The following is a 288,358-nucleotide window of genomic DNA, read 5'->3' on the forward strand; positions in this document are numbered from 1 at the left end:
GTACAACAAATGCTTTACACTGTCCTCCGAACTACTGGCCCACACTGCCACAAAAAGACAGTTATTGTGATCTACTCTAACCTCAGCCTGCCCTTTGAGGATTTCTTGCACTCTCAACATAGTATACGTCTTTCATTACAAATCACAGAGGCGGGTTGCGACACTTCCCCTTGTGTTTAGACTCCCCGGAAGGGAGCCCTGGTCACGTGGGTGGTGTTCACTTGTGACATGTTCACTGTGAGGGAGCATTGAAAAGGCACTGCACTGGAGAGTGAACACCACCTGAGGAAGGAGTGCCCGGTCTGAAGGCTTCATGACTGCCTCATCTGAAGGATGCTGAGGACCCCGCCTCACCTGGTGATTGACAGGTACTCAGCCAATAGAGGGGGCAGGGGGAAGGTGCAGAACCCAGGTTTGCACTGATAATGATGAAATCTGCACCTCCAGGCACTGACGCCGGCTCGATGTCAGAGTCCAGCGATCAACTCTGCATCCTCACTGGACCAGGCACACGCTGACCCTGCATACACACAGAGTCCTGCATTACCAGACCCTGCATACACACAGAGTCCTGCATTACCAGACCCTGCATACACACAGTCCTGCATTAGCAGACCCTGGATCCACACTGAGCCCTGCGTCACCAGACCCGGCGTCCACACTGAGTCCTGCATTACCAGACCCTGCATCCACACAGAGTCCTGCATTACCAGACCCTGCATCCACACTGAGTCCTGCATCATCAGACCCTGCATCCACACTGACATCTGCATCACCAGACCCTGCATCCACACTGAGTCCTGCATCACCAGACCCTGGATCCACACTGGGCCCTGCGTCACCAGACCCTGCATCCACACTGAGTCCTGCATCACCAGACCCTGGATCCACACTGGGCCCTGCGTCACCAGACCCTGTGTCCACACTGAGTCCTGCATCACCAGACCCTGCATACACGCAGAGTCCTGCGTCACCAGACCCTGCATACACACTGAGTCCTGCGTCAACACTGAGTCCTGCATCACCAGACCCGGCGTCCACACTGAGTCCTGCATCACCAGACCCGGCATCCACACTGAGTCCTGCATCACCAGACCCTGCATCCACACTGCGTCCTGCGTCACCAGACCCTGTGTCCACACTGAGTCCTGCATCACCAGACCCTGCATACACGCAGAGTCCTGCATCCACACTGAGTCTTACATCACCAGAACCGGCATACACACTGAGTCCTGCATCACCAGACCTTGCGTCCACACTGAGTCCTGCATCCCCAGACTCGGCGTCCACACTGAGTCCGGCATCACCAGACCCGCCGTCCACACTGAGTTCTGCATCACCAGACCCTGCATACACGCTGAGTCCTGCATCACCGGACCTTGCATCCACACTGAGTCTTACATTACCAGACCAGGCGTCCACACTGAGCCCTGCATCGCAAGAGCTGTGTCATGATTGGGTACATGTTTCTAAGTCAAGTGGCTTCTCACTTTATGGTGTTTTAGGAGCGCGCATACCCCTCCGCCCATGGATGCTTTATTGCGGCCAATCTTCCGTGGACCATTGTCATGTCGCTGCGCCGGTCACTGGGATTGATCTGGGATTTACTGTTCATGTGTTTGTCTGCCGGCAACCTACTACCCCACCTGTGACCTGACAATCAATTACCTCGAGCCTAAGGCTCAGTGCTTGCCTGACTAGGTATATTTGCAAGTTGGGGTTGATGTGGAGTTCACAACGGGCGAATTTGTTAATCAGCGTGCAATTTAATTCACATAAATAAATGGTTTGGGCATGATTCACAGAGGTAAACTGAGACAAAAAGTTAGAGTTAGACTTTAATCTCAGTTTAACTTAAGTTTAAGTCTCAGTTAGACTTAAGACCAAAACTTAACTAAAGCTTTGTGAATCCCAAAAGTCATAAAGTTAGACTTTCATCTCAGTTTACCTTTGTGAATCGCGCCCATCGTTTCTTATATCAGCATCGACTTTTTTCATATTAAAAAAAGAACCATTGTGAGGAGTGCAAGGCCAACATGATGAAAATGAGCGAGGTATGCAGGTGCGAAAGGAATTGGATTATTGATAATATAATATAATCATGTATTATGTGCCACCATAGACGTAAAAAAATTGTAATCCAAATCTTATCCCACAGTGAAAAAAAAGTTACCATTGATAAAGACACTAGCACGAGAGTTAGAATACAGCAATTTCACAAATAAAATAAGTTTTTGGGCAAAACAAAACCCGTGAGGAGTTTAGAACATATAATGCCAATGTATACAGTCAAATGTCTTCTCAGCATCTAAAGAGAGTGCAGCTAAAGGAAATTTTAATTCTGTGCCATGGCAAAAACATCTGAGAAGATATGTGCATTGTCAGCAACAAGACTGCTTTTAATAAAACCTGACTGTTCACATTAACAAGAAAGGGAATAACAGTTTCCATACAAGAAGCTAATACTTTGGCAAACATTTTGCAATCATAATGAATGAGAGAAATAGGTCTATAGCTTTTACAAAAATGTTAATCCTTGTCATGTTTAGGGATTATAGGTATTAATGCAACCAAAATGCTGACAGTCGGTTTGAAGTTGCAAATAAATGAATTAAAAATAATTTAGGGGCAAAAAAAGAAGAAGGGGGAGTTTGATGGAACACCACTGAGGCCAGGAGCCTTGGCTCTATTTAAAGAGTTAAAGAACATTTAATATTTCATGTAGTGTGAAATCAGATTCCAAAACCATAAATTTACACCGGACTGAGTTTACTTTAGGGATGGCATCAAACAATGTTTGCAAATCCGTATCACAAGGTTGGATAGCTTCATTATATAAAGATTTCTAGACAATGCAAAAAGAATTATAATAAATATCAGCATTAGATATTGAGACAGTATTATCAAAGTCATTAATAATGGTACGAGTGGCTTTGCGTTTGTTTTGATCTGTAAATAATTGGCAAGCATTTTCCCTGCTTTATTCTAATCACCTTGAAATCTAGATTTAATTTTGAGCAAGATATTACATGCACAAAAGTAACACGTTTTTATAATTCAAATTTGGTTTTATTTAAATCATGCAGCATAGCGGAAGACTTGGTGGTATAAGAGCTATGTTAAAGCATTTAGACTTTTGCAAAAAGAGGTCAAATTGATTGTTAAGTGTTTTTTCTTCTTGGCTGAGAAGGCAATGCAAAAAGGTCTAAAAGATGCGAATCAAATCAAATCAGCTTTATTCAGAGTGTGCAAATATATCCATAAAAGCATTCTACATAAAAACAATTCATCATGAAAAAATTAATTAAAAAATTACATATATAAGATTTGAAATCGTAAATCCCTCACACAAAACATTTATCGCAAGAAAAGAAGAAAACTGTCAACGAAAGGGTAATTGGAAGATGCCTTGCAGTTTCGTCAAGATAAGTTGCTATTCGGTTCCATATCTCTACAACTCCAGGTATGACCGGTCCTTTCTTCTCTTCATACCCAGTTGAACAAGGAGAATAGCCGTATTGCATGTTGTGACTTTTTCCAAATTACGTATGTGGTAAAAGGCAGATTTATACGAAAACAATCTGTTATTAATAAATAAAGGTCATAAAATTACATTTCTTATGTCCCTATAAAATTTACAAAAAAGTAAAAAGCGCAAAGTGGACTGAGAAGTTTTCCCGTCACACAGGCATTTGGGTGAATTAGCCCTCCACTTGCCCATCTTGGGGAAGGCGGTTTGAAAGTGCCAGGTGCTCAGCCTTAATCTAGTCAAGTAGAGTCTTTCTTGTAAATTTCTTATGGCAATAAGGTATGGCTGAATGCTACTGAAATCGGGCCTTCATAATAAGATGTAACAAGTGATTTTTTCCTCGATTCGACCTCTCTAGCAGATTCTCTGGTTTCCAATAATATCTTCTGTAGCTCCACTTTAGAGTAATTCAAAATAGTTTTAGGGTCACATAAATCGATTACCACCTCGCACTCAGATAAAAGACTATTAACATATTTTAACCATGGCATCTTCTTTCCTTCATCAAGTGTATGGCAGTCCATTATTATATTGTTGGCAAAATGCATCTCATCTTTGGACCATATTCTAAACCACAGTATAAGCGCAGCCATACTAATCATGTCGCTAATCTAAAAGAAGCATTAAAAGCACCCCAATTATTTGCAGTAGAGGTGTCAGAAGGATTATTAAACTGGAAGAAACTGAAAGAAATTCTCTATTAAAAGTTGTGGCTTTGGAAATAAAGTGATTACCACACAAAAGATCATTATTAAATCTCCATCCACCAGTTTTCAGGTCCACTGAGGAGATACCTTAAAAAGCCAATATTGGACCATGGTCATACATTAAATAGAGCCAATTTCTTCAGAATCTACACTAGGTGGTAATGGTTTGGTAACCAGAATATAATCAATTCTAGGCAATCTTCTGCACATTAGAGAAAAAAGTCAAATTCAGATTTGTCAGGAATGCATGTTCTACAAATGACTTCACTGATTTGTGAGATTTGCCAGGTTTTAATTGAAACTTACATTTCCGATCGGCAAAGGGATCCAATGGCTGATTAAAATCGCATACAGTAATAGCATGAGAGTTAGAGATGTTTGCAAGATTGGTCTCAATAATGTGCCAAAAAACGGGTTCATATTTAAGAGGACCAAAACATGAAATAGAGAGAGGTGCTTCTTATCATGAACACCAATAACCAACACTGATCTGCTCAGATCATGACATCCTGTAGATAAAATGGCATGGCTAAAGATGTGTGGCAAAGCATAGCAACCCCACTTTTACGTGAATTTGCCATTGTCTTCTCAGTTTGAGGGACACAGAAGCATTCCAGTGTGTTTCAGGCAGAGAAACTATTTTAGTTCCAAGGCGAGACCAATGGGAGAATAACTTTTGTCATTTCATTTGATGAGAAAGACCACAAACATTAAACAAGATAAAACTGAACATAATTGGCAAAGGGAAAAATGAATACTGGATCGAAGATGACAAACTGTAAAAAATGGGAAAAAGGCAAAATGACAATGACGTATAATATAAGGGAAAAACAATAGGAAAACACACATAATGCATAAAGATAGCACTGAAAGAAAAGAACAAGAAAAAGGGAATGAAGAGAGACAGATACACAAAAGTAGATGAGAGAAAGCAGCTTAAAGGATATAGGGGGTTTATCTCCACTTTTTTGGCTTTAAAAGCCAAGAAAGCGGAGATAAAATTATCTCCCTATTACCTAGCTGTCGTTAACACCAGTTAGCGACAGCTGGTAGGAAATAGCGACCATCTTGGGCCCCACTTTGCATGTCAGTGATATTTATCACTAATGACATGCAAAGTGGGCGTGCCAAGATGTTAGCGACTGGAAACAGTCGCTAACATCGCTATCTCCTATTACCAACTTTTGGAGATATTCGCGCTAAGAGGGAATATCTCCAAAAGCTAACACCTGCCCTGAGCAGTTCTTAGCCATGTTATCCAATGGTAGGTGGATAACATGACTAAGAGCATTAGCTCGGTAATGCATGAATATCGCTGACTTTTCAGCGATATTCATGCATTGTGGCCGATTTTTATCGCATTTGCGATAAACCTTGGTAATACCAAGGTTTATTTGCAATAAAAATCGCCGCAGCTCAGCGGTACATTTTTGTCTCGAACCAAGCAATAGCGATAATTATCGCTATTGCTTGGTAATATGCTCCTTAGACCAGATCTGAAGAGAAGCAAAATGAAAGAATTAAAATGGTGTGTCAACAACATGAGAAGACAGGCAGCAGAAGAGACGAAACTGATAGTATGTTCACCAAACTAGTCATGTATCAATGAACCATAGCAAAATCAGTGCCGGTTTATAGTGAAACAGTCTCCATGTTAGATGTTGAAACAGCCCAAAGAAAGGCTTTACATTTACCAGCATCTTCAAGAGATTAAGGCGTGGATGTATCAACATTCCCCTCTGTGATTTCTAAATAGCAATTTTTAAGGAATCGCTATTTAGAATTCACAAAATGGGATGTATGTAAAAAATCGCTATTTTTTAGCAATTTCTTAATCTTCCTTATTTGCGAATTCGCAAATAAGGAATAATTTTCCATTCATTCCTATGACTGTGAAATACATCTCAATTTGGGATTCGCAATTTGCTAATCGCAAAATGAGAATATTTTCAAGGGTGCATGGGTGTCTCAAGGACAGCCTGCTGCACCCCTGAAATTAACAAGTGTGTGCATATGGCGCACATACTTGTCCTATGGGCATGTATGAGCGTCACATGCCACTGCCAAAAATGCAAAATTGTGCATATTTAAAAGATTTCGCAACTTACCATCAACTACAAGTTGGTGGTAATTTGCGATTTCTTAACCAAAATTCGCAATTAGAAAATGCTACATACATAGCATTTAAGGAATCGCAAAATTGCGATTCCTTAAATGCTATAGCAAAATAAGGAATAGCAAATGTTTGCGATTCCTTATTTTGTGATTATTTGATGCATGCCAAAACATGCAAAAAGACCGTTTGCGATTCGCAAACGTTGGAATTCTGCTAATTCCGGCCTTTGCGAATCACAAATGGCTTGATACATCTAGGCCTAAGTATTGCCTTCGTGTGTAAATTTGCTGATATTCAAGTGTTCCATCTGAGAAAGAAATTTCTTGCATCAGGCATTAGTTGCATTGGAGACATCTTGAGATATAAACAAATGAAGACAGACCACATAAAACTCCCTTTACTTTTTGCCGCTTTCAAAATAAGGAGAAAACCTCTGAACTCCAAAAAGAGAATGATGAGTTTGGTTGTAGACATCCTAGACGGGGCGCACGGTGTATATTGATGGGAGGAGAGCTGGGAAGGTTGAGAATTAAGGGAGGAATGTATTTTATTTCGATTCATGAAGATTAGGGGCCCTCCAGCAGCTTCAGGCAGTCCGTATAGATGTAGGTTGTTTCTGAGACTAATATTTTGTTACATTTCAACCATCCTACATCCATACCGATCCATTTATCTTTAATGTGATGCATCTTCTCATGAGTGGCGCTTATGAAAGGATGGACAGCACTCGCGGCGTCCAGAATGGTATCCGAGACTGGGTTGCTGGAAAAAGCAATAGGTGATGTAGAATCATTTTTGGCTCCAGCAGATTTGATCCCCATGGTCAGAGCCGCTTGTCATCTTGATATGGAGGTTGTTGGTCCAGAGGCAGACTGAGAATGTCTCTGCTCTGAACATATAAAATGGAAAGAAATACATGAGGAAGATTCGCCGGCGAAGGATGAGAGGTAGGACTGTAAATGGTCTGATCCGCACAGCGTGTAGAGGTAGGACTGTAAATGGTCTGATCCGCACCGCGTGTAGAGGTAGGACTGTAAATGGTCTGATCCGCACCGCGTGTAGAGGTAGGACTGTAAATGGTCTGATCCGCACCGCGTGTAGAGGTAGGACTGTAAATGGTCTGATCCGCACCGCGTGTAGAGGTAGGACTGTAAATGGTTTGATCCGCACAGCGTGTAGAGGTAGGACTGTAAATGGTCTGATCCGCACAGCGTGTAGAGGTAGGACTGTAAATGGTTTGATCGGCACAGACGTCTTGAGGTAGGACTGTAAATGTTCTGATTAGCCCTGGGCATAGTGGGCGTAGTGGGGCTTCGCGGAGCTACGTGAAGTGGGCGAGAAACTACGCCCACCTCCGCACTCCGCGTAGCCCCACTAAGCACAGCAGGCCTCCCTCCCTCCCGCCCTCCCTAAATACTTTAATTTAAATGTTAGTAAGAATTAAAAGGCACTTACCTTGCCCGCCGCTGCCCGCCGCGTCTCCGGGGCTCCCTTTCTTCATCGCCGCCGTCTTGGGTACTAATGCGCATGCGCGGGCGGCCGCGCATGCGCATTTCTCGTGAGAAATGCGCATGCGCGGCCGCCCGCGCATGCGCATTAGTACTGAAGACGGCAGCGATGAAGAAAGGGAGCCCCGGGGACGCGGCGGGCAGCGGCGGGCAAGGTAAGTGCCTTTTAATTCTTACTAACATTTAAATTAAAGTATTTAGGGAGGGCGGGAGGGAGGTGGGTGGCGGCCAGCTACGCACCGTCTGCGGAGCGTGCGTAGTGCCGAATTATACGCCTGCTACGCAAAATGCGTAGAAGCCGGCACTACGCACACTCCGTGCACGGAGAGAAGCTGCCCGCCCACCAATAGTTCTGATCCGCACAGACGTCTAGAGGTATAACTGTAACTGGTCAGATCCGCACAGACGTTGAGAGGTAGGACTGTAAATGGTCTGATCGGCACAGACGTCTAGAGGAAAGACTGTAAATGTTGTGAAACGCACAGACGTCTAGAGGTCGGACTGTAAATGGTGTGATACACACAGACGTCTAGATGGCTAACAGGGATGTATGTCATGACAACGCAGGGATTACCACGCGCTGCCACTACGACGCATCCTTTACAACGTAAGTCGTTACAACGACTTGTGCTGTAGGCGCTGGATTGTGGAATAGTTGAATTTTCTATTCCATCTCCAGCCCACGTTACAGTAGGGAAGGTGTTGGATAGAAAAATAATCTATTCCTTTAGCAACAGCGCCCTCCAGCGCTAGTCGTTCTAACGACTTGCGTTGTAATAGCAGCGTCGTAATGGCAGCGCAGTGTTTTGACCGCGTTGTCATGGCTGCTCACCGCTAACTGACAATGTAAAGTCTGAAGCAGATGGCAAGCCTACTACAGAATATCAAAATGAGAGAGGGATTGGACCAGATCTCCTTCCAGAAGATGAGTAGGGCCAGCAGTTGTCACAAGAAGCCTCCATGAAGAACAGTTTGCTTCATAAAGGATTATTTTACCGCAGAACATTCCGCGAGTGTTCGTAAGCGAGGGAATCTTTGAATCCAGAGGAGGGAGCATCAATGTAAGAAGAAAGATGGCCGGGTCATGACCAGATGGCGAGAGAGAAGCGGGCCACACAGGGCACAGAATGGAGCCGCCCATCAGCCGATGGAGAAGGTCCAATCAGAGGAGATCAAGAGGATCGAAGATCAATTTAATTGACCCAGGGAGATGGGCGCCCTCTGTACAGGCCCGGTTCTAGAGGGTGGGCCGGGTGGGCCGGGCCCACCCAAACTTTGGCCTGGCCCACCCAAACATAACCCTTGGCCCTGGCAGTGACGTCAGCAAGGCCAGCAGAATATGGCCACTGCAAGTTAAAACGTTCTTCGAACGTTATCTTTCTTTAGGAGTTGCGTGATTGGGCATGGGCTCGCACCCCCAATCACGCATCTCCTATTAGGCAGGTGGGCTGGGTCCCCGCCGACTCGTGCAGGTACATTAGGGGCACTGCGAAGGGGACAAAGCCTTTCGTTGGAACTGGATTTGTGGAAAATGAATTCTTTTCTGCTGGTAAAGAGGAGTTTGTTTTGCCGTTTCGTTTTCCTGACCTTCCTGACCCCTGGAGCTGTTTGTTTAACCGATCCGTCTGTGACAGAGTTCATAAGGAGCAGGTAAGAGAATGTGTGGCTATTGTGTTTTTTAAATCTGTGAGAAAGACATACTTAGAACGCCGTGTTTATTTCATTTTCATTTACATCGTGTGTTTAAATCGTTGGTATCATTCATGAGTGTTTCTGCAAGGATGCATGACAACTAAATGTCCAAATAACCTTGGGATTGTTGATCTTGCTGGAGAGCGTTCTTTTTTTTGGTTTATAGTATTTAAATGCAATAGAACTGTAGTTAACGTGGATAGCTCAGTGGGTTACTGCCTTTGTCACAGAGATCCTTTGATACATAGGACAGTGTGATCAAAGACGTGTATACAAACCAGAATGGTATAATTAGATTTTTTTTTGTATTGCTAGTTAGTTCGAATTTTCCCAGTATTTCATTATTCTAATGTTGCAATACAGAGTTTGGGCAGATATAATTTCTAATCAGTACAGCCAACCACTGGGGTATGCTTTAAATCCTGTGTTTGTGGTTCTCCAGACCCAACCCTCTTAATACATATTGCCCAGCAGCATGGATGAGATGTGATTCCTACACCTGGTAATCTTCATTAGCTTATGTGACATTCCCTATAGGCTGATTTGGATACTTTTATGAATCATTGTGTCTGCATAATGTGTGTGTGATGTACAGTACTGTGATACCCTACACTACGAGTAGCGCTATACAAGAAATAAAATGCATATGAGAGAGGGGCTATGGAGTGATGATGGGCTCTGTTGGAGGGTGGCAATGAGGGAATCCGAGGGGGCATCATGAGGGGTGGAGATACGGAGAGATGGAAGGCACTGGTGGAGGTTGTTTTTGAGGGAGTCTGAAGAGGAGGTCATGGGGGAGGGGCTTTGGAGTGATGAGAGGCACTGGTGAAGGGTGGTAGGGAGGGAGTCTGAGGAATCGGTCATGAGGGGGGTTGCTTTGGAGTGATGGGCACTGGTGGAGGGTGGTAGGGAGGGAGTCTGAGGAGGAGGTAATGGGGAGGGGCTATGGAGCGCTGAGGGGCACTGGTGGAGGGTGGTAGGGAGGGAGTCTGAGGAGGAGGTCATGAGGGGAAGAGGCTACGGAGAGATGAAGGCCAGTGTTGGAGGATGGCAATGAGGGAATCCGAGGAGGGGGAGGTCATGGGGAGGAGCTACGGAGTGATGAGGGGCACTGGTGGAGGGTGGTAGTGGGGGAGTCAGGGAGGAGGGTGGCAATGAAGGAATCCGATGAGGTCATGGGGGAGGTGCTTTGGAGCGATGAGGGACACTGGTGGAGGGTGGCAGTGAGGGACTCAGGAGGAGGTCAATGGGGGGAGGGGTTATGGAGCGATGAGGGGCACTGGTGGAGGGTATTTGTGTGGGAGTCTGAGGAGGTGGTCATGGGGAGGGGCTTTGGAGTGATGAGGGACACTGGTGGGGGGCAGGTAGGGAGGGAGTCTGATGAGGAGGTCATGACTGAAAGGGGCGAAGGAGAGATGAAGTGCACTGTTGGAGGGTGGAAGTAAAGTTGTCTATCGAGTAAGAGGTCAGTGGTGGGACACCAATAAACACTTTTGCACCGGCGCTATAATAGACCCTGTAATGTTTTTGCTTATTTAATTAGCAGTTGGGTCATTAGGGCCCCTGTGTAACATAGTTTAAAGTGTGTGCTAATTATATTTACTCTTATATTCAGGGTTTTCAGTTTGAAGGTGATTTTACAAATCTTTTTAGTGGGATTATGGAGAATGAAACCAGGTGGTGCCTGATATGGGGCTGGGGACCAAGGTTAGCTGTGAGTTAAGGTGCACGGTAGAGAGATTGTAGAAAATTGATGATCAGGCCTGGAAGGGAGTGTACTGCAGAGTCTGGGGTCAGATGGAGGTAATAATGAAGAGAGATTCTCTCTGACGGCTGGCAATGAGGCAGGCTGAGTAGTGTTACTTGCCTGATACTCCCACCTCAGAAACCTCCTCTGCCCATCAAAAGGACCTTACATGGGATCAAAACACTTTTTGAGAGTGTTAACGATTAGAAAGAGATTTGGAAAATAATGGAGGGCCCTGAATCTCCTGTTATCCCCTTCTATCACACGCAGGAGTACAGTTTTTTTTATTTGTAGGCTACCTCCCGAAGCGACACATTGAGCCCGCAGTGGCCCACCCAAATACGCCCTTGGCCCACCCAAACAAAAATTCCTGGAGCCGGGCCTGCCTCTGTAGGCTGAAGGGCGCTGAAAGAAGGAGACACCGATCGAGCTGCAGACTCAAAAGTCAACAAGAGGCTCTCGTGCTCAGGAGATCCCTGTCGCGCCGCCATCTTGTCTGGAGCACAGACCATGCACCTCGGGTCACATGAGGGGACCGCTCCAGGGCCACCAGAAGCAGCTGGCGGGGCTGGGGCGGCGGATGCTGAGTGTGGGCTGCAGGTCTCTCACTATGAGGGATCTGGGGATGATGCAAACCTGCGGCTCTGCTCAGGGCTGGAAAGAGCTGAGGAAATGCAACTGTCTGCCTGCATTATTATCATGAAGACCCATTTCCCTACTGTTGCCATAGTGACTGAGCCAGCCCCCTCATCCTTCCTTGTACTCATGGATTGGTGCAGGTCAGGCCCAACCGCAGGGCGAGCCCCTGGGACCCGACCACAGAGGTTAACAAGGTACCTGGGAAGCCATACTGCGAGATACAGCTGTGCCACTCTGGGGGTTGGGGCAGAGTGGAGCAGGTGGAGGGCTCTGCACTGCCTTAGAGCTCTCTCATCTCTGACCCTGGCACAGGCCTCAGCTCACACCAAGCGTCATTCCGAGCAGAGCTGCAGTGCCAGTGGGCAGAAGTGTGGATGGGATTCAAAAGGGCATGCAGGATGTCACCTCCTCGGTAGCACCACCCATGCCAGACAGCTGGTGCAAGCACTTAGAGGCCCAAGGCTCCTCCAACCACTTACAGACCCGAGGCTCTTCCAAGCACTTACAGGCCCAAGGCTCCTGCAAGCAATTACAGACCCGAGGCTCCTCCAAGCACTTACAGGCCCAAGGCTCCTCCAAGCACTTACAGACCCGAGGCTCCTCCAAGCACTTACAGGCCCGTGCTCCTCCAAGCACTTACAGGCCAAAGGCTCCTGCAAGCATTTTGTAGGAAGGTGGCTACCTGACTATGGTTACCCCAGATTTTTTGCCTTGTGTTTAGCTGGTTTTCGACTTAGTTGGCCTGGTTCCCTGCTAATCAGGGCCCCAGGCTATCTGCTCTCTCTGTAAAATGGATTCCATGTACCCTAGGTGCATAACTAGATTGGCTTGGGTCACCTTATCAGCCCCTGTACAGAGCACTATAGGTGCCCAGGGCATAGGTGCATCCAAGGCCTACCAGGGGCTGCAGCATATCTTTTGCCACCCCTGGCTGGCTATCTAAAATTGACACAACTGGCTGATCACTCAGCTGGGGCAAGGTGGTGTAATCACCCCTTGCTTAGATATAGTATGCCTATATCTAAACCTATCTGGACACATATAAACCTGTGAGCCACTCCTATGGCAGGCCTTAACAATCCTGAAGGCAGAGTGCGTGGTTTAATGTGAGATGGTGCTCTAGCATGAGCTGAGCCTGTCTGCAGCTGTCGGGACCAATTCCCTTAGCTGTTCCGGGATAATGCCAAACCATATACTCTTAAGCGCCTTATAATCCTCGCGGTTATATAGCAACTTTGGTCTGGCTTTATCAAAACATGTCGTGTAAGGTGTCATACGAATTGGAATACTACCCCCTCGCCAGTTCTGGCGACGGGGGTAGCATTCCACCCTTCTAGAGGGAGAAGACATGTTACTTTACTGAAACGCGGTTGATTTAAAATGAGCCTCAGATCCACAAAATGGATGCCCCTGCCACAGACACGGGTCTGGCCTCCTGCTGCTGACCGAAACCCGGCAGAGGAGGCCTGGACAAAGAGTTTCCTGTCACAGGGCGGTGTCAAACCACCCCAGACAGGAGATAGTGGATTGGAGTAGGGAGGTTTCAAATCAACCAGACACTGCCTGGGGAGCACAAGGCTGCCCCTTGCAGGATCCGGCCAAACCGGTTCTGGGGCCTCCCAGCCCCTGTCCCAGCGCGGCCAGGATCAAAGGAGAGGGGTGTAACCACCCCCTTCCTGGGTCCCACCCATAGGAGGGGACCTAGCAGGATGTCCAACCCCCTAGATTCGAATAAGAGGGGGAGCAGTCCCAACGGACTTCAGATCATCCTGAAGAAACATAAGAAACGAAATCTGGACCCTTCGACTTTCTACACGACGTGAGAAGACTGAAGAATCTCCCTTGTGGTCAAGGAGTGACCACCCTGTGCAAACAGGCACCATCCAGCCCTCGACCCTTGCTTTGTTGCAGTTCCCGCCGGAACTCGAGCAACAGAGATCGACGAGATTAAACTTGCCTGCCTTCTACCTGCCCGATCCACAGTCCCTGCAGAGCTGAGACCCGTGGAGGCGACCGGAAGCGTGGGGCACGCCATCTTGAAAAGGCCACGAGACGCTGACCGTGCAGCCCACGAGTGATCCTCGAAGCTGTGCACCGGGGTCTGAGAAGCCCCAGCCCCGAGCTCCACTTGCACCAAATCTCACCCCTCCACACTCGACGAGTGCTGCGTGGGGCCCTTCTGCTTGTGTGCGCTCGACGCGTTGGCCCGGTCACTTTCCAGCTGGCTTGTGGCCCCTGTGCCGACGAAACTTGAAATCCGACTTGCTTTTCTGGTTGCTCCAGATCTGCACCAGCTCCTGTGAAAAGGAGCACCCACTCTGACCCTCCTGGTTCGAGTGATAAGCAATCTCCCGGTTCCGCGTGGATTGCTTTTGCCAAGTGCTGTTTGCTGCAATCTTGAAGCCGACGGTGCTGACGGCGAGAACCTACGTGGGACAGATCGTGACCTGCTCCTGGACGTCGCAGATGCCCCAGAGCCCACGTGACAGCGGAGAGAAGCCTATCAACAACCGCCTGATTGCGTCCGACATTGCCTGGTTCCGTCCTGGTTCCACCCTGGTCACTGCTGAGTGACCCAAACTCTGTCCCCTCTGCTTTCAGGTACTTTTCTACTTCGATCCACCCTTGGATCGCACCGGACACTTCTGCTTCACAGCGCCTGCAGCTGCAACAGCTCCAAGCACCAAGAACCTGCGTGACAGAACCCGACGCCACTTCGACCCTGTGCACCCACGGCCTGTGGGTGAGGTAACTTTGCAACGCCGGTGTCCTTACACTGGTACACACCTCTAGGGTCTGTGTCTAAAGTTTTGTGTTCCTAGGTTCAGCGGAAGTATCTTTAAATTCACTTTAACTAACTTTTACGCACCATTGACATTACATTGGTGCGCGCCGCACTTTCCGTGCTGCACCCGTCTCCTGTGGGCTACTCCCGACTTCTTCATTGCTTGTCCTGACTGCTCCCAGCGAATCTCTAGGCCCTAGGCCTAACCATTGTTCGATAAGTGTTACTTATACCATTTTTTTAGTATATGGTCTGAGTGGCCCCCCGCCCTCAGCCATAATTGTGCCAACTTTATATGTTTAACAGTGCTTTTGATTTAACGCTTGTGCCCCTTTCCTCATAAAGAGTACTGGGGAGTAATTTAGAAATAAATACATATATTTTTACAATATATACTTGTGTGGTGTCCTTTCATTTGATTACAGGATTGTATGTGGTAAAACAAGCTCGCTTAACACGACCTCTTAAGTTAAGCCTTTAAGGCTGCTTAGTCCATGCTACCACTAGGATAGCTTGTCTACAAGGTTGACTTACAACCTGACATCTTTGGGGTTTGTTTGGACTGATACCCAGTGGTTCCAGAATTGGAAACACTACATATCAGGCCAACTTCTCACATTGGTGTGCAGCGGTGCGGATTTGAGCTTGCTGTTTGTTTTACCATTGCAATCTTTACATCAAATTGAAAGATCACATCAAGTACCTCTAGGTACATATAAATCAAAAGCTTAGCATATTAAGTTCTACTGAACTTAGTAGTTGTAGATTAAAGGGATTAGCACACCCTGACTACAACTCACTAGCAAGGTACAGTAGGAAAACACTTAGTGTAGGTAAGTGCATCACTTACACCTCACTAGCAGTCATGTCTGATACAGGTAGAGCCTCAGGCTCTGCTCCTGTAATAGTTGATCCTATAGGGACAACATCCAGATATGACAACCTTAGCCACAAAGACCTGAGTGCCTTGTGCACAGCCAGGGGGCTAAAAAAGGGCAGAGGCCCTACCATTCCTTCCCTAGTAGCTCTCCTAGAAAAGGATGACCTAGATAAGGTGAGTCAGGCTCCCTTAGAATCAGGTGAAGGGATACACTCCCCTGAGAATGAGAATCTTCCAGAAGAAGAAGAGGAGGAGGAAGAGGAAGAGGAAGGCTCTGATGTAGAAGAGCCTGAAGATCAGGATCAGAGGGGAAACCAGGTACAGGTTGCCAGGCTTAACCAGGCCAACCTGGACCTACATGAGAATGGAGAGGGCCAGCACCACTCCAGATCTCATAACCAAATTCTCCCAGGCAACAGGAGGGTGAGATCTCCATCAGGGGACTCTCATCTTTCTAGTGCCTCAAGAGAATCTCAAAGAGGGATGACTTCCTCCCAGAGAAAAGAGCATAGGGCCAGGATGAGGGCTGTCCAACTCCAAATAGAAAGGGAAGAGGTAGCCTTGGCTCAAGCTAAACTTGCTTTAGCAAGAGAAAGAAAATTGTGTGGCTTAGATGCCACTGGTGGCAGCAAAGTTCCTAAAGAGAAACCCAGGTCCTATGATAGTAGAAACCTGACAAAGATTGTGCCCCCCTATCAGGAAGGGGATGACATCCACAAATGGATGACTGCTCTGGAGAGAGCCTGCATGGTACAGCAGGTTCCTGAGGAACAGTGGGCAGCAATCTTATGGTACTCCTTTTCAGAGAAAGGGAGAGATAGGCTCCTCACTGTCAGACATGAGGATGCCAGCAATTACAAAGTCCTGAAGAGTGTCCTAATAGATGGGTTTGGCTTAACCACTGAACAGTACAGGTTAAAGTTCAGAGATACCCAGAAGACACAGACTCAGGACTGGACTGATTTTGTTGATTGTGCAACTAAGGCTCTGGAGGGTTGGCTAAATGGCAGCAAAGTACATGACTTCACAGGATTGTATAATTTGATTATGAGGGAGCAGATCCTAAGTAATTGTCAGAACCAGCTCTTACACCAGCACCTGGTGGACTCAGATTTGACCTCTCCCCAAGAATTGGGAAAGAGGGCAGATAAATGGGTCAGAACCAGGATTAGGCCTAAGAATCAGGACAATAACCAGAAGAAGGAGTCTATCAAGCCTCAAGATAAGGGTGGGGATAAAAGTAAAGAAAACACTTCCCCAGGGCCCCAAAACTCCAAGAATGGGGGTGGGTCCCAAGACACTTCATCAACTGAGAAAAAGCCTTATTGTCATGCCTGTAAACAGGTTGGGCATTACAAAACAGACAGCTGTTGTCCCAAGAATGGCAATAAAGAAAACATACCTCCAAAGCCAGCTCCAACACCTCCTGTTACTGTCAGCAGTAATCCCCCAGGAAGTGGGAGCACACCCAGGAATCTGGGTGGGTTTACTTTTGGAGCCCAAGGGGACCCTGGCCTATCCAGGTCCCCATCCCCAAATGATCTTGTTTATGAGACTGGCATGGGGTTTGCCAACTTCTCTGTTTGCCCAAATACCTTGAGCAAATATAGACAAGAACCCATCATCAATGGTTTGAAAGTTGAAGCCTTTAGAGACACAGGGGCTAGCATCACCATGGTGGCTGACCGTATAGTCCCCTCTAAGCAACTTTTACCAGGTGCCACATACCAGGTAACAAACATTGATGGTATCCAAACAAATCATCCCATGGCAGTAGTAAGTCTCAGCTGGGGAGGTGTCACTGGCCCAAAGAGAGTGGCAGTGTCACCAAACTTGCCTGTAGACTGCCTACTGGGTAATGATTTAGAAATCTCAGCCTGGGCTGAGGTTGAACAAGACATCCATTCCAGAATGGTAAACTCCAATGGAAAGGTTAGTGGGGCTGTAATAGCTACAGCCCCAATCCAAGATGTCCTTCCTGAAAAGGTTGGTAGGGCTGAGCAACTCTCTGCCCCATCTTTAACAGAAGCTCTTCCAAAACAGAATAGCAAAGCTGTTATGATAACAGCAGAAACCCAAACTGAGTCTCCTCCTGAAAAGGTTGGTGGGGCTGTGATGGCCACAGCCCAAACTCAAACAGATATGTGTGTTGTGAAGCCTGAAATGATGGATCACTCCACCCAAACTGAGAGCATGGAGGAGGAAGAGAAATCTCCCCCTCACCAGACAGTAGGACAGGATCAGCCTCCTCAGGGAACTGATCTTACCCCTGATGAAGGAACTGCCCCAGAGGTTGTTAGGCCTGGCCTGACAGAGCCTCTGATGGCAGTGGACCCTTCTCAGGTGGGATCCAGTCTGGAGCAGGTAACCTGCCCCTCTCTACCTTGCCTTAGTCAGCCCAGGGCTGCAGAGGACAAGAAGGACAGTGAGACCCAGAGGGCCCCCTGTCAAATAAAGCACCCCCATCAACAGATTAGGGGCACCAAAACTAGTAGCCCTAGTGAGGTGAAAACTTTAAAAACTCCTGAGGGAGCCCCCTTAAAAGTAGTTAGGGACCTCCCACAGATGGATTCTGTTGGGCACAGCCAAACCTGGGACCCAAAGGGCCCAAACCTGAACTGTCCCTCCAGCAAGCCAAACAGAGGGACCCAGCCTCCAGCTTTAGGTAGCAAGAGGTTGACCCTGAGAGCACAGTGCAACTCAGTTGAAGAGAGAAGGGCACACATGGTGGAAGATAATTGGAGGAAGCTGAGTCCTAAATTAGTGGAGCCTCACTTCAAAACTCCATATCCAAACCAGCCTTCTAACTTGCAAAGACACACCCAAGGTAGTGATTCCCTATGGTGGAGACCCTCTGATACCCCTAGGGTGAGGGACTGCTTAGTGGACCATGAGACAGGGGGTACCCATGCTAGTGCAGGTACTTCCTTATATGGCCACTCAGGCAATATAGGCTTACCTGGCCAAGGATAGCCTTATCTCCTTTCGTTTGGGGGGGGGTTATGTAGGAAGGTGGCTACCTGACTATGGTTACCCCAGATTTTTTGCCTTGTGTTTAGCTGGTTTTCGACTTAGTTGGCCTGGTTCCCTGCTAATCAGGGCCCCAGGCTATCTGCTCTCTCTGTAAAATGGATTCCATGTACCCTAGGTGCATAACTAGATTGGCTTGGGTCACCTTATCAGCCCCTGTACAGAGCACTATAGGTGCCCAGGGCATAGGTGCATCCAAGGCCTACCAGGGGCTGCAGCATATCTTTTGCCACCCCTGGCTGGCTATCTAAAATTGACACAACTGGCTGATCACTCAGCTGGGGCAAGGTGGTGTAATCACCCCTTGCTTAGATATAGTATGCCTATATCTAAACCTATCTGGACACATATAAACCTGTGAGCCACTCCTATGGCAGGCCTTAACAATCCTGAAGGCAGAGTGCGTGGTTTAATGTGAGATGGTGCTCTAGCATGAGCTGAGCCTGTCTGCAGCTGTCGGGACCAATTCCCTTAGCTGTTCCGGGATAATGCCAAACCATATACTCTTAAGCGCCTTATAATCCTCGCGGTTATATAGCAACTTTGGTCTGGCTTTATCAAAACATGTCGTGTAAGGTGTCATACGAATTGGAATACTACCCCCTCGCCAGTTCTGGCAACGGGGGTAGCATTCCACCCTTCTAGAGGGAGAAGACATGTTACTTTACTGAAACGCGGTTGATTTAAAATGAGCCTCAGATCCACAAAATGGATGCCCCTGCCACAGACACGGGTCTGGCCTCCTGCTGCTGACCGAAACCCGGCAGAGGAGGCCTGGACAAAGAGTTTCCTGTCACAGGGCGGTGTCAAACCACCCCAGACAGGAGATAGTGGATTGGAGTAGGGAGGTTTCAAAGAAACCAGACACTGCCTGGGGAGCACAAGGCTGCCCCTTGCAGGATCCGGCCAAACCGGTTCTGGGGCCTCCCAGCCCCTGTCCCAGCGCGGCCAGGATCAAAGGAGAGGGGTGTAACCACCCCCTTCCTGGGTCCCACCCATAGGAGGGGACCTAGCAGGATGTCCAACCCCCTAGATTCGAATAAGAGGGGGAGCAGTCCCAACGGACTTCAGATCATCCTGAAGAAACATAAGAAACGAAATCTGGACCCTTCGACTTTCTACACGACGTGAGAAGACTGAAGAATCTCCCTTGTGGTCAAGGAGTGACCACCCTGTGCAAACAGGCACCATCCAGCCCTCGACCCTTGCTTTGTTGCAGTTCCCGCCGGAACTCGAGCGACAGAGATCGACGAGATCAAGCTTGCCTGCCTTCTACCTGCCCGATCCACAGTCCCTGCAGAGCTGAGACCCGTGGAGGCGACCGGAAGCGTGGGGCACGCCATCTTGAAAAGGCCACGAGACGCTGACCGTGCAGCCCACGAGTGATCCTCGAAGCTGTGCACCGGGGTCTGAGAAGCCCCAGCCCCGAGCTCCACTTGCACCAAAGCTCACCCCTCCACACTCGACGAGTGCTGCGTGGGGCCCTTCTGCTTGTGTGCGCTCGACGCGTTGGCCCGGTCACTTGCCAGCTGGCTTGTGGCCCCTGTGCCGACGAAACTTGAAATCCGACTTGCTTTTCTGGTTGCTCCAGATCTGCACCAGCTCCTGTGAAAAGGAGCACCCACTCTGACCCTCCTGGTTCGAGTGATAAGCAATCTCCCGGTTCCGCGTGGATTGCTTTTGCCAAGTGCTGTTTGCTGCAATCTTGAAGCCGACGGTGCTGACGGCGAGAGCCTACGTGGGACAGATCGTGACCTGCTCCTGGACGTCGCAGATGCCCCAGAGCCCACGTGACAGCGGAGAGAAGCCTATCGACAACCGCCTGATTGCGTCCGACATTGCCTGGTTCCGTCCTGGTTCCACCCTGGTCACTGCTGAGTGACCCAGACTCTGTCCCCTCTGCTTTCAGGTACTTTTCTACTTCGATCCACCCTTGGATCGCACCGGACACTTCTGCTTCACAGCGCCTGCAGCTGCAACAGCTCCAAGCACCAAGAACCTGCGTGACAGAACCCAACGCCACTTCGACCCTGTGCACCCACGGCCTGTGGGTGAGGTAACTTTGCAACGCCGGTGTCCTTACACTGGTACACACCTCTAGGGTCTGTGTCTAAAGTTTTGTGTTCCTAGGTTCAGCGGAAGTATCTTTAAATTCACTTTAACTAACTTTTACGCACCATTGACATTACATTGGTGCGCGCCGCACTTTCCGTGCTGCACCCGTCTCCTGTGGGCTACTCCCGACTTCAGCATTGCTAGTCCTGACTGCTCCCAGCGAATCTCTAGGCCCTAGGCCTAACCACTGTTCGATAAGTGTTCCTTATACCACTTTTTTTAGTATATGGTCTGAGTGGCCCCCCGCCCTCAGCCATAATTGTGCCAACTTTATATGTTTAACAGTGCTTTTGATTTAACGCTTGTGCCCCTTTCCTCATAAAGAGTACTGGGGAGTAATTTAGAAATAAATACATATATTTTTACAATATATACTTGTGTGGTGTCCTTTCATTTGATTACAGGATTGTATGTGGTAAAACAAGCTCGCTTAACACGACCTCTTAAGTTAAGCCTTTAAGGCTGCTTAGTCCATGCTACCACTAGGATAGCTTGTCTACAAGGTTGACTTACAACCTGACATCTTTGGGGTTTGTTTGGACTGATACCCAGTGGTTCCAGAATTGGAAACACTACATATCAGGCCAACTTCTCACACATTTACAGGCCAAAGGCTCCTGCAAGCATTTACAGACCCGAGGTTCATCCAAGCACTTACAGGCCTAAGGCTCCTCCACCACTTACAGACCCGAGGCTCATCCAAGCACTTACAGGCCTGAGGCTCCTCCAACCACTTACAGACCCGAGGCTCCTCCAAGCACTTACAGGCCTGAGACTCCTCCAAGCACTTACAGGCCAGAGGCTCATCCAAGCACTTACAGACCCGAGGCTCCTCAAAGCACTTACAGGCCTGGGGCTCCTCCAACCACTTACAGGCCTGAGGCGCCTCCAAGCACTTACAGGCCCGAGGCTCCTCCAAGCACTTACAGGCCTGAGGCTCCTCCAACCACTTACAGGCCCGAGGCTCCTTCCAACACCTGCAAGCCTGAGTCTCCTCCAAGCACTTACAGGCCTGAGGCTCCTCCAAGCACTTACATGCCCGAGGCTCCACCAAGCACTTACAGGCCTGTGCTCCTCCAAGCACTTACAGACCCGAGGCTCCTCCAAGCACCTACGGGCCCAAGGCTCCTCGAAGCACTCACAGGCCTGGGGCTCCTCCAAGCACTTACAGGCCTGAGGCTCAACGAAGCACTTACAGGCCCGAGGCTCATCCAAGCACTTACAGACCTGAGGCTCCTCCAACCACTTACAGGCCCGAGGCCCCTTCCAGCACTTACAAGCCTGAGTCTCCTCCAAGCACTTACAGGCCTGAGGCTCTTCCAAGCACTTACATGCCCGAGGATCCACCAAGCACTTACAGGCCCGTGCTCCTCCAAGCACTTACAGACCCGAGGCTCCTCCAAGCACTTACGGGCCCGAGACTCCTCGAAGCACTTACAGTCCAGAGGCTCCTCGAAGCACTTACAGGCCTGAGGCTCCTCCAAGCAGTTACAGGCACGAGGCTCCTTCAAGCACTTACGGGCCCGAGGCTCCTCCAACCACTTACAGTCCCGAGGCTCCTCGAAGCACTTACAGGCCTGAGGCTCCTCCAAGCACTTACAGGCCAGAGGCTCCTCCAAGCACTTACAGACCCGAGGCTCATCCAAGCACTTACAGGCCTGAGGCTCCTCCAACCACTTACAGGCCCGAGGCTCCTCCAAGCACTTACATGCCCGAGGCTCCTCCAAGCACTTACATGCCCGTGCTCCTCCAAGCACTTACAGGCCTGAGGCTCCTCCAAGCACTTACAGGCCAGAGGCTCCTCCAAGCACTTACAGGCCCGAGGCTCCTTCCAGCACTTACAAGCCTGGGACTCCTCCAAGCACTTACAGGCCCGAGGCTCCTCCAAGCACTTACATGCCCGTGCTCCTCCAAGCACTTACAGGCCCGAGGCTCCTCCAAGCAGTTACAGGCACGAGGCTTCTCCAAGCACTTACGGGCCCGAGGCTCCTCCAAGGACTTACAGGCCCGAGGCTCCTCCAAGCGCATACAGGCCTGAGGCTCCTCCAAGCACTTACAGGCCAAAGGCTCCTCCAAGCACTTACAGACCCGAGGCTCATCCAAGCACTTACAGGCCTGAGGCTCCTCCAACCACTTACAGGCCCGAGGCTCCTTCCAGCACTTACAAGCCTGGGACTCCTCCAAGCACTTACAGGCCGAGGCTCCTCCAAGCACTTACATGCCCGAGGCTCCTCCAAGCACTTACAGGCCCGTGCTCCTCCAAGCACTTACAGGCCCGAGGCTCCTCCAAGCACTTATAGACCTGGGGCTCGTCCAAGCACTTACAGCCCTGAGGCTCCTCCAAGCACTTACAGGCCAGAGGCTCCTCCAAGCACTTACAGGCCTGAGGCTCCTCCAACCACTTACAGGCCCGAGGCTCCTTCCAGCACTTACAAGCATGAGTCTCCTCCAAGCATTTACAGGCACGAGGCCCCTCCAATCACTTACAGGCCTGAGGCTCCTGCAAGCCCTTACAGGCATGAGGCTCCTCCAAGCACTTACAGACCCGAGGCTCCTCCAAGCACTTACAGGACTGCGGCTCCTCCAAGCACTTACAGGCCCGAGGCTCCTCCAAGCACTTACAGGCCTGAGGCGCCTGCAAGCACTTACATGCCAGAGGCTCCTCCAAGCACTTACAGGCCCGTGCTCCTCCAAGCACTTACAGGCCCGTGCTCCTCCAAGCACTTACAGGCCCGAGGCTCCTCCAAGCACTTATAGACCTGGGGCTCGTCCAAGCACTTACAGCCCTGAGGCTCCTCCAAGCACTTACAGGCCAGAGGCTCCTCCAAGCACTTACAGGCCTGAGGCTCCTCCAACCACTTACAGGCCCGAGGCTCCTTCCAGCACTTACAAGCATGAGTCTCCTCCAAGCATTTACAGGCACGAGGCCCCTCCAATCACTTACAGGCCTGAGGCTCCTGCAAGCCCTTACAGGCATGAGGCTCCTCCAAGCACTTACAGACCCGAGGCTCCTCCAAGCACTTACAGGACTGCGGCTCCTCCAAGCACTTACAGGCCCGAGGCTCCTCCAAGCACTTACAGGCCTGAGGCGCCTGCAAGCACTTACATGCCAGAGGCTCCTCCAAGCACTTACAGGCCCGTGCTCCTCCAAGCACTTACAGGCCCGAGGCTCCTTCCAGCACTTACAGGCCCGTGCTCCTCCAAGCACTTACAGGCCCGAGGCTCCTTCCAGCATTTACAAGCCTGGGACTCCTCCAAGCACTTACAGGCCCGAGGCTCCTCCAAGCACTTACATGCCCGAGGCTCCTCCAAGCACTTACATGCCCGAGGCTCCTCCAAGCACTTACAGGCCCGTGCTCCTCCAAGCTCTTACAGGCCCGAGGCTCCTCCAAGCACTTATAGGCCTGGGGCTCGTCCAAGCACTTACAGGCCTGAGGCTCCTCCAAGCACTTACAGGCCCAAGGCTCCTCCAAGCACTTACAGGCCTGAGGCTCCTCCAACCACTTACAGGCCCGAGGCTCCTTCCAGCACTTACAAGCATGAGTCTCCTCCAAGCACTTACAGGCACAAGGCCCCTCCAAGCACTTACAGGCCTGAGGCTATTGCAAGCCCTTACAGGCATGAGGCTCCTCCAAGCACTTACAGACCCGAGGCTCCTCCAAGCATTTACAGGCCTGCGGCTCCTCGAAGCACTTACAGGCCCGAGGCTCCTCCAAGCACTTACAGGCCTGAGGCTCCTGCAAGCACTTACATGCCCGAGGCTCCTCCAAGCACTTACAGGCCCGTGCTCCTTCCAGCACTTACAAGCCTGGGACTCCTCCAAGCACTTACAGGCCGAGGCTCCTCCAAGCACTTACATGCCCGAGGCTCCTCCAAGCACTTACAGGCCCGTGCTCCTCCAAGCACTTACAGGCCCGAGGCTCCTCCAAGCACTTATAGACCTGGGGCTCGTCCAAGCACTTACAGCCCTGAGGCTCCTCCAAGCACTTACAGGCCAGAGGCTCCTCCAAGCACTTACAGGCCTGAGGCTCCTCCAACCACTTACAGGCCCGAGGCTCCTTCCAGCACTTACAAGCATGAGTCTCCTCCAAGCATTTACAGGCACGAGGCCCCTCCAATCACTTACAGGCCTGAGGCTCCTGCAAGCCCTTACAGGCATGAGGCTCCTCCAAGCACTTACAGACCCGAGGCTCCTCCAAGCACTTACAGGACTGCGGCTCCTCCAAGCACTTACAGGCCCGAGGCTCCTCCAAGCACTTACAGGCCTGAGGCGCCTGCAAGCACTTACATGCCAGAGGCTCCTCCAAGCACTTACAGGCCCGTGCTCCTCCAAGCACTTACAGGCCCGTGCTCCTCCAAGCACTTACAGGCCCGAGGCTCCTCCAAGCACTTATAGACCTGGGGCTCGTCCAAGCACTTACAGCCCTGAGGCTCCTCCAAGCACTTACAGGCCAGAGGCTCCTCCAAGCACTTACAGGCCTGAGGCTCCTCCAACCACTTACAGGCCCGAGGCTCCTTCCAGCACTTACAAGCATGAGTCTCCTCCAAGCGTTTACAGGCACGAGGCCCCTCCAATCACTTACAGGCCTGAGGCTCCTGCAAGCCCTTACAGGCATGAGGCTCCTCCAAGCACTTACAGACCCGAGGCTCCTCCAAGCACTTACAGGACTGCGGCTCCTCCAAGCACTTACAGGCCCGAGGCTCCTCCAAGCACTTACAGGCCTGAGGCGCCTGCAAGCACTTACATGCCAGAGGCTCCTCCAAGCACTTACAGGCCCGTGCTCCTCCAAGCACTTACAGGCCCGAGGCTCCTTCCAGCACTTACAGGCCCGTGCTCCTCCAAGCACTTACAGGCCCGAGGCTCCTTCCAGCATTTACAAGCCTGGGACTCCTCCAAGCACTTACAGGCCCGAGGCTCCTCCAAGCACTTACATGCCCGAGGCTCCTCCAAGCACTTACATGCCCGAGGCTCCTCCAAGCACTTACAGGCCCGTGCTCCTCCAAGCTCTTACAGGCCCGAGGCTCCTCCAAGCACTTATAGGCCTGGGGCTCGTCCAAGCACTTACAGGCCTGAGGCTCCTCCAAGCACTTACAGGCCCAAGGCTCCTCCAAGCACTTACAGGCCTGAGGCTCCTCCAACCACTTACAGGCCCGAGGCTCCTTCCAGCACTTACAAGCATGAGTCTCCTCCAAGCACTTACAGGCACAAGGCCCCTCCAAGCACTTACAGGCCTGAGGCTATTGCAAGCCCTTACAGGCATGAGGCTCCTCCAAGCACTTACAGACCCGAGGCTCCTCCAAGCATTTACAGGCCTGCGGCTCAGCCCGAGGCTCCTCCAAGCACTTACAGGCCTGAGGCTCCTGCAAGCACTTACATGCCCGAGGCTCCTCCAAGCACTTACAGGCCCGTGCTCCTCCAAGCACTTACAGGCCCGAGGCTCCTCCAAGCACTTACAGGCCTGGGGCTCGTCCAAGCACTTACAGGCCTGAGGCTCCTCCAAGCACTTACAGGCCCGAGGCTCCTCCAAGCACTTACAGGCCTGAGGCTCCTCCAACCACTTACAGGCCCGAGGCTCCTTCCAGCACGTACAAGCATGAGTCTCCTCCAAGCACTTACAGGCACGAGGCCCCTCCAAGCACTTACAGGCCTGAGGCTCCTGCAAGCCCTTACAGGCATGAGGCTCCTCCAAGCACTTACAGACCCGAGGCTCCTCCAAGCACTTACAGGCCTGCGGCTCCTCGAAGCACTTACAGGCCCGAGGCTCCTCCAAGCACTTACAGGCCTGAGGCTCCTGCCAGCAATCACAGGCACAAGGCTCCTCCAAGCACTTACAGGCCTGAGGCTCCTGCAAGCACTTACAGGCCCGTGCTCCTCCAAGCACTTACAGGCCCGAGGCGCCTCCAAGCACTTACAGGCCTGAGGCTCCTCCAAGCACTTACAGGCCCGAGGCTCCTCCAAGCACTTACAGGCCCGAGGCTCCTCCAAGCACTTACAGGCCCGAGGCCCCTCCAAGCACTTACAGGCCTGAGGCTTATCCAACCACTTACAGGCCGGAGGCTCCTTGTCATGAGGGCATGAGTGAAGATATGTCTGGAGTTCTTGGGAATCCATTTGAATATTTACCGAAGCCGGCAGAGTTTATGGAAGCAGGAGGAGCTGGCTATGTGTATCTGTGCTGCCATGCTGAGTTTGTCATCTCTATCTTTCTTGCTTGGTGGATTGGGGTCGGGCCGAGCTGCGGTGCTCCGCAACAGACCATCTTTTTATACGCAGAGACTTCGTACTCGTTAAGATACTACTCGTACATCTCTTTGTGAATAGCAAACAATTGTAAACTTACACAAACGTGCAAGTATTTCTCTGTGAAGGGACCTTAAGTGTCCTTCCTGTGAGGAAGGAGCGTGTCCAGTTGGGGGCCGGACATCGGATGCCGTGGTCGTGCTGTCTTCTGGGGAGGCTGGAGTGTGGCCGAGAGGTCAAGCACTATAAGGCCGGCAGCTTCTCCGTGGTCCAGTGTAGCGCCCATCTCATCTGTGGCAGCAGTGAGCGCTGTCTGCATGCTCTGGTTCCAGTGTAGCGCCCATCTCATCTGTGGCAGCAGTGAGCGCTGTCTGCATGCTGTGGCTGCTTTGAAACCAGACTGGGTGTGGCTGAGTAGGGTGTGGAGTTCAAGGCGGTTGGTGAGGTTGGTGAGTCAGTGGCGCAGGGAACCCCCTGCTCAGCAGCTGACGCGGGGGCGGCCTCTTGGGTCAACAGGCTGAGGCGCTGCATGCCCCAGAACATTCATTTGTCATTTGTGGAAACGAGAAATTCCCATAAATGTCACTGTTAGGGAAAACCGCGGGAGAGGGGCGTGGCCTTTGAGCTGCTGCTCAGTGAAGGAAGCTAAAAAAGAAGAAAGATGGGAACAGAAAAAAACAGAGCCGGGACAGGTTGAGAAAGTGAGCATGAGAGAAAAAGATAAAAAGGGGAAAAGTACAGATGAAAAAGAATGGGAGGAGTAATGAAGGGTGGAAGGAAAAAAATGTGAAAGGAAAAAAGAAATGAAAGGAGAAAGTTATAATTGAAGGGTGAAAGGATGGAAGGTTTAAATGGAGACTGGAAGGGAAGCTGGAAGGCTGGATGGAAGAGCGACAGGATCGATGGGTGAAAGGGTGGACGAATGGAAAGATCGGAAGAGGAGTGAAATGATGGTTAAACGGATAGTATAAGGATGGATGGGTGAACGGATGGATGGATGGATTCATGAATATATTGGATAGTGGAATGTTGAAATGCGCAATGGATATATGAAAAGGTGACAGGATGCATGGGTGGAAGAAAGTGTCTCTGGGTGGGTGGATGAAAAGGTAAAGGGAAGGACAGGAGGGTGAATGAGTTGATTGAACTGTGAAAGGATGCATGGATGGAAGTATGAAGAGAACTCATCTAAGGAGGGTCAACTTTGCCCGCTTCGCATTCCCTATGATTAGAGGTATGGTTCGTCGGTCAAGTATTTTAATTTTCTGGCTGCTACCTTGTGGTGAGCTGTTGTTGATAGCCTTCTCTGTCACTTTGGCCGGATGCGGGAGCAGGGAGATAGGACGGAAGTTGCTCATCTGTCTGGGTTTAGCCTAAGGTTTTGTAGAAACCCTTCTTGTTGGCCTTAGGACTCTGTGCGCTTTACTCCTGCTAACCAGCGCTGACGTGCTTGTGCTCACTCCTTAAGCATGATAGAATTGGCTTACACCGGATTAGCATATTTAAAGTACTTACAAGTCCCTAGTAAAGTGGCGTGCCATCCTCCCAGGGCCAGTAAATTAAATGCTAATCGTGGGCTTGCAGCAATTATTGTGCCGCCCACTCAACTGACCACGTAAAACCTGTCCGAGACCTGGTGGCAGTCGACGAGCAGCTTTAAACTGCAAATTCGATTCTGAAAAGTAAACTCCCTGCCTGTCCCGCATCTCCATTTTTGACACATATAAGCAGCCCCTAAGGCAGGCCCTAAAGAGCCCATAGGGCAGGGTGCATTGTACTTAACATGTTTGTCATGTACTTTAAGTTTTTCATGCCCTAGTAGTGAAAAACTCATCAACTAGTTTCTCACTGCTGTGAGGCCTACCTCTCCCATAGCATAACATTGGGTTGCCTTTTTACCTTTATTAAGGGAGCATGAAGAAATACCATGTCTGGTGTCTAAATAATTGTAGTTTAAAATCCTCTTTAATGGTAATGTCAGAATTCTGAAAAATGCCACTTTGGAAAGTTGAAAGAATTCTGGGTAACCCAATCAACCCTTGTAGGCTTGGGCAAGGAACTCTTGAAGGTAAAGGGTGGCTACAAGGGACTTTGTTTGTCTACTTATTTAAATTGATTTGCTAGCATAAGTCTTTTGAAAACTAACTCTTAAGACTTATGCTAGCAAATCAATTTAAATAAGTAGACAAACAAAGTCCCTTGTAGCCACCCTTTACCTTCAACTTTTGAAAGTGAGCATTTCCTTGTCCTAACCATTTGGCGCCTGCCGCCTATGTCCTGGGTCCCATGACTATGTGTAGTTGGCTGTTGGTCATTGTGTATTCCTCCCAGACAGCCACACAATAGAGGAACTGGGTGTTGGCAGGATGGGCCATCCTAGCAGGATGAAGGGTCGGAGCTGTGCAAAGCCCAACTTGCACTTCAAGGAAGCTTCACACTGACATGAACTTCACACCAGCCTATTGTGACTACAGACATCCTTGGACCAGGGCAGGGAGGCAGGAAATGCCAGATGCTTCTGTGGAGGGGGAGCTCCAGATGTTTATTCCATTTCATGGCTGGCAGCAAGTAAACAAGTAGAACCCCCTGACCGACTCTTCAGTTCACCTCTGGACCTGCAGACGGACTCTAGGAGGACTGCCCTGCTCTCTATGGCCTGTGTGCGGTGTACTTCTGATGACTGCCTTGCTGCATCCCATGGACTTCCCTGGTGCCTGACGCCTGCCCGGTGCCCTCAGAGGACTGCCCTGCTCTCTATGGCCTGTGTGCGCTGTACTTCTGAGGACTGCCTTGCTGCATCCCATGGACTTCCCTGGTGCCTGACGCCTGCCCTGTGCCCCCAGGGGCCTGCCCTGCTCTCTATGGCCTGTGTGCGGTGTACTTCTGAGGACTGACTTGCTGCATCCCATGGACTTCCCTGGTGCCTGACGCCTGCCCTGTGCCCTCGGAGGACTGCCCTGCTCTCTATGGCCTGTGTGCGCTGTACTTCTGAGGACTGACTTGCTGCATCCCATGGACTTCCCTCGTGCCTGACGCCTGCCCTGTGCCCTAGGAGGACTGCCCTGCTCTCTATGGCCTGTGTGCGGTATACTTCTGATAACTGCCTTGCGCACCCAGCAGACTGCCACCTGCCTGAAGCATGCCCTGTGCCCCCAGGGGCCTGCTCTGATGCTTGAGACCAACTTTCCGGCTTGAACCTAGGACTTCAACTGTGACTTCAGGGCCTAGTTAACTGGCCTCCTGATCAGAGCCTCAGGGACAGAAAAGGCTCCGTCCATGTAGACCCAGCCTCATTGAGTCCTGACCCTCCAACTGGTGCCCCCTCCAGTCGTAGGCCCTTGGAAGTGGTGCTAGAGGTGCCCATATAGCCCAAATTCAAACCTTAGGGTTTAGAAAACTTTCTGGCACATTGTGCCCCGAGAATCAAGAGGCGACTGTGCACCTACCTGATCTCCGTTCCACCCAGGGTGCATCACCAATGGGCCTTACTTTGTAGCAGCTCCCACTATGTTCTTCTACGTAGCAACCAATTCAGTTTAGGGGCTCCATGCAAAAGGGGTCCCCCGAAATCCTGGAGCCCTCGTTGGCTACATCCTGAAGCTTCATCCCACTAGAGATTTTCAAGTTCCATAAAAGAAACTCTGTCTGAACATAGAAATCTTACTGCAACTTTGTCCAGCGGCTCTCTGATGGCAATGCCTCCTGCACGGGCACCGCTGGCGGTGTTGCCCCACTGAATTTTATATTCCTCGATATCTTTCTGCAAAATGTCTTCTAATTTTGAAGCTAAGTGGAGACCGGGCCCAATCTACTTCACGTATCAGAAGCGCGCTCCGTCTCAGTCGGCCATAACGTCCAACTTTACCCAGGTCTCCTACAGCTAGATGTCAGTGGTGGGGCTTTGAACTTTTAAGCGCTATTAATCATTTTATTTATTTATTTTATTTAAGCAGTTTTCTACATCTCGAACATGACCCATCCAGGTATCAGAGTGCTGTACAAATAGCAAAACAAGTTAAAAATAGAAAACATAGGGAATAAACCGATACAAATTGAATTAGTGGTATGTTGTGAAGATAGCAAATAAGTTGTATCAGTAAAAGCAAGAAAGTACAGGCAAGAAACAAAATATGTATAATGAGAACTGGCAATTTAGAGTGCTCAGGTACTTGGGATGCAGAAATGTATTTAGGCAATCTAGTCCGAAGTTTGCGAATTCAGGAGCTACTGCTGGCGGAATCTATTAAGCAACAGAATTTTAAACTCTTTTTTGCTGGAGGTGGTCTAAGGATCAGATCTCATTTCAGGGGGAATTCCATATTCTAGGAGCAAGCCCAGAAAAGGAGCGTTTTTTGTTGAACGTCTGTGGCTCCAACAATAGAGAGTTACAACTTCTAAGAGAACAACTTCCACCTGATAGTTCAAGGTTTTTTGACAGGCGGGATGAAGAGCCTTACTGGTCATGCAGGCTTATCTAAACTGAATTTCTAGTTTGAAAGGGGAGCCATTTGAGATATTTCAGATCTGGCGTAATGCGGTTGCATTTTCCGGATCCCGGGATCAGCCGAGCAGCTGAGTTTAGAGTGTCCCGTAACGGAGCCAGCCTGGTTTTGGGTAGAACTGCAAGAGTGGCCCTCCCATAGACCGGGTGCGAGAGCACTAGGATTTGGACGGCTAACTGAAAGTCATCTGGAGGTAAGAAGTGTTCAATTTTCCTTCAAGTGCTCAAATGGTGACTAGCTCCTCTGATAACTGCACTGATGTTATCTTGCATATTGAGGTATTTGTATGTGTAACACCTAACAATCTAGTAGAATTGACACCCTGAGCGGCGTAGGGGAGCACTGTGCGCTGTTTGACCCATTCTTCTATGGGAGAGGAGAGATCGTGGAGGTCGGTCCGTAGGAATTCCATCCTGAACGTATTTGGCATAAGGTGAATATAGCTTAATCATTTTGGGGTTTTCAGTAAGGCAAGTTTAACATCTTCAGATAAGGACATTTTGAAGTATAATTGTGTGTCATCTGCGTACATGTGGTATTGTATATTTGAGTGTGTAATAACTTTGGTAAGCAGTTCCATGAACAAGTTGAATATCACAGATGTGAGCGTGGATCGTTGAGGTACCCCAATCGGGATTGGAGTAATGACCGATAGGGCTTGATTGACTTTGATTTATTGAGCCTCATTATGAAGAAAAGAGGAACACCAGCTTAGGACGAGACCTGATAAACCATCCGTGTCTCCAAAAGGTTTAACATGTTGTCATGGTTGACCATGTCAAGCGGAGGGGAGAGATCAAGGACTGTAAGCAGGCAGGGCTCGTTCTGATCGAGTAGTCTCAAGGCGTCGTCCACGATGTGTGTCAGAGCCGTTTTAACGCTATGCTACGCTCCGAAGCCAGATTGGCGATGGTCTGGGAGCTGAAACTGTTTGATGTGGTTGCAGAGTTGCAAGTGTACACATTTCTCTAGAAGTTTTACAAGTGTCGAAGTGCTAGTTATAGGACGGAATTGTTCAGGGCAGACAAGTCAGCATTTGTTTTTTTTTGTGATTGGATAGGCAGCCCGGTCTTCAGGCAATCAGAAACCCTGTCCTGGGAGAGAGAAGCGTTGACAATCTTAGACCGAAGTGGGAGTATGGAAAACTAACCACTTTGTTGAGTTTGGCGGGTAGAGGGAATTTGAAGTCATTACAGGGTTTTAATTGGAAAAAACTATTGTTTTGAGTATGGCTGTTGCATCAGTAAGTTTGAAGTTAGAACACGCAGCATTGTTTTTTGTAGTGAAATCAGGGCGAGGGGATCACATTTTAGAAGGCACAGAGATGAGACGAGATTGGGCCTGTCTTAGTGGAGGTTAGGTGCCGGATTGTGGATCTAATTCAATTCTCCTAGTTTTTTCAATTAAATGAGCAGAGAAATATTGAAACACTTGGGAGCATCCATTATCTTTTAGATGAAGGTTGGATCTACCACTATTTTGCTGTTTGATGATTTTGAAGAGGATTTTGGGTCTGTGTTTAGCATTGTCCAATTGCGTCCTGAAGTAGATTTGATTGGGAGCTAGGGATGAGCTCGTTAGGATGACGTCTTATAGACCTCAGGTGTGAAGGTGTGTTGTGGAAGGAGAGATTCTGAATTGTTCTCTTAGCAAGCCTTAATTTCTGCCTTACTTTGTTAAGGTCATTTCTGAACCATGGTCTAGAATGTGTTCTGTGTATTCTTTTGAGCTGCTTTGGAGCAATTGTATCAAAAATGACAGACATGGAATATTCATAACTCAGGTTCTACTGATTGGATTTTTGTTTTGTGGTGTCAATTTTGATTTGTAAATATACTTTATATTTTTCTAAATTGATGGGGAATTTTTCTTGTGTTGCTTTTTCACTTTATTGTGATTTGTGTGCCGCATAAATACTTAACGCAATGCCTCTGAGTTAAGTCTGACTCTTTTTGTGCTAGGCTGTCAGAGGCTTAAGCACAGGATAATTTGTTGATTTTTTGTGGTTCACCCTGACAAAAGTGGGATAACAAAACTTGAGAGGGTGCCCTCTGCAAGGTACATGAAGGCCCCCCTCTAGACTCAATTAGGAGATCTCTGGCCAGGGTGCTGTGCTGAGGGGGGCCCCTGGAGATATGCCCGCTCTGCGGGGGCTGCTGGGGCTCCGTTACTCCACTGCCTGGCAAGCATTGTGGCTGTTGCTAGGGAGGGATCACACCCCCTCAACCAACGACGCAGTTCCTCACACCTTGTTATGTTATATGCGTTTGTAAGGCACACACTCACCTGCACAGGTGTCCATCTGGGAACCCTCAGGGGTCATGCTGCCCGGGGTCCACAGTGACGTTGGCTTTGCACACTGGCAGCAGGACGGCTGCACGAGGAGCATGCACCCACAATGCCTCGCAGGAGGCAGGATCACGACTGATGCATATACACTAAGCAGCAGACACCACAACCTTGAGGAAACGTGACTTGAGCTAAAAAGACATCTATACTACTATAATAGAAGAGAAACTTGCAGGCTTTGAGGCAAGTAAACGCGGGAACCACTGCGCCAATCTACACACTCGATACACCGTAGAAATCGGCAGGGTGTGTAGATGGTTATAGGCTATATAAACTATAAAAAAAACGTATTTAAAAAAATTTAATAAAAAAAAATAGTCCCTTCAAAGTAGCGCCGGCCCAAACGTGCGTGCTCACGTCAAGGAGCGGCGTCAGAGCGGCGTCAGAGGCTGGGCGGACAAGGCGCGGGGGAGGAGTGGTCACATGAGCAGCAGCGGACAGGCCAGCCGCGGTGAGAGACCAGCGGAGAGGCGGACATGGCGCTGGGGAGGAGCGGCGGCGGACAGGCGGTGAGGAGCAGTGCGGCAAGGACCCGTCAACTCAGGAGCAGAGAATGAGGTAAGCAGGCGCGTGTCGGGCCAGTCGGGGGACAGGTAGTTACTAAAGGCAATGTCGGGGCAGGCGGGGGTCGGGCAGGAGGGGGACGGGGCCTAACACTTCCAGGCGAGGGTCGGGCCAGGCGGCAGGCGGGGGACGGGGCGGGCGGGGGCACGGGCTGCTGGGCAATGTCGGGGCAGGCGGGGGTAGGGGGAAGCCTGAAAGCACCCGGACAAGGTCGGGAAGGGCTGCTAGTTATATTATAAAGAAGCAATGATAATTCTGAAGCCGGAGTGGCAGGCCTGGGATGACACAGAGGCAGCAGGGGGTGTAGGGCCACTGAATACACACGGGCTGACATCATGTACACGTGTTACAGAAGTTCAGAGAAGACCGAGGCCTTTCAGGGTCGCTGAGCATCTCTGGCCCACGTGACTGTCTTTACTTCCCTTTACAAGTGAAGCAAGAACGGTGATTCAAAGCATCCTGTTGATTTCCAAATAGACAGGACTCTCAGGTTACTTAGCAGCAACTTAAGCAACTCTGCAAACGTTGATCAGATGCTTTCAACCCTAAGACTGAAATGATTAACCCCTGAGTGGTCTCGAAGCTGGGCGCCTGGGTCTGTGATTTCTATCAGTCTGGGGATCGCCAGCCCTGGACGCGCTAGACTCGTCGCCAGTTGCTATATACTGCTCTACCAATTAGCAGTCACAACTACTGGGCCAAACAAGGCACTAGGAATGCAGCTGACGCAGTCATGTTAGGGTGTGTGAGCTGAGCATTCCCATCAAGCACTGGGTTCAGGCTGCTACAGAGGTGCAGGGGTGGAATGGACTGGCTGGGGGAAGGGCACTGAGCAAACAAGGCAGATTCTTGCTCCCATTTCATTGCACATAGATGCATAAGCTGGTGAATGCAAACCTTCTTACAACCTTTGCCAAGCACATGCCGTACGGCCAAGTTTAAAATAAATATGTACTGGAAGTCAAGCCTGTGTCTCAATGCCATGTTTACAAAGTGTCACAAGTGAATGCCAAACCCATATGATATACAATAGTAAATACAATGCCAAGGTATGGCACTGTTCCACCTTGGCACTAAGCTGCATGCTGGGCTGGGGTCACTGAACTCTGCGTAGTTAAAGAGGGCAGGTTCAACCGGAAATGCTACTTAGTTGGAAAGGACACTTTAAGAATCATTCACAATGTATACACAGTGGAGGTCAGTCGAAACAGTAGATATCACACACTTCAAAAACACAAAGCCACAGCAATCGACTGGGTCCCCAAGTGACAAACCAACTACAATGCTTGTGATCACTGCAGCGCGCCTCAGGTCAGGATACTGTCCCAATTACGACTGTCCACTGGCCGCATCCTCAGAGCGCCCCCCTGAAGGTGAAAACCTCTCGGTAAGGCACTCGCAGCTTCTTAGCGCTAGATCTGGTTCCAAGTCAGAATAGGAAATACTTTTGCTGTAATATTGATAGGTAGGTGTAGATGTACTGACCTGAGCTCTACATCGACTTACCTTGAAGATAACGGGGCAGATTTACAAGACCCTTGCGCTGCCAGGACGTCACATTTTGTGATGCACTGGCTGTGCCTTTCTCTGCCCCATACTTACAAGGGCAGGAAAAGCCACCCTGCGTGCTTTTCTTGTCCTTGTTAAGATGGCCCTTTTAACACGCAGCACTTTGCATGAAAGGGGCGTTCCATGGGTGTTGCTGCGAGTGTTCCAGGCAACACCCATGGAAGAGACACATTTCCAGATTTACGAAAAATCGTAAACCTGGAAATGCGTTAGGTTGCTACGCCACCCTAGGGCTGGCGTGGGGAGGCACAACGAGGAGAAATGTGTTCATTTCTCCTCGTTTTTTCCTCTTTCAGTGCATGCTGCACTCTACAGCATGAATTGAAAGAGGAAAAAGCCTTTTGTGATTGTTTTTGTGCAGGAAGTTGCCGCTTCCTGCACAAAAACAATCTCCCGATGACGCAGGCACCCTTGCACCATTGTGCAAGGATGCTTGCGCCAGCGCATGGCAGCTGTTTGTGCGACAGCGCAGGGGAGAGCACAGGAATGTGACATATCATTGTAGATATGTTGTATTCCTGTGCTCTGAAAGTTCCGCAGCGAGGCGCACTCAAAGGGCTTGCGGTGGCGCGCTGCGGCACTTTCTCATAGATCTGGCCCATATTGTTTATCACAGTCTGGATGAGGTGTAAGGAAGAGTGACTGCATGCTTTCCTATATATCTCTTCCTTCTTGATATTCTGGTGAGTACCCTACACCAGGAGCGGCTTGTAATGGGGAAAAGAGGTGGGGGAGGGGGAGGGGAGGGGAGGGGACACATCGCAGATGAAAACTTTTTTTACAAAATAGGCTGGGAGGGAGGGACGGGGGATAACGAACACAAAATTAAACTTACCTGCTGCTCTCCAGCATCCTGTCCCGCTCTTCCGCTCCTCGCCGCCGCCGCTGCAGGCAGGCACAGGCTCCCAGCCCACTCTGCGGCCAATCCTGAAGCTGCTTTCGCACGAGAGCAGCTTCAGAATTGGCCTGAGCGCTGATGATGTACGCTCCAGGACAGACTGGGGGACCCTGCATGCTCTCTCCAGCCCCTGCGATGCACCTGGAGTTAGAGCGGGGTCACTGCGCATGTGGTTTTCGGCCGGCCTGAAACCACCGGCCAAAAATCACACGCGCAGTGTAGGTGGAGCCCCCCACTCCCCCTCTAGCCTATCATAACCCTGGCCTGCCCCAGCTAAATAAAACGATCATTTAGCAGGTTTTAAACCCGTTTTATTATCGTTTTATTTTTTTAATGTTCTTAAAGTGCTAGCGGGGGCGACGTTCCTCTGCCATAGCAAAGGAGACGCCACTGACCCACATCTGTGTTTTTTCACGCGCCAAGATGGCGTCAGCTATGACCCTCCCAATCCTGATGGTCAAAGGCAGGTAGTGACCTCCTTGGTTTGGGCTTGCTTCAGTCTCTGGGTCCCTGCGGAGTCCGCCAGCTCTCGGTTTGTCCAAGTGTGGTGAGGGGTGTGGTGAGGAGTGCGGTGTGGAGTGAGGTGAGGAATGTGGTGAGGAGTGTGGTGAGGAGTGTGGTGAGGAGTGCGGTGAGGAGTGCGGTGAGGAGTGCGGTGAGGAGTGTGGTGAGGAGTGTGGTGAGGAGTGTGGTGAGGAGTGCGGTGAGGAGTGCGGTGAGGAGTGCGGTGAGGAGTGCGGTGAGGAGTGCGGTGAGGAGTGCGGTGAGGAGTGCGGTGAGGAGTGCGGTGAGGAGTGCGGTGAGGAGTGCGGTGAGGAGTGCGGTGAGGAGTGCGGTGAGGAGTGCGGTGAGGAGTGCGGTGAGGAGTGTGGTGAGGAGTGTGGTGAGAAGTGTGGTGAGGAGTGTGGTGAGGAGCATGGTGGTAGAGGTTGATGCGTCTCTCTTTCCTCTATTCATACAGAGGCATTTGAGCTGATTCTGAACTCGCTTGTATTCTAGCTGCATCTGTAAGGGTCGGGACCCAAAAGCATTGACCAGGAAATGGGAAACAGCTCAGGAAACGCTCGCACCAGGCCTCGCGATGTGACCACAGCAACAAGTACGAGGATACCAACCACAACCACCATCACAACCACCGAGCAACTAAGAGTCTTTGGTAAGAACAGTGTCAAACATTTTCAAACTGTGTGAATCTGATTATACCTGAGGCACTTCTCAAACTCCTCGTAGCCTTCATGAATACCAGTATATTCGTCTTTCAATAAAAATATATTTCAGCTCTGTTGGATTTGGGGGTCTCTAGTTGGCACAGGTAGGTACTTGTGACAAATAGGGACCCTCTCCTCTAGTCAGGACAAGGGGATCACACACCTAAAATAACCCCTGCTCCCCTTCTAGGTTCCGTGGCGCGAGCATTCAAGGCTTATTTCAGAGGCGTTGTAAGTTAAGCAGTTGTGACCACATACAGTAACCCAGTGACAATACTACAAATGGACACCACACAGGTTTTATATAAAAAATTAGTAGACTTTATATAGAGTTACCACAAGACCATAAATGACAAAAATACACACGATGATTACTTTAATATGGTAGATTTAAGTTTAGTTCAGTTCAGTTCTTAGATGCGACACTCTGTGTCAATATACCTTAAGTTGCATTGTGCTTCCACGGCAAGCAATGTCGCAGCAATTGGAAATGCGGCAAAGTTCAGGTGAAAAGAAATAAAGACATGAAGATCTTCCAGATGCTGCATGCTTCTCGGGGATACGAGAAGTTCTCAGTCTGATGCGTGGACTACAGCGACGACATCCAGGAAGCGATGGCAGCAGCTCCAGCGGCGATGCTCTTCTCCCACGATGTGTGAAGCTTCCTCTCGATGCGACAACTACAGCGGCGACATCCAAGATGCGACGGCAGCAGCCCCAATGGCTGAGAGTTTCTCGGGGATGCGAGGTGCTCTTGGTCGATGCGGTGCAATGCAACAGTTCCAGCGGCGACACCCTCCTGTGGAGTTGCGACGGCAGGTACAGCGACGGCGACATGCTCCGACTTTGTTGCGAGATTCTTCTCCTGATGCTGTGCAGTGCGACAGTTCCAGCGGCGACACCCTCCTTTCTCCGGAGTTGCGGCAGCAGGCACAGCGATCGCGACACGCTTCTTCTCGTTGAGTCACGCTTCCAGCTCCTTACGAAACGCAGTTCCTCAGAAGGCCCAAAACAGCAGCAGGCACTTCCACAAGAACTCTGGGGAGCTGGGGGTGAAGTCTGTTGTCCCTGAGACTTCTTGAAAAATGGTCAGGGGCTCTGCCCACATAACCCTCTCGTACCTTAGCAAGGGACATCCAAGGATGAAAAAGTAGAAGAAAAATGTCACTAAGGGATTAATCAAACATTTAATCACAAACAAGAAATAATTAATGATCTTGTTGATTACCAGTAGTAAAGGACATTCATATTCAAAGTTTCACATAAATATATATACGAGTAAATAGAGAGAGTGGAGCAAAGGAACAAACACATATGGAAATAATATATATATAACAATACGGCATACAAAATATATACAGATCACATATACAAACTGAACATTACAATTACTACAATCCATCTATACATTAGTGTACCCTAAGAAAAATGTACAAAACTTATCACAGTATCCACTCCTATTTTAGAGTGAAATACATCTCGAAGGGGGAAGTCCCAAAATGTGCGCCAGAGCTATCATTTCTCTACACAACATATATTTATCAAGGGCCAAAAGACGAAACTTAGACTAGGTTATGAGTTTCAGGGGACTCCTTAAAGACAAGGTGTCGTCGCAGTCGCGGTCGCGTTTCAGCCAGATGTCTTTAATGCTTCATCAGAACATGGGTACTATCACGCACTGTAAGCTTCGTCCACTAAAGACTATATGTGTTTCTACAAGGACTGAGGGTGCCCAAAAATGACGTCCAGTCGTAAGATCTTAAACAATGTACCACAGGTATTATTCACTTGTGTCTCCTGCCTCAAAAACAGGGTCAGGACACGCCGGACTCAAACACGGGGCATTCAAAGCGGCCAACGGCAAAGGTTCGTATAGTCGAACGTCCCAAGACTTCAGCAGGAGGCAAGCTCTTTTCCAAGCCCTTGGAGATCCTTCACAAGTTGAAAGCAAAGTACACAAAGTTCCTTTATCCTTCCTTTGGCAGTAAGGCAACCACTGCAGGTCAATCCCCCAAGTAGCACTTCAGCTTGAGAATAGTCTCTCCTCAGTTTCTTCAGGTTCCTCTCCTCAGTAAAGGTTTCTTCTTGTAGTCCAAAGTGATCTAATTTCTTGGGATCAGGGTCCCAATATTTATACCCCAAAATCCTTTGTTCTCTGAGGGGAGAGGGGCCTGTGCTTAGTCCAAACCAGTTCCTGAGCACTTTGTTTACCATACCTCTCCTTTCAATTCACAGTGCAGGGCAGAGACATCAGCCTCTCCCAGGGGGTGGAGCCAGCATTGTGGAAGGCAGGCACAGCCCTATTCAGGTTTCAGGTGCACTCCTCCCTCCCATCTAGATGCAGATCTCGCTATTCACCACTGGGTGACTCAGCCTGTCCCCTGAAATTCCCCAGGCCTGTCACTCACAGAAACCAGACATAGGAATATACATCCTAGCAGAGGCAGGTTTGAATGGTTAGACAAGCAAATACCTACTTTCTAAAAGTGGTATTTGCAAACACAGAATATTAAAATAAAAGATGTATTTTATTATTCTGAGTTCAGGCATACTAAACTCAAATTTCTTCCATGTTCTCTGAGCAGCGACAGCTCGTGGAGGGAGTTACGGTGGGGCAGGAGGGTGGGGAGGGGGAGGGGCAGGGTGGAGGTTGCTAAAAACCGACATATGGATAATTGCAGGTAAGTAAACAATTTAATTAATAAAACGAATTTCGTAGTGCGCCTTGCATCGCAAAATGCAATGCAGTGTGAGCTACGAAATTCGGTTTATTAATTAAATTGTTTACTTACCTGCAATTATCCATATGCCGGTTTTTAGCAACCTCCGCCCTGCCCCTCCCCCTCCCCGCCCTCCTGCCCCACCGTAACTCCCTCCACGAGCCGTCGCTGTCTCTGAGCCTATTAGGATTATAATATGTAACAATTCTTTCAGCCCATTCTGGCATATGGAGAACAGGTAGTCTTGCAATAGTGAAAACGAAAATGGCTGTAATTCACTATTAGGACATGCCACTCACACCAGGGCTTGTCCTACCTTATACTTACAATGCACCCTGCCTTGGGCCTACCATAGGGGTGGCTGATATGAGGAAAAGGGAAGGTTTAGGGACTGGGAAGTGGGTGCACTTGCCCAGTCAGCATGGCAGTACCAGACTTCACGCAGGCTCTTCAATGGCAGACCTTAGACACATTTTACAAAGCTGCTTCTGTGGGTGGCACAACCAGTGCTGCAGGCCCACCAGCAGCATTTGGATTACACGCCCTGGCACACTCAGTGCACTAGACTAGGGTCTGACAAGTAAACCAAAATAGCGAAACATGGAATCACTAATCCATACATCAATTTACAACAGGGAGCACTTGCACTGTGGCACTGAATAGCAGTGGCACAGTGCCCAAAGCATCTAACACCAGGAAAAATACATGAGGCAACAGCAAAAATGGAAGGGAGACCCACGCCAATGGTGCCAGGTCTAACATGTGTCCCCTCCAGCTGAAAAGTGGGGAGAACGTCTTGGAGTTCTCTTCACTAAGGCGGAAAAGTCTGGACAGACCATCAGCACTCGCGTGTTCTGTACCAGGGCGGTGTTCCACTGTAAAGTTCATACTCTGTAGGGAAATGGACCACCTCAACAGCTTTGGATTCTCACCCTTCATCTGCATCAACCTTCTGAGGGGCCTGTGGTCTGTCTGAACCCGGAAGTGAGTCCAAAACAGTTATGGTCTCAGCTTCTTCAGAGCCCAGACCACAGCAAATGCCTCACACTCAATAGCACTCCACCTCTGTTCCCCTGGCAGTAACCTTCTACTGATGAAGGCTACAGGTTTATCTTGGCCCTCCTGATTCATCTGTGACAGAACAGCCCCCACACCATGCTCTGAAGCGTCTGTTTGGACGATGAACTCTCTTGAGAAGTTGGGTGCCAGGAGCACAGGTGCCGTACACATGGCAGCTTTCAGGGCCTCGAAGGGTTTCAGACAGGTGTCAGTCCAAATCACTTTCTTGGGCTGCTTACTGGAAGTCAGCTCTGTCAAGGGTGCACCAATGCTGCTATAGCCCTTGACAAACCTCCTGCAATACTCTGTCTGGGTTTTGGGTGGCTCTCAAGCCAGGATGGTTTCAATCTTGGGTTGGTGGGGCGCCACCTGGCCGCTCCCAACTTGGGGTCCCAAGTACACCACAGAACCCTGCCCGATCTGCCACTTACTCGCCTTGATTGTGAGACCTGCTTTCCACAGCGCTATCAACACTTCCCAGAGGTGGCGCAGATGTTCCTCCCAACTGACACTGAACACTGCGATGTCATCCAGGTAGGCGGCACTGAATTCCTCCAGTCCAACCAACACCTGGTGGACCAACCTCTGAAAGGTGGCAGGGGCATTCTTCATCCCAAAAGGCATAACCCAGAACTGGAAATGCCCATCTGGTGTTGAGATTGCTGACCTCTCCTTTGCCCCATCAGTCAAGACAATCTGCCAGTACCCAGACGTTAAATCAAACGTGCTGAGGTACCGTGCAGCCCCTAGCCGATCAATGAGCTCATCAGCTCTGGGAATGGGGTGCGCGTCAGTCTTCGTGATTGAATTGAGCCCTCTGTAGTCCACACACAACCAGAGTTTGGGTGTGGCACCTGGCGCTGCAGCCTTCGGGACCAAGACCATTGGGCTGGTCCAAGGACTGCTAAATGGCTCAATCACCCCAAGTGCAAGCATCATTGAGACCTCCTCTTTAATGCAAGCCCTTACCCAATCAGTTACCCTTTAAGACTTGTGCTTCACCGGTAAGTTGTCTCCTGTGTCCACATCATGGACGCACCAATCTGTGACACTAGGAACTAGGGAGAACAGATCAGAAAACTGTCCCAGCAACTGGCGGCAGTCATTCTGTTGCTCAGGGGTCAGGGTGGAAGAGAGGTTAACACCATCCAATGACCCATCCTGCTCTGAGGCTGACAGGAAGTCAGGAAGAGGCTCAGTCTCCTCCTCCATCCCAGCATCTGTTGCAAAGAGCATGCCCACTTCAGACCTCTCTAAGTGGGGCTTAAGGCGGTTGACATGTAGGCCCCTCAAGGGGTTCCTAGGAGATCGCAAGTCCACAAAGTAGATAACTGAACTCTTGCGGTCCATAAACCTCGAATGGTCCAGTCCACTTATCTTGGAGCGCGCAGGGCTCCACTGGGGCCATTACCCACATTTTCTGGCCAGGTTGAAGCTCTACCAGAGTGGCATTCTGGTCATACCAGCGCTTCATCTCCTCCTGGCTGGCTTCCAGATTCGCCTCAGCGAGTTGCCTGAAATGCCTAGTTTGGTTTCTGAAGGCCAGCATGTAGCTATATATATCCTGATGAGGTTTCCTGGGAGATTGCTCCCAGCCTTCTTTAACCAGACTCAGAGGTACTCTGATTAATCATGGGCGGAATTTGCGAATTTGCGTGACATTGACCAGGTGACACCTGACAGCTGTCACACTGGCTCCTGTGTCTCTAAGAGCCTCCATCTTTTGACCATTGACGGTAACTCGCTGCCCATATTTCTTAGTGTTCCTTCGTAGCTGAGCTTCAGAAACTGTCTCACAGTTTCCTAAAGAGACAAGGGTCATCTTTGCCATCCCCACCCACCTTGGACATCCATCTCCTCCCCCAAGGCTACACTAGCCATCTGCCAGGGCGGAGCACCAGTGGGTGCTTGTTTACCAAACAGGCGTCACCTGGTATCATTCGCCTAATGACCCAGGTCACCACACTGAGAGCCACACCACAGGAGCCACACCACAGGAGGAGTGTGGCTCACTGGTTAGAAGCGGCAGACTCTGAAGCAGAGATCAGGCTCGGGACCAGGGTTCAATTCCCGACGCGGCATGGTCTTGGGCTCAATGTCAGCGGACTCGATAATTCTCGCCTCAGCGCCTACTCTAATCATGGGTCCCACGCTGCAACTCTGGGCAATAGCTTGCTTAATCTCCACAATGGCCCCAACAACACTGGGATGCCTGGCTTCACCTTGGAGGTGCCCAGGAGGGGCATCTCACAGGGAGAGCCAGGAAGGGTTCCACCGCGTTACACAGCGCCGGAACGCCCCGTTACTAGGGCAGCTGTGCGCTTTACAAGTATACTACATTTACATTTACATTTACTTGGAACATTTCAGGGGCCCCTGGGGAACAGGACTACCTGTCGGGCCCCTTGCTTTCTCTCAGGGGGAGGCTGGGAACCTTTCACTGGGTTTCCTTGGGGACTACCTTGGGGCCCTCTACAGAACTCCTTAGGTTGCCCTTGTCCCCCCCCCACTATTCTGCTGGGGATCCTGCCCACCTTTGGCTGAGTCTCCCATGTGAATCTTGTGGACTCTGGTACTGACTCAGCAATCCGCCTCCTCAGCAAGCTTCCTAGGGTTAGTCAGCTTGCTATCAATAAGGTGCTGTTGTAGCTGTGGAGAACAATTATCAGACAAGTGCTCCCATGCAATCAAATCAAAGATACCTTGAAAATCATTAACCTTGCTGCCCTTTACCCAACCATCCAATGCTCTGCAAAAGAAAGTGACATACTCCACCAAGGTACTGTTCTCTATCTTCTTACAAGACCTGAACCTCTGCCTATAGAGCTCAGGGGTCACACCATATCTAGACATTAATGCATCTTTCATGTGGCTGTATGACTTGTGGACATCAGAAGGCTAGTCTAACAATGTATCTCGCCCCTCACTAAGGAACCTTCCCCACAACCCTGTGAGAAGTTGGCCTGGTATATAATGCTCACTAATTCTAGTGATCACTTTGTACCATGCCAAGCAACCCTTATGATGATGGTTGTAATTCAACCTTGTAGACCAGTTATCCTAGTGGTAACGTGGACAAAGCAGTCTTAGGCTAAACTCTGAAAGGCATGTGAAGCCAGCTGTTATACCATACACAACCCCCTTGTATACCAAATGAAAGGGACACCACACAGATATATATTGAAAATATATATTGATTTATTAACTATAAAATCCCCTGGACTCTTTATGAGCACAGAAGCACAAGCGTTAAATCACAAGACAGTTTAAAATACACAAAAGTTGCACAATATGGATGAGCCCTAGGGGCCACCTAAACCATATACTAAGAAAGTGGTATAAGAGATACCAATGGGAAAGTGGAGAGGCCTAGGGCCTTGGGAATCGCTGGAGCTATTCGAGACTAGCAGTGACTAAGTCGGGAGAGGCCCACGGGACTCGGGTGCAGTGTTCAAAGTGCACGCACTTTCCAATGTAAAGTCTATGGTGCGTAAAAAGTACAAAGTTAGAAAGTTAGGAACCTTCCGAGTGACCTACGGAGCTGAAACTTAAAACACAGGCCCTTGGGATGTGTACCAGTGCAGGAGCACCGGCGGAGCTGAGTTACCTCACCCACAGGAAGCGGGTGCACAGGGTCGAAGTAGTGTCGGGTTTCGTCACGCTGGTCGATGGTACTTGGAGCTGAAGATGCTGCAGGCGGCTCGATGAGAAGAGTTCCGGTGGATCCAAGGGTGGATCTGAAGATGTGAAGACCTGAAAGCAGAGGGGACAGTGTTCAAAGTCACTAGCCAGTGACTACCGTGGAACCAGATTGGAACCAGGCGATGTCGGGTGCAAACAGGCGTTGTCGGGTAGCTTCTTTCTGCAGCCACGTGGATACCTGGGGTCGAGGACATCCAGGAGTCGGTCACGAGCTGTCCCACGCAAGCTTCTCGCTGTTGGCGGTGTCGGCACCTTGATCGGAGCAAACAGGCCTTGGCAAAGGCAAGCCAGGCAGAAGTTGAAAGATGCTTAACACTCGGACCAGCAAGGTCAGAGCGGGTGCTCCTTTTCACAGGAGCTTGGGTAGGTCTGGAGCAACCAGACCTGCTGTGTAAATCTTCGGGTTCGTCGCCAAGATGGCCGCTGACCACGTGGCTAGTGGCCGGGATGGCGCATCGAGTGGCACAATGCAAAAGGGCCCCACGCAGATCGTGGAGATGCTGGAGGGCTGATCTTCGGTGCAAGGGCTGCTCGGTGGTGGGGGTTCTCAGTCCTCAAAGCACAACGTCGAGGATGCCTCAGAAGCTGCGCAGTCAGCTTTTCGAGTGTCTTCCAAGAGGTCCGGTCCCACGTCACTCGGTGCCTCCACGGGTCCCTTCTTTGCAGGGACTGTGGATCGGGCTCGGAGAGGTCTGGGAGTCTGGTTCTTGTCGGGCTCTGGGCTCGGGCTCCGGCGGGAGGCGGCGGCTAAGCAGACGTCGAGTTGCTGGTTGGTACCTGTGTTCACAGGGTGGCCACTCCTAGGCCACAAGGGAGATTCTCTTCAGTCTTCTGTGCAGCAGAATGTCGAAGTCCAGTCTTCTTCTTCGTGTAAAGTTGATTCAGGATGATCTGCTGTGCAATGGCACTGCTCCCACTCTTATTCCCAATCTGAGGGGTGGATCACCTACTAGGTCCCTCCTCTGGGAGGAACCAGGAAGGGGGGCGGTTACACCCCCTTTCCTTTGTCCAGTTCCGCGCCAGGCCTGGGTCTGGAAAGTCCCAGGACCGGTTTCGACTGGCCTATGCACGGGGACACCTTGTGTGCCCTGGGCATGTCTGATTCTATTCAGCCCTGTCCTACCCAATACACAAAATCCTGTCTGGGGTGGTGCTCGCACCTCCCAAGGCAGGAAACCCTTTGTCCAGGCCACCATCTGCCGAGTTTCGGTCAGCAGCAGGAGGCCAGACTCGTGTCTGTGGTGGCAGCATCCATTTTGTGATGCTGAGGCTCTGTTTAACTTTAACCGGGGTTAAGGCTACACACATGTCGTGTCCCTCTAGAAGGGTGGAATGCTATCCCCGTCGCCAGAACTGGCGAGGGGATAGTATTCCAATTCGTATGACACCTTACTCGACATGTTTTGATAAAGCCAAACCAAAGATAGCATTTAACCGCGAGGATTATAATGCACTTAAGAGTATATGGTATGGCAATATCCCGGAACAGCTTAGGGAGTGGTTCCCGACAGCTGCAGACAGGCTCAGCTCATGCTAGAGCACCATCTCACATATTTCCAAGCACTCTGCCTCCAGGATTGATGAGGCCTTCCATAGGAGTGGCTGATAGGAACATATGTGTCCAGTTTAGGGTTAGGCACAGACATACTGTACCTAAGTAAGAGGTGGTTACACCGACTTACCCCCAGCTGAGTGATCAGCCAGTTGTGTCAAATATGGAGGCCAGGCCAGGGGTGGCACAATACATGCTGCAGCCCCTGGTAGTCCTTGGACACCTATGCCCTGGGCACCTAGGGTGCACTAATACAGGGGCTCATAAGGTGAACCAGTTCCAATTCGTAATGCACCTAAAGTGCATTGGCAGTAATTTAGAGAGAGAACAGCAGGCTGTGGGTCTGATTAGCAGGCCCACAGCCACATTAAGTCAGAAACCAGTGAAGCAAAAAGCAAAAATTTGGGGTGACCATAGGATAGCAGACCCTACTCTCCTACATAACCCCCCCCCCCCCAAACGCAGGGACATTAGACTAACCTTGACCAGTTGTGTCTTCATGTTCTAAGTGGAAGTACCTGGAGAGACCATCTGCGTTGCCATGGTCAGTCCCTGGGCGGTGCTCCACTGTAAAGTCCATCCCCTGTAGGGAAATGGACCACCTGAGTAGTTTGGGGTTTTCACCCTTCATCTGATTAAGCCATAAGAGGGGCTTATGGTCGGTCTGAATCTTGAAGTGGGTACCAAACAAGTATGGCCTCAACTTCTTCAGGGCCCACACCACAGCAAAGGCCTCCCTCTCTATAGCTGACCAACGTTTCTCTCTGGGGGTCAGCCTTCTGCTAATGAAAGCAATGGGCTGGTCCTGGCCATCTACATTAAGCTGTGAAAGCACTGCTCCCACTCCCAACTCAGAAGCATCTGTTTGGACAATGAACTCTCTTGAGTAGTCAGGACTCTTCAGGATAGGTGCAGAGCACATGGCCTTCTTCAGGTCATCAAATGCCTTTTGACAGATTTCTGTCCACTGAACCTTTTTGGGCATCTTCTTGGATGTCAGATCATTAAGAGGAGTCACAATGGACCCATAGTTCTTAACAAACTTCCTGTAGTACCCAGTCAGGCCCAAGAAAGCTCTGACCTGAGTCTGGGTGGTTGGAGGGGACCAGTCCTTGATGGTCTGGATCTTACTCTCCAGTGGTTGAACTTGGCCTCCACCTACAAGGTGGCCCAGGTATACAACCTTGCTCTGCCCTATCTGGCACTTTGTTGCCTTGATAGTGAGGCCTGCCTTCTGCAGAGCCTCAAGCACTTCCTTCAGGTGGACCAGGTGATCCTCCCAGGTGGAGCTAAAGACAGCAATATCGTCCAGATAAGCTGCACAAAAGTCATCCAACCCAGTGAGGACTTGATTCACCAACCTTTGTAAGGTGGCAGGTGCATTTTTCAAACCAAAGGGCATCACCACAAACTGATAATGTCCACTAGGGGTAGAAAATGCTGTTTTGGCTTTAGACTCCTCGGCTAACCCGATTTGCCAGTAGCCAGCTGTCAAGTCAAATGTGCTCAAATATTTGGCAGAAGCCAACTTGTCAATGAGCTCATCTGCCCTTGGAATAGGGTGTGCATCTGTCCTGGTGACAGCATTGAGTCCTCTGTAATCCACACAGAACCTCATCTCTCTCTTGCCATCTTTGGTGTGAGGTTTGGGGACCAGAACCACTGGGCTAGCCCAGGGGCTCTCTGAAGGCTCAATGACACCTAATTCCAGCATCTTTTGCACCTCAGTCTTTATACAGTCCCTGACGTGGTCAGGTTGCCTGTAAATCTTGCTCTTTACAGGAAGACTGTCACCAGTGTCCACCACATGTGTACACCAGTTAGTCTGACTGGGTGTCAAGGAGAACATACGCCTGTATGCCTGTAGAACTTGTCTGCAGTCATGTTGCTGATGTTCAGTGAGGCTGCCACCTAAGGCCACACCATCAACTGAGCCATCCTCAGGGTTCTGAGTGAGCAGGTCTGGGAGAGGGTCACTCTCTTCCTCCTGCCCCTCATCTGTAGCCATGAGCAAGCCCATGTCTGCCCTGCTGACATATGCCTTCAATCTGTTCACATGGAGCACCCTGTGGGGGCTCCTGGGAGTTCCTAGGTCCACCAAGTAGGTAACCTCTCCCTTCTTCTCCAGAATTGTATGGGGTCCAGACCACTTGTCTTGGAGTGCTGCTGGGGCCACTGGCTCCAACACCCATACCTTCTGTCCAGGCTGAAATTCAACAAGGACAGCCTTTTGGTCATGCCAAGCTTTCTGTAATTCTTGGCTAGCCTCAAGGTTTTTGGATGCCTTTTCCATGTACTCTGCCATCCTGGAGCGGAGACCAAGTACATAGTCCACTATGTCTTGCTTAGGCTTTTTGAGAGGTAACTCCCATCCTTCCTTCACTAGACACAGGGGTCCTCTTACAGGGTGCCCAAACAACAATTCAAAGGGGCTGAAGCCAACCCCCTTTTGAGGGACCTCTCTGTAAGCGAACAAAAGGCAGGGCAGTAGGATGTCCCATCTTCGCCTGAGCTTTTCAGGTAATCCTTTAATCATGCCCTTTAGGGTCTTGTTGAACCTCTCAACAAGCCCATTGCATTGTGGGTGATAAGGAGTGGTGAACTTGTAGTTGACACCACATTCCTTCCACATAGCTGTCAAATATCCAGACATGAAGTTGGCACCTCTATCTGATATTACCTCCTTAGGAAACCCCTCTCTGGAGAAAACTCCAAGTAAGGCCCTGGCCACAACAGGAGCTGTTGTGGTCCTAAGTGGAATTGCCTCTGGGTACCTGGTGGCATGATCCACTACCACCAGTATGAATCTGTGCCCAGATGCTGTAGGGGGATCCATTGGACCAACAATATCAATCCCCACTCTTTCAAAGGGAACCCCCACCACAGGTAGTGGTATCAGGGGGGCCTTTGTTGTTCCACCTGCTTTACCACTGGCTTGGCAGGTTTCACAGGAGCGACAAAACTCCTTGGTGTCTTCAGACATGTGAGGCCAGTGAAAGTGAGGGACAAGCCTGTCCCAGGTCTTATTCTGGCCTAGGTGTCCTGCTAAAGGAATATCATGGGCCAAGGTGAGTAGGAAGCCCCTAAATTGCAGAGGTATAACCAACCTCCCGGTAGCACCAGGCTTGGGGTCTCTAGCCTCTGAATAAAGGAGTCCATCGTCCCAATATACTTTATGGGCACCTTGAGCATTCCCAGCAGCCTCAGCAGCAGCCTGCTGTCTGAGGGGTTCAAGAGAAGGACAGGTTAACTGAGCCTGCCCCAAGTCTGCCCTAGAAGGTCCCCCTGTCCCCAGAAACTCAACCTGATCAGGCTCAAGTTCTTCAGAGACAGTTCCTTCAGGGATCTCAAGATCAGTTTCCTGTGAAGCCTGATCCTCACTTGTAGGCAGTTGGGAAGGCGCAGCCTTAACCCTCCTGTTCTTCTTCTTGGAAGGTACTTGGTCCATTGTTCCAGGATCCAAGACCTGAGGTTCAGAGAGGCACTTTTTGGCCTGTGACCTGGTCACAGCAAGGACATGTGATGATATCCCTAACATCTCTGCATGAGTCCTGTACTCAACTTCTGACCATAGAGAGTTCTCCAGGTCATTGCCCAACAAACATTCTACTGGGAGATCAGCACTAACCACAACTTTCTTTAGGCCAGTTACCCCTCCCCAGGAAAAGTTAACAAGTGCCACACTATGTGTAGTAGTGACATTGCTGGCATTGGTCACCAGGTAATCATCGCCTGGCATGTATTGGCCAGGGTCCACAAAGTTAGGTGTCACCATAGTGACACTGGCACATGTGTCCCTGTAAGCTTGAGCCACTTTGTTGTTGATCAAAGGCGTCTGTCTGTATTTGCCCAGGTTACTGGGACTTATGTCAGGGGTCAAATCTATGTCCCCTTCACAAACCAGAACAGCCTGTGTAAGGGTTCTGACTAGGTCAGAATCTCCTTCAGTTCCCAAAGTGATACCCACTAATCCCTTGGCTTGAGGACCAGCACTGCTAACTGTACTAGTGGGTGCAGGTGCCTTAGGGGCTGCAGTGCTGGGGGCACCACCCTTTTTACACTCACTTGTCCAGTGAGAGGTGTTTTTACAAGTTTTACACCAGGGTTTCTTCTGACCTTCTTTCTTCTTCTTCTTGGAAGTTTGGGACCCACCCTCTGTCTCAGTTTGGGGCCCTGTTGAAGACTTCTGGTCTTTAGCTTTCTGCTCCCCACCCTTCTGGTCTGTTTTCTTCTGGTCACCACCCTGGTTCTGGTTCTGGTTCTTTTGCTTAACTCTGGTTCTTACCCATTTATCTGCCCTCTTTCCCAATTCTTGGGGAGAGGTCAAATCTGAGTCAACCAAATGTTGATGCAACTGCTGGTTCTGACAATTATTTAAAATTTGTTCTCTCATCAGCAAATTATACAATCCTTCATAGTCTGTAACCTTGCTTCCCAGCAACCATCCCTCCAGAGCCTTAGTGGCACACTCAACAAATTCAGACCAGTCCTGAGTCTGTGTCTTCTGGGTATCTCTGAACATTAACCTGTACTGTTCAGTGGTTAAGCCTAACCCATCAATCAGAGCACTCTTCAGGACCAGGTAGTTTCTAGAATCCCCATCACGAACTGTGAGGAGTCTGTCTCGGCCTCTACCTTCAAAGGAGAGCCACAAGATTGCTGCCCACTGCTCCTGAGGGATCTGCTGTACTCTGCAGGCTCTCTCCATTGCAGTAATCCATTTATGGATATCCTCCCCAGCTTTGTAGGGGGGCACAATCTTACTCAGGTTTCTGTTATCAAAAGACCTGTCTTTATCCTTGTGGATATTGCTGCCACCAGTGGGTTCTATTACCCCACTCTCTCTAGGCTGTCTTGCTCTAGCAAGTTTCTCCTTGGCCAGGGCAACCTCTAACTCTTGCCTCTGGATCCTAAGCTCAGCCTCTCTCATCTTGGCCTCATGTTCCCTTCTCTGAGGGCTAGTCATCTCCTTCCTGGAGTTACCATGAGAGCCTCTAGAGACATGGGAGGTATTGGATTCACCTGAGTGACTCCTCCTCCTCCTATGTCCCTGGTTAAGTCCACCTGGGGGTCTGAATGGGTTGTTACCTGATTCATTCCCAAGTAAGCTTAAGTTAGCCTGGTTCAGTCTACTGACCAGCACCTGACTATCTCTGTCATCATCTGACTCACTGCTTTCCACCTCCTCCTCCTCTTCTTCTTCCTCTACATCTACCTGAGGAGCTCCAGTGGTGGAGGCTTCCTCATCTACCAGGATGATAGGGGTAGGGGTGTCTACAGTGTCATCCTCTGAAGGATGGCCTCCTTCAGCATTCCCTGTGGGGTTTGCCTTAGAGGGCTTTAGAGTCTCAGACTGGTCTAAGAGCTCTCTTAGGTGGTCTGTAGTAGGGGAAGGCCCTGTCTTCAGACCCCTTAAGACACAAAGCTGTCTTAATTCCTTAAAGGAAAAAATAGCAAATTTGGATGGTGCCCTTGGAGGGTCACTCTCAACAGAGACATTCCCAGTGGAACCCTCTTCTCCAGACATTGCTCTAGTGTGGGTGGATGTGTTGCAATCTACCTACACTGGTGTTTACCTACTAAACCTATCTAGTAGTTGTAGCTAGGGTGTGCTACTCCCTTTGCTCTACAACAACTAAGTTCAGTAGAACTTAAGTATACTAGTCTTGTTTTATATGTACCTAGCAGGTACCTGTATGATCTTTCAAATGATAATCTCAAAGATTGTAATGGTAAAACAACAGCAAGCTCAGATCCCAATCCGCTGCTCACCAATGTGAGAAGTTGGCCTGGTATATAATGCTCACTAATTCTAGTGATCACTTTGTACCATGCCAAGCAACCCTTATGATGATGGTTGTAATTCAACCTTGTAGACCAGTTATCCTAGTGGTAACGTGGACAAAGCAGTCTTAGGCTAAACTCTGAAAGGCATGTGAAGCCAGCTGTTATACCATACACAACCCCCTTGTATACCAAATGAAAGGGACACCACACAGATATATATTGAAAATATATATTGATTTATTAACTATAAAATCCCCTGGACTCTTTATGAGCACAGAAGCACAAGCGTTAAATCACAAGACAGTTTAAAATACACAAAAGTTGCACAATATGGATGAGCCCTAGGGGCCACCTAAACCATATACTAAGAAAGTGGTATAAGAGATACCAATGGGAAAGTGGAGAGGCCTAGGGCCTTGGGAATCGCTGGAGCTATTCGAGACTAGCAGTGACTAAGTCGGGAGAGGCCCACGGGACTCGGGTGCAGTGTTCAAAGTGCACGCACTTTCCAATGTAAAGTCTATGGTGCGTAAAAAGTACAAAGTTAGAAAGTTAGGAACCTTCCGAGTGACCTACGGAGCTGAAACTTAAAACACAGGCCCTTGGGATGTGTACCAGTGCAGGAGCACCGGCGGAGCTGAGTTACCTCACCCACAGGAAGCGGGTGCACAGGGTCGAAGTAGTGTCGGGTTTCGTCACGCTGGTCGATGGTACTTGGAGCTGAAGATGCTGCAGGCGGCTCGATGAGAAGAGTTCCGGTGGATCCAAGGGTGGATCTGAAGACCTGAAAGCAGAGGGGACAGTGTTCAAAGTCACTAGCCAGTGACTACCGTGGAACCAGATTGGAACCAGGCGATGTCGGGTGCAAACAGGCGTTGTCGGGTAGCTTCTTTCTGCAGCCACGTGGATACCCGGGGTCGAGGACGTCCAGGAGTCGGTCACGAACTGTCCCACGCAGGCTTCTCGCTGTTGGCGGTGTCGGCACCTTGATCGGAGCAAACAGGCCTTGGCAAAGGCAAGCCAGGCAGAAGTTGAAAGATGCTTAACACTCGGACCAGCAAGGTCAGAGTGGGTGCTCCTTTTCACAGGAGCTTGGGTAGGTCTGGAGCAACCAGACCTGCTGTGTAAATCTTCGGGTTCGTCGCCAAGATGGCCGCTGACCACGTGGCTAGTGGCCGGGATGGCGCGTCGAGTGGCACAATGCAAAAGGGCCCCACGCAGATCGTGGAGATGCTGGAGGGCTGATCTTCGGTGCAAGGACTGCTCGGTGGTGGGGGTTCTCAGTCCCCAAAGCACAACGTCGAGGATGCCTCAGAAGCTGCACAGTCAGCTTTTCGAGTGTCTTCCAAGAGGTCCGGTCCCACGTCACTCGGTGCCTCCACGGGTCCCTTCTTTGCAGGGAATGTGGATCGGGCTCGGAGAGGTCTGGGAGTCTGGTTCTTGTTGGGCTCTGGGTTCGGGCTCCGGCGGGAGGCGGCGGCAAAGCAGATGTCGAGTTGCTGGTTGGTACCTGTGTTCACAGGGTGGCCACTCCTAGGCCACAAGGGAGATTCTCTTCAGTCTTCTGTGCAGCAGAATGTCGAAGTCCAGTCTTCTTCTTCGTGTAAAGTTGATTCAGGATGATCTGCTGTGCAATGGCACTGCTCCCACTCTTATTCCCAATCTGAGGGGTGGATCACCTACTAGGTCCCTCCTCTGGGAGGAACCAGGAAGGGGGGCGGTTACACCCCCTTTCCTTTGTCCAGTTCCGTGCCAGGCCTGGGTCTGGAAAGTCCCAGGACCGGTTTGGACTGGCCTATGCACGGGGACACCTTGTGTGCCCCGGGCATGTCTGATTCTATTCAGCCCTGTCCTACCCAATACACAAAATCCTGTCTGGGGTGGTGCTCGCACCTCCCAAGGCAGGAAACCCTTTGTCCAGGCCACCATCTGCCGAGTTTCGGTCAGCAGCAGGAGGCCAGATTCGTGTCTGTGGTGGCAGCATCCATTTTGTGATGCTGAGGCTCTGTTTAACTTTAACCGGGGTTAAGGCTACACACATGTCGTGTCCCTCTAGAAGGGTGGAATGCTATCCCCGTCGCCAGAACTGGCGAGGGGATAGTATTCCAATTCGTATGACACCTTACTCGACATGTTTTGATAAAGCTAAACCAAAGATAGCATTTAACCGCAAGGATTATAATGCACTTAAGAGTATATGGTATGGCAATATCCCGGAACAGCTTAGGGAGTGGTTCCCGACAGCTGCAGACAGGCTCAGCTCATGCTAGAGCACCATCTCACATATTTCCAAGCACTCTGCCTCCAGGATTGATGAGGCCTTCCATAGGAGTGGCTTATAGGAACATATGTGTCCAGTTTAGGGTTAGGCACAGACATACTGTACCTAAGTAAGAGGTGGTTACACCGACTTACCCCCAGCTGAGTGATCAGCCAGTTGTGTCAAATATGGAGGCCAGGCCAGGGGTGGCACAATACATGCTGCAGCCCCTGGTAGGCCTTGGATACACCTATGCCCTGGGCACCTAGGGTGCACTAATACAGGGGCTCATAAGGTGAACCAGTTCCAATTCGTAATGCACCTAAAGTGCATTGGCAGTAATTTAGAGAGAGAACAGCAGGCTGTGGGTCTGATTAGCAGGCCCACAGCCACATTAAGTCAGAAACCAGTGAAGCAAAAAGCAAAAATTTGGGGTGACCATAGGATAGCAGACCCTACTCTCCTACAAACCCCACTCCCCAATCTCTCTCAGGGACCCAGTGGGAAGACATGGCTACCTCATAGGCTCGGAACCACTGACCAATATCATTTTTGTAAAACTCTTTCACCACATCCTTGGGAATATACACTCCACTTTCTGTATGTACTGACGGTACTCTGCCACCAGAGGGAGTACCTTCTAAACTTTTAGCTTTTAACTCCAACTCCTTCAAAACCTTTTCATGTTCCAATTGTATTTTCTTTTCCTCAAGATCTAACCTTCTATTTTCTATTTCTTATTGCCGATTCACCTTGAACCTGGTCATCTCCATTCCATGCCTTCTTGTTCTCTCTCTGTCCTCCAAGTCCTCTGGAGACAGACTTTTGTTAGAGCCAATGCTACCTGCAGGGGAAGGTGCCTTCCTTCCTCTTGAGCCCAATGGCTCTTCCTGTTGTACTTCTGCATCATCATCCTCCTCAATCATAGGAGTTTTCCTTGCTTCTACACAGGCCCTCAGCGCCTTGTAGAATTCTTCCTTCACTTTAAATCCAGAAGTGGAAACATTGAATTTCTTGCAAAAGTACTTCATCTGCCTTACTGTGTAGCATCCCAGCCTCTCTTCATCCTATTCTCAAATAAGGGAGGCTACAGATTCTACTCTCTCTACTGAATTAGGCATCTTTCAAAAATAGACAATCCAAAAATCAAAAAGGAATCTACCAAAAAGTATGCGGTATTGTAGTATTCACCAGTCACTGTACATGAGTCACAAATACAAACCCACCAGAATACCTTCCGCTGCCTGCTAATGTTAGATTTGGGGGTCTCTGGTTGGCACAGGTAGGTACTTGTGACAAATAGGGGCCCTCTCCTCTAGTCAGGACATGGGGATTACACACCTAAAATAACCCCTGCTCACCCTCTAGGTTGCATGGCGCGAGCAGTCAAGGCTTATTTCAGAGGCGCTGTGAGTTAAATAAATAAAAATATAAATCGTAAATCATACGTTCTTATGATTATGATGATTATGATGTCGATTTGTAGAGCGCAAATTGCTGCCCTGAGGCGTCTAAGCGCTAGCAATAGCCACTAACCTACCCAAGAGCACCCAGGGGAAGGGAGGAAGGTCTACAACAGTGAATTAAAAAGAAAAGTTTTAAGCTGTTTGCGAAATGCAGTGAGATTGGGATTGGACCTAAGGTGCAGTGGGAGGGTGTTCCAAGTTCTGGAGGCGTTATGGGCAAAGGACCTGCCACCGGATCTGGGGGCATATTATCAAGCCTGTGCGCTAAAATTATCGCCGCTTTATCGGCCGAAAACGGCCGATAAAGCGGCGATTATGGGCTTGATAATATGCTCTGTGGAATTCCAATCGAAGCCCATGTTAGATGTCTTCACATCTAACATGTGCTTCGATTGGAATTCCATAGAGCATATTATCAAGCCCATTATCGCCGCTTTATCGGCCGTTTTCGGCCGATAAAGCGGCGATAATTTTAGCGCACAGGCTTGATAATATGCCCCCTAGATTTTTTTATTCTGGGAGTCACTGCCAAAAAAGTCTGGCTAGAACGAAGACTCCTGTTGGGGATGTAGTGGGTGACTAGGTCATGAGTAATACTCGGCCCAGTGTCCCAGAACGCTTGATGGGCAATACACATCGCTTTGAATAGAATTCTTTGGCGGACTGGTAGCCAATGAAGGCTGACCAGAGCGGCCCTCACTGATTGTCTACGAGGGATTTCCAGCAGAAGACGGGCTGCACAATTCTGCACTATTTGCAGTCTGCGCAGAGTGTACTTTTGGGCGCCAAGGTAGTGCACATTATTAAAATCAAGGCAAGACTGTATAAGCCCTTGCATAGCCACCTGTTTGGCTTCCATGGGAAGGAGAGGAAAGATTTTCTTTAACATCCTCATGATGCCGAAACATGTGGCAGACAATTTTGTAGCCTGCACATTGAAGGAAAGGGAGCTATCCAACCACACTCCCAGACTTTTGATGTTATCTTTAGGAGTTGGTGGAGGGCCCAGACACGGGGGCCATAGGGTGTCAGGGAGGCGAAGGTCTGGGGGGTCTAGGAGCATCAGCTCCGTTTTGTCCCCGTTCAGCTTGAGGGATGAAGATGACATCCAGGTCTTCACCTCTTCTAGGCATTCTCTGAGCCCACCTGATGTTGTCCGGTCGTCCTCCTGCCCCAGAGAGACCACAAGCCGTGTTTCGTCCGCGTACGAGATGATCTTAATCCCGAAAGGGCGGACGACTTCAGCCAGTGGCCTCATGTACAGGTTGAAGAGTGCGGGGCTCAGAGAGGAGCCCTGGGGAACTCCACACTTCAAGGGTCTGCTGGAGGATACAGACTCGCCTTCAAAGACTCTGAAGGATTTGTTTTCTAAAAAGGATTTGAGCCAGAGCCAGGCTTTGTCCTTGATCCCGGGACAGGACATACGGTGTAGCAAGGTGTTGTGGCTAACCGTATCGAACGCTGCGCTTAGGTCAAGGAGGATCACTGCCACTGACCCTCCTTGATCCAGGATTTTCCTAGCCTCCTCGGTGACCATGAGGAGGGCGGTCTCGGTCCTGTGTTTCGGTCTGAAACCCGTCTGCGTGGGATCTAGTAAGTTGAAACTTTACAGAAAGTTAACTAGATGATGATTTACATGTCTTTCTAGGATCTTGCTCAACCAGGGGAGCAGAGAGATGGGTCGATAATTGCCCAGGTCCGTAGGATCTAGACTGGGCTTTTTTAGGAGCGCTCTGACCATGGCCTGCTTCCAGACGACTGGAACGGTACCGGAGGTGATTGAGGTGTTTAATACCTCCTTAATTATAGGCAGGGTGACCTGAGAGGCGGCCATTATTATGTCTGGGGGAGCGGGGTCGTCAGGGGATCCAGATTTGACTCTCCTTGCGAAGGATTCAAGGGTTGTGAGGTCGAATAAGGGAAATTGAGTCAGAGTAGATTGGGGTAGTAGGAGGGGGTCTGGTGCTCGGGATTTATTCAATTGGGTAGGTGAGGTGAAATGTTTTGGGGGTGGGGGAAAGGCTGAGTGGATGGTGTTTACTTTTTGAAAGAAGAATTCCGCAACATTATTGCACTGGGTAGTGGTTTTTTCGACCTGCAATGCGGGGGGAGGCCTTGTTAATTGTTTCACAATGTGAAAAATCTCCTTCGGTTTGGACTTGGCCATCACTATTCTGTCCGAGAAATATGTGGCCTGAGCTGATTTAACTAGCGTTTTGTATTCGCTGATAGATTCTCGGTAACAGATTTTATTGTCAGCCGAGTAATCTGAGCGCCAGCGTCTTTCCAGCCTCCTGCATAGACGTTTCTTGTCCCTAAGGGAGTCCGTGTACCAGGGGGCAGTTTTGTGGGGGCGTTTCAGCGTGGTCTTACTTGTTGGGAGAGTGGAGTCTAATGTTTGTGTGATCCAGTTGACATAGGCTTGGAAGGCCATGCCAGAGTCCTCGTAATCACGGGGTTGAGTGCTGGCAAGTTTAGTGGACCAATTATCCACCGCAAGACGGGACCAGGCTCGCCTGAGCTTGGGAGTGGGTATAGTGGATGAGGGTTTGAACAAGGTCCAGTTAATGGGGACTATGAAATGGTCTGTCCATGGCAGGGGAATAGATGGACCGACTAGGAGCTCAGGGCAATTGCTGAAAACAGGGTCCAGCAGGTGACCCTTGACATGGGTAGGGGTTGTGACACGTTGGGTGAGCTGGAGGGCGGCTAGGTTGTCCGCTAGGGAGGTGGCTGTGTGGTCTAGTGAGGAGTCAAAATGCAGGTTGAGGTCACCCAGCAGGGTAAAATTGGCTGTGGTGCTGACTCGTTCAGCCACACTTGAAGGAAGGTATCCATGGAACTGCTTTGGGGGGCTGGAGGGTGGTAGACAAGAGTGCCCGAGAAGCAGCTATTAGGTGAGAGTTCGATGTTAAAGGCAAGACTCTCGCAGTCCGGGATGGTTTCAGGGACAACTCTACAATGATACTGTTCCTTATAGATAACTGCCAAACCTCCTCCTCTCCCTTTGGGTCGGTCTAGCCGACTGATTTGGAAGCCTGGTAAAAGAGCTTCTACAACCGCAGGGTCGGACTTGTTGCGTGTTTATCTAGGTTCCTGATCGATACTGTGACCTTATGCCCCTATTCGGCTATAAATCCATTTATTCCCTATATTGGCATAACCGTTCAAGTGCGATTTTCTGAAAAGTCATCTCTGGCCTCACACGAACAGAGCCACATTCCAGCATAGTTCCCTCTGCCACTTCCTTTGCGACCAATTAGTGCAATGACAGAGCAGCAGTCACTATCTGATATTCCTAGATAACACTCCGAGTTCTTCAACAAGATAAAAACTTAGCAAACCTGGAAATCCCCGCTTGCTATGTTTTGATTAGTAATGGAATTCTAATGAGCAACTGATAACTATCACTTCCTAGTGACATCTTTAATTGACGTCTTATGTCCAGCAAACTTGCGTCAAACCCGGCACCTGTCAGGTATAAATATTACCAACGTTGCCTTAAGCAATGCCTGTTGTACGTGCTACTGAAGCCAGCTGCCTGCACGACCCCGTGTTGGTAAATCTAGCACTCTGTCGCTGCAGCCTGCTATCCTGTGGTGGTGAAGCTGCTGATACCATTATTGCCGCTAAAGCGCGACCTATGGTGCAGTACGCTTAAGGAGCTGAACAGCCATCCCTCTGCGAAGACATCCAGCAGATTCCAGCTGCCCGCGGACGCTGTCCCCCCTCCTTCTTCGACGTGCTGAAGAGAAGCCGCTGCCTTTCTCGTGCAGAGAAATCCAGTCCCGGCGCTTCCGGTTTACCCTCGCGGGTGACTGGGATATCGAGAGAGACCCCTGAAGGAGATACCAATCCTCCATCATTCTATTCAGAGGTATGGTGTTGACTAAACCCTTAGACGAGAATTCTTGAAACAAACCTTGGCAAAACCAACTTAACTTAAGCTACTTACTTACTCCCCTTTTCACGTGTTAGGCTTAGGTCAGGCACACTGGGGTAGGCTTAGTTAGAAGCACCAGTTGAGTATGTTAGCCTAATGTATATATGACTGTATATATATGTTTTATTACTTTTAAACCATTGTATGGCTAAGAAACCATATCAATGCTTTTACAGTTCTATTTCGCAATACTTATCTTACTGTACGTACTTTTTATAATAACAATTATTGCAATTGTGGCAATTCATTTCTCTTGTACGAGAAGAAAGACTGTTCAATAAATGTTAACCCTTTATTGACAAACGCCCGTCTCTCTATTCTCTACATCTTGTGAAAGTAAACTGCACTAGACTGACTGAGTGAAATACATGTCTATTGTTTCACACGACCCTAGAGATCGACTCTTGATCTGAGGAGCAAAGTTGTCATGTTGCACGGTTGTTGGAAAACTGAATCCCTTCTTGTCTGTGCCAAGGAAGCTGATCACTTCCTATGCAGAGAAGAAAGTTTCCAGTGACCTCTGAGCTAGTTGGTAACACAACCCAATTAAGTTTAGCATAGTCAGTGGAGGCCTGGAATATCTGCAGTTCCACGTCGATACTACTGTTTATGTTATTCCAATGCGCAGGGCCTAGTGGGAAACTAGGAACTACACTACATGGCGCCCAACGTTTGGTAAGGCGATAAACTAACGTAAGACTTATAGAGTAACTCAGTCGTGCATATTTCACAGACCCCTTTCTCCCGTAAATACTCCAATAGACGTCTGGAGTGGGTGAAAGGTTAAAATCCGCCCGACCTTAGTAGGAAGAGATTCCTATGTAAAGCTCTGGTTTATTCAACGTTGAAGGATACAGTGTTCCAAAATATTGTGCACCTAATCTTTGTCTCCTTGGAGACCTACTCTGCAAACCTTGCATTTTTTACAATGCCAGAAAATAACGGAACCTCTGGGGCCGCAGTAGATGCGACTCAGCAAGGTCCCGAACAAGCAGACCCGGATGCTATTATCATCCCGGTTCACTTAAGAAGATCTATAACGTTAAAACTTATAGAAAACGGACTGACACCTCAAGGTGGTACAGTAATTTTCGTGATAGAGGCTCACGAGTATCGGCAGACAGAGGTATTCTATTCATGGATAAACTTTCCAGCGGCAAACGCTACAACACGAGAGTTTCACTATTACAAAATAGAGGAACCTCCGGGAGAGTACGCTCCTTTCGAGGAGATTGAAATCCCACTTAAATTTCAAGAGCACCTGCTCTGGTTTAATGGCGCCCTAAAACACAATAATCACATAACTAGGCTCGGTCCACTAGGTAGACCAGGAGCAACGTGGCCGGTTCTAGCCAGCTACACACCACATCCTGACATTGCAAGAATGTCAAGAGAAGAGCTGTTAGCACAGCTCAAAACACTAATAAAAATACATAGGCAATTAGTCCAATATGTAATGCGGACTGCAACAGTCCAGCCAGCTGTTAATTCACACCAGCTGACCCCTCACCAGGGGAACACAAATAAAATTACACCACAGAACATACAGTCATGTCTTGGTAAAACACCCGTAAAACGGGAACAAATTCCTTTCTGGTTAGCACAGAAAATCACTCAAATAGAGGCAGTATTTCCTGATACTACCCCTATTGAGAAACACAGAATCTTGACCATCTGCCTTCCTATGGGAATCGCACCACACGTGGAGGACTGTGACACTTGGGGTACAGTGTTTGCTTCCATTTATACAAAAACACACGGTGTTCCGTCTATGGCGGTAATACCAGAAGTGCTAAAACAGATTCAAAATGAATTCGGTCCAGAGCCCGCTTTAAATCTAGGTATGAAATTACTGAAAGACTTCAAGCAGGTCACGGCTATATTATTAGCCAACATTAAAGGAGAAGCAGCATCTGTGGCGATTCTCCAGAAGTTGAGGGAAACAGATATAAAAGATCCTGTTGAGCTTGCAAAAATCATAGAAAAATGCTATGAAGAATTAGGTAGAGACAGCTTGGGTGGAAAACCAGTAAAGCCCCAACTGCTCGAAAATCCTGAAAAATTATTTATTAAAAATAATTTAAACACTCCTAAAAAGAGCTGGGATGGAAATAAACAATCCACTCCCAAGGAAAAAGTTTTCCAGTCCAGAGGAAGGTCTCCTCGACGGAGGGAAAGAACTCCGACTCGAGAACGCAAGTCTCCCCAGAGGGAGCCCTCTGAGAAAAGATATAACCTTAGAAATAGGGATAATCTGAAAAAACCTGATAGATATCAAAGTATTGATACACGTCCCTCTCGATCTCTTCCACAGAATTCGGAAAGAAGAGGACGGTCAGACCCAGGAGAGCACACCAAGTCCAAAGACAAGGAACCTGCTCAGAGTAAAAAATCTCAATTTCCTAAAAAGAAGGTAGCCAGTATTAGAGTAATCAACCATGCCGAGAATACTGAGGACACAGTTGAAAAACGGGGAGTGGGCATTGACAATGTTGGACAGTGCAGCAGAAATCAGTATAGCGCGCAAGAACTTGATGAGTCATCTGGAGACAGTGGACACGAATGAATACATTCAGGTTGAAACTGCCGACGCCAGACTTAGCGAGCCCCATAAAATATACGAAATAACATTGCGTATGGAGGGTGATAAGACTAGGAAAATTAAGGGTCTATTTTGGGATAAGCTCTCAAAAGGCTATGATATTCTGTTAGCTGAAAAAGATTGGCCCCCAGAGTTTGTCAGGGAGTGCCCTCGTGGCGAAGAAGTGATTATGCCTGCCTTCTCGAATCACATTCCGATTCACAAAAAATATACATATGCAAGGAAATGGGCAGTAGCCCAGGCACCGGCATTATATAAAAATCATGTAGGATGGGATGAGGACTCTCCTCCTCACAAAATCCAATTAAAAAGTGAACCAACTGCTCAGCGGCAGTATCCCATTAAGCAAGAAGCTAAAAAACAGGTCAGGGAGATCTTAGATCAACTTGAATACCAGGGGGTGATTGAAACATGCACCTCTCAAATGAACAATCCTTTGTTTCCTGTCTCCAAGCCAGACAATTCATATCGTCTAGTTTTGGACTACAGACATCTTAATACATGTTGCAAAACTTTTGCAGTACAAAACTCGCATAGTGCAGCCCTAATGAATAATATAGTTAGGAAAAAATATAAAACAACATTAGACATATCTAATGGTTTCTTTTGTCAAAACATTGCACCAGAAAGCAGATATTTGACCGCTTTCTCCGCATTTGGGTCGCAGAAAAAATTCTGTCGACTCCCACAGGGGTTCAAGAACAGCCCAGGACTATTCTCAGCTAGGGTAACAGAGTTACTACAAATCTATGATGATGAAGCATTATCTTACGTAGATGATATTTATCTCACAGATGACGACTTGGATACTCACTTGAAGAGAGTGAACACCATTATACTTGGGTTCGCAGCAGAGGGTTACAAATTCAACTTTAAAAAGTCCCGAATTGCCCATCTGACAGTACTATTTTTAGGGTACGAATTATCAAGTGAAGGGAAAAGCCTAGCGGACAACTTCTTAGAGAAGTGCGCTGTACTCCAAGCTCCAAAAACGCTGAAGAATTTACAATCCATTCTAGGTTTTCTGAATTTCGGAAGAACTTACATTCTAAATTACGCAGAGAGGGTTAAACCTCTCTACGAACTAATTAAACCTGATTTTAAACAAATCAATTGGACTCAAAAACACACAGAAATTTTGAGATCACTGCAAACAGACATGTTAGCAAAAACAAAATTAGATACACGTGACAACACACGTGATCTTGTAATCCGAGTCATCCCAGGAAGATGCGGATTCACATACCTAACCTCTAATGAGGGAGAAAAGGTACCAATAGCTTACAAATCACATTTGTACACAAAGGCTGAAATAAAATTCAGTTCAACGGAGAAAATTCTAACTGCGGTTCAGACTGCTGTAGCGAAAGAAAGGCCCCTAGCACAAGGTAAACGAATAATAATCGTAACACCCATACCGGCTTTAGAAGCGGTAACTAAAGCAAGCATTCCTAATGCTAAAGCTTTGCATCCGAGGTGGATTCAGTAGGTTAATTCTCTTGCTGCAACAGACGTAGTTTACGAATTTGATCCTAACTTAAAAACACAGGAATTTTTACAATATGAATATGAATGTCCTCTGCCAATTGAAATCCTGCCTCTCGAAGAATACGGAAGTATTATATATACTGACGGATCAGCACAACCCGCAGTTGGGGGTAAGCAAGCGTACAGTGCTGCGTACGCGATTGTAAAAGGTCACTGGCACAAAGGAAAATTTAGACCACTGGTCACCAAAACACAATCTCTAGGAGATTGCTCGGCTCAACGAGCTGAATTAGTAGCATTTAAGATGGCGCTAGAAAATTCCGATCGCGAATTCCCCACACTAATAGTGTGCGATTCTTTTTATTGCGTACAATCTTATAATGAATACTTGCAGAATTGGGTGGAAAATGGTTTCAAAGATGCAAAAGGTGGCACAATAAAGCATAAAATGCTTTGGGAACAGGTAGTTCTTTTACAAAAAGAACTACAAAAGACTCACGTGATACATACACTGAGTCATCAACGTGATGGCGTTCACGTTGCAGGGAATTCATTGGCTGATGAAGCCGCGAAGGCAGCTGTGCAAACGGCTTCCGTAGCTGCGATAACTCGGTCACAAACAAAAATAGACAGCGATATTCTACAAGCTGTCAGTACGTCAGTAAAAAATGATAAGAAAACACTCCCAAAAGGGTTTCCTGAAAAGTACTTGTACTTAACGGATACAAATAATGTTCCTTTTGCTCGAATCCCTGGAGTGGGGGATAGAGTAATTCCAAACATTGAACACAGACTAGGACTAATCAAAGCGGCACACGAAGGACTTGCTTCTGCACACGCTGGCGTTTCAGCAACAATATCACTATTAAAACAGAGATATTGGTGGCCTCGCTTGAGAATACAAACTAAAAAGTATGTATTAGAATGCGACATATGCCAAAGGATAAAAGTATCAACAGTAAAACGACCAGCGCAGACACCCCTTCTCATCTCGGATAAACCATTTGCATGCGTTTACCTGGACCACTGTGGTCCCCTACAAAGGGACGGCAACTATAGACATATCATGGTAGTAGTGGATTCCTGTACGAGGTTCATATGGATGTGGCCCCAGCGCTCGGCTGACGCTAGAACGGTTATAAAAGATTTGCGAGTCTTTATTGGCACATACGCAATTACCACGTTCCATTCTGACCAGGGTCCTGCTTTCAGCTCTCGAGCCTATAAGGAGGCCATGGCTAGCATGGGAATTGGGTTGCGGTATTCTTGTCCGTCGCACCCCGAAGGGAATAGTGTGGTAGAAAGAAAAAACCGGGACATAAAGCAATCTATAACAGCGAAGGTATTAGGTTCAGGCGCTGGGTGGGTCAAACATTTAATAAGTGTCCAGACTAGTCTTAACAACATTCCAAGAAATTCTCTAAAAGGTTTCAGCCCATACGAACTATTGTTCGGAATTAGAATGCGAGTTCAGGACCTCGATAGTCAGATGTCAGTGGTACAAAAAGAAACAAAGCACTTTGACATCAAAGATCGTTTGGCTGTTTTACAGGAACTGAATGAAACAAGAAAATCATTAAGCAACATAAAGTTAAAGCAACAGCCAAGTACCACTGACGAGGCACCACCCGCAACAGCCCCAGCAAGGCCTGTCTGGATTCCAAAGATTGGGGATCTAGTCAGAGAAAAGATCGCGGTTAAGAAGGAATTTGGGCCTTCTTACAGAAAAGCAGTACCTGTCTTGGCAGTCACCGGAACAAGATCAGTTATGCTACCGCCCCTTGCTGGTAAAAAGGAGAACAGAGTCGTGTCTATCGATCTGGTAAAACCACAAGCATGTGGCCTATAATCAACAGTAGGCCCAGTGGACTCCCAAGAAACAACAGAATACCCAAACTTGCAACAATCCAAGAGGTTCAAACTGAAAGACTAATCACATTCGATCAGCCTGCAGTGCACAATGAAGGACTATGCAATAATGCCATGGAACTCGTGCCTCTTGAAACACAGATTGAAACAGTTCGTCAAGAAACAACACCAGTCTACAATGATGTGGCATCAGAAAGTGCTACCGAGAGACAGATTGAAAGAACAATCCCATCAATTGACAGAACTGCCTCTGGTTATTTCATCAACTTCGACAACTTCTCTGAAGATTTAAACGACCCCGAAGTGATGCCAGAAACAAAAAAGTCTTTTAAAGAAAAAGCAACAGAACTCTTTCATCAACTGAAGAAAATCTACCTTGTTTCCCCTTGGCTAGAGTTCTGGTTCGGTCTAGGGGTATTTGTCCTCCTGCTTTGGCTTATCATGGTACTGTGTTTGGGAAAATTCATTGAAGGAAAATATATTACAATGGACACAGCAAGTCAGAACATCAACCTAGTCCTGAAACCACACAGATCATCCCACGTGAAGAAAAGAGAACTGTCAACAGTAAATGTCACAGCAATTCCAATACCTGGTGGGGTAGTATGGGAGAAAACAGACTATGAGATCTATGGTCCGGTCGAAATCCCGAAGTATCCTCATCAACTAAAGGTTTCCTTAAGTGACTTTGTGACACCAAGTACATTCTCTGATGATTGGGACTTTAACAGTATTAATGACATGATGTCTGATTTAGTAATGTCAGCTAGATTCACAGATCATGATTATTTACAAGGTTCATCTAGTTATGAGCAGTTATTCTGTTACACCCACTATGGGGATCACTACTTGCATAAATCTGCACAGCCTAGAAATGTTTTTATGTATAATCAATGGGAACATTGTTCTACACCACCTAAAAGCAGTTCTAAAGCATTTTTTTGAGAAATTCAAATACTTCTCAGGGTTTAACACCAGTAATGCAGAAACGTTTTATTACAAACTGTTAGATAAAACAGGAATGAAAACAATGCTGACAAATTATAAATTGATATATTCAGAAGCATTTTATGACAAAATGATGACATTTGGTTTTGATTATTGGAAAAATAATATTGAAACGAAAACAATCTGGGGTACAAAAGATTGGCAGGTGCAAGGCATTGAAGCACTATTTAGAACCTGCATGATACCAGAACAAATGTTGTTTTTAAATGACACAATACACCAAACATCTTGTCTTGGCCTAGCTAAGAACAAAGACCTTAGAACACCGTCTATTCCAAAGCCAATAGCTGAGAATACAACCACAGATATTGAGTTAGACGTGTCACAAATTTTACATTTCAACAGAACACATCCTGATTGGAAAAAATGGTTAATCTGGCCTACTGATACAAATAGCTGTCAAGATAGATTTCTGAATAAAACACAGGGTTTAAAAATGACCAGATTAGACTCGAGATATTCCCAGAGACAACATCCAGGGATTATAACAACATACAGTGTAGGGAAACTCTGCCTCGAATGGCTAACAACATCCACACTGGCTGAAATTAAGCAACACTTGTCTTTGTTAAAAGATGGTGCTGATTTGCGCGACTTCATTCTTGGACCACGCAAACAGCGTCAAAAGCGTTTCATAGCGACCAGTATCTATGCTGCTTACAACGAGGCTTGGAAAGTAAAGCAAATTGAAACTGCTGAAAAAATACGAGAAATTGATCGTATTAATTTGGAGAAATCACTTTCTGTGGTAGACAATGGGTTAACGACTCTGTCTTCCAGAATATATTCGTTGGACAATATTGTATCCTCTGCCTTTGATGTGATAGACAGAGATTTGCTAATGTTACAACATGGCCAGTCTCAATTACGCTCTATTATAGAATTAGGCTGGACGCTGCAAAATCTTCGTTCAGGCTATGTGCCTTGGCGTTTAATCAACACAACGTCATTATTTTTTAGTTTTAACCTTACTGATAAACAGATCAGTTTGGCACAGAAAGGAGCAGACTATACAATCCTGAGCATCGAAAAACTCGAGAGATTACCATTGACAATGTCAGAGAGTCCTGTCATTGAATGGATAATACACGGAATTATCACAATTCCGATAACAACTTTCCGATTTAAAAAGTGCCTTGAGTACATACCTGCTGGCCAGTATGAACAATTGGGTAAAGGATATGTAAAATCCGAATGGAAATTACCATACACTCATTCTTGCTATAGTGACAGTGACAAAAATGTATTTCTTAGTGGTAATAACTGTAAACATTCACTAAGCGGTATACTTTTGTGTCAGGGTATTAATTTACACGGAGCATGTGATGGAAATTCAAACAACCTTTCATGCCACCAGCTAGTCACACCTGCAACTCAGATAGAGTCCTTCTTTATGCAACTCGCAAACGGGAGTTACATTCTTAGAACGGATCACAGATGTTGTGGCCTCACGCCAGGGAAAAGTTATCTAATAGAAGTAACGTCCATGGTCAAATGTTGTATGCAAGCATTGTTCCCGAGTGGGCCTCCAGACATAGTGACTCCCATCTGGCCTCGTCTGAATCTCTATTCTATACGAATTGATACATTAAGCAAAATGAAATCTGTACTTTTACAGACAACAGTGCCTATAACGTCATCTAAAGAGACGTATGATCTTCTAGTTGCAAGGACAGCTACTGAAATTCATGACCTTTTATCAACAAATTGCCCCGTGCATTTCGTAGAAATGTTCAGCCAACTCCTTAACATGTCTAGTGCAACAAGCATCCCAGGCATATTTAAGACAGTCTTTACGGGACTGCTAACACCCTTCCAGGCAGTTTTGGGAATCTTTCCTAATTTTGTGCACTCCATTTTTGGCGGCATACCATTATTTTTGGGACTCGTCGCAGGGATTCTATTTTTGACCCTCCTGCTACGTTATGGCAAGCCTCGGCTCAGACATAGCTCCCATGGGAATGGAAGAGACAATCCTAGCAATGCGCTACCGGGACAGGATAACTAACGTCCTTGGATTGGCCAGGCTGAGAGATCTAAACATGACCTGGTTCCTTTCATTCAGACCGATATGGCAAAATTGCATTTTACCTGTGCTACGGTGTATGCTTTGCGGCGATGAATGCGTGTTGGACATCTGTCTTTCACTTCCATCAGCAGTACCAATAACGGCTCACGCATTGTGTTGTCCCCAGCGGCTACCAATCCTGATGACGGCATTTGTGGAGACTCCTGTACTACAGCCAAGTGGTAACAGTGGAGCAAGCGACAAAAGCAGCATCACCCAGGTACAGCCATTTGTGAGCATTGCTGGTCCTGAATACGATGACAGCAATCATTCTCACACCTGCCAAGTTACAGCACTATCTAATTTGGTTGAACTATCACCTGAATTTGTAGGCCAATTCTTTGAGAGCCTGTCTGATACGATGTTCTCACCCGTACAGAAACAATAACTTTTAGAAGCTTTTCCGACACACAGCGTTCCCATGAACTCTGAATTCGGCCTTCAGTTTTGATCAACAAAAACTGCCAAGAGCTTTGGAAATCGATTTTCTTTGAATTGGACAATTTTTCTAATATTGACCTTTTTTGGCACGAACAATTCTTTGCTTAACGTAAAAACTATTCTTAGAGAACAGAAGCTTCACACTTCTATTTCTAACCACATCTAGAGACATAACAATATTACACCAGCCTCTAGCACACATGTTATTACAATGCATTTTTATGTGATGATTTATCTCGCATTTCTTCTGTCAGAGATACTTCATGTGTAATTCTTTATGCATAATCGTTCAATGATTTCATATGCAATAATTATTTGAATGATTTCTATGCTTTTAAAAAAAAACGTACAGTACCTATATTCCATGTATTACAAGTACGCCTATTTCGAATGCATTTATGTATTTTGGGGTGGGCAATGTTACACATGCATCTAATTGCTTTAGTTTTAGTAATTTTGATGGACATTAACCCGTGGAGTGGGTGTTGCGTGTTTATCTAGGTTCCTGATCGATACTGTGACCTTATGCCCCTATTCGGCTATAAATCCATTTATTCCCTATATTGGCATAACCGTTCAAGTGCGATTTTCTGAAAAGTCATCTCTGGCCTCACACGAACAGAGCCACATTCCAGCATTGTTCCCTCTGCCACTTCCTTTGCGACCAATTAGTGCAATGACAGAGCAGCAGTCACTATCTGATATTCCTAGATAACACCCCGAGTTCTTCAACAAGATAAAAACTTAGCAAACCTGGAAATCCCCGCTTGCTATGTTTTGATTAGTAATGGAACTCTAATGAGCAACTGATAACTATCACTTCCTAGTGACATCTTTAATTGACGTCTTATGTCCAGCAAACTTGCGTCAAACCCGGCACCTGTCAGGTATAAATATTACCAACGTTGCCTTAAGCAATGCCTGTTGTACGTGCTACTGAAGCCAGCTGCCTGCACGACCCGTGTTGGTAAATCTAGCACTCTGTCGCTGCAGCCTGCTATCCTGTGGTGGTGAAGCTGCTGATACCATTATCGCCCCTAAAGCGCGACCTATGGTGCAGTACGCTTAAGGAGCTGAACAGCCGTCCCTCTGCGAAGACATCCAGCAGATTCCAGCTGCCCGCGGACGCTGTCCCCCCTCCTTCCTCGACGCGCTGAAGAGAAGCCGCTGCCTTTCTCGTGCAGAGAAATCCAGTCCCGGCGCTTCCGGTTTACCCTCGCGGGTGACTGGGATATCGAGAGAGACCCCTGAAGGAGATACCAATCCTCCATCATTCTATTCAGAGGTATGGTGTTGACTAAACCCTTAGACGAGAATTCTTGAAACAAACCTTGGCAAAACCAACTTAACTTAAGCTACTTACTTACTCCCCTTTTCACGTGTTAGGCTTAGGTCAGGCACACTGGGGTAGGCTTAGTTAGAAGCACCAGTTGAGTATGTTAGCCTAATGTATATATGACTGTATATATATGTTTTATTACTTTTAAACCATTGTATGGCTAAGAAACCATATCAATGCTTTTACAGTTCTATTTCGCAATACTTATCTTACTGTACGTACTTTTTATAATAACAATTATTGCAATTGTGGCAATTCATTTCTCTTGTACGAGAAGAAAGACTGTTCAATAAATGTTAACCCTTTATTGACAAACGCCCGTCTCTCTATTCTCTACATCTCGTGAAAGTAAACTGCACTAGACTGACTGAGTGAAATACATGTCTATTGTTTCACACGACCCTAGAGATCGACTCTTGATCTGAGGAGCAAAGTTGTCATGTTGCACGGTTGTTGGAAAACTGAATCCCTTCTTGTCTGTGCCAAGGAAGCTGATCACTTCCTATGCAGAGAAGAAAGTTTCCAGTGACCTCTGAGCTAGTTGGTAACACAACCCAATTAAGTTTAGCATAGTCAGTGGAGGCCTGGAATATCTGCAGTTCCAGGTCGATACTACTGTTTATGTTATTCCAATGCGCAGGGCCTAGTGGGAAACTAGGAACTACACTACAGACTCAGATGTTAGCCATGTCTCTGTGAGAAACAATATATCAGGAGTATGTTCCTCTATTAGCAATGCCATTTCGGCGCTATGTTTTGACAGTGAACGACAATTCAAAAGGAATAATCGATAATCATATGTAAGTTGAGGGTCTTATATAGCGCCTTTCACCGTAAGGTCTCAAGGCGCTTGCTTTGGGAACCCATCCTGGCTTTTCCCTGCGAGATAACCCCTACTGGGCAACTCCAAGGTGAAAGCCAGGCATCCCATCGCGGTGGGGCCGTGGTGGAGATTAAGCAAGCTATTGTCCAGAGTTGCAGTGTGTGAAACCATGATTCGAGTAAGCAACGAGGCGAGAATTATCGAGTCTGTGGACACTTTGAGCTCAAGACGCTACCGCGTCGGGGATTGAACCCTGGTCCCGGGTCTGACCTCTGCGTCCGGGTGTGCCTCCGCTAACGGGTGAGGCACACTTCTCCACAAAGCAGTTGTGACCACATACAGTAACCCAGTGACAACACTACAAATGGCTACCACACAGGCTTTATATAAAAAATAAGTAGACTCTATATAGAGTTACCACAAAACCATAAACGACAAAAATACACACTATGATTACTTTAAGATGGTAGATTTAAGCTTAGTTCAGTTTAGTTCTTAGATGCAACACTCTGCGAGAATGTACCTTAAGTTGCGTTCCTCTTCCACGACAAGCAATGTCACAGCAATTGGAAATGCGGCAAAGTTCAGGTGCAAAGAAATAAAGACATGAAGATCTTCCAGATGCGGCACGCTTCTCGGGGATGCGAGAAGTTCTCGGTCTTATGCGTGGACTACAGCGGCGACATCTACGATGCGACGGCAGCAGCTCCAGCGGCGACGCTTTTCTCCCACGATGCGTGAAGCTTCCGCTCAATGCGACAACTACAGCGGCGACATCCAAGATGCTACGGCAGCAGCTCTGATGGCGGCACCCTTCTCGGGGATTCGAGGTGCTCTTGGTCGGTGTGGTGCAATGTGACAGCTCCAGCGGCAACACCCTCCTTCTTCGGTGTTGCGACAGCAGCTGCAGCGACGGCGAAATGCTTCCTCTTCGTTGCGGCACGCTTCTCTCCGATGCGGTGCAGTGCGACAGTATCAGCGGCGATACCCTCCTTTGGAGTTGCGACGTCAGGCACAGCGACACGCTTCTTCTTGTTGAGTCCTGCATCCAGCTCCTTGCGACACGCAATTCCTCAGAAGGCCCAAAACAGCAGCAGTCACTTCCACAAGAACTCTGGGGAGCTGGAGGGTGAAGTCTGTTGTCTCTGAGACTTCAGCAGGAGGCAAGCTCTTTTCCAAGCCCTTGGAGATCCTTCACAAGTTCAAAGCAAAGTACACAAAGTTCCTTTCTCCTTCCTTTGGCAGTAAGGCAACCACTGCAGGCCAATCCCCTAAGCAGCACTTCAGATTGGGTATAGTCTCTCCTCAGTTTCTTCAGGTTCCTCTCCACAGCAAAGGTTTCTTCTTGTAGTCCAAAGTGATCTAATTTCTTAGGAGCAGGGTCCCAATATTTATACCCCAAAATCCTTTGTTTTCTGAGGGGAGAGGGGCCTGTGCCTAGTCCAAACCAGTTCCTGAGCACTTTGTTTACCAGATCTCTACTTTCCTTTCACAGTGGAGGGCAGAGACATCAGCCGCTCCCCAGGGCGTGGAGCCAGCATTGTGGAAGGCAGGCACAGCCCTATTCAGGTTTCAGGTGCACTCCTCCCTCCCATCTAGATGCAGATCTCTCTATTTACCACTGGGTGACTCAGCCTGTCTCCTGGAATTCCCCAGCCCTGTCACTCACAGAAACCAGACATGGGAATACACAAACTAGCAGAGGCAGGTTTGAATGGTTAGAAAAGCAAATACCTACTTTCTAAAAGCGATATTTGCAAACACAGAATATTAAAATAAACTTTACTAAAAGATGTATTTTATTATTCTGAGTTCAGGCATAGTAAACTCGAATTTCTACCATGTTCTCGGAGCCTGTTAGGATTATAAAATGTAACAATTCTAACAGCCCATTCTGGCCTATGGAGAACAGGTATCCTTGCAATAGTGAAAACGAAAATGGCTGTAATTCACTATTAAGACATGCCATACACATCAGGGTTTTTCCTACCTTATACTTACAATGCACCCTGTCCCTGGGCCTACCATAGGGGTGACTGATATGAAGAAAATGGAAGGTTTAGGGACTGGGAAGTTGGTGCACTTGCCCAGTCAGCATGACAGTACCACTGCACGCAGGCTCTGCAATGGCAGACCTTAGACACATTTTACGAGGCTGCTTCTGTGGGTGGCACAACCAGTGCTGCAGGCCCACCAGCAGTATTTGGATTACCTGCCCTGGGACACTCAGTGCACTAGACTAGGGTCTGACAAGTAAACCAAAATAGCGAAACATGGAATCGCCAATACATACATCATTTTACAATAGGGAGCACTTGCACTGTGGCACTGGATAGCAGTGGCAGAGTGCCCAAAGCATCTAACACCAGCAAAAATACATGAGGCAACAGAAAAAATGGAAGGGAGACCCAGGCCATCTAACATGCTCAATATCTCCAAAAGTCCTAATTGAATTTTGGAAGCACTCTTAATGGTAGACTGGATTATTCCAAGGCGGCCAGAAGAAGTATCAAACCCAGACCTTGCAGTGCAGATTAGATTAGAGGGGCCTCTTTTACAATCATCGCTTGTTGAAGTTGAAAGAGGATCCTTCTTCCCTGAAAATCATTTTACTCTGCATGATGCACAATTGATGCTTAGATTTTGGAGGTTTAAAGAAATATAAGCTTATCAGAACAGGCATTCAGTTTGTGAATGAATACAAACAGTTAGGGATTGCTTGTCTTCTGTACAATTTAGTACAATCTATAGATCACAGTAGGTGAGGAGATGGGATACCTAAAATCTTAAACAGGCTTTGCACATCCATTCTTGCTCTGCACTGAGAGCCTTCTGTTCTCCTTGGAAATATTACCTGCAAGGTCTCCAGTACATTTGAATGTGATTGAACCATATGATATCCCTTTAGTGCTAAATGGCATTTTTGATGTTGCCAAAAAGAAACAAGTTTCTCTGCACCTGAATGGTTCGGTGTCTGCTGGAAGTTATACAAGTATAAGCACCAGCACAGTGGTCTTTCCAAGACAGTTTCCAAAGCATCAAGGTTTCTAATACGCAGGCCTGCTGTCCTCTCTCTCTGCTAAAGAAAATGAAGCTGCTCCTCTGAGAAATCGGCATCTGAGCTGCGTTTCAAGCTCTCATACTCTTCTATTAGGATGGTCCCAATGCCCTGTGCGACAGCCTTCCAACCTACACCCTGGCCGCCCCTTTAAGGGCATTCACTATTAGGATGGTCGCAACGCCCTGCGTGACAGCCTCCCAACCTCCACCCTGCCCGCCCCTTTAACCCCTTGGCCATGGCGGTAATTCCACCGAGGTGCTGGGGGGGAGGGGGGTCGCGCGGCGTCGCCATGCTTGAGACCGAACCACTCTGTCACGAACCACGGGCGCCCTGTGCTCATGGCGGAGTGGTTCCGTCACAGCCCCGCCTGCTCATCAATTCAGCCGCGCAGGCGCAGAATTGATGCAGTGTGGACGGAGTGGCCGCGGCGTGACGGAACCACTCCGTCATGAGCACAGCGCGCCGTGGCTCGTGACAGAGTAGTTCCGTCACAAGCATGGAACAGGTTAAGGACATTCACTATTAGGATGGACGCAACGCCCTTCATGACAGCCTCGCTACCTCCACCCTGTCCGCCCCTTTGAGGCCATTCACTATGTCTCATCAAGGGCCTGAGGACATATGACCATATTTGCCTTACTCCATTGAAACTTCATGGGCTCCCCTTGCCAGTTGATACCATCTTAAAACCAGCTGCATCACTTACAAAGGCATCGCGACGGGCACCTACCTGTCTCGCTTGACAGGCTCACCACTTCTGGCGGCTCTTGGCAGCCCCTCAGCCAGGTTATCATCAGAGTTAAGACTAAGAGGTGTGAACAAGTGTTGACAATGCCACTAGGTCTGGCTTATAATTGAAAGTACCTCGACTGCTAATGGCGAGTTCAGGCACTCAGTAGCACATCACACATACACTCTGTCACTCATCCTGCACTCATGCGACCATTGCACCCCACCTTCTGTTTAATTCTTACTTTCACCATTCAACAGTGAAGTAAACATATGCACAAGCTGAACAAGAGTACACAGGACTGACTACAAGACAAAAGAGAGAAAACAGAAAAAATCCAGGTTGCCTAGAAGTGGATATATTTATTTTTTATTGAGTAGGTAAGCAAAAATGTCAGCATAGCTGTGAATGGAATCCTGAATCGATAAAAATAAATACTGAGGCACCGAGTCAAGATCAATATGTATATTGAAAATATTATTCTAAAAGCAAACTCAAATGAATTTGCAATCACAGAATAGATATGAAAACATCCCAATGCATCAACCGTATACAAAGCAGATGCCTCTTCTAACGCTAGTCGACGGTCTGCTCGTCTCTGACCTTGTTTTCAAGTGTTCCTCTGAGGAAGGCTTCACAGCAATCCCAGAGTACCAGGACCTGGCATCACCTCGACTCATTTCAATCATATGTATCACTCTTGTGAATGTAAAGGAATGTTCTGGGGGGTCTTCTTCTCCACACCTCTTCTAGTTCAGAGCCCTCTCTTAAAACTCCTGCAAGTGACCCGTCACCGCCTTCTTAAGATTGTTTCCATTCTCTGGAACTGAAAGGGGCAAGGCTCTTGGAATGGCATTGTGCCTGATGTACACCCAGTGTAATAACAGCCCACCCTTAGAGGACGAGACCTGTGGGTTACTATTACACACAGTGTAATAACAGCCCACCCTTAGAGGACTTGTGAGTTATTATTACACATAGTGTAATAACAGCCCACCCTTAAAGGACTTGTGAGTTATTATTACACACAGTGTAATACCAGCCCACCCTTAAGGGACCTGTGGGTTGGTATTACACACAGTGTAATATCAGCCCAACCTTAAAGGACTTGTGGGTTGGTAGTACACAGTGTAATAACAGCCCAACCTTAACCCCTTCACTGCGGCGGCTATTCCGCCGCAGTGCTAAGGGGGCGGGGCGGCCGCGCGGCGGCCGCATGCTGGTGACGGAACCGCTCCGTCACCAGCGTCGGTTGACCTGTGCTTGTGACGGAGCGGTTCCGTCTTGGCCCGCCCCGCTCAATAGAACGGCAGCGCAGGCACGAAATTCGCGCCGCTCAGGCGCGCCGAGCGGGCCATGACGGAACCGCTCCGTCATCAGCACAGCTCACCCGTAGCTGATGACGGAGCGGTTCCGTCATCAGCAGGCAACGGGTTAAAGGACTTGTGGGTTGTTATTACACACAGTGTAATAACAGCCGAACCTTAAAGGACTTGTGGGTTTTTATTACACACAGTGTAATAACAGTCCACCCTTAAATGACTTGCGTGTTGTAAATACACACAATGTAATAACATCCCACCCTTAAAAGACTTGTTGAATATTGTAGAAGAGCAAGTGGAATCATTGTTGAATTGTTCCGCTATTGCCGAATCTAGGTTGATAGATACCTCCAATGAAATTTGCTTGGTAAAATCATCGGCAACTTGTCCCGTGATTTTTGATCCATGACCATTAGATCAAAATTTTAATATGATTAGCTGGAACATCGCAGGCTTAAAAGCTAAATTGAATATAATGGAGTGGATTAATTTGGTTAGTCAATTTGACATCCTAATGTTCCAAGAAACTTGGTGCACTAGAGACCTGTTGCTTGACGGGTTTGCCTGCTATAATAATATTGTACCTAGTCCCGAATTTGGTCGACCAAGCGGGGGATTATCTATATGGATAAAGATTATTGCGGACAGCAATATAAAACCCATAGAGACGAATAATGGGAATTTCGAGGCTCTGATCAATACGCAGAGAATGACGCTGTGTTTAATAACTGTTTATAATAACGATTTCACATCACTGCCCAATAAGAATTTTAACAATTTATTTGAATTTATTGATAATCTGGTAGATGAGGAAAGGTACGGCAAACTTGATGGAATTTATCTGGGGGGGTTTTAATGCCCATTTGAATAAAAAATGTACTGCTACATCCGCCCGGATAATCCCGTGTAAAAGATGGAAGGAACTGTCTAGTTACTTATCCTCTCGCGATCTGGTTAATGTAATGGATAAAGCTGGATGCAAATTAGAAAATTAGATAAATGTGTATTGCCTACCTATAGAGGTCGTGGTTATTCAACTACCATAGATTATGTTTTTATTTCTTCCTCCTTGAGAATTTCTTAGTCAAGGCTGAAGTATTAGGCACAAGTTACAGCGACCATAATCCAATTTTAATAACTATTAGTTTTTTTAATACATTTAAAAAATGAGAGGAAATAGGGGCGAAAAACCTTGAGGCATCTACAGACAAACTAAAAGTGATTTGAAAGGGCATAGATAATAAAGCCTTACTTGCCCGCACTATAAAATCCTATCCGTCGTTAGTGGAAACGTGTTTGTCTAATACATGCTCAGGAACAGAGATTGTCCAGGCTTTTTCTGAGGTATGCGCTGGAATCAAACTGGAGATCTCTAAACCTGCCATGAGTCAGGGCAAGAACCCTAGATGGTTTGATGGCTCTTGTTCTCGGGCCAATAGGGCTCTTCGCGACGCATTAGAGTGCGAACCAAGGGACATGACATTAGTCAGATTATTGAGAGAACGCTATAAGAAAGCAACCAAATTACATACAGAGGAGGTATTGAAGGAACGGTGGGACTCCCTTGCCTGCGCCGCAGCTCTCAAGGATGTAACTGGGTTCTGGAAAGAGGTTAAATCAATGCGGGCTATGGGACTGAATATTACTCCCTTAAACTTTAATATACCTTGTAAGGCATGGGAGGAACACTTTTGAAGAATATATACAGCCCATATAATAAGCACTGACAGCTACCCCCCAGTTACCAATGTGAAAATATCATTAGTTGAGGTAAAGGACGCTATACATCAAAGTGCAGGGAATAAAGCCCCAGGCATAGATGGCTTGTCAATTGATCTCATCAAATCTGAACTGGATTTCTGGTCCCCTCTTTATGTAACGTTTTGAATAATTTGACCAACACCCCAACTCCAAAAACCTGGTCAACAAGTATAATTGTGCCCATTTTCAAGAAAGGGGACAGATCCAACCCTAGTTGTTATCGTCCAATATCCTTGATTGATAATACTCTAAAGATTTTGGGCAGGGTTGTTTTTAATAAGATCAGGAATTGGGCAGAGGATAAGCAAATTTTAAATCGTTGCCAGTTAGGTTTTAGGAGTAGCATTGGAACTGTTGAACAATGCCTAAATTTGAGTCTTATATTGAGAAAATATACTGTTGCTAAAAAAGTACCTTTAAATTTGGGTTTTATGGTCTTAACTTCAGAGTTTGATTTTGTTAATCGCTCACGTTTATGGGAGATTCTTTTAAATTATGGTTTGGACACTGCACTTGTGCACTTTTTGGCGTATTTGCACAGAGATCTGAAAGCACGGGTGAGGATTAATAATGAAGGAGAGGTTTCTAGGAACATCCTAATAGGCAGAGGGGTGAGAGAAGGGTGCGTTTTAGCACCCTTGCTTTTTATTCTCTATATTAATGAACTAAATAACTCCCTGTCTGAATTAACATGGGATGCACCAAAAATTAATGGCCAATTCGACCCCATACTTTTATATGCGGATGATGCGGTCCTAATGGGCCGCACACCAAATGCACTACGTACTTTAATTTTAGGTTTTCGTGTCCTTCACGGCGGATTTGGGACTTTTCACTAATTTAAAAAAATCTTATATAATGTCTTGCGGGCCAAAAAAGCATCATATTAAGCACATAATGTCGGGAAGTGATCTCTTAAAAAGCACCAGCACTTTCCCTTATTTGGGTTTAGTTTTTTCTGAATCAGGATCATGGCGCTCGCATATAGCTCAAGGTAGAAGTAAACTTGGCAAGGCAATCAATTCCATTATTAGCCTACGACAGCCTAAGAAGGCCGAAGTGGTGATGCCAATATTACAGATCTATAAAACCCAATGCTTGCCTACGGTGACTTATGGCGCCGAAGTATGGGGGCATGTAAATTGTAATGGAATACAAATGGAGGAAAATAGATTTTGTAGAAAGATTTTAGGGGCTCTAATCTCATCACCTACCTACATATGCCATAAAGAACTAAACTTACATTATGTGGAGGATTTTATCAAATCGCGATCTGGTCTATTCTGGCTAAAGATATGGCAAAACTCAGCTGCGATCTTAACTCAAGAAATTATCACTGAGGGAGGAGCCACGCGTGTGACCAAGATGGCCGCGTGAAGGCTTAGCTCCGGAGACTCCATCCCTCCGTCGAGCCTATCCTGAATTAATCCTGATGCCCGAACCCTGCAAACGGTAGGGGAAAGGAAGCTGGTCCCCTTGGTGAAATTTGGGAGTGAATCGAGCATCCCTACCCATCAGAACATCGTCTGGAGTTTGGAGGCCTACACCCCATTTTATCCGGGGACCATGGTGCATCATACACCCGGACTCTAGTTGAACAACAGCGGGTCTTTTAACCGGAAGTTGCGGCCCACATCCGAAACCGAAACTCATCCGCTGAAGATGCGATGAACTTGGGTGAACATTTGGTGAAGATAGTTGGGAGCCGCCTTCCGATTTGGGCTTGAGTGTCGGTGGTGTAAGCATGGGCGAATTTTGCGAATCTCGCGTTCGCGAATTTTGCGGATTTGCGAACTCGCAATTCGCAAAATCCGTGAATTCTCGCGAATTTGCGGATTTTTTTTTTGCGTGTTCGCGCGGGTTTCTGCCAGTTCGCGAGGGTTTTGTACAATTTCGCAAACGCAAACTTACCTGTCGGGTCGCAAGTTTTGCGAACTTGTTGTTTCTACGTGTCCAGCCTGTTTGGGACACTCTTCTTCATCACTGCCACTCTCTGTCACCACTGCCACTCTCTGACTACTCATGCCACCCTCTGGCCCACCCATGCCACCCTCTGTTTCATCACAGCACCCTCTGGTTGTCCAGTCAGTGTACATTATTGTGGCAAAGCAAAGCACACCTTCCCTGCCTCAAGTGACCTGAATTAATTTGGGGCTGATTAATGTGCCACAGAATATTTTTTTAGCTGGCACCTGCTTCCTTAGTGCTTCCTGATTAGTGATCCTTTGCACTTGCTAAGTGCTTTCATTGTTGCAAAATTAGTTACAACACCTGCCCTGCCCCAACTGACAATAATGAATTAGGGGCTGATTAATGGATTTGAACTTCCAGCCTGGCTCCTGCTTGTCTCCCTTAGCTGTAATTCAGGACCTTTGTGGCATATGTGTAACTATTCTGAGGTTCAGAGCAGGGTCACATAATAGTTGCAAGTAGGCAACTGAACTCTGGAGGGGCCCCTCAGGAAGCACTACAGGAAATGGCTACTAATGATGAGCCTGAACTTTTGAACCTGGTAAGTAGTTTCAGTTTTGCTAAGATCGTATTTCTGCAATTTAGCGCTTATTCGCGGGGCGCGAAGTTGTACTGGGAAGCCGCGAACTCACGCGAACAGTGCGAGCAAGCCATAAAATCCGCTGCTCGCGGATTTGCCGATTTTGCGGGAGATTCGCGAATCTCGTGGATTGCGAATTTACCGAAAATCCGCAAAATCCGCGAGCGAAACGGATTTTCCGCCCATACTTACGGTGGTGGAGCCGCAGTGGTGTCCTAGGGTGCTGAAGGGGCTGCTTCGGCTAGGTGTGAAAACTAGGATAGCGTCAAAGCCAGAAACCGAGAAGCCTCCACTGAGATCGGGGCGTGGGCCGAAAAATGTGCAGACTCACAAGATAGATCAATACGTTCAGCCCAAGGGGTCGCCCTCGGAACAGAGAAAGACTCTGACGCACGGTGGAGACTCACCAAGTGACTCGGTTGAGCCGACAATATACGGATCTCATGGTGGCGATAAACAACGTCCAGTCCACCATGGTCGGGAAAATGGACGCACTGGATGCTAAATTGGACACTGTAAAGTTGGAAGTCAACCTATTGCGGGCCGATCACGCCAAAACAAGCGAAAAGGTTAAGTCCCTTGACCTAAAGACTTCCAGCCTGGTGGATGATATGGCGGAGTTGTAACGGGAAGTACGGGACCTGCAAGCGGCACAGGAGGATACCCGCCGAAAGTTAGACGACTACGAAGGGCGCAATCGGCAAAACAACGTACGCATCCTTGGTGTACCAGAGAAAGCAGAAGGCCAAACACCCGATCTATTTGTGCAAGACATTGTACTTAACCACCTGAAGCCAAGGGGCCTCACCAACTTTTTCACAATCGAACAAGCACATAGGGTGCCAGGAGGTCAGCCAAAACCAGGAGCACCACCCCGCCCGATGATAGCCAGGGTGCTGAACATCCGTGACAGAGATGTGATTCTACAATCGTCATGCTCCTCGGGCCCGCTGCATTATGAAAATACTACGCTTTCCTTCTTTCCAGACTTTACGCAGGCCGTGCAGAAAATGAGACAGAGTTTTCTTCCGGTAAAGAGGAAACTAAGGGACAAGGGACTGAGATACTCGATGCTCTATCCGGCAAAACCTAGGGTGGAAGCGGATGGTAAGGCCTGGTTCTTCGATAACCCGGAAGTAGCGTCAGACTGGGTGGACAGCAGGGCGTCGGAACATCCCGAAGAGCACCTTTGCGTTTCTGAGGAAGGTGGACAGGGATGAGGAAGGTGTCGACGGCAATGGTGTTTTACTCTGTGGACTTGGGTAGTGGACTAATGTTGCACTCAGGGGTACTTTGCAGATACGTATAATTCAGGAATAATACTGTGGAGGGGGAGGGAGGGGCTGGGCATTGGGTTCCTCCCCGTTACTACTTTTAGTTACCTTAGATTAGTGGGGGGGCAACAGGCACACTGTGAGTTGGGGTGGGGCTCAGGCCTGATGCAGGGGTGCAGGGTGGCGGGGTTGGGTGGGGGGTCGGGGGAGATTGTTTTTGGTTTTTGTTTAACTTTTTTGAAATTATTGAATAACTGTGTATGTTCACGTCGGGTGCATGCGATCATGGAAATTGGGTAAATGCAGCGAGAAGGGAAAGGATTGGGGATGAAGATACTGAGCTGGAATGTTAATGGGTTAGGCAACAGGATCAAATGGGGGATCGTGAATCAGTTCATACGGAGACACTCCTCAGACGTGGTATTGTTACAAGAAACACACCTGATTGGCAATAAATGTATGGCACTGCATAAAGGAGGATATAAGTTAATAGCACACGCAGGGTTCACCACAGGTTCGAGGGGGGTAGGAATATTGTTAAAAAACTCCTTTCCCTTTGAGATTCGATCAACGTGGGCGGACCAGAGAGGCAGGTATGTGGGTGTTTCCGGTCAGTGGTCGACTAAGACAGTAACATTCTTGTCAGCGTATGTTCCGCCTGGCCTACAACCCGACACCTTCCGAGACCTAGGCGCTGTCTTTCTGACGGTGCCATGGGGCCCTCTCGTTGTGGGGGGTTACTTCAACGCAGTGTTGGATGGAGAGCTTGATAGACACCCAGGGAGGGTTCTTCGTCAGTCCCAGCGGTGGCTCCCAGAAATTTTAGAAACATTGGGTCTGGTAGATAGCTGGAGGACACTGAACCCCACACAGAAGCAGTACACTCAAGTCTCTCCTGCGCATAGTAGCATGTCAAGTTTAGATTATATTCTTATATGAGCCGCAGAAGCAGTGACCATCAGGGATACAGGGTTTATGAGCAGAGATATATCTTATCATTCCCCCGTGTGGTTGCTATTAGACAATGGTAGTCTGTCGGCGGGTAGAATTGCCCCCATTAATGCGTGGTATCTTAGAGACCCGTGCGTAAAGAAAGAGACTGTACGCCTCTCAGACCAGTATTTTGATGAAAATGTTGGCAGTGTAAGTTCGGCAGGGATACTCTGGGAAGCCTACAAAACGGTTATCCGAGGTGAGTTCTGTCCCTGGTAGCGAGGAATAAAAGGAAGCATCAGAAAGATATTGTTAGAGTGGAGACGGAGGTGATGACCTTAGAGAAAGAAATATCGGAGTCGCTAAGTGTAGGAAATGAGACCCCCGGCCGGCCAGGACTTGCACCCCAGCCAGTCAGAGACCACCACTCCTATGTAAAATCGACCCCTGCTCGCCCTCTAGGTAACGCGGCGCGGGCAGCCAGGCCTAACTCGGAGGACATGTGAAGCATTTGCGCACGCACCCACCAACAACAACATCCCCGACCTCCCACAAAAGGAACTCCACACCATATATATATAAAAATAGTTTCTGTATTAAGCAGGACACATAGGAACATACATTGTACCAGGTGCCAGGGGCACGGGCAGGGGCTACAGGGAAGAAGGTACAGCGCAGGGCCAAGGGACCACTGCTAGGAATCACATACAGGGGACATCTGGTATTCAGAGGGGGGGCGAAGGAGGTCAAGGTACACAACATACAGGAGCACCGGTAGAGGTGCAACATAGAATACTTGTAGGGATCACTCTAGTCTTAGTCCATAGCCATCCACAGGCCAGCGGGCCTTTCTAGGGCAAGGGGCCCAGAGTCTCAATGTTCATGGCAGGGAGCCCAGGGCAAACCTAAACGTAGCAGTTGCCCACTAAGTGCTGGGCAACTGAGGGACGTCGTGTGGGCCTCGCCGACCCTGGGGACAAGGAGTGCCAACTGGAGGAGCCACTCGGGCTCGAGAACGAGGGGGGCATTGGCACAGTGGAGCCATGCAGGGCTTAAGAGATGAAGGGGGCCCAAGGCGGAGCCTCGCCGGCCTCGGAAGTAAATGGGGCCAAAGGGGGAGCCTCGCAGGCTCGAGAGGTTAGGGGGCCCAAGGTAGAGCCTCGCCGGGCTCGGGAAAAGGAAGGGCCAAAGGTGGAGCCTCGCAGGCTCGAGAGGTTAGGGGGCCCAAGGTAGAGCCTCGCCGGGCTCTGGGGAATGAATGGTATGGGCAGGCGGGGCCCCCCTCCCTCGGGGGACCCGGCATCACCTGGGGCTCCCACGGGACCATGGAGCACACAGAGGACTCACTGGAGGGGAGGGGCGGGCACCGGCAACATGCCCCGACGCCCCTCCTCCCTGCTGCACTCACCGGTCAGTGGACGTGCCGGTCTCTTCTCGCTCTCCGGGGCTCCCGCTCGCTCATGGGGGCCCCGGGGGGGAAGCGGTAGTTCTCCTGGGCACAAGGAGGAGCGCGGAGTCGGCTCCCGCTGCTCCTCCGTCGTCGCGCACACCCGGCCGGCCTCTCCTCTCTCCTTGGGCCGGCAGCCAATCCGGCGCGGCCTGGGGGGATGACGTCACGGATCAGTCCCGGGCCGGCGACCAATACCAGCGCGGCCCGGGGGCGGAGTTACGAGGGTCCCGGGCGGCGGTGGTGAACTCGGGGGAAATGGCGAGGAGTGGGCTCCCTCGAAGAATACGGCAATGCGGGGGGGATAAGCGAGGTAGGCACTCGCTGGGGGTGTAGGACCTCCGTGAAACAGGGCATATGCCGGGTGGGCACCGGTTTGTAGAATATAGCGCTTCCAGCGCTAGGACATGGATGAAGTGCCCCAAAGCGCTAGGGGGGCAGGGATCAGCGCTTCCAGGCGCTGGGCAGAAGGAACAGCGCTCCCCAAGCGCTGGAGGGTCAAAGAAAAGCGTCCACAAGCACTAGATGAAAAATGACAAAGTCCATAGGCAGTCCAGGACCTCAGGTGGAGCATAGCAGCTCCTGGAAGAGGGAAGGCCCTCCGAAGTCCAGGAGCAGGGCAGGGCCCAGGGAGGCAAGCCAACCCTGAGCCCAAGCAGCAGCCGCCCCTGGTAGATTCAAGTGGAGAACAAGAACAAGTCCAGAGTGTCACAGCACCCTTTTTATACACACATTCTTGGTCTGAAGGGGCAGGCAGGGGGAGAACCAGCTGGAACTGGTTATGGGGGGATTCTTTACACTGGCCAGGCTAGGAACATCAGCCGCACCCCAGGGGGTGGAGCCAGCATTGTCTGGGGAAAACCCAGCCTCATTCATGACACTCAAACCAGACAGTCAATCCACAAGCAGACCCAGGCTCACTCCTCCCCTCACATCAGCATGCTAAACACTCCATTCACCACCGGGGCAGACCCTCCCAGATCCTGGGAGCCAGGCTCACCAGCCAGCCCCGGCCAATCATACTCCAGGCACATATTCCACAAATATGCCAACTTCCAAAAGGGGGACTTCTACACTAGACACACTCATACCTCATATACCGTTGCGCAGCATTCAATCTCACGAGTTCATACATACCAGACTTGACCCTGCACACCCTACGCACCGGGAACTACTGAGGACTCATCCATTCCCCATGCATTCCTACGGAAGGGTAGGTCGCTCTCTCCTCACACTCACTCAGAGGGGAAATCACCCTCCCCAGGTTACATATACCATAAAAACTTCAGGGGCGGACCTGCCAGATGGGCCACGTCCAACACATGCTCCTCCCAGCCCAAACGCCGGGTAGACCAATCACTACCGTGATGGACTTCCCTGCTGCAGGGCGGTAGAACATGGACGTGGCTCGCGCTACCGAGACACCCTCCAGTTCGACGCCTACCTGGGCCGATAGACACACACGGGCTAAAAATCAAGAAAAATAAAAAAATAAAAAAAATAAGAAAGACATAGGTCCAACCAGGCCACCCCCCCTGGCACGCCTTAGTTGTCCGTGACTAGGACCAGGCCCTAGGCCACCCAGATACCACTGGTCCCTGCAAATCCGAAGTGGGGGGTGGTAACCCCGGGCCCACAATAGCCCTTCTCCACTCCCTTTCTCAGGGTAGCCACGACTACCACTGTTCCTTCCACCTAGGGTCCACACCCTCAGGCTTGCCAGAGGTCACGGGCAAGAATGCCCCACCCTACCTCTACTTCTGAGGTTCCGCGTTCTCCCAGGAGAAACACCCTCAGAACACACTTTCCTAACAGTCTTGGAACTTCCTTCCTCCACTGGTCTTCCACCTGGGAACTAAGCGTTCAGCTCTCCCCAAGGCAAGCCGCGGCCGAGCCAGCAGGTCTTCCTTGTCCGGGATACAACTCAACATAAATTCGACAAAACGAGCCGCGGCAGTACTAGCCGGTCTCAAGGTTCAGCTCTCCCCAAGGCAAGCCGCGGCCGAGCCAGCAGGTCTTCCTTGTCTGGGATACAACTAACATGAATTCAACAAAACGAGCCGCGGCCGTGCCAGCAGGTCTCGAGGTTCAGCTCTCCCCAAGGCAAGCCGCGGCCGAGCCAGCAGGTCTTCCTTGTCCGGGATACAACTTAACATAAATTCAGCCAGGGCGACACCTGACGCCTAAACCACATTCAGTGGGGTACGGAACGCATGATGCATCAAACACAATTAGCAGGGCAAAAAGGGGGGGGGACACCTGACGCATCAACCACATTCCGCGGTGCACGGAACACATGCTGCCTCCAACACATTCATCAGGATAAGGAAGGACAAGATTAACGTTGATTCAGCAAGCTCCCCATCCCAGAGAACTTATACTCCATTACTCAGCATACCTCAACATTCATGCACATACCGTTCCCTAGACTGGTAGGACAGTTTTCCACCGCCCCTGATTCCTCAGCCTGACCCTCGGGGCACAGGTACCATTACTCTAGGGCAGGGACAAGGACCATACATATTTGAACTCAATTTTGCAACCACCACTGGATCCCACCCTTCTGGTGAATCCAGAAAACCATATTACACTAGGGAGATGATTTACCCTCCCAAGCTAGGGACACCTAACTCTCAGCATACATGTACATTTTTTTTTTACAGAACAGATATTTAAGTAACCCTTAAGACTTTCCACAGGACGGGTATTTCTAACAATCTTTAACATTTTTCACAGACATTTTTTAGCAACCTGACCTGACCCTATGTGGCACAGGTATCATTATTCTAAGGAATGGACAGGGACCATATACATTGAACATAATTATGCTGCCACCACTGGATCCCACCCTTCTGGTGAATCCAGAAAACCATATTACACTAGGGAGATGATTTACCCTCCCAAGCTAGGGACACCTAACTCTCAGCATACATGTACATTTTTTTCTACAGAACAGATATTTAAGTAACCCTTAAAACTTTCCACAGGACGGGTATTTCTAACAATCTTTAACATTTTTCATAGACATTTTTTAGCAACCTGACCTGACCCTATGTGGCACAGGTATCATTATTCTAAGGAATGGACAGGGACCATATACATTGAACATAATTATGCTGCCACCACTGGATCCCACCCTTCCGGTGAGTCCAGAAAACACATTGTACTAGGGAGTTGATCTACCCTCCCTAGCTAGGGCCATCTAACCAGAACACATCTTTCATAGGACGGACATTTACATAAACTCTTAAAACAATAATCTCTTTTCTTTGCGACCATTTACAATACAGAGTTTTGTAGGGAGGCCAGTTATCATTGTGGTACTGCGCAAACACAAGTCCGGATCCCACCGCTAGCCACCAGTGTAGGAAATGAGACCCCCGGCCGGCCAGGACTTGCACCCCAGCCAGTCAGAGACCACCACTCCTATGTAAAATCGACCCCTGCTCGCCCTCTAGGTAACGCGGCGCGGGCAGCCAGGCCTAACTCGGAGGACATGTGAAGCATTTGCGCACGCACCCACCAACAACAACATCCCCGACCTCCCACAAAAGGAACTCCACACCATATATATATAAAAATAGTTTCTGTATTAAGCAGGACACATAGGAACATACATTGTACCAGGTGCCAGGGGCACGGGCAGGGGCTACAGGGAAGAAGGTACAGCGCAGGGCCAAGGGACCACTGCTAGGAATCACATACAGGGGACATCTGGTATTCAGAGGGGGGGCGAAGGAGGTCAAGGTACACAACATACAGGAGCACCGGTAGAGGTGCAACATAGAATACTTGTAGGGATCACTCTAGTCTTAGTCCATAGCCATCCACAGGCCAGCGGGCCTTTCTAGGGCAAAGGGCCCAGAGTCTCAATGTTCATGGCAGGGAGCCCAGGGCAAACCTAAACGTAGCAGTTGCCCACTAAGTGCTGGGCAACTGAGGGACGTCGTGTGGGCCTCGCCGACCCTGGGGACAAGGAGTGCCAACTGGAGGAGCCACTCGGGCTCGAGAACGAGGGGGGCATTGGCACAGTGGAGCCACGCAGGGCTTAAGAGATGAAGGGGGCCCAAGGCGGAGCCTCGCCGGCCTCGGAAGTAAATGGGGCCAAAGGGGGAGCCTCGCAGGCTCGAGAGGTTAGGGGGCCCAAGGTAGAGCCTCGCCGGGCTCGGGAAAAGGAAGGGCCAAAGGTGGAGCCTCGCAGGCTCGAGAGGTTAGGGGGCCCAAGGTAGAGCCTCGCCGGGCTCTGGGGAATGAATGGTATGGGCAGGCGGGGCCCCCCTCCCTCGGGGGACCCGGCATCACCTGGGGCTCCCACGGGACCATGGAGCACACAGAGGACTCACTGGAGGGGAGGGGCGGGCACCGGCAACATGCCCCGACGCCCCTCCTCCCTGCTGCACTCACCGGTCAGTGGACGTGCCGGTCTCTTCTCGCTCTCCGGGGCTCCCGCTCGCTCATGGGGGCCCCGGGGGGGAAGCGGTAGTTCTCCTGGGCACAAGGAGGAGCGCGGAGTCGGCTCCCGCTGCTCCTCCGTCGTCGCGCACACCCGGCCGGCCTCTCCTCTCTCCTTGGGCCGGCAGCCAATCCGGCGCGGCCTGGGGGGATGACGTCACGGATCAGTCCCGGGCCGGCGACCAATACCAGCGCGGCCCGGGGGCGGAGTTACGAGGGTCCCGGGCGGCGGTGGTGAACTCGGGGGAAATGGCGAGGAGTGGGCTCCCTCGAAGAATACGGCAATGCGGGGGGGATAAGCGAGGTAGGCACTCGCTGGGGGTGTAGGACCTCCGTGAAACAGGGCATATGCCGGGTGGGCACCGGTTTGTAGAATATAGCGCTTCCAGCGCTAGAACATGGATGAAGTGCCCCAAAGCGCTAGGGGGGCAGGGATCAGCGCTTCCAGGCGCTGGGCAGAAGGAACAGCGCTCCCCAAGCGCTGGAGGGTCAAAGAAAAGCGTCCACAAGCACTAGATGAAAAATGACAACGTCCATAGGCAGTCCAGGACCTCAGGTGGAGCATAGCAGCTCCTGGAAGAGGGAAGGCCCTCCGAAGTCCAGGAGCAGGGCAGGGCCCAGGGAGGCAAGCCAACCCTGAGCCCAAGCAGCAGCCGCCCCTGGTAGATTCAAGTGGAGAACAAGAACAAGTCCAGAGTGTCACAGCACCCTTTTTATACACACATTCTTGGTCTGAAGGGGCAGGCAGGGGGAGAACCAGCTGGAACTGGTTATGGGGGGATTCTTTACACTGGCCAGGCTAGGAACATCAGCCGCACCCCAGGGGGTGGAGCCAGCATTGTCTGGGGAAAACCCAGCCTCATTCATGACACTCAAACCAGACAGTCAATCCACAAGCAGACCCAGGCTCACTCCTCCCCTCACATCAGCATGCTAAACACTCCATTCACCACCGGGGCAGACCCTCCCAGATCCTGGGAGCCAGGCTCACCAGCCAGCCCCGGCCAATCATACTCCAGGCACATATTCCACAAATATGCCAACTTCCAAAAGGGGGACTTCTACACTAGACACACTCATACCTCATATACCGTTGCGCAGCATTCAATCTCACGAGTTCATACATACCAGACTTGACCCTGCACACCCTACGCACCGGGAACTACTGAGGACTCATCCATTCCCCATGCATTCCTACGGAAGGGTAGGTCGCTCTCTCCTCACACTCACTCAGAGGGGAAATCACCCTCCCCAGGTTACATATACCATAAAAACTTCAGGGGCGGACCTGCCAGATGGGCCACGTCCAACACTCAGCCAGAACGGTCTCCATCGTTTGAAACTCCGTCAGGACGAGTATAGGGGCATGCCCTGAGAGAAGGCTGTTGCTCAATACAATGATATACAGAGTAGAATCTACGAGCATGGTGATAAGGCGGGGAAATTAATTGCATGGCTTGAGCGGGGGGGGAGAGCCTCCAGACTGGTGCCTGAGTTAATTGTTAGGGAAGCGTGCAGTGTTACTGATCCGCAGGAGGTGGCGGAAGAGTTTGCCGCATATTACAGGGAGGTGTACACCTCAGCAGCTTCTTACACCGAGGAAGAAAATAGTGCCATGACTAAAGATATAGTGATGCCGACTCTGTCTGACGAAGAGAGGAAATATTTAGACTCCCCCTTCACTGATGACGAAATTGCGCAGGCAATAAGAGGCACAAAGTCCGCGAAAGCCACTGGCCCTAACGGGATACCGATTGAATTGTACAAACTACCTGCCCAGAGGCTCGCGCCCTACATGCGTGCGATGTTTCTGGAGAGTCGGAAAGAGGGTGAACTCCCTACGACCAACGAGTTGCCAATATAGTAGTCATCCATAAGCCAGGGAAATCCAAGACGCAATGCTCCTCATACAGGCCTATTTCCCTGCTTAATGCGGAGCCTAAAGTACTCGCTAAATTGCTGGCCGTGAGGTTGGTTAAGTTGGTCTCCACTCTAATACATCTTGACCAGTCAGGATTTATGCCGCACCGTAACACTGCGCTAAACCTGCGTCAACTGCATGGGATCCTCGGTCGTTCGTCGACCTTGCAGTAGCCTGTGGTTTTAGTGTCACTTGATGCCACCATGGCTTTTGACAGAGTGGAGTGGCCTTATCTGTTCGAGGTGCTGGCAAAGATGGGTTTTGGGGAGGAATTCATAGGGTGGGTGAGACTTCTCTATGCTAGGCCCTTGGCGAGAGTGACGGTCAACAACTGTAAGTCGGCTGACTTTTTATTGCAGAGGGGCACAAGGCAGGGGTGCCCCTTGTCCCCGTTGCTCTTTGCGCTGGCGTTGGAGCGTTTGGCGGCGTGGGTCCGATGGGACCTAACAAGACGCGATCTGAGATGGACACTGGAGTGGGAAGACAAGATGTCACTTTACGCAGATGATATTATGTTGTACCTCACCAGGCCCAGAGCTTCTCTGATATGTTTTTTGGACGTCCTGTCAATCTTTGGTAGATACTCTGGATTTGCGATTAACTGGTCGAAATCTGTCCTATTTGTCTTGTCCGGGTAACCACCAGTGATCCCGCAGTTGTGTCCTCTCCAGATAGAAAAGGTGGGATTCACTTACTTAGGCATTTATATAACGTTTGATGCAAAGCTTAGGTTTAAGCGCAATTTGGGTTCCCCTCTGAGCCGGTTGAAAAGCGATGTGACGCGCTGGAGGGCTCTTCCACTCTCATTGCTTGGGAGGGCGACGTTGTTCAAAATGATGTCCCTTCCTAGATTTCTATATGCACTGCAGAGTGCGACGGACCCGGTCCCCGTGTCCTACTTTAAAGAAATAGAAGGGCTGCAGAGGGAGCTTTTATGGGAGGGTAGTCCTAGGATATCCTTTCTGAAGTTGACCCTTCCCTGGTATGACGGGGGCATCGGACTCCCTGATCTGAGGAAATACTACTGGGCTTCTCAACTGGCGGCCATTAATGAAATTGTATACGGACTTCCAAGAGACCCGGGGTATGCCATGGATAGAGAACTGGCACCAGGTGGGGATATCTGTAGGGCGTTGTACGCCGGGATCAGAAGATTTCAATTAACGGGACCCACTGCCCACGCGGTAAAAATTTGGCACATTGCGAATAAGTCTTTGGGTTGGGAGGGTAAACTAAATTTAGCAACGCCATTGATTAACTCCGAGCAATTGGGGAGCTTGTGGAAATCAAAGGGATTTGATAAATGGGAGTTGATTGGTATCTCCCAGGTGAAGGATGTTTGGAACGGGGTGGAGATGCACACGTTTGAGTCACTGAAAGCAAAATATGAACTGAATGATAGTGAGCACTTCCGCTACCGCCAGGTCCGACATGCTCTGATGGCCCGAGTCCTGAGGGGTGAGGTGCCCCCTGAGGCATCGCCTCTTGAAGACCGGGTGCTCGATGGCCACCTCCCAAAAAACCTGTTTCCCTAATATAAAGGAAGCTCGTAAATCACATGGATGATCCTTTAAGGAAGCTACGTAAAAAGTGGGGCGAGGATGGTCTGATATTGGATGATGAAGATTGGGTTGAAGCTGTTTCCTCCCCAAAGGTGGTAGCCATCCAGATGAGACTCCGGCTGGTTCAATTAAAAATCTAACACCGGATCTACGTCACCGGGCCTCGACTGGTTAAGATGGGGCTGGGAGAGAGTGGTGATTGTAAGAGAGGTTCCGGTGAGCTGGGAACCTTCCTCCATGTACTGTGGCACTGTGCGTATGTAAGTGTGTATTGGCGCAAGATCCATGAGGTAATGACGGAGGTGATGGGAATAGATATCCCTCTGGAGGCCCGTAGATGCTTGTTGAATGTGTGGGAGCCAACTGACCTGAATTCCTCACAGAAGCAGTGGGTGACCCTGGCATGTATGGTAGCAAAGCGGAATATAGTACAACTGTGGGGGGCTACTCGGGCTCCGGACCTCACCAAGTGGTCTGAGGACCTGGATTGGTGCATGATGCGTGAAAAGAATGTGTATGTAGCCAGGGGGTGCCCTGGCAAGTGGGGGAAGGTCTGGGGGCTCTGGAATACGTACAGGGGTGGCCTCTGCGAACCCCCGACAGCCGTACCCACATTGGAAATGTCTGACTCCCCATTATCCTAAATGAGATTATTACTGTAATGTATCCTGTGACGTGATGAAAACCCTCATGCTATGTGACTCACCCGGCGTGCACAGAATGTTAAAAATATGTTTTCTTTTGTTTAATAAAAACATAATTAAAAAAAAAAGAAATTATCACTGATTGTCTTAAATGTGATGGAGGCAAAGGTATTACCTGGCTTAGAACAGTGCAAAATAGCTTAGCCAGCGTTCAGTTAGAACATACCTTTCATCTTCCCTTAACTGCAGATGGTATAAACTTTAAAGTAGTGAGAGCAATCAATCAATCAAAGACATGCATAGAGCGCACTACTTACCCGTAGGGTCTCAAGGCGCTTGGGGGGGGGGGGGGGGTGTGCCGTTACTGCTCGAACAGCCAGGTCTTGAGCTTCTTCCTGAAGGAGAGGTGGTCTTGGGTCAGGCGCAGGTCGGTCGGGAAGGAGTTCCAGGTCTTGGCGGCCAGGTAGGAGAAGGACCTTCCTCCTGTTGTCGTTCTTCGGATGCGGGGGACGGTGGCGAGGGCGTGACTGGTTGATCGGAGATGGCGTTTGGGAGCGTAGAAGTTGAGGCGGTTGTTGAGGTAGCTCGGGCCTTGATCGTGTAGGGCTTTGTGTGCGTGGGTGAGGAGACGGAAGGTGATTCTCTTGTTGACGGGGACCCAATGCAGGTCTCTCAGATGTCCGGAGATGTGGCTGTGTCGTGGGATGTCGAGGATGAGTCTGGCTGAGGCGTTCTGGATATGCTGGAGTCTCTTCTGGAGCTTGGCGGTGGTTCCGGCGTAGAGGGAGTTGCCGTAGTCCAGTCGGCTGGTGACGAGGGCCTGGGTGACCATCTTCCTGGTCTCGGTGGGGATCCACCGGAAGATCTTCCGTAGCATGCGCAGGATGTTGAAGCACGACGAGGAGACGGCGTTGACTTGTCTGGTCATGGAGAGGGAGGAGTCCAGGATGAAGCCCAGGTTGCGTGCGTGGTCTGTCGGTTTGGGTGCGGTACCCAGGGCGGGGGGCCACCAGGAGTCGTCCCAGGCGGAGGGCGAGGAGCCCAGGATGAGGACTTCCATCTTGTCTGAGTTCAGTTTCAGGCGGCTGGTCGTCATCCACTCGGCTACGTCTTTCATCCCTTCGTGAAGGTTGGCTCTGGCGGCAGCGGGGTCGTTGGTCAGGGAGAGGGGCTCTATATGATTTATATCGCGAAGAAAGAAGAAAAAATGAGTTTCGTAAATCTTCAATTGTTAGATATATTCCCATCCTGAGGCTGTTAAGTAACAATCACAGGACTACCTTAGGAAAAATATTGGAAGATGGAATAGGAGTTTGCTTTTTCGCCTCAGGGATAACAGTATAAAATACTTAATTTGTTTCCCGATCGGTTTTAATAGTAACCTGGAGGAGACATGCTGCCCATGTGGCACCGGCTGCAAACAAACAATGTTACATTTCCTGTTCTCTTGTAAATTTTATGTAAGATATACAAAACAATATTTAATTCCCTATTTTAAGGTAAATGCGATTTTTGATTATACCTTGGCATACCAGGAAATACTGCTGCTGGGTTGTGATGACATGATTTTTCGAGTGAGCTCATTTTGGCGAGCAGTGGTACGTTCACAAGCTTCCATGAATGCACCGTAAACTATGTTATATACTTGTAATTGCTTTTCGATTTGGATTTAGCATACATGTCATAGCTTATTTTGCACTTAGTCGGATGTTTACAATTGTTTATTTTGCACTTAGTCCAAAAGTTTACAATTTGCGATCTTTGCACCACAATGCTGCTAGATTTTGGCACTTATTTGAGGTTTAAATTTGCGCTCATTTGCACTTCATTGCTACGCCTTGCACATTGGTTTTATGCTATTTATTGACTGAAAGATTAATGTCCTATCCCGTTTTTAATTCTTTTTGTATTTTTATTGATGTTGATGAATGTATGTTACATGCATATTGGCAGTGGTGTTTTGTACTTTTATGGATATTTTATATCCGAATAAAGACCATTTGACTTGGCTTGACTTGTTGATTTGTTGTGGTTCACCCTGACAAAAGTGGCATAACAAAACTGGAGAGGGTGCCCTCTGTAAGGTACATGAAGGCCCCCCTCGAGACTCAATTAGGAGATCTCTGGCCAGGGTGCTGTGCTGAGGGGGGCCCCTGGAGATATGCCCCCTCGCCCGCTCTGCGGGGACTGCTGGGGCTCCGTTACTCCACTGCCTGGCAAGCATTGTGGCTGTTGCTAGGGAGGGATCACACCCCCTCAACCAACGACGCAGTTCCTCACACCTTGTTATGTTACATGCGTTTGTAAGGCACACACTCACCTGCACAGGTGTCCATCTGGGAACCCTCAGGGGTCATGCTGCCCGGGTCCACAGTGACGCGGGCTTTGCACACTGGCAGCAGGACGGCTGCACGAGGAGTCTGCACCCACAATGCCTCGCAGGAGGCAGGATCACGACCGATGCATATACACTAAGCAGCAGACACCACAACCTTGAGGAAACGTGACTTGAGCTAAAAAGACATTATATTATAAAGAAGCAATGATAATTCTGAAGCCGGAGTGGCAGGCCTGGGATGACACAAAGGCAGCAGGGGATGGAGGGCCACTGAGTACACACGGGCTGACATCATGTACACGTGTTACAGAAGTTCAGAGAAGACCGAAGCCTTTCAGGGTCGCTGAACATCTCTGGCCCACGTGACTGTCCTTACTTCCCTTTACAAGTGAAGCAAGAACGGTGATTCAAAGCATCCTGTTGATTTCCAAATAGACAGGACTCTCAGGTTACTTAGCAGCCACTTAAGCAACTCTGCAAACGTTGATCAGATGCTTTCAACCCTAAGACTGAAATGATTAACCCCTGAGTGGTCTCGAAGCTGGGCGCCTGGGTCTGTGATTTCTATCAGTCTGGGGATCGCCAGCCCTGGACGCTGCTAGACTCGTCGCCAGTTGCTATATACTCACTCCTCTGCCAATTAGCAATCACAACTACTGGGCCAAACAAGGCACTGGGAATGCATCTGACGCAGTCATGTTAGGGTGTGTGAGCTGAGCATTCCCATCAAGCACTGGGTTCACGCTGCTACAGAGTTGCAGGGGTGGAATGGACTGGCTGGGGGAAGGGCACTGAGCAAACAAGGCAGATTCTTGCTCCCATTCCATTGCACATAGATGCATAAGCTGGTGAATGCAAACCTTCTTACAACCTTTGCCAAGCACATGCCGTACGGCCAAGTTTAAAATAAATATGTACTGGAAGTCAAGCATGAGTCACAACGCCATGTTTACAAAGTGTCACAAGTGAATGCCAAACCCACATGATATACAATAGTAAATACAATGCCAAGGTATGGCACTGTTCCACCTTGGCACTAAGCTGCATGCTGGGGTGGGGTCACTGAACTCTGCGTAGTTAAAAAGGAGATTTCAATGGAGGTCCCAGTCTAAAGAATGCCCCCTGAAGACCACCGGCCAAACACCTGGACAGTCCTATAAAGAATCCATAAGTGGACATTCTCACACTCACTCACACACACACACACACACACACACACACACACACACACATACCCATACACATACAGACACTAACACACACACACACACAACCACACACGCACACACGCACACACACCGATACACCCACAGACACACACACACACACACACACACACCCACACACACACACACACACACACACACACACACACACACACACACACACACACACACACACTTCCTCTCTTAGATAATCCCCTTCTGCCCTTTGGACACACCCTCCGACATGCAGCCCCCTATGCTGTTCTTGAAGTACCACACAGCTCCACCACAGGAGGGGGGTCTTGGCCAGGTAAAGCATGCTGGATTACTGTCCAACAACTCATGAAGTGTAGCAGCCCCAGCCCCCTCCCCTCGCTGCAGCTCCTGACACACAGCTCTTGCAGCTCCAATAAAGAGGGCAGGTGCAACCGGAAATGCTACTTAGTTGGAAAGGACACTTTAAGAATCATTCACAATATATACACAGTGGAGGTCAGTCGAAACAGTAGAAATCACACAGTGCAAAAACACAAAGCCACAGCAATCGAATGGGTCCCCAAGTGACAAACCAACTGCAATGCTTGTGATCACTGCAGCGCGCCTCAGGTCAGGATACTGTCCCAATTACGACTGTCCACTGGCCGCATCCTCAGAGCGCCCCTCTGAATGTGAAAACCTCTCGGTAAGGCACTCGCAGCTTCTTAGCGCTAGATCTGGTTCCAAGTCAGAATAGAAAATACTTTTGCTGTAATATTGATAGGTAGGTGTAGATGTACTGACCTGAACTCTACATCGACATACCTTGAAGATAACGGGGCAGATTTACAAGACCCTTGCGCTGCCAGGACGTCACCTTTTGTGACGCACTGGCGGTGCATTTCTCTGCCCCATATTTACAAGGGCATGTTAAGCCACCCTGCCTGCTTTTTCTCTCCTCGTAAATACGGCCCCTTTACACACAGCACTTTGCGAGAAAGCGGCGTTCCATGGATGTTGCTGTGGCTGTTCCCACGCAACACCCACGGAACCTGACACATTTCCAGATTTACGAGAAATCGTAAACCTGGAAATGCGTCAGTTTGCTACGCCACCCTAGGGCTGGCATAGCGAGGCGCAACGAGGAGAAATGTGTTCATTTCTCCTCGTTTTTTCCTCTTTCAATGCGTGCTGCTCTCTACAGCACACATTGAAAGAGGAAAATGCCTGTAGTGATTGTTTTGTGCAGGAAGGGGCCCCTTCCTGCACAAAAACAATCTCCCCATGACGCAGGCACCCTTGCACCATTGTGCAAGGGTGACAGCGCTGGCGCATGGCAGCTGTTTGTGCGACAGCGCAGGGGAGAGCACAGGAATGTGACATATCATTGTAGATATGTTGTATTCCTGTGCTCTGAAAGTGCCGCAGCGAGGCGCACTCAAAGTGCTTGCGGTGGCGCGCTGCGGCACTTTCTCGGAGATCTGCCCTATATTGTTTATTACAGTCTGGATGAGGTGTAAGGAAGAGTGACTGCATGCTTTCCTATATATCTCTTCCTTCTTGATATTCTGGTGAGTACCCTACACCAGGAGCGGCTTGTAATGGGGAAAAGAGGTGGGGAGAGGGATGAGGCTGGGGGAGGGACAAATTGGAGATGAAAACTTATTTTTACAAAAGAGACTGGGAGGGAGGGATGGGGGATAAGGAACACAAAATTAAACTTACCTGCTGCCCTTCAGCATCGCGTCCCGTTCTTCCGCTCCTCACTGCCCCTGCAGGCAGGCACGGGCTCCCAGCCTGCTTTGCGGCCAATCCTGAAGCTGCTTTTACATGAGAGCACCTTCAGGATTGGCCTGAGTGCTGATGATGTGTGCTCCAGGACAGACTGGGGGACCCTGCCTGCTCTCTCCAGCCCCAGCGATGCACCTGGGGTTAGAGAGGGGTCACTGCGCATGTGCTGTTCGGCCGTCCTGAGACCACCGGCCAAAAACCACACGTGCAGTGTAGATAGAGCCCAGCACTCGCCCTGCAGCCTATCATTACCCTGGCCCCGCCACAAGCTAAATAAGACAATGATTTAGCAGGTTTTAAACCCGTTTTAAACCCGTTTTATTTTTAAATTTTCTTAAAGTGCTGGCGGGGGGAGGAGGGGCAACGCTCCTCTGCCATGGCAAAGGAGCCGCCGCTGACCCACATGTGTGCTTTTTCACTCCCCAAGATGGCGTCAGCTATGACTCTCCCAATCCTGCTGGTCAAAGACAGGTTGTGACCTCCTTGGTTTGAGCTTGCTTCAGTCTTTGGGTCCCTGCGGGGTCCGCCTGCTCTCGGTTGTTTCGAGTGTTGCGAGGAGTGCGGTGGAAGTGGTTGACGGTTCTCTCTTTTCTCTATTCAGACCGAGGCATTTGAGCTGATTCTGAACTCGCTTGTGTTCTAGCTGCATCTGTAGGGGTCGGAACCCAAAAGCATTGACCAGGAAATGGGAAACAGATCAGCAAACGCTCGCACCAGGCCTCGCGATGTGACCACAGCAACAAGTACGAGGAAACCAACCGCAACCACCATCACCACCACCGAGCAACTAGGATTCTTTGGTAAGAACAGTGTCAAACATTTTCAAACTGTGTGAATCTGATTATACCTGAGGAACTTCTCAAACTCCTCAATGTAGAGATGAACCGTAGCCTTTATGAATCCAGGTATTTTCGTCTTTCAATAAAAATATATTTCAGCACAATATCTCCAAAAGTCCTAAATGAATTTTGGAAGCCCGCTTAATGGTAGACTGGATTACTCCAAGGTGACCAGAAGAATGATCAGATCCAGATTAAAGGTAGAGCGGATCATTGGGAGTATGAAATCCAGATTATTGGTAGGTCAGATTATTCTAAGGCGGCCAGAAGAAGAATCAAAGCCAGGCCTTTCCGTGCAGATTAGATGAGAGAGGCCTCTGTTACAACCATCATTTGTTGAAGTTGGAAGAGGATCCGTCTTCCTTGCAAATCATTTTACTCTGCATGATGCACAATGAATGCTTAGATATTGGAGGTTTAAAGAAATATAAGTTTATCAGAACAGGCATTCAGTTTGTGAATGAGTTCCAACAGTTAGGGATTGCTTGTCTTCTGTACAATGTAGGACAATCAATAGATCACAGTAGGTCAGGAGATGGGATACCTAAAATAGGCTTTACAGATCAATCAATCAGTCATTTGTAAAGCGCACTACATACCCGGGAGGGTCTCAAGGTGCTGGGGCGGGCCGCTACTGATCGAATAGCCAGGTCTTGAGTATCCTCCTGAAGGTCAGCAGGTCTTGGGTCTGTCATAGGCTCAGTGGAAGGGTGTTCCATGTCTTGGCGGCGAGGTGGGAGAAGGATCTCCCACCAGTGGTTCCTCTGCGGATGCGCGGGATGGTGGCGAGGGCGTGGTCGGCAGAGCGTAGCTGGCGGTTGGGGGTGTAGAAGGAGAGCTGTCTGTTGAGGTACGCTGGCCCGGTCTTGTGGAGTGCTTTGTGTGCGTGGGTGAGGAGCTTGAAGGATATCCTATTGTTGACGGGGAGCCAGTGTAGGTTTCTCAGGTGGGGGGGTGATGTGGCCGTGTCATGGTACGTCGAGAATCAGTCGTGCTGATGCGTTTTGGATGAGGTGTAGTCGATTGATGAGCTTGGTCGGGGCTCCCGCGTAGAGGGCGCTTCCGTAGTCGAGTCTTTTTGCTCTGCACTGAGAGCCTTCTGTTTCTCCTTGGTACTATTACCTGCAATGTCTCCAGTACATTATTATCTGATTGAACTATATTATATCCCTTCAGTGGTAAATGTCATTTTTTGATGTTACCAAAAAGAAACAAGTTTCTCTGCACCTGAATGGTTCGGTGTCTGCTGGAAGTTATACAAGTGTAAGCACCAGCACAGTGGTCTTTCCAAGACAGTTTCCAAAGCATCAAGGTTTCTAATAGACTGGCCTGCTGTCCTCTCTCCCTGCTAAAGAAACAGAGCTGTTCCTCTGAGAAATCGACATCTGAGCTGCGTTTCAAGCTCTCATACTCTTCTATTAGGATGGCCGCAATGCCCTGTGCGACAGCCTCGCCACCTCCACCCTGCTCGCCCCTTTAAGGCCATTCACTAAGTCTCATCAAGGGCCTTAGGACATATGACCATGTTTGCCTTACTCCATTGAAACTTCATTGGCTCCCCGTGCCAGTTGATACCATCTTAAAACAAGCTGCATCACTTACAAAGGCATCGCGACGGGCACCTACCTGTCTCGCTGACGGGCCCACCACTGCTGGCGGCTCTTGGCAGTCCCTCAGCCAGGTTATCATCAGATGTAAGACGGAGAGGTGCAAACAAGTGTTGACAATGCCACTAGGTCTGGCTTATATTCAATTCAAAATATCTTTATTCGATTGTTTCGGTGCAATCATAAACGTACAGCTAAAATATCATAAATACATAGTTTTATAAAAATACACATATTCATTATATTCATTTAAAACCAATAAAAATTGCAAAAGCAGTTTCATTATAAAGTGCAAGTTAAGTGTCCCTACGTTTCCTGATAGTTATAGCATTTTTTAGAAACAAAGTTGTTCTTGCTACCGATACATGATTATCTAGAGCTTGAATACTAATCATCGCCGCACGACAATGATGAAGTCCTAGTTCTCTTAAAAAAGGCAATAAAACAATTTTCCTCATTTCATCATAAAATTTACAAAAAAGAAAAACATGAATGGTACTCTGGGGGGAGATGTTATCGCAGGGGCAGAGAGGTAGCTCGTGTGTCCAGTTATTGATTGTAGGAAAGCTCACCAATCTGTGGTAGATGTTAAATCTGAAGCGTGTGAGCAAAAAACGCTCATATTTGTTTGTTACATGGATTAAATAGGGCTGAATCTTAAAAGTTGCTAAAACCAGTTGGTGCTGCTGGATAGAGGATTTTAGGACCTCCGCAGCAGTCCTATTGGAATCCAAAAGAGCTAAACACTCTTTCTTCAGATCTTTTCGTGGAATTGCTGAGATATCAGAGGGATTCAGTAAGTATTCTTCTCTCCCAATGTCTTTAAGAAAGTTAAAAACATACTTCACCCATGGGATTTTTGTGGTACCATCCAATTTCAAAATATCTGTCAGGACATCTCTGTTTAGGTGTGTCGCTTCTTGGGTCAAGACTCTATGCCATAGTAAAACTGGCTCTATTTTGATAAGTTCAGTAATGTAAGATAGGCCAAGTTCTGAGTGACAATTGAAATTAGATGAGCTTTTGGGAAGTGCCAGTATGTATTTTAAGAAAGAATTTTCAGGAACCTGTATGGGTGCGGGGTTAGCAAGACCCCAGACCCCACTGCCATAGATAGTGCCGGCTACACACTTAGCTTTGTAGATTTTAGTCAATTCCACAGGGGGTCTAGTTCCTAACTTACTGGAAAAGATTTTGAGAGCGGCAGTAGATCTTGAGTGCTCAAGCTTTTTAACAGAGATAGCTTGAGACAACGTCTCATTTTGAGAAAAATGTATCCCGAGATAGGAAAAGTGTTTAGCAAAGTCTAATTTTTGCCCTGCTATGAAGACTAGTCTCTTGGATTTGTTTTGCTTACCACAATACATAGTGAAAGTCCTAGATGTGTTGACTTTCAGGCCCAACTCTTTCATAAAGCGGCAGAAGCTATAGACCACGCGCCGTAAGCCCACCTGAGTACGTGACATAAGTACAGCGTCGTCAGCGTACAAAAGTGCTGGTATTGGGCGGCCGCCTACGAAGGGAGGATCCGAACTATCTTTGCACAAGACACCTTCCAGCCCGTTAATGTACAAGTTAAAAAGGAAGGGGGCCAGGACACAACCCTGCCTGACCCCGCTCCTGATTGGTATTGTGTCAGTGCGCTCTCCGTTTAGGCCAAAAAGTACGCGGGCCGTCGCGTTACTATAAAAACGTTTAAGATAATAAATAATATTGGATTCAACCCCAAGATGTTCCAGTATAGACCACAGTTTGGAATGTACCACACAATCAAAAGCGGCCAAGAGATCCACAAAGGCCAAAAGTTACCCTGTTTTGCCCTCGTGTATTTTCCGACCAACATGAGCAGATTCAGACCCTGCTCTACTGTCCCCAGACTAGGGCGAAAGCCATACTGGAGATCAGACAGGACAGAGTTTTCCTCAGCCCATTCCAAAAGTCGGTCTAGAATAATTCTGCCCGCAATTTTAGTGAAGGAGTCAAGTAGGGAAATAGGCCTATAACAGGCAGGATCCTGTCTGTTACCCTTTTTATAAATCGGGACAATTACAGATTCCACCCATGTGGGCAGGAATTCAGCAACACAACTGGCGTTGAGCACCTGAACCAGAAGGGGCGCTCACAGAGCTGGGATACGCTTAAATAGGTCTATGGGAACCCCGTCTGGCCCAGGCGCCTTTGCGCCCTTGCTTCTACTCAGCGCCTTTTCCACCTCATCCAGTGTAAAATACAAATTACTGTTAAAGGGATAGTTGTCGAGGACCCCACTGGACCTTCTTCATATTCTTCTCCTTCGTAAACTCTTTCGAAGTGTCTGACACGAATCTGAGTTACAGATAGCAATATCTATTTTCGGGCCAGTCTCTTCAGTAAGGAAGGGAGTTCTCACGATTTTCCAAAATTTCACAATGTCGTTTGTTATGGAGGCTACATGAAGAGCTTCCCAAGCTTCGGATTTCAGGGTGTTTTTCCTATCTTTAATTGCCTCTTTATAATCTTTCCTAAGTCTACAAATTTCCTCGGCTGATCTAGGTTGATTATGCAGAGCCTGTTTTAGCGTAGTATAAGCCTTAGTGCATCAATAATCAAACCATCCTATCTCCTTCTTCCTATTCTTGAATTGCCTAGTTAGGGAGTTTTTAATTTCATTCGATTTTACTAGGAAGGATGCGATGCAAGTATCAGGTAATAGATCTGACTCTAGACACTTATTAATTTCCAGGGAACATTTTTCAACCACTGTTTTGATTATCTCTGCCTCGTTTATCATGGCCCATTTTAGAGTATAACCATTGGTTTAACCAATTGTCAAGTCAGCATCTAAACTATTACATTCTCTATTATTAGTTAGTGTTGGGGCAGTAGGTAGCAAAATAGACAGACATAGTGGAAAGTGGTCACTCAACGCTATATCAGGAACATTAAAGGAGTTCATTCTGTTCCTGCTGTTATTAGAGATAGTAATAAAATCTATAGTTGTAGAACAACCTCTACCATGAAATGTTGGGACTACTATTGGAGCAGAAATGCACATTTCATTAGCGAATCCTAAGTCAAAGTTGGCTAACAGAAAGTTCAATTGATCCCCTAGAAAATTGTGCTTAAAATGAAGATGTCCATAGTTAATTCACACAAGTTAGAGTTAAAATCTCCTAACATAATTACCATCAGTTTCTGTTTAAAAATATTTTCTTGCTTAAGTAAAACCTTGGTCAGTTTCCTCAGAATACTCATAACATTGTCAACAGGAATGTTGTTATATATATATATATTCAATGAAAAAACCATTGGTTTTAGGCCATATATAGTTAGGAATTAGCATTTACAAAACCTTATTTTACTCGCATAAAACCATTGAAATTCCATATATAGTTAGAAGCGCTAACTATATATCGCGCACCCGCAATCCACTGCTGATGATGTCACATATTACATCATTCATGACATGGTCAGTGACATCACTGATGACATCACTGATGACATCTCAAATGACATCACTGATGACATCACTGATCACAACATCCAGTGATTGTATGTGTCTGTAAAGTTTAAATATGTTTCACATATTGAAGAATGAGTGGATGTATAAGTGTCTGGATGAAGAATTTAGTAGGTGCATGACTGACTGTATGAGTGAGTGATTAAATGTGTCTCACTGAGTGCATGGGTTAGTGACTAAACTGTCTTAATTTGTGCATCAGTATGTTTGTTGTTGTGTAAGCTGCTGCATGTGTTGATCAGTAGCTATAAGAGTGGCCATATGGGTTATTGATTGGTTGCCCAAGTATTTGAATGGGAGGCTGAGTGTGTGTGTGGGTGGCTGGGAGGTGCGTGACTCTGTGCATAGATGTGTAAGCAGTTGATTCACTAGGAGTATGAGTTCAAGAGTGCATGTGGAAACAGCTATATGGGCGGTTGACTATGCATGGGTGTGTTGGTGAGTGAATGGATTTCTCATTGCTACATATGCAAGTAAGTACGTATGTAAAACACAATACATGTGAGAGTTGAGATATATAAATAACTGAACATAAGAGCCAGTGAATGTGTGAGTGGCTGTATCGATCACTGTGAGCTTGTATCAGGGATTATATAAGAGAATAAATATGTGTTATTATATGTTTGAATAAGTAAGATGTGTATAACTTTATAGTTGAGGAAATGGAGGTGTGATTGATTCTTTGCATGACTGACTAGGTGTGTGAGTAACTCCATGGATGAGTGACAGTCTGTGAGTGTCTGTTTATACTGAGTGTATGTAAGGTTATATTAGAGTCTGAAGGGGTTCATTGTATTATCACATAAGTGATGTGATCAGTGATGACAAATGAGATGTCATCAGTGATGTCATTTGAGTTGTCATCAGTGATGTCATCAGTGATGTCATTTGAGATGTCATCAGTGATGTCATTTGAGTTGTCATCAGTGATGTCATTTGAGATGTCATCAGTGATGTCATCAGTGATGTCACTGACCATGTCATGAATGATGTAATATGTGACATCATCAGCAGTGGATTGCGGGTGCGCGATATATAGTTAGCGCTTCTAACTATATATGGAATTTCAATGGTTTTATGCGAGTAAAATAAGGTTTTGTAAATGCTAATTCCTAACTATATATGGCCTAAAACCAATGGTTTTTTCATTGAATTTTCAAGGTTTTCTAAATGCAAATTCCTAACTATATATCCACTATAACCTATGGTTTTTTCTGTGAATTTCATTGGTTTTTTAATAGCAAATATGAAAAGCTTTAAAATGTCAAGTACGTGATAGATAAAAACATTTTCGTATTTATGCACGCTGATGTGCTTTGAACGCTGCACCCCCCCCCCCCTCCCCTCTTTTGTCTTAGTAGTACTCTCTCTTTGCAGATACTGAAGGGTAGTTAACGCAGGCCTTTACCACCGTTGTAATCCGTCGTGCCTCCTTGTCTCTCCATTTGATTGATTGTTGTCCAAGCATTTACTGTTTTAGAATTGGTTCTCTTTGGATCATTCTCTATTTACAAACAAGCACAAAGTCGCAATACTCTGTTTAGTCTTTGCAGATAGTGAAAAATCGTGTAAAAAAATAAAAGTAATCGAGCAAAATCAGTAGGCCACTAATTGGATCTCTTTTTGACCTCGCTAAAATAGAAATATTAGGAACAACCCTTCATGAGAAATACGAAAATAGTGAGATGAACTGAGCTCCACACCATGAGGGCTGCAAGACAGCTCGGCTCCATCACCCATCCCGCACAAAATAACGACAAACCCTATGCAAATATTAAAAATATAGACAACACACCAGCAAAGAAACAGGGTAAAACATTTTATTAAAAAACTATTTACATAACGTTGGTTTATAAGATGATGTCAGTAGTGGACCGATGTGTGAATAGATCGAAAACAGCACAAGGCTCCAAGATCCGGATGGCAAGCTCCTGGATGTTGGGTGCCATAGTTTAGAGTTCTGAATTTCAGCCTTTTTCAATGCCTGTGCTTTGTTGAATCAAAATGGCGGCTTGACACAAAGCTGACTCAAGCGTTGCTACTGATGCTATGCAGACCAAAACTGGTTTTCAGTTTGTACATTTTTCTAGATTTTTCAATCCAAGTTTGGTTGACTTTGTAGAACGATGGCTTCAGATTTTCAACATACGGTGTGGTGGCGCTGACTGGGAGGGGGCGCTTCGTTCCTGCCCCCTCCCCAAGTAAGATTTTCATACGTGAAAGTACGTTAATGGTTTTGGTCCCTGAGATGCTTCGATGTCACTACCATTCTCAAATAGCATAAGTTCTGGATGTTGGGTGCCATAGTTAAGAGTTCTGAGCAGTGCTTGTAACACTGTCTGAAGCTTATTTCCACCTACTGCAGCTTCACTATTCTCAAAGTAAGTGAGTGTCGTTTGTGGACCTGACTGCATTAGAAAACAATGTGATATGTTACCTTCCTAAACAGCTTGACGGAGGCCCCTGAGGGGCGGTGTGATGGCCATGGACTCGGAGAAGACGCTTGGCTCCGACACCCTCCCCAAGTCTTATAGCACTGGTGTAGCCTGAGATCGCCCCCGACATAGGCGGCCGGCTCCCGGGGTCCGGCGGAACTTTTTGCCTTTTGATGACTCTTCAATTCTGGACCTTGTCCCACAATCTGTTTGACCTGAAGACAAGCTGTAGTGGGGCGCCCCTTTATCGTTTTAGTTGCCATTCCGCCCGCTTTTGCTACACTGTGCCTCTTCCGCCATTCAGCTGTTTACCGCCCGCTCTTGCGACTACAGCGTCTCGCTCACCATGTAGTTGAGATGCGCCCGCTCTTGCGCTGCAGCGATAGGCGGCTGCCACAGGACTCTCAAAATGGCGGCCGGCTCTTCGGTTTTGGGCCTGGTCCACTAAAATGGCCCTGGGACACCTTGGAACTCGGACGCTTGTCTGCTAGGGCTTGGGTCCCATTCTCGAAAAGCGTCCCCTCAGCCGTGAAGATTCTACAAAAGTCTTGGGGGCCTCCGACTCCCGCAGGCTTCTGGTGGGGAGTGGCTGCCATGATTGCTCGTGGAATGGCCACGACGGAGCTACGAGATGGTAGTGGTCTCATGCTGACGCCAGCTTTAGTCTGAAACATCCAGAAACACTATAGACTACCAATTCGATCAGTTCCGGTAGCGCCCCAACATGACCCGGAAGAGAAGAACTTGCCCTCCCCTCTTTGACTGATGGTTCTTGTTGCCTGTCCCCTCTGTTGTCATTTAACAGAACTTTTTGGACTGCTGAAAGGGGTTGTGTTCTGAACGCTGGTTGGTGGAGACATTTAGACTATATTGTTGACCTACGTTGTCGCGTAATGCGTTTTATGACACGCCGCGTTAGCGCACCCGGAAGTGATCCGAGGCGCGGCGCGCAGCGCGTAACGTAAGCATAACAGGTCATGTGACTTGTTAATAAAACTTTTCATTGGTTCATTTTACTTTTGTTAATTTAATGATGAAAAGCTTGGTCATATGACCTAAAAATTACGCTTTTTATTATTTTCGAACAATATTTTTTTTTCAAACATATGTTATAATATTCCAGGCTAATGTACTTTCCCGGAAAATTTACAACTGTCTTGCAAGTAAAATATATTCCTTTTTCGAGAAAAAGGGCGTTTCTTCCTTCCATGACGGAGCCGTTGAGTAAAAGAGATTCGGCCTGCTGTCTTAGTCGCCGATACGCCTGATTATCAGATTCTTATCGATCACTTTATGTTGCAGACATGAAAAACACAACTGCCCTTGACCATTTATCTTTACTGCGTTCCTACATATTATACCTTTTATCCGTCATGTAATTGGACTGCTTTATTTCACTTGCCTTTTACTGATTCGAAAACAGTCACTAAAAGTAAAAACTTTACAAATGTAAATACTACTACCGTGTTTTGTTTTAAAAACCTTTATTGTGAAAATGTCAGTATACAAATACGGGCCTATAACCACGTGGGCCGGCCACGGAGCAAACTGAAATCGTATATGATGAGGAGACATTTACATTGTAGAAGAACGTAATGAGCGGGCCATTAGGTGACAAGAACAAAGGTGTCTAACAGTTGCGGAATCGGTGGACGTACATTTTGTAATTAAAATACGACAGGGCCACTTACAATAACATTTTCTAGATATACATTTGCGGGCAAGGAGTTACGAGTCCCATTTATACCGGCGCCATTTTGGGCGAGGCCGGGCAGGTCCAAGATATAGTCAAAATGTCTCCACCAACCATCGGCCAGACCAGAACCCCTTTCGGCCCTTTATGCTACAAGATGGTGTCTTCCATTCAGAAAATATTGGTGGCAGCATTTTGAAAGGAAACAGAAACAGCCGTTCTCCTAGTGAGTTTCACATTGTTACATTTAGGAAGAATGTTGAAGAGTAGTATGTGGAAAATCTGAAGCCATTTTTCTACAAACTCTCAATCAGACTTGGATGGAAAAAAAAAACCTGAAGAATGTACAAACTGAAAACCAATTTTTGTCTGTATAGCACCAACAGTAACGCTTGAGTCAGCTTTGTGTCAAGCCGCCATTTTCATTCAATCAATAGCGTCCCCCTGCACACATTCAGGGACCTGGTCGTGTCTTCAGATGAAACGCATTGTAGGAAAAGAAGCAGAAAGGAAAAGGAAAAAAGTTCCGCCGGACCTAGTGAAGCTGCAGCAGGTGCAAATAAGCTTCAGACAGTCTTACAAGCACTGCTCAGAACTCTCAACTGAGGCACTCAACATCCAGGACTTGCCATTCGGATCTTGGTGCCTTGTGCTGGTTCCGACCTATTCACACATCGGTCCACTACTGACATCACCTCATAAGCCAACGGGGCACCCCACGCCGACTTTCGGCGCAGCATTGTAGGATGGCCACACCAGTGCGGCAACTTGCTGGACACAACATCGGGGCCATCCAGATCTCGGCGCGTTCGACTCACTGTACCGCAACAGTGACCGCAACTCAGCTGGACACGCCGTCTTTCGGCGCAGCATTGTAGGATGGCCACACCAGTGCGGCAATTTGCTGGACACCACCTCGGTGCCATCCGGATCTCGGCGCGTTCGAGTCACTGTACCGCAACAGTGACCGCAATTCAGCTGGACACGCCGTCTTTCGGCGCAGCATTGTAGGATGGCCACACCAGTGCGGCAATTTGCTGGACACCACCTCGGTGCCATCCGGATCTCGGCGCGTTCGAGTCACTGTACCGCAACAGTGACCGCAATTCAGCTGGACACGCCGTCTTTCGGCGCAGCATTGTAGGATGGCCACACCAGTGCGGCAATTTGCTGGACACCACCTCGGTGCCATCCGGATCTCGGCGCGTTCGAGTCACTGTACCGCAACAGTGACCGCAACTCAGCTGGACACGCCGTCTTTCGGCGCAGCATTGTAGGATGGCCACACCAGTGCGGCAATTTGCTGGACACCACCTCGGTACCATCCGGATCTCGGCCCGTTGTGCTGCCTTCGGCCTATTCGCACATCGGTCCGCTACTGACGCCGCCTCACGTGCCAACGGATTTTCTACGCTTTTTGTAGCCCTATGCCGCATAACAGGTCATGTGACTTGTTTATAAAACTTTTCATTGGTTCATTTTACTTTTGGTTTCCTAAAGATGGAAGGCTTGGTCATATGACCTAAAAATAACACTTTTCATTGGTTTAGAACATTTTTTTTTCCCAAACGATGAAAGCCCCACCTTGTTTCTGGATCATTCAGACTGAAGCTGGCGTCAGCATGAGAGCACCACCATCTCGTGGCTCCGTCGTGGTCATTCCGCGAGCAATCATGGCAGCCGCTCCCCACCGGAAGCCTGCGGGAGTCGGGGGCCCCCAAGACTTTTATACAATCTTCACGGCTGAGGGGACGCTTTTCGAGAATGGAGCCCAAGCCCTAGCAGGCAAGCGTCCGAGTTCCAAAGTGTCCCAGGACCATTTCAGTGGACCAGGCCTAAAACCGAGGAGCTGTCCGCCATTTTAAGAGCCATGTGGCAGCCGCCTATCGCTGCACTGCAAGAGTGGGAGCAACTCAACAACATGGTGAGCGAGACGCTGTGGCCGCAAGAGCGAGCGCAACTCAGCTAGATGGCCGCCACCTGGGGAGGCCCGTTCACGCCGGCTCCCCCACGCCCCCCCCCCGGGCCGCCGCACGCCAATTTTCGGAGCAGCATTGTAGGATACCAAAACCAGTGCGGCAGTTTACTGGACATCACCTGAGTGCCTGTCGTACATGTTGTGTCAGCCATGTGACACTGGACACAGACCGCTACTGACGAGGCCTCCCCCCGCACCACCCGGGACGCCCCACGCTGTTTTTCTGTGCTGCATTGTAGGATCCCTAAACCAGTGCGGCACCCAGGCGACATCACCTGGGTGCCGTCCAGAACTCTGCACGTTGTGCTGCCTTGGGACTATTCGCACAACAGACCGCTACTGACGAGGCCTCCCCCCGCCCCACCCGGGACGCCCCACGCCAATTTTCGGAGCAGCATTGTAGGATCCCTAAACCAGTGCGGCACCCAGGCGACATCACCTGGGTGCCGTCCAGAACTCTGCACGTTGTGCTGCCTTGGGACTATTCGCACAAAAGACAGCTTCTAACCATTGTTGCTTTTTGTGTTGAGAAATGTTTAAATGTTTTTAGTTTTTGTTCCGTTCGTTAAAGTTAGTAGTTAATAAAGTTTTATAACCTTACTTTGTTGGAGTGTTATCTATTTTTTTTAAAACGGGTGAATGGGGCCTTGAATCGGGTTATTGTCATGTGTGGGCTTTGGAAGTGTGCTGCTGCAGGATCGGACATTTCAAACTCAAATGCACGTTCTTTTTCTTACCTTTCCGAAGCATGGAGCGCAATAGCAGGCAGAGAAAGGGTGATGCACGTGTTGAACACTACCTGACCTGGCAAGTTGCTGGCAGTGCCCCCCCGCCCGCTCCTGAAAGAGGGCACACACACACCGCCGCCCCGAGTACTTCACAAATCTTTAAAAGACCATGCGCTTGTTCATGAGGCTTAAATGGTTTATCACCTCTTCTAGAACCCCTGCATCGACCCTCTGACGTTTCATGGAAAAATTACCATGTAACACAATACCAAGCCCTGTCAGCTGAAACCCCCAAGGAATCGTGGGGCATATTATCAAGGGGGTTTATCTCCGCTTTTTTGGCTTTAAAAGCCATGAAAGCGGAGATAAAATTATTTCCCTATTACCAAGCTGTCGCTAACACCAGTTAGTGACAGCTAAAAGGAGATAGCGACCATCTTGGGCCCCGCTTTGCATGTCAGTGATACTTATCACTAATGACATGCAAAGTGGCGTGCCAAGATGTTAGCGACTGGAAACAGTCCCTAACATCGCTACCTTCTATTACCAACTTTTGGAGATATTCGCGCTAAGCGCGAATATCTCCAAAATCTAACACCTGCCCTGAGCAGTTCTTAGCCATGTTATCCAATGGGAGGTGGATAACATGGCTAAGAGCATTAGATCGATAATACATGAATATCGCTGACTTTTCACCTGCCCTGAGCAGTTCTTAGCCATGTTATCCAATGGGAGGTGGATAACATGGCTAAGAGCATTAGATCGATAATACATGAATATCGCTGACTTTTCTGCGATAATAGCAAGGTTTATCTGCGATAAAAATCGCCGATGTGCGGCGATAATTTTTGTCTCTAAACAAGTTAGAGACAAAAATTATCGCTAGTTGTTCGTAATATGCCCCCGGGTTTTTGCTTGCAGAAATCGGGAGGCGGGAGACTAGCACTGAAATCAGTACTCACACGCCTGAATCAGGAGGATTGGCATGTCTGAATTCTCTACAGCTGGGGCCATAAACTACATCCGCAGGGTTAGGTGATAGCCTGGGACCAGCCTGGCATCTAAAATGGCTGCCGTGCACGACAAAATTGTGGCATTCGAAAAAAGGCAAGATGGCGCAGCCGCTGGAAGAGATGTATCAACATATATCAGCCTCCTCAGCCACCCTCAGGAAACATAGGGGATTAGGATACGTCTCCCGCACCCCCTTATACCTAGTACTTTAATTAACGAAGCACAAAATGGCGAATTCCCGTTTCGCTACCAGTTTGCGGCCCAGTTCGCGGCCCGTGAAGCGCTTCTACCGTGAAAAATCATTTTTTTTTTATTTTCCCCACGGGACCCTTTAATAACCCCAACAACATTCCTAGGGGGTCAAGAGGGGGATACCTTGCCCCCTTTCATTAAATTCCCCCTTAGTTTTTCACCTTTTCTTCTCTCTCGATCCTACCGAGAGACAAGATGGCGGCCGCTCCGGACTGTCACGCAGCAAAAAAAAAAAAAAGCTCACGCACAGCCGCTGGAAGAGATGTATCAACATATATCAGCCTCCTCAGCCACCCTCAGGAAACATAGGGGATTAGGATACGTCTCCCGCACCCACTTATAACTAGTAATTTAATTAACGAAGCACAAAATGGCGAATTCCCGTTTCGCTACCAGTTCGCGGCCGCGCTTCTACCGTGAAAAATCATTTTTTATTTTATTTTCCCCACGGGACCCTTTAATAACCCCAACAACATTCCTAGGGGGTCAAGAGGGGGATACCTTGCCCCTTTCATTAAATTCCCCTTTCGTTTTCCACCTCTTCTTCTCTCTCGATCCTACCGAGAGACAAGATGGCGTCCGCTCCGGACTGTTTAGAATGTTGACAGACACCGGAGAGCCAATCAGCTTTCTGCGCGCAAAGTTCCGATAAGCGAAAAGTAAGCGGACCGGATCGCTGCCCAGAGCGCTGTTACAGATATATATCTTGGTTTGAACGTTAATTTCTCAAAAACTACTGGAGCACATATATTGAGACCTAGCAAAGGCACATCGGGCTAACAGTCCCTACAATTTTGCCAAGTTTCGTGCAAATCCATTCAGCCGTTCGAGCTAAAAGTGAGTCCAACCGCCCTATGGAAAAATGAATGGAAAAAACGCGTTTTGGGACCCCCCTTTTTTCTCAGCCCCCCCTTGACGAAACCCCCCTAAATTTTCAGGGGCTGCTCAGAATCAAAATGTGCCATTTTCCTGAAAATTTCAGCCGATTCCGTCCACAAACGCCAAAGTTATTAGACATAGAATTTTCAAAAGTCCCATAGGAAAAAAATCCTAACTATATATACCTACTGGCGACCGCCAGTAGGTAATATATATATATATATATATATATATATATATATATATATGCACAGATGCAGCTCTCTCCTCAAAGCCGCGCAGCAGCCGCCGCAACAAAGCCAAGAAAGAAAGCCACGCCACTCCAACGTCCGTTATGGGCTAAAACGATTTTATTGCGTTCAAGGCCACCAGATCTTACGCGTTTCGGGCGTCCGCCCTTGTTCACAGATATATATATTTATTTATAATAACCACGGCAATCAGAGAGTCTCAACCCATGTCCAGAACCAACATTTGAAAATAAGTATCTTTAACCGGTTCGATAATTTTCCCACACTTTAGTTTGTTAGATAAATAAATACTCAAACCACCCTTAGGTCTCCCATGGGGACGGCTACAGCTGGGGTACAAAATGTTCTATAGCCGTACAAGTGCACTGGTTCCAAGGTCCATGTTTCTTGAAAGCAAAGCAGGTCTTGTGATTCAACAAAATCCCTCCAGATAGGGTGATCAATTTTAGATCTAATACCAGCAATGTTCCATGAGGAGATTTTGAGAACAGGTTGGTTTCAAAGGGGTAGACAAGACTACTGGGGTAGACAAGACTACTGGGGACAGGGGAATAGGGGTGGCATGTAAAGAGGGGACTAGCTGGTTGTCCCCCCACCCCGTATACTCCTCTGTCGCCGGGCCTCCCCCCCCCGAGCTCCCCGTCCTTACACATGGTTGACACTGATAGTGGTGTATTCTCCCCAGATGTAGCTATGCTTTCCCTCGTGCAGGGTTCACAATAGGAGTCTTTATCTGTACTTTGGACAATGGGGTTAACAGTAGTTAACCTCAGTCAGTCAATGTCTTCCAAACCACTAAGTGTGTCAAAATAATTAAACGTAGGAATTCCATAGCTTCTAGCCCATGGCTCTTCCATGTTCCTAACCGGGTAACAAGCGGGGGCAATGCGTCTGTTTGGTCGAGGAGGAGGGTAAAAGTAGCCAATGGGAAGAATATTGACAAGATGTGGGTCGTACATTCCCATGGCCGCTCTCTCCATCACAGTGTTAACCAGTTGAGGGGATCGAAATGATAAGACTACACAGTCACCCCTCAGTGTTTTAGTCGAGGTGCCTATCCATCGTGCTCGTCTAACCATTTTAGACTCTGAAAAAAGATGGCTTTTAAGTCCTACCCTAGACGACAAAAAGTGAAGGGATTTATTTCTCAAAGTTGCCCAATTTTCATCTGTATTAGGTGAGAGTGAAGGTATGTTTGCCAACACCACAGTATACGGTGTTGCTTCTTAAAGCGGTTCAGCGTTACTCCTTCCTCAAATTGATCTTCTGATGTTCTATGTTTATGAGGTGGTATAAGTGAAGATGCATTCAGGGCTACAGAGGGTGAATCGACAGGCCGCTTTTCATGAATAATATTTTCTCCTCTTGAAGCACTATGATCAGGTCGATCAGTGGGTTTTGAATTAATGTGTTTAGTTTTGGCTAGCACTTTGGCTGGGGCTGGTGTTTCAACTGGAGCAACCGCTTTAGATGGAACTGGCACTTTAGCGGGAGCTGGGGGGCCCGTTTTAGAGCAGGTAGCGCGAGGGTGAGATTGGGGCTTGGTCTTGCTTGGTGACAGCTGGTTGTCAAACTTACCCTCAATGTTGGTTAACCTCAGTTCTATATTTTTAACCTTTGAGGTAATCGGTTCCAGGAAGGTCCTTAGAAGAGCTTTCATTCTTTGCCAGAATGATTCATCTATTAGGTCCCTATTGACGTCTAAGTGGGGGACAATCATTGACTGGCCATTAACCTCACTTACACTACTGCCGTTTGAATTTCCCGGGACTTTGCTCTCTTTCGCTTTAGTGTTCTTTTTATGAGTTTTGTTAGGTTTACTATGTTGCCTTACTCTAGCAGAGTGTTTTTTCTTAGATCTGGCCTTCTGTCCTCTAGTTCTTACACATGGACTATCACTAATATTTAGGATAGAAGTTGGACTCTCTAAAATGTCGTGTCCCTCATTTTCTAAATTCTCCTCATTCAGAGGAGTAGAATCATCATTGTTATGGGTGCTGGAATGTAAAGAGGGAGTTACAGATAGTCGGGTAGTTGAGGGCAATAGGATGTTAACATCCGTTGAATCACTAAGAGGCCTGTCAATCGTCGGTGTTATGCGATTTCTTCTGGGTAAAGCAACAAAAGAAGGAGCTAGCAAGGATTCCTGGGAGTTGATAGTTAGCATCGACATGTTTGGGTTAGGTAAGAGGGGAGGGAGGCCAGGTGGTAGAGACAAGACTAAAACCTTGTACAAGCAAAATACAAGTTACTACAGTGATTGCATCGAATGAGTGATAAAACGCAAAGATTATACAACATTAACAAAAGAAGGCAAATCGGCAATAGTTACTTCTGGCTTAGCCGCAAAGTGAAGCTAGTGGGATTGTAGGTCGACAGGGGGGTGGCCCAGCCCAGCCTCGACCAGCCCCGTACGGCCACAGACGGCCGGCCCTTTGCCTGGGCTTAGCCCCGGGCGCTCCCGCGACGCGGGGGGTGAGAGCCCTTTTAGTGCGCCTCCGGGCGCTCTTGTGACGGCGTCAAGGTGCGCCGCTGCAGGTGTTCTCGGGATAGCGAGTCCTCCACTCGGCGGCCGCTAGGATGGAACAGGCGGCGGCGCGAGGACTCGTGGTGCTGGGCGGTGACGGGACCCGTTAAGGCTGAAGAAAAGTTAGTGCTGCAATCAGTTCGCTGTTCCCAGAGCTGAAAATGTGGAAATAATGATCTAGATAAAACGCCTCTCGGAGATTATCTGAGCTGTATATTCAGAAATCCATAAATGCAAAATGCCAATTTTAAACTGATATAAAATACTTTCAAACAAAGTGCCATTTACGAACACATCCTCGACGCACTATTTAACAAATCGTCCTAACTGTGTTGCCATTCTCTCAAAGATGCTGCATGTTTTTCAGCGAGCGGTCCCCAAATGTTGTCAAATGTGGAGGAGCGGAGGAGGTACATCTTGTTTTAAAAGTCTTGAAAAAAGTATCCGCTCATTAAGTGCACACCACGCTGTTAAATAAGAATCACGAGATAAAAAAAAAAAACTTGTCACTAGTAGGTTCGGTGGACTAGACATATCGGTTAAATCGCTTATAACTGAAAGTACCATGGCTGCTAATGGCGGGTTCAGGCACTCAGTCGCACATCAGACATACACTCCTTCACTCATCATGCACTCATGCGACCATTGCACCCCACCTTCTGTTTAATTCTTACTTTCACCATTCAACAGTGAAGTAAACACATGCACAAGCTGAACAAGAGTACACAGGACAAAAGAGAGAAAACTGAAAAAATCCTGGTTGCCCAGAAGTAGATATTTTTTTTTAAATGAGTAGATAAGCAAAAATATCAGCATAGTCGTGAACCGTAAAAAAAAAAAATCCTAGGCATTGAGTCCAAGATTAATATGTATATTGAAAATATTATTCTAATGACAAACTCAAATGGATTTGCAACAACAGAATAGATATGAAAAAATCCCAATGCATCAACCGTATACAAAGCAGATGCCTCTTCTAAGACTAGTCGACGGTCTGCTCGTCTCTGACCTTGTTTTCAAGTGTTCCTCTGAGGAAGGCTTCACAGCAATCCCAGAGTACCAGGACCTGGCATCACCTCGACTCATTTCAATCATATGTATCACTCTTGTGAATGTAAAGGAATGTTCTGGGGGGTCTTCTTCTCCACACCTCTTCTAGTTCAGAGCCCTCTCTTAAAACTCCTGCAAGTGACCCGTCACCGCCTTCTTAAGATTGTTTCCATTCTCTGGAACTGAAAGGGGCAAGGCTCTTGGAGTGGCATTGTGCCTGATGTATACCCAGTGTAATAACAGCCCACCCTTAGAGGACATGTGGGTTGTTATTACATAGTGTAATAACAGCCCACCCTTAAAGGACTTCTGAGTTGTTATTACACACTGTGCAATAACAGACCACCCTTAAAGAACTTGTGAGTTGTTATTACACAGTGTAATAACAGTCCACCCTTAAAGAACCTGTGGGTTGTTATTACACAGTGCAATAACAGTCCACCCTTAAAGACCTGTGGGTTGTTATTACACACATTGTAATAACAGTCCACCCTTCAAGGACTTGTGGATTGTTATTACATACAGTTTAATAACAGCCACCCTTAAAGCACATGTGGGTTGTTATTACATAGTGTAATAACAGTCCACCCTTTAAGGACTAGTGGATTGTTATTAGACACAGTGTAATAACAGTCCACCCTTAAAGCACCTGTGGATTGTTATTACATAGTGTAATAACAGCCCACCCTTAAAGGACTTGTGAGTTATTATTACACACAGTGTAATAACAGCTCACCCTTAAAGGATTTCTGGGTTGTTATTACACCCATTGTAATAACTGCCCACACTTAAAGAATTTGTGAGTTGTTATTACACAGTGTAGTAACAGTCCACCCTTAAAGGACCTGTGGGTTGTTATTACACAGGGCAATACCAGTCCACCCTTAAAGGACCTGTGGGTTGTTATTGCATAGTGTAATAACAGGCCACCCTTTAAGGACTTGTGGATTGTTATTAGACACAGTGTAATAACAGCCCACCCTTAAAGGACTTGTGGATTGTTATTACACCCAGTATAATAACAGCCCACCCTTAAAGGACCTGTGGATTGTTATTACATAGTGTAATAAGAGTCCACCCTTAAAGGATTTGTTGATTGTTATTACACACAGTTTAATAACAGCCCACCCTTAAAGGACCCATGGGTTTTTATTACCCACAGTTAAATAACAGCCCACCCTTAAAGGACTTGTGGGTTGTTATTACACAGAGTGTAATAACAGTCCACCCTTAAAGGACCTGTGGGTTGTTAATACACAGTTTAATAACAGTCCACCCTTAAAGGACTTCTGGGTTGTTTATACACACAGTGTAATAACAGCCCACTCTTAAAGGGCTCTTGGGTTGTTATTACACAGTGTAATAACAGCCCACCCCCTTTAAAGACTTGCGGGTTGTTATTTCTCACAGTGTAATATCAGCTCAACCTTAAAGGACATGTGGGTTGGTATTACACACAGCGTAATAACAGCCCAACCTTAAAGGACTTGTGGGTTGTTATTACACAGAGTGTTTTTTATTTTTTTATTTTTATTTTAGGAGTTTTATATAGCGCTAGCATGACCCAAGGGTATCAGAGCACTTTACAGCATGTACAGTTATGTGCAGATATACAATACAGATATTATGATAGACCATGCAGGATCGAGCAGGGTATAGATCAGATACGAGAGCGAACGAGCATGAAGTGGGTAGGAAGTTTCTCATTCAGGACAAGCGTCTAATCGGATTCTATGTTAACCAGGACGGGAGACCAAGAGGTTTTCTGGGTCACAGTCAGAGTCCACAGTTAAGAGAATACAGTAAGATGGAGAACCATGAAAGGAGCTTCCTTGGATCTTATCTTTTCGCTCGAGAACGGTCTAGGAAGAGGACTTTGAGCAGGTTCTTGAATTTCGGGAATGAGGGGATCGTTCTGATGTGGGGGGATGGAGTTCCAGATTTTCGGGGCGTTTCCAGCGAAAGATTTAGCTGCTGTATCCTGCTTGTGAGCTTTCAGAGGGATGAGCAATAGAGTGGTGGAGCTCCTGGGGTTCCTGACTGGCCGGCTCTTTTGAGTTTGGCAGCTAAGTATTCCGGTTTGCCTGTGTGTAGGGCTTTATGCGTGATGCAGACTGTTCTAAAGCTTGCTCGCAGTTCAATTGGGAACCATTTAAGTTCCCTGAGTGCAGGAGGGATGTGTTTGAATCCCTTAGTTCCTGTGACCATTCCTGCTGCAGCATTGAAGGTTGTTTTTAAGGGTGCTAGGTGAAATTTTGCTGATCCGGTCAGAGCTGCGATCCCATAGTCGATTCTGGAGAGCACCAGTGCTTGTGTGGCTTGTTGGATATCTTTAGGGGGAAGGAAGGGTTTTATTTTGTACAGTAATTTTAAGTTGAGAAAATCACTTTTAGCGGATCTTGTAATGTGTTTTTTTCAGGTTCAGTTTCAGGTCTCGGGTAATACCTAGATATTTTACTGAGTCCGAGGGGGTGAGGGTACCATTGAGGGCGTCAATGGCTTTCAGCCATTCTTCAATTTGGGGGTTTTCGGCTCTGTTGGAGATGACGAGTACTTCCGTTTTCTCTTGATTGAGTTTTAGGTGGTTGGTTGTGAGCCAAAGTTGAACGTCTTTGAGCGTGCCATTTAGTCTCCGGATGTGGTTGATGGAGGTGGTTTCCAGATAAAGCTGCTATCATCCGCATATAGGTGGAAAGGGATGTTAGAATTCCCGAGTAGTGAGGTAAGGGGTTCCATGTAGATGTTGAAAAGCTGAGGGGAGAGCACAGACCCTTGAGGGACACCTCTATTGACTGGTTGGAGGTCGGACTCAACGTTTTTGATTTTTATTCTTTGTGAGCGTTTGTGAAGGAAGGAGGAGAACCAGTCTAGGACTGTCTCTTCAAGTCCGGCCCTTCCTTGGAGGACCTTGAGGAGTTGTTGTTACACACAGTGTAATAACATCTCACCCTTAAAGGACGTGTGGGTTGTTATTATTACACACAGTGTGATAACAATTCACTCTTAAATAACTTGTGGGTTGTTATTACACACAGTGTAATAACAGTCCACCCTTAAAGGATGTGTGGGTTGCTATTATTACACACAGTGTGATAACAATTCACTCTTAAATAACTTGTGGGTTGTTATTACACACAGTGTAATAACAGTCACACAGTGTAATAACAGTCCACCCTTAAAGGACCTGTGGGTTGTTATTACACGGAGTGTAATAACAGTCCACCCTTAAACGACATAGAGGTTGTTATTACACTGTGTAATAACAGTCCACCCCTAAAGGACTTGTGGGTTGTCATTACACACAGTGAAATAAGATCCCACCCTTAAGTACTATTGGTTTTAACACGTGCCTTTGACAGTAAAGATGTCGGCCCAGCTGCCTTTAGTGTAACTTTTATAAAAACAGATCAGACGGATGCGCCTGACATAATATTTCCTAATGAACGGATCCAGTGTAAAGCCAATATCAAGGGCTTGTAATCAGACCCAACTCAGACTCACAGGGCTCCTCATCGGTCCTTCCACAGGTAACCATCCGGGGCACAGAAATGGAATTACAAATATGTGAAAACATATATATTTGTCAAAACACTATGAAGTCCCGCCTCAGAGGGCCTCATAAGGTTTATGCTGTTGTATATATTGTATCCCCACAATTTGTTTGAGAAGGTCACGTGCCTCCTCTGGTACTGTGAGTGATTCCCTTTAACAAAGAGGCTGCCTACTGGCTTTGACCACAGTATAATCGCCATTCACAGCTAAAAGTCTATTTTCTTTAACACTTGCTTTTCTCAATTAGTAACACAGGCCTACTAACTGTTGCAAACTGTTTCACCATAAAAGCTGAAAGGTATGACATCAGAGATAACTTTCCCCAATGAACAAACAAGGCCTCGAGCCTTCTCTCTTGGCTCGACACCACGACCAAGACAGGCCTCCTGGGGTGCGAGCAGCCGTCATTCAGACAGGTAAACAGGTACAACTGTGTACAACATTACAACTGGCAAAACAAGATAGCGCCCCTCTCAAAGGGGCCTAAAATGGAGCAGCAAATGGAGCACCACAGTAAAAGTGTCCCACCTCCATGGATTGTCAGGGGAGGGGGGGGGCGGACCCCAAAACTCATACCTACTATCGTAATCTGTGAGATTTTATGTAACAAAACACCTCTTTACAGCTGCAACACAGCTTGATAGCAATCCGCCATCATCTGCCTTTTCTAAAATGCTTTTCACAATAATTAGGCCAGGCCTACTGCCTTTCCCAAAATGTTTTTAATAAAGAGGTCAGACCTATGGCTTTCGACATAATGTTTACTGTGAACCAGTTCTGTGCCTTTATCATTGCCTCGGCAGCGTAACCAACCCAGGCCTGCTGTATGGAGCATACGGTCTCCACTCCAGCAAGGAACCCAGCAGACCAACAGTAACAGCATTAGAAATGTAAGCAACGTAGGATGCTTGGGGTATATTTATGCGAGGTCTGGGTTCATTTAAAAGATGCAAAGCGTGACGCAAGGATCTGAGTCAGATTTATGAAGCCGCGCAAAGCCACCGAAAACAAGATGCCAACCAGTGCCAATGGAGGTGCAGGCCCCGGGCACAGCTGGGGTGAGCTCCCTGCTGCTGCTATGTGTGTCCCTAGATACCCTCCTCAGGCCTTGAGAGGGCTTGGCTCCCTCCCTGCCCTGAGCATGATGGGAGTGGCGGCCGGTGCACACCAATGACATCATAGACTAAACCCTGGACCGCTCGACTTGCCCTGAGAATCACTGCTGAAAGGGGGCGCCTGCTGCTCAGATCTCAGTGGCTACCATAGGACAGGACCAGGACACCAGTGCAAATGGACTCAACCCCCACAACTGAGGCCCAGCAACCCCTGTGTGCCCTTTGACCCCAAGACTGCTCTGACATGCCTGTACCCAAATCTTGATCAAATATATTGAACGCGACTGACTGACCTCTCACCCCTTCACCAGCTCCACCTCCTTGTGTCTCCTCCCCCACTACCTCTGACAGACTGACCTCTCACCCCTTCACCAGCTCCACCTCCCTGTATCTCCTCCCCCACTACCTCAGACAGACTGACCTCTCACACCTTCACCAGCTCCACCTCCCCCTGTGTCTCCACCCCCACTACCTCAGACAGACTGACCTCTCACACCTTCACCAGCTCCACCTCCCCCTGTGTCTCCACCCCCACTACCTCAGACAGACTGACCTCTCACACCTTCACCAGCTCCACCTCCCCCTGTGTCTCCTCCCCCACTACCTCAGACAGACTGACCTCTCACCCCTTCACCAGCTCCCCCTCCTGCTGTGTCCCCCACTGCCCCAGACAGACTGACCTCTCACCTCTTCACCAGCTCCCCCTCCTGCTGTGTCCCCCACTGCCCCAGACAGACTGACCTCTCACCCCTTCACCAGCTCCACCTTCTGCTATCTTCTCCCCCACTACCCCAGACAGACTGACCTCTCACCTCTTCACCAGCTCCCCTCCTGCTGTGTCCCCCACTACCCCAGACAGACTGACCTCTCACCCCTTCACCAGCTCCACCTTCTGCTATCTTCTCCCCCACTACCACAGACAGACTGACCTCTCACCTCTTCACCAGCTCCACCTCCCCTGTGTCTCCTCCCCCCACTACCCCAGACAGACTGACATCTCACCCCTTCACCACCTCCACCTCCCTCGCGACTCCTCCCCACTACCCCAGACAGACTGACCTCTCACCCCTTCACCAGCTCCATCTCCCGCTGTGTCCCCCACTACCCCAGACAGACTGACCTCTCACCCCATCACCAGCTCCACCTCCCCTGTGTCTCCTCCCCCCACTACCTCAGACAGACTGACCTCTCACCCCTTCACCTGCTCCACCTCCCCTGTGTCCCCCACTACCCCTGACAGACTGACCTTTCTACCCTTCACTAGCTCCTCCCACTCCCTTCTCATGTATCCCCCCCCCCCCAGGGGCTTGTCTCTTTTACATCCTGTGCTGATAGCCCCCTGGGCTCACCACACACATGGGCACCGCCCTGGGGCACAGACTTTGCTGCTCTTATGACATCACATCCATGTTTTTCAGGGTGCACTGAGTGTCTTCTGGGGGCAAACTTGAATTGATGCTGTTTCCAAATAATGCCTTTGGTATCCTGACAAAATAGAATGGTTCATAAGTTTATCAGCAGAATTCCTTTAAATGTATATTCCATGGGTTTTATGATGCACCCACTGGGCTGGCAAGCCTCTTGTGGCCCCCCAGTCTCTCCTTTCCTTCTCACACAGGATGGATGGTGGATGTGCTGTGTTCTGAGGGACTCACCCACCTGTGCCTTGTTCCCCCAGAGTCTCCCCCACCCTCTGAACCCCCTTTGGACTGGTCATTCGCAGTGGGCATGTCCATCGGGGCGCTCTTCGGCGCCGCCCTCCTCATCACTGGCGCGGTTCTTCTCTACAAGAGATGGGGGTCTGAACCCCGACTGCACAGAGAATCAACGACGGGTGAGTCTGAGAACATGTTTGATGATACTCAGGGGGAAGCTGACGTCACCTGACATCTGCGCATGCTCTCTTCCAGGCATGAACATGTATGTGAACAGCAAGTGGATGGAGGGACAAGACACCTACTATGAAGACGTCCACAGAGGCTCCCGGGCCGCGCCAGTAAGTAACATCTTGCGTTGGTTGAAGCCATAACTGACTATCTCTCCACTGTGCATTCAGTCTGAATGAGCCCTCAGTGCGCCTGTGATTAGAGGCGCTGGGAGCTCAGTCAGTTCTAAAGAGGTGTGGGTGACAGAGAACACACTCGAGCACACATTAAAGAGTCGTTGTCTTTTCCCGATGAACAGTGAGCGGCATCTTTCACAACAAAGCAGTTAGAACTGGGGGTCTCTAGTTGGCAATGGTTTGCACCTTTGTCCAAATATGGACCCTCTCTAGTCAGAGTAAGGGGACTACACTCCTAAAATAAGCCCTGCTCAACCCTGTGGTAGCTCAGCACGAGCAGGAAGGCTTATCTCAGAGGCCGTGTGTAAAGCATTTGTGAACACATACAGCATAGCAGGGAAAACACTACAGATGCACACCATACAGGTTTTATAAAAATAAGTATTCTTGATATAGACTTAACACAAGACCCAAACGTCAAAAATCCACAATACAGTATGAAGAAAATAACTTTAAGGTGGTAGAAATAGCTTAGCTCACTTTAGAAGGTAAATGCGACACGTTTCTCACAAAGTACCTTTGGATGCCTCAAGCAAGATAAACAAAAGGTTTGCAGGGAGAACGATGCGCAAAGTAGGCGATGCGTCTGTTCCTTACCGGAGAGGCGGGGATGCGATGATCTTGTAGTGCGTCCTGGTTGCGATGCAACAAGATGGTGCTTTGATGCGATGCGACGATCCGATGCGACAAGACAAGATGGCGTCTTTGATGCAATGCGACTACGTGAAGGCGATGCGTGCACGCCCGACGGCCGTGCAGCAACTATGTAACTTTGAAGCTGCAACAGGCATGCAACACACTTCTCCGGTGATGCGAATGTGACCCTTGCGGTGGCGATATGCTTCTCGGGGGATGTGATGACAAACAGCTGTGATAGAGACGCGCTTCTGCGGTGATGCGACGGCGACCCTTGAGGTGGCGACACGCTTCTCCGATGATGCGACGGCAACAGCTGTGGATGTGACATGCTTCCTCTCGTTGAGTCGTACTTCCAGCTCCCAACAACACACAGGCTACTGCAGGCAGAATTTCCAGCAAGGAAATTCAGAGGGGAGCTGGTGGTGAAGTCTTGTATCCCTGAGACTTCAGCAGGAGGCAAGCACAGTTTAAGCCCTTGGAGATTCTTCTTCAAGATGATGAAAGTTGAAGTTAAAGTCTTTTTCCTTTCCTTGGCAATAAAGAAACCACTGCAGGCCAACCCCAGAAAGCAACACACTGGCACAGGGGCAGTTCAACTCCTGCAGATTCTCTGGTTCTTCTCCTTGGCAAAAGGTCCGTCTTGATGTCCAGAAGTGATCTAAAGTCTTGGGGTCTGGACCCCAATGTTTATACTAGTAAATCCTTTGTCCTCTGAAGGCAGAGGGTGCCTGTGCCCAGCCAGAACCAGTTACGTGAGGCTTCCTGGCAGGAGGTGGAGACAGCATTGTTGAAAGCAGACCTAGCCCAGGTAGCTGAAAGGAAATCTCCTCCCCCTACTCTCTATTCTATGAAGGCTGGGGACACTGAAAAGAAATCTCCGCCCCCCACTCTCTATGCAGCCAAGCTCCTATTCAGCCCAGCCCTGACTCATCAGACTGCTGGAACCCAAGCCCTCCTGTCACTCACAACCCAGACATGCAAAACACAACCTAGCAGAGGCATGCTGGATGTTTTTTTTAAGAAAATACCTACTTTCTAAAAGTGGTGTTTTCAAACACAGAATGTTAAAACCAACTTCACTAAAAGTTGTATTTTATCATTCTGAGTTCAGGCATACTGAATTCGTTTTTCCACCATGTTACCTGGGTCAGTTAGGATTATAAAATGTTATGATCAAACTGGCCATTCTGGCCTATGGGGAACAGTCAGCCTTGCAATAGTGAAAAACAAAATTGGCTGTAATTCACTATCAGGACATGCTACACACGTCAGGGCATGTCCTACCTTTTACTTATAACGTACCCTGCCCTTCGGCCTCCCTTAAGGGTGGCTAACATGCAGAAAAGGGAACGTTTAGGGACTGGTAATGGGTGCACTTACCAAGTCAACATGGCAGTACCAGACTGCACACAGGCTCTGCAATGGCAGACCTGAGACATAAGCTGCTTCTGTGGGTGGAGCAATCAGTGGTGCAAGCCCACTAGCCGCATTTTTTAAAAAAAATGTTAAACTTTATTGTGCACATGAATATGATCACACTTATGGGCCTACAACCACAGGGGCCGGCCGCTAAACAAGCAATAGCGATCAACATTTACCACAATTCCATAGCCGACATCCTAGAGGTACGGCAGTAGTGCAGGATAATGTTCGTAGCAACTCAGGATGGAGTCAGGATACAATAGTATTTTGTTTTTTATAAAAGGCACAAAAAAGAAACAAAACAAGTCTCAAGGCTTAAAACAGTAAACATGAAGTTGCGCTTGTACAGGGAGGAGCCTCAATTGCAAGATGACAGTCGTGTAAACAGTGGAGTGTGTCTGGGGGGGGTCTGTGAGGGGTTCAAAAAAGCGGTAACAAATAAGAATTAGACAAGGAATGTCGGATCAGGGGGAGAAGGAGACGTCCGGAGTATCTTCGAACGGGGGTGTACATATATTCCCTCTATAGGTGTTCCACTGACTCCAAATCGCAGTCCACGCCCTAGGCTTCCCCCTAGCCAAATACACAGTCTTCTCTCTGAACATACACCAGTCCATATTTTCCTTCCATACTGAGACGATGGGCGGCCGCCGGGAGCCACACAGCTGCGCAATATCTTTCTTTGCGATCATGTTCCCAAGGGCCGCCCACCGAGCCTGGGCGACGTTGTAATCATTCGGTTCCCACACATTCAACAAACATCTCCGGGCCTCAGGCAGCAAAGCAATCCCAGTGACACACTCCATCACAGCATGCACTCGATTCCAAAATGCGGCCACCTCCCGGCATTCCCAAAGGATATGGAGGAAAGTAGCACTCAATCCACAGCAACGCTTGCATAACCCATCCGCTGAAAAACCCATGGAGACCTACCGAGGACCAGTGACATACACACGATGAAGGATCTTGAGCTGGACAAGGCGGAGACGGGCGGGAATGGCCACCTCCTTAGGGGAAGATAGTGCGGACTGCCAGTCTTCATCATCCATTCCAGCCCGTCTCTAGTCCAGGCCTCCCTGAGGCGTACGAGGAGATCCGCCCGATTGTTAATCAATTTTTTATAGATTAGCGAAATCGTACTATCGGGCAGATGACCATCGAGTATACGATCTTCCAACGGGGAAGACTCAGGCATGTTGGGATCGGAGGCGAAGACCGCGGTCAAGGCATGCCGGACCTGCACATACCTAAAAAACTCCCTGTCACTCAATTCATATTCATTCTTTAATGTCTTAAAAGTCTTGACAGCACCCTTTGCCCAAAGGTCACCCACTCTACTAATTCCAATCATGTCCCATTTCTCAAAACCTTTCGTTGTCCAGAGGCATCCCAGTCTCTCCGACACATACAATGGAGTTGCACGTGTCAATCGATCCTTCCAGCCCAAGGCAGCAGTTGCGTCACACCAGGCTCGCACAGCAATCTTAGTAGGTCCTGTTAAATGTCTCCCCGCTCCCTTAGAGTAGAGCGCCCTGTTATAATTCCCACCCGGCAACTGATACTTGTCCATCTCAAATGCCGGGTTGGGGCTGGGTGCATACATCGCGTGATTAATCGCGCTCAACTGGGAGGCCCAATAGTACCGCCTGATATCCGGGAGCGCCATGCCCCCGTCATACCAGGGGAGGGTCAGTTTAGCAAGAGCAATTCTTGCGCGCCCATCCCAGATAAGCCGCCTCTGTAAGCTTTCCACCTCCCGGAAATAACTCGCCGGGATGGTGTCGAGCGAGTTCTGAAGTGCGTACAAAAACCGTGGCAGGGACATCATTTTAAAGAGCGCAGCACGACCGAGCGGCGATAATGGCAATTTGCGCCAACGTGCCACGTCAAGCTTCAGCCTCTGGAGAGGGGGGAGCAAATTACGCTCATAACGAGCGACAGGGTCCAACGATATAAAAATCCCCAGATATTTGAAACCCGTGTGCGAAACCTGAATGGGAAATCTACGCGGCAATGGGGAAGATCACCCGAGATCACATAGACCCATGATTTGGTCCAGTTGATCACTAGACCTGAATTTTTGCCAAACGAGGTAAGAACATCGAACAAGACGTTAAGCGATTTTCGGGGGGAAGTGAGGTATAATAGGATGTCGTCCGCATAAAGCGAGATCCGGTCTTCAAAGTCGGGGGTCCACCGAATGCCTTTTATCGAAGGCTCCCAGCGGAGCCAAGCTGCGAGGGCCTCCAAGGCTAGTGCAAAAAGTAAGGGGGACAGCGGGCACCCCTGTCTCGTGCCCCTCCCAAGTGTAAAGGAACTGGACACGCGACCGTTGACAACCACCTGGGCCAGAGGGTCCTTGTATAGCAGTTTCACCCACCCGATAAACTCCGAACCGAAACCAAATTTCGCAAGGGCGGCACAGAGATAAGGCCATTCGATAGTATCGAAGGCCATTGTGGCGTCCAAGGAAGCCAAGATGGCTGACTCTTGATGTGACCCTGCCCTCGCGAGAACACCATGCAAGCGCCGCAGGTTGAGGGGGGTGTTACGGTGCGGGATAAAACTAGATTGGTCCGGATGGATCAGGTCAGCAATCACCGCAATCAACCGGTTAGCCAAAACTTTAGCTAAAATTTTGGGCTCCGCGTTCAACAAAGAGATGGGCCTGTACGAGGAGCAACAATCTCTAGGTTTGCGCTCCTTGGGAATTGCCACAATCGTAGCCAATCGCTGATCACAAGGGAGGGCGCCAAGGTCTCATGACTCCAAGAACATATCTCGGAGATACGGTGCAACTTTATCAGGGCGCAATTTATATAGTTCGATGGGCAAACCGATCTGGCCCATGGCCTTGCCGGAGCGAACAGAATGAATAGCGATCGCTATCTCATCAGCAGACAAAGGTGCTTCGATCAAGTCACGGTCCACCTCCAATAGGCACGGCAACGTAATATTGTGTAGTAACAAGTGGGAGTCTTCCTCATCCCTATCAGACACAGGGGAATACACAGTAGGAAAATAGTCCGCAAAACACTCCACAATATCGCTCGGTTCAGTCACCCTCTCGTCATTTAAATTCCGAATCACAGGAACCACACGATTCGCCCTCTCTTTCTTATCCAGCCACGCTATCAATTTACCCGCCTTGTCCCCGACATCATACAACCTGCCCTGTTGCTCCATGTGTATCGTTTTGGCAGCATCCGCGACAAGGGACTTATAATCCAGTTGCTTTAGACCAAGGGCGTGGAGTCTAATATGGGTAACACCTGATTCTAAGTCCTTCTCCAGCTCGACTATTTCGGCCTCCAGACGCACAACCTCTTGATTCTTAGTTTTCTTAGCTTCAGAAATCAAGGATAAGGCCTGCCTCCACATGACAGTCTTGAAGGCTTCCCATAGTGACACAGATGAGGACACAGACCCCTCGTTTTCAATGAAGTAATGATCTAGGGACTTTATCAAGCTAGCGCTGGTTTTGGGATTACGTAGGTACCAGGGGTTTATGGGAGCCACTCGCCCCGCGCTACTCACTCCAGCATCCATACGAAGCCACACTGGGGAGTGGTCGGAAATGCCCCGGGCAAGGTGTTGAATCTCTCTAATTGAAGGGGATTGGGCAGCAGGCACCAGGATGTAATAGAGTCTGGAGAGACTTCCATGAGCCCCAGAGTTAAACGTGTACTGACTGCGTTGGGTGCATTAGCCTCCAGCCATCCACCAGACCAAAAGTGTCCAAAAATCCAAGAATCCATGACTTGGATTTGAGAAGATCCCTGGGGGTATGACGATCTACGGTACCAGAAACAACGGAGTTAAAATCGCCGCCCATAACCAAAAGACCCTCAGGAAGCCCCAGCACAATTTGCCCAATATCTGAAAAAGTGGAGGTCTGGAGGCCCGGGGGAACGTATATGGTGAGCAACGAAATAGTCCTGCCCTCCCATATGCCAGTGAGGGCGGCGCAGCGCCCCCTGTCATCAAGAATTGCATCATCTATCTCCAGGGGTAGAGAGGACCGAACCAGAATGCCCACCCCCCTGGAGCCAGTGGTGAAACCAGAGTGTGCGGCAAGGCGATAACCCCACCTATTCATGGCTTGACATGTATTGGCCACCAGATGCGTCTCCTGTAAAAGAACCACATCGGGAGACAGGCGACGCAAAAATTGTAGCACCACACCCCGTTTTATCCTGTCACCCAATCCATTAACATTCCAAGATATTAACCTCAACCCACTACCCCCATCCCAACAAGCAATGCAGAACTTACCCCACAAAGAGCACAACATTCGAGTCATAGAGAAAAACAATACATTGCCTTGAAGAAGAAAAACAAACTTACAAACAACCCTCCCCACCCCGCAACCGAATCCCGTTACAACTCCCCCCTCCCTGCACCCCAGCATTAGACTAGAAAGCCATCCCAACCTGCAGTGTGCCGGTCGCCCTACCATTACCCAATCTACAAAAAGACCCTGGAGGAGGAAAGAGACCCATCACCCCCGCCACCCTCGGGCATACGACAGTGAATTACAAAAATAAAGAAGTTATAGAACCCAGCTGCACAAAGTCAAATGTTCGGAGATCAGGGTCCGAGTCATCGTTTTGCTCCGGCTCACCACCCTCAGCACCACCAGGGTGCTCAGTTCTGTCGTTCCGGGCAGGCAGCGAATCCAGCCAGTCACTAACATTCTCTGGTCGGTCAAAGAAGAATGTCCGGTCCTCGTATTCCACACGAAGCCTGGTGGGGAACAGCATAGCGTATTTCAGGCCCAAATCACGGAGGCGTCGCTTCACACCCTGAAAACCCATCCGTTGCCTCTGGACAAGTTGTTTGAAGTCCGGGTAGAAGTTGACTGTTGAGTTTTCGAATTTTACCGGCCGCTCACCCTCGAGGCCTGCAGGATAACATCCCGATCTCGGAAGTGAAAAAGCTTGGCAATGATAGGCCTTGGAGGGGCGCCCGGTTTCGGCCTTCCACCCGGAACGCGATGGGCACGTTCCACTGCAAAGAACTTACTCAGTCCCGTAGGAGCACGGTGGTTCAAAACAAGGTCTTCCACCAGGAGGTCCATCGAGTGGTTCTCAGGGTTTTCCGGGACACCTATAACGCGGATGTTGTTGCGTCTTGCCCTATTCTCGAAATCCTCCAGTCGATGAGCCATGAGATCATTGGTAGATTTAAGGTTGCCGATCTCAGTTTGAAGTTCGGACACATCGGTCGTAAGGCTAGCGGTCTTCAAATCCAACGATTTCACCTTCTCGTTTGTTTTGGACAAATCGGCTCTAATCAAGGTGACATCGATAGCAACGTGTCGATTTTGTGAGCTAGAGCCTCATACTGCTGGCCGATGGTCTCCTTCTTGCCGGCAATGGCGCTCATGATGTCGTGAAGAGACAGATCAGTAGGCACGGTGGAATCTTCCTTGGCGTCCTCCGGGGTACGGCTGGTCCCACCAGGGGATCCTTTAGGTTGCGTATACCGATCCATGACATTGGTTTGGACCGACCTCCGCGAACGGGCGCCTTAGTTTTCCGTTTCTCAACGTCGCCCCTCGCCGCCATACTGGGAGATAAGCCCCGGAGGGGCCCGCAAGACCTGGTGAAAATGGCCGCCTGCGGGCAAGTCACCAAAAGTCTACAACAGCAGGCTTGTGCGGCTGAGGCAAAGATGTAGTTCAACACAGCTGCGTAGAGGAGAGAAGGCACACTCTGGCACAACAGAGCCTGGGTGAATCTCCAACTGAACGGAACTGTTGCGCCATCAGACAATGCCAGGACCTGAAAGTGAAACCGAAAGTCGATGCAAGGCTACTGGGGGAAGACCCCTCAGCCGTAGTTGTTCAACTCCGTCTCGGCGTGCCAACTTGCCAAGTCCCCGGCTCGCCGAGAGGTGGGCCTCAAAAGTTCGAATAGGCGTAACTTCGGTTCCCAAAGTCCAAATCAGAATTTTAAAAGAGCAAAACGATCAGCAGAGGTTCATCTTCAAGAGCCCATCTGAAAATTCAGGATAAAGTCAGGATAAATTGCAAAGAGTGGCGAAGGTCTCGGGAGCTCTGTACTCACGTGGCCATCTCGGACGCTCGCGGAGCTCCTTCCCCCCACTAGCCGCATTTGATCTACCGGCCCTGGGCACACATGGTGCACTGTACTAGGGTCTGACAAGTAAACCAAATAAGCCAATCATAAAGTCACTAATCTATTACAACAATTTACAATAGAGAGCATATGCACTTTAGCACTGATCAGCAGTGGTAAAGTGCCCAGAGTCATAAAACCAACAAAAACAGGTCAGAAAAAATACAGGAGAAAGCAAAACGTTCAGGGAGGACCCTGCAAAAAGGGCCAAGTCCAACAAAAGCCAAAATTGTAGAGAAATAAGTCGCCAATGAAATGTGTTGTACAGTTTCTATCAAATTTTCTGAAACAAAAGAACTGCAGACATCTCCAAATGTGTGCCTAGAAGGTGGGGGGGCTAGGTTTGATCCCACAGCATTGGTGGGGCATGTGCAGTGGCACTTCTGGTGACACATATGATCCTGGTACCTATAATAACGGCCCGATCTATGAGGACATCCTCCCGTTGCTGGCGGCAGTGCAGGCCTTCCACCAGGGGCAGAGGGATCAGGAGGAACCCCCACCGGTGGTACCCTTGGTATCCATCCCCTTCTGTGCTTGGAGGCTTCCTCTGTGGCATGCATCGTGCTGTGGTGATGTAACTTGATATGTGTATAACGCAGTGTTTGTTATTTCCTGGCCTCTGGGTGCTTCATATACGCATACAAATGTTGCTGTTTACTTCATCGCAAATGGATAATAAAGTTAAATGCACTCCTGTCACAGAGTTCTTTCTGCAAAGCTTTGGTATTTAAGCAATTGACACTTCATTATTGACACAACTGTTCAAAACTAGTATAACCGCAGGGTCCGACTGGCCCACAGTGCCATCGGGCATGGCCCTTCGCGCTGGCCTGCCAGGTCATGGTGTGGAGCATTTTTTAGCAGTTTGTGGCTAGCGGTGGCTGGCAATATAAAAATATTGGGGGCGCCATTGCGCCCAACTCACCTCAAAGATACTCCCGTCTGTTGCAGCACTCCCGGCGATGGTGGTGTGACGGGACGTCCACGAGCTGGGAAGGGAAGAACTTTGCTTCCCGCCCAGTGAAACAGAACTCCTGGCCCATCCTGGAGCTGCTGTCAGCATGAGAGCAGCTTCTGGATTGGTGGGAGCAGGCTAACCCAGTGCTCATTTAGAGGCTGTTGGCCTGTGCCGGCAATTCTCTGGCTGTCTCACAACACAGGGATTGCTGGGTGTGTAGTGCGCATATCGGACAGGTCGTAGGTAGCCAACTGGCCAACCCACCATGTGCACTGAAAGTGACAGCAGTAATCCTGCAATAGCAGGATTATGTCCCGCCCCCCTGTCTCATGCTCGCACTGTACACAGCAGAAGCTTGTGGCAAAAAAAAATTGATTTATTATGCCATATTATTTATTAGTGTTTGCATGCAGCAGGCAGGGCAACACTCCTCCGCCATTTAAGAGGAGCCGCCCCTTTTGTGGCCCTGTTTTATTGCCTGGTAGTCTTAGCTTACCAGACAGTGCAGCTGTCTGGTTTGCTAACAACATCTTGGGAACTTTCAGAAAGTTGAACTAGGAATGCATTCCACCCATTGATTACCATTGGCTTATTCGTTTGTAAGTCAAATTTTCTGGCTTTCTATTTCCTGGCTTTATTTGCGTTAGGCTCTCCAGGTTCCGTTCGTCCCTCCCGCTGCCTGAAGCATGTTTTCTGTATTCTTCCACAAGCTCCCTCTCTGTAAACCGGCCTGTAAATCTTGTTCTTATGTTGTCACCTTTGCTGTGCATTCAAAGACTGAGGTCCAATGTCAGGTGCGGTCTTCTGACGGTGTTTGTTTACATTTCTTTCTATGACTTCAAAGTGAGAGAATTTATGACATAATCCTGCTGGATACTGAGGGTAGGATATACGTTTATTTCTAGCACACAAACATTTTTAAATCAACTGTGTCAGAATATATCAGAATTAGGAACACAAATGAAGCACATTTTATGTTATTTTGAAGTGTTTCAAACAAATACTTTATATGATCAAAACAAATCATTGCGCTAGGTGATGCATTTTTTAATATGTTTTTGTTTGTACGCTCTATAGTTTTATTAGTAAAACTGTATTCCTGTGCGGATGTAATGGTCATTTCAATTGAAACTGTGTTGTCTGTAATGGCAGTGCGCTATCATACCATGTATACTCCACTCTATGCCACTCCACACCACTGCACTCTACTCTGCAGCACTCCACGCCACTGCATTTGGAACCACTCTAATGTATGCCACTACACTCTGACACTTCATGATACGCCTCTCTAAGCCACCCTCACCACTCTACACCACTGCACTCTACACCACTGCACTCTACACCACTGCACTCTTCACCACTGCACTCTTCACCACTGCACTCTTCACCACTGCACTCTTCACCACTGCACTCTTCACCACTGCACTCTACACCACTGCACTCTACACCACTGCACTCTTCACCACTGCACTCTTCACCACTGCACTCTTCACCACTGCACTCTTTACCACTGCACTCTTCACCACTGCACTCTTCACCACTGCACTCTTCACCACTGCACTCTACACCACTGTACTCTTCACCACTGCACTCTACACCACTGTACTCTTCACCACTGCACTCTTCACCATTGCACTCTACACCACTGCACTCTTCACCACTGCACTCTGCACCACTCCAATCCAAGTCACACCAATCTATTCTGCACAACTCTACTCTACGCCACTGTACTGCACGCCACTTTCTACACTGCACTCTAAGCCACTACACTTGATGCCACTACACTCTACACCAAAGCACTTTACTCTGTAACACTTAACTATATGCCCCTGCACTCTACGGCAATATACTGTATGCCACTTTAGCCTACTCTGCAACACTGCACTCTATCCCACTGAACTCCACGCCACTTTACTCTATGCCATTACACTCTATGCAAATGCATTCTACCCTGCACCGCTCCACTCTACACCACTTCACTCTACTCTGAAACAATCTTCTCTGCACCACTGCACTCTACACCACTCAACTCCACTCCACTTCACTTCACTCTACGCCAATGCACTCTACACAACTGCATTCTATGTCACTGCACTCTATGCCACAACACTCTACTCTACATCACTGTACTCTATGCCACTGCTCTCTACATCACTCTACTACACTCTACACCATGGAACTTGGACACTCTACTCTGCAACACTGCACTCTCAGTCACTGAACTCGACACAACTCTACTTTGCACTACTCCACTGTAAGCTACTCAACTGTGCCCCACTGCACTCTATGCCACTGCATTCTCCAGCACTCTTCTCTGCACCACTCTACACTACTACACTCAACTCTCTACTGCACTCTATCCTAGTTGACTCCACACCATTGCACTCTGAATCACTGAAATCTACGCCACTCTCCTCTGCACATCTCTATGCCATGCTACTCTACACCACTGCTTTCTATGACACTGCGTTGTACGCTGAGGAATTCAATGCCACAGCACTCTCAGCCACTATACTCTGCAACACTCTATGCCAATGCACTCTTCACCAGTTCACTCTACTCTGTGCCACTCCAGTGTATGCCACTCTACGCGAATCCACACTATGGCACTCCAATATACAACACTCTCTGCTACTCCACTCTACAACACTCTACTCTACTCTTGGTCATTCTGCTCTACAACACTCCCTGTGATTCTCATTCATGCTGCTAACTTTTAGCCATGCTGAACAGCAGGCACACTGGTGTGCAATATGGCTAAAAACACATTGGCAAAGTCAATAGCTCTTGCATAGGAGAGGCCTATTGGCTTTGCCAATGCTTGTTTACTGTTTACTACCCTGATATTTACCACAAGCATTGCCTGCAGCAAACACAAGTGCATGCAGTCCCCCACACCATGCAAAATACAGACACAGAGGCCAATTTTATTTTAGTACCCGGAGCATTGATAAAGTCCCAGTCCAACCCTGTGTATACCCTGTATATACCCTGTGTATACCCTGTGTATCTGCGAATAAAATCTGAATGCAAAAGAATGAATACAATTGGTCAGGGCCTGGCGCCCGGTGCGACAATCACTTTTGGTGCCCCCAGGACCCATGACCGCCACCTCGGATTCTCTCACTACCACAGGACAAAAGAGTCCCTCATCTCTCCAATCTAAGATATTGCTAAAGACAGAGCCCCTCCCCTGAGGTCAGCGCCCCCTCCACAGGTCAGCGCCCAGTGCAGCTGCACTGGTCACACTGCCCTAAAGCCAGCCCTACAATTGGTTGATTGTGTGTTTCATATATATGGAACACTTTACCTGTTTGTGCCCTATTTTAAGGAATGGGTGGTACCCAGGGCAGCCATGAACCCGCACTGCCCCCAGGGCAGAGTTTCAACTTCAAGCGAAGTACAGGTGGCATGCTGTCTCCACTTTGAAGAGGGGAGAGAGCTCACCTTGCAGGTGGATGCAGTGCAGGAGGATGTCTGGGGGGATCCCATTCTCCCCTCCAGAGGGCTGTCTTTAGGAGGTATACTGAAAGGCAAGCTTGCCTCCCACTCCCACATTGGTAATAGGGCACAGAGGCATTGTGGCTGCCTTGTTTGCATGGGACCACGCAGGGCCGGCTTCAACACTGGTGGGGCCAGTGCGACAATGTTTGTTGGTGCCCCCCAACGGCCACCTCTGCCACGGATTCCCACACTAGCGAACTTTAACAGTGGACTCGAGTCTCCGTAACCACTGACTCTCAGATTAATTTAGTTCTACAGCGCCACTCATACCATTGTAAGGTGTCTGAGCACTTTACATCAAACACACATTGCACAGAGACAGTCATGTGAGTAAATCAATGTATAGGAAATGTTACATCAGACATGACTGTAGTGTAGGAGTGACATGTCATCCATACTGGTGGGCAATATAGCTTACGATTACTTTTTCAGGAAAAGCACACATTCAGGGGCAGATTTACAAGCCCCTTGCGCCTCTTTTACGCCACAGTTGCGTCACTTTTGTGACGCAGCGGTGGCGCAAAAGATGCGCCAGGGTGCGGGATATTTACAACGTGACGCATCTCCCAGATGGGTCACGTTGTAAAGCCCTGCGCCAGAAGGAGGCGTTCCATCGCAGGAGGGGGGGCGTTCCAGCGCAAGAACGCCTCCTAAAAGTGGCTGGGTGAAATCTACAAGATTTCACTAAGTCACTTTTGGCCCCATGCTGCGTCAAAACCCTGCGCCAGCCTGAAGCAGGCGTAAGGATTGACGCAGCATTGTGCAGATAGGGCCCCCCAGAGCATTGCTGGAGCTGCGGCGCGCTTACGAAGCAACTCTAGCAATGCGCCACTTTTACGGCACAGATGCGTGATGCATCTGTGCCGTTTTTGCCCCATGATGCGCCGCATTGTAAATGCGGCGCATCATGGGTGGTGGAGTCGTGGCGCGCAATAACTGGCGCATCCCTGCTGATATGCAGGGATGCACCAGTAATTGTGAATATGCCCCTCAGAATTTTAAACGTAACACCATTGTTAGGACTTCTCTTTAATGATAAGAATTGTTTTCGACCCAAATGAACCCTTTCGGGAAGATTAGGATAACCAAAGACTGGGCAAAAAACCAAGTAGCTCTAACCTCTACCTTGCAGTGTGCAGCAGCTCTTGGATGACAGTTAATAGCTCAATGTTCTAGATTAGTAAAAGTCCTGCACAGAGAAGCCTTAACCGCACACTTTGGTGGGGCGGGTGAGGGGGGAGGAGCTGGCATGAATGTGTGACACGCCTGTGCTACCCTAAGCATCTCTTTGAAATGTAGTGAGCGCGGCGGTAAACTCCGCTCCGCCGGCAGTTAGTGGAGTTTTTGCTGAACTCTGTGCTCCAAGCAGAGTGGCCTTCACCACCCACCCTACATGTCTGTAGATGCTGCGTGTGCATGTGCTGCATGTGAGTTGGGGACACGGATGAAGAGCGGGCGGTCCTAAATAAGTAGTCATCCTTGTCTCGACAGATGCGCCTCAATATCAGACCCAGCCATAGGGCGGATCATCTTTCGCATTCCTCTCGGACACAATGGTCAGCCACCATTCCAGAGGCATGCAAGAGAACTAGCCATGTGGAAAGAAGTGAGTGATATACATTTTATCTTCAAGGCCACCCTCTTGCTGACTCTTTTCTCTCTTCCTTACAGAATCAACCACTGAAAGAAGATTCTGTTTATACGGTAAGAACATGATTGCGTTCCTGGAAGCAAATGATGCCCGCTACATGGGTCAGGACACGTCCCAGTAGACAGCGCGTTGGGATGGGCATGACCCCTGCTCTCTGTACACATGCGTCTCCTGCCCTGAGGAGTCCCATGCCAGTACCGGGAATCCTGTTTTTCTGGCTCCAGCTTCATCTGCGTGCATTCCTAGGCCTGCCCTTGGAAATGAGTCGAGTTTGGACCTGCCCTGTACTTAGAGGGGTGGATAAATCATGCTCTCCATAGATACAAGAGACTACAGTCCCTATCTTAGGTTCATGCGTGTAGCGTCTGGTGTTAACGTACAGTGTTTCATAGTGATCGTAATGGAAATGGACCATTTCATCTGTGTCACAGAAGGGGGGCTTCTGGCCCACTCGTGTAACGTTCCACTGCTACAGGTAATGCTGGATCCCTCTGGTAATATCCCAAGGTATTGAGTGCATGTATATATACATGTGTGCGCCTTGCGTGTTGCACACATTGCGTATGTCTGAGTGGTCCATAGTTTAGGAGGCCTTTGGGTTCCATTTTGGAAGCCCTTGGGCTGCTTGAGTGCAGAGGATGCTGTGGTGACTTTCCAAAGACCTGAAGACATTCCATAGACAGGTGGGGGGAGGGGTCCTTAGAAATAAAATGTATATGCATGCGATTCCACCACCTATTTTGCCTGTTCTGTCGAGCCTGATAATGTGGTAGTTGGGAGGAACCAGAATGTCCATTATAGGTGTGGAGGATTCAGTTAGCCAGGTTTCAGTCAGGATGATAAGGTCAAGGTCCCGCGATAAGAGGAGATCAGCAATGGCGGTGGAATGTTTCGTGGCCGATCTGCAGTTGAGAAGAGTGCATTTGAGACGGGGTGTGTAGAGGGTGGTAGATGGTTCTAGCGAGACAGGGACTTTTCTAAGGTTATTCGGGATGGAGAATCTGCTGTTTAGTGTGGGTGGTCTAAGGGGATTTGGGTGTATCGTGGGAATGTTGCAGTGTGGGGTGGTTGTGTGAATTCGGGGGTCTGGGTCATAGGAGCGGAGAAGGGTGAGTGTGTCGAGGTCAGAAGAAGAGTTGTGGGTGCGGCGGGGGCGGTTGTTGCGATTAAGAGCTGGGATTGAGGTCAGATTGGGGGATAGCTGAGTGCGAGAGTTAGTCGGAGGGGTGGGGGACAAGTTGGGCGGGGAGGTGTAGATGTGTGAGGGGTTGCAGGGGCGATGCGGGGGACGAGGGCAGTTGCTGCGCAGGGATTGACGCCCGGTGTGGGGCGTGATGAGGGTGGGAGTCCGCCGGCGGAGTAGGGGACAAGTTGGGAGGGGGGGTGGAGGTGGGTGGGGGTGTATGGGGTGTGTGGAGAGTAGTTCTTTGATGGCGTGTATGTCTTCTTTGATCTGAGTGAGGGTGGCCGTGATGTATTCCATCGTAGGGTAGGTGGTGGAGGTGGGGGTGGCAGTCAGGGGTGAATGGCTGACCAGGGAATTCGTGTGCAGGTGGGAGAGAGGGCTGGTGTTCGAGCAGGTCTGCGTTGTGATGGTGTGCGGGATGGAGTTAGGGAGGCGAGAGGTTTTGAGCGGGAGGGGTGTGGATGAGGTAGGGAGGAGGTTAGTGTTATGGGTGAGGGCATTGGTGGTAGGCGGGGGGGTCGAGGTGTAGGCTGGGAGACTGATAGCCGTGGTGGGGGTGCAAGGAGGGTAATGGGGGCTGAGAGTAGGAGGGGAAGTGGGATTTGAGATGGTCCTGTTGAGGGGAGGGGGAGTTAAATTAAGAGAGGGGGTATGTTCTGCGTAGTTGGTTAGAGGGTAATGGGGACTGAGAATGGGGGGATAAAGGGGGGGAATTGTCGGAGTGCGTGTGTTTCTGGTGCTGGACTAAGTTAGGTGTGTTATGGGTGGGAGCTGTGCTGTCAGCGGCGAGCAGGGTGTTAATGCCTGCTGTAGGTGTGATAGGAGTGTTGAAGGTCTGTGTGGAGGTCCGCGAGTTGGTAGAAGGGGCGGGGGAGAGAGCGGTGTATGAGGGGGAGCGATCTGTGTCTGTGATTGAGTGCTGAATTGGGATAGTGGGGTTGTGGGTAGTGGATGGGAGGTCAGGGGTGGTGGGTGTGTCCCTGCTTGAAGAGTATGTAGCTGTGAGGTCATGGTTGGTGGGACTGGGGGAGATATGAGTGTTTGTCCGTGAATTGGAGAGGTGTTCTTTGAAGGTGGGGAACATGTTGTCTAGCAGTTCCAGGTTCCTGTCTGTGGATTGTGATAGGACAATCCCGTTATTGTAAATAGTGATGGTGGCTCTGCCTGGAAAGACTTGGGATGGTGTGATGGAGAGAGTTAGGCTTTCCTGGTGGAGGAAACCGTGAGTAGGGTGAAGAATGCTTTTCTCCATTGAGCTCTGCGTGTGGTGTGGAAGATGATATCGGTGTTCAGGGATCCATTGACCGGTGAGAAGTAGGTGTCAGCAAAGGGCGTTTCCGAGTGTGACCTAAGGAAGTTGTGTTTAAAGCGTTTAGCGGCTTTTTTGGTGAGTGATGGTGGGTAGTTGATTTTGTATGTGTGTTTGCCGATGGGGTCCATGTTGCGTTGAAGGATTAGGTCGGTATGGGAGGATGCACTAGTGCACTATAGTGGTACAAATGTGCAGAAAAACAAGTGTGCTGAAAAACAGGTGCATACAGTAGGATACACAGTAATAAGTTATAAATTACCAAAGTGACACTAGTAATCAACCAGCATATCCAGGATATAAGAGTGAGCAGTAGAGCAAATACATACAGTAAATTATAAGGTACAAGGTGTAAGAGTAGGCATAATACCGATAGTATATAAGGGTAGGGTACAATGGGAGAGTGCACTAATGCACTATAGTGGTACAGATATGCAGAAAAACAAATGCATACAGTAGGTTAGACAGTAATAAGTTCAAAATTACCAAAGTGGCAGAAGTGATGAACCAGCATAGTCAGGATATAAGAGTGAGCAGTAGAGGAAGTACATACGGTAAATTACAAAGTACAAGGTGTAAGTGTAGGTACAATACTGATAGTATATAAGGGCAAGATACAAAAAAAAAATATTTGAGGTGGCACACAAAACAGTTTACACAATGTACAAAAATATACGTAAATATATGAGGTATCAATCGGTGCATTCCAGGAAAAAGTGAGATAGGTGCAGCTTACAAAAATGTACAATAAACAAATACAAGAATGGTACTAATGAAGTACTGAGACAGGATACCGGTGCAACCACAAAGTTGCATGATGGTATATGTGAGGTATAAAAGTGAAATAGTTGCGGCTTACAAAATGTACAATAAACAAATTAAAGAATGATATACTGAAACAAGGTACCGGTGCAACCAAAAAGCTGCGTGAAGCAGAAATGACATTAGTGAGCAGCCAGAAATAATTGAGGTAGCGATCTGTGCATTACCAGTAAGAAATACTGCAATAATAGGTATAGGTATATGAGGTAGCAATCTGTGCATTACAACTGTTCAAAATCCAGGTAGAGATATAGTACTACAATAATAGGCAGACATTCTTTCAAATATGTATGTATAGGCATTTATATAGCGCACTACTTACCCGGAGGGTCCCAAGGCGCTTCGACCGCTGCGAAACCCTTCCTGGCTTCCCTGAGAGATGGTCCCTTAATGGGTATCTCCAGGGTGAGACCAGGCATCCCCGGCGGTCTGGTGGGGCCGTTAGTGAAGATGAGGCAAGCTAATGCCCAGAGTTGCCAAGTGTGATCGCTGATCAGAGTGGGCACCGAGGCGAGAGAATTATCGAGTCCGCTGACCCTGGTCCAGAAACCTGCTGCACCGGGAATCGAACCCTGGTCCCGGGCCGTCCTCTGATCTCGGGTCTGCCGCCTCTAACCAGTGCATTACAAATGTTCAAAATATAGGTAAAAGTATAATATTGCAATAGCGGGCATGCATTCTTTCCCAGGAAGGTGTAGATACATCACTGAGCAGAGTACTCTGTCGTTGGGATTAGTCTAGAATGAAAAAGCTCTTAGTGTGTGTTTAGATAATGATGAAAATGACTAGACCAGGATGGCCGCCCACGAGAGAGACTAGTCAAAAATGGCCGCCACATAGGTGAGATAGAGACAGTAGTCCTCTGTTTGTTGCTGTTACATAGATAGCAGGGAGGAGCAGTTTCCCTTCACAGTCCTCTGTCTGCTGCTATTACTTTGAGCATAAGGGTAGGAATTTCTCTTTCTGTTTGAGCAAGCCATGCTCAGTCTAGCTGGGAGGAATTCTTATCTCTGTGTGGGGGAGTTAGCTGAGGGGCCTCGTGGACATCAGAGGTAGGTAGGGGGGGATTTATTGCTACAGTTTTATGGCCCCAGCCATTTTGAACAAAGGAGGTAGTTTTTTAGGTGGGCGAGTGGGAGAAATAAATACCTTAAGACTCTGTGTGCCTGTTGCGTTTGCCAGCAGAGTTTTGCAGAATTTTGCAGAAGCAATGTTTTGTTGTAGTCCGAAATTGGCTCAATCCCTTCTCCTTCGTAGATATGTGTGCACTGTGTGAACGTGATCACAAATCAGGGCTCCAAGCCTGTATTACCCTATGAGGCCGGTCAGCCGATTACCAGGTATCCAACGGTGACAGTGGGGGCAGGCTTCGGTCTTCTGTCGCCCCTGCAGCTCTTGTTGGACTCGGGCTCACTTCACTCGCTCCTCAGGGCAGGGCGCCACATTCTCCGGTCGCATCCAGTTTCCGGGGCAGCCGGGGGCAGTCTCTACTCCTCCGTCGTCGTCTCTGCGTTGTGGGGTGATGAGGGGGGGCGGGGGTCTGCCACGTGCCTTTGCAGTTACAGCGCAGCGGCCAGCGTCCTCCACCGTTGTGCGGGCGGGAGGGGGGCCTTTTAGACGCCGCTGGGGCTCCTCTGCTGTGGCGCGGCCGGTCTTTTTTGCACTCCGTAGCCTCCATGATTCACTGCTTCACTGCTGTGGAGCGGGCGGGCGGAGTCCGTTCGTCAGACTCCCGGAGCTTCAGCCGCCACTGCAGCTCGGGGGTTGCCCTCCTATACCGCCGTGAGTCCTGTGTGCCCCGATGCCTCTGGAGCTCCTTTGCTGCTCTCCGGTGCACCAGCCCACGTCTCTGCTGAGCGGGCGGGGGGGGTCTCTCTCAGCCCTCCGATGCTTTCGAGCGGGCAGGTGATGCAGTCTCAGCAGTTATCCGGAGCTTCAGCCGCCCCTGCGGCACGACTGTGATGCCTTCATGACGACGTGAATCCAGTGCTGGTCTTGTGGCAGGATGATCCGCGGTGTAGGTTCAGCAGGCTCCCGGGGCTCCAGCGATGGTGGTGTCTGAGTCGAGTGTCCGAACGTTTCAGGCTCCAGCTACCGCTAATCTGGTCAGTGAGCAATCCGGTTACTTGTGCTGCTTTTACGGCTTTCGTTCCGTCGTGCTGGTGGGTGCTGGTGGGTGCTAACAGGGATAATGCCCGTTAAGGGATCCCAAGCACTGGGAGCTCTTCACAGGAGCTCCTACCAGGCGGCCATCTTGCCAAATGAATCCTTGTGCTGCAGAGAGCTGTGATTAGACTTCCTCAGCACTGCCATTCCGGGTGAGGGGTGGCAAGAGGGGTGGCACTGCAGTGTCTGTTGTCCGAGTGTGAAGGGTCATTTAGGAAGGGGTCAGCTTTTTGTCTCTCTCCTGATCACTGTCATGTGTGGCTATCATGCCATGTGCAGATGCCCACACCTCCTTGTACCTCTACTGTGGGTGCTCCAGCCTGGAAGCCACCAAAAGCCGAAGCTGGAAAACAGTGTGAGAAGGACACAAGAAAGAAGAACCGACCCAAACAGCGTGAGAAGGACTCGTGAAAGAAGAACCGACCCAAACAGAGTGAGAAGGACACAAGAAAGAAGAACCGGTCCAAACAGTGTGAGAAGGACACAAGAAAGAAGAACCGACCTAAACAGAGTGAGAAGGACACAAGAAAGTAGAACAGACCCAAACAGCGTGAGAAGGACAAAAGAAAGAAGAACCGACCCAAACAGCGTGAGAAGGACTCGTGAAAGAAGAACCGACCCAAACAGAGTGAGAAGGACACAAGAAAGAAGAACCGGTCCAAACAGTGTGAGAAGGACACAAGAAAGAAGAACCGACCGAAACAGCATGAGAAGGACACAAGAAAGAAGAACCGACCCAAACAGCGTGAGAAGGACACAAGAAAGAAGAACCGACCCAAACAGTGTGAGAAGGACTCATGAAAGAAGAACCTACCCAAACAGAGTGAGAAGGACACAAGAAAGAAGAACCAACCCAAACAGAATGAGAAGGACACAAGAAAGAAGAACCAACCCAAACAGCGTGAGAAGGACTCATGAAAGAAGAACCTACCCAAACAGCGTGAGAGGGATACAAGAAAGAAGAACCGAACCAAACAGTGTGAGAAGGACACAAGAAAGAAGAACCGACCCAAACAGAGTGAGAGGGACACAAGAAAGAAGAACTAACCCAAACAGTGTGAGAAGGACACGAGAAAGAAGAACCGACCCAAACAGAGTGAGATGGACACAAGAAAGAAGAACCGACCCAAACAGCGTGAGAAGGATACAAGAAAGAAGAACTAACCCAAACAGTGTGAGAAGGACTCGAGATAGTAGAACAGACCCAAACAGCGTTAGAAGGACATAAGAAAGAAGAACCGACACAAACAGTGTGAGAAGGACACAATAAAGAAGAACCGACCCAAACAGAGTGAGAAGGACACAAGAAAGAAGAACCGACACAAACAGTGTGAGAAGGACACAAGAAAGAAGAACCGACCCAAACAGTGTGAGAAGGACACAAGAAAGAAGAACCGACCCAAACAGAGTGAGAAGGACGCGTGAAAGAAGAACTGACCCAAACAACGTGAGAAGGACACAAGAAAGAAGAACCGACCCAAACAGTGTGAGGAGGACACAAGAAAGAAGAACCGACCCAAACAGATGAGAAGGACACAAGAAACAAGAACCGACCCAAACAGATGAGAAGGACACAAGAAAGAAGAACCGACCCAAACACTGTGAGAAGGACTCGTGAAAGAAGAACCGACCCAAACAGAGTGAGAAGGACATAAGAAAGAAGAACCAACCCAAACAGCATGAGAAAGACACAAGAAAGAAGAACCAGCCCAAACAGAGTGAGAAGGACTTGTGAAAGAAGAACCGACCCAAACAGAGGGAGAAGGACACAAGAAAGAAGAACCGAACCAAACAGAGGGAGAAGGACACAAGAAAGAAGAACCGACCCAATCAGCATGAGAAGGACACAATAAAGAAGAACCGACCCAAACAGTGTGAGAAGGACTTGTGAAAGAAGAACCGACCCAAACAGAGGGAGAAGGACACAAGAAAGAAGAACCGAACCAAACAGTGTGAGAAGGACTTGTGAAAGAAGAACCGACCCAAACAGAGGGAGAAGGACACAAGAAAGAAGAACCGAACCAAACAGAGGGAGAAGGACACAAGAAAGAAGAACCGACCCAATCAGCATGAGAAGGACACAATAAAGAAGAACCGACCCAAACAGTGTGAGAAGGACTTGTGAAAGAAGAACCGACCCAAACAGAGGGAGAAGGACACAAGAAAGAAGAACCGACCCAAACAGAGGGAGAAGGACACAAGAAAGAAGAACCGACCCAATCAGTGTGAGAAGGACTCGTGAAAGAAGAAACGACCCAAACAGAGTGAGAAGGACATAAGAAAGAAGACCCAACCCAAACAGTGTGAGAAGGACGCAAGAAAGAAGAACCGACCCAAACAGTGTGAGAAGGACTCGTGAAAGAAGAACCGACCCAAACAGAGTGAGAAGGACATAAGAAAGAAGAACCAACCCAAACAGTGTGAGAAGGACACAAGAAAGAAGAACCGACCCAAACAGAGGGAGAAGGACTCGTGAAAGAAGAACCGACACAAACAGAGTGAGAAGGACTTGTGAAAGAAGAACCAACCCAAACAGTGTGAGAAGGACACAAGAAAGAAGAACCGACCCAAACAGTGTGAGAAGGACTCATGAAAGAAGAACCTACTCAAACAGAGTGAGAAGGACACAAGAAAGAAGAACCGACCCAAACAGATTGAGAAGGACACAAGAAAGAAGAACCGACCCAATCAGTGTGAGAAGGACTCGTGAAAGAAGAACCGACCCAAACAGAGTGAGAAGGACACAAGAAAGAAGAACCAACCCAAACAGCATGAGAAAGACACAAGAAAGAAGAACCGACCCAAACAGCGTGAGATGGACTCGTGAAAGAAGAACCGACCCAAACAGAGTGAGAAGGACACAAGAAACAAGAACCGACCCAAACAGCGTGAGAAGGACACAAGAAAGAAGAACCGACCCAAACAGTGTGAGAAGGACACAAGAAAGAAGAACCGACCCAAACAGCGTGAGAAGGACACAAGAAAGAAGAACCAACCCAAACAGTGTGAGAAGGACACAAGAAAGAAGAACCAACCCAAACAGTGTGAGAAGGACTCATGAAAGAAGAAACGACCCAAACAGAGTGAGAAGGACACAAGAAAGAAGAACCAACCCAAACAGAGGGAGAAGGACACAAGAAAGAAGAACCGACCCAAACAGTGTGAGAAGGACTCATGAAAGAAGAAACGACCCAAACAGAGTGAGAAGGATACAAGAAAGAAGAACCGACCCAAACAGAATGAGAAGGATACAAGAAAGAAGAACTGACCCAAACAGCGTGAGAAGGACAAAAGAAAGATGAACTGACCCAAACAGAGTGAGAAGGACACAAGAAAGAAGAACCGACCGAAACAGCATGAGAAGGACACAAGAAAGAAGAACCGACCCAAACAGCGTGAGAAGGACACAAGAAAGAAGAACCGACCCAAACAGTGTGAGAAGGACTCATGAAAGAAGAACCTACCTAAACAGAGTGAGAAGGACACAAGAAAGAAGAACCGACTCAAACAGAGTGAGAGGGACACAAGAAAGAAGAACTAACCCAAACAGTGTGAGAAGGACACAAGAAAGAAGAACCGACCCAAACAGAGTGAGAAGGATACAAGAAAGAAGAACCGACCCAAACAGCGTGAGAAGGATACAAGAAAGAAGAACCGACCCAAACAGTGTGAGAAGGACACAAGAAAGAAGAACGGACCCAAACAGAGTGAGAGGGACACAAGAAAGAAGAACTAACCCAAACAGTGTGAGAAGGACATGAGAAAGAAGAACCGACCCAAACAGAGTGAGATGGACACAAGAAAGAAGAACCGACCCAAACAGAGTGAGAGGGACACAAGAAAGAAGAACCGACCCAAACAGTGTGAGAAGGACACAAGAAAGAAGAACCGACCCAAACAGAGTGAGAGGGACACAAGAAAGAAGAACCGACCCAAACAGTGTGAGAAGGACACAAGAAAGAAGAACCGACCCAAACAGAGTGAGAGGGACACAAGAAAGAAGAACCGACCCAAACAGCGTTAGAAGGACATAAGAAAGAAGAAAGGACCCTAACAGAGGGAGAAGGACGCGTGAAAGAAGAACCAACCCAAACAGAGGGAGAAGGACACAAGAAAGAAGAACCGACCCAAACAGTGTGAGAAGGACACAAGAAAGGAGAACCGACCCAAACAGTGTGAGAAGGACACAATAAAGAAGAACCGACCCAAACAGAGTGAGAAGGACACAAGAAAGAAGAACCGACCCAAACAGAGGGAGAAGGACACAAGAAAGAAGAACCGACACAAACAGTGTGAGAAGGACACAAGAAAGAAGAACCGACCCAAACAGTGTGAGAAGGACACAAGAAAGAAGAACCGACCCAAACAGAGTGAGAAGGACGCGTGAAAGAAGAACTGACCCAAACAACGTGAGAAGGACATAAGAAAGAAGAACCAACCCAAACAGCATGAGAAAGACACAAGAAAGAAGAACCGACCCAAACAGAGGGAGAAGGACACAAGAAAGAAGAACCGACCCAAACAGAGGGAGAAGGACACAAGAAAGAAGAACCGACCCAATCAGTGTGAGAAGGACTCGTGAAAGAAGAAACGACCCAAACAGAGTGAGAAGGACATAAGAAAGAAGACCCAACCCAAACAGTGTGAGAAGGACTCGTGAAAGAAGAACCGACCCAAACAGCGTGAGAAGGACACAAGAAAGAAGAACCGACCCAAACAGAGTGAGAAGGACACAAGAAAGAAGAACCAAACAAAACAGTGTGAGAAGGACTCGTGAAAGAAGAACCGACCCAAACAGAGTGAGAAGGACATAAGAAAGAAGAACCGACCCAAACAGTGTGAGAAGGACACAAGAAAGAAGAACCGACCCAAACAGAGGGAGAAGGACTCGTGAAAGAAGAACCGACACAAACAGAGTGAGAAGGACTTGTGAAAGAAGAACCGACCCAAACAGTGTGAGAAGGACACAAGAAAGAAGAACCGACCCAAACAGTGTGAGAAGGACTCATGAAAGAAGAACCTACTCAAACAGAGTGAGAAGGACACAAGAAAGAAGAACCGACCCAAACAGATTGAGAAGGACACAAGAAAGAAGAACCGACCCAATCAGTGTGAGAAGGACTCGTGAAAGAAGAACCGACCCAAACAGAGTGAGAAGGACACAAGAAAGAAGAACCAACCCAAACAGCATGAGAAAGACACAAGAAAGAAGAACCAGCCCAAATAGAGTGAGAAGGACACAAGAAACAAGAACCGACCCAAACAGAGTGAGAAGGACACAAGAAACAAGAACCGACCCAAACAGCGTGAGAAGGACACAAGAAAGAAGAACCGACCCAAACAGTGTGAGAAGGACACAAGAAAGAAGAACCGACCCAAACAGCGTGAGAAGGACACAAGAAAGAAGAACCAACCCAAACAGTGTGAGAAGGACACAAGAAAGAAGAACCAACCCAAACAGAGGGAGAAGGACACAAGAAAGAAGAACCGACCCAAACAGTGTGAGAAGGACTCATGAAAGAAGAAACAACCCAAACAGAGTGAGAAGGATACAAGAAAGAAGAACCGACCCAAACAGAATGAGAAGGATACAAGAAAGAAGAACTGACCCAAACAGCGTGAGAAGGACACAAGAAAGAAGAACCAACCCAAACAGTGTGAGAAGGACACAAGAAAGAAGAACCAACCCAAACAGTGTGAGAAGGACTCATGAAAGAAGAAACGACCCAAACAGAGTGAGAAGGACACAAGAAAGAAGAACCGACCCAAATAGAGGGAGAAGGACACAAGAAAGAAGAACCGACCCAAACAGTGTGAGAAGGACTCATGAAGGAAGAAACGACCCAAACAGAGTGAGAAGGATACAAGAAAGAAGAACCGACCCAAACAGAGTGAGAAGGACGCAAGAAAGAAGAACCGACCCAAACAGTGTGAGAAGGACACAAGAAAGAAGAACCAACCCAAACAGTGTGAGAAGGACTCATGAAAGAAGAAACGACCCAAACAGAGTGAGAAGGACGCAAGAAAGAAGAACCAACCCAAGCAGCGTGAGAAGGACACAAGAAAGAAGAACGGACCCAAATAGTGTGAGAAGGACACAAGAAAGAAGCACCGACCCAAACAGAGTGAGAAGGACACAAGAAAGAAGAACCGACCCAAACAGAGTGAGAAGGACGCAAGAAAGAAGAACCAACCCAAGCAGTGTGAGAAGGACACAAGAAAGAAGAACGGACCCAAACAGTATGAGAAGGACACAAGAAAGAAGAACGGACCCAAAAAGTATGAGAAGGACACGAGAAAGAAGAACCAACCCAAACAGAGTGAGAAGGACACGTGAAAGAAGAACCGACCCAAACAGAGTGAGAAGGACACGTGAAAGAAGAACCGACCCAAACAGAGTGAGAAGGACATGTGAAAGAAGAACCGACCCAAACAGTGTGAGAAGGACACGAGAAAGAAGAACCGACCCAAACAGAGTGAGAAGGACACAAGAAAGAAGAACCGACCCAAACAGCGTGAGAAGGACACAAGAAAGAAGAACCGACCCAAACAGAGCAAGAAGGACACAAGAAAGAAGAACCGACCCAAACAGTGTGAGAAGGACACAAGAAAGAAGAACCGACCCAAACAGCGTGAGAAGGACACAAGAAAGAAGAACCAACCCAAACAGAGCAAGAAGGACACAAGAAAGAAGAACCGACCCAAACAGTGTGAGAAGAACACAAGAAAGAAGAACCGACCCAAACAGTGTGAGAAGGACACAAGAAAGAAGAACCGACCCAAACAGAGTGAGAAGGACGCAAGAAAGAAGAACCGACCCAAACAGTGTGAGAAGGACACAAGAAAGAAGAACCAACCCAAACAGTGTGAGAAGGACTCATGAAAGAAGAAACGACCCAAACAGAGTGAGAAGGACGCAAGAAAGAAGAACCAACCCAAGCAGCGTGAGAAGGACACAAGAAAGAAGAACGGACCCAAATAGTGTGAGAAGGACACAAGAAAGAAGCACCGACCCAAACAGAGTGAGAAGGACACAAGAAAGAAGAACCGACCCAAACAGAGTGAGAAGGACGCAAGAAAGAAGAACCAACCCAAGCAGTGTGAGAAGGACACAAGAAAGAAGAACGGACCCAAACAGTATGAGAAGGACACAAGAAAGAAGAACGGACCCAAAAAGTATGAGAAGGACACGAGAAAGAAGAACCAACCCAAACAGAGTGAGAAGGACACGTGAAAGAAGAACCGACCCAAACAGAGTGAGAAGGACACGTGAAAGAAGAACCGACCCAAACAGAGTGAGAAGGACATGTGAAAGAAGAACCGACCCAAACAGTGTGAGAAGGACACGAGAAAGAAGAACCGACCCAAACAGAGTGAGAAGGACACAAGAAAGAAGAACCGACCCAAACAGCGTGAGAAGGACACAAGAAAGAAGAACCGACCCAAACAGAGCAAGAAGGACACAAGAAAGAAGAACCGACCCAAACAGTGTGAGAAGGACACAAGAAAGAAGAACCGACCCAAACAGCGTGAGAAGGACACAAGAAAGAAGAACCAACCCAAACAGAGCAAGAAGGACACAAGAAAGAAGAACCGACCCAAACAGTGTGAGAAGAACACAAGAAAGAAGAACCGACCCAAACAGTGTGAGAAGAACAAAAGAAAGAAGAACCAACCCAAACAGAGCAAGAAGGACACAAGAAAGAAGAACCGACCCAAACAGTGTGAGAAGAACACAAGAAAGAAGAACCAACCCAAACAGTGTGAGAAGAACACAAGAAAGAAGAACCGACCCAAACCCATTCTGAAAGTGCAGACAGAGAACATGCATCATTTTACCTTTATAAGAGTGGGAGCGGCTTACCCACTTGTTCCAAGTTCTCCTTGACGAAGGAACAAACTGCTCTATTGAGCTACCAGGGCTGGTGCCTGACAGCCAGCTCCCCAGACCTGAGGAGACATCACCTACAGTCTGACCTGAAGGAAGAGTTGTTTCTTGTCCCAGGCAGCATGGAGGACCCTGCCTGGAGGAAGAGGGAAGGGCGAGCCACCCGTGCAGGAGGAGACTGGTGGTGTGGACCGTAGCAGATGAGCTTGGTGCTGTGGCTCCCATGACACAGACTCCTGGAAGCATGATTGCTGGTCTCCACTCTGAGAGCCGTCCACCATCACCACAGCAGAGGAGTCACAGCACTGAAGTATGCCCAAGTGCATCACCTCCCTCCTTTGCTGTATCAATGGTGGCGCTTGCTCAAAAGGGTGCCTGAGCGGTGTGTGGCGCTAAACAAGACACTGTTGCTGAATTGGGGCAGTTGCCAAATGAACCTGAATTGACTTTGCTGTCACAGCAGAGGAACTTGCCCCAAGAGTTCCAGCGCACTCTGCGCCACTGAAGGAGAAATTCATGTAACCCTTGACCCAAGTGTGGCTGAAAGGAATTGTACTGTGGCTAGCCAGAGTACCGTGCACAAATGTCTGCCCGTGCGGACTACACTGCTCGAAGTGAGTGTGAGAAGGTGGCCTGGTATATGCTGTCCAATAATTAAAGTGGACACTCTGCATTAGTCCACACGACCCTTATGATGTATGAGGTCAAAGACAACCTTTATTGAAAGCTATCCTAGATGTAGCTGTGGAGAGCAGTCTTCGGGCTTAATCTTGAACGAATGTAAAGCAGCTTGTTTTACCAGAATATCACCTCCAAAATGACTAAATGAAAGGAGAACCACCCAGTGTTTATATAAAAATATGTATTTATTAAAATAACACTCTCTACTAGTCTCTATATGAGACTAGGGCACAAAGCACACAATAATTAATCAAATAGAACATTTGTAAATAGCACAATACACAGCAGGCTCCAGGGGGAGACCGAACCATATACTAAAAAATGGGATAACAACAACGACTTAACTAGACACAGTGCCTAGAGCACGTAGAATCGCTGGGACCCCAAGGAACCACCCAGAGGAGTGACTCAGAGAGCCCACGAAGGATGGGTGCAGTGAGGAAACACAGACGCGAGTTCCGTACAACTCTATGGGAAATTCACGGTTGGAAAATTACACGTTAAGGACACTTCTAAGAGGACGTTGAGCAAACCTTTTGAAACTTCAGAGGTTCTAAGGCCAACCCACCAGTGAGAGCTGAAGTACCCTTGTTACCTATCCCAGAGGAGCCGGATGTATAGGGGTCAGGTGGTGTCGAAACCTTTGGCATTTTCAATGGAGAGCTGCAAAGAAGTCCTGCTGCCAGGAGGGCGAAGAATTTCCAGTGGAATCCAAGCCTGGATTCTGGATGCAAGGAACCTGAAAGCAGAGGGGACAGAGTCTGGGTCACCTCAAGTGACCAGGGGCTCGGTAGACGAATGCCCACAGATGTCGAGGGCTTTAGGAGTGAAGAAGGGTTGCTTGACTCTCCAGCCACGGGAACCAGGAGATGTCGAGGATGGCCATAGTCCAGAGGTCAGCTGTCCCACAAAGGATGTCGAGAGCTGAGGGGTCAATGTCCGGCTTGACCACCAACAAGCCTTAGCAACTGCAACCCATGCAGTCAGAGGAAACAGGTTAGGGTGATGATCAGCAAGGGCCAGGGGACTCCACAAGCACTGGAAAGTCAGGGCATATCTGGAGCAACCAGGTAAGCTGAATAATTAACAAGGTGACCCTCACCAGGACCCACAGGCCAACAGTCTAGGGATTGCAACGAGACCTCAAGCAAGTTTGCAAAGTACCAGCTCACAGGACACTACTGGAGTGGAGACTGGAAATCTTCAGAGCAATTACTTCCCGGGGTTCAGGATTACAAGGAATCCAATGCACAAGCTCGGGAATTGTCACTAAGCATATGCAACTGCAAATGAACCTGGTGCACAGGGGTTTGGGTTGCACGGTCCACATGAGGGATACTGATCTCAGAATTGCTGAGAGGGCAGATAAACCTCAGGGACCCTCAGAAACCCACCTCTTGTGCAAAAAAGCTGAACAAAGATGGAGGAGGGATTACGATCCGACACTCAAAGCCCTCTATGTCCAATTACAAAAAAGCTACCATCACAATATTTGGAGTACACGAACGGAGTATTACACCACTGAGATTAAGAATAGTGACAATGCCTCTCAAACCATTTTTAGGATACTGAAAGAGCTCAGTGCTAAGAAATCGATAAACAACGCCAGTACGTCTTCTGCATTTTGTAACAACATGGCGTCTTTCTTCATTGACAAAATCAAGAAAATCTATAGTACCTTCCCAGCGAATCCTCACCTTACTCCTTCAGCTGACCCGAATAGGCCTAACCTCTCCGATATCCCAGCACTCAGCCAAGAAGATTACCTTAAACTCTGCCATAAAATCAAGTCAGGTTCACCGGCAGATCCCCTGAAGCCCGAACTATTTAGAGAGTCAGACTGGACGGCCCTGGGCCCTCTTGGTGACATGATAAACCTGTCCTTCTCCACGGCCATTATACCCACAAGATGGAAGCAAGCCTGGGTGACTTCCATTATAAAAAAACCCACGCTAGACCCTACCCTATTCGAAAACTTTAGACCTATATCACTCCTCCCCTGGCCAGTAAAAGTAGCGGAAGCTCATGTTAATTCCATCCTCACCAACTACTTGACATCCAATTCCATTCTGGACAGGTCCCAAAATAGTTTCTGCGCTGGCCACAGCACCGAGACAGCTCTTCTAAGTGTGACAGAACATCTCCGTACCATATTAGATTCTGGAGGGACGGCAGCACTGCTTCTTTTAGATCTCAGTGCTGCCTTCGATACGGTGTCACACGAGATTTTGCTATCGAGGCTGGAGGAGATAGGGATTATAGGGCAGGCTCTCAAGTGGTTTAAAGCTTTCCTTTCAGGCAGATCCTTCAGAGTTTCCACCCCTTCTTTTCTTTCCAAAGAGTACCCCATTGAACAGGGTGTGCCCCAGGGGTCAGCTCTGAGCCCTACCCTGTTCAATGTCTATGTCCAACCCCTGGCAGAAATAGCCAGGAGACATGGTCTCTCACTAGTGACCTATGCCGACGATACCCAGCTGGTGGTGACACTGGACAACGAAAGCAGTCTCAGTGCACAAAATTTCAAACAGACGCTTATTGACAACACCAGCTGGATGACGGCAAACTATCTCCAACTAAACGCCCGTAAAACGGAGGTGTTACTAGTGGGTAAAGAAACAACTGCCTGGGGGAACAACTGGTGCCCAGAGACACTCGGCCAACACCCTGAGTGCAAAGACCATGTAAGAAACCTGGGAGAATGGGTGGACGCTGCCCTGAACTTCAATCATCATACCAAAAAGGCGGCGGCTACCTGTTTTGGTATTTTACGCAATCTTAGACCGATTCTAAACATTTTTGACCACCAAATCCGCCAACTAGTGGTGCAGTCAGCAATCCTGTCAAGGCTGGACTACACCAGCTCCTTCTTGTTAGGGGCAAACATAGCAGAGAAATCTAGACTCCGGAGAGTCCAGAACGCCGCCGCCAGAGCGCTGACCGGTCTCCCTCGTCATAAGTCAGTGTCCACTGTCCTCACAAAACTCCACTGGCTCGCCGTGGAAAAAAGGATCCACTATAAAACCCTTTGTCTTGCATTTAAAATCCTTAAAACTGCCTCCCCCCCCATGCTATGTCCACTGCTTACATCCTACGTTCCCCGACGCAGGCTGCGATCAGTGGGACAGAACTTGGCAGTAGTGCCCCATTTCAAATTAGCAAGAATGGGCGGTCGTTCATTCAGATATCTTGCTGCAAAACTCTGGAATGAACTTCCTATTCAAATCAGAAAAATTGAGGATCTACTACCCTTCAGGAAAGCCATAAAGACTTACCTCTTCTGTCTATGACAACACAAACACCCCCTACCTGTACATCTTCATGCAGCTAGCGCCGGGACGCCCCTTGGCTGGGGCAGCCGTGCGCGTTACAAGTTCATTTAACATTAACATTTAACATTGTGTTGCTAAAAACTTCGGAGTCCATAGGAGCTCGGGAGAAGCATTCCTTTCAGATGCATTGAGGTGCCTAGTTTTGCAGGGGAGTAACTCCTTTACTTCAAGGGAGATTCTTCAGTCATCCAGCTTCGTGCAGGAAGACGAAGTACTTGGTTTCTTTTAGCAGAATCTTGTCTAGGTAAAATCCAAAGTCCTGTAGTCAGGTAACCCACTTTATACCCATGGGAAGGAGTTGGAAAGATTCTGTGGACCCTCCTAGGGGAGGGGCAGGACAGAGGGGTGGCTACACCCATGTCCTTTGTCCATTTTTGCACCAGACCAGGAGCAAATGGCTCCCAGAACTAGTTTGAGCTGCACCATGCACAGGGACACCAAATGTACCCCCAGTGCAGACTTTCTGGCACTCTCAGAGTGCACCCACCCAGCCCCAATACACTAAAGCCTGTCTGGGAGGTGGTCACACCTCCCTTTGACAGGATGCCTATTGTCAGGCCTTCCTCTGCTCGACCTCAGCTCAGCAGCGGGCGGGCAGACTTGTGTCTGTGGCTGGCAGCATCCATTTTGTGATGCCCAGGTCGAATAGTTGGTTTTGGGTGTACCAGTGTTTCACATATGTCCCTCTAGACGGATGGAATCATACCCCCCCCCCCCACCAGTTACAGGTGTGGAGGTATGATTCCAAGGTGTTTGACACCAAACACAACATGTTTCTAAGCAGCCGTTTTAAACTTGGCATTTACTGCGAGGTTATAATGCACTTAAACATATATGTCTGGCTTCATCCAGACAACCCCGGAGAATGGTCTACTAAGGCTGCAGAGGGGCCTGCTCATGCAGGGGCACACACTCACGTAAAACCAGGCACCCTGCCTTCTGGATTGGTAAGGCCTGCCATAGGGGTGACTGATAGGTTGTTAAGTGTAGTGATTTAGATAGATATAGGGAACCAATCTCTTAAGTAAGTGTTGCAAGCACAAGCTTACACAGTCTGCTGCAGCAGGCTTGTCATGTCAATTTGAATGGCCTCTCAGTGGTGGCTAATACGCTACTGAAAAGATGTATTGAATATGGTAGTGTTTTCTGTTGCCTAGTCTTTGTATTCATTTTTGTAATGTTTGCAATTGTTTTGTAATGAGTCACAATATATATCTGTTTCAAATGTGATAAAAAGTTGAACAAAGATTCCACGTTTCTTATGTTCCCTTTCAATTGATGTACTTATAGAAGACATAATATGAATTGAGTGAAGAATATGAAATAATTCCTCAAGGTGAAACCTGCCCCAGAGCGCTGCTGCTGTGCTGAAACCTGCCCCATAGCACTGCCGCTGTGCTGAAACCTGCCCCAGAGCGCTGCCGCTGTGCTGATACCTGCCCCAGAGCGCTGCCGCTGTGCTGAAACCTGCACCAGAGCGCAGCCGCTGTGCTGAAATCTGCCCAATAGCACTGCCGCTGTGCTGAAACTTGTACCAGAGCGCTGCCGCTGTGCTGAAAACTGCCCCAGAGTGCTGCCGCTGTGCTGAAATCTGCCCCATAGCACTGCTGCTGTGCTGAAACCTGCCCCATAGCCCTGATGCTGTGCTGAAACCTGCCTCAGAGCGCTGTGGCTGTGCTGAAACCTGCCCCAGAGCGCTGTGGCTGTGCTGAAACCTGCCCCAGAGCACTGCGACTGTGCTGAAACCTGCCCCAGAGCACTGCGACTGTGCTGAAACCTGCCCCAGAGCGCTGCAGCTGTGCTGAAACCTGCCTCAGAGCGCTGTGGCTGTGCTGAAACCTGCCCCAGAGCGCTGCTGCTGTGCTGAAACCTGCCCCAGAGCGCTGCCGCCGTGCTGAAACCTGCCCCAGAGCACTGCGACTGTGCTGAAACCTGCCCCAGAGCGCTGTGCCTGTGCTGAAACCTGCCCCAGAGCGCTGCGGCTGTGCTGAAACCTGCCCCAGAGCGCTGCGGCTGTGCTGAAACCTGCCCTAGAGCGATGCCGCTGTGCTGAAACCTGCCCCAGAGCGCTGCCGCTGTGCTGAAACCTGCCCCAGAGTGTTGCCGCTGTGCTGAAACCTGCCCCAGAGCGCTGCCGCTGTGCTGACACCTGCCGCGGAGCGCTGCCACTGTGCTGAAACCTGCCCCAGAGCGCTGCTGCTGTGCTGAAACCTGCCCCAGAGCGCTGCTGCTGTGCTGAAACCTGCCCCAGAGCGCTGGCGCTGTGCTGACACCTGGCCCAGAGCGCTGCCGCTGTGCTGAAACCTGCCCCATACCACTGCCGCTGTGCTGAAACCTGCCCCAGAGTGTTGCCGCTGTGCTGAAACCTGCCCCAGAGCGCTGCCGCTGTGCTGAAACCTGCCCCAGAGCGCTGGCGCTGTGCTGACACCTGCCCCAGAGCGCTGCTGCTGTGCTGTAACCTGCCCCAGAGCGCTGCGGCTGCGCTGAAACCTGCCCCATAGCACTGCCGCTGTGCTGAAACCTGCCCCAGAGCGCTGCCGCTGTGCTGAAACCTGCCCCAGAGCGCTACCGCTGTGCTGAAACCTGCCCTAGAGCGCTGGCGCTGTGCTGACACCTGCCCCAGAGCGCTGCCGCTGTGCTGAGACCTGCCCCAGAGCGCTGCCGCTGTGCTGAAACCTGCCCCAGAGCGCTGGCGCTGTGCTGACACCTGCCCCAGAGCACTGCCGCTGTGCTGAAACCTGCCCCAGAGCGCTGCCGCTGTGCTGAAACCTGCCCCAGAGCGCTGCCGCTGTGCTGAAACCTGCCCCAGAGCGCTGCGGCTGTGCTGAAACCAGCCCCAATGCACTGCCGCTGTGCTGAAACCTGCCCCTGAGCGCTGCCGCTGTGCTGAAACCTGCCCCAGAGCGCTGCCGCTGTGCTGAAACCTACCCCAGAGCGCTGCCGCTGTGCTGAAACCTGCCCCAGAGTGTTGCCGCTGTGCTGATACCTGCCCCAGAGCGCTGCCGCTGTGCTGACACCTGCCCCAGAGCGCTGCCGCTGTGCTGAAACCTGCCCCAGAGCGCTGCGGCTGTGCTGAAACCTGCCCCATAGCACTGCCGCTGTGCTGAAACCTGCCCCAGAGCGCTGCCGCTGTGCTGAAACCTGCCCCAGAGCGCTGCCACTGTGCTGAAACCTGCCGCAGAGCGCTGGCGCTGTGCTGACACCTGCCCCAGAGCGCTGCCGCTGTGCTGAAACCTGCCCCAGAGCGCTGGCGCTGTGCTGACACCTGCCCCAGAGCGCTGCCGCTGTGCTGAAACCTGCCCCAGAGCGCTGCCGCTGTGCTGAAACCTGCCCCATAGCACTGCCGCTGTGCTGAAACCTGCCCCAGAGCGCTGCCGCTGTGCTGAAACCTGCCCCAGAGCGCTGCCGCTGTGCTGAAACCTGCCCCAGAGCGCTGGCGCTGTGCTGACACCTGCCCCAGAGCACTGCTGCTGTGCTGAAACCTGCTCCAGAGTGCTGCAGCTGTGCTGAAACCTGCCCCAGAGCACTGCGACTGTGCTGAAACCTGCCCCATAGCACTGCCGCTGTGCTGAAACCTGCCCCAGAGCGCTGCCGCTGTGCTGAAACCTGCCCCAGAGCGCTGGCGCTGTGCTGACACCTGCCCCAGAGCGCTGCGGCTGTGCTGAGACCTACCCACAGAGCGCTGCCGCTGTGCTGAAACCTGCCCCAGAGCGCTGGCGCTGTGCTGACACCTGCCTCAGAGCGCTGCAGCTGTGCTGAAACCTGCCCCAGAGCGCTGCTGCTGTGCTGAAACCTGCCCCATAGCACTGCCGCTGTGCTGAAAGCTGCCAAAGAGCGCTGCCGCTGTGCTGAAACCTGCCCCAGAGCGCTGCCGCTGTGGTGAAACCTGCCCCAGAGCGCTGCCGCTGTGCTGAAACCTGCCCCATAGTACTGCCGCTGTGCTGAAACTCGCCCCAGAGCGCTGCCGCTGTCCTGAAACCTGCCCCAGAGTGTTGCCGCTGTGCTGAAACCTGCCCCAGAGCGCTGCCGCTGTGCTGAAACCTGCCCCAGAGTGTTGCCGCTGTGCTGAAACCTGCCCCAGAGCGCTGCCGCTGTGCTGAGACCTGCCCCAGAGCGCTGTTGCTGTGCTGAGACCTGCCCCAGAGCGCTGCCGCTGTGCTGAAACCTGCCCCAGAGCGCTGCCGCTGTGCTGAAACCTGCCCTATAGCCCTGATGCTGTGCTGAAACCTGCCCCAGAGCGCTGCCGCTGTGCTGAGACCTGCCCCAGAGCGCTGCCGCTGTGCTGACAACTGCCCCAGAGCGCTGCCGCTGTGCTGAGACCTGCCCCAGAGCGCTGCCGCTGTGCTGAGACCTGCCCCAGAGCGCTGCCGCTGTGCTGAAACCTGCCCCAGAGCACTGCCGCTGTGCTGAAACCTGCCCCATAGCACTGCCGCTGTGCTGAAACCTGCCCCAGAGCGCTGCCGCTGTGCTGAGTCCTGCCCCAGAGCGCTGCTGCTGTGCTGAAACCTGCCCCAGAGCGTGAAACCTGCCCCAGAGCGCTGCCGCTGTGCTGAAACCTGCCCCAGAGCGCTGCCGCTGTGCTGAAACCTGCCCCAGAGCGCTGCCGCTGTGCTGAAACCTGCCCCAGAGCGCTGCCGCTGTGCTGAAACCTGCCCCAGAGCGCTGCCGCTGTGCTGAAACCTGCCCCAGAGCGCTGCCGCTGTGCTGAAACCTGCCCCAGAGCGCTGCCGCTGTGCTGAAACCTGCCCTATAGCCCTGATGCTGTGCTGAAACCTGCCCCAGAGCGCTGCCGCTGTGCTGAGACCTGCCCCAGAGCGCTGCCGCTGTGCTGAAACCTGCCCCAGTATTTACAACAAGGGGTGGTGAGGGACAGAGTCTCTGAATTAAGCAGAAAGCTCTCACCCAGTCAAGAGATCAGGGCTAGATCCAACACCGTTTTTTAGCTCACTGCACCATCCCAGTTTCAGAACCTGGCTGTATGCAAATTAGTCTGTTTCTGTCCCAGTGCATGATGGGAACAGGGCAAACCAAACTACAAAAGCCAATTCAGACACTCTGTTCATCACCACCCCCTTTTGTAAATCGATTTTGGCCACTATAGGTGTGGCAGGGTATACTCAGACATGAGTCCCTTTCTCACTGCTCCATCAGGATTCAAGCAAGCCGGGCCGAAGAGGCTGAAATGCCAGAAACTGGTCCCCGGTAGCTTGTCTCCTTTCTGGTGAAGAATTGGCTTGGTAGTTTAGTCTGCCCTGTTCCCATGATGCACTGGGCCAGGGACAGACTGATTTGCATATAGCCAGGTTCTGAGCTGGGATGGGGCAGTGAGATAAATAACGGTGATGGATCAAGCCCTGATCTTTGGACTGGGTAAGAGTGGTCTGTTCAATTCAGACACTCTGTTCATCACCACCCCCTTTTGTAAATCGAAACCTGCCCCAGAGCGCTGCTGCTGTGCTGAAACCTGCCCCAGAGCGTGAAACCGCCCCAGAGCGCTGCGGCTGTGCTGAAACCTGCCCCAGAGCGCTGCAGCTGTGCTGAAACCTGCCCCAGAGCGCTGCCACTGTGCTGAAACCTGCCCCAGAGCGCTGCCGCTGTGCTGAAACCTGCCCCAGAGCGCTGGCGCTGTGCTGATACCTGCCCCAGAGCGCTGCCGCTGTGCTGATACCTGCCCCAGAGCGCTGCCGCTGTGCTGATACCTGCCCCAGAGCGCTGCCGCTGTGCTGAAACCTGCGCCAGAGCGCTGCCGCTGTGCTGATACCTGCCCCAGAGCGCTGCCACTGTGCTGATACCTGCCCCAGAGCGCTGCCGCTGTGCTGAAACCTGCCCCAGAGCGCTGCCGCTGTGCTGATACCTGCCCCAGAGCACTGCCGCTGTGCTGAAACCTGCCCCAGAGCGCGGCCGCTGTGCTGAAACCTGCCCCAGAGCGCTGCCGCTGTGCTGAAACCTGCCCCATAGCACTGCCGCTGTGCTGAAAGCTGCCAAAGAGCGCTGCCGCTGTGCTGAAACCTGCCCCAGAGCGCTGCCGCTGTGGTGAAACCTGCCCCAGAGCGCTGCCGCTGTGCTGAAACCTGCCCCATAGTACTGCCGCTGTGCTGAAACTCGCCCCAGAGCGCTGCCGCTGTCCTGAAACCTGCCCCAGAGCGCTGCCGCTGTGCTGAAACCTGCCCCAGAGTGTTGCCGCTGTGCTGAAACCTGCCCCAGAGCGCTGCCGCTGTGCTGAGACCTGCCCCAGAGCGCTGTTGCTGTGCTGAGACCTGCCCCAGAGCGCTGCCGCTGTGCTGAAACCTGCCCCAGAGCGCTGCCGCTGTGCTGAAACCTGCCCTATAGCCCTGATGCTGTGCTGAAACCTGCCCCAGAGCGCTGCCGCTGTGCTGAGACCTGCCCCAGAGCGCTGCCGCTGTGCTGACACCTGCCCCAGAGCGCTGCCGCTGTGCTGAGACCTGCCCCAGAGCGCTGCCGCTGTGCTGAAACCTGCCCCAGAGCACTGCCGCTGTGCTGAAACCTGCCCCATAGCACTGCCGCTGTGCTGAAACCTGCCCCAGAGCGCTGCCGCTGTGCTGAGTCCTGCCCCAGAGCGCTGCTGCTGTGCTGAAACCTGCCCCAGAGCGTGAAACCTGCCCCAGAGCGCTGCCGCTGTGCTGAAACCTGCCCCAGAGCGCTGCCGCTGTGCTGAAACCTGCCCCAGAGCGCTGCCGATGTGCTGAGACCTGCCCCAGAGCGCTGTTGCTGTGCTGAGACCTGCCCCAGAGCGCTGCCGCTGTGCTGAAACCTGCCCCAGAGCGCTGCCGCTGTGCTGAAACCTGCCCCAGAGCGCTGCCGCTGTGCTGAAACCTGCCCCAGAGCGCTGCCGCTGTGCTGAAACCTGCCCCAGAGCGCTGCCGCTGTGCTGAAACCTGCCCCAGAGCGCTGCCGCTGTGCTGAAACCTGCCCTATAGCCCTGATGCTGTGCTGAAACCTGCCCCAGAGCGCTGCCGCTGTGCTGAGACCTGCCCCAGAGCGCTGCCGCTGTGCTGAGTCCTGCCCCAGAGCGCTGCCGCTGTGCTGAGACCTGCCCCAGAGCGCTGCCGCTGTGCTGAAACCTGCCCCAGTATTTACAACAAGGGGTGGTGAGGGACAGAGTCTCTGAATTAAGCAGAAAGCTCTCACCCAGTCAAGAGATCAGGGCTAGATCCAACACCGTTTTTTAGCTCACTGCACCATCCCAGTTTCAGAACCTGGCTGTATGCAAATTAGTCTGTTCCTGTCCCAGTGCATGATGGGAACAGGGCAAACCAAACTACAAAAGCCAATTCAGACACTCTGTTCATCACCACCCCCTTTTCTAAATCGTTTTTGGCCACTATAGGTGTGGCAGGGTATACTCAGACATGAGTCCCTTTCTCACTGCTCCATCAGGATTCAAGCAAGCCGGGCCGAAGAGGCTGAAATGCCAGAAACCGGTCCCCGGTAGCTTGTCTCCTTTCTGGTGAAGAATTGGCTTGGTAGTTTAGTCTGCCCTGTTCCCATGATGCACTGGGCCAGGGACAGACTGATTTGCATATAGCCAGGTTCTGAGCTGGGATGGGGCAGTGAGATAAATAACGGTGATGGATCAAGCCCTGATCTTTGGACTGGGTAAGAGTGGTCTGCTCAATTCAGACACTCTGTTCATCACCACCCCCTTTTGTAAATCGAAACCTGCCCCAGAGCGCTGCTGCTGTGCTGAAACCTGCCCCAGAGCGTGAAACCGCCCCAGAGCGCTGCGGCTGTGCTGAAACCTGCCCCAGAGCGCTGCAGCTGTGCTGAAACCTGCCCCAGAGCGCTGCCACTGTGCTGAAACCTGCCCCAGAGCGCTGCCGCTGTGCTGAAACCTGCCCCAGAGCGCTGGCGCTGTGCTGATACCTGCCCCAGAGCGCTGCCGCTGTGCTGATACCTGCCCCAGAGCGCTGCCGCTGTGCTGATACCTGCCCCAGAGCGCTGCCGCTGTGCTGAAACCTGCCCCAGAGCGCTGCCGCTGTGCTGATACCTGCCCCAGAGCGCTGCCGCTGTGCTGATACCTGCCCCAGAGCGCTGCCGCTGTGCTGAAACCTGCCCCAGAGCGCTGCCGCTGTGCTGATACCTGCCCCAGAGCGCTGCCGCTGTGCTGAAACCTGCCCCAGAGCGCGGCCGCTGTGCTGAAACCTGCCCCAGAGCGCTGCCGCTGTGCTGAAACCTGCCCCAGAGCGCTGCCGCTGTGCTGAAACCTGCCCCAGAGCGCTGCCGCTGTGCTGAAACCTGCCCCAGAGCGCTGCCACTGTGCTGAAACCTGCCCCAGAGCGCTGGCGCTGTGCTGATACCTGCCCCAGAGCACTGCCGCTGTGCTGAAACCTGCCCCAGAGCGCGGCCGCTGTGCTGAAACCTGCCCCAGAGCGCTGCCGCTGTGCTGAAACCTGCCCCAGAGCGCTGCCACTGTGCTGAAACCTGCCCCAGAGCGCTGGAGCTGTGCTGATACCTGCCCCAGAGCGCTGCCGCTGTGCTGAAACCTGCCCCAGAGCGCTGCCGCTGTGCTGAAAACTGCCCCAGAGCGCAGCCGCTGTGCTGAAACCTGCCCCAGAGCGCTGATGCTGTGCTGAAACCTGCCCAGAGCGCTGCCACTGTGCTGAAACCTGCCCCAGAGCGCTGGAGCTGTGCTGATACCTGCCCCAGAGCGCTGCCGCTGTGCTGAAACCTGCCCCAGAGCGCTGCCGCTGTGCTGAAAACTGCCCCAGAGCGCAGCCGCTGTGCTGAAACCTGCCCCAGAGCGCTGATGCTGTGCTGAAACCTGCCCAGAGCACTGCCGCTGTGCTGAAACCTGCCCCAGAGCGCGGCCGCTGTGCTGAAACCTGCCCCAGAGCGCTGCCGCTGTGCTGAAACCTGCCCCAGAGCGCTGCCACTGTGCTGAAACCTGCCCCAGAGCGCTGGAGCTGTGCTGATACCTGCCCCAGAGCGCTGCCGCTGTGCTGAAACCTGCCCCAGAGCGCTGCCGCTGTGCTGAAAACTGCCCCAGAGCGCAGCCGCTGTGCTGAAACCTGCCCCAGAGCGCTGATGCTGTGCTGAAACCTGCCCAGAGCGCTGCCGCTGTGCTGATACCTGCCCCAGAGCGCTGCCGCTGTGCTGATACCTGCCCCAGAGCGCTGCCGCTGTGCTGAAACCTGCCCCAGAGCGCTGCCGCTGTGCTGATACCTGCCCCAGAGCGCTGCCGCTGTGCTGATACCTGCCCCAGAGCGCTGCCGCTGTGCTGAAACCTGCCCCAGAGCGCTGCCGCTGTGCTGATACCTGCCCCAGAGCGCTGCCGCTGTGCTGAAACCTGCCCCAGAGCGCGGCCGCTGTGCTGAAACCTGCCCCAGAGCGCTGCCGCTGTGCTGAAACCTGCCCCAGAGCGCTGCCGCTGTGCTGAAACCTGCCCCAGAGCGCTGCCGCTGTGCTGAAACCTGCCCCAGAGCGCTGCCACTGTGCTGAAACCTGCCCCAGAGCGCTGGCGCTGTGCTGATACCTGCCCCAGAGCACTGCCGCTGTGCTGAAACCTGCCCCAGAGCGCGGCCGCTGTGCTGAAACCTGCCCCAGAGCGCTGCCGCTGTGCTGAAACCTGCCCCAGAGCGCTGCCACTGTGCTGAAACCTGCCCCAGAGCGCTGGAGCTGTGCTGATACCTGCCCCAGAGCGCTGCCGCTGTGCTGAAACCTGCCCCAGAGCGCTGCCGCTGTGCTGAAAACTGCCCCAGAGCGCAGCCGCTGTGCTGAAACCTGCCCCAGAGCGCTGATGCTGTGCTGAAACCTGCCCAGAGCGCTGCCGCTGTGCTGAAACCTGCCCCAGAGTGTTGCCGCTGCCCTGAAACCTGCCCCATAGCCCTGATGCTGTGCTGAAACCTGCCCCATAGCCCTGATGCTGTGCTGAAACCTGCCCCAGAGCGCAGCCGCTGTGCTGAAACCTGCCCCAGAGCGCTGCTGCTGTGCTGAAACCTGCCCCAGAGCGCAGCCGCTGTGCTGAAACCTGCCCCACAGCACTGCCGCTGTGCTGAAACCTGCCCCAGAGCGCTGATGCTGTGCTGAAACCTGCCCAGAGCGCTGCCGCTGTGCTGAAACCTGCCCCAAAGCGCTGCCGCTGTGCTGAAACCTGCCCCAGAGCGCTGCCGCTGTGCTGACACCTGCCCCAGAGCCCTGATGCTGTCCTGAAACCTGCCCCAGAGAGCTGCCGCTGTGCTGATACCTGCCCCAGAGCGCTGCTGCTGTGCTGAGACCTGCCCCAGAGCGCTGCCGCTCTGCTGAGACCTGCCCCAGAGCGCTGCCGCTGTGCTGAGACCTGCCCCAGAGCGCTGCCGCTGTGCTGAGACCTGCCCCAGAGCGCTGCCGCTGTGCTGAAACCTGCCCCAGAGCGCTGCCGCTGTGCTGAGACCTGCCCCAGAGCGCTGCCGCTGTGCTGAAACCTGCCCCAGAGCGCTGCGGCTGTGCTGAAACCTGCCCCAGAGCGCTGCCGCTGTGCTGAAACCTGCCCCAGAGCGCTGCCGCTGTGCTGAAACCTGCCCCAGAGTGTTGCCGCTGCGCTGAAACCTGCCCCAGAGAGCTGCCGCTGTGCTGAAACCTGCCCCAGAGCGCAGCCGCTGTGCTGAAACCTGCCCCAGAGCGCTGATGCTGTGCTGAAACCTGCCCAGAGCGCTGCCGCTGTGCTGAAACCTGCCCCAGAGTGTTGCCGCTGCGCTGAAACCTGCCCCATAGCCCTGATGCTGTGCTGAAACCTGCCCCAGAGCGCAGCCGCTGTGCTGAAACCTGCCCCAGAGTGTTGCCGCTGCGCTGAAACCTGCCCCATAGCCCTGATGCTGTGCTGAAACCTGCCCCAGAGCGCAGCCGCTGTGCTGAAACCTGCCCCAGAGCGCTGATGCTGTGCTGAAACCTGCCCCAGAGCGCTGCCGCTGTGCTGAAACCTGCCCCAGAGTGTTGCCGCTGCGCTGAAACCTGCCCCATAGCCCTGATGCTGTGCTGAAACCTGCCCCATAGCCCTGATGCTGTGCTGAAACCTGCCCCAGAGCGCAGCCGCTGTGCTGAAACCTGCCCCACAGCACTGCCGCTGTGCTGAAACCTGCCCCAGAGCGCTGATGCTGTGCTGAAACCTGCCCCAGAGTGTTGCCGCTGTGCTGAAACCTGCCCCACAGCACTGCCGCTGTGCTGAAACCTGCCCCAGAGCGCTGCGGCTGTGCTGAAACCTGCCCCATAGCCCTGATGCTGTGCTGAAACCTGCCCAGAGCGCTGCCGCTGTGCTGAAACCTGCCCCAGAGCGCTGCCGCTGTGCTATAACCTGCCCCAGAGCGCTGCCGCTGTGCTGAAACCTGCCCCAGAGCGCTGCCGCTGTGCTGAAACCTGCCCCAGAGCGCTGCCGCTGTGCTATAACCTGCCCCAGAGCGCTGCCGCTGTGCTGAAACCTGCCCCAGAGCGCTGCCGCTGTGCTGAAACCTGCCCCAGAGCGCTGCCGCTGTGCTGAAACCTGCCCCAGAGCGCTGCCGCTGTGCTGAAACCAACCCCCGAGTGTTGCCGCTGTGCTGAAACCTGCCCCATAGCCCTGATGCTGTCCTGAAACCTGCCCCAGAGCGCTGCCGCTGTGCTGAAACCTGCCCCAGAGCGCTGCCGCTGTGCTGAAACCTGCCCCAGAGCGCTGCCGCTGTGCTGAAACCTGCCCCAGAGCGCTGCCGCTGTGCTGAAACCTGCCCCAGAGCGCTGCCGCTGTGCTGAGACCTACCCCAGAGCGCTGCCGCTGTGCTATAACCTGCCCCAGAGCACTGGCGCTGTGCTGAAACCTGCCCCAGTGTACCCTAGAGAAGGGGCGGAGGGGGCATCTTTGCTAGGAAGCTATAGTCCTACACGGAGGCTGTGAGTACCGATCCCTTTGTGTAGGGGGCAGTGTTGAGTTTTCAGTGTATTGAGCTGTTTCTTTGTTTCCGAGACAAGCTCTGCGCTGCGCTCTCACGTTACTAGTCTCTCGGTGTATTTTAGTGCCGAGCCTTTTATACCCCACGCTGCCCTCCCTGGGAAGCCAGGCCCCCACAGCCATGGCCAGAAGCCCCTGCTTGCCCCATGGCTCCCCAGGGAGGGCCTGAGACAGTGGTGCCCTGTCCGAGGCATCTCTTTAATGCTGCCTGTTTCATTTCCAGGATTTGCAGCACGCGGACCGGGCCGTTTACGAGCCGCTGAAATGGAAGCAGGGGCAAAACCGATGACGTAAGAATCAAATCCAATCAAGAAATGTGTTCTTGTGTGTCATTGGCGGTGTTTATGAAGTGTGAGTCTTAGTCGATGGCTTTTAACAGAAGAGAAATAGGCGCTATTCACCAAGATACGACACCTCCCTTCTCCCTCCCCACTGGTCACTTGTGGCAGCCTCGCGCCAACGGAGGCCCCCTCCAACCATGGTACAAGGGGGTCTCTGTGTCAGGCTGGATTGTGAAGGAGGAACTCCCTGCACAAAAACAAACCTCAGAGGCTTGCTCCTCTTTACGTGTGTCCGGCAGAATGTAGCACGTGTAGGAAGAGAACATAACAAGCAGAAATAAACCTATTTCACCTCTTCTCCTCACTACACATCTAGTTACATAACGTAGTATTTTGACACATTCCCTCTTTAGTGTTCCTCGTAAATCTGCGAATGCTTCGGAATCCATGGGTGGACGCATGGAAACAGCCACACTCCACCCGCGAAAAGCGTTCACAACACAGGGTAACGCAAGCAGTGACTTACGCTGCACTGCATTACTCTAGATTTACTAACCAGGCAGAGCCGTGCAAGGTTATTTAACGTAGATGCGTTATTGTTGTGAGAGTCTTGCTGTTCTATGTTATGTAATATTAATTACATAGGGCCTGATTCACAGAACTAATTTAAGACAAAATCCTAAACTTACTACTTTTGGTATTCACAGAAGGCATTTAGTAGTAGTAAAGTTAGGAGTGTGTCTTAAGTTTGACTTAAGTCAAACTTAAGACAAACTTAAGACAGACCTAAGACAGACTTAAGACAGACTTAAGACAAACGTAAGACAGACTTAAGACACACTTAAGACACACTTAAGACAGACTTAAGTTAGGATTTTGTCTTAAGTTTGTCTTAAGTCCATCTTACGTCCGTCTTAAGTCTGTCTTAAGTCTGTCTTAAGTTTGTCTTAAGTTTGTCTTAAGTCAAACTTAAGTCAAACTTAAGACAAAATCTTAACTTTATTACTACTAAATGCCTTCTGTGAATACCAAAAGTAGTAAGTTTAGGCTTTTGTTTTAAGTTAGTTCTGAAAATCGGCCCCATTAAGTATATCTTGAACAAGGCTATTCTCTTCTCTTCCAGCAATACGTGAACATCTGTGGATTCTCTTCCGATAGCTCCATTATCACAACCCGCAGAACACCCGGACCGCCGAACGTACAAATGTGAGCCATGGCTTTTAAAGCACCCTCAACTGGTTCTGGGTTCTGGAGATGCCGAAGGGAGAATGCACCCTACTCAGACCCTACACTACGTTATCATCTCCACCCATTGCTACTTCACAGATGTACCTCAGAGGAGAGGGAGGCACCTACACCTCATTAAAGAGATCCCCAACTTGCACTCATTAGAATCCAGAGTGAGGGAGTCCTCTTCAGCAGAAGTAAGTCTGCAGCTCTCATCACCGGACATTGCATCTCCAAGAATCAAGGACAGTGCGGGCCTAACACAGAGCATGGCAGCATGAAGTCCTGCATCAAAACTACGACCATCCAATCAACGGAGCCTGGAACCGCCCAAATCATTCCACGCGCGAACAATGATTGCGAGAGCTGGAGTGGGACCTGCAGCCACCCAAGATGGCTTCATGCACTTCCACGACTCTCCTTCATGTGACGCTACGCCCTTCCGCGAGCTCTGACACCGCCCACAAAAATGATACTTCCTAGGATGGACGTCCCTTTAAACAGCGGCCATCTTTAGATAGGAAGCTGCAACACAACACAACATTTAGAAAATACAACAGGAAATTAGCCTTTCACCGTTCAATCTAAGCAGGCCAGCAAAACACTCAATCCATTGAAACAGAAACAACATTTGTTCATATTTTGATTCCTATTTCAGATAAATGGGGCTAACATGGTCCTATGTATGGAGGTTTATCTGTAGGTGTCTTTGAGTCGAGGTACCTGAGCTCAACGCTGCCTGTCACCCCAAGCCTTGTGAGGAAGAAATAAGCCCATTTTCAACTTTTTATAGAAATAAAGAACATTGCATATTGCAGTAGTTTTGCTTAAAAAGTGTTATGGGGAGACTATATTTAATAAACTGTGCAGGGGACACCATACGTTTATGTGTACGTGTGAAGTAAACATTTTCTGTTGTACAATAGAAAAAGATGAGGTGCAATTGTGAAGGGGACAGGTGAATCTTACAGAAAGTGGGCTCTGTTTAGATGCATTGGATGTTAATAGTTTTAGACAAGGTCTTCCTTGCAGACGTCTGTTTTCATCTAGTATCTGGATTTCAGGAGCATTGCTGCTTGCTGGATGAGTGTTGAGTTGGGAGTAATCCTTACATTTTTAGCCAGTTAGGACATATCTTGTCCACTTTTCTTTCAGGCACTTCTTGTGTCAAGAGTGGCAGCATGTATGCGAGGTAAAAAGTGCTGACAGTAGGCTTCTTGACCATGTCTGCCCAGAAGGGGCAGGTTGGAAGCCACAGCCTTAAGGATGGACGCTTGATGAGTTTGTGGCTTGCATGAATCAAGGGTGTGATCTGTCCTACTGTCTCCTTTACCCTCTGGCTGTGGAGGATGAAACTTCCACAAATACAGCGCTACTTTCCCAGGCGGGGTTGTGAACTTCACCACTTCAGAGCAGGGAGAGAAACCTCTTCTTTGTGTTGTCACCAATCTGGCACCAAAGGGGGCAGAAAACCCACTGGGCACCAAGGACATTTCTTATCAAACACATGGGATGGTGGTGGCCGGCGGTGGAACCTGGCAATGGCATGCTATGACACGTCATAAGCGTGCAAATACTGGAAAGGAGTCCTGGCGCTAAGATGCTGAGCGCAAATGTCCTCCTGCTACAGAAAAGGTAAACAGCAGCACCCTGAGATACCAGAACAGGAGAAGCAGGTGAAGGTAATGTGTGCACAGCCAGGTCTTCAAGGCTTTTCCAAATGTTATCAATGCCAGCCTCTTATGCAAAAGCGGAGGCACAGGGAAGGTGCTACCACCAAACCTGACTCTGATACATCTGGGGATAGACGGGCTTGTGGACTATGCAAAGGGGTTTAAAAGAAATCCTTTAACCAGCGGAAGCCAGGGCGGCCAATCAAGAGCAGAGGAAACTGAGCAGGAAGGTAGTAACCGAAGAGCTACTTTGGGTCCACTGAAGCTCCTTCAGCACCCCGGCTGAGACCCCAAGGAACATAACATTACAATAATCAAATCGACTAAGGGTCGTGGCCGGGACCACAATCCAGCAAGCCTGAGTGAGGGGGGATGGGGCTATTTCACTGTCCACCCCTAACAGGAGGAAACAAGAGGAGGAAAGATGGTTAGTCTGTCGTTCCAAGGACAGATGTTCCTCCAAATAAAAGCACAAATTATTTACGCAATTTACAGCTTGGGAGAGTACGGCGAGAGGGAGGCCAAGAAGGAGGATGGAAGAGGTCTAGCCGGAGTCGGATGGAAAGCCGGAGCACCTCAGTCTTCTGGGAGTCAACCTTCAAGGAAGGAAGTCTCAGCCATGAAGCAACAGACGACAAGCATGGATGGTCAGTATTCTAAGGGGTTGACCCAGTTTTCTCCAAGGCTATGACAAGTTGGGTGCCATCCTCATAAATCTTACAGATGGCACCAAAAGATGTGACCAATAAGGACAGAGGATGGTTGTCAATATGAAACTGGGTTGGACTAAGGACTGACCCCTGCAGAGTGCCTTGTCCTAATGTCTTGTAGCCCAGTACATGTGGAGCTAGGTGCAGTCCTTGATGTCTAGCCTCAAGGTGATATTTACACCACTGAAGAGCGGTTGTATCCTCCTTCTTCTTTGCACACCAGCTTCCAACACTCCCTAGAACTCTGCTCCCGACAGATAGGAGCGCGCCCGAACTTCCCCTGCTGGAACTTTGAACCTGGTCCTTACACCGACCTAAAACAAGAAGGTGAACTTTGTGAAAGAATTGCCTGACTTTCTATACATTTTCTAATGTGTATCCATAGTTTCCTATGGTGGCGTAATTGCACACAAAGGTGATATACTTCCCAAACTTTGCTAAATCGTATCTCCGAAAGTACTTACCTTGGAAAAGTGTTCATGGTCTTAAAAATGACGTACAAATCTATACTATTTTAATAAATTGGTCTCGGATTTATTCTTGAGTGTGTGTCTCATTTGGTGCCTCTATGAGTACAACAAATGCTTAGCACTGCCCTCCAATAGGCCTAACTGCTCACTCATGCTGCCCTAAAAAGAGCATTAGTATTATCTACTTTTACCTCTGTGTGCCAATTTGGGATTCTCCGGACTCTCTACAAAGTGTACTTCATTTTGGTGCTCTGTACAGCAAGCCGGCTTCCTGCAGGTACTTTTGAGGTAGTGGGTTTGAGCAAATGTGAGCGTAGTGATTTGGTTAAAGGAAGAGTTTTTTGCTGAATAAGAGGTAACCATTAAGTATATATATATTATGCGTGTGGTTAGTCAGCTAGTTCCCAGTTGCCACGCAAGTAGGTAGGTAGTTGCTACACATCGTTATTGTTTCCAAGAGTCTATCACGGTAATGAGAAAGAGGCGCGTCTCTATAGGTACGTGAAACAAAGCAGGCTCATCTTCAAACAAATGCACTTTTGGAGAATTAATACCCTCAGTAGGGGCAGCGTTGAACGATGTTTAGATTCCCATCGTTGGCGGATAGGCTTGCTACTAACACAGCAGGTGCCCAAACGGCTAACCCAGAGCAGGCCCCCCCTCCCCCCACCACCCAGTGCCTTGAGACCCTCCCGGGCGGGTAGCACGCTTTAAGATTCCCTGATTGATTGATTATTAATAAAATATTGCTTGCAAAGACGTCTATGATAATGCTACATTGTGTCACTTTGGGAATGCTTCTCACCAAGGAAGGAGGAAACTGCAAGGTAACTAATGCTAGAGGATGTTGCACTTACGTTACCCCTGAAAGAATGACCAATTTAAGAGTTATGTCATCAACTTTACTAATGGTACCTATAAACTAACGGAATTACAAGGAACAGGTGCCTGGGAAGATCTACGTTCTGTATATGAGTCTGCTGAAAAATCATTTACCGTGGTAAGCAAGTGTTAAAAAGTGTTCGTGGAGAAATACTGTAGGAAATGTTACCGAGTACTGGAGCCAGATCCTCCCGGGGAGGGGGGGGGGGGGGGGGGGGGTTACGCACTGGGGTTCTTGTGCACGGAGACACAACACCACACTACAAATAGACACCACACCAAGGAGATAACAGTAAAACCAATTCTTTATATAAGGCTTCTTGTCTGCTCAAGAGTTACATGCATCAATCTGGGGTCAGGTGCGTCGGGGAGAGAACCTAGAATTATGGGAGAGGCATACGGATGGAATTCAGGGAGTCTTCTCACAGTCTCCCAGGAGGGGATAGTCTCTAGTCCCCGTGGCTCTGGGGAGCCGGGAAGGTTGGGTCTCTGGTGTCAGGGGGGACTGCAGCGCATCCAGCGCATGACTCTCAATCCTCGAGCCGCGGGATGCTCCAGGGCCGCAACTTGGGTGTATCAGGAGTACGACTCTCAATCCTCAAGCCGCGGGATGCGGCAGGGCCGCAACTTGGGTGTATCAGGAGTACGACTCTCAATCCTTGAGTTGCGTGATACACAGGGTGTTCTCTGCAGGATGGTTCACCTGCTCCTCACAAGGATATTGCGTGCGGTTCCAGGGGTGATGTACGGCCTTCGCGGGTGGCTGGTCCTCGAGCGCCTCCAAGTCCGAGGCGAACTCTCTCAGGGCGAGACGTATGGTTGAGCACAGATGGTCCTTGGTGCACTCCCAGTTCCGCGACGTACGTTTGAGCACAGATCGTCCTGGTGCGCTGCTAAGTCCGCAATGTACTCTCTTCAGGCGTGACGTACAAGTGCGCATGGTTGGTCCTCGATATGCTTCCCAGTCCGCAACGTACTTTCTCCAGGCGAGACGTGCGTTTGAGCACTGATGGTCCAGGGGGCGCTTCTAACTCCGAGACGTACTCTCTTCAGAGTGGAGTATAGGTCTCGAGCCGCGACTAGGTCCGCAGGGCTCAGCGGAACTCTTCTCCAGCGGATGACGTTCTTGTCCAGCCGGATGGGCCGCGACCACGTCCGCAGGGCCTTCTTTTTCCCGGATTCAACTGGCGTCCTCCTCAGGTCCTCCCGTTATATCCATGTTCTTCCCTTTCAAGTCCCAGTCCCTCCCAGATGGCTCCTTGGGGCTGGGGCTAATTGCTGGCGCCTCCGGCCATCTGGCCCTTGTCTCCCTTTGAAGTCCTGAGGTGGCCTTTCCCGCCACCCGGCAGGGAGCGGGGTCGTTCTGGGCAGAGATGTGAGCGAAAGTCCTCTGCCCTCTTCCTCTGGGGAAAGGATTGCGGCCCACAGCTGGGCAGGGGGGTCTGGTTTCGGTAGACTTGGGACTCTGTGGTTGGAAGGCGCTGGAGGACCCCGGTCTCTATCTGGGGCTTTTTGGGGCTAGGCTGCCTGCTACTGGGAGGGGATTGGGGGTTGCCCTGCGGAGGAGGGTTACTAGTTTGCGGGGATCTGGGGGTTCTGGCGGTAATGAGTCCCACGCCAAGAAGGCCGGGTCTAACAAATACAAAAATTGCTTTTGACCCCTCTTCTATTCGTGCTAATTGGCCTTTCATGTGTACTTTTCTTCCTAAAAGTTTGCAAAGGAATGTCTTCAGAGTGTGGGTGAAAATGGGTGCTCAAGAAGCTGTCAGCAACGAGACGAAGAAAGAGAAAAAAAGAAAAATGGAGCCCACGCTCACTTAAAATAACAAAACTGCTTTCTTCCAGTTTTTATGTTGTATTGTATAACTTATCCCGTGATCCCTGTCACTGTTGTTTTTCGCTATAATAAAAAATCAGAATCGAGGGCTTTACACGAACAGACTGAGGCCTGCCCAGTCACATTGAACATGAAGCATCTCGTCCAGGAGAACCCAACCCTCCCAGACAAAGGAACACGTATGTGACAAGTCCTGTCACCGGATGGACTCTGGGATGCCGGAGCCTCTTATGGGGAGAGGATCTTCAAACGCATTCTGCAGTAAGGTCTTTATCCGCGCTCGGACCCCATTGGTGAGGCCCTGTGAACCATGTACTTGTGTCGTGAATGCATGAAATCCTTTGTCTAATGTCCAAAGAAGGGGCCCGCTCTCCTTTGGGTGCACCTTGTCCCTTTTTAGAAGGCGACCCTATGCCTGAGCTTCAGTAGACGTTCACTGAGCTCCTCTTGTACTTTATGACTTATTTGCTTCTATTCTTGCATGACTGATGGGCAGCTTATGTATTTATGTATTTTGGACGTAGAATCTTTGAGTAAACTTTTAAAGTTCAGTCCTTTTCTGTCATTGTATTGAGAATGTTTACACCTTCATCCTAATGTACAAGAATTTAATGAAAGAAGAGATGGGTCTAACGGGGAGCACCAAAGTACCCTTAGCAGATGTGTGCATAGGATAAGTAAATAAGACACAGGTTTGTGCACCTACTGCAGCACCAAACCCCACACTTCCTAAAAACATTAAACCCTACAGATCCGAGCAGCACCAAACCCCACAGATGCTACCAGCACCTTGCCCTATATATCCTAGCAGTGTCAAACACCTCGGATCCTAGCAGCACCAAACCCCACAGGTCTTATCAGCTTCAAAACCCATAGATTCTAGCAGTGCCAAACCCAAGAAATGCAATAATAATATGCAGCCTCATTTATGAAAAGTGTCGCATCGCTGGGGGAAACCAGCGATGCAACATTGTTCAGTGTGCCCTCCTTGCAACACCTTGGATGCACCGTATTTACTGTACAGCGCTCCATGTCGCAAGGATTTACAGATACGTCAGGAATCCCGACGTATCTGTAGGTGCAAAGTGACGCATTACTGGGGTGTGTCTGAAAACAGATGCAACTCCAGCAATGTTTCCTTTCACATGGCAAGCCCCATGTGAAAGGGCCTGCGTCAGTCTTACGACTGCTGTGAGGAAGGCGTAAGGTTTTGATGCGATGGCGTCCTAGAAGTGGCGCAGTGAAATATGATAGATTTCAATGCGTCAGTTCTACAGGGCTTTCTTGCGGCGGAACGCCACCCTGCAAACATTATAGCTGACTCAGGAATAATATAGCACAGGGGTTTACAAGGTGACGCACCGGCCTAGTTTATCACTTTGTAAATATGGTGCATTATTTACGCCACCAGTGTGTCAACAAAGTGATGGACGGCAGCGTAAAAGTGCCGCAAGGAGCTCATAAATAAACCCTGCTGTGATCGTCTAGGATTGAAGTTACAATGTACTATTATGTGCCTCCTTTTCAAATACTCCCTAACCTGAGATGTTTTCTTGTGCAGGTCTCACATGTGTCAACTCTTCTGAGAACTGCACTGTATGTTTAGGCTCTGACAGCAGTGAAGGCCTCAAGCAGCAGGGAAGTCCCAGGTCAAAAGTGTACTTGAGAGTGGGTCAGAGTGTCCTAGGGGCACATGTACGAGGAAATGGCGGAGCCGTTGTCTTTCACTCTGCACTGGCGCTAAAAATAGTTGCCCAGCACCACCGTAGCACCACCATTGTGCAAGGGTGCCTGCGTTATAGGGAATGATTGTTTATGTGTAGGACGGTGTCCCTTCCTACACATAAACAATCAATAATTGCGATTTGTTACTTCTATCTGCACTGCATTCTGCAGCGTACATAGAAGTAGCAAATGGTCATTATTTATTTCCTGCTCTTAAACAATCATTAATGGCATTTTACTATTTCTATGTATTCTGCTGAACGCAGCACACATAGAAAAAACAAACTTTAGGAGAAATAAAAGTATCTCTCCTCACTGCGCCTTTCTAACGCCTGCTATTACATGGTGTTAGTTTTTGGCACCGCCACAGATTTACACCTCCTTGTAAATCTGGAACAGCGTCAAAAAGAAATGGGTGTTTTTGTGGAACACCCACAGCAACACCCACTGTACGCCCCTTTCATGCAATCAATCAATCATATCATTTGTAAAGCGCACTACTCGCCTGTGAGTCTCAAGGCACTGGGGTGGGGAAAGGCTGCTACTGCTCGAAAAGCCAGGTCTTGAGAATTTTTCTGGTTGCAGAAGCTGAGTTGTCTGTTGAGGTATGTTGGATCAGTGTCGTGGAGTGCCTTGTGTGCGTGGATGAGGAGCTTGAAGGTTATCCTCTTGTTGACGGGGAGCCAGTGCAGGTCTCTCAGGTGGGGTGTGATCTGGCTGCGGCAAGGGATGTCGAGGATCAGGCGTGCAGAGGGGTTCTGGATGCGTTGGAGCCGTCTCAGGAGTTTGGCCAAGGCTCCTGCATAAAGGGCGTTTCCGTAGTTCAACCTGCTGCTGAGGAGGGCCTGGGTGACCGTTCGGAGAGATGCTTGTAAAGAGGTTGTATAAACTTAGCCCCATTTTGTGAATATGGAGAAGGGCACAGAGCCACCGGAACGTTGGTAAAAGTGACGTTCTGGTGGCAGTATTCCCTTGTAAATATACCCCTAGTTCTATACCTGGTGCCACCTTTTGAAGCTTCTAGAGTTTTCCCCACACAGGAGAATTTCCTGCCTCCCTGCTCAGGATGTCCGGGACACAATAGGCTAGTGTGAAGTTATTTGTGTGTGTGATGAGGTAGTGACTTTGAAGTGCAAGTGGGGCTGTGCATAACTCTGCCCCTCTACCCTGCATGGATGGCCCATCCTACCAACACCCGTTCCGTAAATTGTGTAGCTGTCTGGGTGGAAATACACAAAGGATTACTACACTCAGTCATGTGACCCAGGTAACAGACTCCAGGCACCCAGTGGTTAGGACAAGAAAATGAAAACTTTCTAAATGTATTTATACAAAAGGGGTTCGGTTCTTTTATACAAGCGAGGTTAGACCACTTACTATAAGCCAGAGGTATTCAAACTTTTCCAGGTTGAGCCCCCCCAGCTGAATTCCCCCAGATGTTGGGCCCCCCCACCACCCGACCGAAACCTCGGGAATCCGGCACACCACATGATCGACGGCAACGCGCACACCACGGGCCATATCCGGCAAACAATGCTCAACACAACAAGAGTGCCTAGCAAACTGCAGGCCTGTGAGTGGGTGTGGCGAAACGACAGAGGCGTACCACACAGCTCAAAACACAATCCTCCAAGGCAAAGGAAGTCATCACAACCCTCCCCATCCATCAAGTACACCTTGTCATCCACCAACTCCCCACCATTCATTCCTTCCCTCCATCTGTGCCCCATCCACATCCAAACCCCTTCAACCACTTGCAAACCCATCCACCATCCATCCCTCCATCCATCATCTCACCCATCCATCCCTCCATCCACCCCCTCAACCATCCATCCATCATCCATCCATCCCTTCACCCAATCCATCCCCTCACTAATCCATCCACTCTTCCACCCATCCATCCATCCACCCACGCATCCATCCAACCACTCACCCCTTCACCCAAGCTATCCTCCCACTCATTCATCCACTCCTCCATTCATTCATCCATCCACTCCTCCATTCATCCATCCACTCTTCCACCCATCCATCCACTCTTCCAACCATCCATCCACTCACTCATCCATCCAACCACCCACCCTCTCACCCATCCAGCCATCCCCCCACCCACTCATCCATCCACCCAGTCACTCATCCGTCCACCCACTCAACCCCCCACTCATCCATCCACTCACCCATCCATCCCTCCCGCTCTCCACCCTCCCCCACTCATGCATGGACTCTCTGACCCATCCATCTCCATGCTCCTCTCCCATCTATGCACACACCTGCCCATCCACTCTGCCAATCATTCATCCATGTCCTCAGTCATCCATCCATCCATCCACCCCTCTCTCTCCATTCCCCCCTCACCCTGCCACCCATCCCACCATCCACCCTTCACCCATCCACCCACTCATCCATCCACTCATCCACTCATGAATCCATCCATTGACCTCTCACCCACCCCTTCACTCCTCCATCCATCCCCCCGTCCATCCACCCTCCTCAATCACCCATCCATCCCCACATCCACCCCTTCACTCATCCATCTATCCCTTCATTCACCCCTTCACCCATCAATACATCAATCCATCCATCACCTCTCTCATCCATCCACCCACGGACTCGTCCACCATCCACCCCCCCCATCGATCCATCCACCATTTCACTGATCCATCCATCCCTCCACCCATCCATCTACCCTTCCAACCATACACACATCCATCCACTCCCATCCATCCCTCCACTCATGCATCCATCCTCTCTCCCACCATCCATCCACCCCTTCACCCATCCATCCATCCCCTCACTCATCCATCCACCCCCCCACCCATACATCCACCATGTCACCCGCACATCCACCATTCCACCCATCACTCCACCCATACATCCACCACTCCACCCATACATCTATTCACCCACAGGGCAACATAACGGACGTCTGGTGGCCGGCTCCACCCGACATCCCTCGCTCTCCCTCTAGCTGCCTCTGTCTCCCTCGCTCTCCTTATGTCTCCCTCGCCATGCCTCCCTCGCTCTCCCTCCCTCTGTCTCCCTCGCTCTCTCTCACTATGCCACCCTCGCTCTCCCTCTGTCTCACTCGCTCTCCATCTGTCTCCCTCCCTCTCCCTCACTCTGCCTCCCTCGCTCTCCCTCTGTCTGCCTGTCTCCCTCCCTCGCTCTCTCGCTCTCCCTCTGTCTGCTTGTCTCCCTCACTCGCTCTCCCTCTGTCTGCATGTCTCCCTCCCTCGCTCTCCCTCTGTCTGCCTGTCTCCCTCCCTCGCTCTCTCGCTCTCCCTCTGTCTGCTTGTCTCCCTCCCTCACTCTCCCTCTGTCTGCCTATCTCCCTCCCTCACTCTCCCTCTGTCTGCCTGTCTCCCTCCCTCGCTCTCCCTCTGTCTGCCTGTCTCCCTCCCTCGCTCTCCCTCTGTCTGCATGTCTCCCTCCCTCACTCTCCCTCGCTCTGCCTCCCTCGCTCTCGCTCTGTCAGCCTCTGTCTCCCTCCCTCGCTCCCCCTCTGTCTGCCTGTCTCCCTCCCTCGCTCTCCCTCTGTCTATCTGTCTCTGTCTCCTTCCTCCCTCCCTCTCCCTCTTCATCTCACCATGCCTGTGTGTGCCCGGGCTGACACAGCTTCTGGGCACACACACTCAGCCAGCCAGCCGCACCCGAGCACTTCACACCTCTTCAAGAAACCATTTGCATGCTAATGAGCTTTGTTCAGCTCTTAGGCCCCTGCAGCCCCACTCTGACGGAAAATGCCCGCCCTCACAGAGGGCCTCATTTATGAAAAGTGACGCATCGCTGCGAGAAAACAGCGATGCGTCACTTTTCATTGCGACCTCCTTGCGACCCCAATGATGCGTCATATTTACAATATGACGCATCATTGCGCAAGGAATTACAGATGCGTCAATATTTCTGACGTATCTGTAAGCGCAAAAGTGACGCATTGCTGGAGTGTGTCACAAAAGTGACGCAACTCCAGCAATGCGTCCTTTCACATGGGGAAAGCCCCATGTGAAAGGGCCTGCGTCAGTCTTACGCCTGCTGTGAGGCAGGCACAAGATTTTGACGCAACAGCGTCCTAAAAGTGACGCAGTGAAATCTCATAGATTTCACTGCGTCACTATTACGAGGCTTTTTGCGGGGGAACGCCCCCTCTGCATACATTATACCTGACGCAGGTATAATGTAGCGCAGGGGTTTACAAAGTGACGCATCTGCTTAGATGCGTCACTTTGTAAATAGTGCGCAACAGGAGGCATGTTTTACGCCGCCGATGCGTCACAAAAAGTGACGCACCGGCGGCGTAAAAGTGACGCACAGCCTCATAAATGAGGCCCAGAGAGTCTCTACATCACGCTGCCACAGGGACAAAGGAACGGGCACAAAGGGAAGATCGGAGTGGAGAACGCGCCCCCCCTGGGATGGTGCCGCGCCCCCCCAGGGGGGCGCGCCCCACAGTTTGAAGAACCCTGATATAAGCACTAGAACAAAAAGACATAATCCTCCCCAAACCCACTTGCAAATGATAATTTCATACAACGATCAGAACAATTAATTTCATGATGAAACTGGTTGTTCAAAATCCTTTTAGTTCATTGCAAAGCAGTCCTACCCCTAAACATTACTTAGAGATTTATATACCATGACAATCCATTAATCACCTTAATCAAACCAGAACGTGTATCCGTGTAGACCATTAATGAGCACAAGCAAACAGTGTGCTCAATTGGACTAACCCAACACCAGTGCATCTTAAACAGGTATGGGCAAGAAAAATCTCTGAAAGAAACATTGATGTGCCAGGCCACTTGTTAGAAACGGGACCCTGGCCGGCCAAGACTCGCGTCGAGGTCAGTCAGGGATCACCATTTCTAAGTGTCAGGGCAAGGGAGTTACACGCCAAGATAACCCCTACTCGCCCTCTAGGTAACGTGGCGCGAGCAGCAAGGCTAAACTTGGAGGCGATATGAGTTAAGTATTTGCGCACGCACCCCAGCAACAACACCCAAGGCCCACCACAAAGGAAACTCCACACAAGGGTATATATAAAAATAGCCTTTGTATTCCAATAAACATACATTAGATAAAACACACACTTTACATTGTGCCAGAGGCACGGGCAGAATTTACAAGGGATATTTACAAGACAGGGCCACCTGGACCACTGTCAGGAATCAGAAGTAACACTTTCAGAAATAACACTTTTTAGATCATAGAATTATTACTGTAGCGCAAAAATAACATACAACCAGTCACTACTGGTACCAGGTGAGCACCACCTATGCAACCCTCACTATCTTAGGAGATTACACTAGGGAACCTGGGCCTCGCTAGTACCACCTGTACTAGCAAGAAGGAAACCACCTAAGTACCGCTATACCTGTAGGGGTCTAAGGAAGGAAACACATGATGTATCAACAACACATTCAGCGGTGTAGGGCACACATGACGCATCAACACACGTTCAGAGGTGTAAGGAGGGAAAACACATGATGCATCAACAATACATTCAGGTGTAACAATCACAATTGCGCAAAATCCACATTAGCCACCACCTGTGGCAGTCCCTGTGTCCCAAGGTTAGGGCCTAAACGTGGCAGTTGCCCACAAAGTGCTGGGCAACTGGTGCAACATCAAAAATGGGCCAACGCTGGAGCCTCGCAGGCTCTGCCCAACTGACTGTCTCTCAAGAGCCTCACTGGGCTCTGAATACAACTGTGGCCCCTTCTTGGTGGGAGTCCCCCCTCTGGGGGACTCGAGAACAATGGGCGCCCAGAGCCTCTCAGGGCTCTAAATAGAGATATGCCCCTTGGGCCCTTCGTGGGCTCTTTGCAACAAAGAATGCCCCTTCGTTGGAGCCTCCGTGGGCTCAGGATCAACACTACCCCCGGAGCCTCTCGGGGCTCTTGAAGCAAGTAATGCCCCAGGTAGTCGGGGCGGCCCTCTGCCAACCGGGGCCGCCCAAAGTGTTCTAACTCCGTTGGAGTCCCTCTCGGGGGACTCTGAACACCAAGCGCTGCCCTGCTGGGGCAGCAGAAAGGGAGGACATGGCCCAGGTCACGGGGGCGGCACCGAAAGCGTGCCCGACACACACCCCCAACCGCCTCGATCAGAGCCCCACTCACCGGTCTCTTTCCTCTGGTGGGGGCTCTCCGGACAGCAGCATCTTTTTCACCGGCGGCTGGCAGGGGTCCGGGGCTCTCCTCTCACTCGGGAGCCTCGGCAGGACGTGCAGGTTGCTTCCTGCTTCTTCGCCTGGCCCCGTCACGCTGCAGCTTGCCTGGCTTCCTGCCTCGGGTGTCCGCCAATGACAGCGCGGCCCCGAGCAGGGAGGCGGGCACTTCCGGGTCGCACTTGGCAGCGGCCCGGCAACGTTTTCAAAACACTCCGGGCTGCGGCGGTGAACCTTCTATTTTAAATATAAGGCGAGGTGGGCTCTCGCTATGGCCACAAAAATAGCGGCACGGTCCCTGGCGAGGTGGGCACTCGCCAGGGGCTTCAAAATCGGCAATTACAGCGGGCAAATGCCGGGTGGGCACCGGCTTTAAAATAACAATAAAGCGAGGTGGGCACTCGTAAAATAAATACCGAGCGCAGCAGTACTCCACAAATGCCGGGTGGGCACCGGCTTGGCAAACAAAGCGCTCTCAGCGCGCTGTGGCAGAAAGGAAGCGCTCCCAAGCGCTTAGTAGACAATCCAGCGCTCCCAGGCGCTAGAAGGGCAAGGCACAGCGCTAGGGCAAGGAACAAGCGCTCCCAGGCGCTTTAGGGCATTCCACAGTCCAGCAAAAATCCTTCCAGGGGTCCATCAGCAAGCCAGGGGTTGGGCAGGGCCCAGGGGGGGCAAGCCTTCCCCTGGGCCCAAGCAGCAGCATGCCCCTGGTAGATCCAAGTCAGAAACAAGAACATCTTCATGGGGTCACAGCCCCTCTTTTATACACCTTTTCCCTTTGTCTGTAGGTGCAGGGTGGGGGCAGAACCAGTCGCAGCTGGTCTGAGAGCACTGTTGATGGCTCAACCACCCCTTTCATTCATCAGGCAGGCTAGGGTCATCAGTCACACCACAGGGGGGCGGAGCCAGCATTGTGTGGGGAAAACCCAGCCCCATTCAGGACACAGGCGCAGCCCCTCCCTCACATCAGCATGCTAATCTCTCCATTCACCACCGGGGCAGACCCACACAGACTTCCTGGAGCCTGGCATCCCAGCCAGCTCCAGCCAATCACACGCCAGCACCTTCACAGCACATACTCAGCTATGTCTAGAAGTGGCGCTTCCGCACAAGACACATACACACCGCACATACCATTGTGCAGCATTCACTCTCACGAGTTCGCACATACCAAACTTGACCATGCACGCCTCACGCATCAGGAACTACCAGGGACACAGACATTCCCCATGCATTCCTATGGGAGAGCAGGCCAATCTCACACACGCACTCAGGGAGAGCACGCACTTTACACTGCGCCAGTGTCAAAGTGCGCAAAGACCAGAAATCACTAGGCAAAAAGTTCAGGGGTGAACCTGCCAGACGGGCCAAGTCCAACACAACCCCCTTCCAGCCAAAACGCAGGGGAGAACAATCACCACCGTGATGGACTTCCCTGCTTGGGGCGATAGAACACGGACGCGGGCCCGCACTGCAGGGACACCCTCCGGTTCTACGCCACGTTGATCCATAAGACAAGCACAGACTTGAAAAAAAAAACAGGCCCAACTAGGCTACCCCACTGGTACTCCTTAGTTGTCCACGGCTAGGACTAGGCCCTAGGCCACCCAGATACCACTGGTCCTTGCCAATCCACAGAGTGGGGGGTAGTAACCCCTGGCCTACATAGCCATTCTCCACTCCCTTTCTCAGTGTAGTTCCAAACTACCACTGATCTTCAACCTAGGGTCCACACCCTCAGGCTGACCAGAGGTCACGGGCAAGAATGCCCCACCCTACCTCTACTTCTGAAGCACCCTCCAGAACAACTCTCCCACCAGTTCGGGACCTTTACTCCCTCAGCAGCAGTGACCACGGTCAGACCAGCACAAGATCGGTGTAGTGAGGCGTTGCACTTTGCGGGTTGCCAGATGCGGCGCAGGCAGCGGCTCGCGGACCGCGTCGAGACGGGGACGGCAAGCGGCATAGGCTGCGCGGCCGAAGGCAGACGCGGCTCAGTGCGGTGCCTACAGGACACCAGGCTGGTCATGACAGAGTCACAGCTCCCTTAACTGGTCTACCACCTGGGATTCGAATTCACTCCTCCTTCAGCAGCAAGGCAACCACTGCAGGTCAATCCCCCATACAGCTTACCCGGTTCCTTCTCTTCAGGCAGGAGTTCCTTCAGGACACTACATATAGTTGCCCTTTACGTCCAGATCCGGACACACCGGCTACTGGCTCCCCAACCGAGGGACGTACCCCTTTGGTCAGATGCCTGGCGCACCTGGACTTCCTTGAGGGTGACACATAACTACTGTGTCGTGTACAAGTCTTCCTGACAATCAGGACAGAAGTGGCATCACCCTGGTCACTCCTTGGCGACACAACCCTTCTGGTTGGCCCCTGACCCACTGGTTACTCCACTGGGGAACCTATCCCCCTCGCACCCCTCCATCTGGACTTCTGCACCCTCCCAACTGGAGCGGTACCGCCAGATAACAGAACTACTAGAGCCCTGCTTACAGGCGCTCCACGTTCTCTCCACACTGGGAGATCTCCCTACAAGGACGCTCCATACGGACATGCTAGGCTCCCTCACCTGGTGTTCCTAAGAAAAAAAACACCCAGACTACGAAGACCAGGCTTGTGCTCTTCTGAGCCACTTCCACCACACTGGGCTGGAAGACCAGAACCTTTCCTTAGGGTCACTCCCCAACAATTAACACAATGGCACAGGGGCAGGGGAAACTCCCATGAGCTTCAGGCCCACCCATGAAATCATGTTCACTGATGTTCTACGTTCTTCAAACACTCTGGGAGATCTTCCTCAAATGACCTATTGGTACAGCCTAGGCCCCTGACCTGATGTTCCCTTCAGAAACATTCCAGGCCCTGACACTGGGTTTCGGGCACCTGGAGACATGCAGTCCCACCCACTCCTTCTCCTCTTGAGACAGGACGTGAGCCCCTACACCGAGACCTAGCTGGGCTACACTTAACCTCTTCCACCACACTGGGCTGGAAGACACCTCAGCCACTCATTTTGGAATCACTCCATCCCCTATGCCTCTCTCCTCCCAGAACATTACCAACTCCAAACATCTGTCTCTAAATAGACCACAGAAATCAAAAGCCAGCTCCACTGTCTGCAGACGTTCTTGGGAAAAGTTTAACACACGGAACTTTAGGTATCTGAGCAAAACAAGAGTACACAAGCATTCAGCAAGCTCCCAATCCAGAGAACTCACACCACTGGTCCAGTGCATCACACCATTCATCCACACACACCCCTCCCCAGACTGGTAAGGCAGTTTCTACCACCCCTGATTTCTCAACCTGACCACACATGACACAGGTACCGTAACTCCAGGGCAGGGACGGGGGACACATGCACTGAACACACTTATGCTGCCACCACTGGATCCCACCCTCATGGTGAATCCAGAAAACACACTGCACTTAGGGGGATGATCTACCCTCCCGAGCTAGGGACACCTAACTCAAAGTGCACAAGAAACACATTTCCACAGAAATGACATTTTTAGCAAACTCCATACAATAATCCCCAAAAATGTGGTCATCTAAAATGCAGAGTTTTGTAGTGTGGCCCGTTGCCACTGTGGTACATCGCAAACACAAATTCTCATCCTCACCGCTGCGTCCAATGTTAGAAACGGGACCCTGGCCGGCCAAGACTCGCGTCGAGGTCAGTCAGGGATCACCATTTCTAAGTGTCAGGGCAAGGGAGTTACACGCCAAGATAACCCCTACTCGCCCTCTAGGTAACGTGGCGCGAGCAGCAAGGCTAAACTTGGAGGCGATATGAGTTAAGTATTTGCGCACGCACCCCAGCAACAACACCCAAGGCCCACCACAAAGGAAACTCCACACAAGGGTATATATAAAAATAGCCTTTGTATTCCAATAAACATACATTAGATAAAACACACACTTTACATTGTGCCAGAGGCACGGGCAGAATTTACAAGGGATATTTACAAGACAGGGCCACCTGGACCACTGTCAGGAATCAGAAGTAACACTTTCAGAAATAACACTTTTTAGATCATAGAATTATTACTGTAGCGCAAAAATAACATACAACCAGTCACTACTGGTACCAGGTGAGCACCACCTATGCAACCCTCACTATCTTAGGAGATTACACTAGGGAACCTGGGCCTCGCTAGTACCACCTGTACTAGCAAGAAGGAAACCACCTAAGTACCGCTATACCTGTAGGGGTCTAAGGAAGGAAACACATGATGTATCAACAACACATTCAGCGGTGTAGGGCACACATGACGCATCAACACACGTTCAGAGGTGTAAGGAGGGAAAACACATGATGCATCAACAATACATTCAGGTGTAACAATCACAATTGCGCAAAATCCACATTAGCCACCACCTGTGGCAGTCCCTGTGTCCCAAGGTTAGGGCCTAAACGTGGCAGTTGCCCACAAAGTGCTGGGCAACTGGTGCAACATCAAAAATGGGCCAACGCTGGAGCCTCGCAGGCTCTGCCCAACTGACTGTCTCTCAAGAGCCTCACTGGGCTCTGAATACAACTGTGGCCCCTTCTTGGTGGGAGTCCCCCCTCTGGGGGACTCGAGAACAATGGGCGCCCAGAGCCTCTCAGGGCTCTAAATAGAGATATGCCCCTTGGGCCCTTCGTGGGCTCTTTGCAACAAAGAATGCCCCTTCGTTGGAGCCTCCGTGGGCTCAGGATCAACACTACCCCCGGAGCCTCTCGGGGCTCTTGAAGCAAGTAATGCCCCAGGTAGTCGGGGCGGCCCTCTGCCAACCGGGGCCGCCCAAAGTGTTCTAACTCCGTTGGAGTCCCTCTCGGGGGACTCTGAACACCAAGCGCTGCCCTGCTGGGGCAGCAGAAAGGGAGGACATGGCCCAGGTCACGGGGGCGGCACCGAAAGCGTGCCCGACACACACCCCCAACCGCCTCGATCAGAGCCCCACTCACCGGTCTCTTTCCTCTGGTGGGGGCTCTCCGGACAGCAGCATCTTTTTCACCGGCGGCTGGCAGGGGTCCGGGGCTCTCCTCTCACTCGGGAGCCTCGGCAGGACGTGCAGGTTGCTTCCTGCTTCTTCGCCTGGCCCCGTCACGCTGCAGCTTGCCTGGCTTCCTGCCTCGGGTGTCCGCCAATGACAGCGCGGCCCCGAGCAGGGAGGCGGGCACTTCCGGGTCGCACTTGGCAGCGGCCCGGCAACGTTTTCAAAACACTCCGGGCTGCGGCGGTGAACCTTCTATTTTAAATATAAGGCGAGGTGGGCTCTCGCTATGGCCACAAAAATAGCGGCACGGTCCCTGGCGAGGTGGGCACTCGCCAGGGGCTTCAAAATCGGCAATTACAGCGGGCAAATGCCGGGTGGGCACCGGCTTTAAAATAACAATAAAGCGAGGTGGGCACTCGTAAAATAAATACCGAGCGCAGCAGTACTCCACAAATGCCGGGTGGGCACCGGCTTGGCAAACAAAGCGCTCTCAGCGCGCTGTGGCAGAAAGGAAGCGCTCCCAAGCGCTTAGTAGACAATCCAGCGCTCCCAGGCGCTAGAAGGGCAAGGCACAGCGCTAGGGCAAGGAACAAGCGCTCCCAGGCGCTTTAGGGCATTCCACAGTCCAGCAAAAATCCTTCCAGGGGTCCATCAGCAAGCCAGGGGTTGGGCAGGGCCCAGGGGGGGCAAGCCTTCCCCTGGGCCCAAGCAGCAGCATGCCCCTGGTAGATCCAAGTCAGAAACAAGAACATCTTCATGGGGTCACAGCCCCTCTTTTATACACCTTTTCCCTTTGTCTGTAGGTGCAGGGTGGGGGCAGAACCAGTCGCAGCTGGTCTGAGAGCACTGTTGATGGCTCAACCACCCCTTTCATTCATCAGGCAGGCTAGGGTCATCAGTCACACCACAGGGGGGCGGAGCCAGCATTGTGTGGGGAAAACCCAGCCCCATTCAGGACACAGGCGCAGCCCCTCCCTCACATCAGCATGCTAATCTCTCCATTCACCACCGGGGCAGACCCACACAGACTTCCTGGAGCCTGGCATCCCAGCCAGCTCCAGCCAATCACACGCCAGCACCTTCACAGCACATACTCAGCTATGTCTAGAAGTGGCGCTTCCGCACAAGACACATACACACCGCACATACCATTGTGCAGCATTCACTCTCACGAGTTCGCACATACCAAACTTGACCATGCACGCCTCACGCATCAGGAACTACCAGGGACACAGACATTCCCCATGCATTCCTATGGGAGAGCAGGCCAATCTCACACACGCACTCAGGGAGAGCACGCACTTTACACTGCGCCAGTGTCAAAGTGCGCAAAGACCAGAAATCACTAGGCAAAAAGTTCAGGGGTGAACCTGCCAGACGGGCCAAGTCCAACACCACTGATTCCACTTCTTTTCTTCACAAAAATGTTACTGTCCGGTGCGTATTATAAATTAGGAAACACAAGACATCACCAGGTTTACCATAATATTGATGTTATTATTTTGCCTGTGTACCTTGTTTTTATTGTATAGGATGATTTGTGATTAAATGTAGACACGAGTGGAGTGTGGATGTGAACCATACTTTTCAATATTTACCTTGTAGTGTCTAAACATTATATTTGTATCTCTTTTCAATTCTGTTGTTGTCCTTACATGTCCACATAAAGTTACATAATCCTATTTTTAAACATATATTATATTGTATTGTAATTCCATTTGTATAGCGCTTACTACCCCTGACGAGACGTCGAAGAGCTTTATCGGCGAGTAGGACGGTACTCCGGGACCTATAGAGGATTAGTGTTCGATTAGTATAGTGAAACATGCAAGTACCTTTCAAGTGGTGGATAGGTTAGTCAGCTACTTGGATTCGGAAGGATAGAAGAGGAAAAAAAGTTTTATATATATATGGCGCTGGTTACCCCTGATGGGGTGTTGAAGCACGCTACTCCGGAAACCTATAAAGGATTAGCGGTGAATTAGTATTGTGAAATATGAAAGTAATTTCAGTGGTGGATATTAGTCAGTTATTTGGAGTGAAAAGGATAGGGGAGGGATCGAAGGGGAAGAAAGGTTTGCATTCATATAGCACTTGTTACCCCTGGTGGGTGTTGAAATGCTTTTCTGGTGAATAGCACGCCACTCTGGAACCCATAAAGGATTAGTGTTGAAAATTAGTATAGTGAAATATGAAGAAATTTGAGTGGTGGATATGTTAGTCAGTTATTTGGATAGAGATAGGTAGGTGGCGGGATAGAAGAGGGAAATAGGTATTTATTTATTTAGCGCTTGCTACTCTTGATGGGGTTTTGAAGCGCTTTTTGGCAAGTAGCACGCACTCTGGAACCCATAAGGATTAGTTTTTAATTAGTGTGGTGAAACATGAATTTAATTTGAGTGGTAGATATGTTAGTCAGTCATTTTGATTGAGAAGGGTTGGGGGGGTTGAAAAGGGAAAAAGTTTTGCATTTATAAAGCGCTTGTAACCCGCTTTATTGGCGAGTAGCACGCGTCTCTGGAACCATAAAGGATTAGTGCTGTATTAGTATAGTGGAATATGGAATTTGAGAAGTGAACATGCTAGTCTGTTATTTTGATTGAAAAGGATAGTGGAGGGATAAGAGTGAATGATTTTTTTTTGTATTTCTGTTTTTGAGGTCATCGCAGTAGGAGGAGACTTTTGGATGTTGCCCTAGGTGTTTGCGTTTTCATTTTTCCCTGCCCGGAGGAACTCATATCAATTTGTAGGGCCCTTTCCTTTACACACATGCATTCTTTACATGTGCACACGGTATGCCTTCCCTTGGGTCTCAGTTTCACATAACAACGGAACTTTATGCAAGAGGGGTCAGTAGACCATGCTGTCACTGATAGACAAAAAAGTCTTACAAATCACAAAACACGGTGTGCTGACACCACTGCTTTAAATGATACACACTGCACTGGGATAGTTGTTCACTGTTTAATATAAGGGAGCACGTGGTGCACCCCTACAGGTCACAGGCAGGCCCAGGACCTCACACGATGAGGGACAGATCTAGGCCCCTTCGCTCACTCGCACCAGATGAGCGACACCAGGGCCAAGATTACAATTATTTAATGTGCTTTGAAACAAAGAGGCTGCAGAGCAAGCGCTGCATAAGAATAAGAGTATTGCATTGCATTGCAGCATTTATATAGCATTCACTACCTCTTTCAGGGGCATTGAAGCGCTAGCCTCCATAAGTAGCACGGTACACCATATAGGGTTTATGGTTGCAAGAATGTTGTTCTTGTTTTCATCCTTAATGCAAAGTGTTTCCATGTCATACGTGGTGACCACTGAGGTGCAGTTATTGTGTTATGGGACGCAGCGTGTAGCAGTGTGTCGCAGTGTGTCGCAGTGTGTTGCTGTGTGTTGCCGTGTGTCGCAGTGTGTCGCAGCGTGTCGCAGTGTGTCGCAGCGTGTCGCAGTATGTAGCAGTGTGTTGGAAGAAGTGTGAGAGACAGACCTGCATTTGTAGTTTGTTCAGTGCACTGGCAGCTTTGAAGAGCTCCGCAGGTCCCTGTATGTCATTCCATATGACATGGTCTGTGTGGCTGGTGACTGCAAGGAGTTGTCCAGGCTGAGATTGTGTAGACAGTTGTGGTTCTGAGCTGACATGGTTGGAGGGAGAGAGAAGCAGAGAGCCCTCCTGGGAGAGGCGTTTTGATGTCATCCCATATCTGAGTGTCTTTGTAAGATGTATAGAAAGTTCAAAGTTGACAGGCTCTTACCTGCTTTTCTTTTCAGGGGCACGGCGGCCGGCTGAGGGCTGATCGCTGGGGCGGGCTCTCGGCAGCCGCGGGCGCCATTTTGGGTCGGGTTGAGTGCCGATCAGGATCTGGGCACACCCCTCTAGTCCCTCCTCTATTTAGGAGTGAGTTCCTCTTCCTCCCAGTGATTGCGACGCTGCCCGGTGGCAGTGGGCTAGCGCGCAGTAGCTGAGGAGCAGTGTTTTGTTTGGCTGAGTTTTTTAACCTCCCCCCTGCTGATTGCGAGCTGTGGGGGCTCCCTTGGAATCGCAGTTTTAAAATCGCCAAAATATTACTCTGTTACTAACTTGACTTCAAAGTTGACAGGCTCTTACTTGCTTTTCTTTTCAGGGGCACGGCGGCCGGCTGAGGGCTGATCGCTGGGGCGGGCTCTCGGCAGCCGCGGGCGCCATTTTGGGTCGGGGTGAGTGCCGATCAGGATCTGGGCACACCCCCCTAGTCCCTCCTCTATTTAAACGGCCACTATGTGTCAGCGCAGCGGGCGCGACGCAGGCGCGCCGGAGTTGCGCCTGAGTTAAGCCCGTCTGTGCCTGTCCACGGCCGGCCGTGGCACGGGGCACGCCACTCTGCCCCTTCCCTTACATATTCCCGTTCCTCCCTTATTAAGTGTCATGATCATGCACTCCCTCCCCCTGAGTCCTCCCCCAGGCTCGCCTCACTGGGTCTGCTTACGGCCAGGAAAACCTTTCCAGAGATTACTCCCCCTCCGGTCATTGCCAGGCCACCAGCCCCGGGGCCTAGGTCCTGTACACCCCCGCTGGCAAGGGCCCAAAAGTCTACCTTGTCAGTAATGTACCTTAACACTCGGTCCTTGGTTAGCCACCAGCTAGATATCTTCCATCTTCTGGGGTCGGAACAGCCGGACATCCTGTTTCTGACTGAGACTTGGCTCACGGATGACTCATCTCCCGATATTCTGGCGGCTATCCCCCCGGGCTACTACATACTGCAAGCAAATCGTCCCTCGGGTAAAGCTGGTGGTGGTGTCGCAGCCATCATCAGGCATCCAATCCGCTTCTCCCCAGTGGCCATTACTAGTATTCCCATGACTGACTGCCTGGTGCTCAGACTGGAGCAGCCAGGGTCATCTCTCATATGCGCCCTGGTTTACCGCCCCCCCTCAATCTATGCCCAGTTTCTCGGCCAGGTTTGGCGACCTCATTTCCCAGCTCACCATTAACAACACTAATGTCCTGGTCCTGGGAGACTTCAATTATTGGCCTTCGGATGCCCACGAAACCCCATGCTCTTTGGCCTTTTCGGATCTTATGTTAGGTTTAAACTGCACTCAACACATACACTCACCTACTCACGTTAAGGGTCACATTCTGGACCAGGTTTGGACTTCCTGCCTGGACATTTCTGCACCCCTTATTCTCCCCTGCCTCTGGTCAGATCATTTTCTAATCACTTTCACCCTAGCTATGCCTCCCCCCTGACAACCAATGTCCGAGAAACGCACTTCTTAGCTCGTAATTGGAACAGGGCTGATCTGAACAAATTCACCTCCCTCCTTAGCACATCCGCTCCACCCAGCACAGGACCTTTTGTTTCTATTGACTCTCAAACACAGGGTCTAACTCGCTGGCTCACTTCTGCCGCTGACTCCGTGGTACCTTTAAAACTAGTTAGAGCGAGGCGCTGTCACGACGCCCAAAGGTGGTTCACCGAGGATCTCAAAGCCCAAAAACTTGGGCTTCGACAGGCAGAACGGCGCTGGCGCCGGGGGTACTCCCCTGAGACCAAACAGATATTCTCCTCCCTGCTTAGAGAGTATAAGTTAGCCATAGCCTCGGCTAAATCTCTCTACTTCTCCAACAGAATCTTGGATTCATCCAACAAATCCAAAGATATATTTTCAATCGTTGAGGAGTTGTCCAATCCAGCGAGAGTCACTATTGCACCCCTCCCTTCTCAGTCTCTATGTGACTCCCTGAACCAATTCTTCGTGGAAAAAAATTATCAAGATTAAAAACAGTATTTCTGTCCAATCCCGCCAGTCCCTCCTCTGCTTGCTGTTTCTTGCCACCATTCCAATACTCACATCCTAACTCAGATTCCCCTCATTTCGAAAGACAATTTTCTTGCCCTCTTGCACAAAGTTTCTTCTGGTTCACCTAGCGACTGTTGCCCCCCCTCGGCCCTTCAGGAACAGGGGCGGTGGGTGACGTGGCGTAAAGTGATTTGCATACAGCACCGTAGCGAGCGAGTGTAGCGAGCGAGCCCGAACCCCAAAAGGGGGGTTTGGGGGGATTACCCCCCCCAAGAAAATTTTGAAAAAAAGAAGAAAAATCATGCATTTTCAAGCAAATTTGAGAAAGCAGGAAGGTTAATAAAGCACTTGTGAAAGTGCAGTTATTACATTAATAGATGGCATACCATAGGTAGCTGCTTATTCAGTATAACCACAGAGCTTCATACATTCCGTCCTATTACAGACTGCGATATTGGCATTAAAAGTACCCTCCAGCTTATCAGCTTCAGCAAGGTTTCCAACAGCATAGCACCCCTTTGCTACACACAGATTACAGGTTCAGCCACATGATGAAAATAGCAACTCATTCAGTGTGATAATTAAGGGAGCAGAGCGCATGGAAAACATATTTAGTGATGGGCTGAGCAAAACACAACAAACAAATTGACTTCTTTCATCTCCTTTATTTCAAACCATTTACAGGGCTCAGGTGTTTTAAACCTTGTGAAAACAACAAGCTAATTTGGTGAAAGCATACTTAGAAATCTGTATTTATGTATTGTAATTGTAGACTGGACCAAAAAACGAGTGAAGGGGCTCCACCAAAGCACCTCTCCCTTAATTATTTACACATAAATCACATGCGGTCTGACAAGTCTGCCAAAAATGCAGCAAATGAGCTGGGGCGTTTACTCCTGGCTTGGTTGCTGGGGCGTTTACTCCTTGTCTGGGTAATGCTGCAGAGCTGCAAACTAAGGCGCTACCAGGTAACCAAGACTCAAGTACCACCACAGCATCAATCTGTGCAACCATTCAACAACAACTGGTTCAAATATGTTCTCTCAATTTTTCAAGCTATATTACAAATGTCACCAAAATATGTTAATATTTCACTTCTGTTCTTGGATTTTGGTCACAATAAAATACACTGAACATAATCTTCACAAAAGTTATTTACAAAAGTTTAAGCTATTGCCATTATAAATTACAATAACTTTTATTAACGTATTAATTATAAAAAAAATAAAAGCCATTGCTCTTACCTGCACAGGCCGCAGCTGTCTAGACCTCGGAAGAAAAGTGCTGATGAGGATTGATAATGAGAGCAAGTTGGGCAAATGCATTTTGACGCTGTCACGACTGAACAATCAGGTACTAGGTAGGACAAGACAAAAAAACTGTTGCAAAAATCTAAACAATGGGCTAGTAACAATACCATCAAAATACAACGCTCCGAATAAGTTAGCAATGGGAGCATTTTCTTGAGAGAAATTGATACACAAAAGACTTTTGAAATGACCTGGAATTGTGCGGACATCAAAAACCTATTAATCAGTTGAATACCCAGAGGACGTCAACCTAATATATTGGACCAAGTGGTTGTCCAAACTTGTGATTGAGCCTTACAGATTTGGATTGCCGCTTAACAGTCATTGATCTAGAGATAGTTTGCCTGCATCCAGGAATGGATGGCTGGCAGGGAACTTTACTGGGGCAGGGGACTGTCAAACCACCCCATCAATACGAAAGAAAATCTGGGTGTCAACCACAGATATAATGAAGCAGAGACAAAAGTGATTTATCAGTTAATAATAAATCAGGAAAAACAGCTGACACTAGCATTGAATATAGCAGTGCTTAAGGAGGCGATATGAGGACCTCAGAAAGAAAAGGTAAATTGAGTGTGAAAAGAAAGGGAGAAGCACTACCTCATTGCGTAATTAGTCAAAAAACAACTAAACCAATGGAAAAATGTTCTCCCTACCACCAAAGTTGCCAAAAAGTTGACCAAGACGGCATGTTCAATTTTGTCCAATGCTGCCAAGAGATCCAATGACGTGAGAGCCCTGACACTACTGCCATCAAAACACTGATATAACTCATCCACGAGAGCAAGGAAAATCCACTTGATAGATTGAGTGAGTATCAAAGAATGAATGACAGTAGAAGAAAGAAATAAAGGGAACAGGGTAGGCATGGTGAAACATTATAGGCGGCCATGTCAGACTGCTCACCACAAATATGTGAATCGCCTGTACACTCTACAACTTTTTTCCCGTTTGCCTCCAATATTTACAGAATGTAATTCCTTCCAGGTAAGAGGTGCTAGGTCATTCAGCAAGTCTTAAATAACTGTTCCAGCCACCTAAGGAGACGAAGGGCAGATGCTCTGAGCACAGCTTGCACCATTGTTGGTAAAGACAGTTTACCCCTATTTTAGGATTGTATTTTCATCCCACATTCTCATACCTGCCAACTGGTTCAATGCTATCTAGTGCACACCGGACATAACTTTGTATTCTGCTAATTGCAGGTATTATTTCTCCAGACATTAATGTCCTAGCAGAGAAATTGTATTGACCCCAAAAAATCGAAAGTGACATAAAATGTTGTGTGTGACTTTGGACCACTTTCCAGCTATGACTAAACTCAGCAAGGAGGCATGCCTTAGTCACATCCAAATACCAGCCCCTAATCTGAAAAAAACAACAACAAAAAACCAGAATGCAGGGCAAGTGCTGCCCCGATAAGGGGGGAGGGGGGTAGAGAAGGGTCTGGTCATTGCAGCCATATTAATGCAGGTGTCAGTACACATGCCATTCCTGCAGGAAGCCGCCATGGATAGTGGGATGACCTTTACAACCGCTGCAGTACAGCTTGCTGCCATAAAGGGCTGACGAAGTGTAGTGTGGCCCGTCAGCCGCTGCAGTACACGTGCCAGCATCTGAGGGGGTGTCAGGGTGTAGTGTGGCCCTTCAGCCGCTGCAGTACATGTGACAGTAGCAGTCGGGGTGTAGTGTGGCCCTCCAGCCGCCACGTGCCAGCACCAGACGGGGTGTCATTCCGCATATATATTGCAGCAGTGCAACACAAGAAGCTCTTGTGATAAATCACCTTCCCAAATGTAATGCCACTTACGCAGTTATACTAAAATAGCTTGAACGGCAAAGCTTTTAAGGTCACAATTACAAAGGGGTCAGGATGGGACAGAGGCCTCTGTGCAGCAAATCAGGAGGGTTGTAAAAAGTACTACATCCCCACTCAGAGTATTTAACTCCTTCACACACCTTGCTATGCTGAATCAAGGGTAAAAAAGCAAATGCTGAAGCATGCTTTAGCACAGGAGCACCTGGGCCTGCAAACCCTACAGTGCAGAGAGTTCATTTTTAACCGAGCAAGAAAGTCTTATTTAAAAGTCCATATGATAAACCCACCTACTTAAAATGTCGTGGAGCATGGAAATAAGGCAGAGATTAACATCACCTCAACACTGGTATAAACGCCTCTGCACATCAATACAGACAACTAATGATAAACATGATCGCTAACGTCTTATTCCACATATTCCTGAGAAAAGTCCTGAATCAGGCAAAACAGCATTTTCTGATCGTGGAAACATAGCTACTGTATTAGGAATATTGCCTCCGATTTAGGATAAAAATGTAAAGGCGTGTCTAAGGAGCAACTCTGGCTTGTCCTAATTTTGCCCCCAAAACAAACAGTTGCTACATCGGAGTGGTGTAATCTTCACCTAAGAAATAGAAGCAACAACTGGAAGCAGGTGCCCAGATGTCAATTCAATCAAACCCTCATATGCCCTCACATGGCACAGGATCAGTGCCGGCGCAAAGCCCACCAGATATTTTCGATAGCTCCGCAAAACATACTAGACAACACTGGATATACATCTCGATCCGGACATTGATCATTGAAGTAAAAATTGTCCTTCACATGAGCAGGCACAACACAGGACCATAAGTAAGAAGGAGGGGAAACTGGTGGCCAATGGCCAGTCGTTAAAGAATGCCTGGGTGTATGAAATTTCAGGTTATCCCACTTAACACATGCGAAGTTCATTTAGTCCCAGATTTAACAGTGGTTTCTAAAGTTCAGTGCATCGTGAACGTTAGCACTGCACCACTGAAAAATATCTCGTCTTAATAACACACGAGGTAATTTGTTTTTGTTAATGAACCTACGGAGAAGAAACACTTTGATTAATTCCTTCACAATGTTTCACTGTTGTTTATTGTAATTATAATTGCATTTATATAGCGCTTCCTAACCCTGACGAGGCGTCAAAGCGCTTTTCGGCGAATAGCACCCTACTCCAGAACCCAAAAAGGATTATTGGGTTATTAGGATAGGGAAATATGAAATTCATTTGAGCGGTGGACCTGTGAGTCTGAGGGAAGGGTTTGCATTTACATAGCTATCAGTATATATAATTAATTTATTTAAAGTTAGTGGATTTCATGTTTGCCCTCCGGAGAATTATGATTAGCAGTGTGCAAAGCTTGTGGAATTACCGATTCTAACTCCCAAGACAGAGCCTTTGGAATGGGGCATAATAACGCAGACCCAAGAATGCCAGGCCCTTTACTGATTGGTTATCCCGTGTTCCGGGGACTTTTCAGCTTTCCTTTTACAGCAGCTGAGAGCCTTCTATTTGTCTTTGTTGTTGAAGGAGGGCCGGTGGGTGCCTGGGTTGTGCCTAAACTCCGAGGCCCTTACTAAGAGTATGGGAATATGTGTACGGTGCATAAACCCATTCAGAAATATCAGGCCTGTGTTTCTGCATCTGGAAATTTCGCCTGCAAAACATCTGGCACATGGACCCGATCCCTATACCCAAAGAAAGGGCTAGAAATAAGAGGAGCTCAGCCTTTTGTGAAGCTACACAAGGAAAAAGAAATACAGGTGCAATCAAAGAAGCCAGGACTACGTTTACCAGAGGGCTACAGGGCCTTCCTATGAAAAGCTCTGTGCTGCTTAGCCCGAGTGCTACTACATTCAGTGTTTATAAGTAAATGTTACTCCGACATGTACTCAAACCATGGGTCATTCAAGCGTAACATGTTTAGGTCGCTAAATTTAGGGGGGGGGGGACACCAGATTTGTAGGACATGCCAATATCACCAGAGGCCACTTTCAGGTGTTAGCAAATAAAAGCAGGACGTTGCAAACGGGGATTAAAAAAACATGATTGTTTGCATCAGCATTTCATTTGGAGATGGGAGAACCAGTGAAAGCTCGAGCCAGCTGCCTGGCTCTAGCTCAAGGTCCTCTTAGAACCACGAGCCAAAAACGAGCAAAGCCTTCGTGTGCTAAGTGGCTTCTTCCTCGCACACTTGTTTCATTCGCTAAGCCCCCTTTCCCTCTATCTCCAGGATGAGTTGTAGGGTAGGAAACCTGTGTTCAATTCCGGTTACCCCGCATGACCAAATGTGTGACCCTGGGTACTTGGGTCACAGTACTTCTTTTGTCATCACAATCGAGAGCACCTTAAAATACACTAGTTTAAGAGGACCACCCACTGTACAAAATCCTCTCGTATGTTTCTATGAACTGTAATGTTGCTCATTCTACAACAACAACCTAAGCAACACGTACAGTACATATGACAGACTCTTGGTTGTAGAATTTGAAAACCGTTTTTAATATGTTAAAGACATGCGCTTTTAGAATGTTGTTGAGTCTCATTATATAGTACGCGGCAATTTTGAAGCAAAAAGAAAAATATGTTGAGGGCTCAGCTGTTATGGCGTTTAGAATGAGCCATGACAGGACTCACCCACCTCGGACTTCAATGTCAATGTCAACCCAGAAACCAAGACGAATGGCGATAAGTACGCAAACCAATGCAACATCCCATGTGTAGCCTTACAACTAAAACCGCAACACGAAAAATTGAAAGTCTACACGAAATAACTCGAATGCACACGCATTTCAAAGTTCTGAATGGCAAAGACAATAACCGTTTCACTCACACAGAGCTCTAAAGATTTCCCTGGTCCATGATGAAGTATGAAATCCTGTGGAGATATTCGAAATGGATTCTGGGGCTTGTAGTCCTCGTTCTTCAATTATAAGCTCAAAGCTACAAACACGAGGATATAAATATATAAAACGTGACTGGCATTGTGAAGTAGTGTGGCTCACTAGTTAGAGGCGGCAGACCCGAGAGCAGAGGACGGCCTGGAACCAGGGTTCGATTCCCGGCGCGGCAGGTTTCTGGACCAGGGTCAGCGGACTCGATAATTCTCTCGCCTCGGTGCCCACTCTGATCAGCGATCACACTCGGCAACTCTGGGCATTAGCTTGCCTCATCTTCACTAACGGCCCCACCAGACCGCCGGGGATGCCTGGTCTCACCCTGGAGATACCCACTAAGGGACCATCTCTCAGGGAAGCCAGGAAGGGTTTCGCAGCGGTCGAAGCGCGGAGATACTCCTCTGGGAGTCGATCCTAGCGCTATATAAACCTGCAATTAATTAATTAATTAATTGCCCTGGAAGACTTAAGAGTTCTGTTAATAATGGAATCCTGCAGTAGGTCGATTTACTGTTTTGGGTGCCGTTGTGGAACTCACACTCCACTGCTGTTAATAATGGAAAGCCCTAAAACAGATTTGTGATCCACAGCATCTGTAGATGACAATTCCTATGATTGAACGACAGCGTAAAGCAACTTGATTATTTTTGTTTTGTTGGTGGTTTTTTCCTTAGTTCTAAATTGTGGGTGCTGTGGACTTTGCACTCTGGACCGTGGGAGAGGTACTTTTCCTTTTGATTACGTGGTAAGATTGCTTGCTTACCAGGCATGAACTGTGTTCAAATTTCTTTATAAGAAAGCAGTTCCGTTCCTTGGTTAACGAATTTAGTTTAAGGGGGGGTGGGGGGGGGGGGAGGCTGGCAGAGCGAGAGGTCACAACCAACGATTAGAAATAGCAAAATTTGGCACACGCAGAGAGGGACGGGCAAATGTTGCTAGAGGCAAATGATACTCGCATTCGTTAATGGCGATAAATGTAGAGAAATATAGAGAATACACTGTCACTCACCTCTCCTCTCACTCCCCAAGCTCCGTTATACACCCCATGGTTTTCCTTCCTCGGCCAGTCCCAATTCCTTCAGCCAGGATACTCGCATTCGGGTAGAGACTAGAGAGGCTGGATCAGGATCTGACGTCACGCGCGGCATCCAATAATGGATTGCCCTGCGGTGACCGGCCAATCCTGTCGCCTAGGGGGGCTCATGTATGCTCGCCCTGTGTCGCCTTTGAGAAGCCGGGGGCTGCGACCAGCTAAAACAAACACCCTCTTATGGGGGAACACTGATGCGCATGCGCAGGCAAGTTTCTGCCCTGCAAGTCACTTGCGCGCTATATACCTTGGCTGGCTGTCTGCTGCTGCAGCTGAGTGCGTCACGTGGTCATGGACTGCCACTCAAGCTGCGCAGCAGTCCAGACCAGCCCCCCTGCACTCCCAACTCCTGATTCACTCGGGTGATTCCCGGCGCGCCCGGTCAAACTTTTTAAAGAAACAGTGACAGTCACACCAGTTTATTTTATTGCAGCAGCGCGTCCATGGGGCTTGTGGGGCTACGCCCCTACGCCCCAATGGACTCCCCGCTGCTGTTTCAGGAAGCTTTTACCGCCTGCCCTGAACCCCCCCCTGGCCCTTTTGAACAACTCTCTTGCCACGGGGGAGTTTCCTTGCTCCTTTAAGCAGGCCGAGGTGGTTGCCATCTTGAAGAAACCCTCGGCAGATCCCTCCATCATGAGCAACTTTCGTCCCATATCCCTTCTCCCTTTCCTCAGTAAAGTCTTGGAGTCACATGTAACCCAAACTCTCAGCTCTTTGTTGAGGAATCGTGCTTTTTGGACCCCCAGCAGGCCGGGTTCAGACCTGCGCATTCCACAGAGGCGGTCATCCTCTCTGTGATGGAGGAATTGCGCAGAGGGGGCGACGCTAACATCTGTCAGGCCCTGGTTCTCCTGGATTTGTCGGCCGCCTTTGACACGGTCGACCATGGCATTTTGGTCGACCGTGTCAGAGAGGCCGGCATCCAGGGTACCGCCCTGGACTGGGTTCAGTCTTTTCTGACCAAACGCCAGCAAGCAGTCAGACTGTCCCAGTTCTCTGCCACTCAGGTCAGGCTGACCAGCGGCGTCCCGCAGGGTTCCTCTTTGTCCCCTCTTCTTTTTAATTTATATCTGGTGTGAGAAGTTGGCCCGATATGCAACGTTCGCTATTCTAGCGACCGCTATGTATCGTTCCAACGACCCTTATGGTGTTTGGTTGTAAGTCAACCTATAGACCAGCTATCCTAGTAGCGTGGATACGAGCAGTCTAAGGCTAAAGACTCGAGAGGGCGTGTTAAGCCAGCTGTTTACCACACATGTACCCCTTGAACACCCAGTGAAAGGACACCACACAAGTGTTATGAAAATAAACAGGATATTTATTAAGAATCACAACAGCCCTGTACTCTTTATGAGGACAGGGTACTAAGCACAAACCAAATCTCTTTAGCAAATACTTCAAGTGCACAATTAAAACAAGTGTCCGGGGACACGGAAAGGTTAAGGTCTCGGGCGGACCCGATAAGGCAAGTCGGAAGCGAGGGACTCAGGACCCTAGAGTAAGGAGGCTATGCAGGCACCGAAATGCCGAGTTACCTAGCCACGAGGGCTGCGGCTGCACAAGTCTTACAGGCGTCGGGGTCTTCGCTGACGAGCCAGGAGCCGGAAGAAAGGAGTTGCTGGCCGGCGACCAGTGCTGAATAGTTCGTGGAGATCCAAGCCTGGATCGGAGATTGATGAAACCTGAAAGCAGAGGGGACCAAGTTCGTACTACTAGCCAGTAGTCAGAGGGTACCAGGAAGGCACCGGTTGGCCGTCACCTCGACTAGGTGAGTGGGCGACGCTAGGCTCTGCAGTTTCACGGACCAGGAGGCGTTGTCGGCGACCACGGTGGAGGTGCGAGCTGTCCCACGAAGGATGATGCTGTCGGCGTCGCTGGGCCCAGGATGGGGCAACAAGCCTTGGCAGATCTCAGGGCCACGTGGTGGGCCTAAGATGGCGTCTTGAGTGGACCAGGAGGGTCCGGGGTGCTTCTCGCAAGGATGGAAGCAAGGGCCAGTCTGGAGCAACCAGACCAGCAGTGATGATTCTCGGATGTCGTCACAGAAGGGCACAAGCCAGCGGCGAGTGACCAGACAACGTGCTGAGCAGCGAGCAGAAGGGCCCCACGCAGATCGTGGAGATGCTGGGAGACTGCACTTCGGTGCTAGAGCGGCTCAGGGTCGGGGCTTCTCGGACCCCAGAGCACTCACCAGAGAGTTACCTCGATGGTCGTGCTGGTTTTTAAGAGCGTGCAGGTTCTGATGATGGCCGGTCCCTCGAGGTCTCGTCGCACCCACAGATCACAGCTGAGCTGATGACGTGGGTAGAGGTCAGAGGTGCCAGGGAAGCCGGTTCTCGTCGAGCTGGGCCGTCGGATCCTTGAGGAAGGACTTGCAGCAAACCGCAGAGTTCTTAGATGGTGCCCGCTGATGCAGGGTGACTACTCCTTAGTCACAAGGGAGAAATCTTGAGAAGAGTCTTGAGTGTCCTTTCGTAGAAAGTAGTTCTTGATTCAAAGATGATCTAATTTGGAAGGGTCCCCGCTCCGGTCTTTATCCTAAAGAAAGGGGTGGGTACATGACTAGGTCCTGCCCTAAGGGTGGGACCAGGAAGGGGGGTAGTTACGCCCCTCTCCCCTGCCGGACTTTCCCCAGGCCAGGGCTGTCGCCCCTGGAACTGGTTCTAACCGGCAGATGCGTAGTGAGCACCGGGGTGCCACTCCGCAGTCACCTTCTCGCCAAAGCCCTACCTACCCAGAATACACAAACCCTGTCTGGGACGGTGCGAACAGCGCCCTCGACAGGAAACCCTTTGTCCAAGTGCTCCTCGCTGGAAGGACTCCCAGCAGCAGGAGGTCAGACTCGTGTCTGTGGTGGCAGCATCCATTTTGTGGAGCTGAGGCTTCAGTTAACTTTAACCGGGGTTCACAGTTACGTACATGTCGTGTCCCTCTAGAAGGGTGGGATGCTAACCTCATCGCCAGAGTTGGTGAGAGGGCAGCACCCCGATTCGTATGACACCTTACTCGACATGCCTTGATAACGCGACACCGGAGTTACCGATATGGTACGCGTTATCATGGAACAGCTATTGGGTCTTGATTCCGCAAGCTGCAACCGGGCTCGGCTCGGGCCTGAACCTAGCTCACACGAGCCCACGCACTCTGCCTTCAGGATTGTTAAGGCCTGCCATAGGAGTGACTGATAGGAACTCGGGTGTCCATTGTATGGTTAGATATAGAGTTACTATACCTAAAGCGAAGGGTGGTTACACGTCTTCGCCCCAGCTGTCGTGCAGCCAGTTGTGTCAAATTTAGGAGGCCAGCCAGGGGTGGCATAATACATGCTTCAGCCCCTGGCGGCCCTGGGTACACCTATGCCCTGCGTTACGGGGTCTGATAAGGTGGCCCAGTACCAATTGGTAAATGCACCTAGGGTACATATCGTAATTTAGAAAGAGAACAGCCAGGCTGTGGGTCTGATTAGCAGGCCCACAGCCAGAGAAAGTCGTAAACCAGTGAAACAAAAGCAAAAAATCTGGGTGATCATAGGATTGCAGACCCTACTCTCCTACATGACCCCCCCCCAAACGTCGGAACAATAAGCTAACCTTGACCAGGTGAGTCTTCTTGTTCTAAGTGGAAATATCTGGAGAGCCCATCGGCATTGCCATGATCAGTACCAGGTCTATGTTCCACTGTAAAGTTCATCCCCTGTAGGGAAATGGACCACCTAAGCAGTTTGGGGTTTTCACCCTTCATCTGATTTAGCCACAAGAGGGGCTTATGGTCGGTCTGAATCTTGAAGTGAGTGCCAAACAAGTATGGCCTCAGCTTCTTCAGGGCCCAAACCACAGCAAAGGCCTCCCTCTCAATAGCTGACCAATTCTTCTCTCTAGGGGTCAGCCTTCTGCTTATAAAAGCAATGGGCTGGTCTTGACCATCAAAATTCAGTTGAGAAAGAACAGCTCCCACACCCAACTCAGAAGCATCTGTTTGGACAATGAATGGTTTGGAGTAGTCCGGACTCTTGAGGATAGGCGCCGTGCACATGGCCTGCTTTAGGTCATCGAATGCTTTTTGACAGCTCGCTGTCCACTGAACCTTTTTTGGCATTTTCTTGCTTGTCAGTTCGTTTAATGGTGTCACGATGGAACCATAGTTCCTGACAAACTTCCGGTAGTATCCAGTCAGGCCCAAGAAAGCTCGAACCTGAGTCTGGGTGGTTGGAGGAGCCCAGTCCCTGATTGACTGTATCTTGCTCTCCAGTGGCTGAACCTGACCTCCACCTACAAGGTGGCCCAGGTATACAACCTGTGTCTGCCCTATCTGGCACTTGGTGGCCTTGATAGTGAGACCTGCTGCTTGCAGTGCCTCTAACGTCTTCCGCAGGTGGACCAGGTGATCCTCCCAGGTGGAGCTAAAGACAGCGATATCGTCAAGATACGCCGCACAGAAGTCATCCAGCCCAGTAAGGACTTGATTCACCAACCGTTGGAAGGTGGCAGGTGCATTTTTCAGACCGAAGGGCATCACCACGAACTGATAATGCCCACCAGGGGTTGAAAATGCGGTTTTAGGCTTGGCGTCCTCAGCTAACCTGATTTGCCGATACCCAGCTGTCAGGTCAAACGTACTTAGGTAGTTGGCCGAAGCCAATCTGTCGATAAGCTCGTCTGCCCTTGGTATTGGGTGGGCGTCAGTCTTAGTGACTGCATTGAGACCCCTGTAGTCTACGCAAAACCTCATCTCTCTCTTACCACCCTGGGTGTGAGGTTTCGGCACTAGAACTACGGGACTAGCCCAAGGGCTATCCGAGGGTTCAATGACTCCCAGCTCCAACATTTTCTGCACTTCACTCTTGATGCAGTCTCTAACGTGATCAGGCTGCCTGTAGATTTTACTCTTCACGGGCAGGCTGTCACCAGTGTCAACCTCATGGGTGCACCAATCGGTTTGGCTGGGTGTTAGAGAAAACATATGTCTGAAAGACTGAAGAACCTGTTTACAGTCTCTCTGTTGATGTTCGGAGAGGCTGCCACAAAAGACAACACCATCTACCGATCCATCGTCAGGATTCTGAGTGAGCAGGTCGGGGAGAGGGTCACTCTCCTCCTCCTGTCCCTCATCTAGGGCCATGAGCAAACTCATGTCCTTCCTGTCGACATATGCTTTTAGCCTGTTGACATGAAGCACCCTGTGGGGGCTCCGGGGAGTTCTCAGGTCGACCAGGTAGGTGACCTCTCCCTTTTTCTCCAGGATGGTGTAGGGCCCGGACCATTGGTCCTTGAGTGCTGCTGGGGCCACTGGCTCCAGCACCCACACCTTCTGTCCGGGCTGATAAACAGTCAAGACAGCCTTTTGGTCATGCCAAGCTTTCTGGAGTTCTTGGCTGGCCTTAAGGTTTTCAGATGCCTTTTCCATGTATTCAGCCATCCGCGAGCGGAGGCCGAGCACATAGTCCACTATGTTGGCTGCAGGCTTTTTGAGAGGTCTCTCCCATCCTTCCTTCACCAAACACAGGGGTCCCCTTACAGGATGCCCGTACAAAAGTTCAAAAGGGCTGTAGCCAACCCCCTTCTGTGGGACTTCTCTGTAGGCGAACAAGAGGCATCTACGCCGAAGCTTTTCCGGTAGTCCATGAATCATCCCTTTTAGGGTCCTGTTGAATCTCTCAACAAGCCCATTGCATTGTGGATGATAGGGTGTAGTGAACTTGTAGTTAACACCACATTCCTTCCACATAGCAGTTAAGTAGCTCGACATAAAGTTTGCACCTCTGTCGGAGACGACCTCCTTAGGGAAGCCCACTCTGGAGAACACTCCAACTAGGGCTCTTGCCACAACAGGTGCTGTAGTGGTCCTAAGGGGAATAGCTTCAGGATACCTGGTGGCATGATCCACTACCACCAGTATAAACTTGTGCCCTGATGCTGTAGGTGGTTCCATGGGACCGACGATGTCGATCCCCACCCGTTCAAAGGGTACCCCCACCACAGGCATTGGTATAAGGGGGGCCTTTGTCGTGCCACCTGACTTACCACTGGCTTGGCAAGTGACACAGGAGCGGCAAAACTCCTTGGTATCTTCGTTCATGTGAGGCCAGTGAAAGTGTGTGACAAGCCTGTCCCACGTTTTCGTCTGGCCCAAGTGACCTGCTAAGGGAATCTCGTGGGCCAAGGTAAGTAGGAAACCACGCTGAGACAAGGGTACAACCAGCCTCCTGGTCATGCCAGGCTTGGGGTCTCTTGACTCAGTGTACAGGAGTCCATCTTTCCAGTATACCTTGTGGGTACCTGTGGCGTTCCCAGCAGCCTCAGCAGCAGCCTGCTGTCTGAGGGGTTCAAGAGAAGGGCAGTCTAACTGGTCCTTCCCCAGGTCTTCCCTTGAGGGTCCCCCTGAACCCAAGAATTCAACTTGATCAAGTTCGAATTCCCTAGGCTCAGTTTCCCGCAATTCCTGTAGGTCAGCCTCCTCTGAGACTTGATCCTCGACCTGGGGCAAGGGGGAAGGCGCAGCCTTAACCCTACTGCTCTTTTTCTTGGGAGGTGTCTGGTCCGTTGTTCCAGGATCCAGCACCTGCTCAGTGGGGCATTTCCTGACCTGTGACCTAGTCACAGCGAACACATGTGCTGGCAAACCTAACATTTCCATGTGAGTCCGGTGCTCCACTTCTGACCATTGTGACGACTCCAAATCATTGCCCAACAAACAATCCACTGGGAGGTCTGGACTAACTACAACCTTCTTTTGGCCAGTTACCCCTCCCCAGGAGAAAGCTACAATTGCCATACTGTGATTGGTAGTGACATTGCTTGCATTGGTCACCAGGAATTCTGTACCTGGCATGATCTGTCCAGGGTCCACAAAGTTAGGCGTCACCATGGGGACGCTGGCACAAGTGTCCCTATAGGCCTGAGCCATCTTTCCATTTATGAAAGGCGTCTGTCGGTATTTGCCCAAAGTATTGGGGCTTCCGTCAGGGGATACGTCCGCGTCCCCTGTACTGACAAGGACAGCCTGAGTGAGTGTGCCAACTAAGTTGTCACGCCCCTCAGAACCCAGGGTTAACCCTACTAAACCCTTGGGAGGCGCACTACCACTGCTGACTGTACTAGGGGGCACAGGTGCCTTAGGGGCTGTAGTGGCAGGAGTCTGCCCTCCTCCTTTCTTGGTGCACTCACTAAACCAGTGAGATTTACTTTTGCAGTACTGGCACCATCTTTTGGATTGGCCTTCTTTCTTCTTTTGGGGAGCCTGACCCCCACCCTCTTTGGGTTGTTGGGGACCTGTCGAAGACTTCTGGTCACTTTGTTCCCCTTTTGAATCTTTACCCTTCTGGTCTGCTTTCTTCTGTCCACCTTGATTCTGGCCCTGGTTCTGTTTAACTCTTGTACGAACCCATCTGTCTGCCTTCTTTCCCAATTCTTGGGGAGAGGTCAGATCCGAGTCGACAAGATGCTGATGCAACAACTGGCTCTGACAATTGTTTAAAATTTGTTCTCTCATCATCAAATTATACAATCCTTCGTAATCAGTAACCTTACTGCCCAGCAACCAGCCCTCAAAAGCCTTAGTGGCACAATCGACAAAATCAGACCAATCTTGAGACTGCGTTTTCTGGGTATCCCTGAACAGCACCCTGTACTGCTCAGTGGTTAGGCCGAACCCTTCAACTAGTGTATTTTTCAAGATTTGGTAATTGTTAGCATCCTCCACCCTTGTGGTGAGGAGCTTGTCTCTTCCTTTTCCTTCAAAGGAGAGCCACAAGATAGCTGCCCACTGACTCTGGGGAACACCCTGCACAGTGCAGGCCCTCTCCAAAGCAGTAATCCATTTGTGGATGTCGTCCCCTTGTTTAAAGGGGGGCACTATCTTACCAAGGTGTTTCGTATCGAAACTCTTTTCCCTATTACTAGGTACATTGCTGCCACCAGTGGGGACTACCCCACTTAACTGTTGCTCTCTAGCAAAGGCAAGCCTCTCTTTGGCCAGGGCAAGTTCTTCCCTTTCAATCCTTAGATTGGCTGCCCTTTCCTTAGCTTCGTACACTCTCCTCTGAGGGGACGTCATCCCTCTCTGAGACGAGTTGTGAGAGCCATTGGTTTGAAGGGATCTGCCAGAGCCTCTTGACAGAGATCTGGCTCGTCCATTCCCAATGTTAAGCTGACCTGATAGTGGCCCCAGGGGTCCCCCAGTACCGCTATCATGTTTGCTTAAGTTGGACCTGCTTAGTCTGACGACTTCTACCTGTCCCTTATCTGCCTCATCCCCAGAGAGATCCTCATCCTCATCCTCCTCCACATCTTCGTTCTCAGTTGCGAGGTGGATGAGGTCAGGATCGTCCCGGGTTCCCTCGAGGGGAGGCATGTCTCCTTCTGGATTAGAAGAGCTACGAAGTTTCTCAGCACTTCTAGCATCATAAGTCTCCAAGAGACCAATCAGAAAGGACGTTGTGGGGTTAGACCCCTGCTGGATCTTCCTGGAGTGACACAGTCGTCTTAACTCCTTGAAGCTCAGCACAGTATATCCTGAAGGGATGACCTGTGGAGGGTCAACTGACACAAGGGGAGACCCAGAGTTTCCTCCTTTGTCCGACATACTGTTTCTAGTGTGGTGTAAGTGATGCACCTACCTACACTACGTGTTTACCTACTGTACCCTTGCTAAGAGTTGTAGCCAAGGTGTGCTAAGCCTTGAGGAGCTACAACAGCTGGTTCAGTAGAACTCAGAGTATTCTAAGCTTTGGTTATATGTACTAACAGTACTTGTGCGATCTTTCAACAAGATATTCTTAGGATACGTGTGGTAAAACAACAGCAAGCTCAAATCCCAACCGCTGCTCACCAATGTGAGAAGTTGGCCCGATATGCAACGTTCGCTATTCTAGCGACCGCTATGTATCGTTCCAACGACCCTTATGGTGTTTGGTTGTAAGTCAACCTATAGACCAGCTATCCTAGTAGCGTGGATACGAGCAGTCTAAGGCTAAAGACTCGAGAGGGCGTGTTAAGCCAGCTGTTTACCACACATGTACCCCTTGAACACCCAGTGAAAGGACACCACACAAGTGTTATGAAAATAAACAGGATATTTATTAAGAATCACAACAGCCCTGTACTCTTTATGAGGACAGGGTACTAAGCACAAACCAAATCTCTTTAGCAAATACTTCAAGTGCACAATTAAAACAAGTGTCCGGGGACACGGAAAGGTTAAGGTCTCGGGCGGACCCGATAAGGCAAGTCGGAAGCGAGGGACTCAGGACCCTAGAGTAAGGAGGCTATGCAGGCACCGAAATGCCGAGTTACCTAGCCACGAGGGCTGCGGCTGCACAAGTCTTACAGGCGTCGGGGTCTTCGCTGACGAGCCAGGAGCCGGAAGAAAGGAGTTGCTGGCCGGCGACCAGTGCTGAATAGTTCGTGGAGATCCAAGCCTGGATCGGAGATTGATGAAACCTGAAAGCAGAGGGGACCAAGTTCGTACTACTAGCCAGTAGTCAGAGGGTACCAGGAAGGCACCGGTTGGCCGTCACCTCGACTAGGTGAGTGGGCGACGCTAGGCTCTGCAGTCTCACGGACCAGGAGGCGTTGTCGGCGACCACGGTGGAGGTGCGAGCTGTCCCACGAAGGATGATGCTGTCGGCGTCGCTGGGCCCAGGATGGGGCAACAAGCCTTGGCAGATCTCAGGGCCACGTGGTGGGCCTAAGATGGCGTCTTGAGTGGACCAGGAGGGTCCGGGGTGCTTCTCGCAAGGATGGAAGCAAGGGCCAGTCTGGAGCAACCAGACCAGCAGTGATGATTCTCGGATGTCGTCACAGAAGGGCACAAGCCAGCGGCGAGTGACCAGACAACGTGCTGAGCAGCGAGCAGAAGGGCCCCACGCAGATCGTGGAGATGCTGGGAGACTGCACTTCGGTGCTAGAGCGGCTCAGGGTCGGGGCTTCTCGGACCCCAGAGCACTCACCAGAGAGTTACCTCGATGGTCGTGCTGGTTTTTAAGAGCGTGCAGGTTCTGATGATGGCCGGTCCCTCGAGGTCTCGTCGCACCCACAGATCACAGCTGAGCTGATGACGTGGGTAGAGGTCAGAGGTGCCAGGGAAGCCGGTTCTCGTCGAGCTGGGCCGTCGGATCCTTGAGGAAGGACTTGCAGCAAACCGCAGAGTTCTTAGATGGTGCCCGCTGATGCAGGGTGACTACTCCTTAGTCACAAGGGAGAAATCTTGAGAAGAGTCTTGAGTGTCCTTTCGTAGAAAGTAGTTCTTGATTCAAAGATGATCTAATTTGGAAGGGTCCCCGCTCCGGTCTTTATCCTAAAGAAAGGGGTGGGTACATGACTAGGTCCTGCCCTAAGGGTGGGACCAGGAAGGGGGGTAGTTACGCCCCTCTCCCCTGCCGGACTTTCCCCAGGCCAGGGCTGTCGCCCCTGGAACTGGTTCTAACCGGCAGATGCGTAGTGAGCACCGGGGTGCCACTCCGCAGTCACCTTCTCGCCAAAGCCCTACCTACCCAGAATACACAAACCCTGTCTGGGACGGTGCGAACAGCGCCCTCGACAGGAAACCCTTTGTCCAAGTGCTCCTCGCTGGAAGGACTCCCAGCAGCAGGAGGTCAGACTCGTGTCTGTGGTGGCAGCATCCATTTTGTGGAGCTGAGCCTTCAGTTAACTTTAACCGGGGTTCACAGTTACGTACATGTCGTGTCCCTCTAGAAGGGTGGGATGCTAACCTCATCGCCAGAGTTGGTGAGAGGGCAGCACCCCGATTCGTATGACACCTTACTCGACATGCCTTGATAACGCGACACCGGAGTTACCGATATGGTACGCGTTATCATGGAACAGCTATTGGGTCTTGATTCCGCAAGCTGCAACCGGGCTCGGCTCGGGCCTGAACCTAGCTCACACGAGCCCACGCACTCTGCCTTCAGGATTGTTAAGGCCTGCCATAGGAGTGACTGATAGGAACTCGGGTGTCCATTGTATGGTTAGATATAGAGTTACTATACCTAAAGCGAAGGGTGGTTACACGTCTTCGCCCCAGCTGTCGTGCAGCCAGTTGTGTCAAATTTAGGAGGCCAGCCAGGGGTGGCATAATACATGCTTCAGCCCCTGGCGGCCCTGGGTACACCTATGCCCTGCGTTACGGGGTCTGATAAGGTGGCCCAGTACCAATTGGTAAATGCACCTAGGGTACATATCGTAATTTAGAAAGAGAACAGCCAGGCTGTGGGTCTGATTAGCAGGCCCACAGCCAGAGAAAGTCGTAAACCAGTGAAACAAAAGCAAAAAATCTGGGTGATCATAGGATTGCAGACCCTACTCTCCTACATCTGGTTCCTCTAATCTGCTCCCTCCGCGGGTTGAGTGTCACCGCGTTCAATTACGCGGACGACATTCAATTGATCTTTACTATTGATTTCTCGGATGAATCAATCTCCACTTTTCAAACCACGCTTTGTTTTATTAGTAATTCGATGAGCTCAAACCATCTGAAGCTCAACCCCGACAAGACCGAGCTGGTTCTTGTCGGGGGACCCTCCAACCCTTGGCAACCATCCTTTTGGCCGGCAAGTCTGGGCAGCTCCCCTTGCCCAGTCAACTCAGCCAGAAGTCTGGGAGTCGTCATTAGTAGCGATCTTTCTATGATGCCCCAGATCAGCGCAGTAGTGTCCTCTAGCCACTTCCAGCTCAGGAAAATCCGCAAAATCTCTTGCCTACTCACTACCGAGGCTCTTACCTTGGCTTTGCTTGCGTTAGTCATTTCCAGACTCGACTACGCAAATGCACTGTATGTAGGCATCCCTGACTATCAAATCAAGAGACTCCAGTTGATCCAAAATCAGGCCGCCCGCCTGATTTACCGTCAACCTAGAGATCAACATGTTCGCCCTCTCTTAAAAAGTCTCCATTGGCTTCCGGTCTCTGCTCGCTGTAAGTTCAAGCTAGGCTGCATCATTTCTAAATCCCTTGCAGGTCATGGTCCCCTTTTCATTTCTTCCCTTCTCCACCCGTATGTTCCTCTTCGCAATCTCCGGTCATCTCAGATGGCCCTGCTATCAGTTCCAAGATTCAAGAGGAAGAAGCATGGCAGCCTCAGGTTTTCATTTTTAGCTCCCTCTTTTTGGAACACCCTTCCCCTTCCTCTTAGGTTGCCCTCCCCACACACTAGGGCCTCATTTATGAAAAGTGACGCATCGCTGCGTGAAAACAGCGATGCGTCACTTTTCAGTGCGCACTCCTTGCGACACCAATGATGCGTCATATTTAATGTATGACGCATCATGTCGCAAGGACTTACAGATACGTCAGTATTTCTGACGCATCTGTAAGCGCAAAAGTGACGCATTGCTGGAGTGTGTCACAAAAGTGACGCATCTCCAGCAATGCGTCCTTTCACATGGGGAGAGCCCCATGTGAAAGGGCTTGCGTCAGTCTTACGCCTGCTGTGAGGCAGGCGCAAGATTTTGACGCAACCGCATCCTAAAAGTGACGCAGTGAAATCTCATAGATTTCACTGCGTCACTATTACGAGGCTTTTTGCCGGGGAACGCCCCCTCTGCATACAATATACCTGACGCAGGTATAATGTGGCGCAGGGGTTTAAAAAGTGACGCATCTACCTAGATGCGTCACTTTTTAAATATGGCGCAACAAGGCGCATGTTTTACGCCGCAGATGCGTCACAAAAAGTGACGCATCCGCAGCGCAAAACTGACGCAAGGCCTCATAAATGAGGCCCCAGGTTCAGATCCCTTCTCAAGACTTTCCTCTTCATTGAGGCCTACAATTACTTCTCCCCCTCACGCTTCTTTCACTGTCCTCAGCACAAGCGCCAAGAAACCTTAAGGTGTTAGCTGCGCTTTACAAATTTTTTTAACATAACATAACATAGAAGGGGTCAGAATTTATAGATATCTGAGACCTGCAGAGAATGGACTATTTTAGAGTCCTCTAGAAGTGTCCAGTGACGTGACCGTGACGGATCTCTTCAGGTGATCCATGCCTGTTCGTTTTGTGATCTTTGGACACAGAGCTGGTGATGGACAGCCCTCATAGCAGACATGTCTTATGCACATTTAAAAGGTATAAGTTCAAATGAATTGCTGACCACTGTGTATAATGGTTTTAGTTATATTGTGGACTTCAAATAATATATATGAGAGACCATGACGATACAATGCCACGGTGAACCATACGTCAGCTTGTGTTTTCTTAGCCGCATAATGAGAGTTGTTTGCAGTTTGCTGATATAGTAATAACGGGCTCCTTTCTCAGATCAGCGGGTCATAAAGCTGTGTAAATAGGGATTAAAGATGTGCAAGTGTTTGCTACGCTTGGAAAAGAGGCTCCGTATTTAAATACTGAGAATCAGGAAGACATGTTTTATTTCCACTTTTTGGCGCCATCACTACATTCATAAAGCCAGTGGCCCCCGAGAAATATAAAATAATGGATAATAGTAAAACTGCCCGGTTCTGCCCAGAATCAGTCACACAGATATTCTGGAGACACCCTTATTTCAACAGCTCTGCTTTCTATCACTGCAGAAACCAGAAAAACTCCCCAAAACGATTATTAATCAAACATCGATACACGGCAATGAATTTGTTGAATATAAAGGTATCCACGGCTGTGGGTATTGGAAAGAAAACATTAACGAGAGAAGGATTGGGGCAACAATATTTGGACAAAACCAGGGCAGAGAGTCTCTAAGCTCAGACATAACACCCCAGACAAGGGCGGTGCCGAAGGGGGGGGGGGGGTGTTCGCTTCCCTTCTCTATTTTACGAGGTCTTATGAAGAATAAAGCGCACACCCTCAGCTCTGCTACAGTTTGAAACTAGACACAAAGGAGAGGTTCAGGACATGCCTGGCACACACCTTACTTAGTTCACATGTGGAAACATTTGTCTCAAACACTGCAATAAACATACTGACCACTGGAGGGCGCGCGCAGCTTAGATACTGCCATCACATCCGATGCCGTAGTGTATAGTTGAAAAGTCCGTGCCCTCCAGGAGCGCAGCAGGGCGGCTTCGTGGCGCCTATAACATTGCTCTCATACAGACAGAAATAATTTTGGGGGGGTTCTCTGCCCCATGTAGGCTCCTCCCACTTCATCCTTGCCATGAAACGAACAGCAGATCGATTCAGGGGTCCTAAAGAGCCTTCAGTAGAACTTTTGAAACCTGAATCACTTTCAGCCCCCCCCCCCACTGACACCCCAAAGCTTCCATCCACCCCCTGTCAATCTGTCGCCCTGTAGTGTACCCTGGTCCTAGAATCGTAGCATAATAACACTCAATATGTGCCCAGATTCTGAATGGTGTCAGGGAGCCAAGCGCTGCACAGCGCAACGCCCAAAGAGGCTGCACTGCGCTGCGTGACAGGAAGAGAGCAGGACAGCGCCATATTCACAGAGACACAACTCTCTCCGCCCCTCTCGCTAGCGCTGCGTGACAGGAAGAGAGCAGGACAGCGCCATATTCACAGAGACACAACTCTCTCCGCCCCTCTCGCTAGCGCTGCGTGACAGGAAGAGAGCAGGACAGCGCCATATTCACAGAGACACAGCTGTCTCCGCCCCTCTTGCTAGCGCTGCGTGACAGGAAGAGAGCAGGACAGCGCCATATTCACAGAGATACAACTCTCTCCGCCCCTCTCTCTAGCGCTGCGTGACAGGAAGAGAGCAGGACAGCGCCATATTCACAGAGATACAGCTCTCTATGCCCCTCTCGCTAGCGCTGCGTGACAGGAAGAAAGCAGGACAGCGCCATATTTACACAGATACAGCTCTCTCCTCCCCTCTCGCTAGCGCTGCGTGACAGGAAGAGAGCAGGACAGCGCCATATTCACAGAGATGCGTGACAGGAAGAGAGCAGGACAGCACCATATTCACAGAGATACAACTCTCTCCGCCCCTCTCTCTAGCGGTGCGTGACAGGAAGAGAGCAGGACAGCGCCATATTCACAGAGATACAGCTCTCTATGCCCCTCTCGCTAGCGCTGCGTGACAGGAAGAAAGCAGGACAGCGCCATATTTACACAGATACAGCTCTCTCCTCCCCTCTCGCTAGCGCTGCGTGACAGGAAGAGAGCAGGACAGCGTCATATTCACAAAGATGCGTGACAGGAAGAGAGCAGGACAGCACCATATTCACAGAGATACAACTCTCTCCGCCCCTCTCTCTAGCGCTGCGTGACAGGAACAGAGCAGGACAGCGCCATATTCACGGAGACACAAATCTCTCCGCCCCTCTCGCTAGTGCTGCGTGACAGAAAGAGAGCAGGACAGCGCCGTATTCACAGAGATACAGCTCTCTCCGCCCCTCTCGCTAGCGCTGCGTGACAGAAAGAAAGCAGGACAGCGCCATATTCACAGAGACAAAGCTCTCTCCGCCCCTCTCGCTAGCGCTGCATGACAGGAAGAGAGTAGGACAGCGCCATATTCACAGAGACACAGCTCTCTCCTCCCCTCTCGCTAGCGCTGCATGACAGGAAGAGAGCAGGACAGCGCCATATTCACAGAGACACAACTCTCTCCGCCCCTCTCGCTAGCGCTGCGTGACAGAAAGAGAGCTGGACAGCGCCATATTCACAGAGATACAGCTCTCTCCGCCCCTCTCGCTAGCGCTGCGTGACAGAAAGAGAGCAGGACAGCGCCATATTCACAGAGACACAGTTCTCTCCGCCCCTCTCGCTAGCGCTGCGTGACAGGAAGAGAGCAGGACAGCGCCATATTCACAGAGACACAACTCTCTCCGCCCCTCTCGCTAGCGCTGCGTGACAGGAAGAGAGCAGGACAGCGCCATATTCACAGAGACACAGCTCTCTCCGCCCCTCTCGCTAGCGCTGCATGACAGGAAGAGAGCAGGACAGCGCCATATTCACAGAGACACAGCTGTCTCCGCCCCTCTTGCTAGCGCTGCATGACAGGAAGAGAGCAGGACAGCGCCATATTCACAGAGATGCGTGACAGGAAGAGAGCAGGACAGCACCATATTCACAGAGATACAGCTCTCTCTGCCCCTCTCGCTAGCGCTGCGTGACAGGAAGAGAGCAGGACAGCGCCATATTCACAGAGACACAAATCTCTCCGCCCCTCTCGCTAGCGCTGCGTGACAGAAAAAGAGCAGGACAGCACCATATTCACAGAGATACAGCTCTCTCCGCCCATCTCGCAAGCGCTGCGTGACAGAAAGAGAGCAGGACAGTGCCATATTCACAGAGACACAGCTCTCTCCGCCCCTCTCGCTAGCATTGCATAACAGGAAGAGAGCAGGACAGCACCATATTCACAGAGATACAGCTCTCTCCTCCCCTCTCTCTAGAGCTGTGTGAAAGGATGAGAGCAGGACAGCGCCATATTCACAGAGACACAGCTCTCTCCGCCCCTCTCGCTAGCGTTGCGTGACAGGAAGAGAGCAGGACAGCGCCATATTCACAGAGACACAACTCTCTGCCCCTCTCGCTAGCGCTGCGTGACAGGAAGAGAGCAGGACAGCGCCATATTCACAGAGACACAACTCTCTCCGCCCCTCTCGCTAGCGCTGCGTGACAGGAAGAGAGCAGGACAGCGCCATATTCACAGAGACACAACTCTCTCCGCCCCTCTCGCTAGCGCTGCATGACAGGAAGAGAGCAGGACAGCGCCATATTCACAGAGACACAACTCTCTCCGCCCCTCTCACTAGCGCTGCGTGACAGGAAGAGAGCAGGACAGCGCCATATTCACAGAGACACAACTCTCTCCGCCCCTCTCGCTAGCATTGCGTGACAGGAAGAGAGCAGGACAACGCCATATTCACAGAGACACAACTCTCTCCGCCCCTCTCGCTAGCGCTGCGTGACAGGAAGAGAGCAGGACAGCGCCATATTCACAGAGACACAACTCTCTCTGCCCCTCTCGCTAGCGCTGCGTGACAGGAAGAGAGCAGGACAGCGCCATATTCACAGAGACACAACTCTCTCCGCCCCTCTCGCTAGCGCTGCGTGACAGAAAGAGAGCAGGACAGCGCCATATTCACAGAGACACAGCTGTCTCCGCCCCTCTCGCTAGTGCTGCGTGGCACGAAGAGAGCAGGACAGCGCCATATTCACAGAGACCCAACTCTCTCTGCCCCTCTCGCTAGCGCTGCGTGACAAGAAGAGAGCAGGACAGCGCCATATTCACAGAGATACAGCTCTCTCCGCCCCTCTTGCTAGCGCTGCGTGACAGGAATAGAGCAGGACAGCACCATATTTATACAGCTCTCTCCGCCCCTCTCGCTAGCGCTGCGTGACAGGAAGAGAGCAGGACAGCACCATATTCATACAACTCCCTCCGCCCCTCTCGCTAGCGCTGCGTGACAGGAAGAGAGCAGGACAGCGCCATATTCACAGAGACACAGCTGTCTCTGCCCCTCTCGCTAGCGCTGCGTGACAGGAAGAGAGCAGGACAGCGCCATATTCACAGAGACACAGCTCTCTCCGCCCCTCTCGCTAGCGCTGCATGACAGGAAGAGAGCAGGACAGGGCCATATTCACAGAGACACAACTCTCTCCGCCCCTCTCGCTAGCGCTGCGTGACAGGAAGAGAGCAGGACAGCGCCATATTCACAGAGACACAACTCTCTCCCCCCCTCTCGCTAGCGCTGCGTGACAGGAAGAGAGCAGGACAGGGCCATATTCACAGAGACCCAACTCTCTCTGCCCCTCTCGCTAGCGCTGCGTGACAGGAAGAGAGCAGGACAGCGCCATATTCACAGAGACACAGCTGTCTCCGCCCCTCTCGCTAGCGCTGCGTGTCAGGAAGAGAGCAGGACAGCGCCATATTCACAGAGACACAGCTCTCTCCGCCCCTCTCACTAGCGCTGCATGACAGGAAGAGAGCAGGACAGTGCCATATTCACAGAGATACAGCTCTCTCCTCCCCTCTCGCTAGCGCTGCATGACAGGAAGAGAGCAGGACAGGGCCATATTCACAGAGACACAACTCTCTCCGCCCCTCTCGCTAGCGCTGCGTGACAGGAAGAGAGCAGGACAGCGCCATATTCACAGAGACACAACTCTCTCCGCCCCTCTCGCTAGCGCTGCGTGACAGGAAGAGAGCAGGACAGTGCCATATTCACAGAGATACAGCTCTCTCCTCCCCTCTCGCTAGCGCTGCATTACAGGAAGAGAGCAGGACAGGGCCATATTCACAGAGATACATCTCTCTCCTCCCCTCTCGCTAGCGCTACGTGACAGGAAGAGAGCAGGACCGCGCCATATTCACAGAGATACAGCTCTCTCCTCCCCTCTCGCTAGCGCTGCGTGACAGAAAGAGAGCAGGACAGCGCCATATTAACAGAGATACAGCTCTCTCCGCTCCTCTTGCTAGCGCCGGCCCTGATTTCAGCTGCTGTGTGCCAGGCACACAGGTTAGCGCCGCAGTGCTCGGTGTGTGCCCGAGTCTAACAGGGGTTTTGTACAGGAAGGACGCCCTTCCTGTACAAAATACTACGGATAGACATGTTTAAAACTGTTTCCTACCTTGTATGTTTGCTGTTCAGTGCAGCGCACATGCAAAGTCCGAAAAGCATGGAAAAATGAAATCATTTCTGTATTTAACGCCTACTTTTCCGGAGCGTTAAACCATTTCAACCAATGTTAGTGTATAGAGTTTAGCGTCAAAAGCCTGGGCGTTTCCTTGGACCATGTAACACCCATGCAACACCCCCTTGGCGCAAAGGAATACCAAGCAGCGCTTCGTGCTGCCTTGTGTTACGTTTACATACAAATCAACGCTCATACAAATGAGTGTTGATTATAAATCCCAAAACAAGTTAAGCGCCGGGTTACTTGCGAAAGCTTTGGAATCTGGTTCAAAATGTAAATAATAAATAAGTGTCTGTGCCACCAACGGAGCAGGATGAACTAAGCACGCAGGGCCCGATTCACAGAACTAACTTGAGACAAAATCCTAAACTTACCACCATTTTGGTATTCACAGAAGGCACTTACTCATTTTGGTATTCACAGAAATTAGGACTCCAAAACTTAGAAAAATCCTAACTTTAAGACTTTCGGTAGTCACAGAAGGCATTTTGGAGTCCTAAAGTTAGGACTCCTAACTTCTGTGAATACCAAAATGGTAGTAACTTTAGGGTTTTATCTTAAGTTAGTTCTGTGAATCAGGCCCGCAGTGAACCAGAGAGCATGCAGTGATGGTTACACCGACGGGCGCGGGGGGCGTGAAGTCGCAAAGGTGTTGTTTATTTCTAATGAACACTACAAAACATATGCTAATGTTGCGAAGCTTTAATTACTGGGTTTCGCGATGTAATTATCACCTTTTTAACATAAGATAGGCCCCCATTCTATGTAGCACCGTAATTGGTATGAGTTTTATAGCATCTGATAAAATCCTAATTGATCATGTCTCATAAATACCGTTCAATTATAACTTTTGGGTGAATAAGATGCAGAGGTTGGTGCTTCCCGCACCAAAAATCCATTTGTTCTGGAACATACAGGGCATTTTCCCAATGACCTGCCAATACTTATCACAAAACCTATAATTGTGACTTGTGCAGTAACAGGAGCAACTACGCGGGTCGCTCGCAGCGGGGCCTTAGACCTCATTTTATCCACGAGCGGCGTTTGGAGCTCCTTTCCCTTCTTAGTGTTGAGTCACCGGTGAGGAACAGCCATGCACGCTTTCACTCGCTTACCAAAGTCTAAGAGTAAATGTACCTGCATTTATATAGCACTTGCTACTCCTGACGTGGCATCGAAGCGCTTTTCGGTGAGTAGCACCTACTCCGGAACCCAAAAAGGATTAGTGGTAAATCAATATAGGGAAATAGGATTTAATGTGACGGTGGACTTGGGGGGGGGGGTCTGGTATTTGGATTGAAAAGGACAGTGGAGGGATAGAAGAGGGAAGAATTTAGGGGCATATCAACAAGCGGCAGCGATAATTATCGCTGGCCGCCCTTAGCGTGAGGAATTCTATCGCCTGCTATCTCAGATAATTATCTCCATGCTAGCGCTGTATTACCAACGCATAGCGCAATGGTGATAACTATTCCTGTGATAGCGATGTTTTCCATGGAACATCGCGGGTTTTCCGGCGATGTTCAATGGAAAAGGGCAATCTCCTTGTTGATAGGGCCTGTGGTCTCAGCCCTATAATCCACCCTCCATCGACTAACATTGTATAGTCAAAGGAAAAGCAGGCGTAAGGAAAGTAGCGATGACCAAGGTTAGCGCTACTTTTCTTATCGCTCTGCTTGTTAGCGTGCCCATTGATAATTGGAGAAATGACGGTTAGCGACATTTCTCCAGTTATTTTGAGCTGGAACGCCCGCTTTGCATCTCATTAGAGATGCAAAGGTGGGCGTTACAGGAGAGGCGCTAAAGCAAAGATTCACGCGTTAGCGTGACCTTGATAATAATGTGATAAAATTATTGCCACTTTTCAGCCGAAAACGGCCGCAAAAGCAGCAATAATTTTTTATCGCCGCCTTGTTGATATGCCCCTTAGAAAGAGTTTATCTGGAGACCATAGAAGTGAAATGAGGTTTGGGGTGAGTCAGAGTGGAGGCAGAGGGTATATTGAGAGAGGTATTGGGTGAAGAATAAGGGAGTGCGTTGGAGAAACTCGCCTTTTTGTTCTTTTACAGTAGGAGTAAACTATGAAATATATAGATAAATAAATACACAGAGGGTATGCGTGTATAAAGAAGGTACTTTATCAAGATTTTAAGGTGTATTTAATAACCTCAGACATTCCAGTGTTACGGTAGTTTAAGATAATTTATCTATTTTTAAAAATATGTGTTCAATATTTCAATAGCGAAGCAATTGTAGCTAAAAAAGTTATGATAATATATCCATATTGTGATAGATAAATAAAACTATACGTATTTAATCAAGAAAATTATATAAAAACAATGCAGTGACTTTTAGAAATGTGAAGCATAGAATAGTCTATATATATTTAATAATACGTACATTTGTTAAGCAGACCTAATGCAGGTGTAAAATCAATGTTTGATGAAAAAAGTAAGAATGGAAGCATCAAAGGGTGATGAAGGCAGGCGGTGAAAATGAAGAATCCTCATAATATTTGCAAGTGACATTGTCCTATTCCAGTCCCAGAGAGCTGCGAGGGGGACAAGAGCCCTGCCGAAGAGGATGATGGGACATCCTGAAATAAGAGACTGCTGGGGAAGAGGGTGACGTGGCGAGCGCCATGACTGAGTGCAAGGTGAGACGGATGGTCAGTCTTCAAGGAGGTCGGAGGCAGGACTCACTCCCAGATCGGGTTCAGGATTGTATTCTGTGAACCTTGTACATATTGTAAATAACTGCATCTATTACACCTTAGACCAAGATACTCTGGTCACTGCCAGCATCGAAGATCTTAACAGTAGATGAAACATTCTTGCAAAAGAAAAGCAAAATATGTAAGAATGTTTCTCTGCAAAACGTGAATTACTCTGAGAAAGGAAGGACTTTAGGGGGCAGATTTACAAGCTCCTTGCACCTCTTTTACACTGCCGTTGCGTCACTTTTGTGCCGCAGCGGCGGCGCAAAAGATGCGCCATGGTGCGGGTATTTACAACGTGAAGCATCTCCAAGATGCGTCACGTTGTAAAGCCCTGCGCCATAAGGAGGCGTTCCAGCAAAGGGGGGGTGTTCCAGCGCAGGAACGCCTCCTAAAAGTGACTAAGTGAAATCTACAAGATTTCACTCAGTCACTTTTAGGCCAATGCTGCGTCAAAACCCTGCGCCTGCTTGAAGCAGGAGTAAGGCTTGACACAGCATAGTGCAGAAAGGGCCCCCAGAGCATTGCTGGAGCTGCGTCGCGCTTGCAACGCAACTCCAGCAATGCGGCACTTTTACAGCACAGATGCGTGACGCATCTGTCCATTTTTGCCCCATGGTACGCCGCATTGTAAATGCGGCGCATCCATGGTGGTGCAGCTATGACGCACAATAACTGGCGCATCCCAGCTGATATGCAGGGATGCGCCACTTATTGTAAATATGCCCCTCAAAGTTTAAGTGCAAACAAGAATCTAGACTTGGGTGTGGGCAAGAGAACGGGGTAACATTGTGAAACAGATGTCATCAATACATCAAATATGCAAATAAAAGAATGTGCCCGCCCCCTTACCACAGACATCAGTAGGGGGCTGTTACTGAGAGAGAAGGATTGTGAGAAATCACTACTGTGAGAAGAGCTGGCAGTGGAAATGACAGACTAGAGAAGGCAATGGATGCATGCTCCCAGGGTCACAGGACACAGGGGTCAGGGAGCACAGGATCTCTAGGACACAGGGGTCTGTGGATAAGGGGGTTTACAGGATCTCCAGGGCACAGGGGCAGAGGGGTCTGTGGATGGAGGGGTTACAGGATCTACAGGACACAGGGGCAGAGGGGTCGGTGGATTGTGGAGTTACAGGATCTCCAGGACACAGGTGTACAGGGGTCTGTGGATGGTGGGGCTACAGGATCTCCATGACACAGGGGTCTGTGGATGGTGGAGTTACAGGATCTCCAGGACACAGGTGCACAGGGGTCTGTGGATGGTGGGGTTACAGGATCTCCATGACGCAGGGGTCTGTGGATGGTGGAGTTAAAGGATCTCCAGGACACAGGGGTCTGTGGATGATGGGGTTACAGGATCTCCAGGACACATGGGCACAGGGGTCTGTGAATGGTGGGGTTACAGTATCTCCAGGACACACAGGAACAGATGGTAACAGAATATAGGGGTAGAGAAGCCCGAGGACACCGGGGTCCAAACAGACACCCTATGTCCACTGGTCACTTCATTGTATCTGTTTCCTGGGCAGTGATCTAAAATGTGGAGGATAAGCCTGCCGGGCCCCAGATTGAAAGACGAAGGTTTGTCGTTTGACCACAGAACTTACATCCACTGCTTAAATTGTAAAGCAAATAGTGCCGGGCCCAATGTTTGCTCATTAGCTTGCGGTTCTCGCTATTGAAGGTCTGAGTGCCCAATACCAAGGCTGCATCGTCTTGATTCCACCTCACCCCTCTTTAGTCCGCCACCAGACACCCTGCTTTTGTCTCACACCCTTACAGGTTCTTTTTCACCCCTACTTTCTCGATTTGTCACTGTTCTCTTCTCTTCCTCCTTCTTTCCATATTTTGTGTTATTATGTTATGTTATGTGTAAATATCCGTAAATCGAATGCCATTATGCTCCATGTATGCGGGACCGTCCACGTCAATACCCATGAATGCAATGTCGATGCACTTCATAAATATGCTCACATAACCGTGTCGACACCAGTAGAAACAGCGTAAATGTATGTCATAATCTATGCATGCATATCAATGTCGATATCAGTAAAGACAACATTGATGTAGGCTATGACAACGGTATGCACCATACGTAGGATGCCGGTAAAAAGGATATCAACGAGCGCCATGTCAAGTGGAAACATTTGCACGAACTCATATCATTGCTGTTGGATTCACCCAAGGTGACTCCCCAACAACCCTGAGTCAGACCTACGCGGTCAGAAAGGCCCTGCGACTCTAGCCGGAGCCGACCGATCGACAGGTCACAGGTGGGGTTACACTTAACCCAAAGATGGGTAACATCTATTACAATGCAGGCATTACCACACAGTGCCTTTACAACACAGCCAATACCACAACTGCAACGTTACCACAAGTTCCATTACAACGCAAGTCATTAGAAGGACTTGCATTAGGGAATGCGGTGTTGGAGCGGTGGATTTTAGGTCCACACCTTCCCTACTCATGCACCGAATGGGGTCTCACAGTATTTTAAACTATTCCAAAGTCCATCGCTTCTCTTAAGCAAGTCGGTGTAATAAGTTGCGTTGTCATGGAACTCATGATAATGAGTCAGTTATGGTAATGTCTCAGTGATGGCATTGACTGCGTAGTTAAGCCACGCATGATTTTGGCATGCGTGGCAACAGATGCTATTCCCCAAAGACAAACGTACACCCTGTGAAAACCCCGGTCGATCCCACAGATATGCAGTTACATCACAAACAGGTTTGAGAAATTGACCCCAATAAAAACACGTTTGTTCAAAGGTGCGCATTCCCAAAATACCAAAAAGACAGATGCCACATACAGTTAGGAACACTCAGCCAATCAGGATACAGCACACACACCACATGCAATGATCACCCGTTTCAAACACCAGACATCTGGACACATACACACGGGCCCTCAGTAGCTCTTCCCGAGATTGAGAGCCACTGGGGGCCTGTTTATCAGATGGTTGTACTTGTTGTTTATGACTAGGCCGAGAATGTCAGATCGTCTTAGTGTACGTCACAAACGGTATAAATGGTCAGTCAAAACCTCTGTACAATGAGAGACTTTCTTCAGACGATACTCTGTCGATACTCTCCTGGCTCCTGAGTTTAATCAAACCAACTTGTTCCTTTTTGCCAAACGCCTCTTGTTTTTAAACATTTTTAAGGTAAAATCATATCTGAGCAACATATGTTATGTTATGTTATGTTATGCTATTTTGTGTTATGTTATGTTGTGTTATGTTATGTTATGTCATGTTATGTTATGTTATATGTGCAGTTGAAGTAAACCTAGGGAGATGCACACCCTTCCAGGGGTTTCTGTGATAAGACACACTGCTGAGTTTTGCATTCATTGTAATTGGTGAAGGTAGAACTTGGGAGAGGCCAAATGAAAGGCCCTGCCGTGATCGAGTCTGGAGTGCACTGGTGTAGCAGGCGAAGGCACGGGCTCACTTCTTGCTGGGAGTCTGAAGGTATTCGTGAAGGGAGCATCCTCAGAAGTTAGTAAAAGCTTTGTTCATGGGGGTTGAGATCAGGGATGGTGTATTGGAGGTTTTCCTTCAGATCAGGGCCTAAGATGGTGTTGGGAAGTGAACACCCCTCACCTGGTGACGGACGTGCACCCTGGCCCTGAGTGCCCCAACTGCAACGATGTCTGGATCCCTGGAGCTGATTTTAGTTGTCAAAGGTGAACACAGATCATGCGTGTCTGCCACAACATATGCCTGTCTCATGTGTGTTTTGCAGATTTCAATGTCTGGGTGCTGTGTTGCTTTTAGTCTAAAGTCCGCTCCTGACACATACAGAGGAGGAGGAGGTAAGCCCCCGTACGCCCGCCTATGGAGACCCGAGCATCACAAAAAGTACTGCAGCTGTAGAACACACAATCCAGGTCTCTTACCCTGAAACAAACATCCAGAGGTCCCTCTGGGAGAATCACAGGATTCCTGTGTGAGTGTTAGAGGGAGGGAAGGTCCTCCTCATGGAAGAGGAGGCCTCACACACATAATAGTGTCATGCTTCATCATCGGCACCCTCTCCCCACCATGGTAGGACGGTGCCACCAGGGCGGACTCGACCTCTGGGTAGACTCGGCGCAGGCGGGAGATCATAGATGAAAACCATTGGATAAAGAGGGATCCAGACCCGGCTGGGAAGACTGGATTGCGTATTCTGCCAACAGCTGCCGTGTCTTTTGTGGATATTGAAGCTACAGTCAGCACCAACAGGGGCTCTTACAATTTTTGGGGGGTTTGACAAATGCAGATCAACCGCAGATGGGGTGTTACAGGTAATGTGTATGTGCTGGTTGAAACCATTTGATCTTCAACACCCCCATCTACCCTTGAAAGAGACAAGTGTAGTGCTTATGTTTTTTCTTTTAAGTTTTCTTTGTGAGGTCTCTCTGTGATCTGGTTTTTATCATACTTTAAATGTACCCTTCTGAAAGAGGTGGATACATAACCCCTGGAACCCTGCTCACTCCCCAAAACAGTATGACTCAATGTTACGCCGGACGGTAAGAATAGGGTAAAGTTTTATTCAAAGCTCAGACCACACTCAAGTGGCCAGAATAAAGCTAGACACATTTCTGTATGCATATAAACCCCATTAGTCAATCAAACAAATTATAAAACATGTTCTCTTTCCTAAAAACCAACCCATGTCAACACACCCAACATGTCATCTACATGTCTCTTCATTAATCATGTGTGTGGCCAGTAAAGGATGCTGACTTCAGGAGCTGGAAATCCGTCTGGCAGGCAGAAGCTGGGAGTGGGCATGGACTTGGGAGTGACATGTTGTGAGCCCCATTATTTGTCTTGCCCTGGCATAAGGCCTCCCAAGGCAAGTTGAATATATCCGCCATGCCTCCGTGACTGGGCGTGGCCTTAGGCGGATCTCGGTGAAGCCTGTCACCACTGCTGCTCCAGAACCAATGGACTTATTTATGATCCCTTGCATCATTTTTACGCCGCTGGTGCATCACTTTTTGTGACGCACCAGCAGCGTAAAAAACGTGCCTTGCTGCACCATATTTACAAAGTGACGTATCTAGGTAGATGCGTTACTTTGTAAACCCCTGCGCCACATTATTCCTGCATCCGGTATAATGTATGCAGGAGGGTGTTCCCACGAAAGAAAGCCTCGTACAAGTGACGCAGTGAAATTAATAAGGTTTCCCTGCGCCACTTCTAGGGTGCAAATGCGTCAATATCTTACGCCTTCCTCACAGCAGGAGTAAGACTGGCGAAAGCCCTTTCACATGGGGCTTGCACCAGGTGAAAGGATACATTGCTGGAGTTTTGTCACTTTTGTGACACACTCCAGTAATGCGTACCTTTTGCGCCTACAGATACGTCAGAAATACTGTATCTGTAACTCCTTGCGCCATGATGCATCATACAGTAAATATGATGTCGCAAGGAGGGCGCACTGAGAAGTGACGCATCGCTGCTTTCACGCGATGCGTCACTTCTCATAAATGAGGCCCCCAGACGTTGAGTTGCCTGATTGTTTTTGTGCCTTCATCTTAAGCCTCTGTTCATCAGCACTCCCTTCTCACTGTCCTCCTTTTAACTCATTCTTGCATTTCCCTCACTTTGCTAAGTGCTGTTTCGTCCTCTGACTTATCGGGTATACAGTGGATACAGGGCTGCAAGGTGCAGACACTATGAGAAGAACTTACGGGAATGGACACAAGTGATGGCAGAGCACAGCCCTGCTTCCAGAGCCAGCCCTGCTTCCAGATCCAGCCCTGCTCAAATAGAGCCAGCCCTGCTTCCAGAGTCAGCCCTGCTACCAGAGCCAGCCCTGATTCCAGAGTCAGCCCTGCTCCAGCCCTGCTCGAATAGAGCCAGCCCTGCTTCCAGAGTCAGCCCTGCTACCAGAGCCAGCCCTGCTACCAGAGCCAGCCCTGCTTCCAGAGCCAGCCCTGCTTCCAGAGCCAGCCCTGATTCCAGAGTAAGCACGGCTACCAGAGTCAGCCCTGCTTCCAGAGCCAGCCCTGATTCCAGAGTAAGCCCGGCTACCAGAGCCATCCCTGATTCCAGAGTCAGCCCTGCTACCAGAGCCAGCCCTGCTTCCAGAGCCAGCCCTGCTTCCAGAGCCAGCCCTGCTCGAATAGAGCCAGCCCTGCTTCCAGAGCCGACCCTGCTTTCAGAGCCAGCCCTGATTCCAGAGTCAGCCCTGCTACCAGAGCCAGCCCTGCTTCCAGAGTCAGCCCCTCTTCCAGAGCCAGCCCTGCTTCAGAGCCAGCCCTGCTTCAGAGCCAGCCCTGCTTCCGGAGTCAGCCCCTCTTCCAGAGCCAGCCCTACTTCCAGAGCAAGCCCTGCTCGAACAGAGCCGGAGGCGGATAGAACCGTGCCCCCCTCAGTGCTGCTGAATGAACCCAGGCAGCCCTGGCACGTCAGACCGACATTCCCCTGCATCTCTGCCTCCATCGCTGCCACACCCCCAGGGAGGATGTGACATTACCTCCTCCCAGCATCAGCACCAGGAGCTGTTAACAAACTTCCAATCCATAGACCGAACATGCAAAGAGAACAGCTGCAGTCTGGGAGCTGACCACCAGGGGGAGGCGCTGCATCATTTATAAACACACTTTTTGTTTGTGTCGCTGTAAAGAAAGCTTTTCATCAGAGGATGCAATAACAATGAGTTACCACTGGAGGGCGACATTAAATCAGCTATTACAAAGCATCAGGCCATAGGTTTTTTTATTTTATTTTATTTAATTCGATTTTCTATAGCGCGAACATTACCCGAAGGTGTCAGAGCGCTTAGAGATACAAACAGGAAGGAAAAAAATGCAAATGTACAAGTTGTAAAGTCACACAAGGAAGAGATACAAATAGAAAAAAATGCAAATGTACAAGTTGTAAAGTCACTCAAGGAAGAGATACAAATAGATAAACTCTGAGAATCACATAGGAATGGTAGTGAGTACAAAGGTCTATTACATATACCAGTGGTTAGAGTTATCTCTATATACACGTATATATACAAAAAATAGATTTTCTCAGGATTCCATTTTACCAGCGATTTGGCTTGGACAATTCTATTACATATTTACAGAATGAAAAGAGAAATAAAAAAAAAATGAATGTATGAATACTTGTTGATGAGCAGGTTGAAAAAGCATATCCACCAATTGTTTTTGATATATGTCTCCATAAAGGTAGTCACGTTTCCCTGAGCTCCTCCTTGAGGACAACGTCCTTTAACATGTGTGGGTGTAACCTCGAGTGGAATCCGGGGTCTGCCACTCCATGACCCCAATTTCAGCAGCACTGGGGCATGACCCGAGAGGTAGAGTCCCAACACCTGTATTTGAAGCGCTTGTACCGCAGCTTCACCTGAGAGTAAACAACGCTCGGCCTGCTCAGGACCATGCTCGCCGGGGTGTAGCAGTATACCCTCCTTCATCCTAATACATCATGCGCCACGTTTCTGAGTACCCCAATTTGTCCATTTTTTTACAGAGTTTTATATAGCGCAAACTTGACCCAAATCGGGTATCAGAGTGCTTCACATGAACACCAGTTGCGCTACATGAGGACGCACTCATTAGTTTGAGGACCTAAAGGCTGCGCTTGCGCAGTCTCCGGTCAGAGATTTAATGTTTTTGAGTACGGGGCTTGAACCCGCCTCTCTCCTCCATCTCTCCTCCATTGGCTGGTTTCCTAAACGGAGGCCAACAATTGGAGGAGAGGGGCTTCACTCCAATCAAGCCCCGTCTCTTTCGGATTCGGGGGCGCATTTTTGGCAGTCTTTCCACCTGTGACGTCATCCGTCACTCAGAAGCCAAGAACACGCCCCCGAATCCGAACATTTTCGAATGTTTGTGGCGCCATTTCTGCCCGACCGTCTGACGCGACAGACTGTTTCCCTGCCCCTGCTCTATCCCTCCGTTGTCCCGCTGCTGTATTTTCTAACCATTAGTAATCTCAGGTCCCCTCTTGTCATCCTGCCTCTGTTTCCTTCCTTCTGCCTTTCCTCTCTCAGCCTCCTCCTCTCCCTGCGCTCTTTCCTCCGCCTCCCTTCCTCCCACTTCCTCTTTCCTCTCCCCCTTCGCTCTTCCTCTCTCTCCCTCGCTCTCTCTGCCTCCCTCCCTGCTCCAGTGGTGATGCGCACCCTCAGCCTGGCTGGCTCTGCCTGCTCTGTACCTCCTCCTCCTCCAGCTCAATGTGCTCGGCTTGGGGTTTGGGCCTCTGTCGGGATCTCCGCTCCGAGCGTTACTCCTCCCCAGAGCCTGGAGAGATAAGGCCCCGTGCAGCAGGCGGAGGCAGTCCGAGCCTTGCCCCCTCCTCGCCCTAGAGAGCCCGGCTCTGGCTTCAGGGGTTGCCGGCCGAGAGTGCAGGAGGGGCCCTGCCGCCGCCCGCCGCCCGCCGTGCAGCCTGTGGTTTGGGATTGCCGTTTCCCCTGGAGGGGGGCTTGGCCTGCTGTGTTTTTTTTGCATTATTTTTCTTTGCCCCACAATGGGTTTTCGGGCGGGTGGGGCCTCCCACGCTCTGCCCCAGCCGGATCCTGGTGAGAGAAAAATGAGCGAGGAGACGGCGGCTTCTACCAACGAGTGAGTGCCATATTCAGCAGGGTGTTTTGAGGGGCGGGGGTTCATGTGGGGGCGGCGGTACATATGACGTGTGGGTGTAGTACAATGCCTCCTCCTGCCCCGGATAGCATTTCATAGACAGACCGTTGTTTTAAAGAAGCATCAATAGTGGTGGGTTTGTTTTGTGACAGCGCTGCATGTGTGGGGTACGTCCTGCTTGGAGGGGCGCATGCACTAGGGTATGGAAGGGGTTAGCGTTCATTCCAGAAGTCTGCACGCATGTGTTGCTAACATGGTGAACTGTAGGAGACGTGCAGCGGCTGCATTCCGGGCTTTGAAGACGGCATGCATATGCTGGTACAGCCAGCGCTGAGGCTGCTATGCAGCGCCGCATTCCTAGCTCGGAAGAATGCATACGTCCGCGTCTCCTTCCAGCAATAGGGCCGCGTTGATTGCCCGTATGTTTTGAATACCAGCAGTTCCACCTGCTGCTTGCTTGGGCTTCTTAGCACTAACATCTGCATGTATTAGGCAGGGGTTTGGTTGCACACATAGGCAACTATGCTAAGATTTCTTCTCCCAGTTAACTAGGCCGGTTTCAGCCAGTAACCCGGATAACATGACTTGTGCAATGGGATGCAACGATCTACCCTATAAATCCCATCCAGAGCAATGCATTCCTTTTATCGCCCCGTGAATATGCTCACTAGGTCGGAGCTGTGCTGTTTGCGGTCCCTCACCCTTCAAACTGTTTTGTTCACTTGTGTTCTGCATTTGGGCCGGGTTTTACTGGTTAGTTTGAGGGAAGAGGTCCTAACCGAGCATCACTCACACCAACCAGTCTAACATGCGCCATGCATTTGACATGGGGCGTCTGGCGAAGCACACTGGACCCCAGAGATGTTCTCACGATCCCTAGTATTAAAACTCATATTTCTAAAAGTAACCACACTGGGCTCCGTACATGGATCAGATATGTGTCATACCTGCCCATCCCTTGGAACAGGCGTGTGGAGCCAGCTGCCTGTGTTTTTGGGCTGTTTAGGTGTAATGCAGATGTTGAGCCCTGCACTTGTGATGCTAGATTGTTTAGAAGCCCCATCTACACACGCATACCCATCTGATGGCGCGCTGCATGCAGTGGGGCCGAGATGTCCAGCCATGCATTCCTAGCAGCAGCCCATTCATGTGCTGCATGCAGGAAGCAGGATGGAGAAAGGATGACAAGCCAGGCATCCGTTGATGGTCTCCTTACCTTGGAGAAAATGTCTATGGAGCCACATTACTAAACAATCAGCCTAGACACACATTGTTAATGTGCTCCCTGTATTGAGTGTTGGTGTCTTGGAAAGCATGTCAGCTGCCATTCCGTGAACACTATTGAAACACTGCAGTGGTGGTGTTAAAACAAGCTGTGCTTGCTCTCCTGCCCCCTGGCTGTGCTTGCTCTCCTGCCCCTTGGCTGTGCTTGCTCCCCTACCCCCTCGCTATGCTTGCTCCCCTGCCCCTCGCTGTGCTTATTCTCCTGCCCCCTGGCTGTGCCTGCTCTCCTGTGTGTGTGGCTCTGGATGTGTGTGTGGCTCTGTGTGTGTGTGGAGCTCTGTGTGTGGGGGGGCTCTGTGTTTGTGGGGGGGGCTCTGTGTGTGTGTGAGTGGGGGGGGCTCTGTGTGTGTGGGGGGCTCTGTGTGTGTGGGGGGGCTTTGTGTCTGTGTGTGTGGGGGGGCTCTGTGTGTTTGTAGGGGGGCTCTGTGTGTGTGTGTGTGTGTGTGTGGCTGTGTGTGTGCGTGGGTCTGTGTGGATAGCTTTTTTGTGTGTTGCTGTGTGGATAGCTTTTTTTGTAGGTGGCTCTATGTGTGGGTAGCTCTGTCTGTGTGAGGATGGCTCTGTGTAGGTGGCTCTATGTGAATGACTGTGGGCGGCTCTGTGTGGGTGGCTCTGTATGTGTGTGTGTGTGGCTCTGTGTGGGTGTAAATGCAATAGGTCATGCATTTGCGAGCTATTAAGCTATTGGCATTGTAAATGACAATGCCATTTATTTAACGATTAAGCTATTGGCAATGTAAATGAAAATGCCATTTATTTATGATTTTTTTAAATAAAATGTCATGAGCAATGCCAATAGCTCTACCTTTAATAATGCCGAGACCATTGCATTGTAAATGCTTGTTTTTTTTTAGGCACAGGGAGAATAAGTGATTTGCCCAGAATCACAGGATGTTCAGCGCCGTTGCCGAGACTCAAACTCGGTTCCCCGGATTCGAGGTCGACCGCCCGAGCCGTGAGGCCAACTCCTCTCCCCTGTCCATCACCCCCCACATACTTCTGTCACGTTTGGCTTCAAGGCAACTCTGGGAGGGCCCCTATTGAATGCTGTATGCAGCACGCAGCTAAACCCCCCACCCATATCGCAGGGGTGCCCATGAATGCCAGCAGGGTATCCTCTGATTGCAGAAAAAAGTTGCGGTCATCTATTCTTTAGAGTAACTTAAGGGGAAGGAAAGGGAATAAATACCTGTCCAGCCCGTTGGGGTAAGCACCTCTCTTTCGGTTAGGACATATTAGCTATTCTAACTCCACTGTAAGAAACAATGTGGGGGAGGGGCAGAGTCCTTGGGGGAGAGGCAGATGTGAGAGACGGATTCAGATTCACTACTCTAACTGTGGACCCAAAAACTTTGTGGAAAGCGCACACGGGGGTGAGGGGCAGATTTACTATTCCAACTCCAGTCTAAAAATCGAGGTGCAGAATGACATATGGATACTTCATCGCCCAATGAGGGTTGCACATGTTTTTCCTCTTTCCATCTACAAGTTTCCACTTTTTTTCACTTTTACTATTTTTTTATTGATAGTTTTTGTTAGTGCTAAGCTTTTTTTAATGCAGAAAGCATTTGTGCTGCATTAAAAAGCTACTGTTTATTATTAAGTGGTCTGGGTTCATGCAATTTAATAGGCAGCTCTTGGAGTCAGTCCAAGCTGTTTTGTAGTCATTTTCTTTTTTTGTTTTATATAGCGCTAACTCGACCTGGAGGTATCAGAGCGCTTCACATGAGCACTAGTTGCGTCATAGAGAGATACATTCATTTTCATAGGCACAGGGAGATGTAGGTCTCAGAGACTGATCAATGCAGCGCCTTGAAACACTGACCAGTGATGCAATGAGGAACGAAGGCTGGGAGGGTTCAACGACCAGGGCCGACATCACAGCGTGGAAGCGAGAGCGTGAACAATGCGGACGCGGGGGTCATGTGAGCTGTTGATAGCGGAGGAGGGGAGGGAGGACACTGGGGCTCGCTCGGAGTTGACCGCATTGTCAAAATGTCAAAATACTGGAAGCGACAAGAAGCCGAATCACACCTCACCATGAGGAGGAAACCGTCTGTCCATAGATTTCCACAGTAAACAATCTGGGGCATATTATCAAGAACTGCGATAAAATTATCGCCACTCTAGCGACAGGAAACTGCCGCTAAAGCGGCAATAATGTGCTTGATAAAGGCACTTGTGAATTCCAATAGAAGCCCAGGTTTGATGTGCAGAACATCTGACCTAGGCTTCTATTGAAATTCTCTAACGCATATTAGCAAGCCCATTATCGCAGTTTTAGCAGCAGTTTCCTGCGATAATTTTAACAAGGTTCTTGCAAATATACCCCCAAGTGCAGCGATCTAGAAATGGGACTATACTGCTGTAGCCGAAAGAATGCGTTCCGTTATGTATCACCTAACGACGGAGTATAGAATACAAAGAAAGGACTGGGAGTGGAGATTAAATAGTTTAACATGAAAGCCGCCATCTTGGAAGGGCAAATGTCATCAATCTACAAAGAAAGATGACGATAGAAGACAGAGGTTCATAAATATGATGAATTGTCCAACTTGTTCAATGTGAGGTCGCGCAATGTACGCAACACCCACAGTCACCTCTTAAAACACAAAAAAATGGCCGAAGTTTTCTAAGCAAATACTAGAATTTTCTTCTAATTTTACTTCTATGTTCCGTTATCCTGACTTCCAGTTTCCCTCAGTCTTCCCTGCATCAGCTCTGCCTCATGGGCATTCGATGCAATAAATCACATTCTTTAACTTGCAATCACTAGTCTGCTCGAGTTTCATTTTCTTTCCTGATAATGGATGGGTCAGAACGTTTCCTGTTATGACGTTCTTATAGTGTATGCAAGTATTACATTTATTTGTTCCTCAAACATCAGTCGGATGCCTGCTACGTTGAAGAATTGATAACAGTGAGCAAAGATGTTTACCCCTTGTGCAAGCATAAAGGTTTTTTTTAATATCCCATTGAAGTCTGTCTCATTTTCCAACAACTCCCATCTAGAATTTATGATTTTTTTGACTGAGTGTGAGACCGGGGAGATGTGGACACGAGTACCATTCTCTTGTCTGTTCGTCTATCCTGTGGTAGGGACGATTCTTCACGTTCTTTAGTTTGTGCTCGATTTAAAGAGTGACTAGAATGTTCTCTGGATGTCCTCGTGCTGAGTATCGGTGTTTATGCTCGAGTATCTTCTGCGCACCTGTGGTGGGCTGAGCTCTGATCGAATTCTTCTGATACGAATAAGTTGTGAGTTTGGTAAATTCTTAATCAGGCCTTTTGGGTGGAAACTGGTGCGCGCAGGTGCATTATTCCGGTCTGTCGTTTTACTGTAAACCTCTGTTTCAAATGTCTTCCTCTCCAAAGATTTACTGACAGGTAGATCTAAAATGAATGCTTGGATCCTCTCTGTGATGAGTAAATTGAATTATCGGGTTGATTGTCCTTTCGATTAGGCATGGGCGGATTTTGCGGATTCGCAATCCACGAATTTGCGGATTTGCGGATTTTATTTTTTGGGGTGTTCGCACGGGTTTCTGCAAGTTCGCGAGGGTTTTGTGCAATTTCGCAAATTGCGAACTTACTTGTCCGGTCGCCAGTTTTGCGAACTTGTTGTTTCTACGTGCCCAGCCTGTTTGCAAGCCTTTCTTCATCACTGCCACCCTCTGTCACCACTGGCACTCTCTTTGTTCACCCATGCCACCCTCGGGCTCACCCATGTCACCCTCTGTATCATCACAGCACCCTCTGGTTCACCAGTGTACATTATTGGGGCAAACAAAGCACTGCCATCCTCTGTCAACACTGGCACTCTGGTTTACCGATGCCACCCTCTGGCTGTCACACCCATGCCACCCTCGGTGTCATCACAGCACCCTCTGGTTGACCAGTGAGTGTACATTATTGTGGCAAAGCAAAGCACACCTGCTAAGTGCCTTAAGTTTTGCATAATTAAATTACAACAACACCTGCCCTGCCCCAACTGACATTAATGAAGGCTAGCACCTGCTTGTCTGCTCCCTTTCCTTTCCTTTTCCTGTTTGTTGCAATGTAATTTTTTTTTAACAGGAACCTAACCAAATTCTGGATGGCCCCTTCAGGAAGCACTACAGGGAATGGTTACAAATGATGAGGTTGAACTTTTGCACCTGCTCATAGCTTTTCCTTTTGCAAAACTCGTTTTTCGGTAATTTCGCACTATTCGCGAGGCGCGGCGTCGTGCGAAATCGATCGTGTAAGCCGCGAACTCGTGCGAGTTACCCCAAGGTTTCTGGGCGCCGCCATTTTGTTTGCGTGACGTTTTTCCGTTTCCGCCCGCTATGTGTAGTCTCGCGCGATGAGCGCCTTGCGAATACAAGTTCGCACGAGTTCGCGAGAGAAATCGCGTGAGAACCTACTTACGCTCACGTGATCGGCCGCCATCTTGTTTTTCATTCATTCCTATGTGTCTGGGCATGGTGTTTCTATCCTCTGTATATCTCTGCCATCCTTTGCTTATTTTATTTTGTTTTGGATCTATTAAACTTTTTTTCTATCCCTCTTGTTTTTTAGGTCTATATTTTTGTGTTTTAGGCTACTTTTGTTTACTTTTCAAGTACTTTTTAAACTTTTATTTCCTTCTCTACTCCTATTCTTTTTCATTTTATCTCCTTACCTGCCCAGAACATGGTGAAGACAGCTGTCAAGCTGCCCAAGCCGGGCACCGCAGCCCGTGCCCGGCTCCCGTGTGGCCGCTTGAGGGCGGAAATGGTGGTGCCCAGGGAGATCTTCAGCCCTGAGGAGGTGGGCTCACTCGTTTATTTTGTGCAGCGCCGTCTCCCGAGGACCATCGCAGCAGGCGGCAGGATTGCTGCCGGTTATACCAACAGCCAGGAGCGTCGGAAGCGGTGGGGGCAGGTGTGCCGGGCCCTTTTTAAGATCACGGGGGTCCAGCGCACCTATAATCAGGTGACCCACCGCTGGACCGATATTCTGGAGCGGGAGCACGACCTGCTCGATCTGCTGGGAGTGGAGGTCCCCGGGCTTGGTGAGTAGTAGTAGCAATTTTTTCATCACTCACTACTCTGTTTTTTCTCCTGCTCTGTGTGTTAATATTGCAAATGTTTGCTTTAACTTTTTTACAAAGAACAATAATGCTGCTGATTACATTGATAGGAGAGCTAAATTAATATTTCAAAATCTTCTGTGCATTTCAGGTGCACTGCTCTCTTTCTCTGTGGCGGTGCCACTGCTTATTTGTTTTCTATTTTGTGTTCATTTAATTGGGCTGAGTAATGTATGAGTGTACTTTACAGAACTGCGTAATGCTAGACACAAAGGGGCAGATTTACAAGCCCCTTGCGCCACGTTTACGCTGCCTTACCTGACGCACAGCGACGTAAACGTGGCGCATCCCAGCGAGTCATGTACAACGTGATGCTTCTAAGGAGATGCGCCACGTTAAGATCTGGGCCTGCGCCACAATGGGTGCGTTGCCACGCAGGGGGAGGGGGGGGGGTGGTGGTCAGGCAGATGTGCGCCTCGCAAAAGTGCCTGCGTGAAATCTACAAGATTTAACGCAGGCACTTCCGCGACGCTGCTACGTCAATTCTTTATGCCTGCTTGCTTGAAGCAGGCGTAAGGACTGATGCAGTATGTTGAGTATTGGGCATCCCTGAGCATTGCTATAGTTGCATCGCGCCTGCGACGCGACTCTAGAGATGCGCCCCTCTTTCGTCACGAGATGCATCACGCATCTGCCTACCCTTGCTACATTTTTGGGAAACAGGAATTCAACATTGATCCAAGAGAGCCCACAGAGAGGCATGTAGTTAGTTTCATGTACCACTGACTCAACCTGGGCACAAGGGGTGAAAGCAAGGAAAAATGGGTGCAGGCCTATGGCACAAAGCTCACTGCCTGCCTTCAAAATGGCCGCTTGACCCCCATCCACATGGCCAGGAGGACCATGCCTCAAAATGGCCCCACCCAACATAGCCAGCCCCCAACCCCTACTCCAAAAAGTCAAAAAAGACAACACAAATCACCACATTCCAATGCCATCCATCAAGTTTCAGAAGGTTTATGCTGCCTGCTGGTGGTTTTCTGGTGCAGAATTGCACTTTTTGCAATTTAGCGAGTGCGAGATTGTTGCTTCACGACGCGAACGCGGCAAAACACCCGCAAAATCACCAAAACAAGCGCAAAAGTCGGAAAACACACAAAAATCACCACAAAGAAAATCAACTTATCAACTTACTGGTGAAATCAAATTTCGAATACACGTGCACACCACAATATGGAAATATCAAAAATAAGAATTGCTACATTTTTGGGAAACAGGAATTCAACATTGATCCAAGAGAGCCCACAGAGAGGCATGTAGTTAGTTTCATGTACCACTGACTCAACCTGGGCACAAGGGGTGAAAGCAAGGAAAAATGGGTGCAGGCCTATGGCACAAAGCTCACTGCCTGCCTTCAAAATGGCCGCTTGACCCCCATCCACATGGCCAGGAGGACCATGCTTCAAAATGGCCCCACCCAACATAGCCAGCCCCCAACCCCTACTCCAAAAAGTCAAAAAAGACAACACAAATCACCACAATCCAATGCCATCCATCAAGTTTCAGAAGGTTTATGCTGCCTGCTGGTGGTTTTCTGGTGCAGAATTGCACTTTTTGCAATTTAGCGAGTGCGAGATTGTTGCTTCACGACGCGAACGCGGCAAAATACCCGCTAAATCACCAAAACCACCCCAAAAGTCGGAAAACACACACAAAAATCACCACAAAGAAAATCAACTTATCAACTTATTTGTGAAATCAAATTTCGAATCCAAAAGTTATTACAAATGGCCCACCACCAACATAGCCAGCCCCCAACACCACCCCAAAAGTCGATTAACACACACAAAAATCACCACAAACAACATCAACTTATCAACTTACTTGTGAAATCAAATTTTGAATCCAAAAGGCCTCAAATCCAAATATCCAGCAGCATCCACAAAAAGTAATCCTTCCCAGTCAAGATCGAATCCAAAATGGCCAGGAAAGGAAACAGGAACAGGAAGTTGGAGACTGGGGCACTTCCTTCACCCCTCCCCAATGGGACGAACTTGCTGGACAGGAACAGGAAGTTGGAGACTGGGCCACTTCCTTCCTTCACTCCTCCGCCATTTTTGTAATTTCGCGAGTGCGAGATTGTTGCTGCCCGCGCCGCGGGCCGCGAGCAGTGCGAACACAAGCAAAAAAATCCGCAGCGCGCGGATTTGCGGATTTTGCGGGAAATCCGCGAATCTCGCGGATTTGGGATTTACCGAAAATCCGCAAAATCCGCGAGCGGAACGGATTTTACGCCCATGCCTACTTTCGATCATGGTTATTATTGCAGCTTTTTGAGGCGGATCATATCGTGAACATGTCATCGATGTACCTGCAGTACATTTGAATGTTTTGCCACCACACGGGATCAGACATGATCTTTTCAAATTCAAATCAGGCCATGAATGTATTTGCATAGGCAGGGGCCCCCGAAGAACCCATGGAGGTCCCCGTGAGTTGTGCATAACATGGCCCCTGCCATTCAAACTAACTGTGGAGTAAACAAACCTTCAGTGGTTGTAAAATGAAGACCTTCTCCACGTTCATATTTTGCATTCGTGCTCGAGCCCATTCTACGGCCCCAAACCTGCAGCGGGCGGTTTGGATGAATAAAGCGCTGTAACATCGATGGTGCAAAGCGCCGCTGCTTCGATAGTCAGTGTCGTGTTCAGTCTCCATCTCTAGCACGCCTGGGCCCTCAGGGCTCACACGTCACTGACCTCTCAGGGGACACACGTCACTGACCTCTCAGGGCTCACACATCACTGACCTCTCAGGGCTGCCTCATCACTGACCTCTCAGGGCTCACACCTCACTGACCTCTCAGGGCTCACACCTCACTGACCTCTCAGAGCTCACACGGCACTGACCTCTCAGGGCTCACACGTCACTGACCTCTCAGGGCTCACTCCTCACTGACCTCTCAGGGCTCACACATCACTGACCTCTCAGGGCTGCCTCATCACTGACCTCTCAGGGCTCACACCTCACTGACCTCTCAGGGCTCACACCTCACTGACCTCTCAGAGCTCACACGGCACTGACCTCTCAGGGCTCATACATCACTGACCTCTCAGGGCTGCCTCATCACTGACCTCTCAGGGCTCACACCTCACTGACCTCTCAGGGCTCACACCTCACTGACCTCTCAGAGCTCACACGGCACTGACCTCTCAGGGCTCACATGTCACTGACCTCTCAGGGCTCACATGTCACTGACCTCTCAGGGCTCACACCTCACTGACCTCTCAGGGCTCACACCTCACTGACGTCTCAGGGCTCACACGGCACTGACCTCTCAGGGCTCACATGTCACTGACCTCCCAGGGCTCACGTGTCACTGACCTCTCAGGGCTCACACGTCACTGACCTCTCAAGGCTCACACGTCACTGACCTCTCAGGGCTCACACGTCACTGACCTCTCAGAGATCACACATCACTGACCTCTCAGGGCTCACACTTCACTGACCTCTCAGAGATCACACTTCACTGACCTCTCAGAGATCACACATCACTGACCTCTCAGGGCTCACACGTCACTGACCTCTCAGGGCTCAGATATTGAAGTGTGGACTGAACCCATCTCCAGCCAGCTATCATATGCCATGAACAAACTAGCCCCAGTCAAGAAAATAAAAACAGGAAACAAGGGTAAGGGCGCACCCTGGTTTACGGAGGAGCTCAGAGCTCTGAAATGCATGCTTTGCCACCACGAAAGAATGTGGCGTAATGCTTATGAGCCACAGGCCCTCGGAGTATACAGGGCAAAACTCCTTACTTACAAAAAAGCGCTCCTTAGCAGGAAGGCTGAATATTATGAGAATAGGATCCAGGTGGCTACTAACAAACAAAAAGAAACATTTAAAATGCTCAAGGAAGTGAGTCAAAAACAAGCACAGGAGGCGCCGTCCAACCAGGAACAATGTAGTAAATGTTTATCTTACTTTTCAGATAAAGTCCAAGATATCTTGGCTGACCTTAAAAACTCTCCCTTCAGGCAGCCCCCCAACGAGATGGTAGGGACAAGGGAAAATAGGGAAGAGTTGATCTCCTCCTTTCAGCCTCTCGATTTGGAGACCTTGAGATGCATCATAACCAAAATCAAATCGGGCTCGCCCGCTGATCCCTGCCCACCCAGGATCTTTAAACTTGCTCTCCCAGCAATTGAGGAAGAAATCCTCGCCGTGATGAACCTCTCGCTGGAAACTGGGAAGGTCCCCAGGCTTTTCAAAGAAGCCAGAGTAATCCCACTACTCAAGAAAAGAGGTGCTGATACATCTAATATGAAGAACTGCAGACCCATATCTCAGCTCCCTTTCCTGGTGTCTTGTAAATCCTCTCCATGTTCATGGAGAACCATCATCTGCTTGGAGATAGGCAGGCTGGCTTCACGGCTCACCATAGCACGGAGTTGGTGAGGCTTTCTGTCCTCGATGAAATCAGGATCAAAGCAGACAATAAGAAGCCATGTGTCCTAGTCCTCCTTGACCTGTTGGCAGCGTTCGACACGGTCAACCATTCACAACTCCTGGATAGAATAAAAGACGTCGGCATCGGAGGGTCTATCCTCCAATGGATCAAGTCATTCCTGACAGATAGCACCCAAAAAATTCAGATGGGGGATTGGGTGCCAGAGAAGGGGTCCATCCCCTGTGGAGTCCCACAGGGGTCAGCACTGCCCCCTCTCTTGTTTAATATATACCTCAGACCTCTGATAAAAAAAGCTCGCCTTGAAGGACTGCCAGGCATTCAACTATGCTGATGATACGCAAATATTCTGTACAAATGGATTACACCCCCCAAGCTCACTCTCGGTTAAAAGACATTCTGTGATTTGTGGTTAGCTGGGTGACAGCCAACTCACTCAAGATCAACCCGGACAAAACGGGGGTGCTGGCTATCACCAATGACAGAAACTCCAGGAACCCCCATTTCTGGCCGGACGAGCTTGGTGATACCCCAGCACCAGCCTTGGTTGTGAAAAGTTTGGGAATCAAGCTAGATGCCAAACCTTCTCTTGACAATCAAATCACCACTGTGTTTGGAACTTGTGTGAGTTTACTTAGGCAGCTGAGGAGACCATTCTTGATCCTCTCCTTCTCAACCATGAGTGACTGCCCTGATCCTGGCCCGGCTGACTACGCGAATTTTCTTGATATCGGACTACCGGACTCACTGCTGGCCAAACTCCAGGTGGTGATGAATGATGCGGCCAGGTTGATATTTAAGCTCCCAGGCACACTCGGGCTTCACCCCTACTTCAACAACTACACTGGTTGCCCATCAAACCGAGGGCCAAATTTAAAGGCCTCTGTATTAAACATAAGGCCTTGTTTGGGAAAGCGCCCAATTACATCAAGGAGAAATAAGAAAAATACCCCCTGTCACTCACTAAGGTCCTCCATGGAGGGCCGTCTAAAATGCCCAACATTTAGCTACATCTCTAAAGGTGGCCGGTCCTACTCAGCTCTCTTGCCGCAACTTTGGATCAAGCTGCCAGGTCAGCTCCGCTCTGAAAGCTGCCTCCTGCCATTTAGGAAAAGCCTCAAAACGGTATTATTCACAGAAGCCGGGGCATAGCACTCCCCCTACGATACAACTCTTCCTGGTACTTCCGTAGATCTGCTCAAAGCGCTTAGAGACCTGCAGGTATGAAGCGCTGTACCAGTCTAAATTAACAATAACAACAATAACAATAACAACAAGTGGTCCGTGGAGGAATTCACCCGGACTTCAGGGGGAAGGGGGTTCCAGGTCCTCTGAGCCATACCTGAGAAGGCTCGATTGTATGTCTTCTTTTTCGCCTCTGGAGGATCTTGAACCACAAGAGAGAGCCAGTTTCTGAGCGAGGTACAGCATGTACAGAGTGTGTGAGAATCAACACACATGCACACACACATACACACCCTCTCTCAGGCTGGGGGGGGGGGTGCACCAGGCTCCCCGCAGTCCTGGGTGCATGAGGGCTCTGCTTTTCTATGCAGTTGTAGGCTCCACCCCTGGCTGCCTAGCTCACTTCCAGTTCTCAGACCTTTCCTTTTCAGACCTGGATCTGTTCAGGGCCTCTGGTCTCCTGTGTGCTCCTTTGATCTTTTGCTTTTAGGATGAGTTTCCTTTCACTCATGCGCAGAGGGGGCACAGGCCTCAGTCCTGAGTGCAGCAGTAACTCCCTTCATGAGGGGAGCCTGGGAGAGGAGGTGAGGTACAGATGCCCTACCACAGAGGGAGTCACATGGGGCCTGGGAGAGGAGGTGAGGAACACAAGTCCTACCACAGAGGGGGTACATGGAGCCTGGAGATGAGGTGAGGAACACAAGTCCTACCACGGAGGGGATCACCTGGGGGGTCACATGGAGCCTGTGAGATTGGGCTGGGGTCACTTCTTCTATCAGGGCTCCTCTGGAAGCAGTGGGGCTGCATTCCCAGCTCGGCTGTGTTATGTGTCTGCAGACACAGTTCGTGCTGCCACCGTGAATGTACCTCCCAAAAGCTCCCCTTGCATCTGGTTCTGTCAGGTGGTGGCGCGGTGCATGCTGGGACCGGTGCGTGACCTCCCCCGACTTGCACCGTGTCTGCTGATGGGGCCTCTCTGTGGGGCTTGGCTCCTGGGACAGCACACCTGGCTGTTTCCTCTCCGTCCTTGCATTGTGCGGTGTTTGTTTGACTCTGTGTGACCTGCGCCCTGGGCCCGGGATTGAAGGGACTTTACAATCTGGGTGTGGGCTCCGATCGCCTCCTCTGCTGGGAACCCCCACAATCCCCGAGTCCTGCTGGCTGCAGCCCCACCTGGCAGCAGGAGGCGTGTCTCATCCGCGGTGTGTTCAGGCTGAACCCCCTCCCCAGGACTCTCATCCCCGGTGCCCCCCCCCCCCCCCCCACCCCCCAGGACCCTCATCCCCGGTGCTCCCCCCCCTCCCCAGGACTCTCATCCCCGGTGCCCCCCCCAGGGCTCTCCTCCCCGCTGTGTCCAGGCTGCCCCTCCCCCACCTTGACTGACCCCAAAGAGTCAGCGCCTCGGTGCCCTCACAGGTGGTTTTCAGCGCTTTATGAATGTTTGATGGATTGCAAGGTTCCTTTAGACCTGGTCCTTTCAATAAGGTGCTTTCACTTTTAGGGAGCGACACCCCCACCCTCTTCTCTGCCCCTCCCGGAGGGGAGCTCGAGAGACAAACAGACAGAGGTTCAGAAAGTCCCTCGAGTTGTCTCAGCGCCGTGGACTTCAGCCCATCTCTTGGCAACACCATCGCACCACACCCTGCCTCGACGAGGAAGAGAGTGTGAGAGCACACACATGCACACACACATGCACAACCCTGCCCTGATACGGAAGAATGTGTGAGAGCCCACACACGTGCACACACACGCATGCACAACCTTTCCTTAATACAGAAAAGTGTGTGAGAATACACATATATACATACACACATACACAACACTGACTTGATACAGAATAGGGTGTGAGAACACACACACGTGCACACACACATACACAACCTGCCCTTGGTACAGAAGAGGATGTGAGAACCCGCACACATGCATGCACACATACACAACCCTGCCCTGATACGGAAAAATGTGTGAGAGCCCACACACATGCACACACACATACACAACCTTCCCTTGATACAGAAGAGGGTGTGAGAACCCCCACACATGCATACACACATACACAACCTTCACTTGATACAGAAGAGGGTGTGAGAACACACACACATACATACACACATGCACAACACTTCCTTGATACAGAAGTGTGAGAACACACACACATGCATACACACATACACACCTACCCTTGATACAGAAGACTGTGTGAGAGTCCACACACACATACACAACCTTCCCTTGATACAGAAGAGGGTGTGAGAACACACACACATCCATACACAACCATCCCTTGATACAGAAGAGGGTGTGAGAACCCACACACATGCACACACACATGCACATCCTTCCCTTCATAAAGAAAAGTGTGTGAGAATACACATATATGCATATGCACACACACAACCTTCCTTTGATGCAGAAGACTGTGTGAGAACCCACACACATGCACACACATACACAACCTTCCCGTGTTACAGAAGAGGGTGTGAGAACCCATACACATGCATACACACATACACAACCATCCCTTGATACAGAAGAGGGTGTGAGAACCCACACACATGCACACACACATGCACATCCTTCCCTTCATAAAGAAAAGTGTGTGAGAATACACATATATGCACATGCACATACACAAACTTCCTTTGATGCAGAAGACTGTGTGAGAACCCACACACATGCACACACATACACAACCTTCCCGTGTTACAGAAGAGGGTGTGAGAACCCATACACATGCATACACACATACACAACCATCCCTTGATACAGAAGAGGGTGTGAGAACCCACACACATGCACACACACATGCACATCCTTCCCTTCATAAAGAAAAGTGTGTGAGAATACACATATATGCATATACACACACACAACCTTCCTTTGATGCAGAAGACTGTGTGAGAACCCACACACATGCACACACATACACAACCTTCCCGTGTTACAGAAGAGGGTGTGAGAACCCACACACATGCATACACACATACACAACCTTCACTTGATACAGAAGAGAGTGTGGGAACCCACACACGTGCGCACACACATACACAACCTTCCCTTGGTACAGTAGAGGGTGTGAGAACCCACAAACATGCATACACAACCCTGCCCTGATACGGAAGAATGTGTGAGAGCCCACACACATGCACACACACATACACAACCTTCCCTTGATACAGAAGAGGGTGTGAGAATCCCCACACATGCATACACACATACACAACCTTCACTTGATACAGAAGAGAGTGTGAGAGCCCACACACATGCACACACACATACACAACCTTCCCTTGATACAGAAGAGGGTGTGAGAACCCCCACACATGCATACACACATACACAACCTTCACTTGATACAGAAGAGAGTGTGAGAACCCACACACGTGCGCACACACATACACAACCTTCCCTTGGTACAGTAGAGGGTGTGAGAACCCACAAACATGCATACACAACCCTGCCCTGATACGGAAGAATGTGTGAGAGCCCACACACATGCACACACACATACACAACCTTCCCTTGATACAGAAGAGGGTGTGAGAACCCCCACATATGCATACACACATACACAACCTTCACTTGATACAGAAGAGGGTGTGAGAACACACACACATACATACACACATGCACAACACTTCCTTGATACAGAAGTGTGAGAACACACACACATGCATACACACATACACACCTACCCTTGATACAGAAGACTGTGTGAGAGTCCACACACACATGCACAACCTTCCCTTGATACAGAAGAGGGTGTGAGAACACACACACATCCATACACAACCATCCCTTGATACAGAAGAGGGTGTGAGAACCCACACACATGCACACACACATGCACATCCTTCCCTTCATAAAGAAAAGTGTGTGAGAATACACATATATGCATATGCACACACACAACCTTCCTTTGATGCAGAAGACTGTGTGAGAACCCACACACATGCACACACATACACAACCTTCCCGTGTTACAGAAGAGGGTGTGAGAACCCATACACATGCATACACACATACACAACCATCCCTTGATACAGAAGAGGGTGTGAGAACCCACACACATGCACACACACATGCACATCCTTCCCTTCATAAAGAAAAGTGTGTGAGAATACACATATATGCACATGCACATACACAAACTTCCTTTGATGCAGAAGACTGTGTGAGAACCCACACACATGCACACACATACACAACCTTCCCGTGTTACAGAAGAGGGTGTGAGAACCCATACACATGCATACACACATACACAACCATCCCTTGATACAGAAGAGGGTGTGAGAACCCACACACATGCACAGCACACACACATGCACATCCTTCCCTTCATAAAGAAAAGTGTGTGAGAATGCACATATATGCATATACACACACACAACCTTCCTTTGATGCAGAAGACTGTGTGAGAACCCACACACATGCACACACATACACAACCTTCCCGTGTTACAGAAGAGGGTGTGAGAACCCACACACATGCATACACACATACACAACCTTCACTTGATACAGAAGAGAGTGTGAGAACCCACACACATGCATACGCACATGCACAACCTTCCCTTGATACGGAACCTTTCAAAAAAATGGTATAAATCATAAATGCAAAATTTGAGCATGTTGTATAAAACCATGGGTCCTAAGTGAATAGAGGGGGGTTGGTCATTTCCATGATGTACTCGGGCATTAGCCCATATCTTGATTCACTAATGAAAATTAAATAGAAAATGTAGACAAGGAGGGTGACAATTGATCTTTAGAATAATGTGCATTGATGTGTGCAGACAATGTTATAATTTTAAGAATTTATAAATATTCAAGCAATTAATACGCTGTATCTGCCAACAGGACTTATATTCAGTTACAAGGTGTTGGACAGGCCACGTGCAAGGCTTGCTCCCCCCCCGCACGACCAGGCCCGAGCCCGGCTCTTCAGGTGTTACACGCAACAACCACCCGTTTCCCGTTTCATATGGGACCCCTGCCCCTGAACATCGCCACACCATGGGCCAATTCCCTACCGGCCCTCTCACCCGGCCTGGGCGCCATCTTGGACACAGCACCACGAGGCCGCGTGGCCTCCGATCGACCCTAACCCTGGGCCTGGCCAGGCCCCGACATCCCGGCACCACCATCCACCCAGGAGGTGAGCGGACTACTTGGCAGGTCAATGGGAGAAAGAGGTGTCGATGGCTCTCCCCCACCAGGTGCCGATCGCCCCCAGCTCCCCCAGGCGCTGGCTCCACCCCCCTGCTGGGTGTCTGGACTCCCTCATCCCGGACCTCCCGACCTCCAAGTGCGAGGGTCCGGACATCAAAGGACGCCAGACCTATAACTGGGGCAGCTTCAGAGCAGGAAGGCAGTTGTATCCTGGAGTCGAGAGACGCAGTGAAGAACTCATCCTTGACGGACTACTGGCGCTGCCGTAGCCCTGCCTTGCGAACTATCGACCTGCCTGCTGGCGCTGCCGCAACCTTCTGAAACCTTCATCGTCGTCGGGACCTGCTGGCGTGGCCGCGGACCGTTTGTAACCACCACCTTCATCGGGACCTGCTGGCTCCGCCGCGGACCGTCGCTACCTTCAACCATCCCGGGACCTGCTGGCTCCACCGCGGCCCGATCATCTAGAACGCCGAGCTCGAGGATTGTGAGCTATTTCATCTACCACCATATCCACCAGATTGGTAACAAGACTGTCCCGCTACCCCCTTACCCAACCAAGAGACTAGAATAGAGGGGACCCCTGAGTCCAGACCTCCTTGTACCATTTCACCGTACTTAAAGAATTGCTTATAAAGTAACGTTGAACCTTATCCTTGTGTGGTGTACATCTGTGGGGGGGAAGTTACTTGTCTGTACGATCGCTGGAGACGGCTCTCCCCGGAGACCTCTCCCCTTGTCATCGGCCGACCCTCCCGGTCCGTCTAACATTGGTGGCCAGCGGCGCGATCCGAATCAACGCGTAATCGTACAGAGAGTAGCTCACCCCACGACAAAACCACAATGTCAACCAAAGAAAGCGGATTCACCGAAAAATTCCAGATGGAGAAATTGGAAGAATACAGCCATCGTGAGTTGAAACAATTCTGCATTGAACTAGGTATCGCTACCACCGGTCTGAGTACTAAAGACGATTTCAAGCACGCCATTGAGTCATGGGCAGAAACCGGGGCCGTCAGACCCCCGGACCAAAATGTCGCAGCAGCAGAGAAAGACACCACGGCTCCCGAGGAGCGAAGAACGGGTCTCTCGCAAGATGAGATCCAAGAACGAGAAAGAAACCGACTACATGAACTAGAAATGGCCCGGCTCAAAATGGATGGCGAACTCAAATTAGCCGAACAAAAACTGAACCTGGAACATCTGCGGCTCCGAGAAGAACGGGAAGAGAAACAGAGACAAAGAGAACTCGAAGAGAAGAGGCTGGCGTATGAACACAAGCGCAAACTAGCTGAGATAGACTTACGCAAGCAGAACAAAGAATTAGGGGTGCCCGAGCAACCGCGCACCCCGGGGGCAACAGAAAAGAAGGTACACATCCCCAAGGATGTCGTTCGAGAATATTTCCAAGATGACGACATACAGCAATGGTTCAAGGCCTACGAGATCGCTATGACCTCCCACCGGATCGATCGAAGCGACTGGGGAGCCGGTCTATGGGGGAGGTTCGTCAATGAGGGCCGCGATGCCCTGCTACAGCTCCCAGACCATCTGATGACCTCCTATGACCACATGAAAGCTACCCTCCTCACCCGCTATGGGCTCACACCCGAAATGTACCGCCAGAGGTTCCGAGACTGCACCCGGATCCCGGGTACCACTTGGGTGGAATACGTGAACTATTTCAGCCGAGCCTTCGAGGGTTGGATCAAGGGAAGCAACGTAACGACCTACGAGCAACTCTTCAATCTCATGGTATGGGAGCATCTATCAAACAACTGCTTTGTCGAGCTCAGGCAGCACCTCCTCGACAGTAAATTGACTGATCCACGGCAGCTCGCCGCCGAGGCTGACCGGTGGGAAATTACCCGAGTAGGCTGAAATGGGTCACATGAACAGAACCGGAACAACCACGGTCAGCGCCGTCCCCGAGGAGGAGGAGGGGGCCAGGGACGAGGAAGAGACAACGCCCCGGCCGCTCCCGCTACCAGCACCCCACCCCCGGCCAACCGGGGCAACACCCCGGCGCGGCCGGGATACAGAGCCAATGTCACGTGTCACCGATGCCAGCGAGTCGGCCACTACGCAAACGACCCGAATTGTCCACAGAGTCAGACTCCGAGACCCCACCAGATGGCTGCCGCCGCCCTGGGGGAAGAACAAATCTCCGAAGAACAAGAGGAGTGCGAGCAAGAACACCAAGAGTGGGAACCAGCCGCCATGGTTCTAGCGTGCCTAGGGGGAAAAGACATGGTCCCGCGGGTCCCCCTGCCCGCCAACACCCGGAAGTACAGTCAGTGGGTAAACATTAATGGACGCCGGGCCGAAGCCCTACGTGACACCGGGGCCAGTGTAACGGCCGTCCGCTGTCACCTGGTGACCCCAGAACAGATTCTGCCGAACGTTCTCTGCCCTGTCCGTTCAGCCGACAATTCGGAGAGTCTATGTCGGATGGCCTGCGTCCCCTTTGAGTGGGGAGGAGTCTCCGGCATGTTGAAAGTGACGGTCCGAGATGATGCCCCCGTAGACTGTCTCCTGGGAAATGATCTTGAGAGTTCCCCGTGGGCCGCCGTAGAGAGAAGAGAGCACCTGGGGATGTTGGGCATCCCGGACTGGGCGTGCGTAACCACCCGGTCCATGGCTGCCCGTGCCATCCCCCGACCCGAAGAACCTGAATGGCCAGCACCTCCTCCCCCGGTCGCCCCAGTAGAAGACACCGACCGGGCTGTCCCCCCAGAGCAAACTCCCGAGGGGCTCGTTCAACCTCAGGACCTTCCCGACCTGGCTCAGTGGCGTCAGGAGGGGGGGCCCACCCAGGAACAGTTTCGCCACGAGCAGAAGACCTGTCCCTCCCTCGAGGGACTCCGCCAACAAGCCCTCGCCCAGAGTGCCGGGGATACCTCCGGAACCCATTGGGTCTATTGGGACAATGACCTGTTGTACAGCGAACAGAGAATCGCAGAGTTAGGGGCCCCTCACGGAACTCACATCCAAAAACCAACCAAAGAAGGTCAACTGGACCCCAGACTGTCAAGCGGCCTTCGAGAAGCTGAAGGCCGCCATGTGCTCCGCCCCTGTGCTCCAGGCCCCCGACTACAGTCGGGAATTTATCGTCCAAACGGATGCCTCCGACCATGGCATTGGGGCAGTCCTTTCCCAGCTGAACCCCGAAGGACTTGACCAGCCAGTGGCTTTCATCAGCAGACGGCTCCTGGCCCGAGAACAACGCTGGAGCACCATCGAGAGGGAGGCCCTCGCTGTGGTGTGGGCCCTCAAAAAGCTCCGGCCTTATCTCTTCGGCACCCACTTCCGGGTACAGACCGATCATCGGCCCTTGCAGTGGCTAATGCAGATGCGGGGGAAAACCCGAAACTACTGCGTTGGTCCATCTCCCTGCAGGGGATGGACTTCACTGTGGAACATCGACCCGGGCAAGACCACGCCAACGCAGATGGCCTGTCACGCTTTTTCCGCCTCGACGAAGAGAGTCCCCAAGAGGATGGGTGACTCTCCCCGCCTTCAGCTGGGGGGGACGCATGCTGGACAGGCCACGTGCAAGGCTTGCTCCCCCCCCGCACGACCAGGCCCGAGCCCAGCTCTTCAGGTGTTACACGCAACAACCACCCGTTTCCCGTTTCATATGGGACCCCTGCCCCTGAACATCGCCACACCATGGGCCCGATTCCCTACCGGCCCTCTCGCCCGGCCTGGGCGCCATCTTGGACACAGCACCACGAGGCCGCGTGGCCTCCGATCGACCCTAACCCTGGGCCTGGCCAGGCCCCGACATCCCGGCACCACCATCCACCCAGGAGGTGAGCGGACTACTTGGCAGGTCAATGGGAGAAAGAGGTGTCGATGGCTCTCCCCCGCCAGGTGCCGATCGCCCCCAGCTCCCCCAGGCGCTGGCTCCACCCCCCCTGCTGGGTGTCTGGACTCCCTCATCCCGGACCTCCCGACCTCCAAGTGCGAGGGTTCGGACATCAAAGGACGCCAGACCTATAACTGGGGCAGCTCCAGAGCAGGAAGGCAGTTGTATCCTGGAGTCGAGAGACGCAGTGAAGAACTCATCCTTGACGGACTACTGGCGCTGCCGTAGCCCTGCCTTGCGAACTATCGACCTGCCTGCTGGCGCTGCCGCAACCTTCTCAAACCTTCATCGTCGTCGGAACCTGCTGGCGTGGCCGCGGACCGTTTGTAACCACCACCTTCATCGGGACCTGCTGGCTCCGCCGCGGACCGTCGCTACCTTCAACCATCCCGGGACCTGCTGGCTCCGCCGCGGCCCGATCATCTAGAACGCCGAGCTCGAGGATTGTGAGCTATTTCATCTACCACCATATCCACCAGATTGGTAACGAGACTGTCCCGCTACCCCCTTACCCAACCAAGAGACTAGAATAGAGGGGACCCCTGAGTCCAGACCTCCTTGTACCATTTCACCATACTTAAAGAATTGCTTATAAAGTAACGTTGAACCTCATCCTTGTGTGGTGTACATCTGTGGGGGGGAAGTTACTTGTCTGTACGATCGCTGGAGACGGCTCTCCCCGGAGACCTCTCCCCTTGTCCTCGGCCGACCCTCCCGGTCCGTCTAACACAAGGCAACCAACCAGTGCCTATAAAGAGAGACAAATCTTTTTATTGAAAAAGATGGAACAATAATCTTTAACCATCGAAACGCGTCGACGCCAAAATCAACACAATCAATGGGACTATAACGAATCCTGTAGAAAGCTAAGAATGTGCTACTAGGACTGGTTGGAATCTTTATACCCGATGTGTTATTTAATGACAAATTGTACTGTCTGTTTCATGTCTCTCTGTGTGTATTGTTTATGCTATACTTAGTGTCTGGACAAAGGTTTGTCCTTCTTCAGTATAAACATCTTAGGTATACTGTTGCTTGTTTTGTTGCCGAGGGCAACTGTGGGTTCTTTTTCTACACAGGTAGAATACATGTTTTTAAGATGGGGTGAATAGTGGTTATGAATTTGATGTCTAGAATGTTTTAATTGCAATACATTATTGTATTTTTAAATAAAAGTATATTACATTTCAATGTTGTCTGGTGATTCTTAGAAGTAGGAAAGACTCAATGTATGGGCTAATATTGTGCGAGGTTATGTGTTGCTAAATTTCAATATTGTTTGTTTAACTGTTAATTGGTATAATATGTCCACCAAGGGAAAGCTCTCTCTCTGCCTGTCACATTAGAATCACAGAGCTTAAGACATGCTCCCACGCTCCACCGCTAGCCCTTGGCCAAACTTTGGTCTCTGAGCGACCCCGCCTCCGTGAGCACCTCAAACACACCCAACGGTGTCACGTCATTTCCGACATGCGTGCAACCTCAGACAGCCGAGCGCAAATGGGGAGGAAGAAAGATTGTTCAGTACAAGCAATCAAAAGAAAGAAAGACTAAACTAACCGACAAAGACTTACGAAAAAGACAAAACCATGAACTATCGTGGGAACAGGCCAGTTAAACGCACAAATCCTCGTTAAACTGCAAAAACGTAAGAATATCAAGCAGGTGACGTACTGAAACAATATTTATTCCTCATTTTTTTCTTTCATCGGTTTTGATAGAAAGCTTTGATGGCCCCCAAACCAGCGCTGGTAAAGCGGAACACCTAGCAAACGGACACGCCAATAACAACACAACCATGAATCTTCAGATAATAAAGCACAGACATTTGTTCAATAGACGGATGTATGATGTAACAACAAATACTTTTTCAATGCACACCATTACAACGCAATTTTTACAACGCAGGATCCTTTACAACGAAAGCATTTACAACGCATGACATTACATAGCAGATGCTATTACAACGCATGCCATTACAACGTAAGTATAGGTAAGTATATCATTTTATTTAAACATTTATTTAATTCCTAATTGTTTTTAAATAATTTAATAAATATTAAAAATAAATTAAATAAATTAATTTAAGTAATTTTATATATATAGGCTTGGGTTATGGGGTACAGGGGTATTATTAAAGGTTCAGGGCTAGGTTTGGGTTATGGGGTACAGAGGTATTTTTAGGGTTCAGGGCTGGGTTTGGGTTATGGGGTACAGGGGTATATTTAGGGTTCAGGGCTGGGTTTGGGTTATGGGGTACAGGGGTATTTTTAGGGTTCAGGGCTGGGTTTGGGTTATTGGGTACAGGGGTATTTTTAGGGTTCATGAGGCAAACTCATCCTTGGAGGCCTGCTGGCGCTGCCGCGGCTCATCTTCGTGCACCATCCTTGAAGGCCTGCTGGCGCTGCCGCGGCCCCTACCAGATGGCCCGCGTCCCCTTCGAGTGGGGGGGAGTGTCGGGCATGCTGAAAGTGACCGTCCGAGACGATGCCCCTGTAGACTGCCTCCTGGGGAACGACCTGGAGAGCTCCCCCTGGGCGGCCGTTGAACGAAGGGAGCACCTGGGGATGCTTGGCCTTCCTGAATGGGTCTGTGCGACGACCCGATCCATGGCCGCCCGCGCCATTCCCCCCACTGAAGAACCCGAGTGGCCCGAACCTCCACCGCCCATCATCACTGAAGACACCACCCCGAGGCCGGTCCACCGGGGCCTAACGACGAAGCATCTGAGCCACTCCGCGACCTCCCGGAGCTGGCCCAGTGGCGCCAGGAAGGTGGCCCCACTCAAGAACAGTTTCGCCAAGAACAGAAAACGTTTACCTCCCTCGAGGGGATCCGACAGCAAGCCGTAGCCCAGAGCGCAGGGGATGCCTCGGGGGCCCACTGGGTCTATTGGGACAATGAGCTTCTCTACAGCGAACAGAAGATTGCCGAGCTAGGGGCCAGCCGGGTGCTGGTAGTCCCCCTCCGATTCAGAGACTTCCTCCTGAACCTGGCTCATGATGTACCTCTCGCTGGGCACCTGGGGCAGGACAAAACTTACAGCCGCCTGGTGACCCATTTCTACTGTCACAAAATGAGGAACGATGTGATCAACCACTGCAGAGCCTGCCCCACCTGCCAGGCCAGTGGGAAGAGCGGCACAAAAATAAAAGTCCCCCTGCAACCCTTTCCCATCATCAACACTCCCTTTGAACGGGTGGGGATCGACATTGTGGGGCCCCTGGAGCCCCGGACATCGCAAGGTCACCGGTTCATACTCGTCCTGGTGGACCATGCCACCCGCTATCCCGAAGCCATACCTCTCCGGACCGTGACCGCGCCCGTGGTGGGCCGAGCCCTGATGGGGATCTTCTCGCGGGTCGGCTTCCCCTGAGAAGTCGTCAGTGATCGGGGCACGAACTTCATCTCCCGATACATGAAGTCCCTATGGCAACAGTGCGGGGTCACCTACAAATTTACGACCCCCTACCACCCGCAAGGGAACTGACTAGTGGAACGCTTCAATCGCACCCTCAAGGGTATGATCATGGGCCTGGAGGAGCCCTTACGACGCCAATGGGACGTGTTGCTGCCTTGCCTCCTATTTGCCTACCGGGAGGTCCCACAGAAGTCCCTGGGTTTCAGCCCCTTCGAACTATTGTATGGGCACCCCGTCCGGGGTCCCCTAAGTCTGGTCAAAGAGGGATGGGAGGTGACCCCCCATAATGCTCCTCCTGATGTGTACAGGTACCTCTTGACCCTCCGGAACCAGACTCGGCGGTTCAGGGAACTTGCCAAAGCCAACCTCGAAGCCAGCCAAGAGGACATGAAACGTTGGTACGATCAAAACGCCCCGTCCATTGAGTTTGTGCCGGGACAACAAGTCTGGGTCATGTCACCGGTCGAACCTTGCGCCCTCCAGGACAAATGGACAGGACCCTTCAAGGTGGTGGAGCGCAAGGGCCCCGTCACCTACCTGGTGGACCTGGAGTCCCCCAGGAACCCCCTCCGGGTCCTCCATGCCAACCGACTTAAGCCTCACTTTGTGTGCTCAGAACTTAGCTTCCTGATGGCTACCGACAGTGGGGCTGAAGAGGACTCCGAGCCCCTACCCGACCTCCTGAAGACCCTCGAAAAAGACGGCTCCGTGGAAGGAGTCCACCTCTCTTCCGCCCTGACCCCAGCACAACGCCAAAGCTGCCAAGACTTGTTACAGCAATTTGCCTATCTGTTCTCCCTCACCCTCGGGGTCACTCCCTGGTGCCTCCACGATGTCGACACCGGGGACAGCCCCCCTATCCGGCACAGGGCCTACCGAGTTCCCGATCGGGTACGTGCCTGCATCCAGTCGGAAGTGTCCAAGATGCTGGCTCTAGGAGTGATCGAGCCCTCCGACAGCCCCTGGGCCAGCCCGGTCGTGCTGGTTCCCAAGGCCGCCGCCCCTGGCGTCGCCCCCGAACTCAGATTTTGTGTGGACTACCGGGGCTTGAACGCCGTCACCCAAACAGACGCTCACCCCATCCCTCGGGCCGATGAGCTGATCGACCGCCTGGGGGCCGCCCGCTACCTGAGCACCTTTGACCTAACCGCGGGCTACTGGCAGATCGGCCTCACCCCGGGCGCCCAGGAGCGATCCGCCTTCTCCACCCCTGATGGCCACTACCACTTCACGGTGATGCCCTTCGGGATAAAAAACGCCCCCGCCACGTTCCAGAGACTCGTGAACAAGGTACTGGCGGGGCTCGAGGAGTTCAGCGCCGCCTATCTGGACGATATTGCCGTGTACAGTCTCCACTGGGCCGAACACCTCCAACACCTCCGGGAGGTCTTGGCCGCCCTCCGGCGGGCAGGACTAACAATCAAGGCCAGCAAGTGCCAAATCGGCCAAGGGTCCGTGACCTACCTGGGGCACCAGGTGGGAAGTGGCCAGGTGGCCCCCCTCCAACCCAAGATCGCCGCCATCCGGGCCTGGGAACCTCCGGTCACTCAAACAGAGGTCCGAGCCTTCCTGGGGCTCACCGGGTACTACCGGCGCTTCGTGAAAGACTATGGCAGTATTGTGGGCCCCCTCACAGAACTCATGTCAAAGAAGCACCCACCGAAGGTACACTGGACCTCTGAGTGTCAGGCCGCCTTCGAGACCCTCAAGACAGCAATGTGCACCGCACCCGTGCTCCAAGCCTCCGACTACAGCCAGGAATTCATAGTACAGACCGATGCCTCCGATCACGGCGTCGGGCCGTTCTCTCCCAGATCAATGCAGAGGGAGTTGACCAGCCAGTAGCCTTCATCAGCCGACGTCTGCTGGCCCGAGAACAGCGCTGGAGCACCATAGAGCGAGAGGCCTTCGCCGTGGTGTGGGCCCTCAAGAAGCTCCGACCCTATTTTTTCGGTACCCACTTCCGGGTGCAAACGGACCACCGACCTCTGCAATGGCTGATGCAGATGCGAGGAGAGAATCTGAAGCTGTTGCGTTGGTCCATCTCCCTGCAGGGGATGGACTTCACTGTGGAGCATCGCCCAGGCAACGACCACGCCAACGCAGACGGCCTGTCCCGCTTCTTCCGCCTCGGCGAGGAGAATACCCAAGGAGATGGGTGACTCTCCCTGCCTTCAGCTGGGGGGGAACGCATGTTGGACCCGGCCTCGTGGCGTGGTCCGACCCCTCCCGCATGGCGGGTCCCGGACTACCGTTACCCCTGTTCCTCGGACAAGAGCTGCACCTTCCGCCCCTCCGGGCCGCCCTCAGCTCTTCCCCGACGGAACTCAAACTCATATCCGCAACCTTCTCGGCTGGCCCGGACCCTTTTCCCGGACCACCCTCTCCGGCCCAGCCGCCATCTTGAACCCTCCACGACCAGGCCTCGTGGCCTTGGATCGACCTCAGCCTCAGGCCCAGCCAAGTCCCGACATCGAGGCACCACCATCCACCCAGGGGGTAAAGAGACCACTTGGCGAGTCAATGGGAGAAGGATTTTCGATGGTCCCCCATCCGCCTGGTTTCGATCGCCCCCGGCCTCCCTGGGCGCTGGCTCCACCCCCCTGCTGGGTGTCTGGACTCCCTCATCCCGGACCCCCCAACCTCCAAGTGCGAGGGTCCGGACATCAAAGGGCGCCAGACCTATAACTGGGGAGCTCCAGAGCAGGAGGGCAGTTGTATCCTGGAGTCGAGAGACACCGAGACAAACTCATCCTTGGAGGCCTGCTGGCGCGGCCGCGGCTCCTCTTCGTGAACTATCCTTGAAGGCCTGCTGGCGCTGCCGCGGCTCATCTTCGTGAACCATCCTTGAAGGCCTGCTGGCGCTGCCGCGGCTCCTCTTCGTGAACTATCCTTGAAGGCCTGCTGGCGCTGCCGCGGCTCATCTTCGTGAACTATCCTTGAAGGCCTGCTGGCGCTGCCGCGGCTCATCTTCGTGAACCATCCTTGAAGGCCTGCTGGCGCTGCCGCGGCTCATCTTCGTGAACTATCCTTGAAGGCCTGCTGGCGCTGCCGCGGCTCATCTTCGTGCACCATCCTTGAAGGCCTGCTGGCGCTGCCGCGGCCCCTACCAGAGGACTCTCCAGCTCGAGGATTGAGAGCTATCCACCCGATACCCCCGTACCAGACCGGTACCGAGACTGTCCCGCTACCCCCTTCCCACAGAGACTAGAATTGCAGGGATCCCAGTATCCTGCTCTTTCTGGATCGTTACGATAACCTGCCTAAGAATACTGATAAAAGTGTTGAGAACCTATCTTTGTGTGGTGTCCATCTGTGGGGGGGTGGTTACCCGTCCGTACGATCTGAGGAGAGGACCCTCGCCAGGAGGTCTCTCCCCCTTGCTCGGCCGACCCTCAGGTTTCCCGTCTAACAATGACTTATAGGAAACTTAAAGCAGACTTGTGCCGCAGGTCCAGAGAACCTCTCGGCGGTGATTATAAAAACACGGCCCAATTGGTGGGCTGAATTCTTCTTCGTTTGCTGGAATATTTCACAATCGGCAGATACCGGAAAACTGTAGAGGGGCAATAATTAGACCCATACATAAATGAGAGGACATGAAAGCACCACAAATTATAGTTGAGTTAATCTACAAAATGTGGGAGAAAAGGTCTTTACAAAAATAATCCTGAAAAGCCTGAGGGAATGTGCAGCAGAAAATCAGATTGTGCCTCTGGAAGGGGGGGGGGGGTTTAAGGAGGGCCACCCCACATCTGGCCACTGCTCCTCCGTACGGTCTATTGTGTCAAAGTCGGTGGAGCAGGGGCAGTTTGGTCTGCTGCTTCATCGACTTCAACGCGGCATTCGATCCGGTAGACCGAATCGACTGCGGGAGGCACTAACCTTATGCGGAATCCCTAAGAGTCTTCTGACCATAATCAAAGAGCTACATCGCTACACCGGGCACAGGATATCTTGGGTACAGAGAGGACCTTGTTGCAGAAGATTCATATTGGAAATGGGCTAAGACAAGGATGGGTCTTGGCCCAATACTTATCTCCTTATTCTCAGCTGATTTACCATCTGCTCTGGGCGCGGCTCAGGGAGCCGACCCCAAATATAGATGGGAAACAGATAGCACGCCTACTCTATGCAGACAATCATGTAACTTTAGATTAAACTGAGATAAATCTGCAAAGAAAGGCAAATGCGTTTAGTGAATATTGTGCCCACAAAAAGCTCATAGAAAATATAGAAAAAACTAAGGTCCTGATGTTTGGAATAGGATGTATGTCGTTACAACGCATACTTTTACAAACGCATGCCATTACAACGAAACATTTACAACGCAACATCCATCGCAACGCTTTCCATTACAACACATGCTATTACAACACATTTCACAAAACTACCTTTACAACGCATTCCATTAAAACGCATACTACCTTTACAACGCATACCATTACAACGCATACCATTACATCGCATGTATGGTAAGTATTGGATAGTGTAGGGGTAAAAATTACTATTCTAACTCCAGGGGGGTGCAACAGTAGGGTAAGTGTTGGATAGCGTAGGGGTAAAAATTACTATTCTAACTCCAGGGGGTGCAACAGTAGGGTAAGTGTTGGATAGTGTAAGGGTACTATGCGTTGTAATGGTATGTGTTGTAATCACAGCGTTGTAATGATATGCATTGTAGTGGTATGCGTTGTAGTGTCATGCGTTTTAATGGTTGTGTTGTAATGGCATGCGTTGTAATGGATGTTGCGTTGTAAAAGTTTTGTTGTAAAAGTTGTGTTCTAAAGGTTGTTTCCCTTGGAATAAAGCCAAAAAGATTTAGTTGGTTCTTTGGTACCATAAAGATGGGATTGAAAATAAATATAAGGATTTACGGTTATGGCTTGAGAAGTGGCTAAAATGGAAAACCCATCTAGACGTACCAAGAGTGAGGGCCCTAGCTTCAGTTAGTGGTCTGAAAAAATTTAATAAAAACTAGGCCGAAATGTCAGACAGACTGCTTATACAGCCATGACACCACCACAGTTCCAATATAGAAGAGGAAAAAATATTGAAGTGGGGCAAAAACTAGAGATTAAGGAGTGAATTGAAGTGGGCAAAGGGGGTTAGAGAAATCCGTAGTAAGGGTTGCAGGGATATGGGCGTCAAGCTGTGCCCGCAGAATCTACAAACTGACATTGCAGAAGGGATTTAAGGATATTAGGGGAAGAATTATCTCGAGACCAGGACAGACGGTACCTGGAGGGGAAAGGATCTGTGAGTTTCATGTTAAACTCCTGGAATAATGAACAATATTACCGGTATAAAGATGCACTACCAGGCGAGTGACCTAGAATTGAACTACTAAAGAAAATAATCTGAATTAATCCCTGTTATTCCAGCGAGGGGATAAAAAGAGATCTGAGTGAGAGTTAAGGGAAGTGTACCTGTGTCTTAAGTGCAAAATGTGATATTTGGCACATAGTTTTACATTGTTTTAAGGTCCAGGCTGCACAGACAATGTACTTAAACCCAATCTTTCTAAAACACGGTATTGAAAATTGTGCACGAACTGTGTCAGAAGACCCTTAGGGATAACTGAAATGTGCACTCTGGGCCAGAATCACAGAACTAACTTGAGACAAAATCCTAAAGTTACTACTTTTGGTATTCACAGAATTTAGGATTTTTTCTTAAGTTTGTCTTAAGACAAACTGAAGAAAGACACACTTAAGACACACTTAAGACAGACGTAAGACAAACTTAAGACAGACTTAAGACAGACTTAAGACAGACTTAAGACAGACATAAGACAAACTTAAGACAGATTTAAGACAGACGTAAGACAGACTTAAGACAGACTTAATTTAGGATTTTGTCTTAAGTCTGTCTTAAGTTTGTCTTAAAACAAACTTTAGACAAAATCCTAACTTCTGTGAATACCAAAAGTAGTAAGTTTAGGATTTTGTCTTAAGTAAGTTATGTGACTCGGCCCCCCTGGGTATAGCTTGTGCCATTGGGAGGTTTATGCTACAAGTTAAAAAAGATCTTTAAAATGCATAGAAATGGAGCTTCCAATGTAATTTACGATGAAATACACCATGCAGAACAAAACTGAGTTTTAGTGAATATTGTATCGTCTGACATTTTATGTAAAATTTTATTGTTTTTGTACACATTATATAAGAGAATTTATTGATGGAATTGGAATATTTTTTATGTGTTTAAGGACCAATGGTCTAAATAAACCTTCTTTTGACTGACTGACTAAGGCTCAAGAGAGCCTGCGCCGGCATGAGGCCGCAGGAAGTGCGCCAGCGCAGGGAGAGCAGAAATACTGGGCCTCATTCATGAGGCCTTGCGTCAGTTTTGCGCTTCCGATGCATCACTTTTTGTGACGCATCGGCGGCGTAAAACATGCCTCATGTTGCTCACTATTTACAAAGTGACGCATCTAAGCAGATGCGTCACTTTGTAAACCCCTGCGCTACATTATACCTGCGCCAGGTATAATGTTTGCAGGGGGGGGCGTTCCCCCGCATAAAGCCTCGTAGAAGTGATGCAGTGAAATCTATGAGATTTCACTGCATCACTTTTAGGACGCTGTTGCGTCAAAATCTTGCGCCTGCCTCACAGCAGGCGTAAGTCTGACGCAGGCCCTTTCACATGGGGCTTTCCCCATGTGAAAGGGCGCATTGCTGGAGTTGCATCACTTTTGTGACACACTCCAGCAATGCGTCCCTTTTGCGTTTATAGATACGTCAGAAATACTGACGTATCTGTAACTCCTTGCGACATGATGCGCCATATTATAAATATGACGCATCTGGTATGTCGCAAGGAGTGCGCACTGAGAAGATACGCATCGCTGCTTTCACGCAGCGAAGCGTCATTTCTCATAAATGAGGCCCACAGCATTTATTAAATCTACTGCGCAGTTCTGCTCTCTACAAGTGATGAACCCACCACAACACCTCTGCGGGCTCCATAGTGTGGCGTCACTTGCTTCAATTACCCACCTCCACGTGCAAGGGAAGAGAGTCCAGTCCGAGGCATGGATTTTATATTTTGACCAATGATGACGCGTGTTTTGTTCAGTGAGTGAAATGTTCGTCAAATACAAAGGAGGGCGCGAGGAATTCACTGATACGTGACTGACACATTGCTGTGTGACAATGCAAGGCTCAAAATATTTCATTCAAAATTACTTCCTATCAGAACTAATTCTCAATAATGAAGTTGTTGTGAGTTAGGGGAACAATTAATGTCTTAATCCCAAACACATGGAAACATGGCCGCAATCGATGAAACCCGGCCTGATGGATGAAACCGCCTCTCTGCTGACCCGACAAGAAGGCCCCAGCCCTCCCTGCGCTGTGTTTCTGTGGCAGGTGAAAGGTTTGTGATATATTACACTGAAATGATCAGATAATTTCAATATGTATTAGTTCCAGGGCCCTGTGTATACACATTAAAAGTACAAAAAGATACTTAAAAGCCAATGCTTTACTTAGAATACCGAAAACAGAAAATGTATATTAAAATAAAGTGTGTGAGTCACAAAGAACGAAGGAACCGAAGTTTAAAGACTGCTTTGCAAACTGTGGGGGCCTCGGTGATTCCTTGAAAAAAACGAATTACACATGTTTGACCTTTAAGCTTCACGCATGAGCTCCGTGACCTCCTCAGAGCAGGTCTCATGACCAGGAAGCAATTATGAACAGCTATTTCAAGAGCCGCAGTGTAGGAAGCAGGACAGGCACCTTTCAAAGGCATCTAAACCTGTTGAACCCGCTCTGGGAATTTAAAAAGGGATTTTTAGAAATGAAATAGTGACTAACGTTGTGACTAAGCAAACACGTTAGTATTCAGCAATAAAGCGCTATGAAGCAGATCCTTGAAAGATTATGAGTTCAAAGCCAGCCATGTTTTGTGGTTGGAAAGACAACGTAGTGCCATCAAGACATCCCTAACTTATGCCAAACAACACCAAATACAAACAAAGCGAAAGTGGAAAGTGTCAGTTGAACACATTCAAGGTGCGGTTAGAGCACAGCTCCAGGTCCCTGCATGGAGGGAATCCGATGTCAGGACCGGAGGCTCAGATTACGCATTTCTTTCTCAGCCTTTAATAACATCCAAACTTCATAGCAGCCAGAAAAGCATCAATATTCCTTTTTTATGAATTACCACAAGAAAAAAACTGTTCTAATCCATCAATAAACAAGAACAATAACTTGAAGAAAGACTGCAACTCCCATAACCCCAAGGGAGGAACCATGATAAGTCCTTTCACAATGTCCATGCACTGCAAATAGTCCCTCCATTTTGGCTGCCCCGCCTCTTTCTTCTCTGCTTTGCAGCCAGTTAAGTTGTTTTCTTTGTTCTTTTCTGATGCGAGGTATATTTTTAATTTCAAAGGTTAGTTGTTTCCTTCCCCGCGGCGTTTATCAGTCTCAACGCTGCACCTGGGGTCTGTTGTTGATTTTATGCATATTAAGCTAATTTTTGCTCCATCAGAATCCTTGCAGGCCGCGGGAGCGATCGGCCCCCTATGCGGCTGGCGCCATCTTAATTGCGGTGTTTGAACGGCCCGCTAGGGGGTCCTGCCCATCTCGCTGCTCACATGACACGGTCTCCTCAGAAGAGGAGCCGCACTGCGTGAGTCGGACCGAGGCGAGCCTTGTCCCCAGCTGTCCCCACCATTACGCCCTGAGGGGTCTGCATTTCCCGACATTTCTTTTGTGAACTATCAAAAGGTAAAATCTCTGGTGGAACAGGTCACCCACCCCACCCCCATCGAGGAGTGAAAAGCCTTAGTCACCTGGCAGAACTTTGCCGCCATCTCGGAAGATGATCTCCTCAAATACATCCTCGAAACCAAACCCTCCAACCATTCCTCTGACCCCATACCCAGTGGCATCGCCATTGATTTCTATGCTAACACTCTCTCCTACTGGACCAGTTTGTCAATCTCTTCCTCAGTCAAGGATCCCTCCCAGTTGTTCTCAAAACAGGACACGTTACCCTCCTTCTGAAAAAACCCTCTGCAGATGCAAACAACCTCAATAACTTCCGCCCCATCACCAATCTCCCTTTTCTTTCAAAGATCACAGAAAAATGCGTTGCAAAACAACTTTCCCAACACTTTATGGACAATAATCTCTTCAACACGTTCCAGTCGGGCTTTATTCAAAACTGCAGCACTGAAACAGCCCTGCTGCGAGTGATCGATGATGCACTGCATGTTCTCGATTCGGGGAAATCGTGCCTTCTGATTCTTCTTGACCCCCTCTGCAGCTTTTGACACTGTTAATCACAACACCCTCTTCAACACTCTTCAACACTCTTCAACAGAGAATGGGCGTTGAAGGCACACTACTCAAATGGTTTGCCTCTTTCCTCTCGGACAGATCCCAAATGATCAAGATTGCGAACAGTCTCTCGTCTCCACTGGTGGTTGGGCAAGGCGTCCCTCAAGGTTCTATCCTTGATCCCACTCTGTTCAATCTCTATCTGGAACCATTAGGGAACCTTCTAAACAAATCTGGAATCCTCTACCATGCGGATGACACCAAAATCTACCTCAAGGTGTCTTCCGCACATGACCTCTCACTACTCAACTCTACTCTCAACTCTATCCACAACTGGATGTTAGTTCACCAACTCATTCTCAATCCCTCCAAAACGGAATGCCTGCTCATATCTAGCTCCCTCTCCCCGCCTCCTGTTCAAGCCTGGATGGATCAATCGAATCTACTCAACAGTAAACCCATCATTGTGGACTGTGCTAAATCCCTAGGTGTCATACTTGACTAAAGACTCAACCTAATCTCACACATCAACTCCATGGCCAAGAGCGCACGTTATCAGCTGCGCCTTTTATGGGGGATTCGTCGGTTCTTCCCGGAGAATGACCTAAAAACCTTGGTCCAATCGCTAGTTCTCTCTAGACTGGATTATTGTAATTCTCTTCTGACTGGCCTTCCCAAATCTCACCTCTCCCCTTTCAAATCCGCCTCCATTTAGCAGCTCGCGTCATTTCAGGGTTCAAACGAAGTGACCACATCACTCCTATCCTGTCTTCTCTCCGATGGACTCCCATCGAGGCTAGAGCTATCTACAAAACAGCGTGCATCACCCACAAAGCTTTGCACTCTTCCTCCCCTCGCTATCTGGCGAATAAACTCAAACTGTCTGGAGGCTCAAGACCTTCTCGGAATGCGGAAAAGTTCCTTCTTGAACCCCCCTCCTTCAAAAGGGAAAAATTGTTGGCACAATCGTTCTCAGGTAATGCGGTGAGAATCTGGAACTCGCTTCCTCCCTCGCTCCGTGCCATCACCTCCATCCAGATCTTCAAAGCGGACCTCAAATCTCTTTTATTCCAAAGACGCTTTCAGAACTAATTCCCTCCTTCTCAGACCCCGCCAGGAAGTTCTTTAGTTATTGTATATTTGTCACATATATTTATATTTTTGTTTGTACATCCTGTGCTTGCTGCGTTTGATTTTGTGTTCCTTTTGCCTGCGTTGTTTTGATTTTATGGCCTGCTATTTTTCGCCAGGAAGTTCTTTAGTCATTGTACAATTTGTCATATTTATTCTTATTTTTGATTGTACAGTCTGTCATGCTGCGCTTGAGATTGTGTGCCTTTTGCCTGCGTAGCTTCGATTCTATGACATGCTATTTTTGTTTGTTCTATTCCTGCAACAGTTCTCTCATGTAACGTAACTGGTTCTATTGTACATCACTCTGACACCTTCGGGTAAAGTCCACGCTTTATAAAAATGCATTAAATAAAATAAATAAATAAATCGTGCGGCTCTGTCCCGCGATAACGCCTCTGGGTGAACTTCTAAGTGCAGCCTTATCGCAGTCCTTGGGGCTGCCTGTGCAGTCCTCCGGTCTGCCTATGATTGTTCTTGGGCATTCCCAGGTCAGACAGCAAGGTTATCTACTCGTTTGAGTGTTATTTCTTGGCTATTGACCCAAGGCCTGTTGTTAACCCTTTATAACCTTGATCTTTCATTTGAGATATGGACCCCAATGATGTGTATGAGGAGGAGGAGGGCCGGGAGTACCTCCCATATGATGATGATTTTTTTGAGGCAGTAGACTCCTCCGTTTATAGGGTCGTGAACGAGGTGGTTGGGTCCATGGAGCAGCGCCTGTCTGACAGGATAGTGCAGGAGGGCGCAAAATTGGGGCAGCCTCGCATGGAGTCTCCGGCTCTGTGGAAAGTGAGCCCATAATTCTAACGATGCCCAGGCTGCTGGCGCAAACCGCCTCTCAGTTCCCATTCTAAATAATTACCAAAATAAAGAGACGGGCGCTGGGAGCAGGAATCAAGAACAGAGTTTATTACTCATGAGGAGAGCATGTCATTTCGGACACGAAACACAGTGTCTTTCGGGAGGTGCTCTAACAAGTGAGCGTGAGACTCCGGTTTTTATACATTTGCAGAACATTTGATGATACAATCAGGTCAATGTGTCGCAAAAGGGAAACATTCCTATAATCCTCGTGATGATCCTATTCCACATACATTCACAATGGGGACCCTTGACCTGCTGATAAGAGGGGAGGGCAATCATGCAGCTGAGTGTGTCGTAGGATGTGTGCGCCTGATCATGGCCCAGGGGGTGGGGTGGCTAGGCATACAATAAGGGCAGTAAATGGTATCTCCTGGCTTAGGCGATGGCCTCGGACATGTGTGGTCAGCCGGACTCGGGGGAAGGGGTCATCAAAGGAGTGGTATTCATGTCTGCGTGGACAATCGAGCGTGGAGGGAAGGCTCGTCAACAGAGGGGCATTCATGGAAGGGAAGGAGGTGCTGGTCAGGCGCGGCCGTGACTCTCAAGGACAGGGCTTTGCGGAAGAAGAGGGTTTATGACTTGTTCATGTGAGGAGAAGGAGGGGGGGGGGGATCAGGGTGCGTGCAGGGCCAGAGTCGCGCAGTGAGAGAGAGAGAGAGAGATCTTATGACCTGTACATGAGAGAACAGGGGCAGTCAGATACAATTGGGGGGCTATGTCAGCTGAGGCGAAGGATACTTCTTCGAGAGGGGAATGGAGAAGGCCTGGGTCAAGCAGGAGGGTTACCTTTCACATCAGGGTCGCGCAAAGGGAGCGGGTTTCATGGCCTATACATGAGAGAGGGGGTGCAAGATACGCGCAGGAGGGAAGCTGGGGAGTCTAATGGGTAAAGAGGGCCATGGTGCCTAGAATGGCCGTACATATGCACAGGGGTACGGGTTCTTACTGGCAGGGTGATACGGTCAATAATTTACAGTATCCATGGTGCTCACAAGGAGAGGAGTGGGAGAAGAGGTGAAATGAATGCTGTCTATGTACATCGAATTTGTCAGATTTCACAGTCGCCCCTTTTTACATAGCAGCAATCATTTTTGCAGCTGATGACATTACGGGCAGGCAAGCATCGATGACGAATTAGCACTTTGTCGATACTAACATGTGGCGTACAATCATAGACAGTTAAGGTGAAGGGAAGAATGCAGTACATACGAAATTACATTTTCGGTGTGTTCCTAACAGTTAAACGCATTACATCGCACAAGGCTTTCTGACTTAAAAAATGTGACCAATGAACAGTTTTGACCAGGCAGTTGAGAGCGGAATTCAGTTCAATGCACAGTATTTCTTCGTCACAGTGTCTTTTTATCAGCGAGCCATCACTGGTAGGCTCTAATCCGGGTACTTTCGGTGGCGCTGTTATGTATGTATGTATGTATAGGCATTTATATAGCGCACTACTTACCCGGAGGGTCCCAAGGCGCTTCGACCGCTGCGAAACCCTTCCTGGCTTCCCTGAGAGATGGTCCCTTAATGGGTATCTCCAGGGTGAGACCAGGCATCCCCGGCGGTCTGGTGGGGCCGTTAGTGAAGATGAGGCAAGCTAATGCCCAGAGTTGCCGAGTGTGATCGCTGATCAGAGTGGGCACCGAGGCGAGAGAATTATCGAGTCCGCTGACCCTGGTCCAGAAACCTGCCGCGCCGGGAATCGAACCCTGGTCCCGGGCCGTCCTCTGCTCTCGGGTCTGCCGCCTCTAACCAGTGAGCCACACTACTTCACTGTTGAGCACCGGCGATGGAGCTACGGGTCCAGCTCGGTTCCATCCTCACGCGTTGCAGGGTGCGGTCAGTCCTCTGCTGTTAGACCACAGTCCTGTTCCCTAAACAGTCCGTTTGGTGGCGCCTTATGCTCGGCACCTATAGTTCTATGGCAACACCCTATTCCCATATGAATGCAGTTCTTTTCCTTTGGCAAAAAGTCACGGGGGAAGGTGGGTGAATGTTGTTCAAACAGTCAACGGGAGAAAGAGTGAGCGGAGTTGGGTCAGAGTTCCTGGGACACACAAAAGGGACCAAGGGAGCAAAGGATAACAAGCAGGCAGGCCCATCAATCGGGCCCAAAGAAGGGGGACGGAGACTCCAGGCACACGTGGGTTAGCAGACGGAGGGCTTCAGGGCAGCCCGTCATTTTTCATTTTCCACGTCGAAAGTGCTGTCTCGTCCGTATCTTGTTGCTCTGCAGCTCCACCTTCGGTCGAGGTCACACGTGTCCCAAGATCTGTAGCCAGGCTGTACGTCACATCCGACCCATCTCCTTCGGTGATCGTGCATCTTTGAATGAGTACAAGACAGTGTTTTAGAGAAATGGCAGAAGAAGATATCTACGCATGTGAATTCCTCCCTCAATTTTTCGCATTTGAGTCCTTAGGGTCATTGGTCACAGTCAGAGGTCTATTACCAAGCAGTGCATGTGTCAGCATTCTTACTGAGTTTATGGCAGGTATATTCATTGTCCTATTTATAACTTATGCGAGGATAAATGACTTTTCCATCAACTGTGCGTTACATTGCATTCAATATTACAGAGCATTTCCCTTCAGGACTTGGCTAACATTTTCAGACAGGGCGGGGATGCTATCGTCGAGTGTCGGGCAAAACAAGATATCCTCAAGGGTCAGCAGCTACCCATGGTCATTATGTTTATACCGGGGACAACGGAAGCGGTTCTATCAAAAAGTGGGGCGGGGATGCTTCAGGCGCTTGCGCTTGGGTGCAAAGGGGTGGGGCAATCTGGGTATTGGGTGTCAACCTAGACGTGGGCGTTCGTCTCTGAAGAACAGACATAGGATGCCACTGACATATAGTTCCCCTAGAAATGGCCCGATTTGGGGGACTTTAGTCGTCTTACCTGTCCTTTCTTTCTTATCCAATTCAAGTTTATTCATTTTACAGAAAGGAGAGGCAGTAACATGGCGAGATACAGTCATTTTAGTTTCGGTCAATTTCGCTGAACACCTTCGTGTTCAAATACGTACCAAATCGGAGTGGTGCCGGTGGGGCACAATTTTACCAAAAAGATGGACAGAAAGTAGGGAGGCTCTCAAAGAGAGTGAGAGTCGTCCGCAGTCTAAACGAGCCATTCGGTACACGTATGACATGTAAGACAGAGAGAGATAGAGAAAGAGACAAAAAGGAGCGGAGAGAGAGACGTGTACGAAAATAGGTCATTTAGTGCGCTCACAACACAGAACGGCAAAGGTCAGGTGACCTATAGATACAGACAAAGGGGAGACACAAATTCGTACGTTACATACACACAGACTCAGACAGGGAAGACGGCACATATATTACGCATATACAAGACATCTACGACGAGACAGGAAACAATTGTTAGTCTACAAGATCTGTTTTATATTTTTCTACATATCGTTACTATCCTATTTATCTACGTGCTTAGCTCTTTCTGCCTTTCCCCCCTTTTTCTTCTCGTTTGTCACGCCTGTGAGCGTTCCCAATTACCAATACTCACACCTCCGTTGGCTGATCGGAAATTAACCTGGTCATGCTAGTTACCCATGGTTGGATCTTAAACCATTTTTCTGTTCCCTCCTGTGGTGGGATGTTCTCCAGGCTGAGGCAACGGCAAGTATTGATCGGAAAAACAGTCGGACAGCTTGGCTATATCTGCAAGAGTGTGAGAAAAGGGGTTGTGCATTTTGAACATCAGCGACATTTCTAACTTCCTAGGCGGATGGTGCCGTGGCAACCCTTATACGTACGATTTTCCTTGTCCTTTCCCTACCTATTCAAACGTCCGGTTACATTATTTAACACGTCCTTTCTAGTCAAAATTTTGTTCGTCATTCAGTACCTGTCCAGTTTCTATGTCAGTCCATCCTCTCAGTCGCTATGTCCTAAGGAAGAACAGTCATGTTAAGTCTACGTCTTTTCTTTTAAGAACCTATCGTTATAACGACTTCACACATATTCCCTCTTTTCCTTTTTCGTCGGTGGTCTGACCGTCGCTCTTCCACACTTCAGCCGACGTTCCGACGTGACCTGCAGAAGGGAGGGAAAAGAAGGGGTGGGGGGGGCAGCATTCAAAGTACATCAGCATGTAGTAGCCCGAAAATGTTCTTACTTACCACATACTCGACCCATCTTCACGTACCGCCTTTCTTTACCATCTCGGCGTTTAAGCCCAGATTTGACCAGAGAGGTCAGACAGATAATCGTTGACGATCTGTGCGACATGAGCTACTTGGTCGTAACCTCTTTTGATCGGGTACAAGGGTGGCGGCCAGGTGGCATTTCTGTGGTGTCGTTTCAGGGCTTCTAAAGCACCTTTCCGGCTGCCTGTCACACATAGTGTGGCTGCTAAATATCGGGTCCTTTTTAACCTTTAGCCTTCATCATACTTTCTCGTTGCTCATAGTAGTAATTCATTCAAAACTCATTAATGCAATCCGCTACAATGATGCTTTCGTTTCCAAAATACCTTTAATAAAAGAGGGTTGACACATAAATACAGGCCTACAACCCGGTGGGCTAGCCACGGAGCAGATTGGAACTGTGCATGGGAAGAGCGAAGCTGGTGGCAGTTCATTGTATAAAGTGCGGCAGTGCAATAAAATCATATTAAACTCTCCTTACAGAGCAAGCATGATGCATGTCAGTAATTCATCTTAAATACGTTCATAAATACATCGTCCAATGATCATTCATTTATACCAATTCATTTCCCAACTCATAAACAGTACCCACCCTTAAGTCAATTCATTGTTCAAGCACATACTCAATACCCTTCATATTTACTTTCATTATCCAAACGTTATATATATCTCGGTGCAAAAAGCTTGCGCGATCAGGGTGCAACAAAGTTCATTAAAAACGTCACATTTTGCGTCGGCGCCATTTTGGGTGGGGTCAGGCGAGTTCTAGCATAGTCAGAGTGTCTCTAGTCTCGCAAGGTTGGCCCAGAACTTTCCATTGGCAGTTCAGAAAGTCTCGTGCAGTGTGGTTAACAGTCTAACAATATGGACCATGAGTCAAAGAGTGGGAAGGGCGGCAACAATTTTCCTACCGGGTCATTCTGGTGTTCCTCCGGAACTGAACAAGCTTGTGCCGTGGCGGTATCTTAGCCATTTCCGATCCGAGTCTGGTGCCGGCAGGAGCAGCACCGCTGTCGTGGTTCCCAGCAAAGGGGACGGGGGCACCCATGCAGGGGGTCGGGGGCCCCCCGGCTCTTATAGAATCTTCAAGGTCGAGGAGAGGCGATATGGAGCGTGTGCCCGTCCTGGGCAGAGGACCTCTTTTTGATGTTGACCCTTAAGCGAAGAGTGTTGGGGTGTCGCTGGAAGCCTCCACCTGGAGGGAGGTGGGGGAGGGTCGTTCGCGACACCTCCCCCTTCCAGCGACCCCGCGCCGTTCCCCGGCTCCATAGTTTTCGACACCGGCCATGCCAGCCATTGATGATGGGGGGGGGGGTGGTCGGCGGCTGAGGCAAGACAGCCCCCCCCCTCCCTTTTTGACATGTGGCGGGACTACCTGATTCTCCAGGGAGCTTGAAATGTGGCGGGACTGCCTATCCCTATGCAAGCGGCGGCGGGCGGTGAATTTGGCATCTGGCAGGACTATCTGATTTGCCGCCGTTCTTGCCTTGGCTTCGGCTCTGGACCAGCAGATGATGGCATGCGGCGAATTTGAAATGTGGCGGGACTACTTGATTCGCTGTCGTTTCGCCTTGGCTCTGGCCCTCAACAGGAGCCGGACCGGGTGAGAGAGAGGGGTGGTCGGCGGCCGAGGCAAGACAGTCCCCTCTCTCCCCGCGGCCTGCAGGGCGGCAGAAGGGAGAAGACGGAGAGGTCCTTGTCATCCTTTTTGGACCGCCTGCCCAACATCGTCTCCTTCTGACCGTGGGCAGGCGAGTCCCTCGTGCCTCCAGGCCTCGCCTTCCGGATGGGCGTAACCGCGGGCCTGTTGCACTTCGGGAGCTTCCGGAATGGGGGTAGGTACTTATTGAGTTGTTTCTATTTCATGTGACCGTTATTTGGGCGGGGCGGGCAATGAGGCAGACATGTTGGGAACAGGAACAGGCAGTGAAGCCTAGCTACCTCGTGGCTATGTTCTGATATCGAATCATTTTCGCCATTTTATATTTCTTATCACGAACTATTTCTAATGTTTCTTATTTTTGGTGAAGTCGAAAGCTCATCAGGGGGTTACTGACTTAGCCTGATTTCTTTTTATTTTTCTTTCTCTTCCTTAGCGTGTTTCGAGCTAAAGCTTTTTGTTAGTAGGGAACGGTGATCACTTCATATTTTTATGTGTCCTTTTCACTAGGGGGGTACATCTGGACGGACCAGACGAGTCCCTTCCAATAAATGGTCCGGGGTGGAACGAGATTATCGATCAAAAGGGGAACATATATTCCTTCATTAGGGTATCATCCTGGACAGACCGAGCGATGTACTTCCACTTACTAGGGTAGCCTCCTGGACGGACCAGTCGGTCTATTTCTATTAAATGGCCCATGAGTAGAGAGCATATGTCCTCCATAAGAGTAGTCTCCTGGGCGGACCATGCGAGCTACCCCACAATAACCAACCAGTGGGGAGTGGGTAGGACTGACGAATTCACAAAGGGGCATAACCTACCCTTTTCTACTTGCAAAGACTAGACAGAGTGTTTCTATTTTACGTTGTTTGCAAATAGAAAATACCTCAAACGAAACAATTCCTGGAACAACAATGTCCAGGCAACCAACCAATCAGTGGGGAGAAAAACAGGCATGACGGATTACAACGGGGACAAATGTCTGCATTACCTGCCCTTCGCTATCCATAAAGGGAACAGAATATTCCTATTCATCTCTGTTTGTGGACAGGGAAGATCTCAAAGAGCAACAATCGATTATTAATCGACTTCAAACAATTCAGTGGGGAGAAAAGTAGGCATGACGGATTACAACGGGGACAAAAGTCTGCATTACCTACCCTTCTCTATCTGCAAAGAGGGACGACGTTCCTATTCGCCGCTGTTTGCAAACAGAGAATGTCTCGTTCTCACAAGAGAACCAATATGTCAAGTAGCCCTCAAAGCTAAATGAACCAATACCAATAATGCCAGTATACAAATACTGGTTTTCAATACAAACAATCAATCAATCAGGTGGACAGAGCCACCCTACCAATCAGGCGTAAAAACACCCTACCAATCAGGCGTAAAAACACCCTACTTAATCTTACCCGGACCGGACCATACGGACAGTTCTTCGACTCCTTCCTCCAGCGCCCGATCGTTCTCTTACTCCATGTGGCATTCCTGTGGGATTCCAGTCAGGACAATAGGTCACTCAAGAGAGGTCCGTTCAGAATTGGTGAAGTTCTGTCGATCGGCAGCCGGGCTAGGGCCCTCTCAAGGCAGGCATACCCCGATCATTTTAGACGTTCACTTTTTCGTCTGGATCTCTCTTACCGAACCCTATGTCACTGATGGACCCCGCGTTGGGACGCCAATTGTGGAAAGTGAGCCCATAATTCTAACGATGCCCAGGCTGCTGGCGCAAACCGCCTCTCAGTTCCCATTCTAAATAATTACCAAAATAAAGAGACGGGCGCTGGGAGCAGGAATCAAGAACAGAGTTTATTACTCATGAGGAGAGCATGTCATTTCGGACACGAAACACAGTGTCTTTCGGGAGGTGCTCTAACAAGTGAGCGTGAGACTCCGGTTTTTATACATTTGCAGAACATTTGATGATACAATCAGGTCAATGTGTCGCAAAAGGGAAACATTCCTATAATCCTCGTGATGATCCTATTCCACATACATTCACAATGGGGACCCTTGACCTGCTGATAAGAGGGGAGGGCAATCATGCAGCTGAGTGTGTCGTAGGATGTGTGCGCCTGATCATGGCCCAGGGGGTGGGGTGGCTAGGCATACAATAAGGGCAGTAAATGGTATCTCCTGGCTTAGGCGATGGCCTCGGACATGTGTGGTCAGCCGGACTCGGGGGAAGGGGTCATCAAAGGAGTGGTATTCATGTCTGCGTGGACAATCGAGCGTGGAGGGAAGGCTCGTCAACAGAGGGGCATTCATGGAAGGGAAGGAGGTGCTGGTCAGGCGCGGCCGTGACTCTCAAGGACAGGGCTTTGCGGAAGAAGAGGGTTTATGACTTGTTCATGTGAGGAGAAGGAGGGGGGGGGGGGATCAGGGTGCGTGCAGGGCCAGAGTCGCGCAGTGAGAGAGAGAGAGAGAGATCTTATGACCTGTACATGAGAGAACAGGGGCAGTCAGATACAATTGGGGGGCTATGTCAGCTGAGGCGAAGGATACTTCTTCGAGAGGGGAATGGAGAAGGCCTGGGTCAAGCAGGAGGGTTACCTTTCACATCAGGGTCGCGCAAAGGGAGCGGGTTTCATGGCCTATACATGAGAGAGGGGGTGCAAGATACGCGCAGGAGGGAAGCTGGGGAGTCTAATGGGTAAAGAGGGCCATGGTGCCTAGAATGGCCGTACATATGCACAGGGGTACGGGTTCTTACTGGCAGGGTGATACGGTCAATAATTTACAGTATCCATGGTGCTCACAAGGAGAGGAGTGGGAGAAGAGGTGAAATGAATGCTGTCTATGTACATCGAATTTGTCAGATTTCACAGCTCCTGCTGTCAATCCCGTGTCTAGGGAGGCCCCTCTACTTCTCAAAACGAATTGTTCTGAGAGTTGCCCTGAGAAGGCGAGGGTTCTGGAGGGGTGGATAAGGACGCGTTTGCGCCCCTCAAAAGTGCCTTCCCTGGCTAACGTAGCTCCCCCCTCATGTACCCCCTCTCCTGTTACGGAGCCCTTTGAGTGTCTAGACCCGGCTTCTCAGGATCCTGATGGGGATTCTCGGGGGATTCAGATGATGAGGCGGGTTCTTCAAGCCCTTGGAGCTCGGCTGTACCTTCCACCTCAACGCCCCAGGATGATTCAGGAATGTTAGACACGGATGAAATTAGTCATCCCCGGTTGGCAGCTTGGGCTCCTGGTGACAAGGTGGCCAAATTTGTGGCCGGTCACCTCCGCAAGCCCCTGGAGAAGAAGGCTTGGGGGTGCCTGAGGGCGGAGTGTCTGAGGCCCACTTTAGAGGGGAAGGTGGTCTTCACCCCGGAGTTAGACTCCAAGATGGCCACTTTCTTGGCAAAGTATATGAAAGACCCCCGGAAAGGCATCGATCGGTGATGGCGTTCCTGCCAAGATAAGCTTTTAGATACCATAGGGTACTATGACCAAGAGATTGGATATGGCAGATGAGGCTAAGGTTTCAGGCTCCCATATATCCCCAGATGTGCTCTCCAACTGGGCTCAGCGGGCTATAATTTTCATTGGCAACGCAAATTTTGCCCTGTCAACTGAATTTCACTGCTCTCTGTTGATCAAGTTGGACCCCAAACTAGGGGATTTGGCCTCCATGGAGGCAGGGGTGATTGCGCACTGAGGCCTCTTTGGGGACCTTTTTGTAAAAGAATTAGGTAAATTTGTGGCTACATTTACCTCATTGGGCAAGGCCCAGTCCAATATAAAGAGGGTCTTCCACCACCAGGTGTTTCCACGGGGCCGGTTGTGGCAGGGGCTGCTCGACCGGCTGTGGTTTCCAGCAATACCCCAACAGGGGACAAGGCTCCAATTGTGGACAATACAATACCAGCGCCAACTACACTAACTTTTACACCACAAGAGGACAGCGGTTCAAAGGCCGCAGAGGATTCAAGAACAAAACCTGAGGCGGTAATTCCAGCGGCAAGTGTTCTACCAGCAGCGCAGGTCAGTATCGGACGCCGGTTAGTGGCCTTCCGGGATGCTTGGGCAGATATTACAGCAGACACTGGGGTCTTGCAAACCATCCAAGGTTTTCATTTCGAGTTTTATGAGCACCCTAAACAACAGTTTTTCCCACATCCCATTTCCTTCTCAGTTGCCGATGCACAGCTGGTCGACAAGGAGGTCTCCGCTCTGCTTCGCAAGGGGGTCGTTTGTTGGTCAGCTCTGCATCCCAACAGTTTTCTGAGCAACATTTTCTTAGTGGACAAACCCGTTGGGGGGGCGTCGGCTGGTTATCAACCTCAAAGAGTTCAATGGGTTTAACAGCATTTCAAGATGGAGGAGACTCTTCTCCTCCGGGATGTTCTGCTCCTGTCCAATTGGATGGTGAGGTTGGACCTCAAGGATGCTTACTTGGTGGTCCCCATACCCAAACATCCCACTCATTGTCGGTTTTTGCAATTTTGCTGGAGGGATCTGGTTTACGAGTTCACCGCCTTTCCGTTCGGTCTTTCATCTGCACCCTGGTGCTTCACCCGGCGGAGGAGTTTCTCAGAGCCCAGGGCAGACGTATGATTATTTACCTGGATGACATCCTTCTCATGGCACAGTGCCCCAAGAGGTAATCTAGTCAGCTCCAACAAGCAGTGTCTCTTTTACAGGGACTGGGATTCATTATCAACAAAGACGAGTCGGTCCTCAGCCCTTCTCAGGTGAGGTGTTCCTCTGATTTTTCGTGGATTCCGCGTGCTCTTCCTTGACTCTCTCATCTCGAAAGATGGCCAAGATCTGACACGAAATGAGACAGACCATCTCCAAAACTCATACTTCTCTCCAGCAAATTGCCCAGTTGGTGGGTCTCCTGTCCTCTTCCATCCAGGCAATTTTTCCGGGTCCCCTGCAATATCGGGCCCTTCAGCGCCTAAAAGCCTACCATCTAAGGAGAGGTTTGTCCTACAACCAGTCAGTCCCCCTCTCTGCGGCGGTGAAAGAGGAGATGGCGTGGTGGCTCACGCACATGGAGGCGTGGAACGGCAGGGCAATATTTGGGTCTGTTCCGGACCTGGTCATAGAGTCCAACGCCAGCAGGTCGGGTTGGGGCGCCCGCTGTAGAGAGTTCTCCACTAGACGCGCGTGGTCATTAGAAGAGCGGACCTTGCACATCAATTGTCTAGAGCTCCTAGCAGGTTCTTTCACAGTTCAGTGCTGGACCAGGGACCGAGTGTGATCAAGGGCCCGATCCACAGAACTAACTTAAGACAAAATCCTAAACTTACTACCATTTTGGTGTTCACAGAAGGCAATTACTCATTTTGGTCTTCACAGAAGGCACTTACTCATTTTGGTATTCACAGAAGGCACTTACTCATTTTGGTCTTCACAGAAGGCACTTACTCATTTTGGTATTCACAGAAGGCACTTACTCATTTTGGTCTTCACAGAAGGCACTTACTCATTTTGGTATTCACAGAAGGCACTTACTCATTTTGGTATTCACAGAAGTTAGGAGTTCTAACTTTAGGAGTCCTAAATGCCTTCTGTGAATCCCGAAAGTCTTAAAGTTAGGATTTTTCTCAGTTTAGGAGTCCTAAAGTTAGGAGTCCTAACTTCTGTGAATACCGAAATGAGTAAGTGCCTTCTGTGAATATCAAAATGGTAGTAAGTTTAGGATTTTGTCTTAATTTAGTTTTCTGAATCGGGCCCCATGTGTCCTGTTAAAGATGGATAATGTTTCCGCGGTCTGATACATCAACCATTTGGGAGGGCCTTGCTCCCGAGCCTTGGTGAATATGTCAAAGGATTTTGGGGAATTTCTGCCTGGCTCATCACATATTGGTAACAGCGGAACACCATCCGGGCCAAGACAACCAGGTTGTGGATTGGCACTCGAGACATCTCCACGGTTCCAGCCAGTGGAAGCTTGACCTTCAGGTCTTCAGGTGGTTGCTCAACCAGTGGGGACCGTTTTCAGTGAACCTCTTCGCGTCACGCCCGGACCACCAGATCCCGTGATTTTTCAGCTGGAGACCAGATCCGTTGGCTATTGCCACGGATGCGTTTCTAGAGGATAGGGGTCTGGAGAGGGGTTACGCATTTCCCCAATTCTCGATGATTGTGAGAACGGCAGCCCAAATTTGACGCTAGAGAGCGGAGGTGGTGGTGGTGATGCTGTATTGGAGGTCACAAGTATGGTTTCCGGTTCTTCTGGAACTTTCTTGGGATTCTCCGATCCTACTCCCTCTGTTTCCTCGTCTCCTTCTGCATCTGGACTAGGAGAAGCATCACCTGGTCACCCAGGGGTCTCTCCAGCTCGTGGCATGGTGGCTTTCAGGCAGCGATGGTCGCTCTTGGTCCTTTATAGACCGGCTGAGGCTCTCCTATCAAATGCTTGGGCAGACAGCCCCACAAAGCGTTATCGGTACGCCTGGTCAAGGTGGGTGCATTGGTGTCTTTGACGGGATTTGGATCCGGTGGTCGCAGGTGTAGATACAATTTTGAATTTTATTGCAGAATTGGCAACAGACAGCCTTGCGTACCGTTCAATTGAAGCGAAAAGGTTGGCGAATTCAGCGGCGCATTGCCCTGTGGAAGGGGCTCCGGTAGGGGAGCGCCCGTTCGTCTGTAGGCTCCTGTGGGGTATACGAGCCAATAACAGTCAAAAAGAACCCATCCTCTCTAAAGATAATATAGGAATGTTCGTAAAGTCACTAGAAAATTAGAACATCGCTAGGCTAACAAAACAGATTCCCCCAAAAGAGTAGATAAGATTTTTTTAAAGAGAAAATATATATGTTTTTTTATTCTTGGTGTTTGCAATATTTTGTCAGGGTTTGCAAACAATAACATATGACATAATTTCATTAGTGCAAAGAGAACATATAGATATGGTCCCACATTAATACATTCAGAACAAACTCAGATCCGCAAATACATACATACGCATACACTTTAGCCACTCAAGAGCAATTTGTCGTAGGGAGCGTGGTCAAAGATCCAACGCAGTTTAGAGTTCTATACAGGGAATCGATATTAACAAAAAAAACTATTGTGCGTCCTCTCCGTAGTAGATGGTAGAAATATAGGCACAAGGTTCTCCGGCGCCAACACGCGTTTCGGTGTCTAACCCAATGTGGGTCACACCTTCATCAGGGCTACCAGGTCAAAATGTGGGACACAATGAAAGAAACCCCTGAGGGAATAAGGGAGTGATGTAAGACAATAGCAATCATACATAACAACTTAAGTATATATATATCAACAGGATACAAGTTTAGCATGTGTGACAAATTGAAGATAGGGGGATATGTTAGCAGCGAGAACAAGAGAACAGTTTTTTTCATATTTAATATTAATCATATTTGAACATCAATTAATGAATGGGAGGCAAATACACCTTGAATGGAACAAGAATACACCAAAAAGCTACAAAAAACACCTGAGTTCCCGTGAAGATTTAAATTATGAGCTAAGTGACAGATTAGCCCAAGAGGTTTATATATAGACATAAATACAATACACCTTAGTGTGGGGCATCCAGGTAAGGAGACTGCACTAGGGGAAGTTAGTTGAGCCCAGCTCAACATACAGGATCTGTAAGAACAAGAGGGGTCTAGGATGACAATCTGAGCAAGAGTTTTTAGGGAAGATTTTCTATATAAATGGAGCAAAAAGTGTTTCCGGACTGTGCAAAGACCCCTAAGGCTCCAGCAATTCACAGGTATAAAATACACAGAAACTCTGGTCCAGTATCATGGATCAGGCGCTCACAGGCGCATATTCCAATCAGTCCAAACCTCATCTAGGGATAAGTAGATACATGTCTAGTGAACAAGGAGGTCTGTTTCCAGAGCGGACACAATAGAAAAAGGTAAAGGTAGATACAACTCGACCTTCAGGGCAGTTCATTGGCCCCTTGGGCTGTTTTAAAAGTAGCAACATAGACTTACACAACTTGTAATCTGTAAAAAATATACAAAAAAGGGGGGGCCAGTGGTTAATCTAAGAGGGGCGGGAGCGCCTGAGGCAACAAAGAGTCTTAAGTGGGTGTCATTTAGGGGGCAAGGCGTCTCACCTAGAGCATCGGGTTGGAACTGATCCCTGGCAAGACTACACCGAGCCGTAAATGGACGGGACTAAGTGGCAGATTTACAATAAGTGACGCATCCCTGCATATCAGCAGGGATGCGCCACTTATTGTGCGCCATGCCTCCGCCACCATGGATGCAGTGCATTTACAAAGCGGCACACCATGGATAAAGGCCATAAAGGCAGCGCATTGCTGGAGTTGCGCCGCAAGCGCATGGCAACTCCACCTAGGCTCGGGGGTGCCTTATCTCTAACATGCTGCATCAATCCTTACGCCTGCTTCAAGCAGCCTTAGAGGTTTGATGCACCATGGGCTCAAAAGTGACTGAGTGCAATCTTGTAGATTTCACTCAACCACTTTTAGGAGGCGTTCCTGCGCCGGAAAGCCCCGCCCCGTGCAGGTATGCCACCTTCTGGCGCAGGGCTTTACAACATGACCATTCCCAGATGCGTCACATTGTAAATACCCTGCAGCATGGCGATGGTTTTGCACTGCCACTGCGTCACAAAAGTGATGCAACTGCAGCAAAAAAGAGGCGCAAGGGGCTTGTAAATCTGCCCCTCAGTCGTGAGTGATGCACGGGGCCCTGGTGGCGGCGGCGAGTCCTGCCCGCTGAGGTGCTTGAGGGCACACAGAGACACCAGAAAGATGAGGTCTTTGCTCCCCTGCTTTCTGTGCCTATGGGGGACTCTCTGCCCCTGTAAACTGACTCTGGGCAAGCAATCAAATTCATGATCGGAGCTGCAAGACGGGTGAAGGGACGCAGAGGGACTTCCAGGATTAATTGCTGAGGTGCATTTTCACAGAGGCCTGCTTGCTGGGGTGCATTTCCACAGAGGCCTGCTGTGAGAAGTTGGCCTGATATTCAGTGTTCACTATTCTAGTGATCACTATGTATCAGTCCAAACAACCCTTATGGTGATTGGTTGTAAGTCAACCTTATAGACCAGCTATCCTAGTAGCATGGATACGAGCAGTCTTCGGGCTAAACTCTAGAGGGCGTGTTAAGCCAGCTGTTATACCATCACATATACCCCTTGAACACCAAGTGAAAGGACACCACACAAGTGTTATGAAAATAAACAGTGTATTTATTTAGATCACAACAGCCCTGTACTCTTTATGAGGACAGGGTACTAAGCACACAACAAAACTCTTACGAAAATACTTCAAGTTGCACAATTTACACAAATGCCCGAGGGGAACGAAAAACCATACACTATGGAAGTGGAATGCGAAATTACTAGCAGGTAAGTACTGGACTAATAGGCTTTGGAATCGCTAGGACTACGTTACTGAACCTTCAGATTACTAGTAGGAGGCCTAGGGGACTCGGGTGCAGAATGTGCACTCTCACGCGGGATGCGGGACAAAGTCTATGGGAGCTAGCAAAAGCAAAGTTAGTGTTCTCGGGCGAACCCGATAAGGTAGGTCGAAAACGACAGTGACTCTGGACCCTTGGATAGTGAGGCTATGCTGGGGCACCGAAATGCCGAAGTTACCTAGCCCAGGGGCTGCGGCTGCATAGGTCTGTAAAGACGTCGGGAATCCTCGTTGACGAACCAGGAGCCTGAAGAAAGAGTTGCTGGCAGGCGACCAGTGAAGATTGTTCGAAGTGATCCAAGCCTGGATCGAAGATGGATGACACCTGAAAGCAGAGGGGACCAAGTTCTTAATCACTAGCCAGTGATCAGGTGGGCACCAGGATGGCACCGGATGGTAGTCACCTCGACCAGGTGAGTGGGCGGCGCTGGGCTCTGCAGTCTCACGGACCAGGAGGCGTTGTCGGCGACCAGGATGGAGGTGCGAGCTGTCCCACGATGGTTGATGCTGTCGACGTCGCTGGACCCAGGATTGGGGCAAAAAGTTTTGGCAAATTCAAGCCCACGTGGTGGACCTAAAATGGCGTCTGGAGTGGACCAGGAGGGTCTGGGGGGCTCCTCTTTTGGAAGGGAGCAAGGGCCAGTCTGGAGCAACCAGACCAGCAGTGGTGATGTCGTCGGGCGTCGTCGGGAAGGCCACAAGCCAGCAGGCTAGTAGCCAGACAACGCGGTGAGCAGCAAAAAGCAGAAGGGCCCCACGCAGATCTCGTGGATGCTGGGAGGCTGGACTTCGTTGCTGGAGCTGCTCAGGGTCGGGGCTTCTCGAACCCAAAGCACTCACCAGAGGATCCCTCAGCGGTTGTGCTGGATAGAAGTCGTGCAGTTCTGATGATGGTCGGTCCCTCGAGGTCTCGTCGCACCTACGGGTCTCAGCTTAGCTGTAGAGGTAGGTAGAGGTCAGAGGTGCCAGGGAAGCCGGGTCTCGTCGAGCTGGTCAGTCGGATTCCGGAGGAAGGACGTGCAGCAAACCGCAGAGTTCTTAGATGGTACCTGCGGATGCAGGGTGACTACTCCTTAGTCACAAGGGAGAAATCTTGAGAAGAGTCAAGAGTTCCTTTCGTGGAAAGTAGTTTCTTGATTCAAAGATGATCTAATTTGGAAGGGTCCCCGCTCCTGCCTTTATCCAAAAGAAAGGGGTGGGTACGCGACTAGGTCCTGCCCTAGGGGTGGGACCAGGAAGGGGGTGGTTACACCCCTCTCCCATGCCGGACTTTCCCCAGGCCAGGGGCTGGTGTGCCCCTGGAACTGGTTCTAGCCGGCAGATGCGTAGTGAGCACCGGGGTGCCACTTGCAGTCACCTTCCTGAAAAGCCCTGCCTACCCAGGATACACAAAACCCTGTCTGGGATGGTGCTAGCACCGACGCTGACAGGAAACCCTTTGTCCAAGCTCCCCTTGCTGGAAGGACTCCCAGCTGCAGGGGGTCAGACTCGTGTCTGTGGTGGCAGCATCCATTTTGTGGTGCTGAGGCTTGAGTTAACTTTAACCGGGGTTCACAGTTACATACATGTCGTGTCCCTCTAGAAGGGCGGAATGCTAACCCCGTCGCCAGAATTGGCGAGGGGTTAGTATTCCAATTCGTACGACACCTTACTCGACATGTTTTGATAAAGTGATACCAAAGATAGCATTTAACCGCGAGGATTATAATGCACTTAAGAGTATATGGTGTGCGTTATCATGGAACAGCTATTGGGACTTGGTTCCGCTAGCTGCAAACGGGCTCAGCTCATGCCAGAGCCCCATTTCACACGATTCCAAGCACTCTGCCTTCAGGATTGTTAAGGCCTGCCATAGGAGTGACTGATAGGAATCTGTGTGTCCATTTTTAGGGGTAGATATAGGTATACTATATCTAAAGCAAAGGGTGACTACACCACCTTGCCCCAGCTGTCGTGCAGCCAGTTGTGTCAGATTTAGATGGCCATCCAGGGGTGGCATAATACATGCTTCAGCCCCTGGTAGGCCCTGGGTACACCTATGCCCTGAGTTACAGGGTCTGATAAGGGGGCCCAGTACCAATTGGAAATGTACCTACGGTACATGGAATCCATTTTAGAGAGAGAGCAGTAGGCCCAGGGTCCTGTTTGGCAGGGCCCCAGGTCAACTAAGTCGGAAAACCAGCAAAACACCAGGCAAAAAAAGTTGGGAGTAACCATAGTCAGGTATCCACCTTCCTACACCTGCTTGCTGGGGTGCATTTACACAGAGACCTGTTTGCTGGGGTGCATTTTACAGACCCCCCCACCTTTGTGGCAACAGTCACGGAGGATCTCGAACTTTATTTTAAGCACAACTGCACAACTGGGAATTTTTTTTCCAGCAGATTCTTGAGTGGGAGGCCTTCAAGGTCATGCTCTGGGGTGTGTGTATCAAGACTTCATACAGGGTTCGAAGCCAAATGGAAACAAATATCAGGTAGCTTGAAGCTAAGTTGGGCGAGCTGGAGGCAGCACTCCTGTCCACCCCAGGAGGTTGACGGTATGGCGTCTGCTGGAGGACTTGCGTAGGCTAGAAAAACACACATACATTGCTTATCAGCAACAACTACACATGGAGGGGGATAGGATGGGAGCTTTAATGGCTTGACTGATTAGACGTGGGACTCATGAGGTCCCTGTACTGCAGCTTCGTGCAAACAATAGAGACCTTGTGTATACACAGGGAGCAATAAATGAGGTGTACACTGCCCATCTCCGTAGGGTTTATGTTGCGCACACGTACCCTTCACAGAGGCGTTGCAGGACTTTCTTGCATCAGATGAGGTCCCAAGACTTGGCTTGGAGGCTGCAGAGGCTCTAGATGGCCCGCTTCCCAAAGAGGAAATCCTTCTGCTGATCAGGGGCCTTAAATCCACCAAGATCCCCAGCACTGATGGATTTACCAACGGAATATTATCATACAATTGCGGTGTTAATAGTAGACTGACTTCTAGAGCTCTATAATGAAGCACTGGATGTTAACTCTCTACCGGATTCTATGCATGAGGCAATGGCTGTCATGATACCGAAGCCTGACAGGGACCCTGCACTTGCTACCGCGTACAGGCCGATATCCCTCCTGAATCTTGATCAATCAATCAATCAATCATGGCATTTGTAAAGTGCACTACATACCCATGAAGGTCTCAAGCCGCTAGGGGGGGCTGCTACTGTTTGAAGAGCCAGGTCTTGAGGAGTCTTGTGAAGGTCAGAAGGTCTGCCGCAGGCGAATGGGGAGGGAGTTCCATGTCTTGGCGGCGAGGTGGGAGAATGATCTGCTGCTGGCGGTCTCTATTCGGATGAGGAGGACATGGTGAGGGAGCGGTCTGCGGAGTGGAGCTGGCGGGTGGAGGTGTAGAGGCTGAGTCGGCTGTTGAGGTACGTTGGTCCAGGCGATCAGGTGGTTGATGCGGGTGGTGGTTGTTGGAGGGGGGGTCTCAGTGGATGCTGGGGTGGTGACGGCGTTGAAGCTGTCGTGGATGTCTGTGATCTTGCGATGGAAGAAGGTGGGCAGAGAGGCGCACAGGTCTTGTGAAAGTGGGATGTCGTTGGTGTTGGAGCTGGGGTTGGAGAGTTCCTTCACGATGTTGTAGAGCTCTTTGCTGTTGTGTGCATTGTTGTCTAGGCGGTCTTTGAAGGAGTTTTTTTTTGGTGGATCTGATGAGGTGGTGTGTCTTCGGGTGGCGTTCTTGTGGACTGTGTAGCTTTCCAGTATTCGTTCAATTATCCAGTTTTTTTTTAGTTTTCGGCAGGTTCGCTTGGAGGTCTGTAGGTCTTCGGTGAACCAGCTGGCTTTCTTGCTAGTGTGGGTGTTGGAGGGCTTCTTGAGCAGAGTGAGGGTGTTTGTGCAGTCATTGATCCTCTGTTTGAGGTTGTGAGCGGCGGTGTTGTAAAAATTGTTCTGGCAGCCTGTCCTCTCCATCATGTGCCCCTTCTTGTACATTTGGATCAAGCAGGTGTTATTCTAAAGAGCAGTACCGCTCATAATTTATGGTGGTTGTTGCATCTGCCGGCACGCTCCGCATCTCATGGGGGATGACTATGATCTGCCGCTCCTTGATATAGAGAAGGCCTTTGATTCCGTTAACTGGTCTTATATGTGACTTGTGCTTCATCACATCGGGTTGGGTCCTCGATTTATCTGCTGGCTTTGCTTGCTTTACTCTGCTCCAGTTGCTAAGATACCATCCGCGGGAAGAGTTTCAGCTTCCTCTAGGTCGAACAAGGGCACCCGACAGGGGTATCCTCTCTCCCCACTCTTGTTCGCTGTCGCTATGGAGCCGTTGGTGGAGACCTTGCTTCCGAATACGAGCCTGGGCCGTAACCAATGGGGAAACCAATCATGTGGTCTCCATTTATGCGATGATACGCTGGCATATCTTCAACAACCGGCTTATTTGGTTCCTAAACTGTTAAAGATTTCAGGGATGGGGGCGTGGCTAGCCAGCCACGATGGCGGTCGGCTACTGCTAGTGCTCCGGGTCCGACTGGGGGCTAATCCTGTAACGAAGCGGCTGCGGGTGCCCTGCTCACAGTGGAAGGTGGCGGATCGACGTCAGAGCCCTGCGGTGCCACGGTGGTCCGTCGAGGTGCAGAAATAGGCCCAGAGTGTGAGCCAGAGGAGGAGCGGGCCTTCTGTCACATGGACGGGAAGACGCCGGGAGCGACAGTAGAGGCGTGCCCGGAGTGACTGGCGAGAGCGAAACCGGAAGTGATCGGCCCGGCGCTCCGGAATGCTAGGTGCGCTGTGGGACTGGACTGGAGCCGGCTGCGAGGTGCTCCCCCTGCGAGACCACAAGATCCTGAGGGGTGAATGACCTGGGGCCCCGCGAAGCAGCTGCGGGCCCTGAACCCGACCTTCGAGACGTGCTGCGGGACTGGGCTGGCCCGTGATCGCGGAGGTACGGTGTGGATTGAAGCTCGTCACCTGCGAAGGAGCCGGGCGGGGGACTGAAGAGAGGAACCCTTGACACACCCGGGCAATTGAAGGGGACAGAGGTGATGCTGTGACGCAGCGAGGAGAGTGTCGTGGGGACAGCGCTGATACTGGAAATAACACCCCCCCTCCTGCTGCATAAGACCCCATTGGAAGGGACGGAACGCCTGGGCTGCGGAGACTCTGACTGCCCGCATGGGAGAGATTGTCGGTGAGAGGGAGCTGCCCCATTCTCTTCTGGGCTGTGTCTTGAGGGAGCGAACTGTGGTGTGACGCCCAATGGGGGTGCGGGACTGCGGGTCTGGGAGACACTGTGGCAGGCGCTCACTGGCGCCCGACTGCATTCTGAAGTGCTGACAATTCGTGAGCCCCCACCATTGTGTATACTGGTCCTGAGGTCTCGGTGTGGAGCCTGAGGGAAGGGCGAATTGACCGGGGCGAATAGCCACCCGAAGAGGAACTGGTGAGGCCGAAGAGGCCACAAACATAATCTGCTGCAGAGGGGGAGCTTGCCCTCTTCATAAGGCTCGCATTCCGCGGAGTACGGCCTCGGCGCACTTGCAGTACATCATGGTACGGAAGGGAGCGAAGGTGACGGAAGGGCCCGGAGGTCAGGAGCCCACGCGTACCGCGGGGAGCACGGAAGTCGGAGGACCTACGCAGAGCATCTCTGGATCGGATCACGCAGGCGATCAGCAGGAGAACAAACTGGACCTAATCCTGAAGGAAATTAGGGACTCCAGGTTGGCAATGGAACTCCAGTTGGGGGCCTTAACCACGAACTTATCGCTGTTAAAGGCAGACCTTGGCAAATTGGTGGACAAAGTGAAAGACCAGGGACTTGCCCTTTCTGACCTCATGCCGACGGTGGCCGTTCATTCCACCTCTATTCCGCAATTGCAGCAGCAGGTTGCCTCTCTCATGGACCACGTAGGGGATGCGGAGGGTCGAAATTGCCGCAATAACATCACGTTATAGGCCTTCCGGAACGCTGTGAGGGGGCCCATGCAGAGGATTTCATGGAGCAGTGGTTACGGGACAACGTCACTAAAGAGGGTCTATCGCCACACTTCTGTGTAGAACGAGCGCACAGGATCCCGACCAGTAGGCCCAGACCGGGCCACCCTCCCCGCCCTCTCATAGTGTGAATTCTTATTTATCGAGATAGGGATGTTCTACTGTAGAAGGCCAGTGAGAAGTCCATAATTCAATTTGAAAATTGAAGAGTGTCCCTCTACCCGGACTATACCAGCACGGTCCAGAAGCAACGATCCTCGTATGTGGAAGTGAAGAAGAAACTACAAAGGGCCAAGCTGAAATATGCGCTGCTTTTTCCAGCGCGACTAAAGATCATCCACGGCAGGAAAACACACTTCTTCGAGAGCCCTTC

At 49.8% G+C, this 288,358-nt stretch overlaps 1 protein-coding gene across 7 annotated transcripts; it reads left to right on the forward strand.

Annotated features, from left to right (window-relative positions):
• Window positions 1–229: 229 nt before the first annotated feature.
• LOC147706644 (uncharacterized) lies at window positions 230–172,698 on the forward strand. Of its 7 annotated transcripts, XM_086933133.1 has the most exons (9): window positions 230–368; window positions 37,871–38,027; window positions 69,731–69,823; window positions 99,776–99,974; window positions 124,272–124,427; window positions 124,504–124,589; window positions 138,996–139,028; window positions 168,494–168,560; window positions 169,675–172,698. In XM_086933133.1, the coding sequence occupies exons 4-8, from the start codon at window positions 99,860–99,862 to the stop codon at window positions 168,557–168,559; spliced, it is 456 nt and encodes a 151-aa protein (XP_086789259.1). In that variant the 5' UTR covers window positions 230–368; window positions 37,871–38,027; window positions 69,731–69,823; window positions 99,776–99,859; the 3' UTR covers window position 168,560; window positions 169,675–172,698. The 7 variants fall into 7 exon arrangements, with proteins under 7 accessions (XP_086789259.1, XP_086789258.1, XP_086789261.1 ...); XM_086933132.1 differs by lacking the exon at window positions 69,731–69,823; XM_086933135.1 differs by lacking the exon at window positions 69,731–69,823 and having other exon boundaries at window positions 99,818–99,974.
• The last annotated feature ends 115,660 nt before the right edge of the window (window positions 172,699–288,358 follow it).

The sequence above is a fragment of the Lissotriton vulgaris genome, chromosome 7, assembly GCF_964263255.1.
Source record: "Lissotriton vulgaris chromosome 7, aLisVul1.2, whole genome shotgun sequence".
In the NCBI taxonomy this organism is placed as follows: Eukaryota; Metazoa; Chordata; class Amphibia; order Caudata; family Salamandridae; genus Lissotriton; species Lissotriton vulgaris.

Coding starts and splice junctions, on each gene's coding strand:
- LOC147706644 (XM_086933133.1), top strand. CDS start 99,860: ATGGGAAACAGATCAGCAAACGCTCGCACCAGGCCTCGCGATGTGACC. Junction 124,428..124,503: donor GCACAGAGAATCAACGACGG/GTGAGTCTGAGA, acceptor GCTCTCTTCCAG/GCATGAACATGTATGTGAAC. Junction 124,590..138,995: donor GAGGCTCCCGGGCCGCGCCA/GTAAGTAACATC, acceptor TCTTCCTTACAG/AATCAACCACTGAAAGAAGA.